Source organism: Armigeres subalbatus, chromosome 1, assembly GCF_024139115.2.
Source record: "Armigeres subalbatus isolate Guangzhou_Male chromosome 1, GZ_Asu_2, whole genome shotgun sequence".
NCBI classification, from domain to species: domain Eukaryota; kingdom Metazoa; phylum Arthropoda; class Insecta; order Diptera; family Culicidae; genus Armigeres; species Armigeres subalbatus.
Genome location: NC_085139.1, coordinates 8,859,291 through 9,092,994, shown reverse-complemented (window position 1 = coordinate 9,092,994; position 233,704 = coordinate 8,859,291). Strand labels below are relative to the sequence as shown.

The window sequence follows — 233,704 nt, the reverse complement described above, 5'->3', positions numbered from 1 at the left end:
GAAAATTTGAGCTCATTTGGATTAAAACTGATTTAACACAAGCCGTTTCAAGTTTGCATGCAAATTAGTATGGGGAAATTTATTTTTTCATTATACTGTTAATGACGCTTCCCCATTATGTGCAGGTTGCAGTGCAGTGCAGTGCAGTGAAGTGAAGCATTTTTCTGTTATAAAAAAAACTGATAAGCATGTTTGTTTTAGATATGCACTAAATAACAAGCCTCTCATCACCTATTGGGTTCCCTGAAGCTCCAGGAAGAATATCTAAAATTGTAATAATCTAAACTGCCAACAGTGCAATTGACAGGGGAGACTGGGAAGACTTGATCCACTTTTCTAATTTCCGATGTATCTCAGCCAAGAATAAATAAACAGAATAAATAAAAGTTATTGATACATAATTGATTTTTTGGAGTGCTGTCCATATTCGGAGGTATTGTTCCCTCTCCAAGAATTTGCTTCAATGAAAGTAGAAAGGTACTCTCTGAACTTTTAAATGTTTTTCCGACTGCATGCGTATTCATGAATGATTTTCGCTATGGAATTCGACAGCGCATGCAAAATTTGGGAGACTTTATCCCCTTTATATGATACTACTCAATAAATATTTTTTCGAGCAAACTCTTCATTACATCTGTCACACCTACAAAAAAAAATATCCACTTTAGAACAATTTATATTTGCTTGATTTTTTTCACTAACGCCAACCAAAAATGATAGTATCTGGTCATTGTTGGAAGAAGTTGTTCGAATTTTTCGTTGATTCTTTAGGAGGGACAAAACACAGTAAATAAGGTTGTCAATCCAAAAAAAGTAACTCGCCACATAACGATTTGTCTGGAATCTATTAGTAAAATACGCTATAACAAAACTACTAAAGTTCTTGGTAAAACATGGGACGATTAAGTCTAGTCTCCCAAGAGAAGGTCAAGTCTCCCAAGGAATCATGTCTCCCAACCTTCCCCTACTGTAGAAAGTCTGATAGTTTAAAAAAAATGAAATCGGCAGTTCTCCTGCTTGCATGACCATATACCAATTTAAAAATTCTGACGTGAAACACCTTCAATTAGCTACTGGTGAAATGCCAATAAGAACAGCGAGTTAAGAGCGATCATTATCTCAAGATCCTTAATTTCATTTCTGCCATGAACAAAGTGTCATGGTCATGGATACATAAAGCTTCATTCAAAAATCTTAGTCAATAGTTTCAAAATATTTGACAATAGTGACTTTTTGCGAGAAAAAGTTACTTTAGTGACTAAAGGTCGAAAAAATACTTTTTAGTGACTTGCCCGATAAAAGTGACCAAGTCATTAAAAAGTGACACTTTGCTAGCTTTTGGCTGACCCAACCTTTATTATAGTGTTTTTTTTTCAATGCCTTCCTTCATATCCATCTCCTAACTCCATGCTACTGATGATGGTGTCGCTAAGTCAGTGGCCTCTTGCTAAGATCGCCTGGCCGGGAGTAGTAATCCTCATGTGTTTGTTTTTTTTTGTCTTTTCATGATTTCTGATAGTATTCTAGATAAGGATTTAAAAAAAAAACAGAAAAACATGAGGGTCACTAATTTTCAATCAACGAATTATACGAATGTCACTATTTGGTCACTTTTTTGTCATCGTTGGTCACTGAAGTCACTGTTTTGAACGGTCCAAGTACAAAATGATAGACACCAGAGAGAAAGTAGATGCCGTTGCTGAACTTCGTGGGGACCTGCATGCTGTGGAGGCAACGAACCCGAGCAGCACACAAATTTTTGTTACTCATATTCGACCACATTCAGTTTCATATGAGTCACTGCAACAAAATCGGTCTGCATTGTGCTGCTAGGAAAGAGTTTTAAGACTTGCAAGGGGAGAAGAAAAGCGCTGCTGTAAATTGGGAAAGGGGCAGAGTTGTGGAGGCGACGAATTTATTGCGCTGGTGCCTGGCTGATTATTTGGAATGGAATAACTGTCGTCAATCGTCATGTATTGCCCACAGAATTTTTCAACCAAGCCATCAGAAGAACATATCGAGGGTATATAGTAGGGTGCCAATAGAATATATGAGAATAATTTGACCAACGAATTTCAACAACGGGCAGTGTTATCAAAAAAGTTTCATCTTCTCAAAATAGTCCGCATGCAAAATTGACCTTTCCCGTCAAAAAAGGAACTCGTTTTATTCTTTGACCCATTTAAGGTCAACCTTCCCAAAGAATCCATATTTTTTGAAGCCTCCAACTATTTTTAAAATCGAAAAGTCCAAAAAAGTGCTGCACGTGTGAACCGGTCTGAAAAATTCACCCGCTGTTCGTTCATAATCCAGCGCACGTTAAGCTATTAGTACACTGTTTGTCATAATGAAAAATATTTGTCAAGTCAGCCTGATATCCATGTCGATTTCTAATCGGTTTGATAGATGTCCGGATCAACTTGACAAATATTTGTCATTATGCCAAACAGTGGACTGCGGGCTTTAGGCCAAACTTTAAAAACAGCACTTTTTTGATATTTTGTTTTTAATTTTTTTTAATTTTTTGAGAAAGTTGACCTTAAATAAAATAAAGAAAGAATCGATTGAGCGAATACAATTTTTTGACGTTGAAGTCAATTTCAGCTCAATCGTTTAGAGTTTTGACCAAAGTGGACAAAGTTTGACTTTTTTGAATCACGAAAATTTCCCAAGAAGGGAGAGGGGGGTGTACAGAAAAAAAATCGAAATCGATTTTCTTTATTTTTGATGCCAAATGTCTTAGAAATTCATAAAACGTCGACATATGGTATTATAACGAAAACAAATTTTTGAAGAAAAATGACTTTTTGGGGCTTAGAAATTTTTAGAAAAATTTTTGATGCCAGATGTCTTAGAAATGCTTAAACTTTCTCAAAAGTCTCTGAAAGTCAATTTTCAAAAAAAAAATCTGGGGTAAACCAGATCATGCATTTCTAAGACGTTTGGCATCAAAAACAAAAATTTCAAGTCCCAAAAAAATATTATTTTTTTCGGGATAAGACCAGATCTCGACGTTTCATGCATTTCTAAGACATTTGTCCAAAATTTTCACAAAAAAAATCCGAGATAACACCAGATCTAGACGTTTCAAGCATTTGACCCAAAAATCAATTTTTTTAAAAACAAATCCAAGATAACACCAGATATTGACATTTCATGCATTACTAAGACATTCGGTATCAAAAACAAAATTTCAATTTCGAAAATTGCCATTTTTTCAAATTTTTTTTTTTTTCGAGGTAACACCAGATCTCGACGTTTCATGCATTTCTAAGACATTTGGCATCATAAATAAAAAAAATCAATTTCGAAATTTTCCTGTACCCCTGGAAATTTTCGTGTTTTAAAAAATTCAAACTTTGACCGCTTAGGTCAAACACTTAAGGAAGTCTGACTGAGCTGAAATTTTGCATAGGGACTGTTTTCGAGGGGATGAAACTTTTGAGCACTACACTGGTGGAAATAAGTATAAAGACAAGCTCGGTTTCCATACAAAATGGCGATATTGGGAAGTCAATATCTCGATTCTTAGCGATTCGATTGGGCTGATTTTTTGCCAACAAGCCTAAAATGACTTGAATTTTTATTTAATGATAGTTACATTTATACATATATTCTGGTTATACGCGTTTCTGATGGAAATAATTATAAAGACAGTTCCGTTGTATTGAGCTCCATATAAAAAAGTGGTGTCTTTATAATTATTTCCAGATTTTGAGGTCAAAATCAACAGAGATGTATAAAATTTACTCAAAGATCGAAAGTTCAAGTTAAAAACAGGTGCCTAGTAAAATTTCAGCCAAATCGAATCGCTACGAATCGAGATATCGATCCTCAATCATGATGAAAATGTATGAAAATCATGCTTGTCTTTATACTTATTTCCGGCGGTATATACCCGTTTTTGAAATTTGAAGCCCTTGCTAAAGTGGATAGAATATGCTGGCAGTGGGAGGCTTCCTTAATCTATCCCACAAGGCGCAGGGAATTCATCTGAGAAACCTCTCGATCAGGCAACGGGACACATTATACTTGATTACGATTACAGCCCCAAAGGTTCTGGTCTATTATTCAAACTAAACGCAAGGAATGAAATGCATTCTACGCTCATCTGCTGATACTGAGCCTTGGAAGTTTATTAGCTCAGCACGTTCGCAAATGTGGCACACTATCTCAAGAAGACGAAGCCTTCCGACAAAATCCGTCGGATGGTTTCGAATTTAGAATTTTTGAAAATTGTAAAGGGCATGCACTATACAAGCACTTCGAATGCTTGAGCACTCCACATCACCTGGACCGTCTATGCGGGACTGTTATTTTACTGGTACAATTAGTGAAGATATTTACCGTTCCATGCCTTTTCATTCCATTCCATAATGCATGGATTATCATTAACTTCTGTAAAATGCGGCGCCCGATTATATTCGACTGCCTTTTGTCTGGCGTAATACTACAGCGGAAACATGAAGACAAGTATCTCGGTGTGGACCAGGAACTGACATTCAGGTCTCACTTCAAGATATCCAACGATTTTTGTGATCCTCTCTGCCCCAAATCTCTACTGCGTATTAGTTTGTGTCAATTTAGAATCTTCGGTACTTGTATGGTACCGATACAGGAATTATTTTGAAAACAAATTTGTTCGACTGGCACTTGGGAACCTTCCTTTGGCGTGATCCTGTGCATATTCCTCCGTATGAACACCTTCATAACTTAATTCGACTACAATCGTTGGGAAACAGGAGATCTGCAATGTAAATCGTATTTATAGTTATAACGCTGACAGGTGAGCTCCTGACATGAACATATATGTCCCAGATAGGTCTTTGAGATGGCAAAATTTTCTGCTGATGGACGCTCGCTACATCCGTTACGGACAACAGAACATGACCCTATGTGGTATACTGTATCCAGATTCAACTTAAAGTTCCAGCAAAATAAAGGTGATCAAACAAGTAAATAAAAAATAAATAAAATAAACAAAACAAATAAATAATGATTATTTTGTTATTCCATCGATAATGAGATTTAATCTTGGATTTAATAGCCAACACATTTTTGATGATTTGGCCGTTATCAATTAGATTTACAATTAAATTGGACAACATCTGTATATATAGAAATGAAATGGTCTGTGTTTGTATCTGTATAACTCGAAATGATATTTCCTCATGTGAAAATCACAAGTAAAATTGAGTAAAATGCATGTAAATTTTGCTATGGGGCTGAGCAGAATATAATCACAACCTACGCAAACGTATCAATTCTACTCAGCTCTTAAGGTCATTCCTCACGGAATCCAAAACTAAATGCATGCGTGAAATAATAAAAATGACAGTTGTGCCCTTGAAAATGCGAGTGCATTTGGTTTTGAATTCCGTGAGGATTGGCACTTCACAGCGCGCATTTTCGCCTACTATGCAGGACAACGTCTGCTGGGTCAACTATTTGAAAATACAAATAGTTATCGAAATAAATAAATAACTATTCAATTAAATAAGAGTATTAGTTTCATGAAATGCTGTTGAAGATTATACCATCACAAACTATTATATGTATACATTTTGATTTTCTCCGATAAAGCACATACGTATTTGTTTACAAACCACTTGTGTTGAAAAACCAACATTCATCGTTCTATTGAAAATATCTTTTCTAGCCTGTAGCAACACAATGCATCATATTCAAATTATCAAAACTAATCACTTTTGTCACTTGTAAACGAACAATTGCTGCTTTTTATTTATTATGCCATCCAACTCACTTGTTACTGCAATGAAATTACCAAAAACATTCCTCCATCCAAAAGGGATGCTTGTTTTTGTTTTGAACTGCAGCACCAAACTGTTGCTGTAGTTGTTGTTAAATTTGCTTGACAGCTAATCGCTGATTGCAACATGACATCACTGATATCATAAACAAATAGACCCTTCATTGTTCGTTTTCATGGTAGAAGTGTGGAAAATCTGAAATCTGGTGAACCCCGCCTCTTTGAAGGTACATGGGAACAAAATCCGTGTACAAGATTCCCGAGGGGAATTCTGCTTACCAAGTGTTTTATTACAGAATTTAAAAAAAATGGCGACTACTCAGTCGTTGAATTTATAAGGCGACTAATTCTATTTATTCGACGTTTCGACATGAGGATTGTGACTTTCTCAAGGGGAAATTTTTGTGTAGCTGTCACTGTAGAAAGTTTGAATATTTGTATATGTCACATTAATTGCTATGTAACTGATGATAAGCAATGGTACTATGGTACAATGCATTTATATTTTTTTTAACAACATCATTAGAATATACTGTATTGCTATTGTATATAGCAATGTAAGCAAAAACTAATCAGAGCAATATGTTATATTTATATTTCAATTTCATATTTATATAACCAAATTTTCTCCGCAAATATAGGATGAAAATCAACAATCATTATATAACAACAATGCAAAAAATGGTAAGAACTTCATTTGAAGTGCGTTCAATCAGGTGCGTGGCAATGATAAGGATTGTTCATTAATATCCTGTTGTCTGAATATGTTATCATTGTCGCCCGGCAGCCCTTGTGGCGCTTCGAGCAACGCCAATATATGGAGCGCGAATGTCCCCCATTTCGGCTGTAAGTATATCCATTGAAGATTAGTCTTAGACCACGTTGCCCCGGTGTGAACTCCAGTACCGGAGGTTGAAGAGGATCTGAAAAGAAACGATGGAATGTATGTTGGTTATAAGTGTAGTACTAGAATAAGCAGTCCAACTGTTGCGCTTGATCATTATATAAAGGTGATTTCGATTCTATCCTCCAGAACTGTGTTGTTAACAACAAAATCACACATGATCTACATTGGCCTTTCTTTTTTCGTAGATACTTCAATAATGGTTTGGAAATCGGCTTGCATAGTGTGGAGGTGATGATGAATAACAAGTCAAACACCCAACTGTAAAAAGTCTAATTAGTGTTGGAAATGTATTCACGTGCTTATTAATGACAACAGCGATATTATACACCAATATTCAATATGAAACTGGAAAATATTTCAGTGTTGTGATTACTTTACCAGCAATTTTTTTTATAGATTCATTGAAAATCTCCAACTTTTCGGCATTAAAAATTTAAGTGAAATGTTCGAAGTTAGTTTCCCTGATATCAGATATCGCTCAGATATTGCACTCCTGTTTCACACTGACCCGACCGGTTAAACGCTCAAGCTGCTGTTTGGCCAGCAGTTCTCGGAGTTCCCCTCGCTTCCGTCGTTGCCTTATGACTTCATGGTTGTGCTCACTGTCAAGGGCAATTATTTGCCCATTATTTTTGCGGTCTGTTGTGGCTCTCGCCATACATCTGCAATTGTGGAAACAAATTTACAACAGTAGCATCAGCTCCTGCTTGTAACCAATACAAAGTTTTGGAATTACACTCACCGAAGTGCTTTGAAGTGCACACATCGCCATCTAATGGTGCGTTGCCGAACCCGTTGCCGACTGAAGCAGTGAGAATCGATCATCAACTGCGATGTTCCTTTCTTCCTGTTGACTGCAAAAATTCGATTAATTTTAATTTGGTTACGCAAAAAATATTGAAGAAATTGAAAATAACACCTGGTTTTTCATTGTGAATTGATTTCTATTTTATTATTTCACAACAATTGAAAACCTACAAATAAATGCTACAACGATTGCATTCCCTCCCTCTCTAATTCGTTATCCATCCTTGTCGATGATGTCGATGTTGCTTGGTTGATACAAAAATTCAAGTTTCTTCGGATGGTTCCCAGTTTGATAACCAACTGTTCGGACCTTACGGTGAAATGGATTTGTTTGCAGGTCCCTCACGAATGCCAAATGAATCGGATTCGTATCCTAAAAATATAATCGTATTAAAAAAATGTGTTTTCTTCACAGATTGTTTTATTGGTTCAGTGCCACGAATTGCTTTTTTTCAATAATTTTATTTTGCTGGCATGTAACACAACTAATCAAATCATTTGTATAGCGACGGTTTTCCAACTTTTCTAATGCAAATTTGAGACGTCCAATTAAATCTAGTTAAATTACATAAACAGACAATTTACCCTTAATTTGAATCTTCTCTACACTTTGTCCCTCATAACATCACTGCCATGGTTGTGCTCATTGTTGGTGACCTGAACGTAGTCATACCCATTGATGTACTTGGTAACTGCTCTGGCTTTGCAGCGCAGATGTCGGTAGAGTTGACACTTCCAGTTCACCCGGCCCCTGGATTCGTAGGATTTGTTTTTACTGTAGTAGAAGCCGTCGCACAACAAGCGCTGCGTTCCTCGAGATGTGTACTTGTAGACGGCGCGCTCGGAGAAATCCAGTGACGAATCTGTAGGGAAGACAATTTGGAAATATGTTGGCGTAAGAAGAATATCAGACGCGGTCATTTTTCGAAATGCGTTGTAGTGCTTTAGCTTTTTTGACAACTCTGCCTAAGTTCGTTATTTGAACGCACTAAACAAAACTAGCGTCAATTTGTTCCACTTGATTGTGAATCGAATGGATATGACAATATTATATGTTTCATATAATAATGATAAGTTAATTTTTTCAGTGGGACAAATTTACTCGAGTTTGACAAGTTTTCATCAAAGGTAACATGGAACAATTAAGCGCAGCACTTGATATTATTTATTAGACAGAGTTGTAGAGAAAAACACCATAAGCTCACCATACAACACATTTCTAAATTTAGCTTCTGAAATGTACTGAGGGTCGTGGGTTACACCCCACGGAAGGCAAGTGGTTACCTTCAATACATTTTTCGAATTAAATCTTTTACATGTTGTGCAAAACTGATTCAAAAACGCAGTATTCAAAGGATCTAACAGCCTTGATATGAAACGACATATCTTAGACAAGATTCTGTTTATCAAGAAATATAGTTTTATGTCTGATTAGACTATAAAACAATATGTATGTTAATCAATGTGGTACTAGATTTAGGCTACACTCAGTTCTTTTTTTACACTGGTGGGTTTAAGTCGATTAAGACCTTTAGCGTCAATGAAACTATGAGTCAATCCTACTTTTATTCGCAGTATAAAAACATAACAATGATTAGATTATATTTCACTCAGGGATTCCAGTTCATTTTTTATAAAAAAAAATAATAATCACAAAATGGTATACTAATTAAATTAGAAATATGTTCAACAGTAGAAAGATTGTCAACTGATAAAGCTAATTAAGCAGTCGTTCTGAATCATGGTAGATGAAAACGTAGTACCAGATTACATTTTTTATAAATTCAGAGTTATTTAAAAATCGAGAAAAACGTGCGATATGTAAACGCTCCATCTTCTACAGCACACTTGATTCGATCCACGTCTTCACGATGATTTTGGGGCACTGAAAATAAATTGCAATTCAGTTGATCTATTACTACAAAGCAACATTTCACTCATACCATATGTAGTATTGCGAACATAGAGACTGTTTCCCTCGCTTTTGAGTCTACGGTTACATTTCCCCGTGCGGTTACGGATGCATTCCCAGTAGAGTATGTTCTTCTGAGGTCCCTGACGATTCATGTTAGACCGATAGATGTGATAGTCGTGCACCAGTAGAAAGCCTCCCCTGCGACTGAGGATGAACATGTACCGTTGATTGTCGTCATCAGTTTTATATCCATCGTGCTCTGCAGGTGGTTTGTACGCTTTGACGTCGTATTTAAAAGGATCTAAAAAAATTTAATTTAAACTGAAAAATATTATACTTCCCGCAGGTAAAGTTAGACCTGTTAAAAAGTCATTACTACCCAAGATAATGCAAATATAATAAAATAGTATGGTACGTGAGGAGAGTGATTGTGATGGAACACCCAGCATGAGAGATGAAATGAAAAAAAAATATTAAAAACCGTGGATGAGCAACCTTTACTTAAATCATAAATTCATGAATGTACCGAGAAAAATATGTTGTTGGTATTTTGATTCAAATCATTTTAAACTTATTGTTTCACACCTCACAAAAAAAAGTTTGACAAACAGAAGTTTTAAACTGTTTTATTGGAGCCAAAATTTAAGAAATATTGTTTTGAACACTACCAATCAAATTAAAGCACTTCCGGCAGTAGAGAGATTATTAATTTAGACGCACATGTCTATTTGATATTTCTCTCCGCTAATAGTAGATGAATTATTCAAAATAATGCAAACTACACGATAACTTAATAGTTGATGGAACACGACATCGACTTGTTTTGAGGAAACATTATTGCTTCCCCAGCCTTGGGCTGAAAGGCTACATAATAACTTTCTATCAACTCGTAGTGACTGTCGTCTCAGTCGTACCGAATAATAGGAGATGATAACGTAGTACCAGATTACAATTTTTCAGGAGTTATTTAAATATTGAGAAAAACGTGCGATATGTGATCGTTCCACCGTCTTCAGCACACTTGATTCGATCCACGTCTTCACGATGATTATGAGACACTGAAAATAAACAGCAATTCAGTTGATCTGGTACTACAATTCATCATTCCATTCGTACCATATGTATTGGAAACGTAGAGACAGTTTCCCTCGCTTTTGAGTCGCCCGCGACATTTCCCCGACCGGTTACGGATGCATTCCCAGTAGAGTATATTCTTCTGAGGTCCCTGACGTCGCATGTTGGACCGATAGATGTGATTGTCGTGCACCAGAAGAATGCCTCCCCGGCGGCTGACGATGAACATGTACCGTTGATTGTCGTCATCAGTTTCACATTCGTCTTGCTTTGCCGGTGGTTCGGGATTTCTTCTGTCGTATGTCAAGGTATCTGAAAAAATGAAAGGTAATTTATCACATTGTATTTAGTTTAAATTAAAAATACTGTAATTCATGCAGGTTTAATAGAACCTGTGAAAAAATCTTAACTTACCTAAGTTAATGAAAATATAATCAAATATTATGTTAAATAAGGATGATACTGATTGATCACCTACTATGGGAGGTGAAATGAACCTTTAATTCTGATGAAATCAGCGTAAAGTGAGAAAAGTTTGAAAATCATTTCTAGCATTAGAACATTTGAAAGTTATTTATACACATACCACTGAAACAGAATGACAAACAGAAGTAGCTAATAATTAATTACAAAATTTTAGAAAAAAAATCTCAAATAAGAAATGCAATATTTGTCATTTGGAAATGATTAAACATAAATCTGGCATGTATGTTAGTAGTAGTACATAAAATAAGTTAATAAAAATGACTTATTTTAGACTTCTGATATAATAAATATGGTACGAATGCACTTTTTTATTTTGATTCAACATTAAAATCTTCGAGTTCTAGGTAATCGGCAGGAAAATCTTCCTCCGGAACATTACTCCCGGATCCATATTTCACATCGGAAAACACCGCTTGCTGATTTTCCTGTTTACGCTGGAGTAGAATGTCACGCAGTATGCCACGTTTTCTGCGCTTCATTATGCCATGGTTGTGCTTTGCCCAAACAACTTCCAACACTCCGGTAGTTCGTCGCTGACGGTGGCGCGCCGGACAGCTATACAGGAAACAACGTGTTCTTTAGAGTGTTTGCTGTTCAGGTTGAGTTAAACTACATACCGTAAGGCTCGAAATTGCGTGCACCGCCAATAGATGGTGTCTTCCTTCACGATGTGCCGAGTAAATGTGAATCCATCGATGCACAGCTGCGGTGATCCCTTGGTGCTTATGACGAACTGTGCCTCGGGTATTGGTGCTGTGAAAAAAAAAAGGTTTGCATTAGTTTCCTTTTCGTTGATAAGATTTCGTTACGACATTCAATTATGATAATAACTTCAGCTATTATCATTACGAATCGCTTGGAATTGGGAGCCGTCCCATGAGTTTATTCAACTTTGAAATAAAACACGTATGTATCATAGTGAGAAGCGTCGAAGGAGATTTTGTTGGTGTCACTGAATAGGTGGCCAATTGCGTGTCCTCAGGAAACGGACGAAGATCTACAAATAGGATTTCATTTGAATTAGAGATGATATTAACAAGTTCAAATTAACATAACTTTGCCAATTGAAATATAACTGGAACCATTTACGGAAAACTTCTGACCAGTACGGAAAGTAAAATTTTCAGCGTCATATTTTTTTTTAAGTGAGCGAATAGAGGAGTTGCGACTGAAGACGAATGCTATTCTAGGCGCAAGCAATTTTTTGACATCAATTAGTAAGTTTTCACGCTCTTTAGAATCTACAATCAATTGACATATCGATACGACATTTAGATGGTTTCAATCGGACTATGAAGACATTTTAAGAACCGTTGCACTAACTGGCCACTAGAGTGCAAATAAAATGTATGGAAAAAAATCCTTTATGCAAAATTTTAATGAGCCCACACATGAAAATTTTCCCAAGATATAGGACTTCATGATGTCATATGATAAGCTAATGAAAGGTTTACGCAATATCGGATTTTGGAATTCGAACAATGGAGGATGATTATGGCCCTTCTTGCTCAGCCTTATGCCACCCTCATTGTTAGTAGCGCACCGGGCTCTACACGTTTGTTTGCCTCGATAGCCGACGAACCGATTATAGTTGGGATTTGCGCAAACCCAGTTCAACGTGTTCGCATACTGCGTCTTCTTACGATATCGCAGATTGCCCATCCTTCCTACGATTGTGGATCAGTTCTTATTGTTCGTCATACGAGAATTCATGACATTCTATAGAAATGTCCTAAAAATAGAAAGAAAGAAATTAGAACGCATTTAACAAAACCGTTCTACATTATGATGCAGCATCCAATGAAAAAAAAGTTATTGATACTTTATATATTTTCTTAAACATCATAAAATATATCATGATTATGTTTTCTTTTGCTGAATTTAATCATTTGGGGGCCCTGGGTAACGCACCGAGCCGGGCAGCGTAACGATGGATTGCCACTCTTGTTGCAGACCCAATTTACCGTATTATTATGCCGGCGTTCGAGGGTAAACATATATCCCTGGTACTTCAAACTGAAGCTGCCACGGCGATTTTCGACGAACTCCAGATTCGCCTTGTACCAAACGCCCGCATAGATTCCCGGTAGTACTAGATCGGACGAGTCTGCCGAATTAAAAAAAATACAGGTTGTTAAAAATGAGAATCGACTATGATAACTAATGAAATGAAACTCATATTTAGATTTAAATCAATCGCATTTAATTCCCCTTTCCATGCAATTTAGGGATGCTTGTTGCATGCTTCGGTGAGAATCTTCACCATGCAGATTGATTGCGTTGAGCTGCTTTTGTTGCAAATTGAATTCATTGATCAAGTGTGTAGCTTCTGGATGCCAATACAGTCTGAGCATGTCCACTATACAACGGCCATCAATTATTGGATACAGAATGAAAGAGTACCATACATACAGACTGAACAGTCTGTGCATGTTCACTATACAACGGCCATCAGACTGAAAAGCGATCTCTAATGTTGATAGTCAGTATGGACTGTGGATGACCTCTTAACGTTCGATCTGCAAATTAAAGAATAATGTATCAGAAATATCCCAACACATTTGTTTTCTTTCTATGTTGTACCACATTTTACACTTTGCAATGTGGTGATTTTTTATAGAACACGAATCTTTTCTTGGGTTCTAGCGTCAATGTTCACCATCTGACACCAGTTACTTTAACATTTACAGCCCAGCATTGGATTACGCATCTTTTCAAATTGTTTGTTATCAATTCTTAAGATAGTTGGAGGCATAAAAATATGAGTTTTTTGAAAAAAAAAATTATCCTTTGTAACTAAAACGATATCCATCCCAAGACAATCGTGGAGATGCAGAGGTATACTCGGTCTCTAGTAGCAACGAGAGTCGGACTAACAATCCTTCCCTTCCTATATGACCGTAAGGACGTGGCCGGCGCCGTTATTGACTTAAGATATTTGAGCTCCCGAAACGTGTACATTGAGAATGGGTTGCTAGTCTCAAGCCCCATTTATTGTGTTCTCTGTACAATTTCGCAAGTTCTAGTCAATCACGGAGTAGCAACTACGAATTGTGCGGTCATAATGCTCATGCTCATGCTCAACTCAATGTTCACAATTAAGAAAAAACTGTTATATTAAAAATGCATTTTGTGTGCAATGCAACAACATAGTAGTACTAGATTGGTTCGATTGATAATTAGTGGCAGACCATTTTCCTGAATGCCGTTTGACTAAATAGATTTTTTTCCTCAAATTGCAAGCAGTGAAAAGGGAGATATAAAAAATGAATAGAGGAAATTGCAAAGTGTGAAGTGAGAAGTGAGGAATGAGATGATTCTCAAAAGGAGAGAGAGAGAGTAAAGTCTGAGGTCAGAAGTGCGAAGTGAAAAATGAGAAATGAGATGTGAGCTCTTAGAAGTGAGATGTGAGTTCTGAGAATTGAGATGTGAGCTTTGATAAGTGAGATGTGAGCTCTGATAAGATAGATGTGAGTTCTGATAAGTGAGATGTGAGCTCTGAGAAGTGATATGTGAGCTCTGAGAAGTGAGATGTGTTCGAGTTCCAGTTCCATCAGAAATACACCTTTTGGAAATACAGGCCGTACTCGATTATCCGGAGTGTTGAAAAAAAATTCATTCCGGATAATCGAACCCTCCGGATAATCGAGCCATTTGTTGTATAGAATTGTTAGGATACGGCAGGCATGAAGAATGTTTTTATAGAAGTCGATTTGAAAGCGAGCGGAGGGCAATATTTGTGATGGCACATATCACACGACCTTCCTTCTGCCAAGCTCCCGTATGAAGGGGGAGGGAAGAATATCAGTGTGGAAGCTGATATATCTCCACTGGCAAAATACGAAGGGTCGTTTGGTTGAAAATCATTCGGTGGATTTGGTGGTGGATGGTGGACGCCCATTTGACCGAATACCACTTGGCCGAATAATACGTCAAGCCGAAAGCTATCTAGCCGAATTCTATTTGTTCAATAGGGTTATTATGTGAAAAGCGGTTTGACGGTACGACCAAACTAATCATTTGGCTGAAAAAGTCATATGCTCTAACAGGTCATTTGGTCGAATAGGCCTTGTCGTCAAAAATTCCATTTGACCGAAACGGTAGTTTAGCAGGAAGGGCAATTTGGTCGAAAATGTTATTCGGCTGATCGGATTATATGGCGAAACACGTCGACCCGTTCGGCCAAACGCCATTTTTGAACAAATGAGCTATCGGAGTAAACGTCTTTTTCGGCCAAAATATCAGTTCGGCCGTATGATCTCGTCGCTTTCAGCTAAATTACATTTTTGACCAAACCGTTTTCGACCTTATGTCACCTTGTCCGGCCAAGCAGCATTTCAGCTCTGCAAAGCTGAATTTCAGCTTCTCACTTTGAAAATAAAGTTTGAATATCGTAGAGTAGGCCTTGCAGAATGCATATGGTTTGTTGGATTGAATTTGGCACGTACGTTTGGTGTGAAAAACGGAATTTAATTTACAAGGAGCCGGAAATAAGCTTTGCAGTGGAGAGAAAACAAATTTCTATGAAAATACGTATCCTTGTGAATTAAATTCCGTTTATCGCAACAAATGTACGTGACAAATTAAATTCAACAAACCATATGCATTCTGCAAGGCCTACTCTACGATATTCAAACTTTATTTTCAAAGTGAGAAGCTGAAATTCAGCTTTGCAGAGCTGAAATGCTGCTTGGCCGGACAAGGTGACATAAGGTCGAAAACGGTTTGGTCAAAAATGTCATTTTGCTGAAAGCGACGAGATCATACGGCCGAACTGATAATTTGGCCGAAAAAGACGTTTACTATTCGGAGATGAGCCAAACTCGGGCTGAAAGGCTCCTTAATAAAGACACAAAAAAAACGTTTACTATTCTAGGATATTCAAACTTTATTTCCAAAATGAGAAGCTAAAATTCAGCTTTGCAGAGCAGAGAAAGCAAACTTCTATGAAAATACGTATTACGCATTGCAAGAAAAATTTGGAATACAGTATAATTCAAAGCGCCTCCAATGAATATTTTCCTGGAAAATGATCAAAGGCACCTATTGTGAAATTTGCAATGTTTTGTTTATGTTTATACTTATGACATTTCATCCTAAAACATTCTACGCCTAAATGAACAAATTTAAAATAAAAATATTTTACTGGAGAAAAAACGATGCCTTGCAGAATAGAAAAGGGAAATTCAGTTATATTTAATGTTTGGGAGTTTTCGGGACAGCGGGAACTATGTTCAAGTGCCTGACAAACCGTCCTCTGGTCACTGCAAGTTGTGGGGATTGTTTAGGATGGGATTGCATTTGAAAATGAGCACGGTTCAATTAATTAAAAACCTACATTGTATCCACAAGTAGTTTCTACTAAAGAGACCGTGTACCGCTTAAAGTACGCTAGCCCAAGTCTTGGTGTTGGGTGAGACCCAACTCGGCGATAGGTTGTAGGCCCAGCTCAATGAGCCGCCTATAAAACTAACCGATACGAACTGAGGTATACCATAGCAACCCTATAACCAGAGACCGGCGGAGTGAAAAACTGTCGAAATGGCAACGTATGAAAATGCATGATATCGTAAAAATAAGACTGGCAGCACTTGAACTTTTTGCTTGCTTCTTATGGATGCAAAATGTAAACAAGTCGAATTGGAACCGCTTTTGACGGTTCGATTGGAAACATCGCCGATCTCTTATTGTAGTATTTCTAGTATACCACACGTTAAAACCGACGCGTACATCGGCACCTCAAAAGAAAAGTTTCGGGTTAGTTGACTCCTCCGCCAGGTACTGATTATTATTTAATCTTTTCATATCTGTGTACGTCAAATCATTGAACTTCACGGCAGCAGATTTGTTGTTATATCCATTCAACGCACACTATGTGTGATTTGTTCTATGCGGGGATTTCCCTCTGCGCGTTATTTCCGCGAAGCTATCCAAATTTTTCTTTTTCTCCGTAATACTTTTGGGAATTAAATTCCGTTTTTCACAACAAATGTACGTGCCAAATTAAATTCAACAATCCACATGCATTCTACAAGGCCCATTCTACTTATTTCAAAGTTCATTCTCAAAGTGAGGAGCAGAAATTCAGCTTTGCAGAGGAGAGAAACCAAATTTCTATGAAAATACGTACTTTTGTGAATTCAAATCCTTTCATCTCAAAAACTGGACGTCTAACAGAAAATCTGAATATGTATCTGAATTCAGCATAAAAAAATCTATTGAGTACATTGAAAATGGTTGAAGGGAGCGTAAAAAAGTTCAATGGAGTGTGAGTTTGATTCCCGCCCTAGCAAGGAGAAAACATTTCGTGAAGCGGTCCTTTCTATTGTCTTATGCTAAGTAGGGACGTTCCGATACTTCCGATATATCGGAATATCGATATTTTTGTTTCGATATCCGATATTTTTGTATCGATATTTTGCTTTCAATATATCGGTCATATCGATATGTTTGCTTTCGATATCGATATATTGAATCAGGACATAATAACAATTGCATTGTGTTTTGTGAAAGAAAATACTTCAAATTGGATCTGAAATGCCGATTTTTTAATGATTCAGATGATTTTTCTTGGTAGCGCAGGTGGTATGAGGTCGAGGTTTGCGCTGCCATCACAAATGGTTTGGCAACTCGACATTTTGCATTGACGCGCAGTTGTGCAACATCTGTCATGCCGCTGATCCTTGAATTCTTATGCGAACTCAATCATATATTTGACGTGTTCCAATAATAAATTAGATAAATTAGCTTTAGGAATTATGTAGTGATTTGTGGAAATGGGAATTCAGAAGAATTGGAAAATATATGAAAATTTCCTTAAAAATAATGCCCCGTAGGAGTTAAAGAGAATTTCCTTTAAATATTTCTACGGGTTTTCGGATGAAAATTTTATTTTTTTTTTCTTATGAAACTTTTTGCGTAAATTTTGAAGAAGGCCCGTGAGAACTTCATGAGAATTTCCTGCTGAAATTCAAGGAAATTCCATGTGAAACAAAAAGATAATTTCCCGTGAATGTCTTAGAGAGTCTCCTTCTTAGTTAAGAATATTTAAATGCATTATCTTATGAAAATTCTGATTTTTATTTGAAATTCTCGGTTCTTGAATTCTCGGTTGTCAAGAATTAGAATAACCTGTGGAGAAATACGAGCGAACGGAAAATAGTTAAAACTATGATGTACGACGCCGCCGATAATTTTTGGACTGGTACACTCTTGAAACAGATTGGATCAATTAATAGATAAGTCATTTCTAATAATTATTGTGAAGTGGTAATACGGTAATACGATAGGAATTGAATAACCACAATAAATATACATATTCTAAATTTTCTCATTTTTGAAATATCATATGATTTTTCGATATATCGATATTTTCATTCCAATATATCGGTGATATCGATACTTTGATTCGATTATCGTATCGAATCAAATATCGATATTTTGAAGTATCGGAACGTCCCTAATGCTAAGTGTTAAGTTTTCAGTCTGTGCGACCTCTGGTCAAAGACGGTGATCCTGTCTTCCTTTCTTTTAAATTCCACAAAAAGATCTTCCAAATTTTTAAGGAAATTTAGGAAACATCCATAAATTACGTAACGCTTAGGGGGGTTGCTTCAAATGTGACGACCCATACAAAAATCCAGATGCTTCATACAAAAAGTGTGACATAGGGGGAGGAGGGGTTGAAAATGACCAAATTTTGCGTTACGTATTTAATGAATCTTCCCTTACTTAGAATCAACGGTAGTAGGGGAACTGTTCAGTTTTCCATCTCATCGCAAAACAAAGAAATACAGCACTAATCTCTTCGCTTCTTTTTGCTAACACGCGTGCTCACAGGTGAAAAAAATCACAAAAATAAGAAACAAACCAAATTCCTTTTCATTGCTTTGTTTTTGGTGGGATGGAAATAGGATCTATGGGATGAAGTGCCGAACCGTTCCCCTATTTTCGAGATATCTAAGGAAATTCTTCTGAATTTCCAATAAAAGTTCTTAGTTTTACAAAAAGCTTTTTCGTTTTTTCAAGAAAAATTGTATGGAATTTTCAAGAAAAATAGCTTTTTTCACTTTTTTCTGGTGTTTCAACGGGATTGCCATAAACTGTCGGCGGCGACGGCGCACTCCTCTAACCACCGTGTGGTCCTCCGGGAAGTCTGAACGATCCCAAAAATGAAAACTTCTAAATTTTATCGTTAAGCATGAATCGTTGTGTATGGATCACCTTGGCCACCGAGTGATTCTTTTGAAAATGAAAATATTCATTTCATCATTAGGGAAGATCCATTAATTACGTAACGCAAAAATGGCCATTTGCAATCCCCCCTTCCCCTATGTCAAACTTTTTGTATGAGGTATCTTATTTTTTTATGGATTGTTACTCTTCAGGAAACCCCCTCCCCCTTCTAAGCGTTACGTAATTTACGGATGCTCCCTAAACACAAGGATTTTCCAGCACCATTTGAATATAGAACTGGTGTTTTAATCCATACATGGACCACCGTTGGTGAAATAATTATTTTTTTCATATAAATATTGAGGATGTTCACAAATTACGTAATGCTGGAAGGAGAGGGAGGGGGTCAGGCCGTGCGTTACGATTCATACAAACTAATTAAACCTTCCATATAAAAAACGTTACCCTCCCTCTCGTATCTTATAGAAGGTTTATTTTTGTTTGTGTACGGATCGTTACCCTTGGTCTGAATTCCTTATTTCCCCTAAAGCGTTACGTAATTTGTGAACAGTTCCTTAGAAAAGCGAGAAAGTCACTATCATTACTAGGTGTTTTGCACATATTGGATACGTTACGTGGAGGGGTTTTTGAAGATTTTTGATCACGCTGCCGATCAAACGCAGTCTTCTGCAATTTTGGCTCAATATTCAAATTAGGTCTTGATAAAAGATTGGAAAATGGTAAAAAAGAACTATTCAAGATAAATTATTTTGAATCTAGAAGTTTGATTATGATATCCATTTTATGAACGGTAGCAAAATCAGACGGGATTTATTGTTAGTGATAGTGACCTTGGAGTGGACATGAAATGTCAGGCATTCTTAAATGGGTCACGGGAGCTGCAATAGAGCTAGCACTTTCTGCCTCCCGGATTAAATCTGACTGGAAAACGGACATTACAACTCTCTTCCATAACATAACTGCCAGACAGTGAGGGTTAGTTTGTGAAAAATAAATAGTGAGTATCGAGAATTGAGAACTAAGTACAGAGTAGTGAGATGTGAGTATTGGAAATTGAAATGTTCAAGACGAGAAGTGAATAGTGAAAAGTGAGAAGCGAGAAGTGGGGATTTAATGTATGAAATAAATAAAAAAATGAGAAAAGGGAAGTGAGTTGTGAGAAGTGAAACAGGATAGGTGAAAAGTGAGAAACAAGAAGCGAGAGGTGACAAGAGAGAGGATAATTGGAAAGTAAAAAGCGATACTTGAGAAGTGAGAAATGAGAAAGAAAAGAGAGGAAGAAGAACAGAAGAATGAAAAATGAAGAAAGAAGAAGAAAACAAAATAGATAGAAGCAAGAACTAAAAACGAAGAAGGGATCAGGAAGATGGAAGAAGGCAGAAATGTTGAAGAAAAAAGAAGGAAGAAGTAAGTAGGAATCAGGAAGTAGACGAAAGGAAGAAAAAAGAAAAAGGAAAGAAAAGGATTAATTTTCCCCTTCTCAATTCTAATTTCTCACTTCTCATATTTCACATCACACTTTTCACTCCTAACTTCTCACTTTTCGAATTTTCAACTTCTCACTTCTCATTCCTTATATCTCACTTCACACTTCGCCATTCACACTAATCATTTCTTACTTTTCACTACTCGCAATCTAAGGAATTTTGTTTCTCATTTATTCGGCCAAGCGTCATTCAATTTGGTCTGACACCATATGCTTATAAGCAATGTTGATTGGAGGCTGATACTCCCTGAAAGGGAAATTTTCTGTTCACAGAAGCTACTCTAATAATATCAACCAGATTCGTCAAGTCTAAGTGGGTGCTCAACGAACATGACACTTATAAAAAAAATGAACTAAGCATATGAGAAAATTATTTCCATAGACTATTTTACCTCTAGGTGACGCTATACTGCCGTTCTACGCATAACTGTCCCATGTACATAGGAAATCCCAGCAAACATGGGACAAATATGCGTATAACGGCAGTATAGTCATTCAATGTCACTCAACCCACCTTGAGCACCCATTGATCACGCGTAAACTCGTACTCCCAGAACCATCAGATACGGGTATCGAACACCATGATTTTAGATGATCTCAAAACTGACTACATTACTGTGGGCACCAGATTTCTGCTAAAGAACAGTCAGTTCCTTTCGTGGTGCTGAACATGTTTCAGAAGTTATCGCTTTGCAGAATCTTGAAGATTGATAGTCGCATTTTATTCTTCTTAAAAGTAGCTGTTTTGTAAAAAAAATGATTTATTTTCCGCACAGATACGCAAAAATAGAATTTCGACAATTTTGATTCAATACTTGGGCACTTGGACGAATTTCCAGCAAACTGTACAGAAACTAATTATGCTTGCAATTTAGAAAACCAGAAGTTTATGTTTGACAATTTTCAAAAAGTGCACCATACTGAATATCAACCGAACGTCTCCTTATTCTTCTAATTATGGGAAATAAAACTCGAATCCCAAACTTGTTCACTTCGCCTGAAGACACTATGCCGGAGAAAATCTTTTCATTCTTCCAATTCGGTATCGTCTGCCTACCTGGAAATTGTCGCATTTCTCCATCCAATCATCATTAAATAGTCAGCGCAGAATTAGTTTTAATCTGCACACGCCTATTATTTCCATTTTCTCTGTTAACTAGAACTAAAAAAAAACTATGACCATGTTGCTTCTTGTAATAAATGTCAATTAATCAATGCAGCCCTACGCATGTTATGCCGGAAATTAGACAAAAATCCATAAATAATATTTAGTTTTATAAATTATTCAATTGTGAAGATTAAGTTGGAAGAATCTCATCAATACGAAGTAAATAATTTTTCATGGAACCACGCTACAAACGGTCGAATAAAACATGAATTTTGGAATAGTTTTGGGCACTGATGGCCAGGACAAACCTTTTTTTGGTGTGGACACCAAACAACGAATTTAGTAACAGTTCAGTAAAGATTTATCCGGTCATTTGCATAAACGATATTCGTCGTCAAATGATTGCTCCACTAAATTGACTCTCCTTAGCTGCTTTCTCTGCTAGACATTCGCGCCGTCCCTCAGCGCCCCGTATAGCGCTTGGCTACCACGCACCGCTGCCGATCGATTATACGGATGTTACAACAGTTGAGGAATTAGTCTTTGGTTGAGGACTTCATCGACTTCTGGATCTGCACACTACTAGAAAAAAAAATGTATCATTTACCGTTCTTCTAAATCTTAAACTATTATGCTGTTAATTCCAACTATGGCAAATCAGTCGCTCACATTCTGAGCACACATCCGGAAACGAACAAAAACGCGCAGCAAATTCCTCAACATTATTGTCCTTATGTTATTCAAATTTAGGACGATGCGTCAATGCGTGTCATTTCTCTGTTCGCCTAAATGTCATCACAACGCGTTCACATATAGAGTATTTTTTCTGTTCTTTCGCTGGATGCAATCATGACTTTATTACCCATGACCCAATTTAAGTTCATGGGGAAGAAAGTCATAATCATTTTTGTTATATGTCAAAGCAAAACAAGAATTATCACGTATTACAAAAATTTATCTTTGTGTCTATATTTTGAAAATTGTTTTCCGACAGCTATCCGGAGATTTCTTATTTTATATTTCCACTTAATAAAAAAAGCTTTTATATGAAAAATGATTGAAAAAGTGCTTGAAAACGGGTTGATCAAGTGTTCCGACTACAGAGAAATCGCCAACTCATTAACTCAAAACTCAAGTCGGTTGGCTTCTGACTCTGCTCCGAAATCAATTTGAAGTGTATCCAAATAAATTATTCTAATAAATCAATACTTTTTTTTACACATCAATTTTCACCACATATTCAGTAGTTGATTTCTTTATCGGCGTACTAGATTGGTTGCCGAAAGCACTGGATATTACGGTAGATTTCTTCCTCGCCTCCCTCTGCTTTCGCTTCACTATTTCCGAGTGCGTATGGAAGCGGTTCAGCGGGGTAATTTCGCTGCCAATGGTGAATACTCGGGCGCGACATTTTTGGTTCCACCACTGGTTGCAGCGCCAGATTTTCTTCGGTGTGGAGTTCTTTATGACCACCAGTTTCTCAAAAACGAACGGCTGACCGAGGTACAGCAGCTGTTGCTTGCCCCGCATGGTTCTGGTAAAAATGGCTACATTCTCAGCAGTTGTTTCTGTATTTGGTTGAAAAAAAAACAAAAAAACTAATATTATTTAGTATACAAAGGTGAATTGAAGTACTAGAATTTCCGAATAAGTTGACATATTGTAAAAACGACAACTTTTCGGCAATATTGTTGAGTATCATTAAGTATATTCGTGTATCGTGTACCTATCATTAATTCATTACAGATCATCTTCGGATAAGTACTCCCCATCACTATCTACGCACTGTTTGATACCCCCTTCTTCGACGAATTCGAACAATGGAGGATGATTATGGCCCTTCTTGCTCAGCCTTATGCCACCCCCATTGTTAGTAACGCACCGGGCTCTACACGTGCCAGGTTGTGTGCCTCGATAGCCGACGAACCGATTATAGTTGGGATTTGCGCAAACCCAGTTCAACGTGTTCGCATACTGCGTCTTCTTACGATAGGTATAGCCTTGATAGCGCAGATTTTGCCCACCCTTACGATTGTGAATCAGTTCATATTGTTCGCCATACGAGAATTTACGAACTGACATCCTATGGGAACGTCCTAAAAATAGAAAGAAAGAAAAATGGAGAGAAATAAATTAGAACGCATTTAACAAACCATTCTACATTCTGATGCAGCATGCAATGAAAAAAAATACATATTTTTCTATCTTTGTTAATCTGTTTTTTTTTAATTCAGGATCACTATTTATTGAAAGTTCATATATTTTCTTAATCATCATAAAATTTATCATGATTATGTTTCCTTTTGCTGAATTTGATCATTTGGGGGCCCTGGGTAACGCACCGAGCCGGGCAGCGTAACGATGGACTTCCACTCTTGTTGCAGACCCAATTTACCGTATTATTATGCCGGCGTTCGAGGGTAAACATATATCCCTTGTACTTCAAACTGAAGCTGCCACGGCGATTCTCGACGAACTCCAGATTCGCATTGTACCAAACGCCCGCATAGATTCCCGGTAGTACTAGATCGGACGAGCCTGTCGATTTAGAACAAATTTGCGAGTTGTTAAAAATGAAAATCGTCTATGATAACTAATGAAATGAAACTCATAATTAGATTTATATCAATCGCATTTAATTCGTAGCCCTTTCCATTGCCTGAATGCCGTTTAAAAAAATAATTGAAAAAATTTCCCTTGAATTGCAAATAGTGAAAAGTGAAAAATAAGAAGTAAATAGAAGGGATTGCTAAGTGTGAAATTAGAAGTGAGGAATGAGATGTTTCTCAGTTCTCACCTCACATAAGAAACAGATAATCGTGACAATTCACAAATAAGGGTAGAGAGAGAGAAAATTGATTAGTCAGAAGTGAGAAGTCCCAAGTGAAAAACGAGATGTGAGATCTGAGAAATTAGAAGTGAGAATTGAGAAATAAGAAGTGAGAATCAAAAAATAAGGAGTGAAAGGTGAGAAGTGAGAATTGAGAAATAAAGGCCGAGTAGTGAAAAATTGAAAATAATGAGTGACAGGTAGGAAGTGAGTAATGAATGAAAAGTGAAACCTGAGAAAAAAAATCAGAAGTAACAAGTGAGATAACAGAAGTAAGAAACCAGAAATCTTTTTCTTTCTTTCTTTTTTTTTCGTCCTAAAAATAGAAAAAAAATGCAAAGAAATAAATTAGCATGTTTTTAAAAAATCGTTCTACGTTCTGATGCAGCATGCAATGAAAAAAAAAGTTATTGAAAGTTCATATATTTTCTTAAACATCATAAAATATATCATGATTATGTTTCCTTTTGCTGAATTTAATCATTTGGGGGCCCTGGGTAACGCACCGAGCCGGGCAGCGTAACGATGGACTGCGACTCTTGTTGCAGACCCAATTTACCGTATTATTATGCCGGCGTTCGAGGGTAAACATATAGCCCTTGTACTTCAAACTGAAACTGCCACGGCGATTCTCGACGAACTCCAGATTCGCATTGTACCAAACGCCCGCATAGATTCCCGGTAGTACTAGATCGGACGAGCCTGTCGATTTAAAACAATTTTACGAGTTGTTAAAAATGAAAATCGTCTATGATAACTAATGAAATGAAACTCATATTTAGGTTTAAATCAATCGCATTTAATTCGTAACCCTTTCCATCCAGTTTGGGGATGCTTGTTGCATGCTTCGGTGCGAATCTTCACCATGCAGCTTGATTGCGTTGAGCTGCTTCTGTTGCAAGTTTATTTCAATACAGTATGTGCATGTTCGGTACAGTGGCATATCAACCATTTGATACAGATATAAAGAGTACCATACATACAGACCGGAAAGCGATCACCTAATGCTGATAGGATGAGCTCTGAACGTTCGATCTGCAAATTAAAGAATAATGTATCAAAAATATAAGAATAATCACACATTTGTTATCTTGTCCTGTTGTACCACATTTTATACTTTACAATGAGGTGATTATATGTAGAACACGAATCTTCTCTTGGGTTCTAGCGTTAATGTTCACCATCTGGCACCAGTTGTTTAACATGTACAGCCCAGAATTGGAGTACGCATCTTTTCAAATTGTTTGTTATCATTTGTTAAGACAGTTGGAGGCGGCAGAATATGGAAAAAATGCTCTGAATTGAGTGAATCAAATATGGTAAAATTGAAAATTTATTGGATTTCCACTTCTAATTTTTAAAAGTAGTAATCTAATTAATATTTTCCTAGACTGATATTTAAAATTAATTATTCTATGTACAACTCAAAAACCGCATTTTGAATGCAATGCATCAACATAATAGTACTAGATTGGTTCGGTTGGAAATGAGTGGCATTTACCTGAATGCTGTTTGACTAAATAGTTGAAAACGTATCCCTCAAATTGCAAGTAGTTAAAAATGAGAAATTGGGGCCCTCCTTAGCCGTGCGGTAAGACGCGCGGCTATAAAGCAAGACCATGCTGAAGGTGGCTGGGTTCGGTTTCCGGTGCCGGTCTAGGCAATTTTCGGATTGGAAATTTTATCGGCTTCCCAGAGCAGGAAAGTCGTGCAAGCAGTGTTGGGAAATGTACATTAAAACACATTGATTATGCGAATGTTTATCTTTTTTTCAGTCAAATTTCTTGCGCCAAACAAGCCGAAACAGTTTGCTAAAAAAAATGTACGCGACATCGTGACATTTATTTTTCCGATGAAGCAAACTGTTTGCTTGCTGCTACGTTAGATTCGTGCCGGCGCGCGGTCAACATTTGCGTGAGATTTTTTGTTTCGGCTCGTGCGCAGCGCAAACAGTGCAGAATCGAGTTCAATTACCTGTGGCGCAAAGCCTAGAAGGAGTGCTATCCGTAGGTACTGATTTATTCGTTCTTGTCTCTAAATCAAGCAAGTAGTAATGAAATGAATATTTCCCACCAAAAACGGTTATACGCTGTGAAATTATTGTACGAAAACATTAATTGTGGGGGAGAGAAAATGGTAAAAGCATGTGCTGACTGTCGTCTGCTTGGCGTGGCTGCTGCTGTGGCTGCCGTGGTTTTGTTTTTATTTTTTTGCATAGAAGAAGGAATGGTAAAAAGAAATGTCAACCATTCCCGTCCCTGCGTGCAAGCCTCAGGATATACGAATGTAAAAATGGTAGAGAGAGAGAGAGAGAGAGAGAGAGAGAGAGAGAGAGAGAGAGAGAGAGAGAGAGAGAAATGCGAAGAGAAAAATGAGAAGTTCGAAGAGAAAAATAAGAAGTGCGAAGAGAAAAATGTGAAGTGCGAAGAGAAAAATGAGAAGTGCAAAGAGAGAAATGAGAAGTGCGAAGAGAAAAATGAGAAGTGCGAAGAAAAAAATTAGAAGTGCGAAGAGAAAAATGAGAAGTGCGAAGAGAAAAATTCGTTCTTCTACCTTTTTTCCGCATTCCTTCTTTCTTCTTTAGATTTCCTTGTTCCTTTTCTTTTTATCATTCTTTCTTCCTTTTTCATTTTATTTTCTTCTTTTTTCATCTTCATGCACCCGTCTTGCTTCTTTCTTATTATTTCTTATTACTTTGTGCTTTTTTTCTTCACTATTCATTCTTCCTCCTTGCTTCTGTTTCACTTCTAATCACTCATTTTTCAAGTCACGTTTCTCACTTTCCTATTATCATCCCTTACTTCTAATTTAGCTTTACTAACTTCGAACTATTCACATTACTCATGGTCGCCTCTCACTTTTCACCTATCACATCTCTTCTTACCACACACTACCCAGGGGCCCTCCTTAGCCGTGCGGTAAGACGCGCGGTTACAAAGCAAGATCATGCTGAGGGTGGTTGGGTTCGATTTCCGGTGCCAGTCTAGACAATTTTCGGATTGGAAATTGTCTCGACTTCCCTGGGCATAAAAGTATCGTCGTGTTAGCCTCATGATATGCAAATGCAGAAATGGTTACTTGGCTTAGAAACCTCGCAGTTAATAACTGGGGAAGTGCTCAATGAACACTAAGCTGCGAGGCGGCAATGTCCCAGTGGGGGATGTAATGCCAATGAAGAAGAAGAAGATTAAGGAAATTATTTACAACTATTCGGTCAGACCGCATTAAGGCAAACGACCCTGAACTCAAAATCGTGATAAGCAGAAAACTTTTCAATTCAAAATAAAATGCATTTTGAGTAACAACAACATTGTAGTACTAGAACTTTCGCGACCCATAATCGTACGTCCTTTCGATTTGTTTGCTCTAGCGCATGTCCTTTACGTTCCATGTGCACTTTCCTTAATTTTGACAAAACTTAAATGCCCTATTGTTAGCTTGTTCCTTCCTCTACACGTACCCACTTGCCGATCATAAAGATCTGAAATCATTTGGATTGTTGTGAATAGCACTATAATTGTGTTGGTTCCAATTAAACTGAAGTACTAGATTAGACTCCACACGGAGCACTCTTGATTAATCTTTCGCTAGTTTCTGCTTCAACCGTTTCAAAGATCCGTACGCGCGGGGTGAGGCCACCACCGGATGATTGTGTTCCTCGTTCAGTATGGAAAACGTTTCCAGGACGGACTTCAGCCGGGCGCGACACTTGTACACGCAGAACTGCGAACAGCGCCAGTAGATGATATCGTCGCGCTGCACGTGCCGATTGAACAGATGGCCCCGGTGACGTATCTGGATGGTTCCGCATTTACTAAGCACGTACTGCGGCACTTCGGACGGCGGGCAGGCCGTGATCGATACTGCAAGTATAATGATAGGATGTTAGTCAGTGAGATTCAAGTTTTTATTTAAATGATTAAGTAATCAATTACTTTCAATTTTAGGAATTTATTCGAGCGCTGTTAACAATTTAGACGAAATTCAGTCTTTTCTCAGTGGCAGACTGGCAAAAAAGGCAATTATAAACGCCTTATAATACGGAAAAAAATGGAAGGAAATCCTTCTCTTCCATAAAGATTTCCATGCTTTGGTGACGTCCACGGTACTATCCAGTTGTCCAAACAATAAAAATAATTTTCAAACATTGGGCAATACAATATCTCCAACCACGACGAATCCTTGTGCTGCTATATCCGAGCTGTGGGTCCAGAGGTAAAGAGGGATAGCTGTGGGTTCGTCATTCTCCAACATAATTAGGTATTTAGTACCATTGATGATAAAAGCTGGGCAAACTAGGTTCGATTCGCTAAATAAATTCCTGGAACGTAGACAATACTATTAGTTGAAATAGGTTTTTATCAATAAGTCGGAGACGCGACCTTCTTAATTATATTTTAAATATAACTTCAAATTAGATAAAGAATAGATTTCGGTATTAGATCAAGAGATTTATAACACATTCGTTCAGCTTATGTTTTCGCTTACAAATTATTTTTAACCGACTTGGTTCTTCTCAAATATGTAATGATACAAAATTGGTCATCAATTAGAATAATAGGTTATTACAACTATCCGTATGTTGTGAATAGTAATATTCAATCAATTCTTAAAAAATACGTTATTTACATCAGGAAACAAAAATGTTAGTTGTGTTTATTGCTTATGAGGGGGCCATCTGTGCTGATTATGTGATTTTTTTTGGTTTACCCAGCTTTGCAAAATAAGCGCGTCTTCAACGATAAAAAATGGAACCGAAGCGTTTTATCAGCTTCTTTCAGAAGGGGTTAAGTTTTGATCAATTCACTTAGCACGCGTAAAAAGTTGTGAAAGGTTTATCTATTTGACTGGCAGCGATTTTGAGAGAATTGTTTTGAAAATTATCAATTGCGAACGAATCCTGATCACTGTCGCTCAAGGCACATGAGGAAATAATTATAACACGAAATTATGCAACATTCAATCCTTTCTTGGAAGTATCACATATCTAGCTTTGCAGTGCGGCTCTCGGATCCGAAAAGCATCCTGCTCTTGGCACTTCACATTTTCTATCACCGTGCGACCCCAGTTAATTTTCTGCGTTTCTGGTCCGTGCGTGTGGTTCCCGATTCGGGTAGGAATCTGGCCCGGTTTGGCAACCAACCGGCTGCGACATTTGTTTTTGGTGCCACTATAAATATACGTTTTAGAGTAATTATAATAATCATTTGATAGTGATATTGAATAGTAACTCACCGTATACAGCGCCAATAATTTTCTCTGTTTTTGCGATACAAGTAGTTGTCGACAACGAGTAAAGGATGGCCTCGTTGACTGAAAATAAAATCCAGCCCTGCAGTTTAAAATGTAAGAAAATATAAAATGAATGAATTGCTTGAAAAAAATATGCTCCGTGAATTTTGACTGTCGTTGTACACCACGGAGATCAACATTTTGCATGGTATGCCTTTGACAAATATTGATAAGACTTTAAAATTCAACTTTCAACAACCTAATTGAGATCCTTTTGTAATTGAGGGAAATACGTGCAGTAGATGTTGAAATGCAGTTAATAAAAATGAGACACATAACACGCCCATGGACAAACTCTTGTTCAAAGAACTCATTCACAACGACAGAACCCAGAACAAAAAGGCTCGAAGTAAGACGCCCGAATATATCGCCTTTGAATTTTGAAACAGTTTACTCTTATGCGTTGGTGTCACGCCCGCAAGAAGAGTAGTGTTCTTGTGAACAATAATGACTGCAATTCTGCGAAGTGAGACTCCCGAATGTATGTATCTCCGTTTTTTACTTTATTGTGTAAGAGTTTCCTCCTCTGCGTTGGTGAGACGCCCGTAGGAAAAATACCGTTAATTGTGAATCACCCGCAAGAAGAATAGTAAATAATAATGGAAAAAGTTATTGTGGGTTAGAATAATCACAATTTTGCGTGATGGAACCCCGCATGCTTTACCAATGAATCCACCGCAAAAGTTACTTTCCTCTGTGTTACTGGGACACTTGTAAGAAAACATCTCTAAATATATTAGGTACTGAAATGAATAATAAGATGATTAACAATGGTAAATGATAATAGTTTTGACTATTTTTTTTGTATTTTATTCATACGGAAACTAAAAACTAAATTTCAAAATTCCTCACTACAACACATTTTCGTCCGCAGAATCTATCTCTAAGGGTTCATCCTTGACAGCAATCGACCGGGGCTGATCGCACCTTACTATTATTTCCTCATATCCCAGTGTCGGGTAAGGATGGCTGTGCGAAAACTGGCTCATCTTTATCTGATTGTCATTGCGGGTGAAAACGCGTGCCTTGCAGGTTCTCTTCTTGCTGCATTCCCACATGACAGAGTGTTCGTTGACGCGCCTTTTCAGATACTCGTAGCCCTGGTAGATCAGATTCAAATTTCCTCTCCGGTTCCTTATATACCTAAACTGGTTCACAGTTTGCCACTCTTTCCATTGTAGATCTATCGCACGTTTTGGACATGGATTCGTGTATGCTGAAATGAATAAAATTATAAACAAAATTAAAAAGAATATAAATTTAAAAAACATTAAAAATAATGCAGCGTCATAAAACTTTAATGAATAACACTAAAAATGTGTATTCGCTGTTGGAAATATTATTTTATTCACAACCTATATTAGTATTGTTAGAATCAATTATTTTCAATGAAATAATTTCAATTCAAGCCCTACTGCCAATGTATAAACACAACTCACACTTCTGCACAATTTATTCCGAGTCCAACGAAAAGGAATAAACATGCTCCACTATGGGTTTCGCCGGCTTGTTCCTCGTACTCCTTGGGTAGGCCCTCACCGCTGCCGGAGGATGCTTAGTCGGTTCGTGAATGTGCACCGGATTCGTTATCAATATGCGGTACAGTCCATTGCTTTTCAGTGTAGTGACGAGCCGGGCATTACAGGGGCGACGGTCCACTCGAGTGCGACACAACCAGTAGGTCGAGTTGTGCGAAACGTTGTTTTTCGTATAGCAATACCCGTCGATTCGGAGCAAACTGGTACCCCGCTGACCGGGAACAAACTCCAGCTCCTGGTTGTCGAGGCTAACGATGGACTTTTTGACCGAAATCGGTTCCAGTGTGTCGAAGTATTCTTCAAAATCTGAAATAATGGAAAGAAGGATATTAGAGATTTATCGATATCGGAAAGACTGAAAAAAAGCTTAGAAAATAATATAAATGTTGAAATATAAAAGAAAACATCGAAATAAGTGAAGTTTCTTGAAAATTATATTTGAGTAAATTCAGTTCTTATTGCTACAACCATGCTTGAATCTTCCAGACGGCTTGATAAAATGGCCAACGTTTGCGATACTGTGCGATAATTAAAAATGATGAATGATGTCAATCTAGTACTTTTTTTAATGTAAAAAATATTCCAAGCCTGTAATAAGATGCAAACAAATCATTTTTTATATTTGCAAAGTTTCTACTAAGCTAGCTTTGAAAAGTAATCTATTTCAGATTAAAAATTTGTACAGAGAGGATACGGAGCTTGTACTAATCAATTATGACCTGCAACATAAACAAACCTAGGGTCGACCAGGAAAACGCGGTTAGCATATATTTATTTCGAGTGTACATTCTGAAGTTGTCCGGAAGCAAGTATACACAGACTGAAACAAATATTCCCAACATAAGGTTACTTTTGAACCATAGACTGGCGATATCCGTAGCAAAGAAAATCAACAATATTCGATGATTAATTATTATTGAGCGTCTTAGGGGAAATGTTACAGGGCTATTCATTATTCCATTTACGTCCACTATTATTAATTTGTATCAACAGATACGTATTTCGTTTTCTAGACGTTGATAACAAAACCGAAGAAGTTTTGAAGCAGAAAACGAAATACGTATTTGTTGACGCAAAGTGATTATAGTGGAAGTAAATGGAATAGTGAAGTCTTTTAATAACTTTCGATGGTCCTGTAACAAAGAAACAGAAGGAGTAAGCAGCCACAGTTCAGCAGAAATATGGAATCAGACGTCAACTGTTGAACCGGATAAAATAACAGCAGAAGCAGCAAAATCATAAAATACATTGAAGCCAACATCCCGGCAACTAGGGCTTCTCATAGGTGCACCAGATTCGGATATCCGTCGGGCCCAGCGTAACTCACCTGGGCACCGGGCCAACGATCGAGAGACGAGTAGCGACGATGAAGTATTCCTTCAACCCAGCATGGGAAGAGCAGCACGGCAACCATACTCGGCCTCCAGATGGTATCATGGGACGACAGGGAACATCCAACAGAATAACCGAAGAGGTAGGGATCCGAGGGTTGAAGCAGAGGATCATTCTAGCTCGGATTATGACAACTGTTATCGCGTCAGACCACATGGAGTAGGACCAAACCACAGACAACTGTATCAGAGCCGCATCGAGAAGTGGAAATTAAGATTCACCGCGGTGAGCAGAGATCCGGGTCTGTCGAAAATTTTCTGTATAAAACCAAGAAGTTGGCAGAGCGCGAAGGGATTTCGAAGGAAATCTTATTAAGGGATATCCACATGTTGCTAGAGGGACCAGCTTCGGACTGGTTTTTTACTTTTATAGATGAGTTAGTAACGTGGGATAACTTTGAAACCTCGATTACGTACAGATTCGGAAACCCGAACATGGACCAGGGTATAAGGTCTAAGATCCATGAAAGGAAGCAGCTCAGGGGAGAGTCCTTCATCGCGTTCGTTTCGGAGATTGAGAAGTTGGATCGTTTGTTGTCTCGGCCACTTTCAAAGTGTCGCAAGTTTGAGGTAGTGTGGGACAGTGTGGAGGTAGAAGATCTCCAGCAGCTGATCCGGCTAAATCATCGGATTGACGCTGCTGATCCTCAATTCCAACAGCAGCCTGGAGATCATCATTTTCGTAGACCAGTAAACCAGATATCAGCAGACTACAGTGATAGTGAGGGCGAGCAATCACCTTCAATTAACGCGATTGGTGGTCGAAACTTCTGAGACGGTGGAAGAGGGACGGCACACGCAGCTGAAGCGGACAGCGGAACACAACTTCTGGCTAGGTAGCAAGTTCAAGTCTCTTCGCATGCTGGAATTGCCAAGAGCAAGGTCATGGTTGGAGGCAGTGCCAAAAACCGGAAGTCATTTTCTGTTACGGCTGCGGCAGTTTGGGAAGAACCATCTGAACCTGTGAGCGCTGCTCCAGGTCTACAGGAGGTGATCGTCAGGGAAACGAATGAGAGGATGCAACGAAGGCGGGATGTCGTTCATCCCTCCGACTCCGACATCCACGATTTCCAAGATACTCCAATCAGTGCGCAAAAAATGGCAAAGAAAAACATATTAGTGGATTATACTATGCGCTAGCCGAAACGGGAAGAACAATATCGATCTGCGGAAATTATTTGCGCAACGACTTCAAACTAAATATAGATTTCACTCAGCCATCTATACTGACGGACCAAAACCTGATTCCAGAACGGGTTTTAGTGTCATCGTGGCCGGGAATACATACGTTACATGATACTTGATGGGCTACAGCTCTTCCTCGATGAGCCTACGCCGAATGGACTATCCTCCCCCATTGGACTCGATCCTGGGCCAATCACTTCCAGTCGTCCTGAACGTTGAGCGCCCTCAGGTCCTCTTCAACTGCAAAAGGCCATCATGTACGCGGCCTTCTACGAAGCCTACGGCCTCTTCCGGTTTCTCTACTGAATATTATCGTAGCTTGACACTCTTCCGGAATGCGCACAACATGTACAGCCCACCGCAATCTGCCATGTTGTATAAATTTAACAATATCCAGCCCTTTATACACCTGGTAAAACTCGTGATTCATGCGACGCCGCCAGATGCCGTTCTCCTGTTTACCGTCGAGTATTGTCCGCAGTACCTTACTCTCAAACACTCCGAAAGCTCTCCAATCAACCTCCTTTAACGTCCATGTTTCATGGTCGTTTAAAACCGGAAGAATCAGAGTAGTATGCAGCCGTATCAGTTTCGCTGGAAAACCATGTTCTAACATAATTTGCCATAATCATCCCTTTTCACTGACGCCGCATTGAAATCAATAAACAAATCCGCAAATTGTACTCTCGTAATTTATCAAGGATTGTCTATCGTCGCCAATGTTTATTCTAATCACCGATACATCGGCACTTCCACAATTCAACAAAGTCTCGAAGTGTTGCTTCCACCTGGCAGCCCCTTCGGTTTTGTCGGTCAACAATTTCCTTTCTTGGTCGTTGCACATGGCAAAACATTGACAGTCTCATAAAACCTCTACACATCATTCGGCTCCATTCGTTCCTGCGCTTCAGTAATCACTTGTTCTTTATACTATTGCTTCCTTGTACCGATTTCTATTCGATCGGGTACTCGACACCAACCTCCGGCTTTTGGCAACGTTCATCTCGTCTGTCAATCTCTGACACTCCACTTCGAACCAACGCGTCCTGGGTTGCCTGTGTGCAGTGCCTACCACCACTTCTTGTACTGTTGTGCTCACGCTTAGAGGTGTGCGCCGCCGTCGACATTTTTGCATCAGCGCGCCGCCGTTTCAAATTTGTCACGCCTCTGATCTTAAGTTTTCCGCGCCGATTCATATTTGAGGAAGTCCGCCGAATTTTCAGTGGAAATGCCGGAGATTCAGTGGAATTTCCGTAAAACTTTCTGATTGATTTTCTTTAAAATTCCGAACAACTTCTTGCTAAAATTTTTAAAAAACTTTCCGTAAAAACTAAGAAAAAATCGTGCGGAAATTGCGGAGGATTACCCGTTGAAATCCAAAGAATTTCTCGTTGAATTTTTGTACGGAAAAGGATAGTTCGGCTAGAGGCCTGAATAAGAGAAACGCGGATAGGTATGTGCCGCCAATCGAACCGTCAAAAAACAGCAGCCAATCGATCAGGAGACCTGTCAAGCAGCCAAAATGTTGGCTCAAATACTGAAAACGGCTAAATTTGCCATTTTTAAATAAACAAATTTGAATGAATTTTACATTAGTTTACAATAATATGTGCAAGTCATTTTATAGATTCTGAAATAAAATTGCATTGTTTATTGTGATGTGGACACATCAAATAGCGGATTGTGAGATTTTATCTACATAAACCATTTCTTCCTTTTCATGTGTAGCTATTTGATGAAGCAGATTGAATGGAGTGTTGGCAGAGTCATATTTTCTATCCGCGTTTCTTTTATTTAGGCCTCTAGTTCGGCAGAAAGCCATTTGGCCGAAGACTACAAGGCTGATAGTTGTTTGGTCGAATGTGTCGCTTGACCGAATAGACCATTTGGTAAAAGACTATCTAGCTTAAAGTTATTTGGCCTTTGTCATTCGGTCGAACAGTTCATTTGGCTGAAAAAAATCGGTTGGCCGAATAGCTCAATTGGCCGAATTTGCCCTTTGGCCAAAATGACATTCGGCCAAAAGTGTCGTTCGGCTACAGCCCATTTTGGTTATTTTCAAGACATTCGGAAGAATATTTTGAATTTCGCCGGAAAAATTGGATCAACTTCCCCAGAAAATTCTTTAATTTATTTTCACATTTTCCACGGGAACTACTTTGAAGTTTTGAGAATTCTTTGCAATTACCAAGATGAGCACTAAGGAAAAATGTTTGGAATTTCAGCGGGAAATTCTTCGGATTTTACATGAGAATCTCTTTCACGGGAAGTTGTTCCAAATTACTACAGGAATATATTCTTCAAAATTTACACAGAAAACCCACCATAATTGTTGGAGCTTGTGACTGGTAGAAGGGATGCTTCTACGTTGAATTTTTCAATTTAGATCAGCGGTTCTCAACCTGGGGTACATGTACCCCTGGGGATACCTTCGCTGGCCCTAGCGGGTACCTCGGACAAAAATGCGTAATGGCGGACATATTACAATTTCAATCAAAATTCATTGATAAAGTTTTGATAATTGTGTATTTTCTATTTCAAAAATTTATATTTTACATAATATGTAATGCGATCAATGAATCCCAATTGACACAACCAGCACAAAGTATGAAGGGTTGCGGAACAAAAGATCAAACGAACAAAACGACAAATGAACAAAATGATTTTTTTTTTCACTAAAACTCGGTTGCTTCGTTGCAATAGGATTAGAAGCATCCTTTTACGCCTCTCTCTCTCTTCTTCCAAGCAGCTCGAAGGCTTCTTTCAAGAGGCTCCGTTAGGTTGCCTTCTTTCAAGAGGCTTGTAAGCCTGCTTCCAAGAGGCTCGGAAGTCAACTTTCAAGTGGTTCGGAAGCCTTCTTTCAAGAGGCTCGGCATCCTCGGAAGTACCGTTTGGCCGAAAATGTTATTTGGCATACGGCCAAATATCAATTACTGAACGGATCATATGGTCTCAACTGGCCACTCGTTTGGTTAAATGGCCTTTTTGAGACAAAACACCGTAACATCTACTTTCTAAGTCGATACTGGCCCTTAAACCAAAAGTCACCTAGAAAAATTTCATTTAGCCGAGCCGAACTGAATGTTTATCTGAAACTCTGTTATCAGGTCAACAATGGTTTGGCGGAAAGCGACATGTAGCCAAAAGTAACATTCGGCCGAACTGGTAATTTGACCGAAAAATTTGTTTGCCCTAACAGGTCATTTGACTGAAAATGCCGTTCCACCGAAAAAGTATTTTGACCAGATAATGATCATTTGCAGGAGAAAGAGCCTGACTTTCACATAACTAGTCTATTATGTACGAACAAAACGGACCAATTTATTGAACAACTGAACAAACTATTTGTTTTAACTTTATTGCTTCAAACTGCGCATGAATTACAAACTGTATGTCGCTTGGACAACGAGTCTCAAGGACTATTACTGATTCTTGCTACTTTGGCGGTTTTATAGACGGACTAATGACATAGATTTCTATGCAGACAATAGAGATGAGTGACGTTTAGCGCTCGCACACTAATGTGCAATTCGTCATGTGTAAAAACATGTTTGTTTTCCTTCAGCTCATAACCTCAAAAATGATCGGGTCATCACAATGATTTCAAAAGAGTAAAAAAAATATATGGAAATATACTAATTTTTACCCAATCTTTGCTGAGTTGCACCATCTAGGAGTGTTTGTTTTCCTTTTATCACCACTCACACATTCGGACGTGAGAATCTCAATAAGCTCAGTAGTTTGTAACTATTGGATAACTAAGGTTTATAATATTTTGGCGCGCAATACACATACGCATATCCCACTGCTCAGTTATGTCGACAATTGTTATGAGCAAGCTACTTTAACTGCTACCAATGTTCTACAGTACGATCTCTTCTATCCGATATTCAATTTATGCGTAAACAATTCCCTTTTGAAAAAACAACCATTTCGGCCAAATGGCATTTTCTGCGAAAAGTGCGTTCGACTGAATTGATCATTTGGCCAAAAAGTCGTTTAGCCGATAAGGTCATGTGACAAAAAAATGCCGTTTGACCGAAAGGGTTGTTTTACAGAAAGGACATTTCCAAGCCAAATGGTTCTTTCTGTCAAATGGCCATTCCTCCTAAACGGCATTTTCGGTCAAATGATCTATTCGGTCTAACGATTTTTAACGACCAAATTCCCAGTTCGGCCGAATGTCCCTTTCGGTTATATGTCGCTTTTGGCCAAACTACATTTTCGGTCAAACCACCTGATATTAGTTTCGGCCAATGGAATTTCCCAAGAATTTCTTATGGACAATACACTAGTCGTTAGATACTAGCAACATGTTTACGTTTCAGTTGGCGATACTGTTCAATAACTGCAACGCATTCTAGACGCATTCAAACAGTTGTCAGTCGACGTCAGATGCAATAGAAGTGTAATCGAATTGCAGTTAAATTACTTGTTGTTATCGAACGTCTACTGTACCAAGAATTACTCGTAGAATACATTTTGAACAATCTTCCTCGGAAATCCCTAAGAATTTGCCGTTGAAATTCCGGAGAATTTTCCTTGAAAGCTCCTTCTCTCTATGCTATGCCAAACTAGCCGTCCTAATGATTCTAGACCAAGCCAACATTAACACACGCATTCTACCAGCCGCACTCTTCTACAATTATGAAAAATTTTATGTAAATTTCGAAAAATACTCAACAGGAGCTTTCCGTGGATATTCCGAACATTTTTCTGTAGAAATTTGGAACAATTCCTCGTGAAAATTCTGAAGAATTTCTCATGTAAATTCCGACGAATTTCCTGCTAAACTTCCAAATGTTTTTTGGGTATTCCAAAGAGCTTCTGTTGGTAATTCCAAAGAATTCTCGAAACATCAAAGAATAGTTCTCGTGGAAAATGCGAACATAATTTCCAAATGAATATTTTGGAAAACACAACTCAAGTTTTTAGGCGAAATTAAAAAGATTCTTCCTTTAATGTCTTGAAAATATCCCAAAAAAAAGCAAAAGAAAATCTTAAAGAAACGTAATAAAAAAAATCGCCACGCCGATTCACGCCGCCGCCGCCGAATTTCGGACCGACGCACACCTCTACTCACGCTGTTGGATATTGTTACGCATCGTTAGCTGTGATCTATCGTTCGATACAGTTGACAACCGTGATCGAATTTTACTGACAACGAGGTAGTAATCAGAGTCAATATTCGGACCGCTGAATGTCCGCACATCGATAACATCCGAGAAATAGCGCTCAACCATGCGGTTGCAAGTTTCACCATTTGGGTGTCTCCAGGTGTGCTTTCCCCTAGGAGCACAATCCAGACCGATTTGTTTACAACAACTCAAATGTGACTGAAATCAATTGCATATGGGTCACAGAAACTTTTGTGGAACATGTGTTGCACAAAAGATTTTCGTGTTTCAAAACAGTCAAACTTCGACCGCTTTGGTCAAATACTTAACGAAGTCCGATGGAGCTGACATTTTTCATAGGGACTTTTTTCGAGGAGATGCAACTTTTGAGCCCTACCCGTTTTTAAAATTCGAAAAGTCGATATTCATTGCCACCCTCTTATATATAATATACATCTCTAGCTTCAGGTTTGCTATCAATGTATTGTAAATTTATCATAGTTTATGTTTGAACCAATTGATCCTGTGTATTTTTTTCTTCAATTAGTTTTTAAGATGTTGAAGACGACCTTGTCGAAGAAGAAATACATGCATGAATAACATTGTCAACCTCGATTGCGGCATTGGTCAGAAAAAAAAATCTTCTAAAAAAATATAAATCAATTATTCTTGCACGAACCGAACAAAAACTATTGATTAACGTCCACGAGATTATATTATTCGAAAACTGATTATTTTTCCGTCTTTATGAAACTGAGTTCGTCGGGTGGCACTTGCAGCGTTTCCAAGCCCTTCTGTTCCACTGCACAGTGTTTCCTTTTCCTGGACAACGTGCCATACATTTCCTTGAGCCGTGCACACTCCCCCGGTTTGCGCCGATCCACGATGATCGGATGATTGTGAAAGCCACGAAGTTTCACTATTGGTTTTTCACCCTGGCTGCCACGGCCGGTAGATGCCCGGGCGGAACAGCTACATGAAAATGGTGATACAAAGTTAGGAGGCTTCCTTCTATAAGCTTGGTTTATGGTTTACCTCAGCACTCGATATTGATTGCACGACCAGTACTGGGATTCGTCTGTTGTTTTTCCACGTGTGTAGAGATATCCGTTGACATTGAGCTGAATTTTGCCACGCGCACTTATCACAAACGATACATCTGAAATTAAAATAATGAATTTTTTTAGTTGATGTTATGATTTATTATGAAGGAGGAAACTGGAATAGGCAAGTATTGTAAACTAATCAACTGACTGACTGGTTAAATATTTGTAAAATGCTATTGAACAGAATAAAACAACTGCCAACCATAAAGCATCACAACCTTTCTTCTTTTGACCTTTGCTGGATTCTACGACTATATGCTGTATTGCATTTTTTCCCATTGTTATATCTTACGTAAAGTGGTGTCCGTTCCCATTGTGTTCTTCTCTGGTAACATAAAACACATTGTAGTAATAGTCTGAAATATTGGAAGTGCTTTATTGTGTTCAATCGATGTTTTGAATTCGGTTCCGTTTTTGATCGTCCGAACAAGCGAAGCCGAATAAAGTTGCAGGTAAATTTACGTTGTCATTTGTTTTCCTCGGCAACAGATTGCGGATAGGTGAGGTGACTCGCTTCATAAAACGCTGAACGGAAGAAATGACTGGTTTTGTGCGCTTTCCATTATACCTCTAGAAAGACGGTGATGGTTTATATGGCAGTAGCGGGAAACGACATACCAACCAAAGGACATTTGGCCGACTGCCGTTTGACCGAACGCCATTTGGCCGAATAGTTGTTAATACATGGTGAAAAAGTGAGAAATGTGCGAAGCATTTCTCACTTTACATGACATGAGAAATAATAAAAAATGTCAGATGAGGAAAGAGAAGTAAACAGAGAAATGTGAAAAACGAATATTGAGATATGAAAAGTAAGATGTGTGAAATGAAAATTAAGAATCGAGAAGTTAGAAATGAGAAAGAAAAAGTGATAAGCAAGAAATGAGACGAGATAAATAGGAATAAGGAAAGAAGTAAAATTAGAAATAAGTAGTGAGAAGTGGAAGGCGAGGAAAAATTATGAAAAGTGAGAAGAGAAAAGTGAAAAAATAAAAATTAAAAATGGAAAGCAAAGAATTAGAAGAACGATGTGTTCAGAAGTTTTAAATGATGAATAAGAATTAAAGCGATCAAAGAATTCAACGCGCACTAATGAGTTCTACTATACAAATCAGAAGTTGCTCTTTTCCACTTCGCGATCTTCCCGATTGAGATTTCGCATCACGTAAAAACACGATCCAATTTACACTCTAACTGTCGAGTAATATTCACATTTGAGATCCAAATTCGAAGATAAAAAGATGCAGAAAACAATACGTTCTAGTACTTCAAAATAGGATAAATTCATTGTTAACTATTATTGTTATGACTACGACTGATTCGAACCAGAACTAACTTGGAATGCCATAATTCATAAATGATAATTGGCGATTGAGACGATTTGCAATGTGTTAACTATGTTGTTTAGGAAGAATTTTATTCTTCATATAACTCAAACAGATGTATATATGTAAATGTTAAACCATAAATGTTAGAAAAACGGTTTCAAACATTATTGTCCTTTTCCATCGCTCGACTTTCGGCATTCTTGCGGTGTTCTCGTTTGCGTTGCTCCAACAGCTTCCGTAGTGCACCATTTTTTCGGCGATCCATGTTCCGCTGATGGTTGTGCTCGGCATCAATGATCCTCACCTTTGGGTTGTCTTTATCGGTGTGGGCACGTGCTTTGCATCTTTGGCGGGACGGTATAAAAAAATCAGTACATATTATGAAGCTTTTTATGAGCTACAATCTCGCAATACTCACCCTAGCGGTTTATAGTGCACGCAACGATAGATAATTTTCGCATCCTTGATCCTATCTCGCGTGTAACGGAAGCCGTCGATGCACAATTGTAATCCACCGCGAGCACTCAGCACGTACTGTATTTCATAATTGTTGTCTGAAATATAAAAACAGTGGATTTGAAAACAATATAAATTTTACATCCTTTACCAATTTTTGAACTCAACAAAATTACCATTACCATTGCAGAAAAAAATTATTATTGCAAAACAATAAACGAAAATACAGAACATAAATTTAAAAAAAAGTTTTAACTTTATTGAGCGGCACTTACTCTAGCCTGTCTCTATCTGCCATCGCCAGCTAAGGTATTTGGTAATTTCCTCTCATATTTCGCTGTAATAAAGTGTGGTTTCGATTGCCTTATCAGGTACGAAAAATTAATGGCCAGTATCATGATTTTTACTCCGACATTAATGAAGAAAACCGAGCAACTTGTCGTAGACGTATAAACGAGTTTATGTTTCTTACTTATTACCGATTCAACTCATATTAGATTTGCTGAATTGTGGTACCAGAGGAATGCAATGGGGAACAGAGAAATATCAGTTATTTTAAATTCAACGAATCAGGTTCGTGACAATGATTGGGATTGCTCGACAATATCTTATTGTCACGATACGTAATCATTGTGGCTCTACAGCCAAGCAAATGACGTTTCGAGCAGCGCCAGTACATGGAGCGAAAATTGCCCTTATTTCGATTGTACGAGTACCCATTGAAGATCAGTTTTGGGCCACGTTGGCCTGTTGTGAACGTCAGTACCAAATGGTTCAGAGGATCTGAAAAAGAACGAAACAAATTATGTAATTATTTTGCGCAGTACAAAAATAGTCACAGCTATAAGAACAGCATATTCATTAACTGATCTCTACAAAAGCTGTTCATTTACACACTTAACAAAGCTTAATTTCTGTATTTGATTTTTGACTTTTGTATTGTTTTTCAATTCATTCACACGATTTACGACCAAATTCAATCACAATCAATGCTGATTTTGGAGGTTTTTTTTTAACCAGTTCATTTATTTGGTAGGCTCAGTCGTGTGTGACACTTTGCGGAGCCGCAATGGAGGATTTGTGTTTTCCTCGCTAAGTAGTTAAACTTAGTAGCGATCCATGCATTCCAATCTAGCTATCCATTAAGTGGCATCTTCGACATATCGCAGTTTGATAACAATATATCGTACTTCTTGTTTTTTTTTTATTTTAAGCTCTAACATATTCCTTTTCTGGTTTGCTGGCTGTAATATAGAATAGGATTGATTGTACTAAAACTATTCAGAGTAGATAGTAAGGGTTGTAGGTCATTTGGCCTAAAGTCGTTTGGCCTAATGACGTTTGGCATAAGGCCGTTTGGCCTAATCGTCATTTGGCCTAAAGTCGTTTGGCCTAATGGTTGTTTGGCCTAATGGTTGTTTGGCCTAATGGTCGTTTGGCATAATTTGAAAAACGTAAATTATTCTTTCTAGTAAAATATGTGAAAATGTTCACATTACTATTATTGGTGTACAACAACATTATCCGATAGTCATCGTCAGTCACATACGATATGTACACTCCCGGCCAAAAGTTTGGGTTCGCCCTCTTAAAATATAGGCAAAAGTTTTTGGTCGTATTTTCATAAATCTTACATCCGATTTCGGGTATTGTTAGCTCGATACAAAGAATTTGAGTAGATCTTACACCGTAGGTATTTTAAACTAACAATTTCCATTTTTTTATGTTCTAAAATATTACATTAAGATACTCATTTGTCTTATTATTATGTTGTAAAAATATGTTGATTTTTCTCTAAATTGAGCCCACCAATTTCGAAATGAAAAGTGATATGGAACCCAATTTTAATCATCTTTGAGGGGCATTGATGATTTACGGCGGAAAATTTTTGTTTTATTTTAAAAATCAAAATGTTTACTCAAGTGCATAGTATGCATTGGCTAAAAGTTTTTTTTTATTATTATTATTATTTTCTTTATTAGGGAGACGGCTGGCGGCCAAAAGTTTAAGTTCATTCACTATATGGCCATAAGTTTGGGTTCACTCTGCTGATAAGCGATTTAATTCAATTTTAGCCGAATATTGCCTGGAGTACAGTTTTTGATGTTTTGTTTGGAAACTCACTTTCTTCAATGTATAATTTGCCTGAAAAATAATATTTTGGATAAAGATTTTGATTTTAAAAAATAAAACAACATGTTTCCGCCGAAGAATCATTAATTCCCCTCAAAGATGATTAAAATTGGGTTTCATTTCGAAATAAAATTCTGTGGGCTCAATTTTGAGAAAAATCAACATAGTTTTACAACATAAATAAAAGAAAAATGAGTATCTTAATGTAAAAAAGGGTCACAGTGTGGCTAGCGTCACAAAAAGTGAAGAAATGCTAAAGTATCATAAGAAAACAAAAACCATTCGATTTTGGCAACATAAATGTTCTGAACGTGATGCCAAAATCGATTGGGGTTTGTATTTTGAGTTTTACAGTTTTGACATTGTATAGGAAACATACAATCTTTACTCTATGGTTGACACCTTCTTTAAAGCATGTGCTTTCCTTTCAAGTTTTATTGCATGTTGCTTTGGTATTGCATATGACAAGCATTTTCCAAAAATGTTGATGCCTTCTTTAAAGCATAATCAGTTCTTTCAAGTTATACTGTTTTCATATGTCGACATTGCCAAAACATATCTGATTCATTTTTATACCTTCCTTTTATAAATTCCTGGTTTTATTGTATTGTAAAAGTGATTTGCAATATTTAACATTAGTTTGCATTTCGCTTTTTGATCACTGCACATGGCTTTATTTTGCCCCTACAAAAATAATTTCATATAAACAATATATTTCAATCGTTTACGCCTATATGTACCTATTATGCCAAACGACCATTAGGCCAAACGACCATTAGGCCAATCGTCCATTAGGCCAAACGACCATTAGGCCAAATGACTTTAGGCCAAACGACCTTATGCCAAACGGCATTAGGCCAAACGACTTTAGGCCAAACGTGGCACAATCGATAGTAAGAACGATAAATTTATCATTTACAATCGATTTTGCATTCAATCAAATTTGATAGTAGAAAACCACATAGCAGACGTTCGCGCCTTTCGATATTTTTCAGAATATTACACCAACCAAGTAATAAACTGTGAATGCAGTACTAGAATACCAAAAGAAACAATTTCCACATTTTTTTCTTTTTTTTTTTCTTTTATTGTTACTCTACAGGCTTCAACATTTTCATGAATATAAATACTAAGTATTTTAATGATTATTACAGATGCTAATTTTGTTTGCGATTATTGTTGCTATGCGATGCAATTTTTCATCGATTTCAATGTTATTTAATCTAGAAGTGACTTCCTAATACTCAGAGTCTAGACCCGAGGATTGTGTTTGCGAACTCGTCAGACGGATATTCTAAAGATAAAATAATCCTGCAACACGAAATTGCGGTAATGACTTATTTATACTCACTTAGCTGATTCCAAATGCACATTTTTTTCAATTTCAATCCCGATTCCACCCAATTGTTAGATATTTCTTTTAAGAAAATAGGAACAAAATTTGGTTTTCAAACAAAAATAATTATGGGAGTAATTGATGAATTATAAGTTTGGTTGACATAATGAAATATTGATAACTCGCTGAAAAGATAAAAAAAACTTATTTCTTAGGAGTCTTCCTTGATTTCTCATCGGGACAATACGCCTGACGAGTATGATTATGGAGCGGTTTGGTGATTTTCATCATTTGCCGTCCATCAACCGTCTTCGTAACAGCTCTTGCACGGCACTTTAGCTTTCCGAATAGTGAACACTTCCAGTTGCAGCTCTTCATTGCCTGGCGATCCTTGATGTAGGCATATCCGTTGTACAGTAGCATCGATTTTCCCTTCTGGGTGAATCCAAATTTGGCCATCCGGAATTTCGTTGCACCTGGAACGAGTCGTACAAAAACGGTGTTAACACCTGCCGAAGATATTGGAGAAACTATTGTGAAAAGTCTGTTTATGGTCTTCAGAATAAAATACTTTATATATATTTTTTACATAATTTTTCTTCCAAATTCCAATGATCATGACTGTGCTTTCGATAATTGGTTTTACACATACATTAGCACTTTTTGTGACGAACACGACGAAATGATTTGCGTAATCCATTGATTTGACCATATCTCTGAAATAAATCATATTTTTTTAAATAAACAATGCAGTACTAGAATGTCGTCTGGGCACATCAATCTCCAACTTGAATGACGAACCGCCGGTTCCGGTAATACAATTACTTATCGCAGTAGTACAAGTTTTTGATAAATCAGGTTCAACCGGGCTTCCAACTTGGTAATTCTAAAAAAAGTATAAATAGTGAATGCCATTGTGTTTTCAAATATAAGAAACAATCTAGTCATCAAAAAAGGACAAGCATTATTTTGTTTATACTTACGGTACGGTATTCAAAAATGCGAAATAGATAAGAAGACAACAAATTTCATAATTGATATTTAAGTATTTATTCCATCTGGAAGCAAATGAGAAATTCGATTCAATGAAATTACGAACTATTTAACAATAAATGATATTTGAACTTTAGAAAATCTTTCCAGAATTGTTGCTTTTGTTCAATTTGTAATTCACACAATTGTCAAATCGCTCAATCAATTTAACTAGAATGAAAAGATTACGACTTTTCATTAGGCGGATGGTTATGAATTTGATTTTTCAAAATTAAACTTGTGCTGTTATCCAGTGTAATTATTCGCGCGCGACACTTTATCGAACGACTCTTGGCGCACAGCCAGTACGTTTTGCCTTTGTGGGTGTTGTTGCGGAAAAAGGCGTGGCCACCCATCAACAGCATGGGGCGTCCCTTTCGGCCCACCACCATTTTCAAATCCATCGGAAATTGAGTACTTGCTTCGTCGTCTCCTTCTTCGTCATCGAATTCTTGGGTACCACCACCGAACGACAGCTTGACAGGATGGATATCGAGCTTCACTGAGAAAACAAATAATTATCAGATCGAAAACAGTTAAGTCAAAGTTGAAGGTGTAGCGTAAACGAAAATGCGTGTGTTATTATTGATGGCACGATAACGAGAAGCACGATACTAGGAAAAACTGATAATTCCGAGCTGTCCAAATAAGTAACACAACCTGATTATGATTGACTGCAGGCATATATTTAACATCCAATGTGAACGACGTAGTTTCAAAATCTTAAGCGTAGTACTAGAAAATGCTAAACTGACTCAGAACGACGGCTCCTTCTCGTTCGACATAAACGAGTCCGATAGTGCCATGGTATTGATACCCAATCGACGGTAGCTGACCTTGTACTGCTCCATCGGATGGTAGTGCAACGTGTTGGTTACTTTTACATACACGATCCCGTTGATTTCGCGGGTAACGGCTCGAGCTTTGCATTTGTATCGGGTGAATAGGGAACACTTCCAGTTACACGTTTTGGCCGACTGTCTATCCTTGGTGTACGCGTGCCCGTTGTATAACAGTTTCTGCTGCCCCCGGCGAGTAGTGCCAAACACAGCCGGTTCGAAAACGCCTAAAATACAAATAAGACATATTAGCATGGCGTTATTATGTATGATATGTGAAAGGCATAGATTTAATAAATTAAGTAATTCAGTTGTAAATCATGTTTATATTTTTCCTTATAAATCGGTAATGAATCTGCTTATTTATTCTTATGATGTTTTCGGAATCATAACTACAATTTTATGATAATAATGGCTGTGATGGCGCGCACCGTTTGTTAAGCTGATTTGACCAACAACATGACTTCGGCACGGTATTCCAGGCGACGACGCGGCGAAACAAAGAACAGCAACAGTCAAGAAAATCTCATTCCTTCACACATTTGTAACCGCTTCTGGTATTTACGCTTGACATCTAACTCCTTTCAACCGTTGCGTTGACTTCAAAAACCTGTGCTGAGCAATTTGGCTTTCGTTGAAATCTATTGAATAAAATTTAAAATTAATCAACTTTCATCTATATCATGAATTATGCTATTAGTAAAATCTGAATGGATGAACTATGCAAATATATGATGATTAAACAAAGAGTGAACTACAGGCTTCCTGATTTTTTAGTCAAGCTTTCTTGATTTTCATTGATTTTTATGCAAAGACCATCAGGACAAAAAAGAAAAAAAAAACTATTTCTTAAGGCCTTATTAACCGAATCGATTACTTACTTGGACTGGATATTAGAGAATTAAGCCGAAACACGCCAACCTCATGATTTATGGTTGTGTTGAGAGTTCAAATGCAACTAATTTGTTGATCAATTACCACAACCTCCTCATATTTATGTGTTTTCTCTCCTTAAACTGGAAAGTAAGACTTGAAAATTAAATATTTCTCAAGATGTATTTTGAACACTTCACTTCACTTAATGTAAGTAAAGGATATAAATAAGATCACTCCAAAAACAAACGACCGAAAACACAATATTTTATACAAATCAATAAGGCTCGAAAAAAAACTGAGGTCTCTGTGTGTATGTATGTATGTGTGTAATAAATTGGATTTGGATTGGGATTGGAATTGGATTTGATGTGAATTGGATTTGGATTGGTTTTTTTTTTACTTGAATTGGATTTGGATTGGAATTGGATAGAATTTGGATTGGATTTGGATCGAATTTTGATTGGATTTGGTTCGAATTTGTATTGGATTTTTAATGGATTTGGATTGCATTTGGATCGTATTTGGATTGAATTTGGATCGGATTTGGATTAGATTTGGATCGAATTTGGATTGGATTTGAATCGGATTTGGATTAGATTTGGATCGAATTTGGATTGGATTTGTATAGAATTTGGAATGGATTTGAATTGAATTTTGATTGGATTTGGATTGAACTTGGATTGGATTTGGATTGGATTTTAATTAGATTTTTATCGAATTTGGATTAGATTTGGATCGAATTTGGATTGCATTTGGATTGGATTCGGATTGAATTTGGATTGGATTTTGATTGGATTTGTATTGGGATCAGGATTGAAATTGGATTGGATTTGGATTGGAATTGGATTGGATTTGGATTGGATTGGATTTAGATTGGATTAGGATTGGATTTGGATTGGATTTGGATTGGATTTGGATTGGATTTGGATTGGATTGGATTTGGATTGGATTGGATTTGGATTGGGTTTGGATTGAATTTGGATTAGATTGGATTTGGATTGAATTTGGTTTGAATTTGGATTTGATTTGGATTATGTTTGGACTGGATTTGGATTGAATTTGGATTGGATTTGAATTGGATTTGGATTGAATTTGGATTGGATTTGGCTTGAACTTGGATTGGATTTGGATTAGAATGGATTTGGATTGGGTTTGGATTGGATTTGGATCGAATTTGGACTGGATTTGGATCAAATTTTGATTGGATTTGGATTGAATTTAGATTGGAATTGGATTGGATTTGGATTGGATATGGATCGAATTTGGATTGGATTTGGATTGGATTTTGATTGGATTTGGATTGAATTTGGATTGGATTTGGCTTGAACTTGGATTGGATTTGGATTAGAATGGATTTGGATTGGGTTTGGATTGGATTTGGATCGAATTTGGACTCCAATCCAATCCAACTTTGATTGGATTTGGATTGGATTCGGATTGAATTTAGATTGGAATTGGATTGGATTTGGATTGGATATGGATCGAATTTGGATTGGATTTGGATTGGGTTTGGATTGAATTTGGATCGAATTTGGACTGGATTGGGATCAAATTTTGATTGGATTTGGATCGAATTTGGATTGTATTTGGATTGGATTCGGATTGAATTTGGATTGGATTTTGATTGGATTTGTATTGGGATCAGGATTGAAATTGGATTGGATTTAGATTGGAATTGGATTGGATTTGGATTGGATTTGGATTGGATTTGGATTGGATTAGGATTGGATTAGAATTGGATTTGGATTGGGTTTGGATTGAATTTGGATTGGATTTGGATTGAATTTGGTTTGAATTTGGATTTGATTTGGATTATGTTTGGACTGGATTTGGATTGGATTTGGATTGAATTTGGATTTGATTTGGACTGGATTCGGATAGGATTTGGATTGAATTTGGATTGAATTTGGATTGGATTTGGCTTGAACTTGGATTGGATTTGGATTAGAATGGATTTGGAATGGGTTTGGACTATATTTGGATCGAATTTGGACTCCAATCCAATCCAACTTTGAATGGATTTGGATTGGATTCGGATTGAATTTAGATTGGAATTGGATTGGATTTGGATTGAAATTGGATCGAATTTGGATTGGATTTGGATCGAATTTGGACTGGATTTGGATCAAATTTTGATTGGATTTGGATTGAATTTAGATTGGAATTGGATTGGATTTGGATTGGATTTGGATCGAATTTGGATTGGATTTGGATTGAATTTGGATTGGATTTTGATTGGATTTTGATTGGATTTGGCTTGAACTTGGATTGGATTTGGATTAGAATGGATTTGGATTGGATTTGGATCGAATTTGGATCAAATTTTGATTGGATTTAGATTGGATTCGGATATTTAGGATTGGATAGGATTGGATTTGGATTGGATATGGATTGGATTTGGATTGGATTTGGATCGAATTTGAATTGGATTTGGATCGAATTTGGATTGGATTTGGATCGAATTTGGATTGGATTTGGATTGAATTTGGATTGGACTTGGATTGGACTTGGATTGAATTTGAATTGAATTTGTATTGGATTTGGATTGGATTTGGATTTGGATCGAATTTGGATTTAGATTGGATTTGGATTGAATTCGGATTGGATTTGGATTGGATTTGGATTGAATTTGGATTGAACTTGAATTAGAATGGATTTGGATTTTGATCGAATTTGGATTGGATTTGGATCAAATATGTATTGGATTTGGATTGGATTCGAATTGGATTTTGATTGGATTTGGATTGAATTTGGATTGAACTTGAATTAGAATGGATTTGGATTTTGATCAAATTCGGATTGGATTTGGATTCGGATTGAATTTAGATTGGATTTGGATTGGATTCGGATTGGAATTGGATTGGATTTGGATTGGATTTGGATTGGAATTTGATTAGATTTGGATCGACTTTAGATTGGATTTGGATTGGATTTGGATTTGATTTGGATTAGATTTGGATTGAATTCGGATTGGATTTGGATTGGATTTGGATTGAATTTGGATTGAACTTGAATTAGAATGGATTTGGATTTTGATCGAATTTGGATTGGATTTGGATCAAATATGTATTGGATTTGGATTGGATTCGGATTCAATTTAGATCGAATTTGGATTGGATTTTGATCAAATTTGGATTGGATTTGGATTCGGATTGAATTTAAATTGGATTTGGATTGGATTCGGATTGGATTGGATTTGGATTGGAATTTGATTAGATTTGGATTGACTTTGGATTGGATTTACATTGGATTTGGATCGAATTTGGATTGGATTTTGATTGGATTTGGATTGGATTGGACGAAGTATTGAAGTAACCGACCTAAATTGAAAGCAATACAAATTGGAACAAACTCACCTTAAATGTCATCGCCAGCTCATCCATTCGATGCAAACACCAACGCCAAATCACTCTTTTGCCCACATGGACTATGACACCGTCAATCTATTACTTCCTGAAAAACTAGATTTGAAACTTTAGCTTGATTATCAGAGTCTTCACCGAGAACAGCTTCCAAATTCAATAAGGACTTGTTTTTCAATTCAAATCAATCACAGAAAGGCGTCAACGGAAACGGTAATTACATTTATTCTCTTTTGTTCATAAACGTTCTAGGTTGCATGGGTTGCGCGAAAGAAGCCGCGACGGCCAGCGTGCCACTACTTCCGCCGAGCAGTGCATCGTTTAGAAAAGATCCCCCAAAGGCGGACGAACGAAGCCCACCTAGCATGGGCGGCAATCTATTGCTACTTTTATTGCTTATGCCGACGGCGCCCGATAATTCGTGATTGTGGGCGTGCTTTACGTTCATTCGAGAGTTCACTTCGTCGATCACCACGATGCACGGACACTTGCACTTGTAGTATTGGTTGCACTTCCAGTACTGCTTGTTGTTGCGATGGCGATTTCGGAAAAAGGTTACCCCGTTCACCACCAGCAGGTGACGGCCGCTTCGCTGGGATGTTTTGAAGCTGAACTGCGGTGAGGCCTGGATCGGTTGTAACTGATTCAAAAAGGCAGTGTTTAATGATGCTAAAATGGAAAACAGAAACGCGTTATTCAAACAAGAAAATGATCTGACGATTACTATTGAAAAATACGTTAAAAGAACGGTAGGATAATCACGATTCATTATATTTATTTTTAATTATCAACGGCACCATAAAAAAAAGTTTTTCAACCAAAAATGTCCATGTTGATCATATTTTCTCATGATTGTGTGTATTCTTCAACATGCACGTTTCCGGAGTCAGCACGTTGGTAATAGCTCGTCCCTTGCATCCGCTGTGCCATTTTGTGCACTTCCAGTAGATTTTTCCACTGTGTGAGTTGTTTTTAATGTACCGATGGCCCTCGTAAATGAGCACGTTATTTCCACGGCCACTGGTGTACGTTGGCTTTGTTGTTGGTTTGACAACTTGTTCAGTATCATCGGTCTCTTCCGGTGCAAGAATCTCCGTAAGGATGTAGAACTGGTCAGTAACGTTTACCGCTAGAATGGGAAAGAATTGCTTAGTTCTAATCATGTTATTGATACAGTCCTGCAATGAATTGGAAAGAATACGCAAACATCGATCAAGTGGAAAAACCATTTATTATTTTTGATTACGAACCAATCATAACGAACGTTAAACACGTGCTTTGCCGCTGCTCAGACTTGTACCGTGAACGTTTTAAACAAAGGAAATATAGTGAATGCGGACACATTTCGGACGTTGAAGTCTGAAATTGTGTTAAAATATAGTAAAATGTTTCAGCAAAATAATGGTTACCGATCCAATTTACTAATAAAAAAACTAGTACTGCAATATAATTCGAATGCTGTGTGCAGAAATGTCAGAATTTTTTTATTCAGTATCCTCGTTCTCCACATGAACAGTTTTTCCAATCAATTTCTTCTCCCGAATACGATCCTTGTACCGGCGGAAACGGTTGCGGCCATGTACCTTACGTACAACTTTACCCATCATCTGCCGGATTGCTTTTTCCGTAACGCCATGCTGTAACCAGGCCTCTATCGCAAAAATAAAATAAAATCTTCACGTTAGTTGCCGAATGCATGTCGATTCAAATTTAATACAAACGAACCGTGGAAACAGGTGGAAAAAATATCATAGTTTTTCATCGCGTGCTTCTTCTCCCGGCGACTATTGCAATATCCGTTGTAGTTGTATCCGATCAGAGCCTCATCGAAGAAAACCAACTTGAAGAGGTTTTCGATCGGTACGTCCTTACCCAGCTTTTTTATCCGATTTAGGTGATCAATCTAGAAAAAAAAATTGAAAATAAACTCGTCATATCTGAGCAATGTCATGACTTACGTATTTTTGACGCATTGCCGGGCTGGTGCGGATAGCTTTCTCCAGCCGCTCGATGTCGCTTTCGGTTTCTATGGGGAATTTGAATCCCGGAACACTGTCTGGTTTTTGAGCAACTCGATGTAGGAAGGATTGCTTTGAATGTTCGGATTTTTGTCGCTTGGTTATGATTATAAACGATCTTTGTTTTACTTCACAACCAGTATCTGAAAAATTAAAAGAAAAACTAATTAATAATTTGGTTGACAGATATTCCGAAAAATGGTAACATTTTGAATGCATACTTTTCTGATTTTTTTTTTCTTCCTTTTTTGCACGTAACTAGGAAATAAAATCTATTCAACAGTCGACAATATTTTTTGACAGAACATAGAAAAAATGAAAATGTCTAAAAAACTGATTCTTGTAATAATAAACAAATAAATAAATCAGGACAACCTCAAATATGTTAAAGAGAGTAAACACGTCAATAACATTACCAACATTTTTTTATCTTTATTAGGTTTGCTACAAAACTGTTGAATACGTTTCCGTTGATTGTGTTGTTAGACCTTCGACGACCGGAAATTTTTATGGTGACTTTTGATAGAATGTCCGCTAGGTCGTCGTACGAAGTAACGCCATACATCTTCCAGGCCTCTGAAATGCATAAACAGATTTTATTATGCTATCTACAGAATGTTTTTTTATTCTAGTACTGCGCCGAATAAATATTCTAGATAGACGAACGTACATGCATATTCGAATAAATCATGTGTTTGTGTAGTAAAATTAGCTTAATAGCGTTCGAACAAACCATTATTCATATTCGTTTCTCCTATTATCAGCATGGCAGTAACCTCATAACAATTCCGTATGAAACAATCCGAGAAGATGTCCACAGTTTTCATCGGTCTACGTAGATACCTTGGATTCTAGTACCTGTGCCACGCGTAGGGTATCATCGCTTCGTCGGTGAATAATTTGGCGGAACAGTCCGGAATGTCCACGTAGAGAGGTTTTCGCTCGACCAGATAGGCCACATGTTTCTGCTTGATCGTACGGCTTTCTCCAGGCGTTCAATTTCGTCGGCGGTGTAAATAGGAAAGGAGAATCCTTCCACAGCAGACAATTTATGCAGCGGTTGATTTTTTTATTTTTTATTCCTTTCTTTATTTGGTAGGCACTCTGTGTTACTTAACCGCTACTGTGCCGAGATCTACTGTGGCATTCTGCTGCCAGAATCCACACAGAATCTATTTTTAGATTTTCCATTATCATTATAGAGCTTGCTGACGTTTACTCACCCTTCTCTTTTAATCGCTTGGGGAGGATAGGATTTGTTTTCATCGGGAAACGCTTCGGAAGCGTTTCCCGATGAAAACAAAACCCGTTCACTCTGTGCGCGTGCAAGAGAAAGATGATTAAATGTCAGCAAGCCTTATTGTTGTCGTTGCTTGTCCATCTCATCGTCAGTCCATTGTGTCCGTTTATCCATATCGTATATCCAATGATCGTTGCATTGTTCGGTTGCCATTTATCCGGGTAACGTTGGAGGAATGCCTCTAAGAAGAACAAGTTGTCAGTCGTCATTAGGCAGCCGTGACGGGGTACGCGCCAAACGCCACCGTGTGGGCTGCGGATCCGGCGACTGACGTGGGTTTGGTGGAGGGGCTGGGAACCGAACCCATGACCATTCGCTTGTAAGGCGAACGTGTAGCCAACTACGCTACGGGACCCCCCTTACAGCGGTTGATCATTGTGTTCAAATGTTTTGTACTGCAACAGCTGCAAGTCCTTAATCTTTACCTTAAAATGAGAAACTGTAAAAGTATGAGACGTTTAAGAAAACGGAATGAAATAAAAGAAACGGAAAATTGATGATACGAATTTTCAACAGACATAAACAAAATGTTAAACATTGGAGCAACGCGTAACAATTTATTTGTTTCAATTTATTGAATTGGTCAACCTATCGATACTGATGACCGCGCTTCGGCTTGCTTAGTAGCTCTCTTAGAGAACCTTTCTTCCGTCGTTCGGATATGATTTCATGGTTGTGCTCTCCTCGGCATATTATAGGACCTTTTCCATGTAAACGCGGCAGTGAAACACAGACGCGACAGCTAGAAGTAAGACCAATTCGTCAATAAATAATGTCAATTCAAAAATATTTAGTAATGAATCTTACCCCAATGCTCTTTTCTGAGTGCAGTTCCAGAAAATGTACCTATGTGAAACTTTGTTTCGCACAAAAGAGTGATTCCGTATCACCATGTTTTGCGTTCCTCGAATATTCATTACAAATGAAATTTCCTCCGGAGAGATAACTGTAATGAAAGAAAAAAAATGGTATAAGAAGCTTTATTTGATAAAATTGTTGAGTACTACCATGTATGGCTTAAAAATAGTTCTAATCTACAAAATCCTAGAATTTGGTTGGAATAACACTGTCATCGCTTAAAAAAACCTACTACAAAACAAACGCAAATTGAAAAACAATTTTGTTGCTAACATATATAAAATAAGCTTTAAAATCAGAAATAGTCATTACAAATTTTGATTAAACAAATTATTCTAAGCAATAAAGTCGAGAATTACATCCAAAAGAATGCTCGAAAGACAAACTGCAACTGTGCTAGTACTGCATTTACCTTGGAAATGGAAACAATAATGAAAGACCGAGGACTATCTTGTTTGAGAATACCTTTTTGTGCTGCAATTGACCAACAGTAGTCGTACAAATGCCGTAAATATTTCAATCCGCAACTATTGAAACACTTGAAAGCTCTAAAGTTTACTGATGGAGGTAAGGAGCAAAGTGATGTTTTGGTCGATTTTGGATTCAGCCAAAAATCTCGAATAGTAGTATTTTTACATCGATATGATGGTAAAATGTCTACGTCAATCGTAATAAATGTAACAATTCGTGGTAAAATAGTTAATTTGGTAACTCTTATATTAATCTTATAGAAAAATACTCGGAAACATTGATGTTTGCTTATCACACCACTTTGCCTCTAACCCTCTCACTTTATTCTGCATTCAGCCAGAGCAAAATATATGACTTCCTTAGATAATAATATCCAGCGGAAGACCAGCCGACATTTTCGAATGACCGACGGACTCTTCGGCAAACGGAGGCTCGTGATTGTGCACGTGGTATTTCACAATAGTCCCCCCGATGGTTGTAACTCTCCCGGGGCACTTGCAGAACGATGCGCACCGCCAGTAGCCCTTCTCCTTGCAGCCACCATTCCGACGGAATTTGTATCCACGAAATACCAGCAGCGGATGGCCCCGGCGACTGCGAATGTACTGAACTGCTTCCGGGTACAGCTGATCCCTCAAATCGTTACGATAGTAGATGCTCTGCAATGCCTGACCCCCGACCACTCTGGAACTGGGTATGATAGTTGTCGTTATGTAGCCTACGAAGAGAAATGCATCCGTTATTGGTCGAACGAAGTACTAGAATAGTTCGTTACATGATGGATTTTGGACATATTGATCACACTCTGCACAAATGCTAAGAATATACACAAATTGTTTTATTTCCGAACCACTATTCGCCTCTTTTGGCCCAACGTCTGTTTATACCAGTCTTCCAAATTGATGCTGGATAAATCCGTTTCCTCGAGAGTCGACGATCTGATGCGCTTCTGGTCATTCGCGTGGCAGTGCTCCGTCAGCTTGATAATTTTGTTATCCTGACAAATGACGCGTCCGTTGCATTTTGAGCTTTTGTAGCGAATGCACAGCCAATAGGACCGTGTTTTCCGGACTCGTTCACAGCGGTAAATGAAATCATCAAGGGTTAGCAGGGGTGCCCCACGCTGACTTCTAATAAATGTGCGATACTCTGTGGTATACTCAAAAACTGTAAATAAAATAGAATTACCGATTAATCATATAACTAATTCATGAATATTGTGTATCTACGTTAGTAAAATTAAAAAAATAAAACATTTGATTTGCCTCATCAAATTTTATTACTATTACACGTCAGTTGATTTTCGATCTTAGTAACTGCAATACAGAATCTTATGGCGAGAAACATTCCCAATCAACATGACCACGGTTTTTTGCACAATACTTCCTTGCTTACTAGGTATGTTGTTTTCATTGTTTCGACACTGTTGTTTAGCCCTTATTATCCCGGAAACCGTTTTCATTGGCCCGAAATCGCTTCCTTTGTTTACGGACGTCGTGAAAGTCTCGAATTCGGAGGGTTGGCTTATCATCCATTCCTCAGCAGACAGTTTTCCCCGGTTCGTAGATCTGCCGAAACAAGGATTTCATATCTTATCAACAGAAGGTAGTTTTCACGAGTATGATTAGTTTACCTTGCTTTCCAATCAGGTTCCAAACATCTGCGAATTAATGCATTATCAAAAGGAAAAGCCAAAATCTAGTACTACAAACACACCAGAACTATTCACTTTGACTAATTATTTCTTCGTATTCAAAACATATTGAGATCAGTCTTACCTTTTTTTCAGAGTTGTTAAACACATTCCACGGCGAACCCAGTATTTAGAAAATAGCTGATTCGATAGGTAAACGTCGGTCGGTCGACACGTGCTTCGCGATCAGATAGTGTTTTCGTCGATTTCCGTGGAAATTAAAGTTTGGGAAAAGTGATCACGCGAGTTGGGAACGGTTGTATAAATTAGTGAATATCAAGAAGAAATTGGTGAAAACTGAGAAGTGCAGTGAAATAGTTAAATTTGAAAGACGAGAGGACGCCATGGCTGTACGCCGAAAAAAAATCACTATCTTTGAAGTGAAGAAGATTTAAAAAAGATAAGAAGAAAAGATAACGATACCAGTAGTGGGATACAAAATGGCCACTGGTGGAACACCACCAGATGGAGGGGAGAATGAGTGGAGTACTAGTTGGAATATGGAAACGCGAGGAGATACCAACACTAACACCAATCCGACGCTGACGAACCAGAATACGAACACACAAACAAAAGCAAATGCGGAAAAAATCAGCTACCAGTACGTCAGGTTTTCATTGAGCTCAAGAACAGCAGTGAGAAGACATCCATCAACAAATACACACTCGGCTCATACTTGAGGAAAATCCAAAATACAATACTTCATACTGTACGCCAAACATAACGGAAGACGGTATATTGGAGGACGTTCAATCGAGAGTACCAGTAATGAGTGTCAAACGACTGCACAGGTATGTTGACGGAAGCAAGATGCAAAATTTACGAGTAAGTGTAACATTCCGCTCGAAAGAGCTTCCGGATAGTGTTAAACTGTTTTGTTGCCATACAAGAGTTTACCCGTTTGCACAAAGATTAGTTTTCTGTGCAAAATGTCCGCGGTACGGTCACATGACAGGAAACTGCAAAGGAAGGCAAAGATGTAGCACTGTGGAAAAACACATTAGGACAGCGAGGAGTACAACGACTGTAAATAACAGCAAAAATGCATCTACTGCAAGTCAGAATCACACCGGTCCGGGGCAACAGCTGGCGATGAAACACAGCGGTGAAATCCATCATGTCAAAGCAGAGTCTAACACAACTGGAAGCGAAGAGAATGATACCTGCCAGGATTTCCAATAACTACGAACCTTTGAGCAAACTGGAAGAATTTCCAACCATAAACGATACCTTTGCTAACACAGTTGCAAATGGCCACAGCCAGAAACTGCAAAGACCCAGACAAAACGAGGGACATCACAAGCCAGTTATGAACGCACCCCAACAGCATACAACAAAGGAAAAGGGGACGAAATGTAAGCAGGCAAAACAAAAGACCGAGAATTGGCGACGAACCCAGGATCAATGGTGCTAAGCCTAAAGAAGCAGAGCAGTTTCCCTCGATGGCGGGAGTAGGATTGCACAACGCACACAAAAGACCAGTGAAAACGAAAAATCTCGGGTACTTATTCAAAAGGACGTATTTGATTTTGTAAACAAAGATTCAAACGTCGATTAGTCTGATCTGATAGCCCTCCCACGCAAACCATCACCATAGACAGATAGGGGGAGGCTTCGGCTACCTGTTGGTAGTGTTGGTTTGCGTGGGAGTGCCATCAGATCGGACTAATCGACGTTTGAATCTTTGTTTACAAAATCACATACGTCCTTTTGAATAAGTACCCGAGAAATAGTTAATCTTGAAAGAAAAGGCAGCGGCTCAACAAGAGGCCACGCAGCGAATAAATAGCGTTATCATTAAGTTCTACACGGACTTCATAGTCCAGGAGGGAAGTGATAGTGAAATGGCAGGAAAGTTCAAAAAGTGGTCGAAAGAATATCTCGTTTAGGAATCAAGGAAAAGGGGGAAAAATAGTGAAAACAATAAATAAAGCAGAAATGAATAAGTGGAATAAAATAATACAATGTAACATTCAGTCAGTGAACAAAAATAAAGAAGAATTATCACGAGTGCTACGTCAAGAAAATTACGTAGCAGCAATTCTATCGGAAACATGGACATCGTTGGAATTAGAAAACACAAACAAATACAAGTGAAATTAAATTCAACTCCATTATTATTGACGACGATCTTCAGCTACTGATCCGTCTTAAAAATGTGAGAAGAAGGCAATACCAAAGAACTCGCGATCCCGCGTTGAAAGTTATTTGGCGAGATTTGCAAAATGAAATTAAAAAACGTTTCGCTATTCTGAGAAATACCAACTTTGAGAATAATGTCTCGAAGTTGGATCCCAGTTCGAAACCCTTTTGGAAATTAACGAAAATTCTTAAAAAACCTCAAAAGCCAATTCCAGCGCTTAAAGAGGGAAATAAAATTTTATTCACAAATGGTGAAAAGGCTCAAAAACTTGCTCAGCAGTTCGAGAGTGCCCATAATTTTAGTCTAGGTCTCACGAGTCCAATACGAAGATATTATCAATCAAGAGAATGTTTTTGACCATTCGTCGGGAACTAATTTGGATGAAGTGAGATCTATTACTAGAAAATTTAAAAATATGAAAGCCCCGGGTGATGATGGTATCTTCTACATACTTATCAAAAAACTTCCTGAGAGCTCTTTATCCTTTTTGGTTAATTTATTTAACAAATGTTTTCAATTGGCATACTTTCCAGATAAATGGAAAAACGCCAAAGTTGTTCCAATTTTGAAGCCGGACAAAAATCCAGCTGAGGCTTCTAGTTATCTAATCAGTTTGCCTTCTTCAATAAGCAAACTGTTTGAAAAGATTATTTTAAATAGAATGATGGTTCATATTAATGACAATTCTATTTTTGCTGATGAGCAATTTGGTTTTCGCCATGGGCATTCAACCACTCATCAGTTATTAAGAGTTACGAACTTAATTCGGCTCAACAAATCTGAAGGATATTCGACTGGAGTTGCTCTTCTTGATATAGAGAAAGCATTTGACAGTGTTTGGCATGAAGGTTTGATTGTAAAATTGATGAATTTTAATTTTCCTCTGTACATCATTAAAATGATCCAAAATTATTTATCAGATCGCTCACTGCAGGTAAACTATCAGAATTCTAAATCTGATAGATTACCTGTAAGGGTTGGTGTCCCCCAAGGCAGCATACTGGGGCCCATATTGTATAACATTTTTACTTCTGACTTACCTGATTTACCACCAGGGTGTCAAAAATCTTTGTTTGCAGATGACACAGGTCTCTCAGCCAAAGGGCGAAGCCTTCGTGTCATTTGTAGTAGATTGCAAAAAAGTTTGGATATTTTCTCCACTTACTTGCAAAAATGGAAAATTTCCCCGAATGCTTCCAAAACTCAGCTTATAATTTTCCCACATAAGCCGAGAGCTTCTTATTTGAAACCTTCTAGCAGACATATTGTCACTATGAATGGGGTTCCAATTAATTGGTCTAGCGAAGCCAAATATTTAGGACTTCTGCTGGACCAGAAATTAACTTTTAAAAATCACATTGAAGGCCTTCAAGCCAAATGTAACAAATATATTAAGTGTCTATATCCACTTATAAACAGAAAATCAAAACTTTGTCTTAAGAACAAACTTTTGATTGACAAACAATTTTTTAGACCAGCCATGTTGTATGCTGTGCCAATATGGACTAGTTGCTGCAATACTAGAAAGAAGGCACTTCAGAGGATTCAAAACAAAATTTTGAAAATGATTCTGAAGTTGCCTCCGTGGTATAGTACCAATGAACTTCATAGAATTTCTAATATTGAGGCATTGCAACAAATGTCCAACAAAATAATTTCCAATTTTAGACAAAAATCGTTGCAATCTTCTATTGCAACGATTAGCTCCTTGTACCCTTAGTATAAATTAGGTTAAGTTTAGTTTAAGTAGAAAACATTGTAATTCCTACACGGTTTAATTCAACCAGAGGAAATATCCTAACTGCCAGAGGCAATTGAAATATATTAATAATAAATAAAAGCGTAACATAGCAAATAAGGATGATAGTGTTAAGAAAACACGGAACACCTAGTCTAAGAGATAAATGCATGTATTAGAAAATTAGCAAATAAAAATAGTTAAATAATAAAAAAAAAAAAAGAAACAAACAAATACAACATATCGAAAGGGTCCCTCTATAACGGTAGGCGCTTTTGAAGATGATGCCACAAAGATACTTGACAGAACGAAGGGTTCTAGTAGGAGAGGAACGCACATCATGAATTATGGGGCCACACGTCTAATGACAGGAAAGGGACCATTTTGGCCGACATGATAACAAATAGCGAAGTTGTTTTATTGAATGATGGGTCGAATACACACATACCAATCGGAATTAACAGACAACCATCGGCGATAGACCTGACAAAACGAACTAGTCGCTCTCTTGACTTCTGGACATCGTAGCGTTCTGACGTGTTAATTCAAGAAAGAACATTTATCTCGCTCATAGGCCACCCATTTCACTAACCTTGCATGATGATCTTCCGCACAATAGTTTTCTTATAACTTTCGGGTTCTTGTTTTGACAAGGTCAAAAAAGTAAAAAACTATCACCGGACTGAAAAACCGTAAGAAACAGATTTTAGCGCAAAAAGTCTTATTTAATGTTAGTAGGCCGAACAAAAAGGATTATACGAACACTTCTTGCGACTTCTTATTACCATGTTGATGTGAAATTTTCATTCTTTACTAGCAGACCTGACAAACTTCGTTTCGCCTAAAAATTATTTATTATGTGACGATTAGCTCTCGAGTTATGAAGAAATTTCTGTTTCATTTGTATGAGAGCCCCCCTTTCCAGAAGGGGGAGAAGTCTCGAACCACCACAAAACCATATCTTCTCTTCCAAAACCTTCACATTTTTCACATTTGGTTCCATTTGCTTGATTAATTCTCGAGTTATGACGAAATTGGTGTTTCATTTGTATGGGAGCCCCCTTTTCCAAACGGGGGAGGGATCTTGAACCATCTTAAGAACCTTCCCCGGCCCCAAAAACTTCTAAATACAAATTTTCACGCCGATCGGTGCCAAATGACTTAAAAATGCATGAAACGTCGAGATCTGATGTTATTCAAAAAAAAAAAATTAAAGAAAAATCGATATTTTCTCTTAGAGCATTTTTGGGATTTTTTTTTCAGATGATGAACATTTTTTCGTCGAATTTTAACGCCGGACGATACGCAAACGTTTTCGTAGCCAAAAATATCCCCCTATGCAAAATTTGAGCTAAATCGGACATGATTTAGGGTTGCTCAAAATTAACTTTTTTTTTTCTCACAAGGGGGATTTTTTCTGTTTTTTTTATGCCGAAGGACTCAAAATGCATGAAACTTTAAGAATTAATTTGAAAAAAAAATAAAACTGTTTTGGGACTTCGGAAAAAAAATCTTATGGCGAAAACAATTTTTCATCGAATTCAAAAAACGAACAATACACCCAAAAAAAATACCGTGGTAGAAACTACTATTTCGTAGACTACACTCTGTTTTTAAAACAACCATGGAATTTTGTTAAATTATACCATGGTTTCAGTTCAAGTGACAACATTCCGCAAGGGCCACAGTTGATTTTTGCGCATAGTAAAATCAAACGGGTTTGTTTTCTGCTGAAAATCGTCGGTGCATATTCTTAAAATATGCCCCTATGCAAGCTCCATCGGACATAATTTAGGGGTGCTCAAAATTTTGATTTTTTTTTTTTACTTTGAAAACTTTTGAGATCAGATTTACGGAGAAAATTATCAGATTGCGGTTTTTATTACGCGGTACCACATGAATTAAAACACAATGTGTAAAAATCAAGTTACACAAAAATTCAAAATTTTGATAGCAAGATTTTGAGCACTCCTAAATCATGTCCGATGGAGCTCAAATTTTGCATAGAGGCATATTTTAGGGCTTAGGAAATGTTTGCGTAACGTCCGATATTTAAATTCGATGAAAATTTTTCGTAGTTCCAAAACAGTAGATTTTTTTTAAAATAAATTCTCAAAGTTTCATGCATTTTGAGGTATAAAACAACCGAAAAAATTTGATTTATTTTTAAGCACCACTAAATCATGTCCGATTTAACTCGAATTTTGCAAAGGGGAATACTTTTGGCTACGAAAACGTTTGCGTATCGTCCGGTGTTAAAATTCTACGAAAAAAGTACCAAAAATGTTCTAAGAGAAAAAATCAATTGTTTTAAAAAAAAATGTTTTTGGAATAACATCAGATCTCGACGTTTCATGCATTTTAAGTAATTTGACATCAAAAACAAAAATTCGATTTTCGACTTTTCCTTTGTTCCCCCCTTGGAAAAATGTTCATGGGTAAAAATTTCAAAACTTTGATGAATTTTAGGCACCCCTAAATCATGTCTGATTTAGCTCAAATTTTGCATGGGGTCATATTTTTGGGTAATGAAACTTGTGAGCAATGTCGTTTTTTAATTCGAAAATGTCATTTTCATTGGCACCCCTGCAGTCTTCAACCTTCAGTCTTCAGCGTCCAGTCTTCAGCCTTTAATCATCAGCCTTCATCCCAGTCTTCAGTTATCAGTCTTTAATCTTCAGCTTTTCAGTCTTCATTCCAGTCTTCAGCCTTCAGTCTTGAGTCTTCAGTTTTACCCTTCAGTCTTCAATTATCAGCCTTCAGCCCAGTCTTCAGACATCAATGTTCAGCCTTCAGTCATTCCGCCCGTCACCAGCTTTTAGTCTTAAGTCTTAAATGTTCAAACTACTGTCTTCATTCGTCAGGCTTCAGCTTTTAGCCTTCAGTCTTCAATTTTCAGTCTTCATCCTTCAGTCTTCAGTCTATAATCTTCAGTATTCAGTCTTCAATATTCAGTCAATCTTCAGTATTCAGTCTCCAGTAGGGTGGTCTAACCGGTAGTACCGAAACCGGTAATACCGGTATTACCGGCCAATTTTGGGTACCGAAAATACCGGTATTAGAGACGGAAAATACCGGTATTTTCGGTATTCTGAATTTCGCTGTCAGTATGATAAATCTCGAATAGTTTTCACCCAAATATATCAGCTAAACCGCATGTAATTGCATATCTGTCCCATATAAATAGGAAATCCAGCATAAATATGACAAATATTTGATTACCAGCAGTAAAGCATCGTGCAAAAAAACAATTAAATGCGCGCATGAGTAACTTTGTCCAAGTAAGCATCATTGACGACGTTCACGATACAACAAAAATCGATCATCTTCGTCATTAATCATACGTGTTGCTTCATTCTCTTAGCCATCTGTCAAACTGCGAATGACTTTTTTCTCAACATTGTTGACATCTTCCAAAGTTTTCCCGCAATATATGAAATTGTGAATGAGGCACGTGTCGTAGTAGTTCTTTTTCGTGGATCATCTGTGAAAAACAATTTTTTGCAAAAATATGTCCGTTCTGAATTCGGAAAAGAATTTAAATTTGTGGCTGATGCCAAGGCACGCTGGAATAGCTTGTTATCTATGCTCAAACGGATCGATGAGTTGCAGCTTTATTCCAAATTCTACCTCAGTGATTGTTTGACGGTTGGTGAAATAATTCAAGCCCTCGAACCTGGTCAAGCTGATGTGGAACTACTCTGCTGTGAGTTCTGCACTCTATATGAAGCCGACGTGGAGCTCCAATCTACATTGGAACAATTATCAAATTAAACCAAAGGAATTTCCGCCACTTATTCTATGCTTTGAAGGAATAAATCCAAGAGAGCTGATCAGAATACGCCGATCTTTTTGCTTTTTTGAATAGTTCTGCCGTGAAGCAATTGATCAGAAACGATTTTGTCATTTTCTTCAAGACATCTAGAGCTATTTTGATTAAGCAAGCGGACGAGATTTTGAAGCGTCGTAATTTGTGAAGCAATCGTTGAAACTGAGACAACGACCATACCTGATAATCGGTACGAAGAAGATGCCTCTGTGGATATTTTTTCTGGTTCATCGATTAAAGAACAACTCGTGAAGAGACTGTAGCAAAACACTTGCGTTGCTGGTGGCAAATACGTTGACGCCAGGATCCTTGCATGCAATCCGTAAGGAATTCTCCTACTATGAATCTGGAGGGATTAATAAGTATTTGACACTGATTTTCGACGGTCTTGGAACCATTCGTCCAACTTCGGTTGAACCAGAGAGGGATTTTTCAGTAGTTGGCAACATTGCCAACAAAACCCAATGCGGATTGGGAGATGAGTCGCTCAGTATGTTATGTCTACTTAAGTTTTGCTTTTCCAAGCTCAACAAGCAATGTTTTTTACATTTGAAGTTTGTCAACAAATGTTGTTTTACATCAAAAGTCCAAATCAAAAGTTTTTCTTTTAATACCTGACATTTTTACAAAAACCGGTATTCTTTTTTTTTTTTAACCATTTCATTTATTTGGTGGGCTCAGTCGTGTGTGACACGTTGCGGAGCCGCAATTCTTAAGTATGATATCTTTATAATTTGTATCATCGTCACGTCACGCTCCTAGGGGGGAGGGGGGGTTCCGAACAGCGTGACGACTCATACAAAAATTTTAGAGGTTTAATACAAAAAGTGTGACAAAGGGGGGAGGGGGGTCGAAAATCGCCAATTTTTGCGTGACGTACTTTATGGATGTTCCCTTATCATTAACAGTTAGTAGAGGAGGGACATAGACCATGATACTCGTGGTGACTCAAGGTTATATTTTACTTAATTCAGGATGGACGGGGTAAGGATTTGGAAAAAAACGGTATTCTACCGGTATTACCGGTATTGACTCCACCAAATACCGAATACCGGTATTTGTTAAAAATGGCCAATACCGACCACCCTAGTCTCCAGCCTTCAGCCTGCAATCTTTAGTCTTCAGTTTTCAATTTTCAGTCTTCAGCCTTCAGTCTTCAATATCCAGTCTTCAGTTTTCAGTCTAGAGTCTCCAGTATTTAGCCTTTAGTCTTTAATGTTCAAACTTCAGACTCCCGTCTTCAGCCACCAGTCTTCAGCCTCCTATCTTCAATCTTCAGCCTTAGGTTTTCAATCTTCAGTCTTCAGCTTCCAGCCATAAGTATTCAGTCTCCAGCTTTTGGTCTTCAGTCTTCAGCCTTCAATCTTCTTAAATTTTCAGCCTTCAGTCTTCAGTCATCAGTGTTCAGTCATTCAGGCTTCAGTCTCCCGTCTTCAGCCACCAGACTTCAGCATTCAGCCTTCAGTCTTCAATCTAAGTCTTCAGTCTCCAGCTTTTAGTCTTAAGTCTTCAGTCTTCAGACTTCAGTCTTCATTCATCATCCTTCAGTATTCATTATTCAGTCTTCAGCCTTCAGTCTCCAGCCTTCAATCTTTAGTATTCCGTCTTCAGTCTTCAATATCCAGTCTTTAGTCTTTAGTTTTCAGCCTTCAGTCTTCAGTCTTGAGTCTGCAGTAGTCAGTCCTTAGTCTTAGTGCTCAGGCTTCAGTCTCCCGTCTTCAGCCAACAGTCTTCAGTCTCCCGTCTTCAGCCAACAGTCTTCAGCCTACAATCTTCAATCTTCAGCCTCCAGCCGAAAGTGTTCAGTCTCCAGCCTTCAGCCTTAAGTCTTCAATCTTCAGACTTCAGCCTCCAGTCTTTAATCTACAGTTTTCAGTCTTCTTTTTTTATTATTCTTTACTCACCACTCAACTTGTACCCCATCGAACGGTTTGTGATTTATTCCATCCGCCGATTTCAGCCTTTCGATACATTTGGGCCTTCCGATGCTTTCAGTCTTTCTAGTTCAACCTTTCCTAGGACACTCGTGCCAGCGAGATCCCGTTAAAATAGCGTAACAGCTTTCCTTTGCACTTAGTTGACACTTTTGAAGCTTTTCATACTTCTATTTAATGAAGGTTATTTAATAAATAATATTTTAATCATCTGTAAACATAAAAATGAAATGTCCTTTGTTAGTATCCACATAATCACTCGTTGTTGTCTGTTGTTTCCGGACTTAATACGATATTTCCACATCCAAAAATCACGAATATAGTAAATTAAATCGTCAAAAACTAAAATTAAAATTAATATGGTAATTTCGCATGGACAGTTCACAACGCGCATTTTTGTCTACTATACAGGATAACGTCTCCCGCCAACAAGTCTCTAATGAAATAGTCACTTCTCAAGAAAATATCGTACGTTTGTTCAAAATGAATCTTTCGTTTTTCTACTTTTCAAACAGAAATTCAAATACAATAAAATCCAAGCAGCAAAAAGATAAGTTTGTCCGCTTTTCGGGTAATCCTTTTAGCTTCCTTTAAGTGGTGAACTTCTTTTCGTGAAAAAGTCACTCAAATAAAGATTATGTTTAAAAAAAATTAGCTTCCTTTCAATTTTATCACATATCCACAAAATATGACACATAATAATTTATTGTTTCCTTTTAACTTCCGGTTGGGTATTTATTATTACATGATTATGCACCGGCCACATAATGTCATGTGTAGGTCTACCCGGTTTGGAGAATCGTTCGATTATTCGAGCTTTGCATCTGAAAAAAAAAGAGAAATTTGTTTTTATAATATAAGCTAATTTATCTCAAGAACCTAATTGACACTCACTTGAGCCTTTTTGCTTGGCAGCACCGCCAACTGACGGAGCAGCTATGCTTTTTCTCTATTTCGAAAAGGTATCCGAGATGGGAGATTTGGCGATTGCCTCGACGATTTTTGGTGTATTTCACTAAAAAATAGAAGTAAAGATGATTCTATTTTTATGAGAAACAATTTAATAATCATGCTTGAACTGATAACATTGAATTGTTATATTCGTTTGGAGTCAGAAATTAAATGCATATATTTATTCTATCATAACAATATCACATCCCTTCTGAATATATTTCCACAGCCATTGCTAAACTAAAATATTGACACATCTAAGGCATGGGCTTCTTTCCACAATAGGATTTCTTTGAAGGATTTGGACGATCAGGAGCAAGAAAATGATTATGTTTCCCCTAGATCGGTAATAGGTAATCGGCTCGACCACACTGATGGCTCCATCGATATACGCTCGCTAAAAAAATATAAATGAAAAAAATATTAATAACCAATATGAAAACATAAGCAAATAGGACATTAACTTCGATAACTGTTCGATAAGAATGCATTCTACTACTACGCTAAATTGTCATTACACACTCTTTATCTTAAAATCAAAAGCATCACCATATTGCAATTCGGATGTTCTTCTCAAAGATGTTCTGTTCAAAGAGAACAAATGTCCGTCGATTGATAGTTGCCTTTCCTGATTTTTCATTAAATAAGTTACATTTGCATTTGCATGTCAATTGACTATATATTTAAAATCTTCTAATAAGAAAAGCCAACGAAACTTTTAAATAAAAAAAAGCTTATAGAAGTGATAGAAAAAGCTATTCTTTCAACTCATTAAACTTGCTAATTTATCGCAGCACTGGCTTTTTTCGCTATTCGCAATTGAATCTGTGAGCGGCTTCTAGTACTACACAATTATTTTATAACCGGAATTTAATCCATTTTTAGGATCTTTTCCGTCGAAGTACCGCCTCTTTGTTTCCAGCAAAACAGATTTTAAAAATCGAGTAACAAAAGCCATTTTTGATGAAACATTTGTTTCTACTTTTCTACAAATTTTGACAAGTTGCAGTTGATCGAAATCGAGATTACATACCTGTTCAAACAGCGCCACTTTTGAAAAGCAAAACCAGCAATATTCATGATTTATAGATAAAAGTATCCTCAGAAAACACAATTAATAATCAAATTTTCAACATATTTTTTTTAATAATACGCTTTCAGACGTCCGTCGACAATTTACATTCAATTGTTGATATTCGAACAATGTAAAATGCTTTCATTTGAGCTGTTGAAGCTTATCAAAAAAGAAAGATGCAGTTGTGATCCAGTTTTTCAAGATGTTTGAACTTTTTAGCTTTAACTACTTCTTGTAACGTGATTTAGTCGATTTAGTCTTCGTCTTCGCCCGGAAAGTTCGTTGTCTCATTCGGTTACGACGTTGTTTAATTGCTATTGCCATCTGGTTGCTCAACTCTTCCTCTGTCAGTCCTTCCGATTCATACGCATCTGCAAAAGGACATGTTTCGTACGGATGATGTATAAAATAGCTCATTTACGTCACAGGACTTCTTTTTTTCGATTGTTCAATCTGAGATCCATACAAGATGCTTACAATCGGACAAGGGTACGATAGAAATAAAAATCACTCACCTAAAAAGCATCTGTTAAATATGTCATATCCTTTCATGGCAATTTTGCATTTACCAAGTACGTTCCCTCCATTGCAGTTGTAATTTTCAAGGGCTTCGTCGGCGAAAATAAACTGCATATAGTTGGCAATCTGAAGGCCCTTAGGCTTTTGACTTAAAAGCATCATCTGCGAAAAAACGAAACATCTCACTAATCTAGTACTGCGTACTATCGCACACCATACATATTCTTGCCGTGTATCGGTTTTCTCCGTCACGAATTGTTCCAAACGCTCCACTTCACTGCCACTGGTGATGGGGAATGAGAATCCGCCTCGAATGCGACTCACCCTGATCGTGCGGCGTTGTTGGGTTTTCGTTGGTTGTTCCCGTGGCAGGTTCCCTCGAATCTTGAACTCCTCATCATCCATACAAACGTAGTAACAGTCCTCATCTTCCGATGTTTCCTCTGAAATTCCATCAGTTTGAACAATAAGATTTTGTAGTCCAAAAGTTTATCGTTTAAAATGAGTTATAATGAATGTATTTTGTTTCTCGTATATGTCAAGGATTGGCGTAGGATTGCCAATTGCGGAGACGGCGAGTTCGATTCTCGGTCCGGTCTATGATGTTTTCGGGTTTTTGTTTCGATGTTTCGATGACTAAATGATTACGCAGGTCTATGCAGTATCGACCACATCCTTAGCTTAGTTTAGCTTAGCTTAACTTAGACTGACTCCGTGATTGATCAGAACTGGTGTAAATTGCACTTCGATCCAAGTCAATGGTGGTTGGGGTCAACCATCTATACTCGAAGTGCACGATTCAGAAGCTCGCAAATGTTGATCAATAACAACGCCAGCCAAGTTCTGCGTACTAAATAAAACACAATTGGACACGCATTATTTTTTAAATATTTTATTATTCATCGTAAGGGTGAAGAATCAATCACATAAACTAGGAGATTGTTATTTGGGAACGCGAGGAAAGTAGAAATAGAGAGGGGTTCAATAGTGAAGTCGAGTTTAGCGTGATTACAATATCCTCTAGAACCGATTACTTGTGCTTAACCTTTTGCTCAGTAAGCAAAAGGATCCCTCTAGGGCCGTCGAGCACATAAAACGAAACACATAGTATTGTCAATGATTATTTGACATGAACATAAACTTTCTCTATTGTAATATAACTAATAATAAAAAATCAAAGCATTTGCTGGACGGATAACGTATCATAACGGCAAGTGAAACAGCAGGACTCATATTGAAAGTCAGTTTTAGATCAGATTTATCAATATAAAAATATTAAAACATTCGACGAGATTTTTTATATAGGGTATAATTGGAAACGGCTCACCGGATTTTCAGTATTTTTCAGTCGGGATTAAGTCTCACAGTGTCAGTCAAGAACACTCAACACACTTCTTTTTTTATAAACACGCGTTCTTGGACACTTATGTCGTTTTCGTTTTTGAGGTATAGCAATACCGTTTAGTGCAGCATGTTTCACGGCAAAAACGAACGTTTTGAGTGTAGTTGGTTTTGTTTGTTATGGATACCTGATGGATAAAAAAAATCGCGGGATATCATCGATCTGCTAGGCAGCAGTTTTTCAAAATCAATTCACCACTAACTAAAAAAAAGGATAAATATCGTAATCCGCCGAATTCCACCTTTTTTCGCATAGCGAGAAAATAAAATGTCACCAGAGAAAAACACACTCTTCCACGTGCAAAGCTTACTTCGATCCCTCTATCATTGAAGATGTGACCGTCAGGACTTTTCATACCTACTTCAATAATCCACAATTAAATATGTATTTAAAAAAATGCTAGCAATTTTATCGCGCAAACATCAATGAAAAATCTCATGACTTGCCAACGATAGCAGTAATAAGATCGATTGCACACTAATTAATGTTCTACCTACAGATGCAGAAATTGATTTTTGACGTATAGACTACGCTTTTTTTTTATTCTCTTCGCGTTCTACTACAAGCTTCGCACCGAGAAACTGAGAAATTAATGAATTTCAACCGCGTAATGAAAAACCTGGGTGTATTACAGAATATTACGACCGATTATGATTCCCAAACTAATTTTCTGATTTTCTATGCAGATTTTTTTTCACTTCGCGTGCTTCTCGGACAAGCTTGCACGACCAGCAGTTTTACGATCGCTCGCACACCAAATATTTTGAGTGCTTTGATCATGAAATTGTTTTTTTACTTTGCTTTCTTCCCGGACAAGCTAGTGCGCCTATCAGTTGCATGATCGATTGCAAAATAATCAATATTTTGCTCATCGTCGTATAGAAATCGATTTCTTTCACTCCGCATTCTTCCCGGACAAGCTAACGCGCTCAGCAGTAACAAGATCGATCGCGAATTCTTTGTTTAAGCAGAGCCGTAGCGGAGCTTAACCCTTATTGGGCACCCCTATCTTACAAAGAAATATAAGATTGCAATACAGATTTTACATTTATAGAACAAATTGAAACTTATCTTAAAGAAGTAAGAACAAAATCTTTGACCTAGAGTAGCAAATATCTACAATAAAAATTTTAAAAAAATACTTTAATTAAAAGTCAATATTGAGCCAGCCAGATAATCTTTTAGTTTGTGCAAAATATAAGTGGGTTGATCGATGGTCGACATCGCTTTCAAACCGAATCGGATAAAAAAATGGATGGATCGATGCTGTCGGACCATGTCAGATCAAGAAAAATAAAAATCTGATGTGGTTGGGAGGAGATTTGATGAAACTACTGGACTTAGATTATTGAAATAAAACTCTGGAATAAGTTGATCAATGATCGGCTGTTTACAAATTACGTTACTTAAATTTTTTGAAATTTCAGAAAATTTCCTACACGGTACGTAGATAGTTCGCGTAATTCAATAACGTTTTGCTTTGATCCGTCGAAAAATAATATAATTGGTGCGCGTAAGATCGTGTTCTTGTTCCATACGCAGATAGTTTGCCCAATCCGATATTGTTTTGCTTCGAGCGGCCTGTAAATATTTTAATTAGTGCGCGTAAGATCGTTTTCTTGCTCCAAAAGCAGATTTGTTCGCACGATCCGGCATTATTCTGCTTTGTGCGCCCGAAAAATAAAATAATTAGTGCGCGTTTGATTGTGTTTCTGTTCAGTGCCGAGATAGTTCGCGCGATCCGATATCTTTATGCTTCGATCAGATAAATCATAAATTATTTAGTGCGGGTAAAATCGTGTTCTTGCTCCGTACGCAGATAGTTCACCCAACCCGGTATCGTTCTGCTTTGAGCAAAATAATTAGGGGCTGTAAGACATTTTTCTTGTTCATACCTAGATAGTTTGAGCGATACTGTATCGTTTTGCTTTGAGTAGTCTTTCAACTTGTTTAGTGCGCGTTTGATTCATATGATCCGGTGTCGTTGCTTTGAGCGGTCGATAATAAAATTAATTAGTGCGCGTAGGATCGTAAGATGTTGAACTCATACTTCACAAAACGTCACATGAATAAAGTTTGGACTTAGATTATTGAAATAAAACTGGAATAAGTTGATCAATGATCGTCTGTTTACAAATTACGTTACCTTAAATTTTAGAGATTTCAGAAAATTTCCTACTTGCGCAGATAGTTTGCGTAATACAATAACGTTTTGCTTTGACCGTCGAAAAATGATATAATTGGTGCGCGTAAGATCGTGTTCTTGTTCCATACGCAGATAGTTTGCCCGATCCGATATTGTTTTGCTTCGAGCGACCTGTAAATATTTTAATTAGTGCGCGTAAGATCGTTTTCTTGCTCCAAAAGCAGATTTGTTCGCACGATCCGGCATTATTCTGCTTTGTGCGCCCGAAAAATAAAATAATTAGTGCGCGTTTGATTGTGTTTCTGTTCAGTGCCGAGATAGTTCGCGCGATCCGATATCTTTATGCTTCGATCAGATAAATCATAAATTATTTAGTGCGGGTAAAATCGTGTTCTTGCTCCGTACGCAGATAGTTCACCCAACCCGGTATCGTTCTGCTTTGAGCAAAATAATTAGGGGTTGTAAGATTTTTTTCTTGCTCACCCCTAAATAGTTTGAGCGATACTGTATCGTTTTGCTTTGAGTAGTCTTTCAACTTGTTTAGTGCGCGTTTGATTCATATGATCCGGTGTCGTTGCTTTGAGCGGTCGATAATAAAATTAATTAGTGCGCGTAGGATCGTAAGATGTTGAACTCATACTTCACAAAACGTCAAATGAATAAAGTTTGGACTTAGATTATTGAAATAAAACTCTGGAATAAGTTGATCAATGATCGGCTGTTTACAAATTACGTTACTTAAAATTTTTGAAATTTCAGAAAATTTCCTACACGGTACGTAGATAGTTCGCGTAATTCAATAACGTTTTGCTTTGATCCGTCGAAAAATAATATAATTGGTGCGCGTAAGATCGTGTTCTTGTTCCATACGCAGATAGTTTGCCCAATCCGATATTGTTTTGCTTCGAGCGGCCTGTAAATATTTTAATTAGTGCGCGTAAGATCGTTTTCTTGCTCCAAAAGCAGATTTGTTCGCACGATCCGGCATTATTCTGCTTTGTGCGCCCGAAAAATAAAATAATTAGTGCGCGTTTGATTGTGTTTCTGTTCAGTGCCGAGATAGTTCGCGCGATCCGATATCTTTATGCTTCGATCAGATAAATCATAAATTATTTAGTGCGGGTAAAATCGTGTTCTTGCTCCGTACGCAGATAGTTCACCCAACCCGGTATCGTTCTGCTTTGAGCAAAATAATTAGGGGCTGTAAGACATTTTTCTTGTTCATACCTAGATAGTTTGAGCGATACTGTATCGTTCTGCTTTGAGTAGTCTTTTAACTTGTTTAGTGCGCGTTTGATTCACATGATCCGGTATCGTTTTGCTTTGAGTGGTCGAAAATAAAATTAATTAGTGCGCGTAGGATCGTAAGATGTTGAACTCATACTTCACAAAACGTCACATAAATAAAGTTTAAAAAAGATCGTGTTCCTGCTCCGTACGCAGATAGTTCGCACGATCCGGAGTTGTTCTGTTTTGAGCGGTGGAAATTTCGTTGGTTAAAATCATTATTAAGAAAACAAAAAAAAACTGAGATGGTCGCATCACTTATCACAGTGACTACAGATCTTTCGATGCCTACTTACTAACTAAAAATCCTTCCTGTGGTTTTTATGGAGACGTAGAGGCAAATACGGTCTTCGAATAACAAACACCATCTAATATTTCTTTATCCTTCCTAACTGAATAACAGATCGTGGCCGACCCCGTTATTGATCATTTGACTTTTGAGCCACTAAAACTGCTGAGAATGTTTGAATAATCTCAGACAATCATTTAGCCCCACTGATGGGAAATAAGAAAATGAGCATGAAAGAGGGATTTATTCTTACTGACTACCCCGAAAAGTGACCAGGCTTTTGGCAATAAAATGCAATGGATGTACCAAACGAGGTGATGGTGTCAATATGCATAGCATAGCATAGTTACGGTGTACTTCGTAGATTGGACACTAGTGATACTCATGTTTTTCTTTTGAAATCCTTATCCAGATTGCTATCAGAAATCAAGGTGGGTGTGACCCTTGATTTCAATCTAGGATAGAAATCACAAAAGCATGAGGATTACTACTCTTGGCCACGCCCATCTTCACCGCAACTTGCGAGAAGAAGGAAGTGTTGATGTAGTACTTACTTAACGAGAGGCTCATAAGTACCACGGAGTTGGATATTGAGGAAGGTATTCGTTGGGTCAGGATTTTCCTGTAGCTGACAATGTGACCGTGGTAGATCTTACACCGTAACACACCACGCAAAGGTGTCTACCCAGCGTTACGGGGGGAGGTGATGGTGGTGAGGTGGTGAAATCAAATTTAATCTGAAAGTTTGCACTTTAGTGATTCGTTTCGAACTGCCTGGTATTTCATGACCAATCCGAGGTCATCTTCACTTACAATTAGACTGTTTATGCTACCATTATCAATCGGATAATGAATACATAAAGAAACGTCTGGATTTCATAAGTTGAAAGCATAGTAAAGCATATTGAAATAATCTCGCCAAATTATTTCTTTTTAGGATAAATGGAATCAAGGAAGGGAATAACACTCCACGAAACCAACTAGGAACACATTATATGGTTAGGTTACGTCTATAAATATTAAATATCCACCGCGGACGACCTTGTCGGCAGCAAACACTTTCCCACGGTAGCGTTCATTATTCTTCGGGATCTTTTAAAAAATCGGATAGATGCAACATCCTTATTAGTATTTTTTTTTATTATTAGTCGCTGCCTATTAAGTTTAGATCAAATACGTTGTTCACGGCGCTCTACAGTTTTGTAGCTGCTAAGAACCTTTCTACGTACAAAAGTCAAGCTGAAAAAAATGCTCAAAAACCAATAATATCCTGTCAAGAATACTTGTCGGTATTCTTATATCCTAAGCTGGTAAATCTTTAAACAATTGATTTCCTGAAATAAATACAATAATCATATTTACAACTTATTAAGCAACATAGCGAATCAAATTCTGTTTTTTTTTATGATTCAAATAAATTTATTGAAAATACCATTATAAATGCGGTACTAGAATGGTTCGTGATTGTGCGTTGGATACCGAACTACCAGATTTTCTTCGCCATTCTGCAGTGTGTAGGTCAACACTCGTGCCTTGCATTTGTTCATGCCTGCCCTCGCGCAGGACCAGTACGTTTTGTTTACGCTCTCTTTGTTTTTGGTGAAGCTGAACTGGCCCACCTTCAGCTTGCGGCTTCCCCTAAATCCGGATACGTATCGCACGTAGTAATCTGAAAATGGGAATAGAAAAGTAGTGGGAAAAGGTCAGAGGTAAATTATTGCACCTTGTAAGTAATACAAATGAAGTACTAGATTATTTCCTTTAAGTGATTCTTAATTAGCGTAAATCGACTGCAATACGCTTTGATCAATTTCTAAATTTTAGATTCGTTAAAGTTACGTCGCAAAAGTTTAATATTTTTTGAAAAATTATGTGCATTGCAAAAATATTCCATCGCAAAACCCTTTTGTCATCCGTCCATCAGGTATCATATTAATATTTTCAAATTTCATCAAATCAATTAAATCTGAGAAAACAGAAATAAAATTTTAAAAACAATAAATCTCATTACATTAAACGCTAAAGTTAGTTTTTCTAAAGATCACCTTAGATTTGTACATTTTGTTTACTAAATATTCGATTTTTTATCAATCTAGTTAAACACTGCACTATTATTTTAGTTTTTGTTTTTCTTTTAGCAGCCATTTTTGAACAAGTTCCGATCGCTTTCGACGGTTTCTGTTGGATAACTGACGTCGTTCGCTGAGACTAGATGTTACTAGTTTTAGTTGATTCCTCAGCTCGACAACCGTTAGCCCTTGTGGCATCCATGCTTCTGCGGAAGAAAAAAAATATTAGCATCGGTAGTACTAGATTTAAGTTTGCCGAAACTTACCTAACATGCAATTGGTGAATATGTCGTAGCCGGCCATATCTTTCTTATTGGTGTATTCATCTTCGGAATCTGTGATGCAATAATTGTAGAGCGATAGGTCACTGAACAGTTCACTGAAATATTTGGCAAACGAACTGGGCAGATATTGCCCTAAAGCCATTAAGTGTCTTATCTGAAATTTAAAAAAAATCAACTTAGTGAAATTTGGCATGATTTTTAGTGTGAATAACGAAATACATATTCATTACGAATCAATGGATGTGCCTTGACCGAAGCTTCCAGGCGATCGACGTCTTCTTCGCAAAACAATGGAAAACTAAATCCGGAAACTCCCAAGCATGGATTTTCAAACGCGTCTTCTTTCACTATGACTGTATCTGGAACGAAAAAAGTATGAATTTTATTCGTACAAGCAAATTCTAAAATTGGTAGGACGACGTTCAAAACTGAAACGAAGATAATCACAGCAAAGGCTTGGAAAATGCTAAAAACGGTTTTATTGATGATAATGATTGTAACAAAACTGCCTGCATTGATCGTTTGTGAGAACAACGGACGGTTATCCATGTTACTTCGATTTGATTAGCGGATCCTAGAATACATCCTCTGAAAAGTTCAAAAATGTTAGTAGAGGAAAAGACTGGTTTGGTAAACTATTCTATTACTGCAGATTTTTTTAGACCGAACATAATCAAATTTTATCTCAACTATTTTCACTTTTTTACACGAGGCATGAGAATGACGTCATTTTCAACAAATTAGAAAAAAAAACTTATGTAATTTAGTTTACAAAGTTCGGTGAATTTTAACAAAACAGTTCGATAATCTGTTTACGTGGTTTTTATCAATTAAGACAATTGAACAATAAAATGAACCTGAATTCGCGTTCAATCACATATCGCGGTTATCTTGCTTTCCCAAACGTTCCAAGCAACCTAACATTTTTAAATTATTTTGGTTGGATCATCATCTTCCAAGTAAAAACACTAATGATAGTAATACGGCTGCCATCAAACTACTACTCAAATTTATTAATTTCATTTCAGTTACTGCAAACCCAAGGCCACGTGTTCATTCGAATCACTATGAACCTGTATGACTGATTCGTTTCAGCGTTTTCTTCGCTCGGAACGTTCTTTGCCGCATGCGGTTTCGACTTTGTTTGATGGCCATCGACAATTGATTGCTCAACCCATCCATGTCCAATGCTTCGCTTTCGAAAGCCTCTGGAATATATGATTAGAAAAAAGTTCCGTTTGAAAATTTATTCTAGTACTGCACAAAAAATACAATACTCACCCAGTAGGCAATCCGAAAAAATGCAATATGCTTTCATCGAAAACTTTGTTTTTCCGGAAGAATGGGAACCATGGTAGTTATAGGAAAGGAGGGCCTCATCGGAGAACACCATTGGTAGAAACTGCACCAAAGTGAAGTGCGTCGGCTTTTTGTTACGTAGATAGCTGACCTGTTTAACAAGAAAGAAGGATGTGTTGTATGATGCAACAAAATATTATTGCATTGTACCTACATATTGACAACGAATGTATGGATCGTTCTTGACCTCAAACTCCAACCGCTCGATTTCATCCTGCTCGGTCAAGGGAAAATCAAAACCAGGAACGGAACAAACTTTTCCAACCGAGCCAGCAACAGACGAGGTTTCTTTTGCCGGCAAAGTTCCAGTAAGCACCTCTAGATCGCGTTGCAGGTATTCAATCTGTGGGATCACCATGTTTTCTCCCTGCTGCACGAACTCGTTGGACGCTTTTTTGAGGTAGTAGATTCGTTTCTGAAGCTTCATAATCTTATGCGCTGAAATGGAGGTTCGAAAATCATATCAATCAATCAGCAATTGAAGTGCGTTTTCGATGTTTTGCTCGAAATTTTTCTCGTCAAATCGATCGGTTTGTATGATCGTAATTTAATTTCAGTACGACACACTTTGTTCAAATTCAATACTCGAATAAAACAATTGAGTCTAGCAGTATTTCAAAATATTTGTATTTTGTGGTATGAGTCGAAGCAGTTTTCACAGATCCATTGGTAACCAGGACATTCCGAGCAATATGTTTTAATTTTATATAATTGTTTTCGGTACTCAAGATTCTTAATCGAACGAATGCAGCTCACACAGTACCCTTGACTGTGTATTCTATCAATTAGTACCAAAGCATGCCCATTGGATAGTTGCTTAACAATGTCTTCTTTGAAAATTTTGATTTTGCTGTGACTGGTCAGTCGATCTGGATCGGGTTCCACTACGGTAGGACGAGCAGATTTGGTGATTTGTTGATGAACTGATGTTGAAGACGATTTCAGTTTCGAACGCTTGATTTTGATTCTTTTCAGAAGAAGTGGTAGTTTCCCCGTTTGAGTAAAATTTCCTGCGAAAAAAATCCTAATGGTAGTTTAAAATGTTGAAATAATCGAATTGATTATGTTGCGAGCATCACAGGTATTTAGTTTGAACTGTTAACACAGTAAGATTATGAAAGCTCATTTTTACGTTGATTTTTTCAAGCAATATATAAATTTTGACTACATCAAGATGAAAAAAATATGTAATCCACCTTGAAATTTAAAATATCATGACTCGAATTCTAACAACAAAATATGTTTTCAATTGATTATATTTCGCTTTGCTTGGATCGTTATTAGCTATGATAGTATCAACCCAATTAGAAACTCAAAATATCAGAAGTACTAGATTACAGACAATATATTTTATAGAATTGTTTCTCATTTTGCTTGTTTTTTAATCGCTCTGCTTTTAGCTTTCTCTTGATGTTCTCGTTTGCGTTGCAAGAGAAGCCCCCTCAAGACACCATTTTTACGACGATCCATGTGCCTCGGGTGGTTGTGTTCGGCATCGATGATTTTCACTTTAGGTTCATCCTGATTATCGGTTTTTGCGCGTGCTCTGCACCTGAAATCAAATCGATAAATAACACCAGATGGGCTGATTTTGAACTTTAATTTACCCTAACGGTTTGTAGTGCACACAGCGGTACGTAATGACGTTGTCTTTGATCCTCTCCCGTGTGTACCGAAAGCCATCTACACATAGTTGTAATCCTCCGCGAGGACTCATTACGTATTGTACATTGTGAACACCTGTTAGAAAATAAATCAATTTTAAGGATTGCTAATTCGTGGTGAAGTACCAGAAGCTTATAAAACTGTTCGAAACGCAGATCAGATCATATTAAATTCGTATTTATTGATCTCATTCCTTAATCTATAATAAACTCTCGACACCGTTTCAATGAGCCTCGGGGTCGCCGTTCGGTAATAATAGCGTGATTATGTTCCGAACGAACAATTTCATACACTGGTTCACCGTATGTTGTAATTCGTTCGATTATTCTAGCTTTGCATCTGCAAGAAACACAAAAAAAGAAAATAAACCAAACAATGCGGTCTGCTTCCTAATGATTAACTTACTTGAGCGGTTTTGCTTGGCCGCATCGCCAACTGGTAGACCCCGTCCGTTCTTTCTCCATCTCAAAAGAGTATCCCAAGTAGCAGATTTGGCGACGTCCTCGACGACTTATGGTGTACGTCACTGATGCTGAAAAAGTTGAAAGTTGTAATTAATTCTAAATTAATTGTTTTTTTTTAATCTTTGATGTTAAGAACATCAAAACGAAGTAACAGTGTTTTGTGCCGTAAACAGAAAAAATCTTTGAAACAAATATCCATTCTAGTACTTCAATAAATTGGAAAAAATGTATATCGCCAATACCATTTTTTAATTATTTTTTTTTTTCACCAGGAAACTTACGGTTGACGATGATGTAACTTCCAATGTTTAAAAAGGTTTATTCAAGTCACTTGCAAGATCTAACTTTAACCTGTGTAAAAAACCAGCCAGTCTTATTCACATCACGTCTCACTCATTCTTGCGTTGTTTTAATAGAGGCATCGCTTTGATGACGTTCAGCATTAATAACGCGAATGCTCTTTTTCACAGGTTGTTGTGTCTCGGTCCACCTGGAAAAAAATTGAGACTGATATTATTAATTAATTTGTCCCCAATTACACAAGAAAAGCACTAAATAAATACTTACTGTAATGATTTTGATTGAGAATAAACTCAACCGATGAAATCCTTCTTTTTTCAGTTGTTGCGTGATAACTGATCCATCGAACGACAGACACCTTGACTACTAAGAACCAAAAATGATTTAGGCAAATCTAACCTAAATCTTATGGTCCTTTTAAAATAATATTACCAAGTTGTAGAAATGTTGAAATAAATCGGGATCCCATCGTACAGATTTTTACTTGTGTTGTATTACTTCTTCAAAAGTTTTTGTTTCTGTTTGCGTAACTGCTTTCGTTCATTCACAATTTGGTGTCGTTTTTCCATTAACTGTTTCAATTCCCCATCTCGGCGATGCTCCCTTTTAACGGGATGATCATGTACTCCCTGTAGTATCATTTGTGCTCCATCCCTAGTAACCTTAACAGAAGCCAGACATCCATATGCTCTGTATTCCGTACAGCGCCATTGCGTGTGGCCTTTTAGAGTATGCTTGCGGTAGTAGCAATGTTCCTTTACATACAGCTTGCGGCGTACACCCTCCACTACGAATCGAACGTCTTTACAAGGATCTATATTATCTGGAAAGATTTGAGTTTATTAGTTTGGTGTTGCGCAAGGAACAGCAAAATACTCAAACAGGTACGATGAATAGAGCGATAAAAGTTTTATTTTCTTATATTTGTCCAAAGATACCATCAATTGAATTTTCTCTTTTCACTTTTCGACTTATTCGCTCCTGTTGGCGTTTCTCCATCAGGCGCTTCCGTTGGCCAAGCTTTCGACGTTCCGTCACGATCGCGTGGTTGTGCGTTCCGCGTATGCTCACCCGATTGTTCTCGAAGTAGCTAGTGGCCGCCGCTTTGCAGCCAAGTGGTCTCGACTGGCAACACTCCCAAATCGTATACCGCTCGCGTATCTGCTTTCTAGTGAAGCTGTATCCGCTTATCACCAGTTTCTGTGACTTATTGGTATCCACGTAGTAGATGTCGCGTGATGGTATCGAATCACAGCTGGCAGCTGGAACACGTAGCAAGAAGTTAAGATTGTAGTACCTGGGAAAAACAATTATCCTACTAAATTGTTGAACAAAGCAAATTCGAACCGTCCTGACGGCTCTACCGCTTTACCTGGCAACATTGGATACGACTTTTTGAAAATGACTATTACGAATAACTCGCCGCAAAACTATTTAAGAAATGAGCAATACAAGAACAAGTTTCACAGTGACGAAAACGAGATAATATTTCGAATATCATGAATTAGTTTTTGTCACAAAACATGATTCCATTAACGATCTGAGCGTAAAAAACATTTATTGTTTTAATGAAGTACTAGAACAGGGCACTCTATTAAAATCAGGAAATTAAACCGCGCTCTTTCCGACATTTCTCTATCAATAAGGCGCGTGCTCCCGCTTTCCGTCGTCCGATGATAACTTCATGGTTGTGAGCTCCCCTAAGAGTTATCTTTGGTGGTCCTCCAGTTTGTACTTTATGCGTGGTAGCCCGTGCAGTGCAGCTGTAATGCAGAAAGAGGATGATGTAGCACTAACATAATCGACCAAAATTCAGCTCAAAAGGAATTACTTTAAAACTTTTGATTGATTACACGCCCAAAATTGCGAAGCGCCTCGTGTTTTGTCTCTAGTATACAGATATCCACTGATAGAGAGCTGCATTCGACCACGGCGGGTCATCACGAAAGATATGTCATCGTATTCTAGAAAATGGAAATTACACATTATCGATACTATTAGAGCAGCAATAATTAGTCCTATGTGACCTTCTACACTAATTGAAACAAAAACTGCAATTTCTTTGAGCATCAATATATTTGAATGGTTTCCATCTGCATTGAAATTCAAATACTATACACCCACTGTTCGACGCTATTCCTGGAATTGCGCTTTTTTTCGTCTAGGCTCTTTCTGATTCGCTGGAATAGCATATTTACGACGGCCCGTGTCGACCGGATGATTGTGCTGCGCTCGAAGGGAAATTTTGGCGCCTTTTCCATTCCGTGGCTTATATGTGCTAGCCCGAGCTGGACACCTGTGGATAAATAGATGTTGCGAGTCGAAAAAGATTATAAGAATTTAATGCGGTAGAATGATTACTGTAGGACAAACACGCGTTCAACGATAATACGATTATAATTCAAATAGCCCACAATATTCTAGTACTCCACAGGACAAACTATTGTAAACCTGTCGTGTATCATAGGCAGAAATAGTTTACCTGACGAGTTAAGTATTATTCAATTTAACTCCATCACATGGTGAAATTAAATGAAACTACTCTAGACCAACACTTGAAAAGAGCGTAACAGTCAAAATTTATTCCCTCTGGTTCTTCGACCACATATATACTTTTACTGAACTCGTCTTTTCTTTCCTTTTTTTGTTGGGTATTTTAATCACTGCGTCCATTTGTTAGATCTATTGTGATATATACCCCATTTGATCTAGCTTTGTCAAGTTGACGCATCATTACTATTTAGAGCAATTGCATTATATTGACTACCAGCGTTATCCCAATGCGGTATTATGGTTCTGATGAATCGTACTACCATATTGGGACTTGTTCTCCAAACTTCTGAGGGTTCTATCAGCCCCTTGTTGAAGAACTGTAATCTCTTTCTAAAAATTGCCGGACAATGGCATAACAGATGTTCCGAGTCTTCTACATGTATGCCGCAGATCTAAAATTTTGCGAGTGATAAATACGTTTGGTGTGATGAAACGTTTAGACTGCCTCGCAATCAAAGTGTTTTTCCAAATGTCCTCTATTTTAGAATGTTCCCAAGATTTGAGTTCCATTCGAAGAGAACACGCAGATACGCCACAAAATGGTTCGGGACCTATGAATTGTCGAGAACTCGTCTTATGATAGGTGACAATCCCCCAAAATGAGCTTAATAATTTTCTCAGAAATAGCTTTTAACAGCCGTTTTTTATGCTAAATGACCAATTTTGCAGTACTAGATCTCGGCTGTACGTGGCTCGATTTCGCAGAAAACTTAATATTTGTTTAGTATCACTATCTTCAAAATTAAGAATTAGGTCTTATTATACAGTCGCCTCTCCACATCTCGATATTGAAGGGACCATCGAGCAATGGAAGGAAAATAAAATGGGAACTAGATAAAAAAAAACCGTTACTACGAAAAACGACAACAAAACAAATCTCATTTCTTGTTTTTGATGAGTTTGTTATTGTCCCCAAACGGTCTAGTAGCCTAGAAATTTGAATATATCGACATAGGGAAAGAGAATCCTGAACAAAATATGATCAGAACTCATCGAGATAGAGAGATATCCAGGTAGGGAGGTTATCAAGATGTAGAAAGCAAAAATGTATGTAGATTGAATGGACAGAACAAACCATTGACATGGAGAGAGATATCGAGATATGGAATATCGAGATGTAGAGAGTCGACTGAGTTTTTAAATTAACACTAGAACAGGTTAGAATCAAAATCTTCATCATTGAACTTTCCCAGTTCAACATAATTGAACGCCCCCCAGCTCAGTAATTGTAACCGAAGTTAGTTCTGTGTTAACGAACAACTAGTGCATCCGAATTATGAAATATTCGGAAGACACATTTGTTCCTGAAGCTCAATCCCAAGAGATAACACCAGATCTCGACGTTCCATGCATTCTTGAAACATTGGGCATCAAAAAAAATTAATTTCGAAAAATTTTACAAGTTACAAGTCCCAAAAAGTCAAATTTCTTCATTTTTTTTTTTGCTAACGTCAGATCTTGAAGTTTCATTCATATTTGAGACACATGAAAATGGCATGAAAAAAACAAGTTCCAACAATTTTTTAAGTCCCAAAAAGTCATTTTTTTTCAATTTTTTTTTCTTAGGTACACCAGATCTCGACGTTTCATGTATTTTTGGGACACTTGGTATCCAAAAAATAATAATTTCGAAAAGTTTCTAGGTTCCAAAAATTTTCTAGGTCTCAAAAAAAATTTTTTTTTTTCATTTCGGGATTACACCAGATCTCAACGTTTCATGTATTTCTAAGAAATTTGGCATAAAAAAAATTGATTTCGACTCAATTTTGAGTAGTTCATTTTTAGCGTGTACATTTTGAAGAAAATTTGTCTCGGCTCAACCTTCTTTTCTATGAAGTTGTAGTTTTGAAAAGAGCCAAATTAATTTCCGTAATGCGCCTTTCCAATCACTAACAGCAACAATTTCGAGATGAACCGGCCTAGGGCCGAAAATCTCGTAAATAAAGATAATTCATTCATTCAACAGCAAACAAAATAAAAATCAGAATCTTGAGAGCAAATTTTACTTGGCTGCCACTAACGTATTACCGCCTACAAGGTAATATCCTGAATTATGTTTAGCAGACTGCGTCCGTATGCGGAGACCTTGGTCGGCGAATATCAAGGCGGTTTTCGAGTAGGACGATCAACATCGGACCAGATGTTCACTCTGCGACAAATACTTGATCATTTCCGGGAATACAACTTGAGGACTCATCATCTGTTTGTGGATTTTAAGGCAGCGTATGATTCAGTGAAACGGAACTAACTGTTGCATATAATGCTAGAACATGGCTTTCCGACAAAGCTTATTAGGCTGATTCGTGCGACGCTGGATGGATTAAAATCTAGCGTCAGAATATCTTGGGAGAAATTCAATTCGTATGTGACGTTAGATGGATTGAAGCAGGGCGATGCGCTCTCTAATCTACTATTCAACATAGCTCTGGAAGGTGCAATTCGAAGATCTGGTGTGCGAAGAAACGGAACCAGCATCAACAAATCTCACATACTCCTTGGTTTTGAGGATAACATCGACATCTGAGCAGTGGAAGAGGCTTTCATGGCTTTTTATACGGGAGACTGAAAGACGTGGACTGATCATAAACTCTGTCAAAACTAAGTACTTGGTGGCTGGCAGCGAATGTGGCAGTCCAGGTGTTAGTACCGAGGTGGAAATAGATGGGATGCGATTTGTCGACGAATTCATATATCTTGGAACCCTCGTTACATGTGGTAATGACGTTAGCCGCGAGGTGGAAAGACGTGTTGCGGCTGCAAATAACACTTCCACAAGTGTCGCAGTTTACAGACTCGGGCAAAACTAGCTTTGTACACAATTCTCAGAGTGTTTGAGCGGAAAACACTGCACTATATATGTCGCTGCGCGAACAAAATTAGTTCATCATAAAATCAATCACGCCGTTGCACCCAGCATTGCAACGCGTTGGTCTAAGCCATACCGATGTTGATGTCATATAAAGAAACTGTAAGTGATAAGTAGAGCGGAAAAAGGCATAACTAATTTACATAAGGACAGCTAGGAACGAATATCGCACACAGATTAGGCGATAAACACGCCCACGCGTAGGCGCATGTGGCAATAAACATTTTCCTTTCTCTTTCGTCCTGCCAGAATGCAGTCCTTTGGCAGGAACGATACAAATGTTTTTCAATCCTAAGAAGCTAATGTTATGCAATCATAGAAGATAAGCCGCGCCTTAAATTGTGAGCCCTTCCCGATCTGGCCGTAAGAGCAAGCGAAATAGAATCGATTAAGGATAATTACCAGATCTGGATGGGCGTTAGTTAATAAGCTCAATACTATTATACAAGTGGTAGATCACCACACATTCAAGAGTTACATTAGGCGCAACGTGGAAGATCACCACACATTGAAGAATAGTTGTAATGAGTGAAATAGAAAATATTCGTAGATTAATCACTAATGCCCAAAAGAGAGCAAAAATGTGACCCAAATATTTCTAAATTGTAAATCACTAATGTATCATGTAGAAGTAAGACCCTTACCCCTGTGAATGTTTCAAATAAAATTAAGTTCGATGTTTTACTCCTGATTCTTTAATTAGAATTTCGAAACTCCGGTCTTCAACTTCCCTGCTTGACTCGAAAACGTCTCTCCGTAAAGGAGAAACAAGTAGTATCAAAAGGACTTTTTGGTTTGGTTCCTTGGATCGAAACAAGTTGCTCTGTAACAGGAGTAACAAGTAGTTCCTTGGGAAAGTAACCTCGCGGTGTGCATTTGCGAAGGACATCTCCCTAACCGGAGAAAGAAGTAGCTCCTGCACCCAGAAAATTAGTGACAGTCCAGCGAGGTCGTCACAACCCGGTTCCTTGGATCGAAAAGGTCTCTCCCTAACAGGAGAAACAAGTAGTTTCGAGGAATCACCAAGCCGGCGTGCATTTGAGAAAAACGTCTCCTCACACGGAGAAATAAGTAGCTCTTACACCCGAAACTCCAGTGACGACTGCGTCGACTTCGTCACAATATACTTGTCGGCGTGGTAGATAATAGAGAATGACGCAGACGCATGAATCACGAGTTGTAGCAAGTGTACAAAAATACTTCTCCAGCCTTTTTCGGACTAACAAAGAAGCCTCGCCCATTGTGGTATTTCGAATTTTCTGCTTGGGCAATTTTTGAATCATTTTCCCCTTTATTGCTCTATTATCGTTGGGGTTTTTGTTGACCAAATTTTATGAAATTTGGCCACATTATTCTTTGATATGCAAAGAATGTTTAGATGTTTAGGTCAACTTTGAGCATAATCAGTTATAGGAACTCCCCTGACAATAATAGAACAAAACCTCCCAAAGCCGTCATTTCCCCTAGTAATCGACTCTTCCATACACTGGTGGAAATAAGTATAAAGACAAGCTCGGTTTCCATACAAAATGGCCATATTGGGAAGTCAATATCTCGATTCTTAGCGATTCGATTGGGCTGCTTTTTTGCCAACAAGCCTAAAATGACTTGAATTTTTATTCAATGATAGTTACATTTCTGCATATATTCTGGTTATACGCGTTTCTGTTGGAAATAATTATAAAGACAGTTCCGTTGTATGGAACTCCATATAAAAAAGTGGTGTCTTTATAATTATTTCCAGATTTTGGAGTCAAAATCAACAGAGATGTATACAATTTACTCAAAGATCGAAAGATCAAGTTAAAAACAGGTGCCTAGTAAAATTTCAGCCAAATCGAATCGCTACGAATCGAGATATCGATCCTCAATCATGATGAAAATGTATGAAAATCATGCTTGTCTTTATACTTATTTCCGGCGGTATACTGTTGGTAGCAGTAATCCCATTCTAGATCACGTTTGACGCAATCTGGATACTCTCTTTGATCCTTACAAAGTCCCAGCGTGATGGGATTGCTTAACACTCAACTACAGATCAGGTAGGTTTTCGCTGGAAATTATGTGTCGTTTCCATCTCGTGAAGAGTGTTTCTTCCAGAATCATATATTTGAAAAACCATATCTTTAAGGTGATTATAGAATGAAGCCCGTGGTGAATTTCAAATTCACCACACGTTTATCTACATACATTTCCAAAACTCCAAATCTGGCGTAATAGTTTTCGTACAGTGCCGAAACTCAAATTATGATTGTTCAGCATAACTAAGCAAAAGATCTACCATTATTTCAGCCTCATACGCGTTATGGTTCTTTCATCTCGTGCTCTTGAAAAAAATATTGGAAAAGCACGTGGTTTACAAAATGGCCGATTTCTGGCTTCATTCTATAATCACCTTAAAGAATCATATCTCAAATGAGAAAAATTCGAATGTTGCGAAGCTTAGTAGTCCACCATGAAGATCGAGTCGGAGAGCTTTTTCTAAGGGTTTTCAAAGATACTTTAAACTAAAATTTATTGTCTGAAAGTTAATTTTCGATTTACCGCGATTAAGTGATTAAGTGAATCTATAACACGAAAACTTTGGTAAGAAAATTGGAATTTTGTCATTGGCGCTTGGTGTGATTTGGCTGAACCTCGACCACCTTGTAACTGAATGTTGGCGAAGCTTTAGTATGGTAAAACTCAAGATATATGTATGTGAACTTTGGTCATAACATCGAGTCACGAACAGCTGTGATCTAGATCGCCAAAGTTGATTATTTTGTATGGAAAAACACTTTTGGGCTCTTTTTGTCTACCTCTAAGAGTAGTCACATACTATGTGCAGTTTTCTGTATTTCATTAATGCGTATAAAAATCACTAACCTGTTAGCTTGCGAAAGGATGCATCGCCACATTTCAGAGTTCACCGACGCTTTTTGACGCGAATAAATATATCCGTTGACCGAAAGTTGGATACCACGACTCGTCATTATGTAGGCCACGTCCTCAGCTGCAATAACGAGGTGATAAAACAAAAAAAAACGATCAGAAAATTATTTAAAGCTGTTTAATGGAATGTCTTCACTTGTCATAAGACGAGAAACTGTCATTTCATTTAACTCCACCACTTGATTGTACCTTTATAGATACGAATTTCGAACTCGACAGTAAGGCCACCTTCAACTGTTAAGTTCGAAGCACGTGTCTTTTAAGACTGCATAAGATAAAAAAAAATGTATAAATACTGGTCTTTTCAATGACGAAAAATTGTGTAACAAGAGTAATTTGACGACAAGTCATTGCAACGACAGCTCATTTAATATTTACATTAGAATAATAATAATTACTAAATAAGGTAGCTTACACTCCTATTATGGATGGCCATGATCATTTTGATAATTATGTATCACTTTGATTAACATACTCCGTTATTGCAATTTATGATGACTCATTTCTGATCACTAAACTTCCTCTACTCTTGTTACATTTACTAACAAAATCATATGCAAGCACATTGTCTCTTGACAGAGTAGGGAAGTAGTTTAAAAGTACTTTTTCTTTTAATCAGCTCATTCAAGCTGATTAAGCGAAAAACGTACTTTTAAACTGTTGTACCGTAACCGTTGGCACTGACGGAAAAAGTGCAGGTGCAGCTCTACGATCAGCCAGGTACAATTGAATCCTGTTAATAAAGTCAGAAGTTCATATCGTTACAAATTTTCGACCGCAAACGTTTCTTACCAAAAGCATGCTGTTCATCATCGATGATATGCGTATGGCCGGATCTTACGATGTCTAGCAACATGGTTTCCACATTTTTCGACAGGCTGTTGCGTATAGAAATTCCTCTCTAGTTTGGTCTTTATGTCATTATGTTCCAAAGATGTTCTGGGTTTGTTTTGACTTTATTTTCGACTCGGAGTACGTTAGACCTGAAACATCATTGGCTCACATAGGTGAATTAATGTTCTAAGTTCCGCAGAAGCACTGCACTATTTGATCCATGGAAAATGTTGCTTATAGATGCACTTGTCTGGGATAACCAAAATTCCGTGGATCAGGGTTGTTTATTATATAATCGGCGAATTAGTTTCCGTATTGATACATTCGAATCCATTTTTTTTATTCCTTTCTTTATTTTATTGGCACCAAGATCTACTGAGGTACTCTGCTGCCAGAATCCACACAGAATCTATGTTTAGATATTCCATTATTCATTGTTGTTGTTCGTTGCTGGTCCATCTAACCGTGAGTCCATTGTGTCCATTTGGCCGTGTTGTGAATCCAATGATCTTTGCATTGTTCGGTTGCCATTTTACCCGGGTACATTGAAGGAATGCCTCCAAGAAGAACAATTTGTCAGTCGTCATCAGACAGTCGTAACGGTAAGGGCGTTCCCCAATACGCCACCGGATGCGCATCCGGCGACTGACGAGGATTTGGTGGAGGGACTGGGAATCGAACCCATGACCATTCGCTTGTAAGGCGAACGTGTAGCCAACTACGCTACGGGATCCCCTATCGAATCCAATTCTAGGAAGAATCGAAGTCTAGATTAGTAAAGAAATGCAACGAAGCCAACATGAGCGGTAGTATGTATGTGATAATCACCGTTATCGACAAAAAAATCTCCAACAAAACTAATATCTGGAGCTGAATTCTGGGGCTATACTGCATCCCTGGACGAAATTTGAAAAAAAAAATCATAGGGCCCGTTTTGGAGTTACGCCCTTTTGAAGACATAACTGCATGATATCGAAGAAAATCAATATAATATCTAGCCAACTTCCAATGAGTCGCCAGCAATAAAAGTAGTATGCTGATATAATACCAGTTGTATACGACAATGACTAAGGCCGGAGTAGTCTGTGCTGCACATAAAAGTCTTCTCCATTCAGCTCGGACCATGGCTGCACTTCGCCAACCACGCGGTCTGCGGAGGGTCCGCAAATCGTCCTCCACCTGATCGATCCACCTTGCTCGCTGTGCGCCTCGCCTTCTTGTTCCCGTCGGATCGTTGTTGAGTACCATTTTCACCGGATTACTATCCGACATTCTAGCTACGTGCCAGGCTCACCGCAGTCTTCCGATTTTTGCGGTATGAACGATGGATGGCTCTCCCAACAGCTGATGCAACTCATGGTTCATTCGCCTCCTTCACGTACCGTCCGCCATAGATTACGCAGCACTTTCCTTTCGAAAACTCCCAGTGCGCGTTAGTCCTCCACGAGCATCGTCCAGGTCTCATGTCCGTAGAGGACTACCGGTCTAATAAGTGTTTTGTAGATAGTCAGTTTGGTACGGCGGCGAACTCTATTCGATCGAAGCGTTTTTCGGAATCCAAAGTACGTACGATTTCCTGCCATGATGCGTCTCCGAATTTCTCTGCTGGTATCATTATCGGAGGTCACCAGTGAGCCCAAGTACACGAATTCTTCAACGACCTCGATTTCGTCACCACCAATACAAACTCGAGGCTTACGTTGTCCTGTCTTGAGCCTCTTCCTATCATGTACTTCGTCTTCGACGTGTTGATGACTAGTCCAATCCGTTTAGCTTCGCGTTTTAGTCTGATGTAGGCTTCCTCCATCCTCTCAAAGTAACGTGCCATAATATCAATGTTGCCGGCGAAATAACTGGACGGACTTCGTGAAAATCGTACCACTCGTGTCAATCCCTGCCCTTCGTATTACTCCCTCCAGATCGATGTTGAATAGCAGACACGAAAGACCATCACATTGCCGTAACCCTCTGCGCGTTTCGAAGGGAACCACACCAAATGTACGACAATGATGTACAAGCTTTTGTTCAATGTATTTAAAACATAAGGCGTATCCTGATGAAAATGTGTTTATTAGAATTGGTATCGATAACGGAGGGAGATTATCAAAATCAAACAAAATTTCAAAATCTGAAACTAGTACATTTAAGGCTAGTGGCGGCAATCGGCTACAAGTGCTGTATTTGGATCCACACTTGCCTGAAAAATAGAACGTTTAAAATCAATTTGGCGGCAATTCAATGTTTACACTAGGCTACTGTCATGCTATTGTTTAGCCCATCGCCAAATCGTACACGCCCGTTTCAAATCACTCAGAGACTGAGTGAAATTGTATTGCCGTCTCTTTTTTTCCCACGGAAATGTAACTCAATTTTCGTAAAAAGTGGAACTACTCAAAATTTGAGTAGTTCCACTTTTTACGAAAAATGAGTAAGATTTCTGTGAGAAGAAAAGAGACGGCAATACAATTTCACTCAGTCTCTGAGTGATTTGAAACGGGTGTGTAGCCAGGATGTCCCGGGCACATTTTTTTTCATACTATTTTTCAATGATGACAGCGGTCTATGTCTATTGATGATGATGACACCGCGCTTGTCACAGGCTCGGTTTACACACGCAAGAGTATCCATTGTTCTCTGCCTTGAACGTTAATTTACAATGCTCACTGCTGGAAAAAAACACAAAATAGTAATTTAAATTAAATGAAATGAAAATTTGATTAATCGGACTAATCGGAAAATCGAGTAATTTCGAGCCTCCTTCTTCCTCTTTTTCTTCTATGGCTCTACATTTCAACTAGCACTTGGCCTGCTTTTCAACTTAGTATTGTATACATCTCCGGATTGGCAATCCTACGATTTTTACTTGCAACCCTCCAGCCTATCGAAGAAAATGAAAAATCTACCAAAAAGGACGAACTGGAAACAATATTTAAAAAAATAGAATTCAAAATAACACGTTTATTGGATAATTCTGTAAATTTCTAGAAACGCTAAACATTAAGGAAATTGAGCATGCTGGACAGTATGGAAATATTGGAAATATCCTAGCCCAAAATTTATGAAATTTAATTCGTAATGGATTATTCGAATCCGATATGACTGTGATACGACCGGTGACGTTTCAACATCTTACACTTACAACATCATACATCTTACACATATCTTACACTTGCATGAACTAGGTGTGCATGAGAAGTAAAATATCAAAGCAACGATATCAAAAATTAATAGGCAAATTACTTCGAGCATACGTCTGAAAGATGCCGAAAGACTTTGCCGAAGAAGGTACGTAGCTGGAAGGTCTACAAAAATGTTATTACGCTTTGAAAATTGATTGTTCAAACCATCTGCAAGAAATCAATGTTTCTGTCAGAAGCACACGTTTATCTACATACATTTCCAAAAGCCCAAATCTGGCGTAATAGTTTTCGTACAGTGCCGAAACTCAAATTATGATTATTCAGCATAACTAAGCAAACGATCTACCATTATTTCAGCCCCATACGCGTTATGGTTCTTTCATCTCGTGCTCTTGAAAAAAATATTGGAAAAGCATGTGGTTTACAAATTGGTCGATTTCTGGCTTTATTATATAATCACCTTAAAAAGAAAACAAAATCGACGAAGCAGTCACCATCTTCAACGTCTATGCTCGATTCTTCGTGATGCTGGTCCACTGAAACAGTTCCGGCGAAAAATGATGAAACAACCCTGGTGGAACAACGAATTCTAATGTCTTCGGAATCGTTTGCGCAAAGCTCAGAAATGATATTTTCGGTCGAAATCGGAACTACATAAAGTTGAGCTACGTGACTTAGAGTCGGAAGCAGATGAATTGATTTCTCCAGTGTGTCTGCTACAGCTGAAACGTCACTCAGCAAATTTGTTCTCGTCCTTCTTTCGGAGCGTGTTAAGTGAAAACCGATCACATTCGTCTGAAGCGTACTTGGACAGTTTGCCGCGTTATTAAAAAAGACAGGGTCACCGTCTTCGACTAGAGGTCGCACAGACTGAACACTTAACATCTAGCATTAGACAACGGACAGGACATTTACACAACAGCCAGTGGACAGAGGAGAACTTTTCGCTTTACGAAAAGTTTTCTCCTTACCGGGGCGGGAATCGAACCCACACTCCACAGGACATGCGTCTAGAACGATTGACGTCGCTAATCGCACGGCCACGAATCCCACGACCTCAACGTTACGCTGTTCAGTTTTTCGACAGATGAGTTGCTGAGAAAGCTTCAACAGATGGACAACTCTAAAAGCAAAAGCATCGAACCTGATCGACTTTCGCCGTTTTTTATTCAAAACTGTGCTGCCTTGTTGAACGGTCCCATTTGCATGCTCTACAATCATTCCATGTCGGAAGGTGCGTTCCCAAGTATATGGAAAAGCACTTCTATCACACTGTCGTAGCCAAACAAATCACAAAACGAATTACTCGATTTATACGCGGAGAATCGGCATCGCAAGCCAAAAATTAGAAAGCGTGCGTGCGCTCCCAAAAACGAACAAATTGTGGAGAATATGGTTGTATACTATTTCGCCGAAAACCATTTCGCGGAAATTTTTTTTGCGGTACGACATTTCGCGGAATGTATCAACTCTCCGAAACACATTTCGCGGAATGCACCTTTTTTCCGAAAGTCATTTCGCGGAATGTACCTTTTCACCGAAAGTCAATGCCATTTGGCGGTATTCAGTTAGAATAATTATCACCCGAAACCGACCCGTACACGAGATTTTTTTGTATTCGTAAACTCGTATTTAACCCGAACACGACGTAATTTAATTATTTAAGTCCGCACTAAAGTTTTGCCCGGAAAATTAAAACTAGATATTTTCTGGTTCTTTTTAAATCGAAAAAAAGTAAGCCCAAACAACGAACAAGTCTAACAATTAACAAAACTGAATAAAATATTAATCAGTATTTAATTTCTTAAACCCGTACCCGACCAGGGCCCGATTTTTTTATCTCACAAACCCGTACCCGACCCGAACCCGATATTGTACAATTTTTTCAAACCCGAATCCAACTCAAACTCGTCGGGTTCCGGTTTATCTCTAGTCTGCCCCGTGTAAGGCGAAAGGAATTGATAATGTCTTCTTTAAAAGAACGCATCTGCTCGATATAAGGCGAAAGGAAAAGTAACGTCTATACTTCAGATGAATGCATCTGCTTGATATAAGGCGAAAGTAGTTGATAATGCCTTCTTTAAAAGAACGCGTCTGTCCCGTGTAAGGCGAAAGGAGTTGATAATGCCTTCTTTGAATGGATGCGTCTGTCCGGTATAAGGCGAAAGGAGGAGTAATGCTTTCTTCAAGTGGATGCATCTGCCCGTTATAAGGCGAAGAGAGGGGTAATGCCTTCTTTAAATAGGTGCATCTGCCCGGTATACGGCAAAGGGGGTTGATAATGCCTTCTTCAAAAGAATGCGTCTGTCCGGTGTAAAGCGAAGGGAGGGGTAACGCCTGCTTTAAAAGGATGCATCTGCTCAGTATAAGGCGAAAGGAGTTGATAAAACCTTCTTTAAAAGAACAAATCTACCCGGTTCAAGGGGAAGAAATAAGTAATGCCTTCTTTAAATGGTAGTGTCTGCCCGGTACAAAGCGGCAGATATTAGGCAAAAGGAAGAAATAAATGATTATTCATAAAAACGTATATCCGCAACAAAGTAAAAATTGGAGATAATCCCTTCATTATATCTGGCCCGTCTGCCAGATATAATGAAGGATTTGTAAGAGACAATTGAAATTTTGAAAACTTCTTCTACATATTCTGGAAGCGTTTCTTATGCATGTTAATAATTAGCATGGTAATTCTTAGCAGGTAAGCAGGTAATAACTGTGGAAGTGCTGAATAAACACTAAGCTATTATTATCAATATTCTGCGAAACGGTGCATTCCGCGAAATGGTACATTCCGCCAAAAGTCATTCACCGGCAAATGTTCAACCGCGAAAATGAATTCCGCGAAATAGTTTTCGGTGAAATGTTATACAATCGGAGAATATAGTTATCTTGGAACCGCCATCCTAAATTTGGATAACATTGTTTTTTTTTTTTTATTTTGAATTGAATTTATGTATTTTTAATAAATTCACACAGATTTTACACTGTTATTAGTAAATAAAAAAAACAATGTTATCCAAATTCAGGATGGCGGTTTCAGGATAACTATATTCTCCACACACACCTCTGAACAAATCTGGTAGCATTCACAATAACAATGTGGAAAACTATCGGAGTATATCGATCTTAAATTGCCCCTATGGCGAGTACAAGAAAGCGCTCAACTTATAGCTGAGGAAATACTAAACGAATACTAAGTTGAAAAGCAGGCCAAGTTCCAGTTAGATTGTAGAGCCATTATATATCTATGATAGAAGAAGACGAAAAAGATTTCTTCTGCGTACAAACCCACCTAACTTAACTTACATCATAGGCATTTGCGCGTTCCCTTCTGTAGAAGCGTACCAACTCCCCCCAGAAGTTATGCTGGGAGGCAGTTCCTGGGGGAACCTGGGTATTAGTAGAGAGGGTAACTCATGTAACCTTCTGTTACTTGGGTGGGTTTAGTGGGTCCGGCGGGCTGGTCTTCTGCCTTCCGCGCCAACCCCACTCCCTGAGTGATAATTTCATTCAGGTGTCTGTATACAGATTTGCCTTCATCCTTGTAAAAAAAAAAAGAAAACCCACCAACTACGAACGATATGAATATAAAGTCGCCACCAGAAACCTGTGTTGATTAAAAATATGACCAAACACGCACTAATAAAAACACCATTTTGATCGCACAAAACAAAATTAATTCTTTCGGGTCTTTCAAACGATCTACGTACTCAACCAGCAAACCATATGAACTGATCAAACGCGTGCTGATTAGTTTGCACTTTAGATGCACAAAATATTCTAGATATCGCGGTTTGGCGAGCTGAACAGAAACATAATTAAATGCGCGCTCGGACCGTAATATATTCCAGACGTATTGAATTTTTCACTAATACATATTGTTCTTGCAACGCGTAATAACAAGGTACCATTGGTAATATTGAAAACAAGTAACGCATCAGCTAAAAAGAAAAGTGAAGAAAATGCACTCAATCATATTGAAATTACTGTTTCGTAAAGTTGGTGTTCTGAAATGAAATAAACCTTCGTTTCACGTAATCAATATATAATTAATGTTACAATTGATCTGATAATTGGTCGCAGTGGCATAACCGAACAGGAAAAAAGTCAATATTAATATGAAACAAGACAAACTAAGTCAAACTTAACAACCTCAGCCGAGTTTATTCAACTTTTAATATAAAACACATTGGGGTCATCGTCCGACTGAACACACATTTTACGTGACATCTTCGGCAGATGATTATGCACCACATTGCTCATAACGACGCGGAACATGCCGTTGTGCTTGCGTGTGGTACTCACTCGGGCCCTGCAAGTGACGTGGTTGGTAACGACCCGGCAAGCCCAGTAGGTCGTACCACCCACAGAGTTGTTCTTCGAGAACGTATAGTTATCGAGCACCAGCAGATGCTTCCCCCGCTGTGATGCGTACAGCACCAACGGTTGGTCGTCCAAAACGAGCGATTTGGCCTTCGGTTGACGCCTCGATTTGGTCGGTCGACCGACAGTAAGGAGCGGCGACGGTGATTTCAACGATATCGGAGAAGGGGTGGCCGAAAGCGCGAACTCAATGAACGGATGAAGGTCTGAAAACGGTATTAGAATATTAGAACAGCGTACTAGAATACGAAATTTTTCAAATGACACACGTGCGCTAATTATTCTGTTTCTTTCCTTGTGTATTCCGATACACGACATTAATCAGCCTTTTTCAATACTTTATTTAAATTTATGACTGTACAGCACCGTTTTTCTGTGGATGTCCAAATCGGGAGGATGGTTGTGTTCGATATGACGCGCAAGTAACATCGTGGTGTCCGAGTCCGTGATTAATCGTGCACGGCATGATTGCGAGCGCTGTTTGCCGCATGTCCAGTATTTTCGATTTTTCAAATGCTTCGAACAAATGTAGGTATGGTTGTCGAACAATATTTTCGGTTTACCACGCTGACCGGTGACGTACGTGAAGTTTACTGCCTGTTTATCCGCGAGAAGAGTCACCCAATAATCTGAACGAGAAGAAATGAATTATGTGAAATAAACAATTTTAGATGTTCTAGTACTACTTTTTTTTTCGTTAGAGCAAGGACGGAGCATTAAACCGAATCAGCTTTTGGCATAAAGAAAAAATATTTATTCCACTATAAATTCACACATATTGTTGATAGTCAGGCATGTGGCAATGAAACGGGTTGGTCACCGATACTTTGTTATCGTATCGAGATGTCACCACTTTGGCCTTACAGCCCAGTGATCGAAGCTTCGAACAACGCCAGTAAGTTGTTTGGAAGTTTCCTTTGTTTCGAAGGAACGAATACCCATCCACGATCAATTTCGGTGTTCCCCTGACTCCACTCACGAATACAAGTTCTTTGAACTGTCTTTGTGGATCTGGAAGTAAAAATCAATGATCAATTAGAGATTTTTTTGTGAACAATCTGATAATAAATTCTACATAATTGAAATGAATAAGTTTACAAACTTTATTATTTTTATTACTTGATTGGTTCTATTATAGTCACATGGCTTACATATTTAACCGTAATAACAAGGGATGAACATTCCCTGTATAATAGGATTTATAAGGAAATTAAAAATAGTTTATGATCCGTATTCGTGCCATACAATATGTGAAATTAATCTTATCACCTGACACATATTTTATCTTGTCACAGATCAACATCCTGGCTCATGGTTGTGGTTGAATTCGTTGACCGTGATCCTTGATGTGCCTTGGTATGTGACGGCCCTGGCTTTACATTTGAATTTTCTCGCACGTTCACACACCCAGTAAATTTTCCTGCTTTTTTCAACGTTCCGCAGGTACACATATCCATCCAGGAGTAGCTTTGGGAAGCCGTATTTACTGGGTGCAAGCATGACTTCTTTGCCTCTGAACTCAAACTGAGCTCCGTATTTATTTTTTTCTAAAAAAAAACAACGCGTCGTTAGTTGCATCATATTTTCACTGCAAGCACAGAGGAGAAAGCAAAAAAAAAACACAATCATTTCGATATTCAATTTTGATATATTTCAAAATAAATAAAATCCATGTGATTTTCGGAAGCTATCCGAAAATTTTTCACAATTTTTTTACACAATTTATTCGCCTTATTGGGACCGATTTGATTCCTTCCAAATGGTCACGAGACTTTCAACTAGAAAGATCATGATGCTTCCTTCTTCACATCGTAAGCTGCGCCGGCTACGGGATGCAGATAGAACTCATTGATGTCAAAGTCGATGCGATTGATTTTCGTTTCATCGTTGAACTCATCCGGATGAGTGTGGCTCTTGTGGGTGTACTTTACGACCAAACTATCACGGTGGGTAACCACCTTGCATTTGCATTTTTTAGATTTATACGACGAGCACGACCAGTACGAGCGTAGGCTATCGCCCTTGGTTCGGAAGAAGGAATTGCGTTCGATCACCAGTTTTGGTTTGCCTCGCTGACCAGGGGTAAATATCCACGACGACAGGTTCAGCAATCCCGGAAAGCGAGATTTCTTCACTGGAAATAATTTGAACTCATATTAGTGAATACAATATGGCTAGGCTGAAGATCTAGTACTGCACGAAACACCAAAGCATGTATATTTGTACACGTTTGCTTTATTTATTCTCACACTAATACTAGGAAAACTATCGTGGTTTGGTTTCATCCGGTAAATGGTTGTGGATGAGATTTTTGAACGTTACATCATAGAAGTTGCAGTTATCCGTTATCAATCTGGCGCGACAACGGAAGGGTACAGCTTTTGCACAACCCCAGTACAGTTTCCCGTTGCTCTTTTTGTTAACAATGTACGTGTACCCTTCTATTAATAGCTTAGTTTTGCCTCGTTGACCGACCACGGTTGAAATGTGAATTTCCTGTTCCAGTTTAACCAGATACTGTTCTGGTACTACATCAATTTCTGGTTTTATGGTGGCCACTAACGAAGCTGGTGGTACACAGATAATATCTGAAAAATAGAAAAGTAATTACCAGCTGATGACAGAAATAATTAAAAATAACGAAAACAGAAGAACTAGTTTTGATGGGAGATACAATTTATTGTCATCAATTATTTGGAAGTTTAGGATCATGCGTGTGCCATGAATTTGTCACTTTGTAATAGTTTTGATCACCGAATACAGTGATTTTCGCCCGACAGTTGTTTCGCTTCATATTGTCACACACCCAGTAGGAGGCCTGATTAGCCCGTTTACTGCGGTAAAACAAATAACCTCGATAGAAGAGTTTTGTTACCATTTTGTTATTGATCGTATAATTAATAAAACGAATCCCTTCAGTTGGATTGCAGTCGTCGTTCGAGCCTACAAATAAATTTAATGCATTAGAATTTTAAATTTATATATTTTTATTATTTTATATGCAATGGTAAACAACAGATAAAAAAAATCCAATCCTTTAAAGCACACGAACATTTATTTTTCAAGAAACTTTAATAAATAAGTGAGATCATTTGACTAGATGTGTTCTTAAAATTAAAAGAGATGGCGAAATTTCGTGCTCAAATGTGGAAACAGTTTCTCGTGGGTGTGTTCAGCAACCACCACACGCAACTTGGGTAGTCCGCCACCTTCGCTGGTAGCTATGCGTGCTTTGCATTTCAGTCGGTAGTACAACGTGCACTTCCAAGTTCTGGACCGCTGCCCTGGATAGGGTCGCTCGTTCGGAGTGTACGTGTTTCCATCGTGAAATAGATGTTTGGTGCCGCGTTTTGATACAACATAGATAACGTTGCCTGTTAAAGACACAATGAGATTGTGTAAGAATAAAGCGTAGTACTAGAACAATTAACAAACCATTTTTAAAAAAAGCAATTTTCTTATCGTTTCGAATAATGTATTTTAATTTTTCAAAAAGTATGTCATCATCATTTCATTATCGCCTTCTTCCGTATGCAAATAATATGTTTGCTTCCACTCCGAATCATTTTGATTGCTGCTATCTTTGGGAGAATGACTGTGGTCGGCATGTGATAGTTTCACGTACTCCTCTCCGTTGTGCTTGACTGTGATCGCCTTGGCTTTACATTTTTGCCGTCGGTATGCGGAACAGCGCCAGTTTATGGTGTTGCCAAATTCTCCGTTTCGTACGTATGTATAATTCTGGTGTATGAGCAGCGGACGGCCACGCTGGGTTGTTCTAAACTGCGCCAACTCCAAGTCATGAATTTTGCTGTCTTCCCCTGAAAGCAGTCAAAATGATAGATTAAGAATTGTGTGTATATTGATCAAACACATAAAATGCGCGCATCCAGAATAATAAACAGAAAATCCTGAATTAAAACATTTATTTAAAAATTAAGGAGCATAATGCTAGCAATTAAAAACTACAGGATCAAATTTATTTATTTTGCGCCGTTTTCGTCGCAAATCTTTGCAGTAAATCTCGCGCATGTGCGTGTGCTCCGTACTGGACACCCGGACATAGTCACATCCGTTGATAGTTTTGGTCAGCGCTCGGGCCTTGCACTTAAAACGCTGGTAGTAACGACACTTCCAGTTCACTCGGATGCCACCGTCGTTGGTTTTGTTCTTGCTGTAGAAAAATCCATCGTAGACCAGACATTGCGTTCCCCGGGAAGAGAATTCGTACACAGCTCGCTCGGAGAAACCTTGACTGTCTTCTGGAAAAGGAACAAACAATATAAGCGTAAGATAATGAAGTAGTAGAGCAACCAAGCTGCATAAAGATTTTTTCCATGATGTAAAACAACTTTATTGTTTTCAACATTTAATTGAGTATAGTTTACAAATCAATGAGTCATAATAATTAGTAAATTGGGAAAGCTTGCCGCCATTGTTGGTTGGTCATCTGTAAACAAAGAAATTGATTGATGTCAGGAAAGATATGGAATATCACCAAACTCTTAATATTTTAGAACTAAAGCATCCTAGTTTAATCTTTCAATATGGATCTACTAAAATTGTTAATTATTTATAGTCTTAAGAAAAATAACGCAAAACAACAGTTTTCTTCAATTTTGAACAATTATATAAAATAGTTTTTTTTTTCATCATTCATCGTTATTAAACTTATATAAAATTTAAACAAATTAAAAAAAAAATCCTCATGCAGAACATTAATAACAAAAAATAAGTACCTAAATTTAAATCTCATTGTTTCATTGAAGAAGCCTAAATTAATCGCGCATATTTATATTATTTGGAACTCTTAATTTCTACACTTAAAAAAATAGTTATGTGAGAATAGATAAAACCGATTCATCTCACGTCACGACTGTCACGTCGTTAAAAGTGCTTTTTTAAGGTAATTGTTATTAGAAAATCCGATCTAGTTCATTTTATCTTTCTATTTCTTATTTTTTGTTTAATTTATTTTTAATGTAGTCTTTAACAAGTTAAATATCATTTTAAATGATTTTGTGAGCAGTCACAATTATTCTTGCAAATTAGAGTCCTATAAGAAGAGTAACGTCATGTGCCACGTTTGACAGGTCTCCTGCTCGTTTGGAACGCGCATTTGTATGGAACTGACAGACGATTCTGTTCCAATTCTGACACTTGACGACACTGTTATTATAGTCACTGTATTGCAAATAACTGTATTTGAAACATATCATGCGTAACACGTCGAGTATACCTACATAATCTAGTACCGCTTCCCTATCACAGAGCAGCACTCTTCTCGTAATCCCGCTTCGAATGTTGGTTTGATTTGGACGCGACATGCGGCGGGTGCGTGTGCAAGTCGCACGTAATTCTTACATAATGCTGCCCATCAATTTCTTTCGTAACTGCCCGTGCCTTGCAACGAAACTTCACGTGCCAAGAGCACTTCCAATTGGTGGTGTTCAGCTTTTGCTTTTCGCGAACATAACTGTAATCGTCGTGCAGTAGCATTTGTTGGCCACGGCGCGTTTTTCCAAAGTATGCGTTTGCGAAGAGTTCTATAAAACGGATAAGGCGATTAGTGTGGAACTACGGCTGACCCAAACTGTAAATGTATATTTTTTTTAAATGAAACACAAATAAACACTGTTCAACTGGTATTTATTATTCGTTGATATTAAAATTAAGTGTGATATAGATCTCTAATATTTTGCACTACGAATTTAGCACCTCAAACTTTTTTATGGATTAGGTGGATGCATCAACCGTAAAAAGCCTTGGAAAATACAAGGCGCGACATAAAACAATATCTGCAGCGCTGCAACAAACAATTGTTGCCAACCACAACATGATAAGGTAACAAATCGTTCTGCCTCTACGCTTTGTATAAACCTCTTTCGTGAAAAAGGCTTAGCTGTTCTCGAAATTGTGTAAAATGGATACATATATGCAGTTACTCAAACAATTGATTCGTTTAAAATATGCATCTGTGCAGAGTGTGACCGAACCACCTCCACTGTCGCTGCCGAATTCCTGTGGCTGTAGGTTTTTAGCTGGGTTTTGTTGGTGTCTAAGCATGAGACTTGTTGGTGTCTAAGCATGAGACTTGTTGGTGTCTAATCAAGAGACTTGTTGGTGTCTAAGCATGAGACTTGTTGGTGTCGGAGCATGAGACTTGTTGATACCTAAGCATGAGACTTGTTGGTGTCTAAGCATGAGACTTGTTGGTGTCTAGACATGAGACTTGTTGGTGTCGGAGCATGAGACTTGTTGGTGTCGAAGCATGAGACTTGTTGGTGTCTAAGCATGAGACATGTTGGTATCTAAGCATGAGACATGTTGGTGTCTAAGCATGAGACTTGTTGGTGTCTAAGCATGAGACATGTTGGTGTCTAAGCATGAGACTTGTTGGTGTCTAAGCATGAGACTTGTTGGTGTCTAAGCATGAGACTTGTTGGTGTCTAAGCATGAGACTTGTTGGTGTCTAAGCATGAGACTTGTTGGTGTCGGAGCATGAGACTTGTTGGTGTCTAAGCATGAGACTGTTTGGTGTCTAAGCATGAGACTTGTTGGTGTCGAAGCATTAAGCTTGTTGGTGTCTAGACATGAGACTTGTTGGTGTCGGAGCATGAGACTTGTTGGTGTCGAAGCATGAGACTTGTTGGTGTCGGAGCATGAGACTTGTTGGTGTCGGAGCATGAGACTTGTTGGTATCGAAGCATTAGACTTGTTGGTGTCTAAGCATGAGACTTGTTGGTGTCGGAGCATGAGACTTGTTGGTGTCTAAGCATGAGACTTGTTGGTGTCTAAGCATGAGACTTGTTGGTGTCTAAGCATGAGACATGTTGGTGTCTAAGCATGAGACTTGTTGGTGTCTAAGCATGAGACTTGTTGGTGTCTAAGCATGAGACTTGTTGGTGTCGGAGCATGAGACTTGTTGGTGTCTAAGCATGAGACTGTTTGGTGTCTAAGCATGAGACTTGTTGGTGTCTAAGCATGAAACTTGTTGGTGTCTAAGCATGAAACTTGTTGGTGTCTAGACATGGGACTTGTTGGTGTCGGAGCATGAGACTTGTTGGTGTCTAAGCAAGGGACTTGTTGGTGTCTAGTAGCACCAACGGCCATTACAATCCGAAAAAAAAACTAGTAAGCCATGCGTGAAACGAATGTGTTTGGGATTTTATCGCGTTTTGCGCTTCTCATTGTCACTGTCAAATCGATATCTTATGATGACAAATAATCGAAGTGATCGCTGAACCGTCATGAGAATGCCGTCTGGAAAGTGGAAATACTGTTGAATGAATTTCTGCCACCGATACGACCGATTACCGACGTCGAAGCTCGACAACACCCATTTTCATAGAATTCATGAACAATCCCCTTATCTTGAAATGGATTAATTAAGTGAGATTGTTTCAATGTTAATTACTCACTAGATTGGAAAGTTTATTGATCCGTTATCCAATCATCAAATTCAGCTGTTCTCAACCTGTGGGTAATAGGATGTCAATGGAGTGTATATGGGAAACACGGAAATTTGCCAAAGGTAGGGGTACAAAAAAAAATTCCAAATCAAATTGTTTTTGATGCCAAATGTTTTAGAAATGCATTAAGCGTCGAGATGTGGTGTTATCTCGATAAGCTTTTTTTTTTGGAAAAAATGACTTTTTGAGGCTTAGAAAATTTTTGGGACTGATTTTTTTCAAAATGGATTTTTTTATTGCAAATGTCTTAGAAATGCATGAAACGTCGAGATCTGGTGAAAGCTCGAAAAAAAAATTGAAAATAATTTACTTTGGGACTTTGAAAATTTTTGGGAATCGAATTTTTGTTTGATGCCAAATGTCTGTGGCTAATGCAATGTATAAGTTTTATCTTATACATATCATAAGCATCAATAAAAATATTTCGAAAGTCTCAAAAAATTTCTAAGGCTGTCATTTTTTTTTTAATGGTAACACCAGATCTCGACGTTTCATGCATTTCTAAGACATTTGGCACGAAAAAACAAAAATTTCGATTTCGAAATTTTTTCGCATGCACCACTTTTCTCCTCCTTGGGAATTTTTGTGTGTTCAAAACAGTCAACCTTGGACCGCTTTGTTCAAACACTCAACGAAGTCCGATTGAGCTTAAATTTTGCATAGGGACTTTTTCCGAGGAGATGAAACTTTTGAGCTCTACCCGTTGATGAAATTAAAAAAGTCAATTTTCATATATCCCAAAAAGTAATTTTTTTAATAATTCTTTTTTCGAGGTGGCATCAGATATCTACGTTTCATGCATTTTTAAGACATTAGGCATAAAAAAATCGAATTCAAAATTTTTCCATCAAACTATTTCATTCATTACAAGACGCAGAGAATGCACTATTTGAACACTAATCCAAGCTAATTCAGCAAAATGTAGTCATGTAATTAGCGGCCTTTCACAAATTACGTAGCGCCGAAGGGGGAGGGAGGGGGTCAAGACGAGCGTTACGATTCATACAAAAAATTAAACCTTTCATACAAAAAGTGTTACGAGGGTGTGTTCCGTATTTTTTTAAACTGTTCTGATGTTGGTTTTTTATTATAGCACCCAAATGAGTGCTATAATGGATTTTATGCAACTCATCTGAGTTGCATAATGTTCGTTCTAAAGCATCCATTTCGTTGGTATGGAAAAGTAGGCCGTTTTATCACTCAAAGAAGAACTGTAAACTATGTATTATTATAATAAAGAATTGCAAAAAAAAATAAGGTCACTCCTCACGGAATCCAAGTTTCAAAGTGCTCGCGTTTTCGGGGGCACACCACTCGATACGGAAGCAACGCACAACTGCCATTTTTATTATTTCACGCAGCAAAGCTAAATCAACAAAAATGACAGTTGTGCGTCGCCTCCGTATCGAGTGGTGTGCCCCCGGAAACCAGTCTTCTTATGCTCCAGTCTTCTTATGCTCAAAAACGGGTTTTACGTTTTTATCCGACGTTTCGGTTACATATATTGTACCTTTATCAAGGAGTTAACTAAGTCAGAATAGAAGTGGCGCTAAAAAGTACTACACGATAGTTCCTGGTGCCCGGATAAATTCAAATTTCGCAGCCCCTACCGAAAAATAGAGGGGGCGATTTAACATAAAGTTGTGACAAAACATTCTATGCTAAGAAAATGTAACAATAAAACGGGACTTAGTTAACTCCTTGATAAAGGTACAATATATGTAACCGAAACTTCGGATAAAAACGTAAAACCCGTTTTTGAGCATAAGAAGACTGAAAGCCATAACCTCAAATATCACCATCATAGTCGATCTCTCCTAGTAATTTATTTAATCGAGACAAAAACTATATAAATATTATGAAAACTCATATGTGAATATGTATAGATAACCACTTTCCCTTCTATGGGACTCGAACAAGTCGAGTCAAGTACGAGACACTGAAGACGGCCTTACTTTTGAGGTCGAAATACGTATCTGTCAAGATACAATTAAGTGGTGGAATTCAATGGGATTGTATAAACTCGTCTTATGACAGGTGAAAACATTCCACTAAAAAGCTCAAAATAATTTTCTTATCTCTCGGATTTGTTAAATAATGTTTTGAGAATCCTCAAAATTTTCCGCAATTTTTTTGTTGTCTCCTCAAATTTTTATTTTGGGGCAAACAAATCCGAAGGGAAAGAAAGACATTTTTTATATTTGTTTCGGCTTAATACGATACGAATATGCTTCTGGATCTCTGAATCTAGAATCTAAATGTTCAGAAGCATTTGAGAGACTTGAAGGACGTTCCGAAAAGCTGAATAGCTCCGTAGCAGAAGGCTTGGAAGCCTCCTTCAATGCGGCTCGTAAGCCTACTATCAAGAGGATCTGAAGCCTCTTTTCAAGAGGCTGGAAAGCCTTCTTTTAAGAGACTGAAAATCCTGTCTTCAAACGGCCTTTCAAGAAGCTTGAAAGCCTTTTTGAAGAGCCTCGGAAGCCTCCTTTCAAAAGGCACGGAAGGCTTTTATCCAGAGGCTCGGAAACCTCCTTTCAAGAGGTTCGGAAGCCTTCTTTCAAGAGCTTCGGAAATCTCCTTTCAAGTGACTTAGAGGCTCTTTCCAAAGGTCCTATTTCAAAAGGTTTGGAAGCATCCTTTCAAGAGGCTAAAAAGCCTCCTTTCAAGAAATTCAAAAACCTTGTTTCGAGAAATGCGCAAGCCTCCTTCCAAGAGGCAAGGAAAAAAAGCTCGGGATCCTTCTTCCAAACGGCTCAGAGGCCACCTTTCAAAGAGGCTCGAAAACCTTTTTCAAACGACTAGAATACTTTCTGGCTCTCGGACCAGACATCTTTCTTCCAACTACTCAGATAGGACAGTCGATGCAAAGTCAATTTCCATTATATTAAACTGCTGGTTGGTTCACGACCATTCGCATGTACCAAAATCTATTTATGATTAGAATCAATTTCGCATTTTTTCAATCATGACAACGTTTTGCCATCGACTTTATGAAACCCAATATTCACTCTGTTCATTGTCCCGGACGAAATCTAGAACAAATGCATCAACCGAAAGTGCATGTCCGTCCCATCGGCGATTTCCACTTTGTCACTATCCAACACTTTCTCGGGCCCGTGCGAATGGGCGCTACCCGCCAGCCGAATTGGGCATTCGTTTGGATTCTTGGACGTTACACAGGTAGCCCGGCAGCCAAACTTCACATACTTCGAGCAGCGCCAGAAGATATTTTTATTGCTTTGCCGGTTTTCCACGTACTTGTAGCCGTCGTAGATGAGCATTGTTCGCCCCCGTTGCGTTCGGGTAAACTCAATCGGTGGAGCATCTAACGCTTCGATGACCGCCATCGTTGCCGTACCTAGAAATGGAATCAAGTGAAAAAAAATTATAACTTTGCTAATTTGATTTGATTACGTTCATTTTTACTATTATGATTTATTGCACCAAAAGATTATTATTATTAGCAGCTATATTTTAAAAAGATTCTAATTTAGCTACACTTTCAACATGAATCGAATGTATCGGCAGGGATGCAGTAGATGCTGAAGTATTCGGAGATATAATTATTTCCGATAGACGACCATAGTCCGATCGTTTGAACTCTTTCGCCACGTGGTTGTGGGGCGTGCTGTGATCTATTTCTCCGTTCAAGGTGTGTAACCGACCATGGCACTTTATTTTGGTGGTGTAGTAGATGCAGCGCCAGTATTCCTTCTGTTTCACAGTTTTTTCCTTGACGTAGTAGAACCCACCGTAGGCCAACTGGAGCCGACCCTTCTGACTGCTTCGGTAGGTGAGCACCTGTTCATCAATGTTCGACACAGGTAGATGTTGCTGATATTCTACGAAAAAATATTACGATTAGTAAAAAATGTTCACATTTGATTCATTTTGAAATCAAATAATACTTTGATGAAAGGAAACATAAATTTTTAAAACAAAGAAATTTATTATCGAAAGACCAAAATGTTGTGATATTCGCACGTACATCTCAATCCACAACTGCGAAAATTTCCTGCGCGTAGAAGGCCACCTTATGACGCTTCAGGGGTGCATGGACATGTTTTTCCCGATGAATGACAAAGCGTTCGGGATTCTTGTACTGCAATATCCGGGCCGGACACTTAAGTTTGCTGGTGGCCATCGATGAGCACCGCCAAACCACCCGTTTGTGGTTTTCCGACATGAACAAGTACTTAACGCCGTCGATAATGATCGCAGGGCGACCACGACTTGATTTGGTGAAATATATTTCTGAAATGTAGACATCGTTGTTCATTAAAAACCATTCCGCATGCTTTGAGTGTAGAGAACGCAAAGTAATTTTCGTTTTGTTAAATAAATCTTTATTTAGCATATTTGTGATGGTACACTTGAGTTTGTGCAGTACTAGATTCTTCGGTAAAATAATGATACTGGCGAAATTCAAATGTCATATTTCATTTACTATTGTGCAAAAATGCACAGCAATTATTGCCGCTCATCAGTTCGCTTAATAAACTATCAACAAATGACTTTTTCGTTTTTTGTTTTCGTTGTGAATGAAGTTAGAACTCAGGTCAGCTTTTTGTTATTTCAGTTATTTAAGATGGGATCCTTAATTTACTTGTTCTCTAAAGAAACAATGAACAAATGCAAAATTATCAAAAAAAATCATTACTTTTATTTATTTTAAATGAAAAAAATACTATTTCTTAAACTTCCTGGAACTTTGTAGATAACACAATCGATTGCGTATGTATCCCTGCACTAATGGTTCTGATATTTCAACGTTTTGTTTCCTGAAAACATTCACCACATGCACTGAAATATATAAAAAAAAAACTTGATGTAAATATTTCTAATTTTATTTATATTATTTAACTTAAAATTTGCAAGCACACACGTGGAAACACCATATTTATTGCAAACTAATAGGCTTAGCCTACAAGATTTATCACGTGATACAGAACATATTGACATGAAACGTCATACTACATCACGTGATATTGCTCGTTTCGTGCGTTATTTAAGAATATTTGCATCAAGTAAAAACATGGCGAAGAATAACCACAATCGTATTAGATGCATTAAATGTGGTGTCACAGCAGTACTAACAACAAAAATTTCTTATATAAAAATAGTTGGGACAGAATCGCCTTTCAGCTCAATCGTCCAGATATGTTCAAGATCCTAAAACGTGAGACAATCGATTACATACCTATAACCGATGCGAGTTTATCCTTGTCCAGTGGTACCAGATCGCCAGAATGCTCCGTCCGGTTCAGGCAGGCATGTATCAAATTGTCCCTGCCAAAGATGACGTCAATTAGCCGCGCAGTATACAGCGCTGCCTTTGGAGTGTAGATATTGACGAGATCCTTGGTAGATATGTACGTATTACTACCGTTATGAAGAGGAACTATACTCGGTGCAGCTTCTGTGGCCGACCGCTTGAGAATCTTACGCTGATCCGGCGGTACTTCCGAATTCGACTGAATGGCTTCATATTTACAACGCAACATTTCTGTTTCTGAAACTGATATTGAACAAAACGTCAGCAGATGATCTCGCCAATTCAAGCCTAGTCAACTAGAGAATAGACCAATGTCCGTATTGTGATGTAAAGTAATTTATTTCAAATTCTGATAATTAGCCGAATAAACATATTTTTACACATTAACCTTAACCACATATTCAGCGACCTGCTTTTTTACCGGTTTATTAGATTGACCGCTGGGCACGTTCGTCACAACAATGGTCGATTTCTTCTTCGTATCTCGTTGCTTTCGCTTAACGATATCCGAATGAGTGTGGTAGCGATTCAGTGGAGTGATTTCATTATCAATGGTAAAGACCCGAGCGCGACATCTTTGATTCCACCATTGATTGCAGCGCCAGATTTTCTTCGGGGTGGAGTTTTTTATTACCACCAGCTTCTCAAAAACGAACGGCTGACCAAGGTAAAGCAGCTGTTGCTTACCTCGCATAGTCCTGGTAAAGACGGCTATGTTCTCAGAGTCATTTTCTGTATTTTGCAAGAAAAAATAAAACAAGATTATTCAGTGAACAAAAAAAATTAAGTACAAGGTTTTCTCAATATACCGAAAAATTGTATCAACATTAAAATTGTTTTTTATTGTCTTTTTATTATGAACTATCTGTTCAAAAGATTATGCTGATGGCAGATGATTATGACCATGCTTTCCCAGTTTGAGCTCAGTGGTCAGCATGTTTTGTACCAGCCTGGCTTGGCAGCGACCAACCGAGTTACGGCTGCAGACCCAGTTAATAGAGGTCTTGAATGTGGCCTCCTTTCGGTAGACAAAACTCTTGAACAATAGATGTTTTCCACCCTTTTGGTTTGGTACAACTTCATAGAGTTTTTTCAACCAAACTCCAGTCTTGAGTTGGTCGAATGAATCTGAAAATAAGCATATGCATACGATTATTTCTATTGAACGAATATTTTTTAGAAATTAAACCTTATAGTGCATAATGTATAACAATATGTAAAAAATATCCGCATCAGAATGTTTATTTACTACAAGTATTCTTCGAGTAAATATTCTTCGTTATCTTCGCGCTGTTTGCTGCGCTTTTCTTCAGCGTATTTCAACATCGGAGGATGATTGTGGCCTTTCTTGCTCAGCCTTATACCGCCTTCTTTGTTGGTAACGCACCGGGCTCCACACGTGCCGCCTTGTGCCCCTGAATAGCCACTGAACCGGTTGTAGTTGGGATTCGCACAAACCCAGTTCAGCGTGTTGGCAAATTGAGTCTTTTTGCGATAGATGTAACCACGATAGCACAGATTCAGCCCACCCTTTCGATTGTAAATCAGTTCGTATTGTTTATCATACCGGAATTCACGTGTTGACATAATACGAGATCGTCCTGAAAACAGAAAGGCATCGAAAAAACAAATAAGAATTAGAAATCTGTTATCTTACTTTATTTAATCTAGTACTACGTGTAAAATCCAACCACACCTACTCTTGCTTATGGGGAATCGTTTGTTATATTTAATTATCCAAGGACCTATTACTACCGACACCAACGGCAAGGTGATAAACAGACATCAAATTAGTTGTGAACAATTCTCGCCGAATTCCGTTCTGTATAAAACACGGAAATTCAATATATTTGGAATAGGTGGTATACAAGCAAGAACTTGTATTCGGAGTTAATAACTTCGGCATCAAGTTTGTATAGAGCGCTTGGATGGGATTCTTCTAGACTTAGCTTTGATGGAATAGGGAGAAGACCTGATTAGGCAGCATTCGTTATTCCTACCACAGGCATTATTTATGTAATCATTTGCATTCTGCAAAAATTAATTCAACATCACAATAAACCTTAGAATATGTGCTAACTAATCCGAGTAACAAATGTTTAAGACGGTAATAGGAACTCTGCTCAAACAGATTTTCTCTCGGTGCATGGAAATAAAAAGAACGCATTTATATATGATTGCTTTACGAACATTGATATTTGTATTATTGCGGTTCAGAGGTTAAAAAAAATTATAAGATTTCGTTGAATAGCATGTTTACAATTCAACGGATAACCCACAGTCTTGCAGTTTTGGCAGTACTTCGATCTTAATTAGGCCAATATCCGGAGAACCAGTGTCCACTAATGTAGCTACATCAGTGAGGAAGCTAGAACCGTAGATATCGCTGGTGTGACAGATAGGTGGCGGATCTGCTTTGGTTGCATCTAGTACTTCATCTACCATATTGTTGCGCCGGCTGATTTTGGCTATCTTTTCCGTATGGGGATCGTGGTTGTGCTGTGTCCCGGTCAGGGCACTCAATCTTCCATTAACAATGACGCATCTAGCGCGACATCGTTCCTCTTTCTTTTTGCGGGAGTAGTTATGACATCTCCAGTACACTTTATTTCCTCTGGTACTGTGACAGTTGTACAGGTAATCATTTATCACCAGACATGGCGTTGACCATGGACTTTTTATAAATTTCAGCTCCTGTGAATAAGCATCTTGAAAGAAACAAGACAATCCTCCATTAGTATTTTAGCCAACATGCAAATATTTTAAATAAATCCTAGTACTAGATTGAAAGACTCTCATTGATTTGAAAACGGATTATATTTTTCGTTATTTTAAGGATCATACACACTATATTGTTCATATACGCGTCTTCCTTGTAAACTGACCATTTCTTCCGGATGGTTGTGCTGCCCGTGGAAATTGATTAACTGATCATCTCTGGTTATACATCGAACTGAGCAACGGTTTGGACCCTTTCGATTACTGGAAAATGTACATCGCCAGTATGTGGTATTCGTTGCTTCCATTCGTTTATTGGCGAAAAAAGCGTACCTCTCGTAGACCAGCAACTTTCGTCCCCAACGACTGCGTACAAATAACATCCTATTTGGCTCTTCTTTGAATGGCGGGTCCAGCGGATGAATAGCTATAAAAACCAAATGAAAACAAATCTCTTATGTTCACAAAATATGAAGCCTCATAATCAAGGAGAAACCATTCAAATAGCCAACAATTACAAAGAGTGTTTAATATTTATTCACGAAGCTCATCTTTCATAAATGAATTGCAGTCTTCTATTAGGTATTCGATCATTTCAGGCGGCATGTGATCATGTTCGCCTGTGGCCCTTTTGATCTGCCCTTCATCCGTTACGATACGGGAGGGGCAACTTTTCAATTTGGATCGCCAGTGAACACACTCCCAGTATCCCAGCTGTTTTCGTCTCCGGTTTAGCGTGTAATGGTGGCCTTTGTACACGAGCAGAGGTTTGCCTCTCTTGCTGCGAATGTATTCAGCTGTCAAACATTCAGGTTTGGAATCTAGAAGAAAATAAGCATTGCTCAATATACCTTTTCAATGGAAGGCATAAATTTAAAATTTAAAGAGAAACGCATTTTTTTATTCAGGTTTATTTTTCTCATATCAAGTCACATATAGTATTGATGATTTAATATATTCTAATGAGTGCCCTGTATTTGACATTTCCTTAATGGTAATGTAATTATAACAGTTGCATTTCTGCCCTGTATTCATTACTTGCTGTGCCAGTTTGATAAGTATAATTAGTTGCCTTACACTCTCAAGTCGTCCTCGACATTTTTCCACTTGAGTATTTTCCTACCTAGTAAATAATGTCTTTGTTTCAAACACACCTCCGAAATTCTGAATGATTAAGGAACTAACATTAACTTGGTAGCATCCAGCACCTCCTCTTCGACTAGTGATTTTTTTTTGCAAATAACAACATATACGAAATAATAGTTGATAACAATATTTCTTAATGCTAATAGTTAGTCCATTTACTTATGTGTCACTTATGAGAATATTAGAAAATATTTTTTTGTCTTTGCATTTCTAACAAATCAAGAAGTAGATGTAAACTCTCTTTTATAGTACTAGAGTAGCTGTGGCGTAACAAAAAACGGCTCTTTTACACTTGCAATCAAATCGTTAACCTGGTTAGGCGCCTCATGTTCCTCAAGACTATCGCGGAGTACGAGCTTGTAATCCGTTCCATCGTCTATGACATCGAGCTTCTGTGAAGCTGAAATTGGATCTCTGGAATAGATGTTAAAATATTCCTCCAAATCCTCCGGGAAGTCATACAGCGGCCGATGTTCGATTTTGCTCTCATGGTTTGCATGGTTATGCTGCCTTTTGCTGCGAATGAGTTTATTGAACTTGGTAACACAAATCGCTTTGCAGTGTAGCTTTGCTAAATCGATGCACCGCCACGTGGTACTTCCGTTCCGTTGAGTCAATTTACGGTTGTACAGGAAACCCTTGTAGACAAGCTGTGCGTTTTTCTTTTGGCTGCGAATGAATTTGATAGAAGATGAAGACGCACAAGGTCCACAATGATCATCGGCACGTCTCAGATGACTGTTTTCAAAGAAATTGGCAAGAACGGTGGGTTTTACGCTATAGGAGAATGGAATTTGCTTGTCATTCTTGCCGTTTCCTATAAAGAGAGGATATACTCGGTGAGACATATTTGGAAACAGAATCAAGTCAAATGAATGGATAGAAGAAAAAATAATTTGAAATCTGGTGATAGATAAACTAAACTTTTCCGATCGTCAAATGCTAAAAAAGGAAAATATCCAGCATAAAAAGATCTCAAATATGCTTAACCTTCAAGGACTCGCATGGTCCTTGATCACTCACGCAGTTCCGCCGCTTTTGTGAACGACAAAGGTGTAATTCGCTACTAGCTGCGTTTTAGTACTGAAGACATGAAGAATTCAACAGATTGATTGAAAGTAAGCAACAACAAACAAAAACAATTTATTGTACCTAGTAGGGATGCTGCCTTTCTCGCATTTAGGCAAGAATCCAACCTTATATGATACGAAACACCATTTTCGTTATAACTTTTAAACACAATGATTAATCGTTTTCAAATTCAAAAGTAATCAACTAGGATTTGCTTCCTGTCGAATGCAACTTATATTGCGAGAAAATCAGATGAGAATTACTATATGGTCGAGGTTCTGCCAAATCACACCAATAGCCAACAAAAATTACCCATTTTGACATACAAGTTTTAACGTGAAGTAAGACATTCTAATATGTAATACTTAAAAAAAACATTACTCCTCAACATAACTTATGCAATCTTCGTGTTATTTGGTAGTTCAAAAAGCCGTAAATGCATTGCCTGTGAGTTGTCATACGAAACGTTACAGAGAACACGTAATTAAACTTTTTGAAAAGTTATGAAAAATGAGTTTCAACAAGTGCATGGGAAAAACGCCTCACCTGAATGTAGTATACCACCACAAAGACGTTTTATATACCTTCAGTTGTATTTTATCTATCTTATAATAAAAAGGTTACAAGCCCCTATTTGCTTGGCATTAAAAAAAATAGCATAGGTCCATAAGCATAATTTTCTAGAAATCACATATAGGGGAGTTTTGACAAAGGGAAGAGGAAGAAGGGCAAGCGCATTATTCAGTCTTACCCTAATTGATCCAAAATCGTATCGGATATCCCTTAACCCCACAACTAAGGATATCCTACAAGCTGCAACTAATGTACGTATGAATTGATAAGAAATGATTTCCGTTTTCTTTGTACGAACAAAATATCACAAGTCAATCAAAAAGCAGCTTGATGCGGTTTAGCAGAACCCCGACCGTAATAAAAGTTGAACATATGAATAGTTTTTCTAAGCTTTTGTGCACAAACAAAAATGAAAGTCATGTACAACTTTGTTGTATGAGAAAGGCAAAACGATTCTGGCAAACGGTAAGAACAATAAGGACCGTATCCATTTCTTGCAGAATTCTCGTTTCATAGGGAGAGCCTTTTAAAATTATTCAACAAAAAATATTCCAACCTCCCCTGATAATCTTTTACCACACTGCCAGGGAAGACAGATAGCCGTAAGAATTTGGTGATACGCAATGCGGGATTTTCGCATTGGTGGATTTCATTCATCAATGAAACCTACTCAGTAGGTGTACTCATTCAGCAAAGCGTCTGCTTTACTCGCATATATTCGTAATTATCAATAAAATGTTCACACATTTCATTCATTTTCCGAGCCACGAAAGATCTTTGAACAAAATTACCTTTCCAGTGTCACATCACGTTTACATTCGTCTGTGCTCTTCTTGTTCACAAACAAACATAATCGAAGACGACTTCGTGTTTTGTGTAGCAAGCGTTTATAGATGGAGCTCATTATTTTGAAAGCGTCACAATGATGCCGACTTTATAAAAGTCGTGAGTCAAGAACATGAGCAGACGGAAACAATTATTATCTAATGACTATTCCACAGCAATGCAATAACACAATTTTCTTCAACATCATAAGCACTTAATAAAATTGAAGACTAACTTTTGATTCATCTTCCACTCTGTCAGTAGTTCTCCCTGTAATTCGTCTTCACAACAACGCAGTGCTATCTAGGAAAGTTGAATGTGTGCGTGACGTCATTGAGTTTTATTATGCCAAAATACGGAAAATAATTTTAAAATGCTTCTAAAATATAAGAAACAATATTTACTTAAACACATTTGAATTCGATAGTCATCAGTTCCTCGTTAAATTCAATTTATTACAATGAAATCGGCCGATCATTATGAGCCATCAGTGTGTAAATTGATTTCACTGATCTCTCTTCCCAGTTTTTAGACACTGATATTCTTTCCTTCCGCTTCAAATGGAAGTTTGGCAAAAGGATATAAACCTTTCCCTCCGCTCGCTTTTAAAATCTACTACTACTTTAAGCCCGCAGTCCACTGTTTGTCATGACAAATATTTGTCAAGTTGATCCGGACATCTATCAAACCGATTAAAAATTGACATGAATATCAGGCTGACTTGACAAATATTTGTCATGACAAAAAGCTTAACCGGTTTTAATTAAATTGCTTCTACAATTTTTTAAGAGTTTAAAAAAATCCGTATGCTTTCCGTTCCTCTTTTTTTTTCAAATATCATCCTTCGACTTTTTAGCTAATTCCTGTTAAGTAAAATAGGATATAGGGAGCAAGACCATTTGGGCAGCACCCCCTATTCCCGTCCGCAACGTTAATAACTCGACCGATAACAACCAAATGGCTTAATTTTCTGTACATCACAAGATATCGACAGAAACTAACCATGTACTAAAAACAAGTAATTTGGTTGTAATGCGCTCGAGTAATGAACGTTGTGGACGGGAATAGAGGGTGCTGCCCAAATGGTTCTCTACCCTATGTAGGGACAGTTTTACTAATCATTGGTGAACAGTAACAAAACCGTAGACCAAGCAAAACTGTACCACATGTTTCATGTTACAAAAATGCAATTAAGTTGTACATATAGGCAAATATTACCAAAGGCACCTGACTTTTTCTGGTTGTTCCACGTTTTTCTGGTTCTACGAATGCATAGTTGAATGTAAAAAGAATCACCAATTCGAATTAGGTTGAAGTAGAGGAACGGTTCAGCACTTCATCTCATAGCTCCCATTTCCATCCCGTCAAAAACAAAGCAATGAAAAGGAATTTGATGTTTTTTTGTGATTTTTTTAGCAGTGAGCACGCATGTTAGCAAAAATAAGCGACAAGATTGGTGCTGTATTTCTCTGTTTAGCCATGAGATGAATATATGTTCAGTGAGATGGAAAACGGAACAGTTACCCTACATAGTTGAATGAACGGAAGATAGATGTCCTCTATGAATTTACTTTCAGCTCTAATTTAACAGTGCCGATATCTCTCATATCTACATATGTGTTAAGATCTTCCAAATTACAACATGATTATTGACTACGTTTGATCCAAGCAGGGTAGCAATACCGGTAATAGATGATGTTCTCTAGATATCCAACAATTCATATCGTGATAGTTGGACAACAAAATAACTTTTCTTAGTGGTTAATATGATATAAATTTGCTTCCATTTTCAAAAATGTAACGTTTTTCGAAAATATGTTTCACTGGTTTTGAGGCAGTGTAGGCAGGACAATATGCCCTTACCAACAGGACACAAGCCCGGCAAGCCGGCAGCAGTTGCTTCCAAATGATATGGAAACTATTGGAATGTAATTCAAGCCTTATGTTGGTTTTTTAATGTCAAGCACATAAGGATTTGTAACCTTTTTATTATGGGATTGATAAAATACTAAAGAAGGGCCATGGAACGTCATTGGTTAATGTGAGGCATACTGGCCCTGGTACTTTTTGAAATCCATTTTTCACAACTTTTCAAAAAAAACTTTATTACGTGTTCTCTGTAATATTTTTATATGACTATGCATTTACGACTTTTTGGAATACCAAATAACACAAAGTTTGGATAAATTGCGTTGAAAAGCAAAAAGTTATTAAAAGTGAAAGCTTCGATTGTACATGCCTTTTGTATTGATCTCAGATGGATCGCAACTGAAACCAGCAGCTTTAGTATGTAGGCTAGAATTCATCCAACTTATTTTCTTTCAGCTACACTAAGTGTTGGATAAGACACCCAGAAATCACCCTCAACCCAGTTTTCGTCCATCTTTTTTAAAATCTTCATTCTCGAAAACTAGTTGTTAGAAACAGTTTAAATTCAAGTTTTTCATAATTGTTTGATAATTGTATGGGAAAACTTGAACTTGAACTGTTTTCAACAATTATTTTTCTAGAAATGAAGATTTTAAAATAGGTGGTCGAAAACTGGGATAAGGACAACTTATGGGTGTCTTACCCTTCGTAGAGGCGTTGGATCACCCAAGAAATAAACTTTTTATAGGTGACCCGCAAACTGTTATAATATCAATCGAACTCAGACAAACTGAGGTGATACTCGTTTACTGATACTTACCCTTTACCATACTCTTAATTTGTTCGAAACAAGCTGCATCCGACTGAAAAATCCTGTTCCCATTCCTTATTAAAAATTGGACTGTTGACTCGGGAAAGCACGAGAAAGGCACCATTACTGTTAAGTGGATTTATAAGGAATACATATGTGGATACTAGAGTGATTCAAATTTTGCCTTCTTCGCTCCCGTTTGGATCATATTTATCATTTTTGAAGCCCTCCCATATTTTGAGCTTGATTGGTTGAAAAATGACTGTGTAACGTTATTCAAAAAATCTTTTAAAATTTATTATGAAAATAGAAGAGGACGGTCCATAAACAAAATGCAAAATTGTGTATGGACCGTAGACATGCACCTCCCAAAGAGAACCACCATAATAAAGCCCACGTGGTATAACGTTCAGCAACATTGCACATTGAGCTAATGAATTATATAAATTCGATCACAACATAGAAAATTTGGGAAACAAACAGATCTTCTTTGTTGCGATATGATCCGATGATTGCAAACATAGTAAAAGAAAACACTGCATATCATAAGTATTCTATGAAGTAAATGCGTTGATTTATTTAAAATAATTAGTTACTAACCTCATGGATCAGTCTGTTTCCAGAGAACTTTCCATACAATCTCAAAGTGACGTGTTTACAGTCAAATTACAACCATATTAGTTAAAATTCTGGGAGTGCTCTTAAAATGGTGATAGTCACCATTTTAAAATAGGGGAACCAAAGAATCAAAGTTGGAATCCTTCTAGTGGTCCCTATACCCAATCAAGTTGTAAGCCGGAATGGTTCATTAGCACAGCCGGATTATTCTTACAATTCAGACGTTAGACCTTACTTTGCAAGTTAGATTATCAAAAATAATTAACACATCAACATCAAGTTGGAGATTGTTACAACAAATCCTATCTAAATAGCTAGTTGACCATTCCGACTTCCAGTTTGAATCAAGGATCTCATCTCAATTTGAGGTGAACGCTGGTACTAATTAATGCTGGACATTTCTTTCAATATAATAAAAGCGAGAATACTTATGTGAAAAATATATATTCAATTTTATTTCTTCATTGTTTTATTATTCTACATTTTTTTTCAATTTTTGATGTTTAATATTTTAGCACCGCACCTGTGTAAATAAATGTCTCAAACTTACCAAATCAAGACTGGGTTTCAATCGTTGTAATATATATATATGTATGTTACTCCCTTGAAAAATACGACTAATTGAAATTCTGTTTTCATCCAAATAAAATACCTATTTGCTAGAAATTCCTACTGAAATTAGACATGTTTTCAACTCAACTCAACCTAAAACTGGCATTCAAGTGGGATAGTTTTCGAACTTTCCTTTCCTTTCCTCCGAAAACCTTGCACAGATCTGTGGGGTATTTTACAGCCGTGAAAAAGAGATGCTATATGCCAAATTACATCATACAACATTTTCATTTTACTACTACTACTACTTTAGTTTACTACTACTCATTAACACCATTAACGTCAGTTTTCCAGATTACACTATCAAATTAAATCGCAGAACATCTCTGCTGTTGAGATTATGGTGAATTTTACCAAAAAATCACCTAAATCTGTGAAATGATTCAAGTGTTAACGACAGTCAGTTTTCTATCAAAAAATCGTTTTTGAATGATTAGTAGCTACACTCAGTTAATTGGACTAACGAAATTGATAAAGAATAAGTTATTTCTCATCTGCTGATCGTTGAACCAACAGTGCTTCATGCAGAGATACAGCCCATGTACCCGTATCAATCACAATCGAAAAAAGGAAGCGCAAATTGTTTTGTAGGGAAAATTAATACCTATTGTTGGCAACCTAAACATTCCGCCAATGAATATTTAATGAATATTCACCCTGAACACGTGTATACATAGCTTAACTGGTATACATTTGTTTGCTCATCCTTGATGATTGGTGGTCGGCGTGGTCGCTGAACAAGCTATTACAACAAACTCTTATGATAGTTAATCATTTTTTCCTCAACACCATTGCCGCGAAAAGTTGATTTCTCGGGTACTTATTCAAAAGGACGTATGTGTTTTTGTAAACAAAGATTCAAACGTCGATTAGTCCGATCTGTTGGCACTCCCACGGAAACCAACACCACCAACAAGTAGCCGAAGCCTCCCCCTATCTGTCTATGGTGATGGTTTGCTTGGGAGGACTATCAGATCGGACTAGTCGACGTTTGAATCTTTGTTTACAAAATCACATACGTCCTTTTGAATAAGTACCCGAGATTTGCTCGTTTTCTCACTTCCAGCATGTTTCTTGGGATCAATAATGCAAGAAAAAACTAACATTACTTCAAATATTGAATGTACTGTACCGTGGTACATCGAAATCCGTACACCTAAGCTTTTTAAAAAAGGTTCTAGAAAATACGAATCAAATTCGAATAGAACGTTCGTTATTGATACAGGTGCCAAACAACGAAAAATATGATAAAATAATCAGGGTGTCGACTCAAATTTGAGAATAAAATTCCCTGACTTTCCAGACCATTCCTCGAAAAATTCCAGGTATGAAAAATGTTTGTTTTCAATTCCTAGAAGCGCATGAAAATCTCTGCATGTATAAACCTTTGAAGTCCATTATGAGTTCCTGAGCTACTGGAAGCCTAATCACCTCTACAAACAGAACATTGAGGATTTGGAGAATATCGTAGGCAATTCTGGTCGTTCATAAAGATTCAAGTTAATGCGCAGAGCCCCTGTAAATTTTTCATAATTCACATCTTTCCAAAATTAGCTCTAATTAATGTTATAAGTTTTCTAGTGCCATCATCCACCATTGGGAATTCTCACGGACTCCCTAGTGTTGCAATAGATCTCCAACACTACTGACGGACTTCGTCCTGAATTCGTCCTATAGTAGACCCCCTGGGGGTCCATAATAGGAAATTGCTTCCCTACACGGAAGAAATAAACTACCCAATAGTGAGTTTAATTCACCCAACCTCGAACATCCGTACGGGAAGCCAAAATTGAGTAAGTAGGGTCGAAGTAGTTTGCCTTTACTCCCATGTTAAAAAAGTACCCAACGGAAAATTTATTGACCCAAATTTAAGTTTAATTCACTCAATTTCGACCTCAGGTAATAAAACTCAAAATTGGCTTCCCGTATTGAACTGGCGTCGTTGGATTGTTTGGCTCTTTTGTTTTTGACAACAAAAGAAAGAGTGGATGAAAGAGAAGAGAAAAAATAACTCAAAAGTAAGTTTAAAAATACTCAATTTTGGGTACTTTTTTTCTTCCGTGTATAGTTGACACTTCATTTGATTTTTATGTTCCGTTTCGGGACCTTTGGGACGTTATGGATACTCTCGTGTTTATTTTTTTATAGATTTGTAAGAAATCATCAAGTTTTAACCGTCTAAGGGCCGTTTTCTTCACCTCCGCTTAACTCTTAAGCGATGCTTACCCATACGTTTAAACCTGGTTTAAGCACTAAGCGGAGGTGAAGAAATTGGCCCTAAGACGAATTAAGTACTCTCCATTTAATTCCACCAATTATTTTCGATATCTTTGCAGATACGTATTTCGACCACAACTGTGGTCGACTTGCCGTCGTGCTTGTAAGTCGAGTCAAGTACGAGACACTGAAGACGACCACACACACAGTTGTGGTCGAAATATGTATCTGCAAAGATATCGAAAATAATCGGTGGAATTAAATGGAGAGTACTTAATTCGTCTTAGACGGTTGAATACATTCCACTACAAGAGCTTAATATATTTTTCTGATCAAGTTTTACTTTCCATGGCATTTCCAATGCATGGAACCAAATCATAGGACTGTAAGGTAGGTTCTCCCGATGGAATGTCATAGCAAAATGTATGTGCTGTGCAGTAATAATGCAAAAATGGCTGTAGGGTCCACTATTGTTCGGGGGTCAACTATTGGGCACTTTACCCTAAATACCATACCAAGTATTTGGAGCGGAGCTTTTAAAATAATCTACTGAACATCCATCGAGGAGCTCCAGGATAAAAACTATCCATCCAGCTTTTTTAAAACCTTTGGGATTTTTTTAATGTTTTAGTGATAATTCTGAAGTAATTTCTGGACAAAATTCTCAAAGATCAACCAGAATACTTCTTGATAATTTTTTTTTATAAAAATCAAAAACAGCGAATGTAAAACTGAAACATTACCATTGACAACAACATCATCCTTCTCTTGCATCCGAGCATTATTATGAAGTATCGAGAAACGTTTAATGTGTGGTTTAATTGAGACCATCGTTACCTACGTACATGAGGTAGTCCATATGATGCTTTTATCCACTATCATTTTCTCTACATGACCATTAATTTGACAACCTAAGGACGTGACTTTATAAGCCCATCATTCCAACCTATCGACCAATGACTTTATAAGCCCATCATCAAATGGAAGTTCACGTAATGTTTTTAAAATATTACATTATTATCATGTTTGGAGATGAGGCCGATGCTGTAGAGAGCCGTCACAGGTCAAAAAAGATACTATTCGGGGTTTTCGTTTAACAAGCTTCCAAATATCTAGTTGTTGATTGTAGGTTGAACATGTTTGATGATTGTTTGTTGTTCTGAACTATGGCCTATTCCAGCCATTTGATTCAGTCTCGACTGCTTAACTAGATAATTTTTTGGGCGTCACATTTTATCAAAAGGAAATGTACTACATTAGATTTTTCATTAGAGATAGTAGAGTTCATTAGAGCATTAAACGAAATTTTGCTATATCATAGGTACATCAAATTATTTTATAAGGAATGACTCTTGCGATTGATAATCATCGTCTAAGTATTTGAATGAACTTTCAGAACTTCTTATGTTTGATGGAAACTTAAGCGCTACTAATAAGGAAACTGCGAAAAAATCAAATTGACTCCGATACAAAACATTCTTCTTCTTCTTTTTCTTCTTATTGGCATTACATCCCCACACTGGGACAGAGCCGCCTCGCAGCTTAGTGTTCATTAAGCACTTCCACAGTTATTAACTGCGAGGTTTCTAAACCAGGTTACCATTTTTGCATTCGTATATCATGAGGCTAGCACGATGATACTTTTATGCCCAGGGAAGTCGAGACAATTTCCAATCCGAAAATTGTCTAGGCCGGCACCGGGAATCGAACCCAGCCACCCTCAGCATGGTCTTGCTTTGTAGCCGCGCGTCTTACCGCACGGCTAAGGAGGGCCCCATTCGAACAAATGGTCCTACCAAAGATTCATAACCTTTGTGAGTGCAAATAGTTCATTGTCTAGGAATCAATTAATTAGATGGTAATTAGTGTTTGTACGACGATGAATTTGATGAGTGAATGTTCAATGTGTTCTGTCTGTTTGTCTGTGATCTAACTAAGTTACACCCGATTCTTTTTTTACACGGGGGATGCGTTCCGTGTAAAAAAAGATTTCAGTTCAAAATTTGAAAATCCGTGTAGAAAAAGTTTTATGATTTCTCGACGAATCATGCAAAACGGAGCAACTTTGCAAAATATTTGTATGGGATTTTTTTACACGGCCGTGTAAAAAAAAATCCGTGTAAAAACAGAATCGGATGTATTCCAATCCCATGTGTTTGGATCCAATATAAAATAATCCAAATAAAACGCTGATTAATCCACCTAGCGGTGTTGGCGCCTTTATCGAGCCAAAAAAATCCCAAAAATTTGCGCATAAGAAACGGTTATTTATTTGGTCCATTACTTCTGAGCCCACAGTACGATCTAGCCAATTTAAAAATAGCAAAAAAGGGATAGGACGTCCCGTCGAATGGAACCTGTTGCGAGTTATTCGGCCAATGCGAAGTTCCAAAAAGTGTCTACAAAATTTTGTACACATACACACATCTATACAGTGGCGTAGCCAAAAAATTGGTCTTGGGGGGTTTTCTGAACACTTTTTTTTCGAAAAAAAAATTTCTTCCAAAAATTTTGTCTCTGGGGGGGGGGGGGGTTTATACCCAAAACCCCCTTCGTGGCTACGCCACTGCATCTATATATACACACAAGAATGGAACGCAGTTGTTTGGAAATTCAATCTAGTGAGATCGAGGTTTTTCTTAATAGTTCTGGGACCCCAATCAGTTGTTCAAAATATGGGCTTGCTTGGTTGCGTCCTCGCTTTCCGCAGCGCGTTTCAATTTTATGGAGATTAGTATGGGAAAATGTACTTTTCTACATTTTTGTTCTTAGCGGCTTCAATTTATCGCCAACCATGTGACTCAATACGCTAGCATGCTAGCATATTGTCTGAAAGATACCGAAAGACTTTGCCGAAGAAAGTACGTAGCTGGAAGGTATACTAAAATTGTTATTACGCTTCGAAAATTGATTGTTCAAACCAATGAATTCTCGCTTAACTTTTCAAAAGGACCTAAGTAACATTTTTTCATGAATTAATTTGAATAGCGCAATCAACAGAACAACATGAAAGATTTTGATTGCAGTACTCAAATTAAATCATGGAAAAAATGTTACTTAGGTCCTTTTGAAAAGTTAAGCGAGAATTATTGGCAGTGGCTGATTTCCGCCGCTTCCACATCCAGGCGCTATAGTATATGCGCAAATAGCCAGCATGAGTTAACCGCTAGAAATGTGTATGGCGAAAGACATCTAACGCAAGTTTTCTCAAAATTAGGAACTTTTCATGAAAAACTATATGGTACCGGTTATGAAAGATGGTGTCCGCTACTACGCCTACACTACAAAAAAAATTAATAATTTTCTATATGTGCCGCGACACATAAAACATTTAGAAACCATGCTCTATATATTTCTAGAGTGCTTTGAAAATAGGTCGTATGTGCAAAAGAGAGTCTCTCTTTGGATCTATTCTCTTTCGATAATTACAAAACTATACAAAAGTTTACTTCGAATTTCTTGGCAGACATCCAAAAACAATAGCTTTGTCTATCATGCTGTAGTGGAAATGTAGCAAAACATGCAAAACTAGCCGATATATTAGCGAAAGAGAGCGTGATCAAAGAGAATCTCTCGTTTGCACATACGACCTATTCTCAAAGCAATCTAGATTTATGTGGCCTTAATGATTTACAAAATTCTTCAAATGCCTTCAATTATCATAAGTTATATCGAACACTTGTGTCTTTTTAAAAAAATATATGTGGAGACTAATGGTTGAAAACCATAACATCTATATTTAAAAATGTTCAAACATGTAATAGATACTGATGCGAATCATGGGAAGTGCCAGATAAGAGCAGACAAAATGGCGAGTGGTCGCCTGTTAAACAAATCGAAGCATCGAATCAGGATTTTTGCGGGTAAAATACACATAGGGTAACCGTACCCTTAGTGGAGGTAGCACCAATAATGGAGGTAGTTGGGTTTCAATTGGATTTATCATATTTATACATTTTATGATGGTTTCAGTTGATTCGCCGTGTTTTAAATATCCTGTTAAATGCAATTTATCTTAAGATTTTGCTTGAAAAACTATTGAAAACAATGATTTTCCTTAACAAAATTGACTCCCTTGCACCTATAGTGGTGCAACTGTACCAATAGTGGCGAGTCTCATAAGAAACCAATGGATAGCACCACTATACCCATAGTGGTGCAAGCAATATTTGGTAATTGTTGATGTTAAATGACATTTTTGTTGGCAAATTTATTAGTTTATCTATTGACTAAGACATTAAATCTTTAAATTTCCCATAATTATCAATTTAAAAAAAAAATATTTTCTTTTTTGCATCTACTAATACCTCCGCTATTGGTACCGTTACCCTACACGTACACAAGTCTAGATTGCTTTGAGAATAGTGCGTATGTGCAAAAGAGAGGCTCTCTTTGTCCACGCTCTCTTTCGCTTGTACATAAGCTAGTTTTGCAAGTTTTGCCACATTTTCACTTCAGAACGCTAGACAAAGCTATAATCTTTAGATATCTGCCAAGAAATATGAAGTAAACTTTATTATAGATCTGTAATAATCGGAAGAGAATGGAGGCAAAGAGAGACTCTCTTTTGCACATACGACCTATTCTCAAAGCACTCTAGAAGTACACAAGTTTAACATACTTTATGCATCCAGACAAAGCTGATTGATTTGAGGAGCAAATGTGTGGCTTCGGACGGTTTGTAGGCAAGTTGTGGCAGCGCTCGGCCTGTTAGCTGATTCGAGACACGAATGATAAAGCCATTCACGATGCTACAGAAGAGGACGGTGATGAGCAACTTGCTGCATTGGTACTTCTGCGTGGACTCCAAAGGTTTATTGGACGCGGGCAAGACGCAGTTAAAAATGACCAAAATACGCAGCTGCTGTGTCGCTTTTAGCTAAGATTGGTTTGGGTTTCTGGTGATATTGAACTGATGGTTGAAGCACAGGGCTGGTAGTGGGTCAATGCCGCTCAAAATAGTGACTTTAGTGACCAATACTGACGGAAAAAGGGACCAAATAGTGACTTTCAGCTGCAGAAAAAGTGACCAAATAGTGACTTTGAATTTCATTTGCAGTGACAAAATTTGAGTTTTATATGAAGTATATAAGGCCGATACGAATAATTTTCAAATAATTTTTAATCATGTCTCCCCCTCTACTACCTTTTGGCCAAAAATACCAATTTTAAGGCGCAATAAATTAGGCAAAAATTATGAATTGCCACATCTCTATTCACCAGATCCGATGAAAAGAAAATTGTGTGCTTATTTAGTGGAATGTCTTCACTTGTAATGGATTATTTAATTCCATTACTTTGCATTTTTTACAAGTATACGTATTTCGACCTCAACAGTAATGACGGTAATGACGTATATTGTCTTTCAAGTCGAGTCAAGTATGGGACACTGATCAATGTTTACAAAGTGATGGAATTAAATGGAATAGTTCGTCTTATGACAAATAAAATCTGATGAGTTTTTCATTTTATTCTTTTTATTATTTTTGTATTTTCGCCCATTTCACCAATGGAAAACACAATTTGAGGCGAGTCATACAGATGAGGTGCAATAATGTATAATATGGGTTCGGACTTCCAAACGGAAAATCTTCGCTTGAGTATGAAAATGTTTTTTTTTATAAATGAAAATTTATTTAAATAATTTTTCGACATAGATTTAATTTGACTCACAAAGTTCATAAATCTGAACCCCAAGAATCGTCTCGGAACCTAAAGAATTTGCTCAGAATTACGAAAAGCCTAAACAAGAAGTTCGAGCTACCGATGAATTGGCCTCTTACGGAAAAAAACATATGAAACAAATCTTTCTATGGGGGGTCCCTTACGTTAGAAATGTTCCACTTCCAAAATCCTTTGCTTTATTCAAAATATATGTATAAAATTAGAACAAGCCATCGCTCACTAATGATTTCCCCGACACAACAGGGAATGCATCTAAAATTGTGTAGGATTAAGATGAAAATATCAGAATTTTATTAAAAAGATGAATCGGAATACTCAACAGTTCAATTGATAAGGTGTAGAGTTTATTAGTTTTTAAAAGAGGTTTTAAAATAAGCAGGGTATGCTATTAGCCTTGTGAATATATTTAGAATCTCAATCCCCTGTGTCAATCCTGCTTGCATCACTATATACCCACCATATACTCCAATCAATCGCTGTTAAAAATCTAATAATCACACCGAGATTCAGAGTGGATTTGAAGTCGCTAAGAAGTTTTTTCTAAATTCGTCATGAATAAAGCAGCCTCGACGGAAAAGGTTTCAAATCTTTCCAATTTTTTTCATTCCGCGACGATGTGCTGATGAAACCAAGTCGATAGTTTTAAAATAGTTACTTTTTCCGAGAAAAAGTGACTTTAGTGACTTGAAGACTTTTTAATGACTGGCCGGAAAAAAGTGACCAAGTCACTAAAAAGTGACTCGCTACCAGACCTGTTGAAGCAGGATATAAAGTTACCTTTCATCCAGTTCTAGCAGTTGAGGTTTATTGCGGTTCAGCGAGCACCGCTACCTTGTATAATTATTTTATAGTGACCTGTTATCTGCTATGTAGTACTAAGTAATAAATACAGAACTCTGATTTGTTCATTCTTTGAAACTATTTTTCGTGTTTTAAAACCTTTGTCTTCTTCTTGCCATGCATCCAAGATTTTCATTCACAATATTGCGTAATTTCTAAAAACAAATCAATTTAAATCCATTAACATTAACGATAAATCAAATCAGCAAAAATAAATAAATTATGCTTTTTTTTATATATATCTTTATTATAGAGGCTTGCAGCCCTAGGCTGGCTCACCTCTTATCGTAAAAAAAAATATATGTGTCATTGCTAATACCTTTTCCATAAGGCCCACACATAAAACACGTTAGATTGAAGCTATTGCAAAAATCTATATCGCTCACACATATAGTATATACAATTTTTTTCCGCAGTGCACCAAATATTTTTTCGTTTTTGGTGCTTAATTTTGAGAAATCGAACCTTAGATGCCTTTCGCCATACTGATTTCAGAAAGTTAACTCTTACTGTGCCGCTGTAAGCACGCTCAAAGCAGGCGATTCATTAGCAATAAATCAATGTTTCTGCCAGCACTACCGGACAACCTATGGTTGTCAGAGGGCAAAACCCATCTTACTTCTTGTCGGAATTTTTACTTTGTGAAATGATCAATAATTTTGAAATAACACCAAATAAATTTACGAAGTTCTGAAAACTCATATGTGAATATGTAGGGTAACTGCTCCTTGAATTCATACAATGTACCCCAATCAATACCATTCGAAAACAAAGAATAGGGGCGCAAATTGTTTCATTTCTCAACAAAACATGACACAAATTGAGCCTAAATAGCCTGTTTTGCGAATGTTATTGATGTAGGAGCATGTTAATAATAATGGAACAGATACCCTACATTATTTGGAAGATTTGAAAAATGTATTGGAGGTAACCACTTTCCTTTCGATGGGACTCGAACTCACGTAAATTATTGGTCCGCCCTTTTTAAATGTTGGTCTAGATATAATAGAGACTCAAAACAATCACGAGTGGTGGATGCTTGGAACGTGAAACTGCCATTCACAGGTTGGAACAGGATAATCTACGACAAATTACATCTCCGCAGCTTCGACGTCGTGGCGCCGTGGGAAATTTGCTATACACGACAGAAAGTGTAGAAAAGCGGGCATCGGGCGGCTACTTTCTTTCGAAGCTGTGGTCCACCAATGAACTGGGAATCAGCTTCATAGCGCTGGGCAAGATGCGCCAACGCGTGACTGGGGGGCAGCTAATTCGCGCAAAAATCAACAAGCTGAGTATAAAAGGCCGTTTCTCAATCTATGGCCCAATCTATGGGCCAACTTGGTATTCCATTGCACGATGATAATAAGCACCAATGTGAAGCGAAATGAGCGATGCCACATTTTAAGGACCCACGATGTTCGCGACTGTTGTAACAGCCCTGAATTTGCGTAGCTATAGACTACGGGCTGTATTACGGGCTGTATTATATTCCACACTGCTACTGCTTGATTGATAAGACTCAGTAAAATTGCACAAAGAATCGACTGACTGGCATTTTACAGACATTTTCAGGCACACAACACACTGCAACATTTGACATGCATTTAGAAAAACCATGATCAATCCATCTTGCGATGCTGACCAGTGATCAATTGGAAGCAATGATACAGGACTCCCATCCGATTAAAGATAAATGCCTAAAACATTTAATTTTTTTTTGGAATAAAACTTTGCTTTGTCCGTCGATACAAATTCAGATTTGGTATACTGGATTTGGATTTCCACAAGCCTGTTTTATAAAGTTTGCTTTTTGAATAACATGATACTTTGTAGGGGTATGTGGCGGGACCATCATCATCATAAATAACATGATAGCCTTTCGATTAGTCGTGAAATACGATGGCGCATCATCTGTGGAAGTCGGACCTACTACGGGCTCCAGAAGAAACTGCGGTCAAAAAAAAATTCGCCACCGCACCAAATGTGTCATGTAGGACTTGCAAGCACTCTATTCGAGGGACGGGTGCTTAGGACCATCTTTGGCGGTGTGCAAGAAGACGGTGTGTGGCGGCGAAAAATGAACCACGAGCTCGCCCAACTCTACGGCGAACCCAGTATCCAGAAGGTAGCTAAAGCTACCTCTGCACTTGCCACGAGTTCATGCGGAATTTGTTGGAATTTTTGGATTAGGTTCGAGAGGCAGAGGTCCGTCTTGGTTAACGAGCTGCCAATGTGATAGATAGGAGAAGGCAAATTATGGAATTTCTAATTGGATGTAGGAAACGAGCTCTATAGTTCATTTCCAATTCTAGCAGATTACTGTTAGAATACTGAAGTTGAAGATATAGGAATAGTAATGGAAACGGTATGGAAGTCCATTTCCAGTTCTAGCGATTGCTAGAACATGAGAAATATAGAGAAAGATACAAAGTAGGATAATGGAACGGACCTGGGATTGAACCCACGACCTCCTGCCTATGAGGCAGAAGCAGTAGCCATTTGACTACCAAGCCCGCTCCCTTTCGGTACGACTTTGTACGACGAGAAAAACAAAACCAAAGAGGTTTCTCCACAATTTTCTAAAAAGGGGTAAATAAAGTAGAGAACCATTTGGGCAGTACCTGTACCCCCTATTCCCGTCCACAACGTTCATTACTCGATCGCATTACAACCGAGTTACTTGTTGTTTAGTACATGGTCACTTTCTGTCGACATCTAGTGATGTACAAAAAATCAAGCCATTTGGTTGGAACTAGCCACCCTATAACCAGAGACCGGCGGAGTGAAAAACTGTCGAAATGGCAACGCATGAAAATGCATGAAATCGTGCAAATAATACTGGCTTCACTTGAACTTTTTGCTTGCTTCTTATGGATGCAAAAAGTAAACAAGTCGAATTGGAACCGCTTTTGAAGATAAGAAAATTATATTGAGCTTTTTAGTGGAATGTCTTCGCTTTTGAAGGTTCGATTGGAAACAAGATGGCGTCTTCGCCGATCTCTTATTGTAGTATTTCTAGTTGGAACGCGGTCAAGTTATTAACGTTGCGGACAGGAATAGGGGGTGCTGCCCAAATGGTCCCGCTCCCTATGACGTCCATTAGTGTTTGATATCTATTTTGAGAACTTCCAAAAACCAGTACAAAAGAGTTCCTCAAGTGTTTTTTGAGAGTATCTTCAAGACCAAAACCTATCCTGGCAACATATTAAGGTGGGAACTGCCCAGTAGGGTAACCAACTTGATTTGGACCCCTACACATTTCCTCTACACCCTCCTAGCGACAATGTCTAGATTTATGAATTGTAACCAATGCCGCTGCTAATACCTTATTGACTACAGGAAAATAATATTGTTCTGCATTTGTTTAATTCGTTTCCTGCATATCATGATGCATATCAATCGGCTTAATTGGGTTTTTTGTCTTTCTCTTTCAACAAAGTTGTACCGAAAGGCTATCATTTCACTCCAAAATCGAACTTTTTATAGAAGTCTCGGAGACCCATGATGTTATATACCAATCGACTCAGCTCGTCGAACTGAACAAATGTCTGTCTGTCCGTGTGTATGTGTGTGTGGGTGTGCACACGAAAACCGAAGAACATTAGCCACATTTTCATATAGTAATTCTTAACCGATTTTCTCGCAACAAGTTGCATTCGACAGAGAACAGTCCTGAATTTGATAACGATCGACCATTGCGTTTAAAAGTTATTAAGAAAATGAAATCGAACTATATAAGCGCCATAGAAGGTTGGTGTCTTGGCTAAATGCGAGAAAGGCAGTATTACAACTCGGTGAATTAAGTTGAGTTTTTAATTTTGAAAAACATGTTATTTTTTTAATTTATTCGATAGAACACCTTTTTCTGGGCTACAACATTTTTTTTTCACACTCAGACCATAAATTTGATGTTAAAAAGACATTTTAAGTTTAAGTTTTTAAAAATTTGACTGCTTGGCTTGAGGTTGACAGCTCATAGTAAAATCAAGTTAGGGCTGTTCAATACACGGAATTATTAGGTTTGTTTTAAACTGATTTAAAGTAATTTTGAATTTAGGCACAGTTTGTATAATAGATTCACGATATGTTATAATCTCAATACCCCTAAAAAACCCTAATTGAACACATTTTATTGAAAATTCGGCTTTTTCTTCAAACTTCGAACTTCTAAACTGAGGGTGTTCAAAATGTGTGTATGTATTCGGGGGCCTAAAATATGTTGCTGTGCTTGTCATAAGACGAGTTTGTACAATCCCATTTAATTCCACCACCTAATTGTACCTTGACAGATACTATGTTGCTGTGTACAAAACGAAGAATATTTTCATTTCATGGTTTTAGAATTCTTGTAATCTTGTAATATCAACGCACCCTCTGACTATAACCTATCTGCGTTGTATTTAAATACCGCTGAGCGATACGTCTACCGATTTTCATTTCATGGTTTTAGAATTGTCCTAAAAACCATTACTTGTTCTACAAGTGTTCTATAAAACTAGCATATGTTACTAGTGTGCACCACATGGTGTGCACATAAGGATCATGAAGACAATTTGGTCCAAAAACTCCTTCAGAAGTTAGGAAGGAAGGAATCAACATTAACGTGCCATGGATGTCCATGGAACCACCGGGCAACCTCGTCTGAGCGGATGGCGTTCTGGTCATCAATAAGTCTTTTAGAAGTTAAAATATTGGAATGTTTTTTATTCCCTTGAACAGGGAAGCAATAGTTTACCAGCGCTTAACACAAGCACAAGCTTTCTTTCTGACCTAACAAATGTAAATAAAACGAGGTTTTACATTGATCCATGCAAAAGGGAAAAACTATAAGAGAAATCGATTAGTTTTAACCCCGTTTAAAGGAACACGTAAACAAATAAAAAATATTTAAATAAATAAACGTTATACAGCTTTCTGTCCAGAACCAGCTCCTCCTTTACTATTTATCATCGCCTAAGCTTGTGACTGGCAAAATACAACAATCCTTTATCAGAAGACGAACATATTACGCTTCCCGGCCGGTGTGAAGATAGATTGCTTTGCGGATGACGTAATGCTAGAAAGGGTTACGTTACGAACAGGGAATCAATTTGGCCGATGACATACTCACGCGTGTGCGTGCGCGAACGCGTCCAAGACAAAAGAATTTCTCTTGCTGATATTCTGCTTTACGAGTGCTTGGACGCGCTCCGCATCGCTCGACGCGTCAGTATGTCATCGCCCTTTTTCTTGGGTGCGCTTGCGAAACAAGCGACAAAAGAGAATCAACGACAAAGCTTTGTTTTTGTCGGAGATAATAATGACAAAGATCCGATTTTTTTTTGTCAGAAACAAAAAAGAAGACAATTTTGTTGCTAACTTTTCATACCGTTATTTTGCATTATCTTTACAGCTTTTATGGCGGTTTTATGCTATCGTAGTTTCTGCTATTATGGAAATATTCGAGAATCTAACTCTGATTACGAAAATATCATCGTATTTTCGGAAGTATCAAAGCATGCAATGGAAATGATTCTTGTCATATTGTGTTCGGGTTCTGATAAAGGCTTGTTGCGAAGTTCGTTTGTCAGTAACAAACTCTGTTGATGACAGAGTAGGCTAGATGCAATGAGCTAGACTTTACTAAGGTGGCGCAGATCAGCGCTGCGTGCAACTAGTTATCTCTTTTACTCTTCCGCTGTTCTTATGCAACGCAAATAGTGACGTCACTATTTGCGTTGCATAAGATCAATGGGAGAGTTAAGAGAGAACTAGTGGCACGCAGCGCTGATTTGCGCCACCTTAGTTAAGTCTAGCTCCTTGGGCTAGATGTACCAGTCGTGGCTATAGGACCAGTTGTCGCACTAGTGCTTTATATGCGAAAATGGCCAATCAAATCATTACAAAACAAGTTCAGATCGATAAAGCATACTAATATGATACGATAACACCTTTGATCTCCCCAAAACAAGCAAAGCATAATTGTAAAAATTGATTTTGCTTAATTTCTGACGTCCTTTGCACCAGTTGTCGCACTAGTGGTCCAAATTTGGCCAGTCCCTAAAGAAAACAATGGGATTTGCCAAATAAGGAACCAAAATAAGGAATAGTGCCACAACTGGTGCATGCGTTCCTATTATGGATTTATCAATTTTGAGGATTATAACAAATTTTATTGTGGTTTTCACAGCTGTTCTAAGAAGCAGGAAGTAAAACCTTTCGCTTGATATATAAAGTCGACCTGCATGCCTTTTACTTATTTTTTATAAAACACTTGTTCTTATGTATGGCGACAATTGGTACATCCACCCTATATTGTTAGGCATTGCTCGAATATTGATTCCCTGGTTACGAACGACATTCTCGAAGAAATCTAACTGCAGGCTTCGTATGTGATTTGCATAATCGAGAAGAATGGCTACACTCAAGGAGGTTATCCCGTGCACATCACAAGACCAAGACCATTGTAATGCATAACCGCCATGGATTGCAGCAAGCAAGGATAATAGGGACCTGCAAAGTTAACTCCGTGATGTCATTAAAGCATTTAGGCGTGATGATCGACGATAAGCCCAATTTTACGAGCAACGTCGATTATGCATGCCAACGGACTTCATTGGCGTCTTTACCACGAATGATATCCAACAAAGCACCGATGCGTAGATTAATAACGATTGTACCTAGCCATTCGTTATGCCTCACCGACATAGGCCGTAGCACCAAAAGCTAATATACCGAGTAATACGGTTTGACCGCAAGTCCACAAGTCGCTAGCACATACCGCACCATACCAAAGCGGTGTGCGTTATAGCTGGGATGATGCCGACCGACATACTGTTAGAGGAAGATGTGGAGCAGTGGCGCCGGGAGTAGGTAGGACAAGTAGGACATGTCCTACGCATGAATATTCCTGGGTGGAACGATCAAGGCATTGTCCTACCCATGATTATGGTAAGAACATATCACATATAGATAGTGGAATATATAGATGAGCGAAGATAAATCCTCTGTCTCCAAACGAACTGTCAAACGTGTCTCCAAACGAGCATGACGTCACGATTGGAATGGAAACGTTAAGGGCTGTGACGCCATATGCGCGTGTTCACGGGCAAAAAAATCGACTCAGCCATGCTTTCGCTCATCTATAGATTTTACTATCTATTATAATATCACATAGGTAACTATTTGCGGTAAGACGCGCAACTACAAAGCAAGACCATGCTGAGGGTGGCTGGGTTCGATTCCCGGTGCCGGTCTAGGCAATTTTCGGATTGGAAATTATCTCGACTTCCCTGGGCATAAGTATAAGTATCATCGGGTTAGCCTCATGATATACGAATGCAAAAATGGTAACCTGGCTTAGAAACCTCGTAGTTAATAACTGTGGAAGTGCTTAATGAACACTAAGCTACGAGGCGGCTCTGTCCCAGTGTCGGGATGTAATGCCAATGAAGAGAAAGAAAAACTATTTAGTTGCAATACTGTCTGGTAGTCCCAATACTGTATGTCTACAGTCTACAGTAGTTGCAATACTGTCTGATTTCCCAAGTCTTAAAAATTTCATCAAATGTTAGACAGTTATGGTATGTAGTTTTTGTATGATGCAAAACCTTCGTCTTGCAAAACCTGTGTGTTAACAAATGCGGTTTCAAAGCTATCCAGACTATACACCGTAATCATAGAGGCTTCTAAGATACCGTGACATGCCCTATTACCGTGGGGTTAAGGACGTGTCCACAATAAATTCGCTATATAAAATTCAATTTGTAATAATCACCCTTGAAAACTATGTCGCTTTAATCAATATTAAATACATTTGAAGGGAAAAATATGTTTTGTACTTCAACTCATAAGAAAATGAAGAAAATAGTATTCGACATTTGATTTATAAATATGCCTAATACCGCGTACATTCCGAAGAAAATTCCAAATACCGCGCAGAAAATTGCCTAATACCGTGCCCTATCAAACAAGCTCAAATGATGAGCTTAAGAGCACATTTACAATAAAATATGTAAATAATTGAATCATATACAAATTTCAATTAAATTATTAGGTCATACATACTAAAAACGTCATAAAAATTTACTATTTTACACAGATACCTACTGGGAAAAGAATCATTTCCTTGGGAAGTTAGCTATTTCTCAATGTTGACGGTTTAAAAGCGTTCATTAATTTTTTAAATAATTTACTTCATATTTATTTAGGTTTTAGATAGATGATATCCAATCGAGTATCTAACCAGATTTGAAGACAATTGGAGGATTTGTATTCAGATGAAAAATATACTACCTTCATTTCTAAAGGAAACTGCACAGGAAAAATATTTACGTCTATAGTCTGTGGTAAATATCGCACAAACAATATTGTATTCGTATGCTGAACGACACAATAAAGACGATTTGTATGTTCATTAGATGTATACCATCTTCAAGTCTTCCAACAGAAGTTTCTTTTTGGGGAAGTATTGGAATAATACGTATTGCAATATGTAATTCATCTGAATGATGCTTCCCTAGTAATCCTACGCATAAAATGTCGTAGATATTTAATATGAATGTTTCAATACCTATACGATATTGTCTAGTGGTCTATGTATTCAATGTGATAGTTACGTTTTATTTTTCTGAGTATCAACTTCACGGTATAGCCAAGTCACGGTATTAGGCACTACTGGCGAAGAAGATGGGCTAATACCGCGACAATTGTTTTGATCAATAAAAATGCAAAAACAAGAAACTTAAATACCATTTCAGTACCCAACTCATTTTTTATACCTGTAAAACTGGGTTCAATGAGATATTGGAAGTAAATATCATTTAAAATCAAGTTACAGGACTTGGAAATATAACCATAATTTTAAGCGTTTTTCTAAGCGGATGCAAATTTTGGCTGGTCGAGCCATACATTTTCACATTTATTTTTTAGCGCCTAATTTACGTCACAAATACTCACAATAATAATTTGCTAACATTTTCTGATATATATTTGTGTATTTCACCAAATAATGTGATGTGTATGACAGACAGTACCTCTATATTCATCAATTTGGATAAAATCCACGGTATTAGGCAATGCGCGGAATTAGGGCAGGTCACGGTACTAAAACATAGTCCACTGATTGTTCTTAACGACCCCAAGAATTACGTTTCAATTCCAAAAGTGTCTCATAGTTTTTGGTGGTTAAACAAAAGTTATAGGAATCTGAAAATATGATTATTTCAAATTTTTCAACATTTTCAGCATTTTATATTTTAGTATAGTCATAGCTAGTTTAAATGGATTTTTAGAAGTCCGCGGGAAAAAGAAACCTGGAAGGGTTTATTGAAATCTATGGAATCACAATCATCACTAAGCCCGCATGGAATATGGTTTGCAAGGGGTACGAACTCTTGATATTGAATTGCCAAGGTCCATGACAAATTTTGGAAGTGAATAAACCTCAAAGAAATTAGTAATAATTGCTTAAAACCATTAGAGATTTGCAGAAATTTGTGAGATCCGTAACCTCTGTGAAGATTTTCAAAAATCAGAAGCATTCCAGAATGGGCAGTGAGACAAAAAGGTAAAATGACTAGAGGTCGGATAGGCAAAAGATTGAAGGAAAAGAAGTTCGAATGAACAAAATTCAAAAATTCCTAATTTCATGTACATGATGACTGAGAAAATATTTTCAACAATAATTTTGGAAACACTTCTTGTTTGGTATTCTCCAGAAATTAGTTTAGTGTTCTCCAGTCACCGGGCGAGTAATGTGTGTGTTGGTTTTGTCTTGAATCACGATACAATGAAGTTAAATAATTAGTGCTTTGTAGTACGTATCCAGCTATTTGGAAATAGGGGCAAAGACTGCTTTGGCAAGATTTGTTCTATTATTGTCAGGGGGAGGGGGGTTTTCGACCAAATTTCATGAAATTTGGCCATAATATTCTTTGATATGCAAAGAATGTTCAGGCCAAATTTGAGCATAATCAGTCAAAAAAAAACCCCTGCCAATAATAGAACAAAACCTGCCAAAGCCGTCATTCCCCCAACAATGTTTGTGCTGAAGACCAACGAAATGAAATTTTTTTCACAACTTTTGTGAGGATTCTGCCCGGGAGTCAAGATTTTTGATATTCAGAGTTGATTTCATGTAAAATTTGCATCGATTTTTCAACACTATAACTGTTGCCTGAATAGCTTTTTCTTGTCTTTATTAGCGAGACTTTCACCCCTGGGCTAGTCTCGAAACCTAAATAGTCATTTTTCGTATTTGTCCTACCCACGACTTGGAACGTGGATGCGCCTCTGATGTGGAGTGCTTCATTTCAACGAAAGGAACTTGATGCAAGAGCAAATTGCAGAGCATGGAAAAAGGTGGTTGGACCCACAGGCTAATTCCGGATGTGTCAAATTAGGTTAAGCATGGTCATATCAACTTTCACCTATCACAAGTGTTGACTGTACTGTGCGTGATGCAGTGAATACCATGCTCACCCCGACAACAAACACGTCACGGGTAGGTAAGTGATAGACTGCTAGGTCCATGGCTTGCAATCAACATCAACGGGTGGTGAGATTACCACCCTTGAAGCCGATGTTGTGTGTTATTGCCGATGTTGCGTGTAATTGCTCAGTTACCGACCGGGGACACGGTTTGGGGTCGCGTAAGTTACATGACATACCCATTTCCCCACACTACCTGGGTTAACCTCCTCATGTGTCTGGTTGAAGATTTCCGTTTACCCTTGCACAAGAAAAAAAAACTCGTTGACTAGAACAGCACAGAGGGAATCAATGGATGGATGCATAGGAGTTGCTTTCCAACTCAATATACAGTCCGAGAACTTTGATCCTTAAATGCGCAATGTTGTTTTAAAACAACTAACCAAAAATACGTTTAATAGTGCTGTCCAATGAGAGCTTGAAGCAGCTCGAAGTTTCTCCCTGTCCTGCTCATGCCTATTTGTTGACAAATAAAGAACGAGCAGGACGGGAACACCTTCGAGCTGCTCATTGAACAGCACTAATGTTAATGATTTTAATGGTTGTTTACGTTAAAAATAGTTTCGACGATTCCTAAAAAAATCGCCTTGCGCTTTTAAGGGTTAACTAATAATCAATTACGACGCAGGGGATAAGGAAGAAATGATTTTCTATTATACTCGCCCACTGCAAGCCGAGAACACCACTGCACCTTGCCACAAGTTCAAAATTTTCTTGGAATTTGGAGTTTAGGTTCTGTGGTTGCCAATGTAATAGGAATGCATTGTTTATTTATAGGAAACGAGCTTTTCCGTTCATTTCCAATTCCAACAGAATACCAGAAGGTTGAATGGTTGAAGTTATAAAGACGATAGAAACGGTATGGACACCATTTCCTGTTCTAGCGATTGCTAGAACATAAAAAGTAGATGAAAGATACCTTATACCTAATACCCTTATTCTTGTTTACGGACGAACGATACTTTCAAACGAATGCGATTCGTTCGAACCGTTTCTCCATTTCATTTTGCTGGCGTAAACAAGAATGCGGAGAATGCGCTTCAACTATCGTTCGAAAGCGCGTTCGTACGTAAACAAGAATATGGGTGAAAGTATAAGAACGTTCTTGGGATTGAAACCACGACCCATTGCGTATGAGAAGCGGTATCCATATGAGCACCAAACCAGATTCGATTATTAGACAGGCGAATAAGAATCCTGTTGATGCAATCACACCATAACTGGAAACTAATTGATTTTTTTCACGAACTTCGTAATATAGTAATATCACGATTTTATCACCCCCTGGTGAATTTGAGTGATAAAACAGAGTATGTGACAAAATCGGAAAATTGTTAATTCATTCCACAAATATGAATAACTAGCTTTATGTACCCGGCCTTGCTCGGAATTGCCAGTTTGATTCGCAGTTTTTTTTTTCACAATCGGAAAATGAATAAACCAATTGGTCAACAGGATAATTGCGTTATCTTATCGATACTTCATCATTTGATCAAAAGAAGGCAGATTTCATTTGAAAACATTGACTGATTTTGGAAAAGGGAGCGAACCCATAATCGCCATATTCCGGGCAAACGTCTATTTCTAAAGAAGGACAAACATCCACCGATGCCTTATTCCGAGCAAACGTCTATTTTTAAAGAAGGGATCACATTCACCATCCAGAAGGAAACACATTAATCATTGCTTTTACGTTGGGCAAACCATGATTTCGATAAATGGTTGAATTGATCGATAACTAAACAATACAATAATGGGTTCAGAAGTTAGGCTGGAGCACACACACAAACATACAAACATTGAGTTTTATATATCTCGGCAACTTATTCAAAACGACGTATGTGATTTTGTAAACAAAGATGCATACGTCGATTTGTCAAATATGATGACACTCCCACGCAAACCAATACAACGAACATGTAGCCGAAACCTCCCCTACCTGTATGTGGCGATAGTTTGCGTGGGAGTGCTATCAGATTGCAGAAATCAACGTTTAAATTTTTGTTTACAAAATCACATACGTCACATACGTTGAATAAGTATCCGAGATATATAGATAGCTAATAGCTATATGTATCCGGCTTTGCTAGGGACTGAAAAGTAAATTATAGAATTAAAATGTCCAATGCTGTAGCACGAAACCCACAGAGGTAGATCTACCGCTCATAGAATTGAACCTTTGTATCAATATATTTTTATATCTTTGTTTGGCCCTACCTTTTCAATAAACATCTTCCAAAAATAGAGAATAAGTGTACCAAATCTGGTTGGAATTTATCCTGGGAGTTACACTGAATTGCTCATTTTTTAAAGACAACCCCTTCCCCCCATAACTTTCCCTTTTCCAAAATGACCCTCCCACCTTCTTTGTTATCTTCTCCTTAGAATAGAAAATGTGTGCACCAAATTTGGCTGAAATTGGTCCTGGGAGTTGGGTGTTACACTGAATTGCTCTTTTTCTAAAGACAACCCTTCCCCCTTACCCTCCCCTTTTCCCAATGATCATCCCACCCCTTTGTTATTTTCTCCTTAGGATAGAGAATGTGTGTACCAAATTTGGATGAAAGCGGTCCAGGGGTTCAAAAAGAAACACTGAATTGCCTGTTTTCTGAACAATACCCCTCCCCAGACCCTCCCTCTTTCCCAAATTACACTTCCATGTGATCGACTTCTCTTAGTGAATATGTGTACAATATTTGGTTGATATGGGTACTGGAAGTTGGGAGTAACACTGAATTGCTCGTTTTATAAAGACAACCCCTCCCCCCCATACCCCCCCTCTTTTTACAATGACCGCCCCCCCCCCCTTTGTTATCTTTTCTTTTGGGGTGAGAATGTGTGTATCAAATTTGGTTGAAAACGGGGCAGGGGGTCAGAATTTACTCTAAATTACCCGCTTTCTGAACAATACCCTCCTCCAGACCCCTCCCCCTTTCCCAAAATCTCTCATATGATTGTTTCCTTATAGTGAATATGTGTACAAAATTTGGTTGAAATCGGTCCTGGGAGATGAAAGTTACACATAATTGTTCGTTTTCTAAACAAAACCCCTCCCCCCTTCCTAAATGACCCTCCCACCCCCTTTGTTAACTTCCCCTGAGGATAGAGAACGTGTGTACCAAATTTGGCTGGATTCGGCCTAGTGGTTCAGAAGTAGTTAGCGAACATACATACATAGATTGGTTTTTATATATATAGATTGTATGCCTTGGAAAGGCAAAATGCGTGAACGGTACCCGTTATTTATTGTCGAAATTGCTTACAGAATACTACAGCCGGTGAAAGTTATTTCATGAAAATCAATGTTGTTTGCGAAATTATTTACAGAAATAAAAAGAACGACTAAAATTTTCGAAAAAATTTGGAGTGATAAAGTTGGGCCGAAGACGCAAAAACAGGTCAACACTGTATGGACAGCTGAATGAGCGACAAAGATAAAAGAATAATGAGGTCTTTGTTGTGGTAAGATGCGCCTCTACAAAGAAAGACCACGCCGACAGTGGTTGGGTTCAATTCCCTGTCCCGTCTAAGAATTACCGCTGTGTACTAGCACAGTGAACTTTCTCTCGCTTGATATTGAAGGGAAAGTTTAATGAAATTCAATTTTAAATGTAAGGTAGATGTAACTGTTTTGTCAGTATTTCTTGATTAAAAAACCCCGGCAAGTTTTTTTTTTCGATTGTGATAAGTAAGATACAAAGGTTCAGTAATTCCATGAAAAATAAACCCACAATAGTAGCCAGACCAAAGTAAAAATGTAGTTATCTATCAATAACTACATAATCAAATCGCAAAATCTACCGAGCAAAGTCAGGTGCATACAGCTTATACTGTATAAAAATACTGGAAAATTCACATAAAAACGCGTGTATACCCAAATCCGCGTAAAAAGCAACCCCAGTAGTGTGCATGTAAAACAAAAAAAAACATGCAACATGAAAGATTTCTTTCTCACTTTTTCGTTAACTAAGATTAAATAGTACTTACGTGCATCAATGGACTATCACGATTCGTCTGAAGATTTCACACGACCGAAACCATTCAAATATAGATCCAGCGCAAGACGCTAGTCCCAGAAATGCATGGTTTCGGAAGTATGTCCACCTATCGCTCGAGCATGACATCTGTTGCTTTACTCGGACTCAGAGTTGAGAAATGTCATTTCGGTGTCATGGGATTAATTTTCTAATAATTGTCATCGTTAGTTATTTATAATTATTTTTAATAACCTGGAACGCTTGATAAAGCATTTCCTAGCTTTGTCTAACAGACCGCTGCCCTAAGTCTACCGTCGGCGGCGTGAGAGCCAAATTAGTATCAAATTACATCAATGTCGCGACATTTCATGATTTTTGTTATAATTCCACTCGCATACCCCCTACATTGTTTTAAAACAATGATCTGTTAGACAAACTTATATGATCCTTCAAGCGTTTAAGTTCACCAAAAATCCCGTATTGTACTTTCGAGTTAACAAATTGGCAATGGCAATCCCATGACATGTAGGCGACATTTTTCAACACTGCTCGGAATAAAATCCCGTGTAAAGCAGCATCAGTCACTCCAGCAGCTGCAGCAGTAGAGACCAAGGCGAATGAGAAACAAGTGGACGATCTTTTACAGCAAGGGGGATTGATTTGTTCGGAATCCAAAAGGGAGTGTCTTATTCTAATGAATAGTAGAAAAGTTTCATACCCACCTGATACCTAATATCGGGTCCTGGACCAGACCCGATTCATCACTTCCGATTTTCAATTCGAGAAACCGATTAGTATCGTCTCTTTTTGGGGCAAGTCCTCCTAAAATTGATTAGTATTCGTATTTCATTGATGCTTACCTACTCTCAATATTATAATCCCGGGCACTATGGTACATTCACGAAACATTCAACAAATGTGACATCTGTTCAATGTTTTCTAATAAGTGAAATGATTTAGTAGCTTACTCTGTAATGGATCGAGTAATCCACCCACTTTGACAGACGCGGAACGGAACGGAACGCGAATTTGTTCGATTGCATTAGATTGACATACGACCGCGTTTGACATTGACACCCGTGCAAACCTCCAAGCGTGAATTTGTTCAAACTCGTCAAGCTATCACAGCTGCTTGGAGCAATCCACTTCGTATTTAGTGCAGAGACAATATAATTATTCAGTAAAGAAGGGACATGTGATCGCTTAAATACTATGAATGGCTTTCCAGCGTGTTTGCCGTCCGTAATAATCCCGATCCGTGGCACGAATGACTTTGCGATTCGATTCTAGCACGTATCGGAACGTTCCGAATAGCTGGAGGGAAAGAGTATTGGCGGAAGAAGTCTGTACATGGCCTGGCCCTGATCGTTGCCAATATTTGAATGAACTTCAATAGATAGTTTGGTTACGCGAAGCTTTGCCTAATCCACCTGATCTTTGCTGAGGGGGAGTGAGTTCCAGAACATACCTTGTTAGACGAGACATTTCCAACGATAACTCCAACGCTTGAACTGGTTCCACAATAGCACTACTTTAGTAAACTTCTTCAGATTTTCATTGTATCTTACTTGCACTTCTTAGCATACTGTCTGATAAAACTTTGCACTATTCTACGCACTGCTTTCCACTATCACTGAGCTGTGTTGTTAGTTATTGCCTCCTCATATCCCCTCCTAAGCTGTGTTTTTCAATGTTAGTAATAGTGTGTTGTGTGTATGGTTATATAACCTATTCTAGAATATGAAAATACGGGGAAGCAAAGATCAGGTTTCTCATAAAAACATCGAATTCTCAAGCGCTAGTACGACAACAACCCCCGCGGGCGCCACTGATTCCCTCCGAAATGTTAACATTGGTTCGTACACCTACCTTGTGCTGCCTGGTCCGCTCCGGTGCCACTTTCTGCGTACGATTCACTGAACCCAGAAGCGCCAGCCTTTGCGTCCTCACCCTCTGCGAAGTATGTTTCGTCATATTTGCTCATATCACCATACGTCTCATCTTCAACGTAATGTGCCGAATCGTCCTCTGCCTGATCGTGTTCCGTTGTGTCCTGTTCCGCTAGTGAATGCTCCTGTTCGTGTTCCGTGTCGATCGCTTCAACTTCCGATGGATCGTCCGCGTATTCCGGTTCCGCTTTCGGGTTGATAGTTTCGATTGGCATTTCGACGTATTCCGGTTCGGAGGAGACCGAGGGCTGCGGAGTTTGCGTGATTTGCTTCACAATTTGGACAGTCTGAATCTGGGCCGGTTCGGAAGCTTCGAGCGGATCAGTGAGCTTGGCTCGTTTCAGAACTTGAGTCGTTTGCGGTGTGATAGAGGCTCGTTGTTGGAGGGGGCGTTTCTGGGCTTGCTGGGTCGGTTGCTGTAGGATTTGCACCTGCTGGGGCACACTGATCTGAGTGGTCACTGTGCTACTGCTGGCGCTGACTACGGAGGCAGGGGTGGAGGTGGCTTGAATTTGTACTACTTTCTCGTGATCGCTTCCGTCGTCCGAGTCGAACTTGTACGACTGGTTGCGACTACGCACGATAGGTTTCGTCCGCGGTGAGGACGCTAGAGATGGAATGGTCGTCGAACTTGCCGACGGTGGTAGGTGGGAGGTGGTTTCTTTGGCGGGTGATGGTTGGGTGGGCGCGCTCTCTCCCTGTTTGCGATAGAAAAAGAAATAAGTTAGTACCGAGATATTCACGTGATTCGTTAGAGGGGGCGCTCTTACCGTTTCAGTCAGTCCTTTAATTTGTAGCGCTTCCGCCGTACTAATAAACGCGGGCAGGGCATCCTGCTTCACGTTCACCTCCCCACAGTACATAAACTGGATGAGATCCTTCAGTGCTGAATGACTGACGTCCTTCAGGAAAACTAAGGGAGAGGGAAACAAAAATAATTAACTATCTGCTGGTTGTGAAAAACCGGGTTATTTTTTTCTGCACTGAAGAGCATTACAATTTTTTTGTGAAATTCCGCCACAAGCAAAAGGATTGATTTTTATTCGATTCTTTAATGGGGTGCATTTCATACGACAATCTTATGAAATATTGTAAGGTCGTTCAAAAAAGTGTAACTTGGTATCGAACCATAGACGGCGTGATTAGGACTTAGGAGGCGTGTGATCACACCACCCGAAAAGTGTTACGGAACGGACCCCATTCGACAAAGCCATTCGATTTATTGTATTTACAATGTTCTGAAAACTTAGATCGCTGTACACCCAATATTTTTTATTTAATAATTTCTCGGTTAACCTGAACATTCACAGCTTTTAAAATGCCAGTATTTTTTTTTTTTTTTGCTGCATTTTTTCGTGCGGTGAACTCTTAGTTTCATCGATGATAAAGGTCATAACCCAACCGTGAAAAACCTTGACCTCACCTAAGCATTTAATGTAAAAGGTTCACGTGATTATTCTCAATAAACTAAACTAAACTAAAAAGAACTGGACGTAAATAATATGTGGAAGATTATGATTTGAAAAATGTACTGGAGGTAACCACTTTCCTTGAATGGGACTCGAGCCCACGACCCTCAATACGCTAGACTGGTGCTTTTAAGAAAAATTGAGCTAAGAAAAGAGATTTCTGAATGATTTACCACCGGCGGTGTGCCGTCTGTCTCTTTCTGTCGAAAATCTGTGATTGTGGTAGTGCACCGAGAAATACCACAAAGACTCATGGTTATGGTCAGACAGTGGTTTGTCCCCCTTAACCAACTAAGCTACAAAGGGCCTCCTAAAGTTAAAAGCACCAGGTCTACCGTACCGAGGGTCGTGGGTTCAAGTCCCATCGCAGAAAAGTGATTAACTCCAATACATTTTTCAAATCTTTTTCCACATTAATCACGCCCACCGGGAGTGAATGAAAACGTACATATTCACATGAGTTTTCAGAACAAATTATGGTCCAAGTCGGAAAATAGGCAATTAACTTTGATTGAAACCCCCATTTTTTTTTTATTTCTGAGATTCATTGTAAATCGCGTAAATCTCATAACACGCGTAAAAGAACTGGTTAGACCCCTAAACCGAAGTAAAAAAAAATTCAAGGAATGCGTCCAAAATTTAAAATCCGCGTAAAAAACTGATTAGACCCCGAAATCGACGAAAACGAAACCCGATTTTATCACTCCCTTCGTGAATTTTGGGGTGATAAAATAGGGAATGTAACAAAATCGAAAAAAAAATCAATTTTTTAATTCATTTCACAAAGTTTTAAAATATCCTTGCAGGTACTTAAAAAAAAGATTTATAATAAACCACAAGCGGTGAAAGTTATTTCATGAAAATCATAGTTGTTTGCGATATTATTTACAAAAATAAAAAGAACGACCAAAATTGTTTTTCTTTTGGGTTGTCAAAATTGGTTCGAAAACGTGGTAAAATCGGTCAACACTGTATTCCGAACGAGTTGACAAATGCAAATGGGATCAGTACTCACAAATGAATTTATTTCATGAAAATAATTGTTGTTTGCGGTATTACAGTACATATTCACAAAATTAAAAGAATGACTAATATGTTCAGAATTTTTGGAGTGACAAAAATGGGTCAGAAATGTTATAAAATCGGTTAAAAAACGTGATGAAATTGGGTACACTGTATAAGCATAACAGCCACGTAAATTCAAGTAGACCCAAACATTCACGTAAAAAGATAGCCCAGTGTAATGATATAATGTGACCCACTATCTGGGTGGTGTACCCCAATGCAGCTGCACATTTAGAGCAAATGGCTTGTGCATAGTTAGTGCAGTTATGTCGAAACATGGTACATCGTTGCATTCGAATTTTTGTTATCTTTAATGCAAAGGTAAAACTAATTGACTATCCTTTCTGTGCCGTTCAGTATTTGCGTACTGTACTATTTATGTTTAGATTAAAACACCTGGAATGGACAAATCCGTGGATACTGGTCGTAAGCTCATAAACACGACGTTTATAGTTCGAACCCAGGTTACACTCTTTTTTGAATAAACAGAAAATGTTTCAAAAGATTGTTGTATGAAATGCATTCTATGAATACATTTTCTCGTGGCGAAATTATAAAAAAAAAGAATCCTATGATGATCATACGACCAATTTCCGCAATGTAGACAGAACTACAAATAAATCTTGCTTGACCTTGTAAAATGTAGAACTATAGGCACTGGAGTCGGTTTTTACGCAATGGATACGTATCGCGTAAATTCCAAAAACCACGTAAAAAACGACTATAAAAAATCACGGTTTTTTCGACCTTTTAGAAAAACCGCGTAAAACATTTTTTTTAAATCGCATTAAAATATGACTTCAATATCTGCGTAAATCTCAAAATCCGAGCTTATTTAATTTGGGGCGTCTTTTTCAACCTAATGTTGGGCATCAAGGATAGTACAATTATCCTTGACCTGATACAATAATGCCTCAACAGGATAACTTATGTTCATCCCGGAGTGAAGATTATTTAAATTTTAAAATTTAATAAAAAATTGGAAAAAATAGTAGTATTTTTGCAACGTTGATTTCCTTTGTGCAGATCCTTGTAGATCGAAGCTTTCAATGCAGAAATGTCTGTTCCATTTTAACCCGTTCGGCAAACATTCGGAACTAATGCGCATGATCGCGATGGAAGCATTTGCAAAATCGATTTTCCCGGGCCGACCAGACAGCGTGAAAAATCGATTCTAACCAGGTGCCACCCCCGCGCGACCTGCATGCTAGTTCCGAGTGCTAAAAATTATGCATAATCATGAAAATACTTACTGAATGCGTGCTGATTTGCAGGCATTTGGGTGAACATTTTCCGGAAGTACGGTGAGCATACTGATAGGATGAGTCTGTGTGCCTTAACTAGTTGACCTTCGGCGGCCAGTGTGACGTCCACCAGGTCGCCTCGTACGAGGGATTCATGGAATCCAGCTGATAAATTCGTGTTGAAATTATTCCAACACAGTGAGAACTGCTCGTCGTCCGCCATCTTGTGGCGTGTAGTTTGTTGGCTGTACGAAAAGGAAGAAAGGAAAGATCAAAAAATGACCGTTAACTATGCTGCAAAATAGATGTTAGTGAAATCAAACACAATGAAATCATCCCTACATGATGGAAAATTCCCAAGAAATGAGCGATATGTAAGTCCTAGCCTAGCTGCACATCTTGACGCGGAAAAATTGAAAAATTATATATTACGCTTTTGAATTACATTAATCGCAATAAAATAAACTAATCTAAAATTCAACAATACTTATTAAAAGTTGGTTTTTATCGCAATGGTAAACCTGTTTTATTCATTAAGATCTATTTACGACGCAATAAATGCAACACTATAATTAAAGAAACAAGTACACAAGAAACGGCCGAAATTAAAAAAAAAAAATGCTATCCCTATCTTGTTTACCAATAAAAAATAAATCGAAACAATCTTTTTTTTCGAAACCGCTGCAATTCAGCAAATCGACCATCACGTTCGAATTATTTCATCGTCCCACACAGCCGCCAGGTTATCGAAATCGAGCCGCCATTTTCTTTTCACCACAGCACCCACCCAGGCAGAATGACGCGCGAGCAGCAGTACCGCTCGACATCGATTTTTGCTACGCGCGTTTGCGCGACTGTACTAAAGAACGACCAAGCCCCGGGTTGCGGTGGTGAAAAACCATCATGGCGACCGATTTCCGAGGGCCCCGGTGGCGTAGCCCCAGCGAACTACCAACGCAGCTGCTGATTGCAACATCGAAATCAATCAATTTACACCATTTACTTACCTCGCTATTCACTTTTACACCTATTTAGTGCTATTTTTACACTGAAAAATACTTTCACGTTGAATAAATTATCTGGCGTTGGAACGCCGCTCTGCAACATGGACGACGAAGATACACGTCTACACTCGAGCACAGTTTCTTTGCGAATGAGGCTTCTCGTCGAAACACGAAACGGAATTCGAGCACAACGGCCGACTTTCATCGTTGGGAGAGAAAGCTTTTTTTCGGGAGAGTATTTTCGCCCGGCTCGTGCCGAGATTTTGAATTTATACCAACTGTCGTTGTGAAATATTTCGCGATTACTCAACGGATTTTGTTGACACTCCGAAAAAAAATGTCAGATTCAAGTTGTTTCTCGGTCTCGATAGAATAGATTTGGTTGTCAAACTGAAGCCAAAATTTTCTATTGTGCCGGAGCCAAACATTGAAGATTGTGGTTATGTTCGATTCAGATCCTAAAAAATAAAAAATAAACTTAGTTCGAGTTTTGTATAGTTTGTAACAAATATTTCCACATTATACATTTCAAGTTGAAAATTAGTGAAAATGCAATGAAAAAGCACTCGTTAAATACAAAATTTCACGAGATGCAACAGCTTATTGGAGCAGGAATGTATGCCAACCATTGGCGCTTTGATGTTGCATGAAGAAGAAGAAGCAGAAAGATGATAATCGAAAAAATCTCCACGATGAAGTTTTTAAAACTCTTCTCAAAAGTTCTAGAAGCAATTTAATTAAAAACGATAAGCAGTACGGGGTTGGACTTTTCTTCTACTGTATAATAAACACAGTATTTCTATTCGAAATTTTATTTTCTAATATTACACTTAAAACACATTATAAGAAAAGTCCAACCCCGTACTGCTTATATTATTTATTATTTATTCAGACTAAGGCCGAAGTGGCCTGTGCGGTATATAAGAGTCTCCTCCATTCGGCTCGGTCCATGGCTACACGTCGCCAACCACGCAGTCTACGGAGGGTCCGCAAGTCATCTTCCACCTGATCGATCCACCTTGCCCGCTGCGCACCTCGCCTTCTTGTGCCCGTCGGATCGTTGTCGAGAACCATTTTCACCGGGTTACTGTCCGACATTCTGGCTACGTGCCCGGCCCATCGCAGTCGTCCGATTTTCGCGGTGTGAACGATGGATGGTTCTCCCAACAGCTGATGCAATTCGTGGTTCATTCGCCTCCTCCACGTACCGTCCGCCATCTGCACCCCACCATAGATGGTACGCAGCACTTTCCTTTCGAAAACTCAAGTGCGCGTTGGTCCTCCACGAGCATCGTCCAGGTCTCGTGTCCGTAGAGGACTACCGGTCTAATGAGCGTTTTGTAGATTGTCAGTTTGGTACGGCGGCGAACTCTATTCGATCGGAGCGTCTTGCGGAGTCCAAAGTACGTACGATTTCCAGCCACTATGCGTCTCCGAATTTCTCTGCTGGTGTCATTTTCGGCAGTCACCAGTGAGCCCAAGTACACAAATTCTTCTACCACCTCGATTTCGTCACCACCGATGCAAACTCGCGGTGGGTGGCTCACATTGTCTTCTCTTGAACCTCTTCCTATCATGTACTTCGTCTTCGACGTGTTGATGACTAGTCCGATCTGCTGAGCTTCCTTTTTCAGTCTGATGTAGGCTTCCTCCATCTTCTCAAAGTAACGTGCCATAATATCTATGTCGTCGGCGAAGCCAAATAGCTGGACAGACTTATTGAAAATTGTACCACTCGTGTCATTCCCTGCTCTTAGTATTACCCCTTCCATAGCGATGTTGAATAGCAGACACAAAAATCCATCACCTTGCCGTAACCCTCTGCGCGTTTCGAAGGGACTCGAGAATGCCCCTGAAACTCGAACTACGCACATCACCCGATCCATCGTCGCCTTGATCAACCGTATCAGTTTATCCGGAAAACCGTGTTCGTGCATTAGCTGCCATAGCTGGTCCTGATCGATTGTATCATATGCGGCTTTGAAGTCGATGAATAGATGATGTGTGGGCACGTTGTATTCGCGGCATTTCTGCAGTACTTGGCGAATGGCGAACACCTGGTCCGTGGTGGAGCGTTCGCCCATAAAACCCGCCTGGTACTGCCCCACGAACTCCCTTGCAGTTGGTGCTAGTCGACGGCATAAAATTTGGGAGAGTACCTTGTAGGCGGCGTTCAGCAATGTGATTGCGCGGTAGTTGCTACAATCCAGCTTATCGCCCTTTTTGTAGATGGGACACACGACACCTTCCATCCACTCCTGCGGCAAAACTTCCTCCTCCCAAATCTTGGTAATGACCCAGTGCAGCGCTCTAGCCACCCGCATAATTGAAAACGATCTGTCGTATTCTTGTTATCATTCATATGAAATAAGCGATACTGTTATTATTCACCTCATAGTCGTTTTAAAATGTGACTATACAATATTCGTTAATCAAAATTATACACAATTTTTTAATCACGGTACCAGTTGCAATAATTACAAAATTTATTATGTCTTTACAATTTTTTATCTTTCATTCTTGCATGAAAAATGATAGAAAACTGTAAATGGTTTATAACTGATACCCTAATAACTTCCCATATAGCTTTGATATAATTACGTATCATCTAAAACTATTTGTTTTCCGTGGCAATTCCACACTCACATTAAGAATCATATCCTTCAATGATAAAAATACGGTAAGCATTAGTGTTCTGCGAATAGTATGTATTTTTCTTTTATAGAACGCAGACAATTTATTTCCGTGTGGCTGTCTTGTTTTTATTCAGTGAGTTGAGTGCTGGTTCGGTCGAACCAGACTGTTTATTACGTTTTTCGAAGGTTACAAGCATTATTGAACAAATAACACAACGGTAAGTTTTAGAAATAAGTTATTTAAAATATATGCTACTAAAAATATGTCCTCATATATCTTCTCTCAGTTCTCGTGGAAGTGGATTTCCGAAGAACAAAATTTCATGACGGTATTGCGATTTCCAAAATTTGTGTTTGATGTCTGCTCATAAGTAAGTATATTTATAAATACACTATACTATTTAAAATACAATTAAATACCACAATTCATCAATGTGACCATTAACACTTAAGTTAAAATCCTATCAAAAAAGTCCTCGGCATTTTTATAATGAGATGTCTTCGCATTTTTTTTGCAGCTCCCTTCACGGATGCAGAGGGCATCCACGAACTTGGCTTACTGCATGCCCCACACGTCGGCCTCTATTGAAAGAATTTAACTGATTTTTTATTTATATAAAATAAATAGTAATGAAATTTATATATTGTGTTTTTTCTTACAACAGTGACAAAAAATTACCAAATTGTCGTCTAATTAGTGAAAGGTAAGACGTACGGTGCATAAATTTTGTATTCGTATCATAATATCGTTCAAATATTACAAACATTATTGTTTTCTTCTGAAACAAGGATTGTACATGAACCACATCGTATAGCATGTAGCGAAAATAATGTACTGAAAAATGGGCTTTTTTAAATAGTAATTCTCGCTTAACTTTTCAAAAGGACCTAAGTAACATTTTTTTCATGAATTAATGTGAATAGCGCAATCAACAGAAAAACATGAAAGCTTTTGATTGCACTACTCAAATTAATTCATGAAAAAAATGTTACTTAGGTCCTTTTGAAAAGTTATGCGAGAATTATACTTAACCGCCTATTACCCCTATGGTCGTTTTTCCAATAACAGCATACCGTAACGCGATGACCATTTATGATGATGTCAGTTTATCTTACGTAAGTACAACAATCAAAACAGTAGGGATAATGTTATTTATAATCATGAATGATCTGAGAAATGTTACGTTTATGGTTCATGATTATGCGGGCAGTGCCTCACCACCGTGTTTAAATAGCTCTCCTGGTAGTTGGTCAACCCCAGGGGCTTTGTTGTTCTTCAACCGGCCAATCTTCTCCTGGATTTCCTGGAGATCCGGAGCCGGGAAGATTATGTCCTGCGCGCGTTCTCCCAGGTCCATCACCATACCGCCATCTTCGTCTGCCACATCGCCATTCAGGTGTTCTTCGTAGTGCTGCCGCCACCTTTGGATCACCTACCCCGTACTGCTTACCGTTTTTAATTAAATTGCTTTTAGAATTTTTGAGAAGAGTTTTAAAAACTTCTTCGTATGGTTTTCCGTGGAGATTTTTCCGATTATCATCTTTCTGCTTCTTCTTCTTCATGCAACATCAAAGCGCCAATCATGAAGTCATGTATAGTCTCGCACATTTGTGCGTCCTCATGCAGCATGGAAAGATAAATTAGAAGAGCGGGAAACGTTTGACAGCGAAGCAACTGCGAACTAATTTTGCTTATGGGATTGATTTCGAAATATCCCTCTACTCGCTTGAGAGCAGCAAAACGGCTCTATCCGCAGCACCCAGGTCTCGATGGTCTTTTTTTTTATATTCCTGAGCAATGGAGGGGGAATCTGCTCAACAGACATCCTGGGTTGACCAGGAAGTGTGGGGTTAGGGATCACCGAGGGAGGCAGGACTACATCCCCGACCCGCTAAACCGTTTCCATTGCCGCCAAGCCCATAGCAGGAACTAATAACCGGGACCAGACACTCGGGATTTTCCCGTGTTGCGTTCAAGTTTCAATCGGTGTGTAGGAGTCCTAGGTATACAACTGTTTTCGATGATAACGATCGACCTTTATCAGCCGGAGGGCAACAGAGCAGTCGTTCTTTTATTTCATACTTCTTCAGGTAAAAGATAATGTTTTCTTTGACAGCAGCTGCTCCGGGAACAAGTGGGCGCTGAGTCCTGTTTTATTTGACAGTTAAAAAGTTTTCTGTTTGAAAGGATGAACTTTTGAATGTGCTCTCAGTTAGGGTAAAGAATACTTTTAAATCAAACGAAAAACTTTCACAGAGGACAAATTTACTTTCAATTCAATAAAATCGAAACACCTTTCGAAATAAAAGTTCAAAATATTTAATTGAACAATTTTTGTTTAGGAAGAAGAAGAAGAAGGCTTCTTTAATACTACATTCAAACTGGAACTTGGCCTGCTTTCCAACTAAGTATTGTACAGTAGATGTTCGATAACTGCAAGTCATTTAACTGCAATGCTTTTTAGGCTGAGAACCATTCCAGCGATTTCTTTTAACTTTTATTTTTTTTTTTCCAATTTCGTTTATTTGGTAGGCTCAGGCGTGTATAACACTTTACGGAGCCACAACTTTTAACTTTTAGTTAAAATTTGACAGTTCGATGGCTATTTCTTCGTGGTTAAAAATAACCCTGCTCAGGAACATGGTTAGATTAGACAGTTCGTTACACAGAGAACAGACATGGATGCGACATACTTAAAAATGACCAGTACAAACTTTTACACAACCACGGTTCAACTTCTCATAGAACTTTCGTGTGTTATTAGTGCGGTACAGTTGCTCCGTCTCTTCACGGTCTCGATCTTCCTGCTGACGCTTTTTCCTCCGGAAGATCGAGTTTTGTCTGTTCCGCGCCTGTTTATATCGTGCCTCGTTCGCCCTCGTGCGGTGTTGCAGCAATCTCGCCCATGCTGCATTCTTCTCTTTTACTAACTGCTCACATTCGCCGTCATACCAGTCGTTTCTCTGATCCAGGGGCACCGTGCCAAGTGCAGCGGTTGCGGTGCTACCAATGGCGGATCGAGTATCTCTCCAGCCATCTTCAAGAGACGCTGCACCTAGCTGCTTTTCCGTTGGGAGTGCCACTTCCAGCTGCTGCGCGTATTCTTGGGCTAGTCTACCGTCTTGTAGCCGCCCAATATTAAGCCGCGGCGTCCGACTTCGACGCGTGTTGTACACCATCGAGAGTTTTGAGCGCAGGCATACTGCAACGAGGTAGTGGTCGGATTCAATATTCGCTCTGCGGTAAGTGCGGACGTTCGTGATGTCGGAGAAGAATTTACCGTCGATTAGAACGTGGTCGATTTGGTTTTCCGTTTATTGGTTAGGTGATCTCCATGTGGCCTTGTGGATATTTTTGCGGGGAAAGAAGGTGCTTCGGACTACAATTCCGCGGGAGGCTGCGAAGTTTATACATCGTTGGCCGTTGTCATTCGATACGGTGTGCAGACCAGTGTTGTAAAATGTCATTTGCATTCGTTTGTATAATTTTCCTAGAACTTTTTTCAGAAGTTAGCTATTGATTCTTGATGTATGACGAACTTATAGCGCTTAAATGTGCCTACAACAAAACAAAACAAAAAGTAATTGAAAAATAAAAACTTCTACATTGCATTTTTGGTAAGCATTCAATTTTATTTCAAATCTGTTGAATATTTATACTACATTTTACGTTGACTTCAACATTGAATGTAATGAAACATACACTGAAAATAATCCACACGATCGAACATAATGCAAAAGCATGATGAACTCAGTTTCCTTGACATACAAATTATTTGATGAAGTTCCCATCACTTCGATAGATCTAACACATTTTGTTTACTGCAATTTACAATGAATTTGCAACGTTCTGAGCAAATTAATTTTCTTTTGGAAATCCATGGGACATTAACGTGTAACACAAGACGATTCTTACTAAATGTAAAGCCACAACAATCGAACGTGTTTGGCATGTCGATTTTGCTACAACCAACAAAATAATATTTATGTTAATATTTACGTTGAAGCTTGACATTTGAGCGGCGAACTGAGAAGTTAATTCCATTTTACTCGCAGTTTAAGTTCAAAATAAAACTAATTTTGACAATAAAAATGTTGATTTCTCCTCGGAATTCATTCGCTGAAAAATATTGTCCATTATTTTAAGTAGGTAAGTGCGTTTGAACTACATTAGGATGTGTATTCATAATTCCAAATTATGTATTCACTTCACAGCAAGATGATTGTCCTCAGCTGTAGGCCAGACCAGTGGAAATCATTTCTGGCACAGTTTCAACAAAAACCGAGACCAAAACCATAACAGGTAATACCGCAAGTAATCTAATGCTATTATAATATAGAGTGAAACTTTTCCAGCTTTAGCTCGCAAAATAAACTACCATGAATTGCCAGCTGTCGAACCCGTGACCCCGGAAAACTCAGTAATCACCCGACAGCCAGGGTCTTCTTTCATCAATCGTAAAATAAGAATAGAATATTTTTTACAATGTGTTATTCTGACAATAAATTGTAAACTGAGAATAAACAGACATGTTATATAAAAATTAAAAATCAGTTGTTCATTGGTGTATTAAGATGAGAATAACTGAGAAAACGAAAAAAAGATAAAAATGGTTTCTTTTAAATATAACTTTTACGCAATATAATTTTATTGATTGAAACTGTGGAAAAGTTACATTTTCGTACATTGATTTATTATGTTATCCACGTTATTGTCATTGGAGAAAATAGAAGTAAATTTTCAAATCGCCCACCATATGTTAACGTGTAATACTAGTTGATTCATAAAGGGACACAAGTAGTGAAAAATAACGTGTGTGACATGTGGAATAGTGGTTTAGAATTATTTCAGTGTACGTATTTGATTCCAGCTCCAGCTGTATTCACAGCGAAAATTTGCTTCAAACACACCAAGAAAAATGGACTCCCCGCACGAAGAAGCCAGCATAAACACGATGAACATCGTTGAATAAATTAGGAACCTGTATAGGGGAAAAACTATTTGGGCAGTATTCTGGTTCCAGCCACAACGTTTACAGAAGAGTTAACTAATTAATACATTCATTCAGTTTGAATGTGAACTCTAATGTGAATAGACGGCTGCCCTCGAGTTTGGGTGAATTAACAGACGAACAGACATTCTAATAATGCGCGTGCCTTCCAGGGTGTTTTTGAAGGACTAACGTTTGGTTTGGATGCGATTTCGTCAGACTGTTAGCTTGCGTGACCGCTACTCCACCGGGTTGCAGTTTCGTCGGAAAGGTTGAGCATATCTACCGGACGGGTAGAAGGGTAGGATCACTTGACAGTCGCCGTCGAGTTGCGGATCGGTTTTGTCGGGTCATTGCGAAAGACGGTGACTGCTGTCTTCGGATAGCTTCTCCCAACCGACCGGACGATCAGATCGTTGGCTGCGGAAGGAACCGAGCCGGAGGCGGAAGCAGGACGAGAACGCTAAGGGTGCGAAAATCTCGACGAGGGAATCAGACGCCTCGGAGAGACCCCATCCAGCAACGCGGTCGCACTGGACGGCCAGAGGGGTGTGGCGCGATGGCAGTGTGTGTGGGGCGGGCAATCCCGGCGGCATGTGAACCGTCAGAAAGTTGGTAGGCCAGGGTGCACCCAAGAAGAAAATTCGTGAGTACGCATAATGTTAGCTTGTAAGCAGAAAATTTAGAGAACATTAGGGAACATTAGAAGACAGGAGCAGTGGAAGAAACATCAATGAGCTTCGAATATATGTATTGATCGAGCATTCATGGCACTTGTCGAATTTCATTTAATTGTTGAGCATTTGTCCTCCAGTTTGTGTGCATTTTATCCGCTTTAGCAATTACGCTCTACCGCTACCGGAGATCTCACATCCCTTTCTACCTGCGCGTTCATGTCACCGATGACGATTTTGACGTCCTGCAGTGGGCATCCATCGTATGTCTGCTCCAGCTGTGCGTAGAACGCTTCTTTCTCATCGTCGGGTCTCCCTTCGTGTGGGCAGTGCACGTTGATGATGCTATAGTTAAAGAAACGTCCTTTAATCCTCAGCTTGCACATCCTTGCGTTGATTGGCTGCCACCCAATCACGCGTTGGCGCATCTTTCCCAGATGCAGATTTGAACCACGATTGAATCACGAGATTCAAATATTTTCCAATTGTTTTGGTGTATGAATGCGTCATTTTATCTACGGATCAATCCACTTACGGCGCCTTTCTTGGCGCCTACATGATGATTTCATTTAATTGAAAATTTGATAAAAATGAATAGAACACTGCTGGGGAAACCAGCGAGTTTGTTCTATTTGGCTCCAGATTCAAACTAGAATAGTGGTCGAAAATTTGGAATGAAACTGAATCACTCCTGATTTCACTCTTACTATATACTAAATTACTGAATTCTTACTAAAATACTAAATTCTTCCTGTCAGGATTTTTTCTTGAAATTGAAAAAAAAAAACTCCTAAAATTTCCACCAGCTCTCCTGCAGGAGGCTTCCAAAATTTATTCTGAAGTGCACATGTCTTCCGGAGAAATTTTTGTAAGGATATCCGGAGAAGAATTATTCTCTTCAGAAATCTTGAAAAGTTTTTGTATGAAACCGTATGACAATTCCCATTTAAAAAATCCCAATGAATCCATTAGTAAAAATAAGAAGAATACACACAACGGTGTTAACTTTGACAGATCCTACAGCACAGCATAAGAAGATCATTTTAAAGTGCACTTGGATTCGTCTTAATAAGTGATAGGGGACCGTTCAAAAATTACGTCCAAGGTTTCAGGGGGGGGAGGGGGGTCAGAGTTTTGTGACAGTTTGTGACAGGGGGAGGGAGGGGGGTTCGTCTTATGTGACGTCCATCCACAAGAAAAAAATACTGAAAGCATTTTAAGAGCAACTTGCATTTTAAAAACATATTCAAACTCACCTGTCATAAGACGAGTTTAAACAATCCCATTGAATTCCACCACTTAATTGTATCCTGACAGATACGTATTTCGACCTCAACAGTAAGGCCGTCTTCAGTGTCTTGTACTTGACTCGACTTACAAGACACTGAAGACGGCCTTACTGTTGAGGTCGAAATACGTATCTGTCAGGATACAATTAAGTGGTGGAATTCAATGGGATTGTTTAAACTCGTCTTATGACAGGTGAAAACATTCCACTAAAAAGCTCAAAATAATTTTCTTATCATATTCAAACTGTTAGTAAGGGACATAACTCATTATGTTATTGTAAAAATATTGTACGAAAAAGAGAAACCAAAATAATCTCCAAAATAAAAATGACACATGTACGTACAGGGGGAGGGGGGAGTCAATGATTTGTGACAGTTTGTGACAGGAGGGGGGGAGGGGGGTTGAAAATGCCGAAAAACGATGGACGTAATTTTTGAACGATCCCTAGGGTCCCAGATGGGGACTCTCGTGGGGGTGCTCTAAAGTGCGAAACACGCGCTTGGAGAACTCAATTTTTCCCGTGTAGCTTCCAGTTGAAAAATTTCACATCTAAATGTAGACAGCCCTGCACGATTGAACTTCTCGCTCAAAAGCTCAAAATCGCAAAAAAGGTTGGACAGCTTTTCGCCTTACATTATTGAAAGCTCAGAGGTTTGCAACCAGACTATACAAAATGGTCGACTTAATAATAAGACAAAAATAAATATTATTCAACAAATCATAAGAATTTTTTGGGTGAGTATTTGCAATTTTTTTTTATTTTATGAATAATTATTTTTTAATGACTATCAATCTAGAGCTATGTAGTATTTTCGTACTTTACAAAAAATCCCACAAGTTCATTCCTGTTGGTTACTGCATCTCTTCGATAATAAATTAAAAATGCAATTCCTCCGTTTGTGTCGTCTGATGAAACCGGTTGCCGGATGTGGACACCGCTACTTGAATTCGTATTCTTCGGTGGAAAAGCAGCTTGAAGTTGGTAAATATAAAATAAACTTCGTCGAGGCTGGAACAGGCGAGAAGGGCGTAATTCTTCTACCGGGAGCTCTCGGAACTGCTTGGACCGATTTTAAGCCCCAAATAGAGCAGCTGCCCGCGCTGCTACCGAACCATAAGGTCATCGCATGGGATCCCCCCGGGTATGGGAAATCTCGCCCACCGGAGAAAGAATTCGGTGTGGATTTCTACGAGAAGGATGCGGAGGCAGCCTTCCGCTTGATGGAAAAGATTGGATTTCAATCGTTTTCCATTGCCGGCTGGAGCGACGGTGGCATCACGGGATTGATTATGGCCGGTAGGAACCCCTCGAAGGTAGAAAAATTGGTGATATGGGGTTCGAACGCCTACATCACCCCCAAGGAAGCGGATATCTACGAAAGTAAGTATTTACATGTACATATTCTTTTATCTCTATTGCAGATGTACGTGCATGCTCTTCACTATAAGAACGATTTTTTTGTATGAGACAGACAACAAGTTGCAATTAACGGCGAATCCTGTCCCATTGTTTCTAATTAAAAATTAACCAGATGGGACTATGGGCTCAATAATTATGGCCATAATAAATTTGTTTATAATACACTAGAAAGGCGCCATCATTGCTTTAGATGGATTGTTGAGAGTTTTCACTGTACAAGGCCACACACATACTGCGACATGTCGTGCAACATTGACTCCGCCCCCAGGAAAATCGGTTTGGCCGGAGTAAAGTAGGAGCGTCTGTATAGGCATGTACTCCGTGTATAGTAAAAATATGACATTTGTTTTCCATAAAATTTTAATATCTGCAGTTATTTGAGTTTTTAGACGTCGTAACTCATTAGATTAGTGCGTGTGCATGGTGTGCACTATGCGCACTACTAAACTCGTGTCGCATGGCGAGTGCTCATTTGCGCGTTCCGGTAGCGCCCCGACAATGTGATTGTCCAACAGTCGTACAACTTGCCCACAGACGCTCCAACTTCACCAGACCGAACCGATTTTCCTGTGGGTGGAATCAATTTTGTACAATAACTATTGTTACCGACGCCAATCCCAATCGAAGGAATTGAGGGAGCGGGGGTAACTTTGTTGGAAATGAACGTAAGTAAGAGCCTTGGTGGGTATGATGTTCGAAACAAGCTAACGTCTAATGACGGTAGCTGGTTTCAAACTTGTTCTGGTTCTTGCTTCCAGCTCAAGAATGCCCAAGTGCTACATGCCCGACTATGGAGGGGCAGTATGTCAATCTTGGAGAGAAACTTCAAGTGGTTGGCAAGTATTAGAACTTAACCCTGGTGAATAACTCAGGATTCAGGCTAAGAATGCCCAGGTGCTACTTGCCCGACTATGGAGGGGCAGTATGTCAATCCTGGAGAGAGACTTGTCCTGAATAGCTGAGCTATTCAATTGAGTTCCTTGAAAATGAATTTTCGGAAGGAATAATCATCCACGACTTGATCGTTTTCCAATCAAGAAACGAACTGATTTATTCTGGTCACATTTTTCTTATTTATAGTCAAAATCGAGATGGGTGCTCAATATGTAAGTACAGTCTAAACTAGCCACGCATAGGCCCTAAGCTCACCTTTCTCTTTTACACTTATAGCTAATTCTTGTCCTTTCATAAATTGGTGAGGTGAAACCAAACGTGTCCTGACTTCTAATGTGTGGGTCTGAGCACCTCATGTTATCTTATTTACACATATTTCCTAATTCTGAGCTGAGCCTTTCTAATACACTTCTTATCTCTATTTGCTCACACCCTAAGGATCAATGTAAATGAATAGGGCCTGTATAACTATTTCGAATAGCCATCTTCTAATCACGATTCTGGTTGGTATTTAACACTTTTATTACTTCCGTCAAAAAATGCCTACAAGCAACGTTCCCATCGAAGTGCATGTCCAATAAAAACTAGCTTATCTCGAGACGCCATAAAACGCCGTATTGGTGTCTTACAATACGTTCCCAAGAACGACTGCACCATGCATCCGACCGAGCGCAAGCGTGAATTACCTACTATATTGCACCTTTGGTGTGTGCGCGGGTGCTTAGACCTGGTTCTTACGTTCTCAACGTTAGGACCATCACGCTGCTGCTGTAGAGATAAGGAATAGGCGATAGGACTCGTCTGTGGTACGGTGCATATTCTGAGCTAGAGTTGCGTGGCGAGGGCCAGCAATAAAAAGGAATTGGAAAATGACCCGAATCTGGGTGCTGCTTGATAGGCGCACGCTATGGTGCGGACTGCTCGTGGTGCGTAGAGCCTTTAATTTTAATTCAATGCTATACGAGCCTATGTTGATTTTGTTTCAATTAGCATGTCCTTTTCGGAGAATTTAATTTTGCATAGAAAGGGCAATGACCTACGAGAACCGTTATAGAATTGTAAATAATTTGCAATGTTGCGTTCGTAACAACTATCCTATCAAAAATTGGTCAAATTTTTGTCAAACATATACCTACTTTTAATAATGCACGAAAAAGGCACCATATCAGTATATCACTAGTTTTTTTTAATATAAATTTGAATTTCCAGATATAAGAGACGTTAGCAAATGGTCCGCCAGGATGCGAGAACCAATGGAAAATGTGTACGGAGTAGATGGCTTTCCGAAGGTTTGGTCGGCATGGATCGACGGAATGCTGGGCATTTACAAGCAACGCAATGGAGACATATGTAAAGAAGTTTTAGACAAAATTCGTGCACCGACCTTCATCCTTCATGGTGCCAAAGATCCGATGGTAGTGCCGGAGCATGTTCCCCATCTGCAAAACTCGATAGCCGAAACAATGTGAGTTTGATTGGATTGGCGATAGAACCTTCACTCATTTTTTTTCGTAGGCTTTACGTGTTTGCTGACGGTAAGCACAACATCCATCTTAAATATGCCGAAGAGTTCAACAAATTGGTAAGCGATTTTATTAAAAAATGATTTGAACGTTAAGCATGATAGCTGTTTTGTTAAATTAATCTTTTCAATTCTTCTAAAGTTTCCGATGTCCTACATCCTGTTTGGCTTTCTTGTACAACAAAGTTGTCCCGAAAGACAATCATTCCACTCCAAGAACGAACCTTTATCGAAGACTTGTAGAATAAAATTGTATATACTAAAGACACTATTAACAAAGACAGGAGATGTTCCAATTGGAATTCCAAATTTGCTGTCAGTGCCTGTCAGATCTGTCATTCCACAAAATCGCGCGTAACATTTGGTCCTTTTCAAAGACATCACGCAAAAAAAATATGTAGGTACGATTGAAACAACTATTTCGATTGTTGCATCCAACAACGTGGACATTGTCGCTTCAATCTCCAAAGTTGTTATTTCAACAATGATTCACTGCTTTATTCAATTCAATTATCATTATATTGTTGTTCCAATCCTACATCGCAACATTAGTATAGTTCTTTCGACAACCATTACATAATACCGTGACCTGCCCTAATTCCGCGCATTGCCTAATACCGTGGATTTTATCCAAATTGATGAATATAGAGGTACTGTCTGTCATACACATCACATTATTTGGTGAAGTACACAAACAGAAAATGTTAGCAAATTATTATTGTGGGTATTTGTGACGTAAATTAGGCGCTAAAAAATAAATGTGAAAATGTATGGCTCGACCAGCCAAAATTTGCATCCGCTTAGCAAAACGCTTAAAACTATGGTTATATTTCCAAGTCTTGTAACTTGATTTTTAAATGTTATTACTTCCAATATATCATTGAGACCAGTTTTACAGCTATAAAAAATGAGTTGGGTACTGAAATGGTGTTTAAATTTCTTGTTTTTGCTTTTTTATTGCAAAACAATTATCGCGGTATTAGGCCATCTTCTTTGCTTGACTTGAAGATGGTATACATCTAATGAACATACAAATCGTCTTTATTGTGTCGTTCAGCACATACGAATACAACATCATTTATGCGATATTTACCACAGACTATAGACGTAAATATTTTCCCCTCCTGTCATAAGACGAGTTTAAACAATCCCATTGAATTCCACCACTTAATTGTATCCTGACAGATACGTATTTCGACCTCAACAGTAAGGCCGTCTTCAGTGTCTCGTACTTGACTCGACTTCTTATCAACGTAAATATTTTTCCTGTGCAGTTTCCTTTAGAAATGAAGGTAGAGTATTTTCCATCTGAATACAAATCCTCCAATTGTCTGCAAATCTACTTAGACACTGGATTGGATATCATCTATCTAAAACCTAAATAAATGTGAAGTAAATTATTTGAAAAAATAATAAACGCTTTTAAACCGTCAATATTGAGAAATTGCTAACTTCCCAAGGAAATGATTCTTTCCCCAGTAGGTATCCGTGTAAAATAGTAAATTAGTATGTATGACCTAATAATTTAATTGAAATTTGTATATGATTCAATTATTTACATATTTTATTGTAAATGTGCTCTTAAGCTCATCATTTGAGCTTGTTTGATAGGGCACGGTATTAGGCAATTTTCTGCGCGGTATTTGGAATCTTCTCCGGAATGTACGCGGTATTAGGCATATTCATAAGTCAAATGTCGAATACTATTTTCTTCATTTTTTTATAAGTTGAAGTACAAAACATATTTTTCCCTTCAAATGTATTTAATATTGATTAAAGCGACATAGTTTTCAAGGGTGATTGTTACAAATTGAATTTTATATAGCGAATTTATTGTGGACACGTCCTTAACCCCACGGTAATAGGGCATGTCACGGTATAAGAAACTGGAATAAACTGATCAACATAAATCATCCGACATAGGTACATGAAGTAAGCATGGAGCAGTAAGGTGGTAAGGTGGATGACTCTCACTTCCCGCACAGACAAACAGACATAACACATTGAACGTTCACTCATCAAATTCATCGTCGTTCAAACACTAACGACATCTGTTGATTTCAGTTAGTTGGGCAAATCACGAACCAGATGGCGGTAGTGAGCAAATGTCAAACTCGAGCAAAAACGATGCGCGCGTCAAGAGTGATCGATTGGCCAACTAATGATTATTTGAATTGACCAGTAAATCAGTGAACGATGGAAATTTCTCGAGTGTTATGTCTGTTTGTCTGTGCTTCCCGTGTCACCAGGGGGAGAAGGCGGAGCACTGAATCCCTACCCCAACATGTGCGACATCTGGATTTGGTTCTAAACTGTAAACAACAGTGTTAATTCTCTACCACCTTTTTGTTATGGCGAGGCAATTTTTATGCTCACTTTTGTTTTTGATATTTTAACAAAATTAAACACTCAATCAAGCAGCATTATAACGATGTGGTATGCTTGAGATACCTGCTTGATTATAGGGACTCGAAAAAGAATTTATTTGCGGTAACTAACCGAATATAAAAATGTTCGCATTAACGATTGCGCCCTAACACCGGTTCTAAGCTACGATGCAGAGTACACGAGCTTTGTTCGCCAGTGACAGGCGTATGAGGCCCTTGCGTGTCACTTATTCGATTCTATGTCACTTTTTACTCTTTTGTTGATGTTATCGTATAGTCGATGAAGTAGTTTTGCAGCATTTTCGAAAGCCTCTCCGTTTCGAACCGGGGACACGTGAACAGGATGTGCTCAGCCGTTTCTGTCACGTCTGTGCATTGCGGATAGGCGGGGAAAGGCGGAAGCATCCGTAACCTGTTAAGAACTGGGCGGAGCCAAAGTTTAGCTCTTCATGAGGTCTGCTAATCCATGCAGACACACTTGGGACTAGACATGGGTCCAGCTTCCCTTAGACGAGTTGTCCCACTCCCTCTGCCATTTGCTTACCTTTGTTGCTTTGATATTCCTTCAAGCATTACCGGTGCCCCTGAGGGCGTACACTCTTCGTCTTCCTCCACCACCAGTTTGGTAGGCTTCACTATCATCCGGAATCCCCTCAGTGAGGAAGCTGAATCGCCACTGGAACTGGCGAACCACCCTCTACATTCCATGGATTTTGGAAAAAGTAGAATTATAGGAAGAAAAGACTAAACACCCGAGGACCATGCAAGATTTAGGACATTATCAACCGTCAACTCCATCGCAGCAGCGTACGACCGTGACCCTGCTTAGGTTCAGCCCCGCCGCCATACCTTCAGCTGGTTCCTCTAGGCATTTTCCCGTTGCCACTGGAAACCTTCGCTTCTGAGGCAGAACCAACGACCTCCAACAGATCGAGTCTCTCGTCAACGCAATCGCAACATCCCCCTTCGTACTACAGTGGAACATAAATGGCTGATTCAAAATAATCTGTCAGTCATCCTGGCCTTACAAGAAGTTTACCGTGCCAGTGTCAATAGACTTAACCATTTATAAAATTAAAAGCATTCAAAAAAAAATATTTATTTATATCTGTTCTGGTAGAACATCCCAAAACATAGCAATGAAGTCTTTTCGGGGGACGTCACAGTGCCAATCAAAATGTTTTTTCATTTCATTGCATTTATTTAGCTTTCTAAAAACATTTATTAGTAATACAGATACAACACTGAATCAACAATTTGACGCCACAATACACGGCTCTAGGCCGCATCTCTCCATCCTCGAATGCGCCCCACGCTCGCCAAGTCGTTTTGCACCTGGTCTGCCCACCACGCCCACCTTTGGTGCGGTGGTGAATCCGCAGTTTCTTCTGGAGCCCGTAGTAGGCCCGACTTCCATAGATGATGCGCCTTCGTATTTCACGACTACCGTTGTTATCAGCCGTTAGCAAGAATTCAAGGAAGACAAATTCCTCGACCACCTCGAAGGTATTTCCGTCCTTCGTAACACTGCTTCCCAGGCGGGCCCTGTCACGCTCGGTTCCGCCCACCAGCATGTACTTTGTCTTCGATGCAGTCACCACCATAGGTCACCTTTGCAAATGTTCGGCCGACAATGTCTAGCCTGTTCTAGCGCAATGTTGAACAACAGGCACGAAAGTACATCACCTTGTCTTAGTCTCCGGCGCGATTCGAACGAACTGGAGCGTTCGCCCGAAATCTTCACACAGCTTTGCACACCATCCACCGTTGCTTTGATCAGTCTGGCTTCCCAGGGAAGCTGTTCTCGTCCATAATTTTCTATAGTTCTACGCGGTCTATACTGTCGTATGCCGCCTTGAAATCAATGAACAGATGGTGCGTTGGGACCTGGTATTCACGGCATTTTTGAAGGATTTGCTGTACAGTAAAGATCTGAGATCGCAGCAAGCCATGCGCGCGAATGGTTGCTTTTAAATTTGCTGTCACGTTTTTGTTCGTTTCCGCAAGAAATAGATTCGGCTGATGTATATATTTTGCATATGTACTAGAAGAGAAAAGCTTAAGTTATCTGAAGTTTTAGATCTGGTGACAATTACTAAAGTGTATTCTTATTAGAGCGCGCGAAATCGTTTGTGTAATTTGTATACGCGGATGTATTTGGTGAAAATATGTTTGAATGGGTGATACTACCAGGAAATTATGGATCAACAACGAATTGCTCGGAATAGCGCTGGCAGAGTAGTGATTTTTTAGTCAACACTAGTTATGGTCTTTTCTTTCTCAGTTCATTTATTCGGAATTTGATCAATTTGGTGAGATTGTTTCAATATGTTTTTATATGATTCCAAAACTAAATACGCGCTGGATTTGAAAATCCGGAAGTTTGCTTATGGGTCCATTATCCAATTGATAATGGTAGCATGAACAGGCGGGGCTTATTGCAAGTGAAAGTGACCTCGGACTGGACGTGAGTTACCAGGCAGTCTGAAATGGGTCACTGGAGCTGCAGTAGAGCTAACACCTTCTAACTCCCGGGCTAAAGCTGACTTTATTAAAGACAGCTTTCTTCCATAATACTACTGCCGGACAGTGGGGGTTAGATTGAAGATACACACACACACACACACACACACACATTTGCTGTACAGTAAAGATCTGGTCCGTTGTCGAGCGGCCGTCAACGAAGCCGGCTTGATAACTTCCCACGAACTCATTCACTAATGGTGACAGACGACGGAAATTGATCTGGGATATCACTTTGTAAGCGGCATTAAGGATGGTGATCGCACGAAAGTGCTCACACTCCAGCTTGTCGCCTATCTTGTAGATGGGGTATATAACCCCTTGCTTCCACTCCTCCGGTAACTGTTCAGTTTCCCAGATTCTTACTATCAGTTTGTGCAGGCGAGTTCCCAGCTAACAATTTTGGTGCTAAAAGCTTCAACTTCTAGCCTTTGGCTGTATAATATTTGAATAAAAGCAGCCAATGCTGAATAAAAGAAAAACCTCCGCAAATAATCCCTTAAACTTCAACTCGACTATTACCCAAATATCTATCAGCTAGTCAGTTTGTGCCGAATATATGTATTCCATATTTTATCGTTTATGCAGCTTACATATAGTCATAAAACAGCTCTGTCTGAATTAGCAACAAAGCTTATCAATAAAGAGCTCATGTATGTAATTGAGTTGCTTGTTAGCAACTTCCCATATTACGATGAGTAGCATTCACAATGAAAACGTTTTCGCTGTTGTTATAGCACTAACAATATAGCGTATAATGGCGCTATAAATAAACTAACGAAGCTATTAGGCAACTTCTGTATCTGTATCTGAAGATTACACAACGTTTAAGCACATATAACAGACATCCAGGCTAGAACAATTTTTACTCAAAAAGCTATGTAAATCAAAGTTAAGTGGCAATACGTCGTTTGGAAGTGATGAACTTCTTTTTCATGAAAAAATCACGTTAATAAAGATTATTTAAAAAAACCCAGATTAATCCACCTACAGTGAAATTTTGACCCTTCCTTAGTTGTAAGGAAATTTTGTCCAGACTTCAGCATTTAAAACGAGATAAAACTACTCAGCTTCCCACGGCGATTTACCATGAAAGTAACAAAATAATTGCCTAACCAAAGGCGGATGTCATGGGTTGAGTGACTACTCAACGAATGATAACGTACTGTACTTCATGCTGCCTATCTATAAGGCGCTCGTCGGATTGAATAACTATTTTGACATGGTTAGTAATTATCGTAACGCTGGTTGCATATAATGTACTCGTAATTTCCAGAGACCTTGATATTAATTAATCCAGAACTAATTACCCAAGTAACCGTAAGCATTATATTACTGCTTGATAATGGCCTTATATTGGCATTCAAACTGCATAAAAGTTGAACAATTGCATTTTTCATGCCTATATGTTCTATAAAAGCATTCCTAATGCATTGAAGCACAGACAAAACGGCACTATTATTAGCATTATATTCGTCTGTAATGCTTATTTATGGCTATACTTAATGCATTGAAACACTTGTCACTTCAAGTGCATAGCTGTTCTAAGTAGACATTAGGAATGCAAGCCTTGAATCTATTTATAGACATTCAATCATTAGAAACATCCTATATTTATAGACACAAGATTATACTCGTTCTAATTCATAATAACCCAGATAAAGCCACCAAACAGTGATGATTCACGTTTTCGCACACGTTATAAAATGCAATTGGGTTGTTTAGGGGTATATATGTTTTTACATATTCTGAATCTGCATAAAAAACTGAGCCTAACCCCAATTTTTCAGAATTTTTGGAGCCCCGGAACTATTTTTAATTTGCATTTTAAATTTATATGGGACTAAAAATTTGTTCTTATGCTGCATGGGCTAACTGTCATTCTATGAATGTTAGTGTCATTCTATCGATTAAAATGGCTTATTGCTTGCTGTATAAAAATGTAAATAAAAGGTTTACAAACGAAATAAAAATATGTTGGAGATCAGAAAAGCATGCTCTTTATGTTAAACTATAAAAAACCTCATATTTGTCTTTGCTAAACAACCCAATTAAATACATATGTTAACCATTGATTAACTTACATATTGGCATCCATTTATATCCATTTATAATAAAACAGTTTTTCTCAATCGGTAAATTCCTCATCCATATGTAGGTTTTTGCACAGACATCAACGCAATTCGTCGAGCTTTGTAAATTGGTTACAACACTATGGGTCACCGGACTTCTTAAATACCAAAAGTTCATTTTTGGAATGAACATATTATAGCCTTTCATCAAGCTTCACGTACACTATGTAGGTACAAGAAATTTAAATATATTTATCGATTTTAGAAATTGATAACATTAGTTTCAATGTATCCCGCGTACATATCAGCATTAACTCCGCCTTTCGGAAAAATATTTAGGCATAACTCGTCCATATAAGAAGTATCTCGTTGTTCAAAGTGACGAAGGGTTGGATCTGAGAGGTTGGATCGGCTGAAAGAGTTCCATAGCTGTAACGGTTAGACAGTATTATACCTGACTAGTAAATAACGTTGGTCATGCCATTGAAGGAATGAATAAAAGAGAACGCATTACGGGTTACAGAGGGTGAGCATAACAGGAGTTATATTCGGACGGTGACGGTGATCGGTCGAGTTTTGTACGACGTGCCGAACCGAGTGCGATTACAGATTCTGAGCAGCAGTTTACAATGGCGACGAGAATAAAAATCGGTAGGTGAATTCGGTGATTTTGTGAATTAAGTGAAAAAGATAATTCGTCAGATGATTAAAATGAGGAAATTGAAAAAAAAAATTAAGCGTCGTGAAAAAATGATTTTACAAAATGGAGATTGTGTGGAGTCTGAAAAATGAGATAGAGAGAAGAAAAAATAAGAGTTGAATTCAAAAGAACAGGTCTGAAAATAAAAGCCAATCGGAGGAAGTGATGTGAATTGGAAAATATGCAATTAATTTGGAGGATAGTAAATAGAATGAAAGGCAAAGAAAAAAAAGCGTGCTAATAATAATTTAATACTTAGCGTTGTTAAGAGTCGGACAGTGTTGGCGTTTTCATCGAGAAAAAAGAGATGGAAGAAAACAAACGTGCTGGGTGGATGTTCAAAAACAAAATGGCGCTTGACGACGCCTAGAAAAGGTGGTTTGTAGTTGTGAAAAGTCGGGTATGTGAAAGTACTGGATAATACTGGCTTGCAGAAAATAATGACAGAATGAGAATGTAGTTGCGTGGATTGGCGCAAACAAACACAATGAGAACAAATCTTTTGTTCTAGAATTGCTATGTGCTAGAAAGGCTATGTGCTGGGAATGCTCTGTGCTTGAAAGGCTCTGTGCTGTAAGGCTATGTGCCGGGAAAAGCTATGTGCTGGGTAAAGCTAGGTGCTGGAAAGGCTAAATGCCATAAATACGATGTGTTGGATACTACATAGAGTATGAATTATTCTCTGTATGTAATGAATGATGGTATGGATATATGGTGGATTATTTTTGGATAGTCGTGAGATAATGTGAGCGAGTAAGGTTATACACAAAAACGAAAAATAGGTTATGCGCTATTAACATTGTGGTAGTGGTAGTGATGAGAAGCAAAACGAGAGAAAAGAGAAAGAAGATAAGTGTTCTTATTTTTGTTTTTTTGCAAATGTGATCGTTTCAGATGCATCGGCAATGCCACCGTTCAAAATTGGCAGTGATGCCAGAAATGATTGGCTTAAATGGAAAAGGGCCTTGGAGAGATTTCTCAAAGCCAACGGGGTAGTGGAAGATGTGGAAAAATACGATCTATTACTCGTGCTGGGTGGTATCGAGTTACAAGCCTATTACGATAAAGTGTTCAAATGGGAAGTACAAACCCCCGCTGGTGACGGTTCTGATGAACTGGTGCCAATTAAATACGATTCAGCCATTTTGTCACTGGACAAATATTTTGCACCCCAAACGAAAAAGCGTTTTGAGAGGCATCTTCTACGAGCAATGAAACAAGAAGACCAAGAGCCATTCGAGGAATATGTTTTCAGGTTGCAAGACCAAGCCAATCGGTGTGCCTTCGCCGACGTTGACGACATGATCGTTGACCAGATAATAGAGGGATGCAAATCATCTGATCTTAGGAAGCGATTACTAACAGAGGACGTAACATTGAGTGATTCGATCATTCTCGGCAAGACCATTGAAGAAGTGCAGAAGCAGACCAGGGAATATGAGAGACATCCATCAACGGTAAATAGTTTAATGACGAAAAGAGTAAGTACTGTTTTTTTATCTCCATTGTTTTATATATTCAACGACAGATACGGGAGACACCAATGATAGTTCAACGTATATCAGAGCAGAAAACACGATTTCCTGGGAATAATGACCTCAAGAGTTCGAAGAAATGTTACAGCTGTAACAGATATGGTCACATTTCTAGGGAAATTGAAAAATGCGCAGCTCGGGACTCCACTTGTTTCAACTGTGGAACCAAGGGGCATTTTAAAGTTTGCTGTCGAAGAAGAAAGCTGAATGAGTTCGGGTTACAAAAGGGACAAAAATCCAGACGTGTTCATGCCATCACAGAGAATCAAGACGATCATAAGGCAGTGTTTTTTGTAGCTGGTCAAGATCTTAACGAAGTGCTTCGTATGGATATCGGAGGGGTCATTGTATCTTTGTTGATCGATTCAGGCTCTCCAGCAAATATTATCAATTCAGAAACATTCGAGTTCCTTAAAGGAAAACATGCAGAGATTTTGAACGAGAGGAGTCCTGATCCTGATGATAGGAAGCTGAAATCGTTCGCATCCGATGAAAGTATATTGTTTAGTAATGCTTTCGAAGCGCAAGTAAAGATTCCAGGAGAAAGTTCTGGAATATGGGCTCACATTCTTGTGGCCCCACGTGGTCAAACAAATTTACTCAGTAAAAGCACTGCTTTTGCTCTAGGCGTACTTAAAATTGGGTATAACGTGAATCACATCATTCCGGAAAATCCTATTGAATGTCTCGCGGAGTTCCCAAAGGTCCCAAATGTTTCATTAAATATTCATCTGGATAAGAACGTTCAACCAGTTGTGCAAGCTGCTAGAAGATTCCCTATCGCAATGGAGGCCGATGTCGAGAATGCGATTCAAGAACTTCTTCAGAAGAACATTATCGAACGAGCGGAAGGGCCCTTGACGTGGGTGTCGCCCTTGGTGCCCATTAGAAAGACTGACGGAAGGATTCGTTTATGCGTGGATATGCGAGCAGCAAATAAAGCTGTAAAAAGAGAAAATTTTCCAATGCCAAATATAGACGCAGCAATGGCTTCCATTCGTAAGGTATCGAAACTTTCGAAAATCGACCTGGAAGCGGCGTATTACCATTTCGAACTACACCCTAATAGTCGAGACATTACTACGTTTGTCGCACGAAGTGGGGTGTACAGATTTCGCCGACTTATGTTCGGTATCAAATCAGCACCCGAGTTATTCCAAAGGAGATGGAAAATCTTTTCAGAGGAATTAAAGGACTGATTGTTTACATGGATGACGTGTTGCTTTACGGGGAAACTGATGATGATCACGATGAAACACTAAAAGAAGTTTTGAAACGTATCAAGCTAAATACAACATGAGAGTCAACGAGCAAAAATCCCAATTTGGCGTTAGCGAAGTAATTTTCCTTGGTCACCATGTTTCTAAGGAAGGGATCAAACCTACTGACGAGAAAAATCAAAGCAATTCTTGATTTACAACCTCCCACTTCAACATCAGAGTTAAGATCCCTTCTTGGCTTGATAAATTTTGTCGGTAAATTTATTCCTAATCTAGCCACAATGACACGTCACATGCGATCCTTACTGTTAAAACAGAGCTCTTTTGAGTGGGGCGAAGAACAGTCACGAGAATTAGGGGCGATAAAATCAGTCATAGGAAAGGTAGAGTCCCTAGGTTACTTTGATCCGAAAGATGAGACACAATTGATCACAGATGCAAGTCCATTTGGATTGGGGGCCATATTGGTTCAAATGAAGGATGAAAGAGCCAGAACAGTTTCCTGCATTTCTAAAAGTTTAGCAGATCACGAAAAGAAGTATTGCCAAACAGAAAAAGAATGTCTGGCAATAATATGGGCCATGGGAAAGCTATATGTTTACCTTTACGGAATCCACTTCACTTTAACAAATCGCAATCAAAACCCTCAGCACGAATCGAACGCTGAAATACAAACCAGGAGAGAAAAACTTGGCTGACCCACTGTCTAGATTATCCCAAGGATCACAACTGAAGGAGAACCAGATGTTATTGCTTGGCCGTCAACAGAAGCTCGGCCGTCTGCCATAAGTATGGATGATCTGAAAAAAGCCTCTCTTAGAGATGAAGAACTACAGAAGGTTAAGGACGCGATTTACTCAACAAATTGGGATGATGTTCCAAACGAATACAAGACGACGACGATTAAGGAGGATTTGTCATTGTTCGGGGAGTTGATTCTTCGGGGCGATCGAATCGTCATACCGAAAGCGTTAAGAGAGCAGGTGGTTCATCTCGCCCACATAGGACATCAAGGGAGTACCTCCATGAAAGCACAACTACGAGCTAAAGTATGGTTTCCCGCTATGGACAAGATGATAGACTTGGTCGTAAAAAACTGCAAACCATGTAAAATGACATCTCTTCCGGACAAACATAATCCCATGTCTCGGAGACTTCCTACACAGCCGTGGCAAGACATCGCAATAGACTTTAAAGAAGGTCTTCCTGGAGATATGTCCTTGCTAGTAGTAGTCTGTTACACCTCTCGTTTCATACAAGTTGAACCGATGAAACCAGCTACCACACAACGGGTCATTGGAACACTACTGCAAATGTTCAGCTCATTCGGAATACCAAGATCTATCACCGCGGACAATGGTCCGCAATTTAAATCAATTGAGTTCAAGAATTTCTGTCTCAGCTACGGAATACATCTCAACCTTTCTACCCCATATTGGCCCGAGCAAAATGGAGCTGTAGAAAGGCAAATGCGGAACATAGGAAAGCGGGTCAAAATCAGCTCCATTCAAGGTACGGACTGGAAAACTGATTTAAAAGAGTACTTGATATTGTATCATTCTACACCACAAGAAACGACTGGACTGTCACCTTACAAAATGATGTTTGGTAGGGAGGTATATAATGGTATACCATCAATAGATCAACCGCCTACACTATCCCTTGAAGCAGCGAAAGATAAAGATATGGAATTGAAGGAATATCACAAAAGAATTGCGGACACTCAACGGAACGCCAAACATCATAATTTGGAGAGGGGTGATACAGTGTTGATGCAGAATCTCAAGAAAGGTACCTTACAGCCGAATTTCACAGCAGAAGAGTTTGAAGTTCTGGACGTCAATAAAGGGGCAGTTCAGGTCAAGTCCAACGATACAGGTAAAGTGTACCTCCGGAACAGCACTCATCTTAAAAAGTTGAATTATGACATAAGGCCACTGTCGTCGGAAGAAGAACCATCGAAATCTAAACAAACAATGGTAAACACCGAAGACGAAGGGGAGCATTTCACGAAGCAAGATACAATTCCGGGAAGCAGCCGAGACCCAATAGAAAGACGCCGAAAGATCCCAACTAGATATGATGACTTTGTGTTGTAACGGTTGGTAAGTTTTAACTTTAGACGATGTTTTCAATAAAGAAATATTAAACTAGGTTATCGTATATGTTTTGATTCTAATTAAAAGGAGGAATGTAACGGTTAGACAGTATTATACCTGACTAGTAAATAACGTTGGTCATGCCATTGAAGGAATGAATAAAAGAGAACGCATTACGGGTTACAGAGGGTGAGCATAACAGGAGTTATATTCGGACGGTGACGGTGATCGGTCGAGTTGTGTACGACGTGCCGAACCGAGTGCGATTACAGATTCTGAGCAGCAGTTTACAATAGCTGGAAGTTTACCCATCGCTTTTTGTGGTTTACGTTCAACAATGTCGGAATAATTTTCCATCGGTTTCTGATCTTGAAGTTCCTGTGAATAAAAATAAATATTCAACATTGCGTACCTTTTCTAACATTCAAACCAAACTTACATGTGTACAGCAGTACTCGATTGTATTAGTGAGAGGCAACCGGAGTCACTGAGTACATGGAGAGTGTTTATCATGACAAGTGCATACGGTGGGTAAGAATTTTATTGACTCTGTCGTGTTTAGTGACTGTTGCGATTACCTGAGAAGCAGCCAGCAGGACGCCGCAGTATTCTATATTTTCTCGAGATGCATAATAATGCCAATAAGAAGAACAAGAAGATACAAGTTTGATAAATTTGTTATCATGGCTTGTTGATTCGGAACCGTTTTTGCCTCTCTTTTATCGTTGTTAGTTATCTATAATAATAATTGAGAGCGATTTCTGCAAACCCCGGTATCTCGCGCTTCGTAAATTAAATGGAAAGCACTAAACTCGTCTATAGACGGTTGTTTGGTCGGGGTTCAGCCACTTTCGTTTAGCAGATTTAATTGATCGCATCGCATTGAATATCCCTCAACTCCATAACTGAGGATATCCTACTGCAAATGTATGCTTAAATTGATATGAAACTATTTCCGTTGTCCTTGTACGAACAAAATATCACAAGTCAGTCGAAAAGCCGCTTGGTGCGGTTTGGCTGAACCCCGACCGTTTCATCCTCTATGGTTTATACCCAAGTAACCAAAAGTTCCTTTAAGAGTACGTTTTTCGCTTAATCAGCTCCGAGAAGCTAGAAGTTACCCACTATTATTAAAACTGTTGTTTTAGAATCAAATCCAGACGTCGCACATATCGGGCTTCACTGTTCCGCCTTCTCACACTGATGGATTTTAATTTTGGGTAAAATTCCATTTCCGTGTGTAAAAAATGGAATGTCATTGAATCGTCATTCATTAAATTAATTCATCATCACTGATTAATACTGCACTGTCAAACACGTATCATCAAAAAAGCAGCTCAGACCGCAGAAAAGAAAACTCTTCGTAAGGTGGTTACGCGTTTTCTTTTGAGATTTTCTTGCCTATGAATCAAATCCTGCAAACAGTAGGTATCCGGACGAAAATAAATACATCTAATTGAAGTTTATCCGAGAACTGTGAGGTGAGGTGAGTTGGACAAAATCAGGCTTTCAGGATAGTACGGACCTATCGATAGCAATACAGCCTGCGAGAAGAAAACTAGAATGATCCCCAACAGAGGAAATGCAGCGACATTCCTGATGAAGGTAGGAACCGTGCTCCTGTTGCTGGTGCTGAGCTTTGGAGTGCGAAAGAGTATCCAGCAGCAGTACGATGCGAACGACTACATGAAGCGAGAGCACTCCCTCTTCAAACCCTACCAGGGTAAGTAACGGAACGAACCGGTTCCCTGCGAGAGAAAGTTGTCCTCCGATGCTGATGCTGTTGTTTCGTTTTGAGTCAGGTTCAGGGATGACCATTCCGTACTGGGACTTTATTGGATCGACATTTGTGACAAACAGCTATATCCGCGTAACGCCGGATCTGCAGTCCAAGAGTGGAGCAATCTGGAATCAAATGGTGAGTAGGGCAACAATGTGATACAGTTTGAGAAATAATAAGACACGTCATTTGTGATGATGTTTTTGCGTAAGAATGAATATGTTTGATTACCCAATAGATTACCTGTTAAAGTTTATTTAGTCGTATCGATTTTGTCATTTGCTTTGATGCAAACTAAAATACAACTCCCATTATGGGTTTCACCACATCGCTAAATGATTAAATTAGGCACTTTCATCCCAGTTATTAGAGATAATTGGTTTCAGAATGCTTCTAAAGCATTTCGCATTTTCTAACTTCTGTTGGCAAAATGTTGAAAAGAAGCGAGAATTCATCGCTTGCAAAAAATATCATTGCAAACGAATTCGCATATTCAATTTTGCCGCACTCTATCCAAGGAAATAATGTGTCTAAAGCTCAGACATTTTTATAAAACAAATTTTGAACATATTTCAGCCTTGCACTTCCATTAACTGGGAAGTGCATGTGAATTTCAAAGTTCACGGTAAAGGTAAGGATCTGTTTGGTGACGGTTTCGCTGTTTGGTATGCGAAGGATCGATTGCATACAGGACCAGTATTTGGTAGTCGTGACAACTTCCAGGGATTGGCTATTATTCTGGATACCTACAGCAATCACAATGGGCCACATAATGTGAGTAAAGTTGAATTCATGTATCGAAATAGAATAGTTTTAACTCCTGACCCAACGCTTAGCATCAACATCCGTACATCAGTGCGATGGTAAATAACGGAAGTCTATCGTACGATCACGATCGAGATGGGACGCACACACAACTGGCTGGCTGTGAAGCTAAGTTCCGAAATGTTGATTACGATACACTTATTAGTATCCGATATGAGAATGACGTTCTAACTGGTAAGATCCTCAATAGACATCGATTTTGTGAGCTCACTAATAAGGCCATGTTTTCCCACAGTGTCTACAGATTTAGAAAACAAAAATACATGGAAGCAGTGTTTCCAGGTGACCGGTGTTAAATTACCCACCGGTTATTATTTCGGAATGTCCGCCTCAACGGGTGACTTGTCGGACAACCATGATCTGTTGGCAATTAAGTTCTATGAACTGGAAGCGCCTGCCCTACTAGCGGAAGATCGTAGCCGAATTGTGCCCTCTGCGGAAACTTTCGATGCTCCCCGGGATCACAAGGATGATCCTAAGCAGGGCGGTATGTCCAACGTAAAAATCTTCTTCCTCATTCTACTGGTGATGCTGATCGTGGTGGTTCTGGTCGTGATTGGGATCATGTTCTACCAGAAGCATCAGGAAAATGCCCGAAAACGGTTCTACTGAGAAAGATTACATCGATTCACAGCACAGAGTCCCCAAGGAAACAGCTTTAAAATACCAAAATTTCTAATGGTTTGTGCGCAATGGCCGCATCTGGCCACGATGGTTTATTTCGTTTGGAGATGATGGAAAATTCACAAATTGGATAGAGGTTAGCTACGTAATAGTTAAGTTAGGAACATAGTGACAAAATCGAATGCATTTTTTACTAGACAAACTATAGCTATAAAAGCTGACAATTACGAGGATGATTTCAAGCTGTCTGTGCTGCTGTACAGAGAAGTCAACATCACTCTCTAGACCTATACCTAACCTAGCTAAATCATGTCGAACCTAGTCTGAGTGTAATCGGAAATAGAATGCGCGAGAAATGTCGAACGGTTAAAACAAATTGTAATTAATGTGTGTGGTGGTATCATGTTGCAACGGTGATTTAGGTTCTAATTACTAACATACGGTCTGAGATGTTTTCTTCCCTTTAAAAAATCATTATTTGTGATACTGTTTGTGGTGATAACGCCCAAGTTCACGCAGTTCACCTGCCATGGAAGGGTAAAAAGCACATTATAATACGTTAAATAGAACATCAGTTCATCCTCTAAATAATTTTCTCTAGTAATATGTCTGAACGCTATGAAAATATCAATAAATTAAGTGCAGTCAGGAAGGATTTTCATTCATCTTTTGTTTCGCGGTGATGTTAGAATATTAAAACTAAGGAAATTGAGAGAACTTGTATTTTTTTTTCGATGACCATTTCGTTTCTGTACTATGCTCAATAGGAATTTACATATGAGCATACTCAGAAGGTGAAAACATGTGAAAATGCTAGGAAGAACAGCCATGTGTTTTATGAACTACTTTCTATTGTAAAGTGAACCCCAGACCACTTGGAATGAAGAAATCGGATCCATTTCATCACGATGAGGTTAAACTAATGCATGTGTACTACGCCTGATGCCGGAAGAGGTGAGTCCCCGAACAACTTTTTATGCTTTGCCATCATCCTGGATATAATCCGTAATAATAACTAAATATCTTCATAGATGGTATGCGTAACGCATTTGTAAACCATGCACAACATGGCTTACATATGCAGACTTCTGCGTTATGTGGCTAATTGTGGATTTACAAGAGGCCTTCGGTCAGTATTACCTATCGCGAAAAATGATACCATAGCTTTCAAAATCATCTCATACTTGTTTACTGTAGATAAATTGTATAATTTATTATTCGGAAATCAGTTGTCTTCAAACAACGAAAATTTATAAATTACTTCGTGTGAATAGGTTTCTCCCGGAACTAGAACCGAGTTAGGAAAATTTGAATGATTGACGGCATCGGGGAAGTTCTGTGTCTCCAGACAAAATGCTCCATGTTTGAAGTATTTTGCACCGCCCTTTCCACGAATTGGGAGATCGGTTGCCAATGAGGGCACAACAGGTTCCAGATGGGTCACTTCGTAGTAGTCGGCAGCGTTGACCGGTTTTGGACGAATCTGTTTGTGATGGAAAGCAAAAGATCAGAAACTGTGTTGGAAACATCCAATGTTGCACATTTAACATACATTGCGATTCGGATCCGGCATAAAGTTACTGGTGTACAGCTGCACGCCCGGTTGATCTGTGTAAACTTCAAGCACGCGTCCAGAATGGGGATGAACCACTCGTGCAGTGAAGGTTAAACCTTGGTCGGTACCCTTGGTGATGCAAAAGTTGTCATCGTAACCTTCACCAGGGGTACGTGACATGGCCGGACCAAGCTCTCGAGGAATTCGTAGATCGTATGGCGTTGAGCCAACGCACAATAACTTGCCCGTCGGAATTGAGTCCTCGTCCGTTTCCGTAATACGGTCGGCGTTGAGTGAAATTATATGTCGGTAGATTTCCTCGTGACCTGTACTCTGAAAAATATATGCATGAATTAATATTGTGTGGTGCTGTTCACTACGCAATTTGTTACCAGCAAAGCTCTATGACACTATCTTGATTGTCTTTTTCTTGTCTTCTTAGCACATCTACACCCAGTATTGAAAGGCGTCCCGGAAATGTCGGTATTAGTTCCGGGCATTTTTTTTGTCAGTATTTATATTTGCAGCATATCATAAATATGACACAAATATTAAAACGACCAGGCTCGTCGTGCCGGCTTGAAATAGTGAGATAATTCATAACACTCACCAGCAATCATATTATTCAGTAATGAATAACATGATTAGAATAGTTTTGATCACCGCGTGACTTTATCGATTAATTTATTGCCTTTTTTCAGTGATAACTATACTATATATAGTATATATATATAGTATAGTCTATACTACTCAAAGCGAAAGGGAGTCAGTAGATGAAAGTAATTGTTAGCAGATGCAAATCTACATTCGTAGCAACCCATGACATATGTTTAATATTTGTAATTGCAATATACTAATTCATTACTAGTTTGTCCGTTACCTAGAACACACGCGTCTTTTATTAGCTCTGCCCAATAGGTTATGGGCCCAGAGAAACGTACCTAGCGGATGCGGAAGTGAAAAAGTTAGATTGGAGTGAAAAATGCCTAGGGTCCGTAGAAGTGGTGGATCCGGTGATGGCGTACAAGAAGAAGCACAGCCGCAGAGTTTCAACACACAGAGCCACCCTCAAATTGAGCGGCTGGTCGGTCGCGAGAACTGGAGAACGTGGAAGTTTGCAGTCAAGACCTATCTGGAAGTGGAAGATCTCTGGGAAGCGGTGGAGCCGAAACTCAATCCAGACGGAACAATCACAGCTGTAGATGCAAGGAAGGACAGGATAGCGCGAGGTAAAATAATACTGTTGATCGATCCGGTGAACTATATTCACGTCGAAGAAGTCAAAACGGCGGCGGAAGTCTGGACGAAGCTGAGAAACACCTTCGAAGACACTGGTTTGACCCGCCAGTGGGCATTACTACACAAGCTCATCACGACGAATTTGCAGAACTCTGAATCGATGGAGGCGTATGTAAATCGGATGATTTCGACTGCTCACCAGCTGATTGGAATCGGTTTTCCTCTTGACGACCGATGGATTGGTATGCTGCTGTTGGCGGGGCTACCGCAGGAATATCGGCCCATGGTGATGGGACTGGAAAATTCTGGAATACAGATAACAGGTGACATCATCAAAACCAAGTTGCTCCAGGAGACGGATTTGTCAGCGCCTACTATGGAACCGGCGTTTATTTCGGCAAAGAAATATTCACACGGTTACCATAGCAACGCGAGTACCAACGTAAAGGGTAAAGGACCGACGGTAAAGGATGTCGACGTTGTGAAAAATATGGTCACATAGCGAAAAATTGTCAAGCTAAATTACCACCGAAGCGAAATCAACAAGAAAATAAAGGAGATGCTTTTTGCACTGTGCTGTCTGTTCGTGAAGCTGCCACGGACAACAATTGGTATTCTGATTCGGGATCTGGCAAACATCTTACCAACAACGGAAATCTGTTGGACAACATGTGTGAAACGGAAGGCAGTATCTACGCGGCGAACAAAAATTTGATGAAAATTGTTGCGGAAGGATCTGTCAAGCTACAGCCCAGATGTAATCCAGATACGATTGAAGTGCAAAACGTCGAGCTGATTCCAGAACTGGCTGTAAATCCTCTGTCAGTAGGTAAGATTGTTGACCAAGGTCATACTATTACCTTTAGAAAAACTGGTTGCGAAGTCATAAACCCCAGCGGAAAATTAATCGCTACTGGTGCCGTTCGAATGGGTTGTTTAAGTTAGAGCAAAAGTACTCTGAAGTGCTGACGTGTTCATCTCAAGCGACTGCCAAGCTGTGGCATCAACGCATGGGACATCTGAGCCCTGGAGGATTGGCAAAACTCAAGAATGGACTTGCGAGCGGTGTCAACTACGATGGCACAAATGGTGGAAGTTGCAAAATTTGTGCCGTTGGAAAGCAAACACGATTGCCCTTCAAACACGTTGGATCACGGGCCAAGGAGGTACTCGAACTGGTCCACTCAGACATTTGCGGACCAATGGAAGAAGCATCTTTGGGAGGAGCCCGGTACCTATCATTTACGGACGATAAAACTCGTAAAATTTTCGTATACTTTTTGCGCACTAAATCAAAGGAAGAAGTGCTGCAAAAATTTAAAGACTTCCAAAACATGGCCGAGCGCCAAACAGGAAAAAAATTGAAGATTCTGAGAACAGTCAACGGTTGGGAATTCAAGAACTGGTATTTTGAAAACCATCTCAAGCAACTGGGTATCCGTCATCAAACCACAGTGGAGTACACACCGGAGCAGAATGGACTCGCTGAGCGGATCAATCGTACAGTTGTAGAACGAGCCAGATGCATGCTATATGAAGCCAAACTATCAAAAGCATTTTGGGGAGAAGCTGTGGCTGTCGCTGTGTATCCGATCAACAGATCACCAGCGAAGGGGATCGAAACGACTCCGGAGGAAGCCTGGACAGGTCATAAACCAAATCTGTCTCATATCCGAGAATTTGGTACTACGGTTATGTCCCATGTGCCGAAGCAAAAACGAAGGAAGTGGGATCAGAAAGCGAACGAGTGCATCCTTACCGGCTACGACGAGGAATCGAAAGCTTATCGTTTGTTCAATCTGAAGACTAGGAAGATTTTCAAAAGCCGTGACGTTTCTTTTATTGAAGAAGGGGTCATAACTACTGACCTGACAAAAGCTGAAAATAACAACCAACATCAAAATTTTGTGAGGCTCGAATTCAGTGAAGATGTGCTTAACAATCCATCACCAAGAATGGCTATTACTAATAATCCAGATCAAGAAGAAGAAGAAGAAGAAGTAAACTCGATTGGCGATGAAAGCAATGAATCATTTCAAGATGCGAACGATTCATCTGACCCTGCGCTCCCACCGCAAACATTTTCAAAATCGCCTGTGGCGTTGAGGCGCAGCGGTCGGGAGCGCTTTCTCTCAGGCAAGTATAAAGATTTTCAAATTGTGAACAAAGGCTTGCCGTCTTCAAAATTTACAGATTCAATAGATGAACGTACTATGCCATCAACAGCGGTTGATGCTCTGCGATAGGGGGCGCCTGCCCCAAGGCAAATATTCAAATGATATTATTTTTGAATGTTCCGATACTGGTGCCAAATATCCTCAGACGATCCCGGATGAGCCGATGACACACAATGAAGCTTTGTCGCGAGCCGATGGTGAGCACTGGAAAAATGCCATGATTGAAGAGTATGAGGCACTCATCTCTAACAAAACGTGGACGCTGACAGATTTACCGGCAGGAAGGCAGCCCATAAAGTGCAAATGGGTATACCGTAAGAAGACTGATGCAGATGGAAATGTTGACCGATACAAGGCCAGACTGGTCATTAAAGGATATTCGCAGCGAAAGGGGGTGGATTATGAGGACACCTACTCCCCCGTGGTCCGGTATAGTTCCCTGCGATATCTTTTCGCCCTGGCAGCGCGATGGAACCTCGACGTGGATCAAATGGACGCAGTAACGGCATTTCTGCAAGGCGAGCTTGAAGAAGAGATTTACATGGAGCAACAACCCTGCTTCGTGAACGGTGGCAAGAAGTCCAAAGTTTGCCGCCTTAATAAAGCTCTCTATGGGCTAAAACAATCCAGCCGTGTCTGAAATTCCAAGCTAGATGCTGCCCTCCGCAAGTTTGGCCTCAAATGTACCATGTATGATCCCTGCGTATACTATCGTATATGCAATGGAAAAATATTGCTCGTTGCAATATATGTCGACGATGTCCTCATTTTCAGTAATTGCAAGCGCTGGAAGAAAGAAATTAAAATTAAGTTAAGTCAGGAGTTTAAGATGAAAGATATTGGACCAGCGAAACACGTCCTGGGTATACGGATCGAGAGAACCAACGAAGCTATTACTCTGGACCAGGAATCGTATATCAATTCGATGCTTGAACGGTTTCAAATGTCTAAGTGCATATCAGTCAGTACACCAATGAATGTCAGCGAGAAGTTGACGAAAAAAATGTGTCCGTCAACTACAGAAGAAGAAGAACGAATGAAGAATGTTCCATATCGGGAGGCTGTGGGGTGCCTAATGTACCTAGCGCAAAGTACACGTCCGGATATTTGCTATGCGGTTAATGTGCTTAGCAGATTCAATTCCAATCCTGGCGAACGACACTGGAATGCAGTGAAACATCTGATGCGGTATGTAAAAGGAACCTCCATATATCGCCTAGTATACCGTCGCAACAAGCAGTCAATAATCGAAGGATTTTCGGATGCCGACTGGGCTTCAGACCATGATGATAGGAAGTCCACTGCGGGATACGTGTTTACCGCTCAAGGAGGAGCCATATCGTGGTGTTGCAAACGGCAACAAACCGTGGCTTTATCCACCTGTGAGGCCGAATATATGGCCTTGTCGGCTGCGGTTCAGGAAGCTTTATGGTGGAAGCGATTGCGAAGTTTGTTCGAGGAGGAGCAGTCAATTATGATCCATTGTGACAATCAAAGCGCAATATCCGTGGCAAAGAATGGTGGGTATCAACCAAGGACCAAACATATCGATATCCGTCACCATTTTATCCGTGATGCTTGGGAGAAGGGCGAAGTTAGGATTGCTTACATCAGCACAGACAAGCAGACCGCCGACGGATTGACCAAACCATTACCAGCTGCAAAGATGGATTTATGTCGTGAAGCTATGGGATTACAACGACCCATGGGTTGAGGAGGAGTGTTAGCAGATGCAAATCTACATTCGTAGCAACCCATGACATATGTTTAATATTTGTAATTGCAATATACTAATTCATTACTAGTTTGTCCGTTACCTAGAACACACGCGTCTTTTATTAGCTCTGCCCAATAGTAATGAAGATACAGATTCGATTGACACCGCAAGCGAGCGGCATATGTGGAGTGAATAGAAACTGAAGATTATCAGAGGGCCATTATATATATTATTATATGATATTATTATATATATTATTATATGATACGAGAGAACAAGCATTGTTGAAATCGCTGTTATTCTGCCTAACGTCCACCCAGGTACGGCTTGGATAGTGACGTGGTGATCACTGTACCAAGACAGCTCTGGCGACGTCAACAGATTGTGAAGAAAATATCCACGAAGCTGTGACTACAACAGCGCAGGAAGTCGTAGGACACTGCGACGCCAACGAAATGTTTGGTTTGATGAGGAGTGCCAGCGAGTGACAGACGAAAAATATGCTGCTAGGAGTCGAATGCTAGTGGCTCGTACCCGTTCCGACAGAGAGCGGTACAGTGTAGCAATAAGGACAGAAAAGAAACGAATCATTGCAGAAGAAAAAAAAGCAACACGAAAAGAGTGTGATAGCTGAAGCGCAGAAGAACATGGATATCAACGATGTGCGGAGGTTTTACGCAATGGCACGCGGCATAAGACGGGGCAAGTGCCCGCCATGTGCAATGACTGAAAGGCAAATTCGCTGACAGACAAGACTATGGTGGCAGCCAGGTGGAAGGAAAACTTCGAAGATTTGTTGAACGGTGAAAATGAAGGTGTATTAAGGAGCAGGATGGACATAGTCGGCGACGGTTAAGCTGTGGAACCAACGCTGGACTCGGTAAAGAAGGCACTAAACGAGCTGAAAAACAGTAAAGCTGCTGGGAAGGACGAGATCCCGGTCGAGCTTCTCATACACGGAAGTGAGCAGCTGCATCAATCGTTCCACCACAAATGTGGGAGAATGAAGAACTGCCTGCCGACTGGTTGTATGGCCTCTTATGCCCAATCTATAAGAAATGGCACCTTCTGAACTCGGCGTACAAAATCCTGTCGCGTATCCTGTTTAACAACAGACTGAGACCGCTTGAAAAGTCTTTCGTCGGCGAATATCAGGCAGATTTTCGTGAGGGCCGATCAACGACGGATCAGATGTTTAGCCTGCGGATGATCCTATAAGCGTACGATCCGTCCACGCCTTCCGAAAGGATTAGCGGATGGTTTAAGCACCACTCCTAATGGAGACCATCCACCCGCCCTAAGACTTTTCAGGGGAAAGGGTTATTATTTTCCAATAAAGGAAGGAAAGCGCGAAGATCGACAGGCTACAGGTATGCCAAATAAAAATTACTCCCCCTTCAAAACACGCTCGATCATTAAAAAGAGCAAAGACAATCTAGTTGAAAGCAGAATATCCACTTACAGCAGTTATTATCATCGGTTGGCTATCAACTGCTCACCCCTACCAAAATCTGAAACAATGGAGAGTGTCCGTCGGATGGATTCAGGGCCAACCCAAGTAACCAAAAGTTCCTTTAAGAGTACGTTTTTTGCTTAATCAGCTTCACTGAGCTGCTTAAGCGAAAAATGTACTCTTAAAGGAACTTTTGGTTACTCGGGATCCTCCCCAGTAAAACAATCTCAAAGGAAAACCTACAAAATAACGAAACCAAGTGACATTGACTATCGATATTCCACTCTCCTATCACGTGCTTTTGTGCGGCATTCACTTTCAGTGATCGGCTAATCGAAAAGTAGCCTCTCACGGACCATGCATCGCCAATAGACAATTGGGAGCAGGCAAATTACTTAAGGACCATTTATATTTTTGTCGGCGTTGTGCTCGCTTGCGACGGGGACGCTGGCATCGATGCGGTCGTTCTGGACGATGACTACACTGATCACCGGACGATGAGAAGGTGCGGTGCCGCAGACGGCCTGGTGAGCGGACGACGCCTACGCACGTGCTTTCTTGATGGATATGGGAACGCTTCTCATGTGCTTACGGGATGGAGAATGTGGCATCTACCTCATCTAAACGATGCCGGTCTCTTACACCGCGCTCGCGGTGCGCGATCTGTTGATTCTTTTCCCTGTACGCCACGGCAGTCTTCATGCGCCGACGGCTCCTCGCCACTGATAATGACTAGAAACTTATAAAAACCGAACTTAACTTTAAGGCTTCGTTTACGAAGTAGTTAGATGTTGTCTTATGCTTTCACAGTCAGTGCCTCATGCCATCAATACTATCTAGCTGCTCTTTCCGGCAATGCTGATCACAGCTTCTAAATTGCACACAGGATTCATGGGCGAATACACTACAACGAACCATGTGTTAGCTCAGATACTGAAATGTGCGTATAGACTAATTATACATATATTAAGTGATGAACTTTGTCAAACTTAAAAATCACTCCAATAAAGTCCAAAAAAAAATTATACATATTGAAGCCGTGGTACGTCACAATTGATTGGGACAAACTATGGCACCACACAATCGATTCGAGTTCGAGTTTCTGAAACAATCTTGAGTATCTTTAAAACGAGTTCCTTTATGACAAGGTGATGGTTTTCGTTTATTGAACATCGCTTTGAAAGGGGAATATGAAAAAAAGGGGTTTAACATGATTGGTTCGAAATATTTTATCTTAAAATATACGAAGTACTCGGCCAAACGAACGAAACATTCTGTAAGAATGTGGTAAAAAAATAATGCAGAATGGGTCGAAGACATCGACAATGGGAAATAAACTAAAGGCCATGTCTCCACGATAGATGACGATGTCCCAGATCATACAAGAGGCGTGGTAGTGGAGGCAAACGTTATAACCGAATATCCTATGCAACCATCAATCTGCAATTTTTTTTTATCATTATCGTGATTTTACAATCTGCAATATGTGTGTTTACAAATGCATCGTATCATACACGACTAAAGCACGTTGACTTACGTTATCACTCCGTGCACGATTTATTGGAAAACGGTTCAATCAATCTACAATATATAAACACCAACATTCAACAAGTAGCTGATGGTCTCATCAAGTTTTAGCACACTCGAACAGGGAGGTTGTGAAGCAACATGTAGGCATCGAGGATTATGGAGGAGCATTGGAATTGTAGCAATTCGCGATTAACTCCAGTTATCATGAATTAAAAATAGTCTCTTAGGAATTCAACGTTTTGTTTCGGGACATTTTGAAATTGTGTCACACAACACTTTTTTTACAATGTCAGAAAATGTTTCTTAAGAAAACCTGTCGTGATAGTGTCATAGAACGTTTCTTCATAGGTACAAGTACTTACATGGCCAGCCAGATTGAAATAGGAATGGTTCGTCAGATTGATTGGGGTAGGTTTGCTGGAAACCGCTTGGAATTTGCATACAAATCGGTTGTCGTTTTTCAACTCGTACGTCACCGACGCCAGCACCGTTCCCGGGTACCCTTCGTGTCCGTCCATGTTGGTGTGGCTCAAGGTGACGACCGTTCCTTCCACATGCGACGACCAGTTGAATTTGTCGAATCCGATTTTTCCACCATGCAGCTGATGACGACCGTCAAAATTCTTCGTAACCTCGTAATCGACTCCCTCGATTGTGAACCGCCCTCCTCCGATGCGGTTGGCCACTCGACCAACGGTGGCGCCGAAGTACGGATTGTTTGCTCCCTGGTAGCCGGGAATGTTGTCGAAACCTAGCACCACATCTTCGATGGCGCCGTCCTTTCCAGGAACCTTGAGCGAAGTGATGATCGCTCCATAGGAAATCACCTGCACCGAAATACCATTATCGTTCGTCCAGGTGAACCGTTTCACCGGTTGAACCTCTCCACTGAGTGGATCTTTCACCGTACCGAATCCATCTACTGTTAGGGTTACCGCCTGAGCCACGGAGTGATGTGATCCGTCCATTGTCTTCACTGTCACTGTTTCGACCTTACTTCCTTCACTCACGTACGAACTCTTTGAATTTGGTTCGGGCTCCCCATATGATGGCTGGACACTGATACTACTACTCATGATTTATGTTTGTGCAAAGAGTTTCAATTTGATAGGGAGCAATAATAAACAGAGGGCGTGTGCACTTGGCGGCTTCGCTGAGTTGCAGTTATTTACGTTATTTACACCTACTGATAAAAATATTTGCCAATCTGCGACGTCTCACGTCTTTTTGCCTCCCACTGAGCACTAGATCGATACGGAACAAATAAAGTTGATTCTTCAAAATGTAAAACAAACCACGGGAGCGAAGTAGGCACTCGTCTTAATATTTGCTTATATATAGAAGATGATGCTATCAGAGGGAAAATAATCAAAATGTTCGCTATTTGAACACTTTTATCGTCGAGAATATGTTTGTAGCGCAACCACAATGAAGTGTGCTATTTGTGGCTTATAAGATATTTATATAAATAAATACCTATCAAAAAGATAGTGGTGCGGTTGCAGGTCATTGTTATCAAAGCCGGTGATGCATTTGAATATGGTAGGGTTTTAATGTTTTCATTTTCATGTTCATCATTCACATAAATAACAAAATGATAAAATCATACAATAGGGAGTTGAGCCAAGTCTCCAACATGAATTGATGCCCTCCATAATGCAAAGTCTTTGCCCCTAAGTTACATTGCAAGATTTGATACAAAACACACAAAATGTGTTTTTTATACTTTAATTGAAAGTTAAAGTTAAAGTTAAAGCAACTGTTATCGTCGAACAAACTTTGGATATTTTACATCAAAGCTTAGAACCTCGTATTTTTAAATGCGATCAAATCCAAAATAAGTTCGATTAGGTGCAAATAAATACACCAAGTATTCCAGTTCAATAATCAAAGCATTGAAGGATTCTTTCAACACGATACATAGTACGGCTGTTGTAATCTTGTAATCTTGTAATATCAACGCACCCTCTGACCATAGCCTATCTGCGTTGTATTTAAATACTGCTGAGCGATACGTCTACCGGGCAACACGTCCGGAGTGCACTGCACTAAGATCTCCTTAGATGCAACCGGACCGAGATCTTACTTAAGGCTCCGAAGGGTCCCGTTTCGTTGTGATATGTTGCCATAAAATAGTAATTTATGCACTTGCTTTTCTAATCTACGGGAATATTTAAATTTACTAATGATATTGATTATTCACGATGTATCTAAATATGTTGCAAGTCAATTCATTCACCGATCAGATTAGAACGAGCTCAGTGCAATTAAAATATAAACGAAATACTTATCTGCAATTCACAGAGGATGTTGGGATTGTCCTTGAAGTAATCTCGTTGTGAACACAGACTTCCTGTATTGACGGTGGTTGTAGGTAGTATTAGTTATGAATACCACTGCTGATACCGGAACTATGAGATTTTCTTGAATTAAATTATTTATCATTGGTCGTCTGGAAAGAGGTAGATAAAAGAATTGAGCCGCTTTCACTCGCCGGCCCGCAAAACATTAGTAAGTAATTAATCTTACTACAAAGACAAAAATGCAGTTCGTATAATTCTGCCTTAATAATGGTAATAATGGTTATCATAAATTAATTCAGTTCCTAACTAAAAGCTTATCCTCAACGCTTTGGCTGTCAATAGTCTCCACAATATGAAACCTGAAGGTTATAACTTGTTCAATCCTACATCTGTTTATATTAAAACTCAATCCTAACTGCCCCGAAACCGCTTTCAACACACAACTGCCTCGAGCACAGCCACTACATGTGACCCACAGGACCCCAAACGAGGGCGGCCTACACTATACCATTACAACGCAGAGTTTACACCCTCTCCTGGGCTGTGACGCTGAAAACATGCTCCTAACATTTGATGCCTAAATAAAATAAAAATAATTAAACTAATTACACTAAATCTTACACTTTGAGCGATCCCGGCTAACATGCGCGTTAAACAATGTGTTTCATGAGTGCTGATCACTCATGAACGCACCGAATTCGGGGAAAAGAAATGCAATGTAACGCAGAGTTTAAACCCTCTCTTGCGCTAAGTAATGCTGAAAACCTAACTTCTAGGAATTTGATTCGTAGAAACAAATTACCTATATTGAAATTGTTGCGTGGCAAAATAAGTTATACTATTAGCTAATTTAGTTAAACCCTGACTACCCCACATTATACTGGCCCGTTTGGAGTCATCCAGTGGCACTTGGTTTTAACATTCGTTTTCTTTTTAAATTCTACAACATTTCATCACGCATACCCCCCCCATATTAGTCATATGTACAACGAATGCTTGAGCTTGACTATTACTATACTAAGTATAGCAAAAGACCGGAAGTAATCATGGGACCAGCCACCACCACATAGCACGGCTGTTGTAATGTTTCCAAAAGCGCATTTGCACGAAATTCCACGCCACGCTTCATATTCGAAAGGAACAACCGCACACTAGGAAATGCCGCAATGTTATCTTCCCATAGGAATCGAGCATACGGGCTTTAAAAAGCGCTGTGCATCCCTTTGGCAGGGCTGGTAGCGATAAATGCCGTTCAAAATAGTGACTTAGTGACCAACGATGACGAAAAAAGTGACCAAATAGTGACTTTCAGAAGCAGAAAAAGTGACCAAATAGTGACTTTTGTATAAAGTACTAACCAGGTAGTGAGCTGAGTTGCATTCGTATTGTTAATGTGTAACTCGTAGTAGATCAGAAACTAGGGATGTTTTTTCAAATCCTTATTAGAATGCTATCAGAAATCAGGAGAAGACAAAAATTACAAAATCATGAGGATTACTACTGCTGGCCGTGTGAGTCTTCATCGTAACTAGGGAGAGGATGGATCTTAGCAGGGGACAACGGACTTGGCGACACCATCATAAATAAAACAGAGTTGGATATTGAGGAAGGTATTCATTGGGACATCCAGAGGCTAGAAATATGACCATGGTAAACCTTATTCCGTAACACACGGGAGCAGGTGACGAGTTACAACTTGTTACACTAAACCATGCTTTTCAACAACGATTTTGAAGCAAGTTCTACAGTATTGTGGTAATAAAGTTTAACATGAGCTCGAAGTTTTTCGTGAAACTGCAGTTTGTGTATGAAAAAGGCAGAATGAAGTATAACAAATTTTGCGCTGTCTTTTAATATCGATCAAAAAATATTGTCTCGTCAAAATATATTTCCAAAAGTTTCACCATATATAGATGATTCAGCTGCAAGACAGTATGAAAAAGTGCTAGAACGATGTTTTGGATTGAGCTTTCGCTAATTTTTATGTAGTTAGACGTGTGAACATTAGTTTTGGCACGTTAAAAATTAACACGGTTTTTCGTTAAAAAAGAAATTAAATGATCTAATCAATTACTAAACAGAGAATTATTTGGAATCACAAAGCTTATGAATCTTTATAAGGAAAAATTGTTAAAACAAAAACTTAGAGAATCCGAAAAATATATAAAGCTCTTTTAGTGGAATGTATTCAACCGTCTAAGACGAATTAAGTACTCTCCATTTAATTCCACCAATTAATTTTCGATATCTTTGAGATACGTATTTCAACCACAACGGTGTGGTCGTCTTCAGTGTCTCGTACTTGACTCGACTCGACGAGAATCCAAAATTATGATGACATTTTTAAAATACGATTTTTAATAATTAAAAATAACATTTTTAATTGAAACAAATTGAAATACATATAGAGTCCATTTGCCATTTGCTTTTTTCGAGACCCTGATCTCGGTTTCATTAAAAACATTAACTCATATATAACATGAATTTTACCGAACCTAAGTTTCCTAAGTTTCAAGTTTCATAAAATGTGATCCAAATTTGATGCAGAAATTGCTTTGGAAAACTCTGAAATTTTTTCTGAAATTTTAGCGGAAGTTGATTTTTTGTGGAAAATCTTGTGAAAATTTCTAGGATTTTTTCAGAAATTTTGCAGAAAATACTTCAATCCTTGTAAAATCTTTCTCCAGGAGTTCAAACGGAAATTCCAACAGAAATCCGATAACGAATGTCAGCACAAAAACTTCCGGAAATTCTTTCATACCATAAATCCAAGGCAGAATATTTTCCTGCTGTCTTTCAGGAATTTCCGCGGAAACTGCACGTCAATTACTATAAAAACTTCTCCGCGAATCCCTGAAAAAAAAATCTGCTTCAAATACAAGCGGATTTTTTCATGAATTCCGGTAGAAATCTTTTTGAGAATTCCTGTAGATATTTTTTGATGAATTCCGAAAATTATTTCCCAAATTCAAGGCGGAATTTTTACGAAAAAAAAAAACAAATTTCCACCCAAAACTAAATCCGCGCGAAGCCTCAACCGTTATGTAAATCCGCATCAAATCCGCGAGAATAGCAAAAACCGCGAAAATCGCGAAATCCTCGTAGTCGTAACAATCCTGCGCTTTATATACGGCGTTGCCTAAACGTATGCCCAAGCTTCGCTGTGTGGTCTGTCTGTGTGTCTCTCGATCCCGAAGTCCATGGTTCGAACCCACTCTGCCTTTCATAAGACGGCTTTGGAGCAATTTTTCAAACTTTAAATATTTTGCTAACAGATTTACATTTGATTTGGTTGATGATAATAGTAGGCACAAATGATTTTTGTTTTGAACTTTTTTTTAACAAACGGTGAATAGTGACTTTAGTGACCATTTTCCGAAAAATAGTGACTTTAGTGACTTTTGGATGCAAATAGTGACTTTTTAGTGACTAGGCTCAAAATAGTGACCAAGTCACTAAAAAGTGACTTACTACCAGCCCTGCTTTGGGGATCGCCGCGTGTTATTTTGGGCACATGTGTTAATATTCACTCCCGCCATGCTCGCCGTTTGCTCTTGGAGTGAAAGGAAGGAGAAACAATTGAGGAGATGAATGAATATGGCAAATAGTCGTACAAACGGTTTTATGAAAGGTCGAAATCACAAACAACCGAGAACACAAAAGGTTAGAATAGGACAAAAAGCTGAATGCATAATGCAACGTACACACTAGTCAAGCAGTTTGACGAACATTGACTCCGCCCCCAAGAAAACGCTTCGGTTGCTGCTTTGTTTGAACGTGTGTGAAGTTGTTCGAACAACCATTTGACAGTTGGCGGCTCGGTTGGAAAAATTGAAACGGTTTGATTTTGGTTTGAGTTGTCGGGGGTGGAGTCAAGGTTCGCCGAACATATTTGAGCATTTGTAGTGAAGTTGCACAAACCCCCATATATTTTTTGATGGTTGGTGCTTCGGTCGTTCGTGTGTGATATTGTTGGTCGAATAAATTGATTGTTCGTGCCGGTGTTGGTAAAACTTGATGGATGTTTGAATAAACGAGAGGTGGAGTCAATGTTGGTCAAACTGCTTGACCGTGTGTACGTTCCATAAAAGAATCAGCCGGCACTCTGGCACCTATGCGGAACGCATCTGCTTGTTAGTCCTTTGCCGGCTTATGTTTCGTCCACGCCACGAGCCGTCTTCGTCAACAACATCAGCAACGTCAACATCGACCGAGTTCGAGTCTGCTATGTAGAAGTGGAACAGGTGGTAAATCCACCAAGGCGCTCTTTTCGAGTACGAAGACCGTCATAAAGGTTTGATTCCTACCACCTGAGGAAACATGTTGCAGACAACCAGAACCAATCGGTACCCTGCACGGCGCTGTGCTCTTACTATGCAGCATTCTCAGGATGTAGAGGATCGTAATAAGAAAACCATCGGGTTTCAGGGTACAAAACTTGAGGGATATCTGAAACGATTTTTGACGAATTGAATCAGCTACGTGTGGCGCTAGGTGTGATTTAGCATTTAGCAGAACTTCGGTCTATTCTATATAAATAGAAAACCCAGCAAAGATGGGACAGATTACAATTACAGGCAGTATCAACCGTGGCGTTTAAAATCTTCTTATTGACATTACATCCACCCACTGGGACAGAGCCGCCTCGCAGCTTAGTGTTCATTAAGCACTTCCACAGTTATTAACTGCGAGGTTTACCCAAGTTAACATTTTTGCATTCGTATATCATGAGGTTAACACGATGATACGTTTATGCCCATGGGGCAGCAGGGACTATGTCCAAGGGCTTGACGATCCCTCCCCAGGCCATCTGCGAGTTGTGGCGCCTGCCTAGGATGTGGTGGGGTTTGACAGTGGGCCCTGTTAAACCTCTATAAAAAGCTGCATGAATCCGCAAGTAGGCTCCGCCAAAGCGACCGTGTGCCGCTCAAAGCGCACAAGCCCAAGTCCTGGTGTTAGGTGGGACGATAAACAGCCCTGACACGACGGCCCTCCGACGAGACAGGAGGTTTGCGCAGGCCCAATAAGCCGCCTTTAAAAACAACCATTACGAACAACATAGAAGATAATACGACTCGATACAATCGGCAACGACCTAGGCGACGAATAAAGGATCACGATTGGAAGCTTGGAACATGGAACTGCAAGTCGCTAGACTTCGCAGGTTGCGACAGGATAATCTACGATGAATTACATCCCCGCAACTTCGACGTCGTAGCGCTGCAGGAAATCTGCTGGACAGGACAGAAAGTGTGGAAAAGAGGGCTGTGGCACCAAAGCTGTGGCACCACCAACGAGCTGGGAACCGGCTTCATAGTGCTGGGAAAGATGCGCCAACGCGTGATTGGGTGGCAGCCAATCAACGCAAGGATGTGCAAGCTGAAGATAAAAGGCCGTTTCTTCAACTATAGCATCATCAACGTGCACTGCCCACACGAAGGGAGATCCGACGACGAGAAAGAAGCGTTCTATGCGCAGCTGGAGCAGACATACGATGGATGCCCACTGCGGAACGTCAAAATCGTCATCGGTGACATGAACGCTCAGGTAGGAAGGGAGGAAATGTATAGACCGGTCATCGGACCGGATAGTCTGCATACCGTATCGAACGACAACGGCCAACGATGCATAAACTTTGGTAGTCCGAAGCACTTTCTTCCCCCGCAAGAATATCCACAAGGCCACATGGAAATCACCTAATCAAGTAACGGAAAACAAAATCGACCACGTTCTAATCGACGGTAAATTCTTCTCCGACATCACGAACGTACGCACTTACCGCAGTGCGAATATTGAATCCGACCACTACCTCGTCGCAGTATGTCTGCGCTCAAAACCCTCGACGGTGATCAACACGCGTCGGAGTCGTCCGTCGCGGCTTAACATTGGGCGGCTACAAGGTGGTAGACTAGCCCAAGACTACGCGCAGCAGCTGGAAGTGGCACTCTCTTGAAGATGGCTGGAGAGATATTCGATCCGCCATTGGAAGCACCGCAACCGCTGCACTAGGCACTAGGCAGTTAGTTGAGGAGAAGAATGCAGCATGGGCGAGATTGTTGCAACACCGCATGAGGGCGAACGAGGCACGATACAAACGGGCGCGGAACAGACAAAACTCGATTTTCCGGAGGAAAAAGCGCCAGCAGGAAGATCGAGACCGTGAAGAGACGGAAGAATTGTACCGCGCTAATAACGCACGAAAGTTCTATGAGAAGTTGAACCGTTCACGTAAGGGCCACGTGCCACAGCCCGATATGTGTAAGGACATAAACGGGAACCTTCTTACGAACGAGCGTGAGGTGATCCAAAAGTGGCGGCAGCACTACGAAGAGCACCTGAATGGCGATATGGCAGACAACGGTAGCGGTATGGTAATGAACCTAGGAGCACTCGCGCAGGACATGCGACTTCCGGCTCCGAATCTCCAGGAAATCCAGGAGGAGATCGGCCGGCTGAAAAACAACAAAGCCCCTGGAGTTGACCAACTACCAGGAGAGCTGTTTAAACACGGTGGTGAAGCACTGGCTAGAGCGCTGTACTGGGTGATTACCAAGGTTTGGGAGGATGAGGTTCTGCCGCAGGAGTGGATGGAAGGTAGCGTGTGTCCCATCTACAAAAAGGGCGATAAGCTGGATTGTAGCAACTACCGCACAATCACATTGCTGAACGCCGCCTACAAGATACTCTCCCAAATTTAATGCCGTTGACTAGCACCAATTGCAAGGGAGTTCGTGGGGCAGTACTAGGCGGGTTTTATGGGCGAACGCTCTACCACAGACCAGGTGTTCGCCATACGTCAGGTATTGCAGAAATGCCGCGAATACAACGTGCCCACTAGGGCAGTTCAAATTTCAAAAATGTTCGAAAATTCCAACTCCCATATGTCTATTAGCATCATTTTGATAATATAGGAGTCCTGGCAAAAATTCAGGCAATTCGGTGGCCATTTAGGGGTGGCGCGAAGTCAATTTATGTTTATATGGAAATTTGTATGGGAAAAACTTAAAATTTATTCAAGTCTCCCTACAACTGTCAAATCGTGATGAATTCAAATAAACATCCCCAACCTCCCTTTTTGGAATCTATATAAATGAGACCTCCGGATAACACATCAGTTATGAGTGGATTGAACGGTTCTATTGACAGTGTGAATATGAGATAAATGGCTAAAATGGTGTAATTAGCCTTAACGTAGCAGTGGAAATAAAAATCAAAATTAATGAGTTACCCACTGTTTGAGCTCAAATAGTTTCCAAAAATGGAGGTTGGGGATGTTTATTTGAATTCATCACGATTTGAGAGTTGTAGGTGGATTTGAATATATTTTATGTTTTTCCCATACAAATTTCCATATAAACATAAATTGACTTCGCGCCACCCCTAAATGGCCACCGAATTGCCTGAAATTTTGCCAGGACTCCTATATTATCAAAATGATGCTAATAGACATATGGGAGTTGGAATTTTCGAACATTTTCGAAATGTGAACTGCCCTAGCCCACACATCATCTATTTGTCGACTTCAAAGCCGCATATGATACAATCGATCGGGACCAGCTATGGCAGCTAATGCACGAAAACGGATTTCCGGATAAACTGATACGGTTGATCAAGGCGACGATGGATCGGGTGATGTGCGTAGTTCGAGTTTCAGGGGCATTCTCGAGTCCCTTCGAAACCCGTAGAGGGTTACGGCAAGGTGATGGTCTTTCGTGTCTGCTATTCAACATCGCTTTGGAGGGAGTAATGCGAAGGGCAGGGATTGACACGAGTGGTACGATTTTCACGAAGTCCGTCCAGTTATTTGGTTTCGCCGACGACATTGATATCATGGCACGTAACTTTGAGAGGATGGTGGAAGCCTACATCAGACTGAAAAGCGAAGCTAAACGGATTGGACTAATCATCAACACGTCGAAGACGAAGTACATGACAGGAAGAGGCTCAAGAGAGGTCATCAGAGCCACCCACCACGAGTTTCTATCGGTGGTGACGAAATCGAGGTGGTTGAAGAATTCGTGTACTTGGGCTCACTGGTGACCGCCGATAACGATACCAGCAGAGAAATTCGGAGACGCATAGTGGCTGGAAATCGTACGTACTTTGGACTCCGCAAGACGCTCCGATCGAATAGAGTTCGCCGCCGTACCAAACTGACTATCTACAAAACGCTTATAAGACCGGTAGTTCTCTACGGACACGAGACCTGGACGATGCTCGTGGAGGACCAACGCGCACTGGGAGTTTTCGAAAGGAAAGTGTTGCGTACCATCTATGGTGGGGTGCAGATGGCGGACGGTACGTGGAGGAGGCGAATGAACCACGAGTTGCATCAGCTGTTGGGAGAACCATCCATCGTTCGCACCGCGAAAATCGGAAGACTGCGGTGGGCCGGGCACGTAGCCAGAATGTCGGACAGTAATCCGGTGAAAATGGTTCTTGACAACGATCCGACGGGAACAAGAAGGCGAGGTGCACAGCGGGCAAGGTGGATCGATCAGGTGGAGGACGACTTGCGGACCCTCCGCAGACTGCGTGGTTGGCGAAGTGCAGCCATGGACCAAGCTGAATGGAGAAGTCTTTTATGTGCAGCACAGGCCACTCCGGCCTTAGTCTGATAATAAATAAATAAATAACCGCACACTAGGAAATGCCGCAATGTTATCTTCCCATACGAATCGAGCATACGGGCTTTAAAAAGCGCTGTGCATCCCTTTGGGGATCGCCGCGTGTTATTTTGGGCACATGTGTTAATATTCACTCCCGCCAGACTCGCCGTTTACTCTTGGAGTGAAAGGGAGGAGAAACAATTGAGGAGATGAATAAATATGGCAAATAGTCGTACAAATGGTTTTATGAAAGGTCGAAATCACAAACAACCGAGAACACAAAAGGTTAGAATAGGACAAAAAGCTGAATGCAAGGTAATAAGACTTTAAAACAAATACAACGAAGGTCATTCACATCGTTATCCGTAGCAAGTTTCGTCAGAGATAGTCACTCTGGCGGCATGCTCGCATTGTAGAGCAACTAGCGACAACTAGCCAACATCACCGAGTTGAAGCTTGGAAACATCCAAATGAATCAGCCGGCACTCTGGCACCTATGCGGAACGCATCTGCTTGTCAGTCTTATGGTCGATTTCTTCACCTCCGCTTAGGCCTTAAACCATGTTTAAGCGTATGGGTAAGCACCGCTTAAGAGTTAAGCTGAGGTGAAGAAATTGGCCCTTAGTCCTTTTCCGGCTTATGTTTCGTCCACTCCACGACACGAGCCAGCTTCGTCAACAACATCAGAAACGTCAACATCGACCGAGTTCAAATCTGCTATATAGAAGCGGAATCAGTGGTAAATCCTCCAAGGCGCTCTTTTCGAGTACGAAGACCGCCATATAGGTTCGGTTCCTACCACCTGTATTAAGAGGAAACATGTTGCAGACAACCAGAGCCAATCGGTACCCTGCACGGCGCTGTGCTCTTACTATGCAGCATTCTCAGGATGTAGAGGATCGTAATAAGAAAACCATCGGGTTTCAGGGTACAAAACGTGAGGGATATCTGAAACGATTTTTGACGAATTGAATCAGCTACGTGTGGCGCTAGGTGTGATTTAGCATTTAGCAGAACTTCGGTCTATTCTATATGAATTTCACCCAGCAAAGATGGGACAGATTACAATTACAGGCAGTGAGGCAGTATCGTATCAACCGTGGCGTTTAAAATATGCCGTGTCAAAAACGTTACGGGGGGTTACTGTTCCTGATCTTCATCTTGTAGTTCCATGAACAATTGGAAAATTAAAAATAAATTTTCATTAGATTTGTTTAGCATTGAACAGGTACGTTAGGCAACATCCATAAATAACGTAATGCTTTGAGGAAGAGGGGGAGTTGCCTGAAGTGTGACGATCCATACAAAATTTTCAAATGCTTCATACAAAAAGTGTATGGGGGCCGGAGGGAGGGGGGTTGAAAATGGCCAATTTTTGCGTTACGTGATTAATGGATCTTCCCTCAAAACGAACTTAATGCTTTTTATTAAATATTTTATTTTATGCGAAAACATGAATTTGTTTCTGATTGAGTTTCAGTGTAACAGGAAAAGGCCGATCCCATCGATCCCATCGGCCATCTGCCTTTTATGAATAACTACACTTCTGGCAACCGTGAAGGGATAAAAACAAAAATAAATGTTGCAAATTTTTGGTGTTTATTGAAGCCACTTTATAATAAGAGGAACTTTTATTGTATGATTCATTCTTATAAACTTCAACAAGGTTTTGGAGAACTAAATCAAAACTTTTAGTGGATTACTATACAAGATGATATTTACTATTTTGTTAACAAACATTCAGCCTCAAGATTATTCGTGTCCTGTATCATTATGATTTTTGAATAAACAAACTTTACTGAGATGACAATGTTAATGAAATAAATGTTTCCAATGAAAAAAGATGTAAGTATTGATCGGGATTGAGGGTTTTGTAATACATATAGCAAGTTGTAAAGCAAGTCTATAACTCTACAGATTTTAATGATTTTATCAATCCCACTCTTGTTATTCATCTTCACACATCGAATCCACTGGGATTGATGTTTTAGACGCTTCGAACTTCGAACATCTTCTGCTGTGCGAATTGAGAAATATGTGTGATGCTCGCTTTGATCAACTCCAGAAACCGGTAATCATTCATCAAATCAGTTGTACGCTGGTATGGCCATGTTATGCACCTCGAATCGAAACGAGCTAACCGTTTGGACGTAGCGCAGTAAGGGCACCTTGGAGACGGCGTTGGGCAAATATGAATACTTTTTAGGTAACTGCAGAAGTATTAGAAATCTACATAATTTGAATCTATTTTGAGTTAACAAAATGTCTTCTATTTTCAGCACAGCACAAGGAATACAGTATCTAATACTTGATAATGAAAGGAATAGTTCGATATTAGGATATTACACATGAAACTAATATTGCATGTACAATAGACCTTAAATAAATTATACCTACGCGACTTTCACACTAATTGTTTTTTTATTAATGAATAACAAAACAACGTCACTAACTTTTTATTCTTTCAATTTCAGTACGTTGCTCGAAGCTATTGAATCCCGAAAGTCACGCAGTTAGTTTTGGCACTACTCAGAAGGGTAAAACCAAAATTTCCATCGACGGGTACGACTATGTCAAGAATGCAGCATTTGGAGAGAGAATCTACTGGGCCTGTACGCAGCGCATACGCCGAAAATGCCCGGCTAGGATCAGCACAGGCGTCTACGGACCAGAAATATCATACAACTGTCGCGCGCACACGCACCCCCCGGAATATAATTCTTATTACTGGTAGAATTTTTGCCGATCAACTCAGTGATGGCAAATGCCTACTTTCATAAATCAAATTAGAATATAACTCAGGGTTTCAACATGTAACAGCTTTTCGACGATACCAAAGATTCTGTTTTGCATCTAGTCAATGAGGAGAGCAGAATGTTATTTTTAAATGTTTCCAAATAACATAAAACAATGAAAATTATCCTTAAATACATTAATTAAATCCTGCCTCGAAACCATTTGAACTAGTCAGCAGTTGATGTACGAGAGTTTCAATCAGACTTACGCTGCGATAATAATAATAATAATAATAAAAATTCTCTTTTTCGATTCCCAGGTCGTCGTTCTACAGTCCTAAACCTTTCGGACCACGATTTTAGCGTGCTCCCTACGGAGAGGGGCAAATCAAAGATCATCATCGATGGTTATTGCTATCGCAGGAAGAGCCTCAAAGGTAACAAAGTATACTGGGCCTGCACAAAACTTCGCACGAACCAGTGCCGCGCCAGAATCACAACAAGAACCGACAGTTCGAAGATTATGTACAACCTACGTCCACATAATCATCCGCCAGAAAATTTTGACAGGAATAATATCTAGCTTTGAAATACAGGAATTATTGACTTGAGTCGACCATTTTACTCTATTCTATTATTTCATCAAGTTCACCTTATCTTCTTCTGTACGTCGTTCTAATTCGCATCTTACTATGTTAACCGTTTCAGCACCTACGGTGAGAAGAATCGCAGTCAGAAGGGAGTTCCGAATGAAGCCCGACTGGAACGAAACTACGATTCAGTTCCCACTGGACATGCGAACCGTGACAGATAACAGGGGACGCCCAATTCTGCTCGTGGATGGACATGCATATTCGCGGAACAACATGGGCAAGACTCAAACCTACTGGTTGTGCTCGAAGAATCGCTCACTGAAGTGCTGTGCCCGAATTATCACTCGCATGGACAGGGCCGGGGTAGTTTTCAAGAATCCATTCCATAACCACCCACCGTAAACGCCATCTGGTCACGTTGTGACAGTTTGCAATACATGCAGAGTATATAAAACAGCGACAAACCACATTATCTTTTCTTGTGTTTGATTTAAGTGCTAACACTAAGCTTCTCAAGTATTAAACTTCCCACACATTAAGCTTATTCTAGCAGACTGAAAGAATTTTGTCCACCTTTGCAGATGGTCGCGAAATCACCTTCATCGTGGGAAAGTTTGGCAATATGCAGCTCTTGATCGACGGTCATCTATTCCAGCGTTCGCAGATTCGCGAACGGATCGTCATCTGGAACTGCTCTCGCCGTAGAGCTGGGTAATTGCAGAGTTAGCGTATGTATCTTGGAATAATTATTTATGTTTGGAAATTTATTTTCTTAGATGCAAAAGCCGCATAAGTACCATACGGGGTCGCACGGGAGTTGCACTGTCGTTTCGCGATGATCACAACCACGAGAGTAAAGTGAAAATGGAGGGTGACAATATCAAAGTCATCAAAAAGACCAAGCTGAGGATTGTGCATTGTGATTGAGGAAATTATTATCACATATTATGTTAGTTGTCAACATATATTATTTTTATTAACCTTAATTTGTCTACATTATATTTTTATTCTTGAAAGATTGTGCATGATTCTATATCGTGCCTAATAAGTTTGAATAAATATATGACTAGAATTAATCATTTAATCAAATACACAAGTCCACGACAATATTCATATTATTTTACTATCACGAGGGATGAATTACAATAATGTCATAGGGTAATTAAACTGAAAAACGCATTTTGGTAACCTTCTTCTTATTTAATTGCATATTGTCGTTAATTGCATATTATTCGGCAACTCGGCCGTACGAAAACCATTTGCCTTTGAAAACCATTTGCCCACCCCCCCCCCCCCCCCTCTCGTTTAATAAACAATGTGCACTCGCTTGACTGTGGATATACAACAGTAAAGCACATGTGGAGATTGGACAAATCAAGCATCCGAAAGATATTCAATTTGCAAAAAAGAGAGCTAACCGCGGTGAAGGTTGGTACTCGGATTCTGATGGCTTTTCCGCAAACGTGACCTTTAAGTGGTCTTGTGGTGTAGGGGTTATCACGCCTATCTAGAGAGTAGGAGGTTGAGGGTTCGAGTCCCTCCAAGACACGTGGATTCTTTTTCGCAAATTTCATATCAATTTGTCCATTTCAAAACATGTGCTGTGCATATGCACAGCCAAGATATTTAACCTTCTTCTTATTTAATTAACGTTATTTAATCTTCTTAGTAAATTAACGTCCAAGTCGGGTGGTTTAACCCCCGGAAATAGGAAATTCACTTTGATTGAACTGAACCTTCTTCTTCTTCAATGACTCTACATTCCAACTGTAACTTGGCCTGCTTTTCAACTTAGTATTCTATTAGCATTTCCTCAGTTATTAATTGACAGCTTTTCTATGCCCGCTATTTCATGAGTATGTATCTTGTGTGGCAAGTACAATGGATACACTATGCCCAGAGAGTCGAGAATGTTTCCAACCCGAAAACATCCTAGACCGGACCGAGAATCGAAATTGGTTTAGTTGGTTTCAGCCGAAATTGGTTTAGTTAGGTTTCAGCCGAAATTATTGATTTTATTGCATAAGTCGATAATCACCAATATTTTTTATAAGCCTATCTACGTCAAAAAACGAGGAGGCTTACCGTAATTATGTTTGACAAGATACAAAACTTTAGGTATGTATCTGGTATCGGCTAGGGGTAATATTGCCAACTCAGCTAAGACAATATTTTCTCTAACTTTAAAAAACGCCTAACCACTGAACATATTTTAGGTGTTCAAAAACCAATTAAAACAATTTTTGCTTGAATTAGAGATGATTTTAAACAATGAAAATTACTTCGACCGTGGAACACCAATTGAATTATTGTCCGATTGAAAATGGAATCAACAGTAAATATAATATTTATTTGCGTAAAATCATTTATACACGACCCTTTTAGTAATGCAGCAAATGTATCAATCGTTTTTGAGAGCTTTGATACATTTTTGATAAAACTCAAGATCCTTGTTGATCATTTACCCCTAGCTAGGGGGTGGCCATATTACCCCATATAGTAAATATGAGCAACACAAAATCGTCTTTTTAAACCCATTTTTTATAATATTTCAATTTTAATAATCAGGGTTTTTATACTGATATGAAAGAAGAAGCATTATACAGATCGTTCAGTGACAAATCTGCAGTATTTGGAAGCAATTTACTGTTTCACGAAATGTGTCACTTAAGGTGGCCATCTTGCCCCACTCTCCCCTAATGTCAGGTTTATTTTTTAATAATACTGTTCACATTTCCAAAGGAAGAATACTGCTCCGACTAGAAGTTGAAGAAAGAGACTATGGGAATGAATAGATTCGACGAATCGTAGAGAATTAATTAAAAATGTGAATAATATATCCATATTCAAAGACTATGCACATTTATAAGGGTCTACTACGAAAGGCCGAATCACGAATGGCCGAATTACAAAAGGCCGAAAGCAAAAAAGGCCGAAATCACATAAGGCCGAAACCACGAAAGGCCGAATGAAATCGGCAGACCAACAAAGTGGACCGGAGCGAGCGAGCGCATACCCGACGAACTTCATTTCGTCTAAAATTGATTTATTCTCTAATAAGTTCTCGAGTTATGCAGAAATGTCTGGTTCATGTGTATGGGAGCTTCCCTTTTCCAAAAGGGGGTGGGTTTTCAAACCACAACAAAACCATATCTTCCATTCCAAAACCTCCACATGCCAGATTTGGTTCCATTTGCTTGAATAATTCTCGAGTTATGATGAAATTAGTGTTTCATTTGTATGTAAGCTCTCCTTTCCAAAAAGGGGAGGGGTCTCAAACCAACTTAACCCTCTCTTTCCCACGACTTTTTTCAAAGATTTCAATAGGAAGGAATCATCTATGAAAAAAAAATGCTAGAACATAAGTTATTTGGAAAATCTTAAATTAGTGGAAAACGAAAAAAAAAAAGTTTTTGATTGTAAATGATTGTTTTCAATAGTTTCACTATTTTTACTCAAAATTGAATATATTTGCAGTCTAATGAAACCATAAAGTTGTGCTGAATACTGCTTTTTGTTATTGAAATAAATCGATGAATGTTGGAAGGTGCAAAATTTGATGGAGCTCTACACTGCCGTTCTACGCATAATTGTCCCATGTACATAGGGAATCCCAGCAAACATGGGACAAATATGCGTATGACGGCAGTACAGCTACCATGGGAAGAAAAGGGTTAAGAACCTTCTCCGGCCCCAAAAACCTTTGCATACAAATTTTCCCGCCAATCGGTTAAGTAGTTTCCGAGTCTATAAGATTCAGACAGACATTTTCCATTTTTATGTATATAGATTTTCAGACTAAGGCCGGAGTGACTTGTGCAGTTCATTAAAGTCTTTTCCATTCAGTTCGGTCCATGGCTGCACGTCGTCAACCATTCAGTCTGCGGAGGGTCCGCAAATCGTCCTCTACTTGATAGCAAGGTGGATTGCTCGCTTTGGGCCTAAATCTTTTTATCTGAGAGTTTATAAACATTCATTAACATATCGGTGAATATCACTCTCATTGAAAAATTGAAGTTGGATCTAAGTTGAGCAAAGTTGTAAAATAATTCAACGACCTAATTTTAATTCTGCTAGTAAATTAAGCCACATGGAAATGTGAATTTCAAGAAAAAAAAAACCCTGATTCGTATCACTTGAGGTTTCATTGGTTATTGGTTGGTTATTCTTAGGGTTTCAAATTATAACCATATTGCCATTTTCCCCTCATACTTGAAATGTGGTTAGACGGTAACTTGATATCGAAAACATAGTATTTCGAATGGCCATATTGTCCCTCTCTTCCTTAATTCTCACTGTTTATTAGTTCAATTCATTTAACAAGTTTCGTACACCACAAAACAACATTACCTTCTCTCCTACAGCGTATTGTTACCTGTCTTCAAAGCGTTCAGCTCTTTCACTAAACGATCCAGTTCATCATCAAGTCGCTTGGACTCCTGTTTCAGTTCTACCTGTTTGGCATCTTGGCGTATTTTACGTTGCCTGAAAATAAGTTACAGTAACGGTAATTGCAGTGCAGTGCAGTTACAGTGCGGTAATTGGAAGCTAAGCGCAAACAAACATACTTCATTTCGTCCAATAGCTTCATCAGCTTGTCCATTCTCTTCGCTACATTTTCGCGGTCCTGTTGAATCGAAACTCGAATCCTTTCCTCTTCGGCCCTTTTCTGTAGGTATTGCTGCCGCAAAGCGGTAGCCCTACGTCTTGCCGAGTCAATGTCCGCCCATCTGGTGTTAACCTGATTGTAGATGCAAAAACAAAAACAACCGTTAATTTTAATTGAAGATACATTTAAAAAAATGATACTGTGTAGGGGGAAAGACGGCTTTGGCAGGTTTTGTTCTATTATTGGCAGGGGGTTTTTGTCGACCAAATTTTATGAAATTTGGCCACAATATTCTTTGATATGCGAAGAATGTTTAGGCTAAATTTGAGCCTAGTCAGTCATAAAAAACCCCTGCTAATAATAGAACAAAACCTGCCAAAGCCGTCATTCCCCCTACATCAGTCGGCAGTACATCCAAAAAGTTAAAGATGCTCTGTTTTATTTAGTAAGGGAATGACAAAAGTAAATTAAGTACTTGAGTAGAGTTATAAACTTTGGCGGGTTTTAATTAATAATAGATAGTTAGGAACAAAAAGTGTATCTTATTGCTTCGTGAAAGCCTTATTCTTTCATCTACATAGAAAATCTGGAAAAATCTTTTCCTGTAATAGAATTTTTCTAGTTTCGAAGCTTGTTCTAAATCATCCCCCACTACCTAAATGACTGTTGAACCAAATTAAATAACTTAACTGTCTCGTTCAACATCTGTTGAATCGCATCGCGGTGCCCTGTCATTACGCGTTGCAGTTCCCGTTCCTTCCGGTAAAGATCTACCAGCTCTTGGGGAAGGCTATTTTCACCGAGGCGGTCCGGATTCACCAAGTGGGGCAAACTTTCTTCCCAGACCTTTTTGTATTCGAGCTCAGCAAATAAATCTGAAATGGTATTCTGGTCACCTCTAACCGAAACGCTAATACAGCATGCAATTCAGTGGCAAAGTCGCTACCTTTACAGTTCGATTCTACTCTAGCGTTCGCCTCCACTTGGGCATCTCGACCAATGTCCTCAACGAAAGATTGCATTTTTGTATGGAGATCAACCAGTTCGGCTTGCTGCCAAAAATGATGAAAAAGAGTCCACATTCTACTATTTTTTTAATTTGGATTAGTACTTACCAGCTCCGAAAGCGGTGTCATTTTCTCCAGATTTTCAATTTCCATTTCTTTTCAGTAGAAAACTGTTGCTGATGGGTAAATTTTCTATTACACAACGTTTACACCGAGATCCGAATCAACAGAAGCCAGAAACCAGAAACACAACTGTGCTGCATCAGACGTGAACAGCCACGTGTGCTCTTACAAAAAACTGAAATATTTCACGCATGCTCCAGAAGACCGTCATAAATTACGTATCTTGTGTGAAATACCTTACACGCACAGCTGAAAGTATGCTCTTTTTGGCAGAAATACACTCTTTTGCGGGAGAATGGGACTACCCACAAAAGGAGTAAAATTTGATGCATAAAAAGGATATGTTTTACACACTTTCCTGTTTTTATGCATAAATTTTAATCATTTATGAATAAAAGATAGTTATAATTGTGCATAATATTTATTCCTTTTTGTGTGTAGTCCCATTCTCCCATGAAAGAGCGTACTTTGAAGTCATAATTGAATACTTTATAGTCAAAAGAGCATACTTCAAAGTCTTTTGTGTGTAAACTTTTTTAGCAGTGTAGGTATCTTGAAGTCTGAACAGACTATAAGGGCATCTTTAGTAGAGTTATAAATTGTATTGGAGTTAGGAAATGTAATTGAAACTGTAAAAATGCCATCTTCAACAGACGTTATAGTTTCAAAAATTCGAACAGTTTCGTCGGGAAATTTATAACTGGAATACTGCTCAGTTGTATTTTTGCACGAATTTGCAACAGAATTTACTCGAGTTTTATTTCGTTCAAAACAATAGAAGATGACGTCATCAGCTACAAAAAATACTATTTCATCGACATCATAACAGTTTGACATTTGAATTGGCCTCGGAAGATTATTTTTACGTTTTCCAGTATAAAACATGTGCAGCTTATAACTGCTACTGAAGATGCATTTCTTGTTTTATATCTTTGACAGTTATAAAAAGTAAAACTCGGGAAATAAATATAACTATAACTGTAACATTACTAAAGATGCCCTAAAATATAATTATTATATTTTATAGTCTGTTCAGACTTCAAGCTTTATCGCTTTATCACTTGATGAATAACCCGCTTATTAATCATTTACCGTTCATCGTATACAGTTACAAATAAAACATGGGCACATGATCACATCATTTTATTTAATTGGGTCCTAAAATGAAGAATCGATATTCGACTACTACCCATTTTAATGAGTAGTGGCGCTTTTTAAAGAAAATGGGTGAATTTTTCACGGTGGGAATAATATCAACAATAACATAGTACCCATTAATGGGTAAAGTCATCTAACAGTGTAGGTTGCTGCGTATCTTTTTATAGAAATGTTTCATGAGCGATTTGAAATATGTCCCTTGTGAATGAGTGTGAAACATTTCTATAATCAGATACGCAGCAACTTACGTTGTTAAGTGAATACTAGGGTGGTTCAAAAAATCGATTTTGCTCCACAGTGCTCATCTGATTCTTTACCATGTTCTGAGTGTCCTCTGAAAATTTGAGCTCATTTGGATTAAAACTGATTTAGCACAAGCCGTTTCAAGTTTGCATGCAAATTAGTATGGGGAAATTTATTTTTTCATTATACTGTTAAAGACGTTCCCCCATTAAGCGCAGGTTAAAAGAAAACCTACATAGCTGAAAGGAATACTCAACAGCTTTTACCCAACGAAAATCGCATGTTGATTAATCACCCCAATAATTAGTAATCGATTTTAAGACAGATTGCGAATCTTTAGCCATGATCGTTAAACTTCTTTGAGGGCATCACTGAAATGTGCAGTGCAACATAGTAGCCTGAATTGTGTGTGCTATCTTTCGCGCCACGAGCAGCAATGTTGCCTGTTGATGAGTTATGCAATTAGCTCCAGAAAACTACGGTATACAGTCCCGATTCGCTGGTTGGGCCACGACCTCGGCCCAACTAACGAATTCGGTTTTTTAGTTGGGCCAACTGACAGCCATTTGAACACGTGTATTTCGACTTGAACATCACAAATGATGTCCAGTGACGCCCAATCCCATTTTCCGTGTTTACATTGAATTTTGACGTACGGTTGCTTTTTAGTTGGGCCATCGCCCAACCAGCGGAGGCCCAACTAAAAAGTGACCCAAGTATTAAAATCTAATTATTGGGGCGATTAATCAACACGCGATTTTCGTTGGGTGAAAGCTGTTGAGTATTCTTTTTAGCTGTATAGGTTTTCTTTTAACCTGCACTTAATGGGGAAGTGTCATTAACAGTATAATGAAAAAATAAATTTCCCCATACTAATTTGCATGCAAACTTGAAACGGCTTGTGCTAAATCAGTTTTAATCCAAATGAGCTCAAATGTTCAGAGGACACTCAGAACATGGTAAAGAACCAGATGAGCACTGTGGAGCAAAATCGATTTTTTGAACCACCCTAGTGAATACCCCTATTATTTTTACTGATTTAGAATTTTCCAGAATTTTTATAGCAACGGTACAAGTATTTTTGACCGATGCACTATCGTTTGCAACCATAAACGAGGTAGGGCTTTAGTAAGGAGCCTGGATTAAAAACAAAGAGACGCAATACTCCTACCTTTAACAACCTTGTGCTCGATTGGAACAACCGATTTGACAGCAAATGCGCTGTTCCAATTTTGACACTTTATCTCTTTGTTATGAGTGCAGCCTCTTTAGGCTTTAGGACTCAATTGAGTACTTTATCACGCTTAGATAACATTACCTAAAAATACGTTATTATTTTACCTAAAATTAGGTAATGGATGTTTACTACAAATATCGGTAAAAAATAGCGATAATTATCGTTAATTTTTACCGACTTTTAGGTATTTAACGTTTTCAGTCGCTGTCGATATTTTTTACCTAAAAATAGATATTTCTTGTGTTTGTCAAAAAAGAATCATTCTTGCTGCGCAGTTCCACAATTTCCTGCTATCAAAACTTTCTGAGTTTTCTTGCTTCCGGCAATTTTCCGGAGCTGTATTATTTCCCAAAAAATTCCGGTAAGAGTTCGATTGTTGAAAGCCAATTTTAAAGCGCACTATTGTGGAAATTTTGTCTTTTTACAGTGATCTGAGCAATGATGAATCCTCAACCGAAACATTCCCCGCAGATTAACATGTTCTTCAAGTATTCCTGTGCAGTAATCAAATACGAGTTGAACAGTCGAGAAAACTTCACAACAAAAAAATCCCTGACCGGATTGGGATGGCAAACTCGATTCTCGGTCCGGAGGATGTTTCCGGGTGTTCACTGCTTTCTGAGCATAGTGTATTCATTGTAATTACAATGGTAAGCAAAGGAAGCTTTCAGTTAATCACTAATAAGTTGAAAGCAGGCTAAGTTCTAGTTGGTATGTCGAGCTATTCAAGAGGAAAAATTACATACACATTTTTGAATTATCGAAGAAAAGATGTGATGAAAGATGATTATGGGATTATTGTGTCTGAATAATTGGTTTAGCCAAGGGTTTAGCATGTTTTTGATTCGGAATTGTTAAGTGCACGTGAGAGTGCATTACGAGCATATTGCCATGCTCTCATATTTATCAAATTGAAAATAAAAAATAATGAACGGAACAATTTAGTTTTATTTTAAACCAAAACAAAAAATAAAAACCTAATTTACGGTAATTTTTAACGTTTTCGCAAAATCAAAACAACAATAAATAACCTATTTTTCGGTAAAAAGTAACGATCGGAAATCGGTACTTTTTAACGATAATTCTTGCTCATCAACATTACCTAACTTTAGGTAATCGATGATTACCTACATCTTAGGTATGTGCACTTTAGTTTGATTATCGGTATTTTTTACCGACTTTTAGATACTCCTATCTAAGCGTGTAGTCAAAAGAGCATATACTTCAAAGTCTTTTGTGTGTAAACTTTTTTAGCAGTAAAGAGAAAACAAGTACCTAAAATTAGGTACTTTTTTCTAACCGTGTAAAATCAACTTTGACAGCAATGATTATCAATCATCATGATCATCATCATGAATGAGCTCTGATCGTTGCTTGAAAACCAAAACTACTCAAAAGTGGGTTTTTTGCACTCAAAACCGTGGTTTGGGCCAATAACCCAAATTTGAGTAAAATGACTTTTCTGGCACTAGGTAGTTTGCCTTTAATCCCATGTAAACAATTTACCCAAAGCTGAGTTTAATTTATCCAAAGCGGACCTTGATCAACCCAAAATAGAGAATATTGAACTTACTCAAATTTGGGTTATTGGGCTGAGCAACCTTGCTCTAGTTTTGATAGCAATCATGGGAAAGAAAGGGAAAACTACCCAAAATTGGGTAATTTTTTTCAGCGATATTCTCAATAGTGCGTATATTGAACTCAAAGTTTGGGTTGATTTATCTGTCCGTGTATAGACATGACCGCTGGGCTGTCCGAATGGACCTGCTCGCGAACGAACGGCACAAAGCGGAGAACGAAACGAAGAGGAAATTTGTCAAAAATAATTTGCGAAACAAAAACAAACGCCATTACGACGGCAGAAAATTTTTGCCGGAAAAGTGATGTTTTTGCAATCGACGGTACGGAAATGTTGTTTCAAACGGTGGCCAAAACGGTGAATAAAGTGCGTGAAATGTTTTTCAATTGAAAATTGCAAGTGTCCGCTGACTAGTTGGATAATAAAATTTTGCATCTGCCAAATGGAGAAGAGATTCGTTTCTCTGTTGAAGTGGTTTAATGGGTTGACTGAAGAGGTTCACAAAATCATGATGGGAAAGCGGCCCAGTGTAATGTTGAATGGTCAGAATATATTATGGTGTAAACTCAACGTCGGGAGATGGTTGGATGGTAATCTGAAATCTAGTCCCATTGTTATTCTTGATTCCAAGAAGGTATTGAAATTAATGCTCAGGTAAGTTATCTACTTTGTGTACACATCGTTCGTTCTTGTAATTCATCCTGTATTTATGATACCTTGCACATTAATTTATTATCAATCGAGTCGTAAATAACAAATTTGACTTTACATTACATTAGGAAAACTAGAAATTACAGGCACTAACAAGAATTACGTTAGAAAACCCTTTCCTTCCCACGGTAGCTAAAATTTTGCTCAATCAAATTTTCATCAAATTGTTTGAACAACAAAAAGCAATTACCTATATGTATTATATTATGGTACATTTTTATGGATTATAGCGGTCTATATATAATAAATGTTTTGTCAATATAGTAGAACTATTGAAAACTATCAAATATTTAACTATTAATTTGCAATTAAAAACTAGGCAAAATAGATAATAGACGAGTAGGTTATCATAGATAACCAAGGGATCACAAAGGCGACTATTTCAGTGGGATTCGACGATAGCTGCAAGAGGAACCCAATCGCTATGAAGCCTTATGATTACAAAAAATCAAGTGAAGGAGGTGAAGCGTCCGACAACAAAGAGGATCCTTTTGTCAGATGCAGTGGCCTTAATCGATCGCCCCATAAGTCGCCAGGGGTAGGCGACAGAGAAGAGCGTGGTAAGGTAGAGGAAGCGCAAGTCACTATGACCAAGGACATTAAGGAGGCTATTACCAGCCACCAGGAGGGCAGAGGCCTGAAAATGGAGCTGATCACGAACATCTCGGACGTGATCATGTCCTTTCTGGATAACCGCGGGAAATACAGCAAGGATCTAAAAATGTCTGTGATGACCCTCTGCAACATCGTTGTAGAGGCAAAGCAATAATAGAGGTCCCTGCTGGAGGCCAGTAAGGAGGCGGAACGAAATATCCGCCTACTAACTAAGGAGAAGGAGTTGGCAGTGGGTCAGGCTACGTAGGCCAGTAAGGAGGCCAAATTTAAGATTCGGTTCCTTACTGAGGAAAAACAGCTGGCGAAACTCTGTAGACGCATGGACGCCACCAGTGCAACTCCTAAGCTCAGTAGGGTCGGGTTGGAAGCCGATCAGAAAGGAGCTAAACGCCGGTAGATGGTCAGAGAAACGGCTGATCTTAAGGAACGGCGGGCGCAAGTGTCTCCACCAAAAAAGGGTGCTGAAGTTTACAGGGAGGAAGGCCTTCCATGGAGGGTAGTCCTTAACCCCAAAAAGGCGAAAATAACGGAAAAATAAGCCGCAAAGAAAACGACTGAGAGAAAGAAAGGAGCAATGGCCAAGAAGGGTAACGCTCGTAAACGGAATGGGGGCACCTTCCAATGGCCATAGCGAGGTAATTATTGTCAAAGTCGAGGGCAAAAGCTATCACTAAGGGCCATGAGAAACGATGGAAAACTTGCTGGCATGGGTAAGGATATCAACTTTATTCTCGTCCTGAAACGAAATGCCTCTCAGAAGAGTGTTGCGTATGAAAAGTTGACAGAACAGATGTTGGGTAATGGGGCGCATGTTAAGGCCCTATGTCTAGTAGAAGTAGTCCAGTGTCGGGGCCTGGATGAAATAACCGAAACCGGAGACCTGGTGGGTGAGAGATCTGTGTGGCGTCGAAATCCAGGATACCTCGATTCGGTTGAATAAGGGTCGAGCGAAAACGCAGGTTGCCACATTCCTAGTAGCCTCGGTTGATGTCATTAAGGTGCTGGATAAAGCCAAGCCGCAAAAATATCCACAAGGCCACATGGAGATCACCTAACCAAGAAACGGAAAACCAAATCGACCACGTTCTAATCGACGGTAAATTCTTCTCCGACATCACGAACGTCCGCACTTACCGCAGTGCAAATATTGAATCCGACCACTACCTCGTTGCAGCTTGCCTGCGCTCAAAACTCTCGACGGTGTACAACACGCGTGGAAGTCGGACGCCGCGGCTTAATATTGGGCGGCTACAAGACGGTAGGCTAGCCCAAGAATACGCGCAGCAGCTGGAAGTGGCACTCCCAACGGAAGAGCAGCTAGGCGCAGCGTCTCTTGAAGATGGCTGGAGAGATATTCGATCCGCCATTGGTAGCACCGCAACCGCTGCACTTGGCACGGTGCCCCCGGATCGGAGAAACGACTGGTATGACGGCGAATGTGAGCAGTTAGTAGAAGAGAAGAATGCAGCATGGGCGAGATTGCTGCAACACCGCACGAGGGCGAATGAGGCACGATATAAACAGGCGCGGAACAGACAAAACTCGATTTTCCGGAGGAAAAGCGTCAGCAGGAAGATCGAGACCGTGAAGAGACGGAGCAACTGTACCGCACTAATAACACACGAAAGTTCTATGAGAAGTTGAACCGTTCACGTAAGGGCCACGTGCCACAGCCTGATATGTGCAAGGACATAAACGGGAACCTTCTTACGAACGAGCGTGAGGTGATCCAAAGGTGGCAGCAGCACTACGAAGAGCACCTGAATGGCGATGTGGCAGACGAAGATGGCGGTATGGTGATGGACCTAGGGGAACGCGCGCCGGACATAATTCAACCGGCCCCGGATCTCCAGGAAATCCAGGAGGAGATTAGCCGGCTGAAGAACAACAAAGCCCCTGGGGTTGACCAACTACCAGGAGAGCTATTTAAACACGGTGGTGAGGCACTGGCTAGAGCGCTGCACTGGGTCATTACCAAGATTTGGGAGGAGGAAGTTTTGCCGCAGGAGTGGATGGAAGGTGTCGTGTGTCCCATCTACAAAAAGGCGATAAGCTGGATTGTAGCAACTACCGCGCAATCACATTGCTGAACGCCGCCTACAAGGTACTCTCCCAAATTTTATGCCGTCGACTAGCACCAATTGCAAGGGAGTTCGTGGGGCAGTACCAGGCGGGTTTTATGGGCGAACGCTCCACCACGGACCAGGTGTTCGCCATTCGCCAAGTACTGCAGAAGTGCCGCGAATACAACGTGCCCACACATCATCTATTCATCGACTTCAAAGCCGCATATGATACAATCGATCGGGACCAGCTATGGCAGCTAATGCACGAAAACGGATTTCCGGATAAACTGACACGGTTGATCAAAGCGACGATGGATCGGGTGATGTGCGTAGTTCGAGTTTCAGGGCATTCTCGAGCCCTTCGAAACCCGCAGAGGGTTACGGCAAGGTGATGGTCTTTCGTGTCTGCTATTCAACATCGCTTTGGAAGGGTAATACGAAGAGCAGGGATTAACACGAGTGGCACAATTTTCAATAAGTCCGTCCAGCTATTTGGCTTCGCCGACGACATAGATATTATGGCACGTAACTTTGAGAAGATGGAGGAAGCCTACATCAGACTGAAGAGGGAAGCCAAGCGGATCGGACTAGTCATCAACACGTCGAAGACGAAGTACATGATAGGAAGAGGTTCAAGAGAAGACAATGTGAGCCACCCACCGCGAGTTGGCATCGGTGGTGATGAAATCGAGGTGGTAGTAGAATTTGTGTACTTGGGCTCACTGGTGACTGCCGAAAATGATACCAGCAGAGAAATTCGGAGGCGTATAGTGGCTGGAAATCGTGCATACTTTGGACTCCGCAAGACGCTTCGATCGAATAGAGTTCGCCGCCGTACCAAACTGACCATCTACAAAACGCTCATTAGACCGGTAGTCCTCTACGGACACGAGACCTGGACGATGCTCGTGGAGGATCAACGCGCACTCGGAGTTTTCGAAAGGAAAGTGCTGCGTACCATCTATGGTGGGGTGCAGATGGCGGACGGTACATGGAGGAGGCGAATGAACCACGAGTTGCATCAGCTGTTGGGAGAACCATCCATCGTTCACACCGCGAAAATCGGACGACTGCGGTGGGCCGGGCACGTAGCCAGAATGTCGGACAATAACCCGGTGAAAATGGTTCTCGACAACGATCCGACGGGCACAAGAAGGCGAGGTGCGCAGCGGGCAAGGTGGATCGATCAGGTGGAAGATGACTTGCGGACCCTCCGTAGACTGCGTGGCTGGCGACGTGTTGCCATGGACCTAGCCGAATGGAGAAGACTCTTACATACCGCACAGGCCACTTCGGCCTTAGTCTGAAATAATAATAATAATAAAGCCAAGTTAAAGGTGGGTTGATCAGTATGCCCGATGAGCATGAACCAAAACATACTCAGACTTGCTTTAAGGTGACTTGCGGTGGCACTCTAATCTCTTTGTACCATAAAAATCATCAATTCAAGATTAGTAGTCGTGAGAAACTTACTACCTACTACAAGGCCCCTTTTTTTTGTTAACATACGATTACCGTAATTATTGCTTTGATGTGAACGATTTCAGTCCGAGTTGAACGCATGATTTCTCAATGCGATTTGACTATGGCATAAACTAACGAGATGTGTCCGAAAACCAACAGATTTGCTTTGTTTTACATTGATATTTATGTGTTATTTTTCATTATACAGGTATACCTCGATAATATGGACTTTTTCGATGCAAAAAAGTCTATATAATCGAAGCAACATTTTTTTTTCTCAAAATTTGTGCTCAAAGATTAAATTTGTCTTAATACAATACAAAAATATCCATTTTTTGCATTACAGTCTAATCCGCATGTTTTGGCCCATTTTATGATGATTCAGTAGTTGTAGTAGTTCAGTAGTTTTTTAAGAACTTACCCGTTTTCAGCTGGCTTGCACACCGTTCTAAGGTTAAGTTAATAATGAAGACTTCGCCTAGCTTAATGTGGACACAATAATATAGGGTATGATGGGGCAAGATGGGTCACCTCAGGCGAACCTTCAGTGCCTCAAAATAGAAACATTTAAATTTAGCTTTTCAACGTGGATCTATAAAAATAGCTCATAATCTGTAAGCTAGGGGTATGAAATAACAAAAATTCCAATTTTTATTTCATTTTGAGTCATTAAAGTAGAAGTCTATTTTTCTGTCAATCAAAAAATGCCGGGGCAAGATGGGTCACCTTTAAATTCTGCATTTAATATTGTTTCTATTCACAATATTAAATTACACACAGATAGATAAGTTTATTGCCAATGATTCTGTCGAATAAAAAAGGATTTTAAAGCATTGGATTAAGAAATGGCACTACATTTAAAAATGTCTGCTATTTCTAATGAAAACAAGCCGTCCGTGTATTGCATTCTCAAACACAAAAAATATACATTAATAATTAACAAATTAACATCATTATGCTCAAAAGTAACCTTAAAATGAATAAATCAGGAATAAAAAATATGTTTAGAATACGACAGTGGCGTTTCCCTAACCTCAATCTACCTGTGCGCTGGATTTAAATAAGATGGTCTATCCATCTATCAGTGCCATTTTCTCTAGTGCCGTTTGCACCAACACCTGTTAGAACCTGTTGTAAATATTTTGGACTTTGTTCGTATGTTAAGGACAAGCCCCCTTAACCTAAATTTAAATCTACTCGCGTTTTCAAGGACACCCCTTTCAATATGAAAGTAGCGCACAACTGCCATTTTTATTATTCAACGCATGCTATTGAATTAATAAAAATAAAAGCTGTGCGTTGCTTCCGTATTGAGATTTAAATTTAGATTCCGGGAGGCTTGTCTTTAAAGAAGGATCGTACTTTCCGACGAGTTTAAAAACTAAAATGGCCCGCGTACTATTAAAACCGGGTTTATTATTATTGATTTTATTTTCCGTCGGTCCATTTCTTCCCGAAGATAACGGCTGATGCCAGGAAGACGACTCCATTTGAGCCCTACATATCAACACATGCACTGAGGCCTTCGGCTACCTACATTTTTCGTCTTAAAAAATGTGAATGGTGCGACTGAAAAAAAACAAGCTTTTACAAATTTTAACTTACTTACTTACGGATCCTGTACACCTCCGGTGGTGCAAAGGGCCGACTTGAAAGATCTCCATCCTGAGCGTTGCCCGGCTATCGCTTTAACCTGTTGCCAGGTTAGATTTCGGTCGACTTCTTTTATTTCTTTATTGAGGCTTCGCCGCCATGAGCCTCTGGGTCTGCCTCTGCTGCGATGTCTGCTGGGTTGCAGTCTAATGCTTGTTTACAGATTTCGTTTCCGCCCCTACGTAGAGTGTGGCCGACCCAGCCCCACTTCCGATCCCGAATTTCTGTTGCTATCGGCCTCTGGTGACAACGACGATGGAGCTCATTGTTTGAGATCCAGTTGTGAGGCTACCAGGCCCGAATTATATACCGCAGGCATCTGTTAATGAACACCTGCAGCCGTTGAGTGTTCTCCACTGATACACACCATGTTTCGCTAGCGTATAACAGCACATATTTCACGTTAGAGTTGAAAATTCGTATTTTGGTGCGTTCACTTATCTGCCTGTTTTCCAGATATTTCTTAAACTCGCAAAGGCAGCCCTTGCTTTCTTGATCCGTGCGCCTATGTCGATCTTGGTACCGCCGTCCGACGCCATTTGGCTACCAAGATATTGGAAGCTTTCAACATTCTCCACTGGTTGCCCGGCTACTGTGAAACTGGAAGGAGTCGCCGTGTTTACATCCAACGATTTGGTTTTGTTGACGTTGATGACTAAACCTGCCGAAGAGGAGCGCTCGGCAAGGTCGTTGAGCTTACTCTGCATATCAGAGCGCCGTTGCGCGAGGAGTGCAACGTCATCAGCCAATTCGAAGTCGTTTAGATGCTCCATGGTTATAGGCTGCCATAACAGCCCGCGGTTTGGTTCACGGTCAATCGCACCTACCAGAATCTCATCGATTACGATGAGGAACAGTAACGGTGATAGGATACATCCTTGCCTCACACCAGCTACGACCCGGATAGGGTCGGACAGGACCCCATTGTGCAGCACTCTACACGAAAAGGCCTCGTACTGTGCTTCGATGAGGCCGATGATTTTCTCAGGAACTCCCTTGCGTCTCAGGGCGCCCCACATATTTTCGTGATTGAGACGGTCGAAAGCTTTTTCGTAGTCAACCAAGTAAAGGGACTCTTGGAATTCGTTGACCTGCTCCAGAATGATGCGGAGCGTGACAATATGGTCCACACAGGATCTTCCGGCACGGAATCCGGCTTGCTGCCGCCGGAGAGTCGCATCGATCTTCTCCTGAATCCGGGCTAGGATAATTTTGCACAGAACTTTGAGAACGGTACACAGCAACATAATGCCTCGCCAGTTATCGCATACAGTCAGGTCACCCTTTTGGGCACCTTTACTAAGATACCTTGCATCCAGTCGACCGGGAAAGTTGCGGTGTCCCAGATATTATGAAATAAACGATGCAGTAGTTGAGCGGATGTCATGGGGTCAGCTTTGAGCATCTCGGCTGATATGCGGTCGACCCCTGGGGCTTTATTCGATTTCATGCTTTGGATGGCTGTTTGAATCTCTAGCAGTGATGGAGCTTCGGTATTGACGCGTGTTATACGTCGGATCCTAGGCAGATCATGCCGAGGTGGTGATGGCCTGGCTGGCACTTGAAAAATTGTTCGAAGTGCTCGAACCAGCGTTTCAGCTGGTCAGTTGGGTCGGTCAATAACTGATCATTCGCGTCTTTCACAGGCATCGTTGCATTCATCTTCGCCCCGCTTAAGCGTCGTGAGATATCGTAGAGGAGGCGAATGTCCCCGGTTGCGGCGGCTCTCTCTCCTTCGTCGGCCAGAGAGTCTGCCCACGCTCGCTTGTCCCGTCGACATGAGCGTTTTACTTCCTTCTCAAGAGCCGCGTATCGTTGGCGGGCTAGAACTTTGGCTCCTCTGGTTTTTGATCGCTCTATCGCGGCTTTGGCTTCTCTTCGCTCCTCTATCTTCCTCCAGGTCTCATCGGTGATCCATTGTTTTCTCTGGGTGCGTAGTTCGCCCAGATTGTTCTCGCTGGTGGCGATGAAGGCATTCTTGATGGCGGTCCATTGGTCTTCCACGCTGCCACCTTCCGGAATATCTGCAGCACGCGTCTCCAGTTCTTCAACGAAGGACCGTTTCACCGTGGCATCTTCCAGTCGGCGTGTGTTGAATCGTCGTCCAATTTTTTCCTCCTGCCGACGAATCCGGGCAATGCGCAGGCGTATTTCGCCGATGAGGAGGTGATGATCAGACGCGATATCGGCACTACGTTTATTCCGTACATCAAGAAGGCTCCGTTTCCATTTTCGGCTGATGCAGATGTGGTCGATTTGATTTTCTGTAAAGCCGTCACGGGATACCCACGTGACCTTGTGAACTGGCCGATGAAGGAAGAGCGATCCCCCAATCAACATGTCATTATTAACACATAATTCTGCGAACAGCTCTCCGTTTACGCTCATTAATCCGAGACCATGGCGTCCCATAATGCGCCCATGGTTCGAGTTGTCGGATCCGATCTTCGCATTGAAGTCGCCCATACAGATCTTGATATCACTCTTCGGAATCCCATCTACGATAGAGTTCTCTTTGTCTTGAAGATAGGCAGCATCGGTTGGCGCACAACCTTGGATTATAGTAAGGTTTCGGACCCGTGTTCTAAATCTGGCAACGATTATCCTTTCACTTATAGGTTCCCACTTCATAAGCGCAGAGTGTGCCTGAGCGCTTAGTAGGATGCCAACTCCGCGTTGCCGGGGAGCGTGTTCACCTCGTAAACCAGAGTATAGCAGAACTTGTCCCGACGGCGTTCTGTGTTCTCCAAAGTTTGGCCAACGGACTTCACTCAGTCCCAGGATCTCAAGCTTCATGCGGTGTGCCTCATTGGCAAGTTGTGCCAATTTACCCTGCTGGGCTAGGGTTAAATCGTTCCATGTTCCTATTCGTGTCCGTTGTTTCGCGCTAAGAGTCGTCGCCGTAAAAATCAGTCCATATTCTTTCATTATCGGATTTTCGAACAAATTGGTGTTTCGGGAACAGTAGGTTGTTGGCCCAAGTTTCTCTATCCACCGGGATGGGGCTGCCATCTTAGGTATAGCTTCCGGGGAATAGCATTTCATACTCAGCCGCTGGATGCCAGAACAGACGCTGTTGGACGCTCGATCAGTCGGGTCAAATTTGTTTAAAGTCCTACCCAACACCAGGACTAGGCTAGTGCGCTTTGAGCGGCACACGGTCGCTTTGATAGGGCCTGCTTGGGGACACATGCAGCTTTTTATAGAAGTTCAACAGTGCCCACTGTCGAACCCCACCACATCCAAGGCAGACTCCACAGGACGCACCCTCTCACTCTAGCTGATGTCAGAAGGACAACAGTGCCCAGGCTGCACTACCAGCTAAGTACGCAACCCTTAGCTGGCGGTCAATTGTCATCGGAAGACCCGTGGAAGCGTGAGTATTGGAACTTGTGAGGACCAGAGCTATGTTATTACAAATTTTAAGCTCAAACTAAAGTTTTTCGAAAATTTCCTTTTGTGGAAATATTTTTATTCGCTACTAAGAGTTCATTATTTCACCCTACCCTACAATTATGTTGGGGAGCTTTTGTTATTAGCAGTAGCTTCTAACTGAACATCGGAATGAAAAACTAGCCATCGTTACCAAAATTTACGGTAATAGTTATTAAAAAAATAAATGAGCACATTCTTCACTTTGCCTTATATATAAATATAACAAATATAACAGAGATCACCTGAAATACTTGTTATCATTCCACACCTATTTGTAAGGACGTGGCCGTGGTAGTTGTTGATTAATAAAATACACAAATGCAATGGAATTTGCAACGTGAAATTGGTAAAATATCTATATCGTCCTAATTCAATCAATTTAAATTCATCATAAGATTGGAATAATTCAAAGACTTTCTGCCTGCATCATTAGTAACCTTCTTTAAGCAGCAAATCATTTGAGAACTGCTAACTTACATTTCAGATACTCAAATTATCTTACTGCTGTACAGCATCAGTAAAATCCGCATACCTTGAGTCGAACAAATATAAATACCGGGATATTTAATAACATGTATTTGAATCTAAAGACTTCTTGTTGATTTTTCAGTTTCTTACAGTTCAAATAATAATCCATTTTGTCCAAAAAATAATGCCAGGTTCAATACTTTTCGTAGTAGCCATTGAAATAAGCTTTTCCAGTTTCCTGGGAAAACTGCGAAAAAACATGCTCGGTCAAATTTGTTGAATGTTAATGCGCCTTCCGCCTCTTGTTCAATTCCATCCCCTACACTTAACTCCACGTACCAAGGGCAGAAAATGGTTTGTTAGCGAAGATCTAACAGCTTAATACGGACATCTCATCACTCGCTTCTCAGACTGACAATTCACATCAAGTTTCCATATAACAGAGATCACCCGAAATACTTGTTATCATTCCACACCTATTTGTAAGGACGTGGCCGTGGTAGTTGTTGATTAATAAAATACACAAATGCAATGGAATTTGCAACGTGAAATTGGTAGGGTTACTGCTCCTGGACTTCATCTCATAGCTCCGATATTGGTCCTACGAAAAACAAAGCAATGAAAAGGTATTTGATTTGTTTATTATTTTTGTAATTTTTTTCAGCAGTGAGCATCAAAAAAGAAGCGAGTAAATTGGTGCTGTATTTCTTTGTTTCGCGATGAGATGAATATATGTTCAGTGAGATTGAAAACGGAACAGTTCCCCTAAATCAATCTAGTCAGCCGATCATATGATTCAGTGTGCGGTTTCATCATATATAACTTTTAAAACACGCCTTCCTGGCCTGTTTTGTCCCAATGTACCTTAATAAATATAGAATCAATGAAAAATATGACGTACAATATTCAATGGACTTCTAAACACGAAAAAAAAAGTCCATATAATCGAGGTAAAAAGTCCATATAATCGAGGGTCCATATAATCGAGGTATACCTGTAATAGCTGTTTATGTTCACATCTTGCGAAATTGTTACCAGCTGTTCAAACACACAAATAGCATAATTGAAATTTACTGCGAGCGTGTCAACTACGCTCGATAGCTATCTAAAATCGACCAGTTATGCCCAGATATACCCAAACCAGATGTTCTAGGCTCTCCAAACTGTTCTGGAGATTGGATCAATTGGTCTACCAGGTCAACTGCGCTCTATAGCTATCCAAAAGGAAGACTTTCCGGAAGAATTGCAGGAAGGGCTTTCGGAGGAACTTCTTGCGGAGCTTCCGGAGGAATTCCTGGAGTAACTCAGTTTTCGGAGTGGCTTTCAGTCGTGAATAGTAGCGTTGACAATTTTATTTCATCGCCGACGTTTCGAACCGGGGATGAGATGTAATCACCCATCCTCTGGCTGCAAAACACCCCCTTTAGTGTGTGACAAAATTAGTGTCGAAAAGTGTTCGAAGTGAACTATATTTTTTGCAATGGGGCCAGAAATAATTTCCACTTATCAAGTGACAAAACTTCGTACGAATATAGCAGTAATTAACAAATCGACTGCCATCGAGCCGTGAAGAAGATTCCATCCCCTAATCAAAACGTCGGCGATGAAATAAAATTGTCAACGCCATTATTCACGACTGAAAGCCACTCCGAAAGTTGAATTACAAAATTTACAGTCGAAATTCATCCACTTCCTGGAGTAACTTCCGGAAGAATTCCTATAGGAACTTTCGGATGAATTATTGGAGAAACTTCCGGGAGGAACTTCCGTAGGAATTCCTGGAGGACTTTCCGGAGGTATTCCTGGAAGAACTTCCGGATGGATTCCTACAATGAATTCCTATTGAAACTTCCGGAGGTATTCGTGGAGCAGGAACTTCGAGAAGAATTCCCGGAAAAACTTCTGGAGGAATTCCTGGAGGAGCTTGCGATCAATTGGTATTACTGATCTTCAATCGTCGTCGTCGTAGTAATCGTAGTAATGAGAATCGAGAATATTTGATTTGAGAAAAACTGAGTAGAATATCAAACGCATGGGCTCTACGGATTTGTATGGTCATGACTGATTGATCTCAGATACAGTAGACGTTCGATAACTGCAAGTTATTTAACTGCAATGCTTTTTAACTGCAATTCGATAGTTGCAACAGTTTTGCAGTTATCGGACTGCTAAACTTCAAACTGATGTCAGACTCAATGACAGCTGCATTGCGCTGCACATTTAGATGCACTTTTTTTGCATTTGACGTCGATTGACAACCGTTTGACGTCTAGAATGTGTTGCAGTTATCGAACGGCATTCGTTAACTGAAAAGTAAACATTTTGCAGCTATTGAACGGCCACTGTAGCTATCGAGTGCAGTTGACCTGGTAGAACATTTGATCCAAACTCCAGAACAGATTGAAGAGCCTAGAATATCTGGTGTGCGTATATCTAAGTTTCAAATCTTACGTGTGGAATCTGCGGACTTGTAGGGACTTGACTTATTGATTTGAGATAGTTTTCGCGCGCAGTTGACCTCGTAGACCAATTGATCTAAACTCCAGAACAGTTTGGAAAACATAGAACATCTTGTTGGGATATAACTGAGTCGCATGACATGACTGGTCGATTTCGAATAGTTATCGAGTGTAGTTCACCTGGTGGACCAAATAATCCAAACTCCAGAACAGATTGTAGAACCTAGAATCATACGCACGGGCTCTACGGACTTGTATGGGCATAACTTTTCGATTTCAGATAGATTTCGAGTGCAGTTGACCTGGTAGGCGCATCGATCCAAACTCCAGAAGAGATTGGAGAACCTGAAACATCTGGTTTGGGTATATCTGAGCTGCAAATCATACGCGTGGGTTCTACGGACTTGTACGGAGATGACTAGTTGATTTCGGATAGCTAGTTTGGAGAACCTAGAACATCTGGTTTAGGCAAAACTGAGTGGAATATCGTACTTATGGCCTTTACGAACGAACATGAACATGACGGGTTTCCATTGGCACGGGTTTTCGTAGTTTTCTTCGGCAAAATTTGCATATTTCATCAGTTACAGAGGTCATTTTGGAGTCGCTAGAGATGTCCAGAAGAAACATATTGTTCACACATAGTATAGTCAATGCTAGAATAGCGTTGTAAATTTTTTTTAAATTATTTTCTGTTAGTGTTGTTTCCACTATAATATGTCATGTAAAGTAAATTTTACTATATTTTGGAAAAACCACCCTTACTCACGCCCCTCTAGGGTAAAAAATGAGAATCCCTAGAAACAAAACTCGACAATAAGGTGAGACTACATGAGATGGGTAAAACATCCCTAAACGAATTATTGTGAAAATCGGTCAAAAGACGGCTGAGAACCAGCTGTTTGAATATTTAGTTCCCATGATTTTCTGATCACAGTATTCGGCGTGTTAATAAAGTTCAAAAACAAAAATCACGCTTCTGAACTCGCCGTACAAAATTCTGTCACGTATCCTGTTTAACAGACAGACACCGCTTAAGGAGTCCTTCGTCGGAGCTTCATTCAGCACTTCCTCATTTATTAACTGCAAGGTTTCTAAGTTATTATTTTTGCATTTGTATATCATGATACTTCTATGCTGGGGTATGGTATTCTGGGAATTAGGACATTCTGGAAAATATCTTTCGAGAGATGGGATCATTCTGGGGAATGTCTTTCTGGGAATTGGTATTCTGGGAAATGGTTTTCTGGATAATCTCTTTCTGTGCAATGGGCTTCTGAGGTATGACATACAATCGTAATAACATTGACCAAATAAGAATTTCATGCAGACTGTTGCACCACAATTTCTCGAATAATCAGAAAGGACTACAGGGGATTCCTGTAGAAATTATTTTAATTCCTGAAGAGATATTACCTTATTTACAATGTACACACCAGCCTATAGTTGATATCTCTCTTTCTCGATCATCCTTATTTAAAGGCATCAAGGCCTAATTAGGGATGGAACGATACCACTCAGGTATCGATACTTTTATTTTCAAGTAGTATCGAATAAAAGTATCGATACCACTAAAGTATCGAATTAAAAGTATCGATACTACTTGTATCATATGAGTACTACGGTGGTTCAAAAAATCGATTTTGCTCCACAGCGCTTATCTGATTCTGTATCACGTTCTGAGTGTCCTCTGAAAATTTGAGTTCATTTGGATTAAAACTGATTTAGCACAAGCCGTTTCAAGTTTGTATGCAAATTAGTATGGGGAAATTTATTCTTTTATTATACTGATAATGACGCTTCCTCCATAAGCACAGGTTGAAAGAAAACCAAGCAGCAAAAAATACTTGTCATAAAACGAGTTTGTACTATTCTATTTAATTCCACTACTTTATTGTAGCTTTGACAGTAAGTCAGTAAGACAGTAAGGCCGTCTTCAGTGTTTCGTACTTGACTCGACTAAGAGACACTGGAAACGGCCTTACTGTAGAGATCGAAATACGTATCTGTCAAAAGTACAATAAAGTAGTGGAATTATATGGAATAGTACAACTCGTCATAGGACAAATAAATACATACAGCTTAAAATAATTTTCGTAGCAAAAAATAAATACTTGAACGCATTTATTCGATTCAAATGAATGTTTCTATTTAAGTTTATAATATTTCATAGATTTTGAATTGAGTACTCAATTGATTCAACTACTTCGATACTTACTTGGTATCGGTATCAAAGTATCGATTCCAAAAGTACTTGGTATCGAATCAAAAGTATCGAGTATTTACTCGTATTTACTTGTATCGATTCGTCCCTAGGCCTAATACGTTTTTATTTTCTTTCTTCTCCCATATTTCAGATCCGTCATATAGAACCAGCACCAAATTGTTTTGCTTTCGAACACAACCACGAAAAATGTAAAATATCTGTTTTTAATAAACATGTTGTGCGCACATCAATCTTTTGTTTTGTTTTGTCCCACCTTTTGGCTCAGAATTAGCATCCTAACTCATGCATTGGTTACTTTTTATAATTCTAGGACCCAATAAAACAGTTAAAGTGAGAAATCTACATACCATGCTTGATCAACAACCGTCCGCTCCACCCCTGGATCAAGTTGGCAACTACGACATCTACTCCCAGCTGCAGATGGTTGCCGATAACTACACAAACTTTGTCCCACCAGCGGTTCAGCTGGAGGACTCCCAAGCTGTGATGGGCTTTACATTCCCACTGGCCTCCGAGAACGATATCGATCGGTTGGAGATGGCCGTGCAACAGAGCAGCCTAATACGGGGGCAATATGTAAGGTTTTGATGTGATCTAGTACTTCATTTATTTCACTGGATAATTTCCTTTTTTGTAGGTGCAATTTCTTAACTTGGCAAAGCCAATCCAGATGACTATCGTTCAGTCGTTTAATAAGTTTTTCTCGGACCATTCGATGACCAATTTCAGCTACTATGGTGTCGAACGTGCCGAGTATCCTAAGACCCCGAAAAAGTCCATGAAAAAGTACAACGTTTTCACGGTCTGCATGTTAGGTATGTTCATGGAGGTTATGATACTTTGTTTTATTCAAACTAAGGTGGCTTTTCGATTTTGCAGAAGCGTGGCAATCTCACGGGATAACCAGTATTAGCCTAGTAGAACAGTTGAAAAAGGCAATTTATCACATTAGTCGGCGACGTTATACTCGAAATCAGGTGCTCAAGAAGAAGATGCGACTTCTAGAAGGGATTTGATCCGTTTTATTGCAGCATTATTTCCATTTTAGAAATAAAACCCTATTTTTGTAAACTGTGTTGTTTTTGAACAGTTTAAAGAAAAACTTTTGTGCACTAAATGAAAGTACCTAATCTTTGCTTTGTAATCTGCCCATAGCATCACTTATCCATGACTCGTCTCAAACACATCGAATCTCGTCGAGTCGGATGAACAACCCCGTGAAAACATATGGCCTACAGCGAGGGAAAGGTTTCTCTGCGGTTCCGTGGAGCGTCGAAGGATTTCAATTTCCCTTGCATAATGAGCACGAAATCGAGAGGTTAGAAGAGGCTATTGTCAATGACGCGATTCGTGAACAGTATGTAAGTATTTTTCTCATTTCTATTACAACATTTAAAAAAATCAAACTCAACGCCTGAAAGTTTTCAGAAACTTGAGATCATATTTGACCTCATATCAATTTTATTATTCAGAAAAACAAATTTCATGAGCGTATTGATGAATATTTGAGAGTTTTTATACGAGATTTTGAATTATTGTCATACAGTCTATCATCATAAATTTCACTATTCTACTATGTATATGAGCTTTGGTAGTTTTAAATGTATTTTTATAAATAAATTGGCCTATAACTGAATGTATTTACAGATACGATACCTTTCGGCAAAAAAGCTTCCTAAGGTGGATCTCGTTGAAGGTTTCTCCCAATTCTTCGCAGATACGGCCATGACCAACTTCAACTGGAACGGAATTGCGAACCATCGCTTCCCAAAGAAGGCCATGCGGTCCTACAGTATTTTTACCAGCTGTATGTTGGGTGAGTTCACTCTGTCAATGGTGCATCTAGTACTGCAATTATCAATACGCAATCTATTTTCAGAGGCTTGGAGCGGCGAAGGCCTTACAGAGGAATTGCTTCAGCTAAAACTGAAACGAACCGTGGAGAAAATCAACAATCGACGCAACGTGCAACACTCGAAACGTCGTCGAAAGGCAAGACTGTTAAATGCGGAAATAAAAAATGCTCAACATTAGATTTTTCCAATTATTTCATTGAAATGTCATGTCCTAGTGCAACGGTGTTACGCTTATGATAAGATATTATCCACGTTTATTTCAAGCTTTCAAAGTTCCTAAAGTGTCGATCCGGCGAGATTTGCATCACAATGTAGTCACCCACGTACCGGGCTTCCAGTTTCCCATCCGAAGGGAGGACGATCTGGAAAGGCTGGAATTCCTTGTCAAGAGCAATCCCCTCGTTCGTCATCAATATGTGAGTAACAATCATAAACTTTTATCTTGACGAGTTTCCACATTTTTTTTTAAATTTCAGGTAGGATATTTGGCGACCAAGAAGCCCCGTACTGTTTCAATTGTGCAAAGCTTTCGTATGTTTTTCGCGGACGAGGCCTTGAGACGATACAACTGGAACGGACTCGACAGCCCTCGGTATCCGAAGCGACCGATGAAGAATTACGACATTTTTACAACGTGTATGCTAGGTACCATTTGCAGTACTAGAATATTGGATTTCAGTAATCACGTTTAGTAATTGTTTCACAGAAGCATGGCACCCTCATGGCGTTAATTGGGAGGAGCTTAAGTCTATGCTGCGGAGAGCCATCCACAAAATGAACAACCGTCGCTACTCAATTGAGTGCCATAGGCGCAAAAAACTAGCTTGTGCCTCTATGTTTGATCTGACGTGATTTCTTTGCATTGAATAAAATTAACTAGGCCAAGAATTCCGCGCAAAGCATAACCAAATCGAGAGTATAAGTATTTTCATATAGTGATTTCACCCTCATACATTCGGTTTGTACAATTAAATGAAGAAGAAGATCTAGTACTGTCTTTCTCCATTTTTAAACACTTCAGCACTTACGTGATGTATGAAGTGAGACTGCTATTTGGTGATGAGTTGGATGAAAATGTAGATTTTTCTGATCTATGGCCTGGAACAACTTGGATATTTTAGCAGATTGTATGTCATACCCCAGAAACCCATTGCCCAGAAAGTGATTCCCCAGAAATTAATTCCCCTGAATGCACTACTCCCCAGAAAACCATTCCCCAGAATACCACAATCCCCCGAAAGACATTTCCCAGAATGCCTCCATCCCCCGAAAGATATTCCCCAGAATGTCCTAATCCCCAGAATACCATACCCCAGAATGCACCATTTCCTAGCTTAGACTAAATACTAAGGTACAGTGGGGCAAGTGGGTAAAGGAAATCGTATATTTCATGTTCATCAAGTCATAAAAGTTGAAGATAATATTGAAATTGATCATATTTATGACATAACCAATCTTCTATCCAATCTTTATATGCCTGCGAACAAGATCATTGAAAAATACTTTTAGGATACAAAATATTTGGAAAACAAAAAAAATCGGTTTCAATATTTCACTTGCCCTACATGTGGGGTAAGTGAAAAAATTATTTTAAAAGAGGATTTTTCAATATAAGAACACATTTTCTGTTCATATATTTCATGCAAATGATAATTATACTGAATATAGCATAACTGTCATCTGTTGTGGTGTGTTTGTTTTGACACCATGAAAGTCAAAGGGCACTAGAGTGCCTCCGTTAAATGATTTTCATATTTTTATGTTTTCTTTGATTGATTTTTTTGAGATCTAATATCTTATCTCCATTTGTGTCTAACACTACTTTCTATTTCAGGTTTATAGTAAGATAATGAACCTTGGCGATAATGCAGAGAAATTATCTTTGAAATATTCATCAAACCTGGAATCATATCGTGTTTCATTAACAATCCACTTATGATTTCAGTAGAAGAGTCTACATTACCAAATAAATAAATTTTATAAAATTTCAACCAAATAAATCATAATTGTTGATATATTTGCAATAGTAGATATTCTTGTATTTAAGCTGTATAAATAACATTTTTTCACGAATTATTTATCAAACATAAATTATTTAAAACACTGACACGCTTGGCACTTTGGGTTCCTGATTTAGTATTACCACGTATCACTGTAATAACCAAAAGCCTTCGAATGAGTTCAAATTGGTATCATTGGTTTATATACGCTTAATTGAAATTATTTGTATTTGAAAAAATAAAGAAATGCATTCAGTGTCGGAAATTTTTCACTTGCCCCACCCATGGTAGAAAACAGGCAAAGCAATAAAATATTTTTTTTTCCAAATTTATGATGTTCTTATCAATATTTTTGTGGCTGGAATTCAAAACTATAAAGAAAACCAACTTATCAATGCACTAATTGAATGTGTTATGGAAACCAACATAAAAAAAATATTTGTATTTTTTGACACGCAAAACAACTTGTGTAAAAGATGAACTTGAAAGGTTAATAAACTTTTACTCTCGCATGTTGAAATGGTTCATTATTTCATGTTTCACTTATTCAACGCATGTATTTGAATGGCCTTGTATGATTGTGAAGTGAAATTAAATAATTCTGTGCTTCATCAGTGACATACTTGCGTTTTTTTCACTTACCCCATTTACCCACTTACCCCACTGTACCTTAATTGCTTCATCCCGGGCAAATGCGTACTTTTAAA

The 233,704-nt window shown here is 39.0% G+C and overlaps 8 protein-coding genes, 3 long non-coding RNA genes and 1 other non-coding gene across 69 annotated transcripts; 8 read left to right on the top strand and 4 right to left on the bottom strand.

Moving 5' to 3' along the window:
* Positions 1-7,926: 7,926 nt before the first annotated feature.
* On the bottom strand, positions 7,927-151,147 carry LOC134221154 (modifier of mdg4-like). 50 transcript variants are annotated; one of them, XM_062700363.1, is made up of 7 exons: positions 150,988-151,147; positions 149,990-150,225; positions 146,973-147,115; positions 146,123-146,900; positions 53,529-53,731; positions 53,296-53,473; positions 52,783-53,221 (listed from the first exon to the last, which is right to left on the bottom strand). In XM_062700363.1, the coding sequence occupies exons 2-7, from the start codon at positions 150,201-150,203 to the stop codon at positions 53,055-53,057; spliced, it is 1,683 nt and encodes a 560-aa protein (XP_062556347.1). In that variant the 5' UTR covers positions 150,204-150,225; positions 150,988-151,147; the 3' UTR covers positions 52,783-53,054. The 50 variants fall into 50 exon arrangements, with proteins under 50 accessions (XP_062556597.1, XP_062556410.1, XP_062556402.1 ...); XM_062700365.1 differs by lacking the exons at positions 52,783-53,221; positions 53,296-53,473; positions 53,529-53,731 and adding exons at positions 69,761-69,951; positions 70,096-70,261; positions 70,319-70,542; XM_062700371.1 differs by lacking the exons at positions 52,783-53,221; positions 53,296-53,473; positions 53,529-53,731 and adding exons at positions 77,205-77,498; positions 77,559-77,730; positions 77,796-77,935.
* LOC134221574 (uncharacterized) lies at positions 47,639-48,712 on the bottom strand. Its single transcript, XR_009982364.1, has 2 exons — positions 48,214-48,712; positions 47,639-47,973 (listed from the first exon to the last, which is right to left on the bottom strand). It is a non-coding gene; the product is annotated as an uncharacterized LOC134221574 (long non-coding RNA).
* A 2,587-nt stretch (positions 151,148-153,734) lies between the features above and the next one.
* On the top strand, positions 153,735-154,216 carry LOC134208069 (uncharacterized). The gene is made up of 3 exons (XR_009978485.1): positions 153,735-153,838; positions 153,908-153,991; positions 154,139-154,216. It is a non-coding gene; the product is annotated as an uncharacterized LOC134208069 (long non-coding RNA).
* Positions 154,217-161,188: 6,972 nt separating this feature from the next.
* LOC134208068 (valacyclovir hydrolase) lies at positions 161,189-164,529 on the top strand. The gene is made up of 4 exons (XM_062684163.1): positions 161,189-161,310; positions 161,373-161,956; positions 164,099-164,354; positions 164,405-164,529. The coding sequence occupies exons 2-4, from the start codon at positions 161,458-161,460 to the stop codon at positions 164,493-164,495; spliced, it is 846 nt and encodes a 281-aa protein (XP_062540147.1). The 5' UTR covers positions 161,189-161,310; positions 161,373-161,457; the 3' UTR covers positions 164,496-164,529.
* Positions 164,530-171,366: 6,837 nt separating this feature from the next.
* On the top strand, positions 171,367-175,637 carry LOC134205944 (uncharacterized). Its single transcript, XM_062681646.1, has 4 exons — positions 171,367-172,044; positions 172,988-173,550; positions 173,622-174,778; positions 175,499-175,637. The coding sequence occupies exons 1-4, from the start codon at positions 172,023-172,025 to the stop codon at positions 175,635-175,637; spliced, it is 1,881 nt and encodes a 626-aa protein (XP_062537630.1). The 5' UTR covers positions 171,367-172,022.
* Positions 175,638-175,639: 2 nt separating this feature from the next.
* On the top strand, positions 175,640-178,129 carry LOC134205943 (uncharacterized protein K02A2.6-like). The gene is made up of 2 exons (XM_062681645.1): positions 175,640-177,474; positions 178,026-178,129. The coding sequence occupies exon 1, from the start codon at positions 175,640-175,642 to the stop codon at positions 176,945-176,947; it is 1,308 nt and encodes a 435-aa protein (XP_062537629.1). The 3' UTR covers positions 176,948-177,474; positions 178,026-178,129.
* Positions 178,130-178,282: 153 nt separating this feature from the next.
* LOC134221052 (vesicular integral-membrane protein VIP36) lies at positions 178,283-180,893 on the top strand. The gene is made up of 5 exons (XM_062700234.1): positions 178,283-178,670; positions 178,750-178,865; positions 179,304-179,501; positions 179,564-179,726; positions 179,788-180,893. The coding sequence occupies exons 1-5, from the start codon at positions 178,511-178,513 to the stop codon at positions 180,162-180,164; spliced, it is 1,014 nt and encodes a 337-aa protein (XP_062556218.1). The 5' UTR covers positions 178,283-178,510; the 3' UTR covers positions 180,165-180,893.
* A 467-nt stretch (positions 180,894-181,360) lies between these two features.
* Positions 181,361-191,278, bottom strand: LOC134221041 (galactose mutarotase). Its single transcript, XM_062700223.1, has 3 exons — positions 190,210-191,278; positions 181,729-182,064; positions 181,361-181,659 (listed from the first exon to the last, which is right to left on the bottom strand). The coding sequence occupies exons 1-3, from the start codon at positions 190,921-190,923 to the stop codon at positions 181,402-181,404; spliced, it is 1,308 nt and encodes a 435-aa protein (XP_062556207.1). The 5' UTR covers positions 190,924-191,278; the 3' UTR covers positions 181,361-181,401.
* Positions 191,279-202,295: 11,017 nt separating this feature from the next.
* On the top strand, positions 202,296-205,176 carry LOC134221027 (uncharacterized). Of its 4 annotated transcripts, XR_009982177.1 has the most exons (7): positions 202,297-202,604; positions 202,751-202,965; positions 203,039-203,125; positions 203,234-203,738; positions 203,815-204,603; positions 204,669-204,798; positions 204,864-205,176. It is a non-coding gene; the product is annotated as an uncharacterized LOC134221027 (long non-coding RNA). The 4 variants fall into 4 exon arrangements; XR_009982179.1 differs by having other exon boundaries at positions 202,296-202,604; positions 203,044-203,738; XR_009982176.1 differs by having other exon boundaries at positions 202,296-202,604; positions 203,039-203,738.
* LOC134221014 (uncharacterized) lies at positions 202,835-210,002 on the bottom strand. Of its 2 annotated transcripts, XM_062700196.1 has the most exons (6): positions 209,812-210,002; positions 209,643-209,748; positions 209,387-209,571; positions 208,656-208,828; positions 208,463-208,572; positions 202,835-202,969 (listed from the first exon to the last, which is right to left on the bottom strand). In XM_062700196.1, exons 1-6 carry the CDS (start codon positions 209,854-209,856, stop codon positions 202,962-202,964), a joined length of 627 nt encoding a protein of 208 aa, XP_062556180.1. In that variant the 5' UTR covers positions 209,857-210,002; the 3' UTR covers positions 202,835-202,961. The 2 variants fall into 2 exon arrangements, with proteins under 2 accessions (XP_062556180.1, XP_062556172.1); XM_062700188.1 differs by lacking the exon at positions 202,835-202,969 and having other exon boundaries at positions 208,214-208,572; positions 209,812-209,999.
* Trnas-aga (transfer RNA serine (anticodon AGA)) lies at positions 205,564-205,637 on the top strand. Its single transcript has one exon. It is a non-coding gene; the product is annotated as a tRNA-Ser (tRNA).
* A 4,273-nt stretch (positions 210,003-214,275) lies between the features above and the next one.
* Positions 214,276-231,174, top strand: LOC134220969 (uncharacterized). 5 transcript variants are annotated; one of them, XM_062700142.1, is made up of 7 exons: positions 214,492-214,697; positions 229,272-229,329; positions 229,452-229,717; positions 229,779-229,956; positions 230,021-230,502; positions 230,789-230,957; positions 231,021-231,174. In XM_062700142.1, the coding sequence occupies exons 3-5, from the start codon at positions 229,490-229,492 to the stop codon at positions 230,155-230,157; spliced, it is 543 nt and encodes a 180-aa protein (XP_062556126.1). In that variant the 5' UTR covers positions 214,492-214,697; positions 229,272-229,329; positions 229,452-229,489; the 3' UTR covers positions 230,158-230,502; positions 230,789-230,957; positions 231,021-231,174. The 5 variants fall into 5 exon arrangements, with proteins under 5 accessions (XP_062556116.1, XP_062556146.1, XP_062556126.1 ...); XM_062700149.1 differs by having other exon boundaries at positions 229,272-229,358; XM_062700132.1 differs by lacking the exon at positions 229,272-229,329 and having other exon boundaries at positions 214,276-214,633.
* Positions 231,175-233,704: the final 2,530 nt, after the last annotated feature.

What these genes read in the sequence shown, in the direction of transcription:
- LOC134221154 (XM_062700347.1), bottom strand. Translation starts at nt 150,203, where the DNA reads ATGGCGGACGACGAGCAGTTCTCACTGTGTTGGAATAATTTCAACACG. An exon ending in CATACATTCGTTGTCAATAT is followed by an intron (nt 79,027 to 79,089) that starts GTAGGTACAATG and finishes CTTGTTAAACAG; the next exon opens with GTCAGCTATCTACGTAACAA. An exon ending in TTTTTCGGATTGCCTACTGG is followed by an intron (nt 78,785 to 78,857) that starts GTGAGTATTGTA and finishes CATATATTCCAG; the next exon opens with AGGCTTTCGAAAGCGAAGCA.
- LOC134208068 (XM_062684163.1), top strand. Translation starts at nt 161,458, where the DNA reads ATGCAATTCCTCCGTTTGTGTCGTCTGATGAAACCGGTTGCCGGATGT. An exon ending in GGAAGCGGATATCTACGAAA is followed by an intron (nt 161,957 to 164,098) that starts GTAAGTATTTAC and finishes TTGAATTTCCAG; the next exon opens with ATATAAGAGACGTTAGCAAA. An exon ending in AACTCGATAGCCGAAACAAT is followed by an intron (nt 164,355 to 164,404) that starts GTGAGTTTGATT and finishes TTTTTTTCGTAG; the next exon opens with GCTTTACGTGTTTGCTGACG.
- LOC134205944 (XM_062681646.1), top strand. Translation starts at nt 172,023, where the DNA reads ATGGCGACGAGAATAAAAATCG. An exon ending in ATGAGAGACATCCATCAACG is followed by an intron (nt 173,551 to 173,621) that starts GTAAATAGTTTA and finishes ATTCAACGACAG; the next exon opens with ATACGGGAGACACCAATGAT. An exon ending in GGTATCAAATCAGCACCCGA is followed by an intron (nt 174,779 to 175,498) that starts GTTATTCCAAAG and finishes CAAAACCCTCAG; the next exon opens with CACGAATCGAACGCTGAAAT.
- LOC134205943 (XM_062681645.1), top strand. Translation starts at nt 175,640, where the DNA reads ATGGATGATCTGAAAAAAGCCTCTCTTAGAGATGAAGAACTACAGAAG.
- LOC134221052 (XM_062700234.1), top strand. Translation starts at nt 178,511, where the DNA reads ATGATCCCCAACAGAGGAAATGCAGCGACATTCCTGATGAAGGTAGGA. An exon ending in CCTCTTCAAACCCTACCAGG is followed by an intron (nt 178,671 to 178,749) that starts GTAAGTAACGGA and finishes GTTTTGAGTCAG; the next exon opens with GTTCAGGGATGACCATTCCG. An exon ending in GAGCAATCTGGAATCAAATG is followed by an intron (nt 178,866 to 179,303) that starts GTGAGTAGGGCA and finishes AACATATTTCAG; the next exon opens with CCTTGCACTTCCATTAACTG.
- LOC134221041 (XM_062700223.1), bottom strand. Translation starts at nt 190,923, where the DNA reads ATGAGTAGTAGTATCAGTGTCCAGCCATCATATGGGGAGCCCGAACCA. An exon ending in ATTTCAATCTGGCTGGCCAT is followed by an intron (nt 182,065 to 190,209) that starts GTAAGTACTTGT and finishes TATATTTTTCAG; the next exon opens with AGTACAGGTCACGAGGAAAT. An exon ending in TGCCGGATCCGAATCGCAAT is followed by an intron (nt 181,660 to 181,728) that starts GTATGTTAAATG and finishes CATCACAAACAG; the next exon opens with ATTCGTCCAAAACCGGTCAA.
- LOC134221014 (XM_062700188.1), bottom strand. Translation starts at nt 209,856, where the DNA reads ATGGAAATTGAAAATCTGGAGAAAATGACACCGCTTTCGGAGCTG. An exon ending in AGTAGAATCGAACTGTAAAG is followed by an intron (nt 209,572 to 209,642) that starts GTAGCGACTTTG and finishes ATACCATTTCAG; the next exon opens with ATTTATTTGCTGAGCTCGAA. An exon ending in AACAGATGTTGAACGAGACA is followed by an intron (nt 208,829 to 209,386) that starts GTTAAGTTATTT and finishes ATCTACAATCAG; the next exon opens with GTTAACACCAGATGGGCGGA.
- LOC134220969 (XM_062700132.1), top strand. Translation starts at nt 214,486, where the DNA reads ATGGAGAAGAGATTCGTTTCTCTGTTGAAGTGGTTTAATGGGTTGACT. An exon ending in CGTCGGGAGATGGTTGGATG is followed by an intron (nt 214,634 to 229,451) that starts GTAATCTGAAAT and finishes TTATAATTCTAG; the next exon opens with GACCCAATAAAACAGTTAAA. An exon ending in TTTCACGGTCTGCATGTTAG is followed by an intron (nt 229,957 to 230,020) that starts GTATGTTCATGG and finishes TCGATTTTGCAG; the next exon opens with AAGCGTGGCAATCTCACGGG.